General features: G+C 46.4%; 1 protein-coding gene across 2 annotated transcripts; it reads left to right on the forward strand.

The window, feature by feature from the left end:
• Positions 1-7,979: 7,979 nt before the first annotated feature.
• On the forward strand, positions 7,980-241,829 carry LOC142573224 (proteasome adapter and scaffold protein ECM29-like). 2 transcript variants are annotated; one of them, XM_075682818.1, is made up of 15 exons: positions 7,980-8,109; positions 40,822-40,952; positions 60,960-61,207; positions 78,400-78,759; positions 98,359-98,400; positions 112,914-112,986; positions 132,937-133,059; positions 141,698-141,786; positions 154,915-154,996; positions 169,668-169,784; positions 218,192-218,424; positions 221,358-221,466; positions 227,491-227,559; positions 241,130-241,319; positions 241,516-241,829. In XM_075682818.1, the coding sequence occupies exons 1-15, from the start codon at positions 8,079-8,081 to the stop codon at positions 241,812-241,814; spliced, it is 2,196 nt and encodes a 731-aa protein (XP_075538933.1). In that variant the 5' UTR covers positions 7,980-8,078; the 3' UTR covers positions 241,815-241,829. The 2 variants fall into 2 exon arrangements, with proteins under 2 accessions (XP_075538933.1, XP_075538934.1); XM_075682819.1 differs by lacking the exon at positions 98,359-98,400.
• The last annotated feature ends 1,964 nt before the right edge of the window (positions 241,830-243,793 follow it).

Raw genomic sequence — 243,793 nt, forward strand, 5'->3', positions numbered from 1 at the left:
TCTCGATATAGTTCAACACTATGCTTCTTTTCCATTGAATTTATCCAATTTTTACCTTCCGCGTTTTTAACCTGTCGTTTAATGCTCTGTCTTTCTCCATCCTCGTATCTGGCATATACTGGTTAGCTTCCTAGTTCTTTTCCGCCATTGTGATTCAACGCGAACGTAGTTCCTGCGCCTACTAGGGCGCCCCTCGCGGCGGCGAGCGCGGACCCGGCAGGATACGACCGGCCGACCGGCCCGCTTGCGTTTGGAAAGCCCGTCTGTGCACTGTTCGCGCGTAACCGTTGCCTTTTCTGAGCAATGACGAAGTGCAACCCCAGCTGTTGCGTAGTGGGCTGCACCAGCACGTCCACCAACTCCCGAGGAACAAAGTTTTATAGGTTTCGAAACCGACCGTATGCAGCAGATTGGCGTCAACACTGGATCGCGCTCGTCCGACGGCATAAACTGTTTTATGTTCCGGCGTTATGCCAAGTGCGTTAACACCGAATTCGTTGCTTTTACAGCAATGATGACAGCAGCGGTACACCTGCAGTGCGTACCAGCATATGCAGTAAACAGAGTACTTTGTTTCCTCACTGTACCACAGTAAAGCTGTGGAACTCTTTCCCAATCCTCTCCAATTCAAACAGCACTAGGGCTTGCTGAAAGCTACGAGGAGGGGTTGCAGCTGGCTCAGCTGGCATACACCCTCCTGCGCCCAGCATATCAACTAAAGGGCAGTTGAGATCACCAAAATATTTGACGACGTGGTTTATTGGAGCCTCTTTTGCACGCACTCAAAAATCGCAACATAAAAGTACCGAACCTCCAGTAACTTGGGCGAAAATATTTTCCCAGCGTAGTCTAACACAACTGGTAAGTTCCTCACCTTTTTTGTGTGTGTTTGGGGAGATCAACGTTAGAATACCTCGGGTAGGTCTTACAAGTCGTTCGTACGCCCCACGTTCTTGGATGAGATGTTTTGGATTCGCATTTGCCGTCTTGTATGCACAGGGAAATTACCGCGGCGTGCTTGCACTTCCCTGCGATGCCAGCACGGCGATCGCAGCTCCCCGCTAGGATTTGTCTGCTGTCGCCGACCTTAAAGAATCAATGTCACCTATAATTTCATGCATCCACACCGTAAATAACGAAGTAACTTACGCTGAGCTTCACGCATCTCGCTGGTGCATTATTTTTCGTTTGCGGAATACACCTAGCAGTCACTTCCGATCAGTAAGAGCTCAACCACGGCCGCTCAATGGAAACGCACTTGGTGTTCCATTGTGCGTTCCATTGAGCGCCCGTGGTTCAACACTTCCCTCACGTCGTAGACGTGCCCCACTTCAAATAGACGACTTCTTTCTCTAAATTCTTTTCACAAAAAAAAAAGCTGTCAAGATCTTGTAATTCCCGAAACCCGGTTAAAATTAATCGGCACGCATTTTCGCGCCATCGCTACCGTTTGACAAGGCGCCAAACACGCAGCGCGAGTTGCTGATGCCGTGAATAATCCTATTGCATTCGCGCAACTATTCGTCAGATGGCGCTAGGGGTCGGAAAGACAGGGCGCCGCCTAGCACTTGCAAGGTACCCATAGATACCTTAGCTACCCACCTGTTATCGTCCAACTTCCTCAGGCATTTTTCGTATAGGATTTTACTCTAAGCTTCCCGTGCTTCAAACGATTCCCAACCTCTATATCCCCCTGTACTGCTTCGTTTGTGGTTTACCCGTGGGCACCTAGTGCTAATTTTCCAACAGCTCTATGGTTTACTTCTAGTCTTGACTGAACTTATGCCTTAAGCATAGGAGCGCATTGTCAAAAGTAAGCCCCGGCACCATTACTCCCTTCCAAATACCTCTCAGTACCTCGTACCTGCATGTTGTATCCCCACAATGCCCTATGTTTCATTATCCCGGCATCTCTTCGCCCTTTTGAGAGACTGTTCTTGCTTTTCCATGTACCTTTGCCCTTTGTCTACCATACCCCGAGATATTTGTATTCGGACACTTGGGGTATTTCATGGCCTTGTATTGTAAGCTTCTGATCAGTTGTATCGTTGAAAAACATCCCACCGGACTTAGTTGCACTAAAACTGAAACCGAGACTGTCTCCTTCGTCTCCACCATCGCTACTAGATACTTTTCAGTTGTAAAACTCCGCCTGGGAGCGGCGTGAGAAGGTGACCCTCTGCCGTCTCCTCTCGCGAGGTGGCGCTGCCGCCATGGTTGGCCCGGTTGGCTGCGGAAGCTTCCCAAAGCAGCAGCGCGCCGCCGACTCAATGCCACATTTTTTTTTTTTTTTTGCAGCACTTCGTGGCGCTAAATATTCAAAGAATAGCCTTTTTACATTGTGCACTCTGTAAAAAACAGCTAATAGGTGAATGAAGAGGACAGTGAGGCTTTTCGTTGGTGGCATGTTTTATATGTACACATGAAAAAAAGAATAGGACCAGTACAACGCCGGATTGATGAATCTAAGCATGATGCATCGATATTCACAAAAGACGCGCTTTCTTGGTTGCTACAGCTTCCCTGTGACTGCCTTCTAGTTGACAGTTTGTATCCCTGGAGTAAAACTGCATCCGCATAGCAATGAAGAAATTCAGTATTTCGCACGTGAACGCGAACATATGCGCTGCACAACCAAGAAGAGGGAGGTAGCACCCCTCTAGATAATCTAAAACCTTCCAAAATATCTATCCGCAAAGGCCTGCCTCAACCAATGAAGCCGACACACTTTTGTTAGCAGTCTTCATAAAGCCCAGCATCTTTGGCGTCGGGTGCTTTAAGGAACCTTGCTTGAGACTTCTGCACTCAAGTAACTGTCGCAGCCAACTGCTGGGGGTTCAAAGCGTATGTCCGTTATGCATAGATCACATGGGGCGCCCTTTAATTGTGACTTTACGAATAACATATCCACACAGATAATAAACAACCTTGTCCTCTATGTTCATTGCTCATTGGTATGCGCATTGCAAGCACATTCTGGTGAGTTGCTTCGCTCCAGGCAACTTATCAACGTCGCCTCAATGGCATTGCGAAGACTACTTTCTTTTACTTGCAGGCTTCTCTCGTCTGCTTGAATGTGTCGTTGATGCCGATGAGCACAGATCCTGGCACACCTTCCACACTACCACGTAGCGCTGTTTTAACAGGTGTATAGAGGCTTAGAAGGCGGAATATCTGCGTGAAGTTGGTTATAGTAGGATGGGACTCATCTCAACCGAAGGAACGCACTAGTCTAATGTATTGCTGAAAAAAAAACATGAGTGAGGGAATTTCCTGGCAAACAGTGCAATGTGAATGCAGTCACAACAAATGTGAACAGTGTGCCTTACCTCCAGTGGCTCTTGATGTAACTTGGCTGTCGAAACATAGAGCGCACCTGGACGCGGCAGATCATCGACAATGTCTAAAGTCGACATCAGAGTTACTCGCAGCGACTTTGTCGTTTGTTGTGATGCAAAAAGCTTCAGGTTCTTTTGAATTGCATTCTGTTCTGTCAAGTTCAGCAGTTCCAAAAAATATTTGATGACCTGACATGATTAGTGTAACAACTTTATATCCCTTAGGAAATGCACACGAAGTTCAAAGGCGGTGGTCTAGTACACTATTTTGACGTAGAATGCTCGCAAGTATTTAATAACACACACACAAAAAGCAGGAGTGAAAACAGACAAAGTGATAGGAAGGGCGCTGCACCCTCCCTAGGTATCACTTTGTCTCTTTCTCGTGTTTTTTCTTGTTTCATTGCCGTTTCATTGTTCCATTGCTGGCATGTTTGCTCACAAAGCGAGCAGCATTTTCCTGGCACACAAATAAGAAACACGAGCAAAACGTGGCACGCTTCTGCACGCATTAGAGTCTCTGTCCGCTCGCACAAACGTTGCTCGCACCACCCGCCTTCGGGCCGACATAAAGCCCCTTAAACTTCGTAAAGTAGTGCCACGCTTTGAAGAACGCCGCCTCCTCCTCCAGCGCTCTGGCCGAAGCCGACGCAGCGTCGCTATTGGCCTAATGGCATCACGTGGCCCCTTGCGCCGGCTTCGTTTGTTTACAGGCTTGCGCCCACTTTCGTTCAAACGACGGCCGTAGGTGGCGCATTTATAACCTGTTCGTCTGCTACGCGGTGGGCGGCTGTGCGGCGTTGTAATTAGTACGGCAGCTGTTGTGTTGTGACGAACTGCTTCTCTAGTTCATGATTTTTGCTAACACAGTGAGAGTGATGTCACAAGGCTTTGATCGGTCACTTGGCTCCAAAAGTTGACTGCCCGAACTTAACAAATGTCGGAGCGTGTAGTCCGCTGCTCTCTAAAATAGCGTTAAATAGCCGCTCCTAGTGCCTTTTTCAAGCAGAATATTATAAATAACATTGTGTATAGAGTTTGCAACGTACACAACAGTTTCATTGTACACGTTGTAAAATTCGCTTCTGCGCTCTTTAGAAACTTGGAGCCACCGTAATGTTCGACGACAAAACGATTACTACTCATTTTAACTCTTAAAAGTTGTCCGTGAATGCATCGCGAGTTCAAAAAGTGAATTGCGTACACAGCTTCACTGCGTACGTATCTTAAGCTGCCGCCGCGCCACGCAGAAAAGCTAGCTTTACAGTTTGAAAAGAGTCCCGTGACACGATTTAATTAGGGCCTACAGTGCATCACATGTTAAAGCACTGGGATCGCTTAATTTTTTGCAAGCTTTCTGCTGAGCTAGACATCCAACGATATTAAAAACAAGATATGCTCACCTTCCCTTGAAACAGAATCGATCAGCCTATTGCACATATCGTGCGGAGGACTTACTCGTGAATACTTTTACTATACTTTTACCAGATCATCTGCCTTTCACTACGGCACACAGCAGTAAATCCTAATGTCATCTACGACATAAGGCTGTCAGTAATAAACTAAAAAAAAAGCTAGATTATCCTATGAATCTTGTTAAACAATTTTTCCAGTCTCTTAAGGAGGCTAGCTAGGAAAGGGAAAATTATGCCGTCGATCTAGCATTGCAGCGGCCACCTATGCTCGTTGTTTCCATTTCTTGCACCGCTGCTCCTCTTCTAGTTTCACTATTCAAACGCAAGGCATTCGCAAATATGTCTTCTTTTGTATATTTGTGAATTTATTCATTTACCGCCAATACAAGCGCTTTGTGCCTGCCGAAATGGCAAGACAAGCGCTGAACAGATCGCAGAAGCAGACGACACCGAACAGGTTATAACTAGCGCCACTCTGCTCGTACGTTCTTTCCCTAGCGGCAAAAGGGGCGAACTAGACCAGGCGTGCTGGAGGAGGGAGATCTGTGCAGATCTGGAGTTCAGTAGGTCGTGGGCGCAAGCTGCTCCCATAGAAGCCGGATATCTGTGCAGGTCTGGAGTTCCAGTAAGTCGTGGTTTACAGTCGCGCTCCAGTGCCATCTTTGCTCGAAAAGCGGCGCTTGTTGGGGGCATTCCTTCCGTTCCTATTCTGTGTTGTTTTGATCTTGTGAACGCCTTGGAGGATGTTTTGTGGCAAGTGCGACATCGCTTCACGTCATTTTCTGTTACCATGACCTGCTGCGCGTTTGGATGCCAATATAGTTTTAGCAAAGGCAAGAATATGTTCGCGATACCGTCCGGTAAGCGCAACGCGTTAAGAAGAAAGACATGGCTTCACCGAATCGGGAGGGAGAACTTCCGACCAACTTCCTCCGCGCGACTATGTGATGTAAGTTGTGGCTCTCTCAGAGTATTGTATGTGCCAGGTTTGCGTATTGTGCTGCGGGCAATAACGTAGTAGATATTGCACAGTTCACTGTGCATGTTGTCATTTGTACGCACACTTTAACATGATTTTTACGCAACGTCTGCTTTGCTTATATGCGCACTACGTGGTCGTGTTAGTCATATTTGGTGCGCTTAATCGTTTTGAACGCCAACCGGCTTGAGTTCGCGGGCACGCGAGGTTGCGTGCGATAACGTGATAACGAAATTTTTAAGATTCAGCGCAGTCCTTTTGATAAAATTTCAGTCTCGATCATGAAAGCGCCTCAGGAGAGCAACTCTCTGCCTTTTGTGGTTACTTACTAGCCTTCTTTAGATGGACTAGCTCTGTTTGCCACATTTGTTCGTGTTCCTCGTTGGCGGTCGCCCGGTGGATTTGCGATACAGAGGCACCGATGAAAAGCGTGCGTGCTCTCCCGAAACCGTGTTACGCGGTGCGTTCTTCGTCGAGCGACCGCATCATAGGTAATTGAGACGTATGTGCTAATTCGCCAGAGCTTTAAAGTGTGTGAAGCTTAAGATGCGGCGGTGGAGCACGCAAAGAAAACGTGCGGTCGCCCGCCCGTTCCCTGGCTGGTTTAGTCGTCGTTCGTGCTTAGTCGTTTGCTCGTTCGTTCGCACGCTCGTTTAGTTCGCGCGCTCATATAGTCGTTCGCTTGCTCGTCTATGCCACTATTAGTTTCTACAGTCATTATGCCTAATTGAGACGCGCTTGCTGTAGGACTCTTAGGCTGGTGCGTTTATTTACGCAATGAGACAATAAATGGTGCACACGGACTTGTGACTGCAAAGACAAATCTGTATACTGCATGTATGTGAAAATAAACTGTTAACTTGCAACTCGAATGCCGTTTCATATTATTCTAACCTATGAATAAAACATCATTTCGCTTGCCGCAATTTCGGCCGCGTCATGGCGGGGGAATTCTTTGCGCGATCATGACTTCACTAATAAAGTCATGTCTCGCAAATGTTACTTCGAAGGGAGTGCAACCGTCCTGAATGCATGCACCTCAGTGCAACTCGGTTCGCGACAAGTACGTCACTTACTAAACGGACAAACCAACGCACGATGAAGTGTTATTCGTGATAAGTCTTTAACTTGAAAAAATTACTGAAGGCCACAGTGGTCTTGTTTGAGATTCAGTCAAGCATTGTTATCGCGCTCCCGCTTCGCGCACGAATGCTAAAAACTCATTTTCTTGTGTACGCACAGTCCCGACTCGATGATCGGCCGCGGTATTTCTGTCGGCGTTGAGACACGAGAAACATAATAGCACCAGCGCCCACCTCTGAGGCTTTGCGCGCGCTTAGATTGGCAAGCACGCATGTTGGCGGCACGGTAGCTTGTAATACACTTTCGAACCTCCAGAGCAATGATCTCCGTCAGCCTTTGTACGTCATAGCTCATACGCGCCGAGAATTCACATTGTAAGGGCGGCGCGGATTCTTTAGGCTGAGGGCTTGCTGGAAGCCAAGAGGTTGTCATTCGATGGTAAACGTGTTATGTACAACCATTCGCAACAAGATCTTGCGACACGCCCTTGACAAATGTTGCGTACCTAATTGTAGGGCACGCGATACATTCGCAGTCGTCAACGCACAGCGTTAACGCTCCTTCAGAGACTTCTTTAAGAAATAGTTATCAAAAAATGAAACAAAAGCTGCCGTTACCGAATTTGTACAAGCATCCGACTAGAAATTCTATGCTGTACACAAAGTTACGCGGAGCTGGAAAGCCAACGTGAACGCCTAAAGAGCACTGCCTTGCTATGCGTGCATTCACTCTGCGAAAGGTCGTCTGATGCGCTCGAGCATCGTAGGCGGCGCCATGGTCGAGGAGGGAGCGTGAAAGAGAGGAGAAACGAGGAGGAGTGAACGCGAAGGAGGAGAGTGGCACTACTTTACGAAGTTTCAGGGGTTTTAGGCCGACAGTATCGCGCGCGCCACCCCGCGGGCGCGACAGAAAGGGACCAGGTGCCGCGGCAGAGTTTGACAACTGAAAATAATCTAGTAACGTTGGTCTCCACAGTAATTTAACAGAGTTTGCAAATCTTCCTGGCTATCTGCTTAGAGTACAATATCGTCCGCATACATTAAACCAGGTAGTCGTTGCTCAATAACCTTTCCGCCTAATCTGTACGGCAAATTAAACCCTGGATTGCTTCCTTGTAGCTTTCTTTCCATGCTTATCATATAAAGCATGAACAGCAGCCAGTTCGCTCGCAGCGCCCTCGCAAATTTTTCCTACACTCAGCGAGCGAGCGCCGTGCATTACTGACCAATGTCTAGTACACTCCAACGAAAGTAAACGAAAGTCATGGCTCAAGCGGACGCTCAAAACGAAGCCGGTATGACGATTCTTTTCCCCGGTATAATATTGCGTGAGGTATGCAGTGACATGCGTGATTACTTTCAGGAAGCAGAAGTGACCGTGTGTTGTCATACCTGCCGTGCTTTCAATGCATTCCTATCTTCTGCAATGCGAAGGGAATGTGTCTCGTTCCGATTGTTCCGCAGTTCTACATCGTATACTCTTATTCGGTTCCCGTGTCGCTAACAGAAACTACATCGTGCGGCAACACTTTATCGGACTTCCTTTAGTCAGTACATTAAGAACGTTTGGAAAACAACCATCTCGCAACATTTGTCGTTTCCGACATGCTCGGCATTCCTTTGTTTCGACGCTGTTTAGCGTGCTCCAATTGATCCCAGGGCTTTGGTGCTGTGTATCTGCGAGGGACTGGACGTGTGGGCCGCTGTCTGTACCGTTGCGAGCTTTGCAGCACCCCTGGGCATTCTGAAACGGCGACGCTACAGGGGCCTTGCTGCGCCTGTCTGCCGCGCTGTTAAATCGCTGCGGTGTTCGTCATGCGTACTGTCTGCGCCGAAGCGCTCCCGAAATTAGCGTACGGTATCGGCCAGAACTGCACAATGTATTTTAACGCAATATATTTCGCTGAAAATATCGGGTAACGCTGAGCCGTGTGTTTATTTCCGCTTGCACTTGTATGAGCCAACAGGTGCCGGACACACAAACTGTGGACATTTCTGCACTAAAAAAGACGTTCGATGCAAAAATATAGTGTGCAAGTATGTGTGTGTGTGTCTTCTGGATGCAATCTTGTGGGGCAAGAAACATAGTAAGAGCACTGTAACAATGGAGCACGAGTATCAGGCAGCCATGCCTGCAGCTTCAATTCTACATTGACGCTATTAGATGAAATAAGACTCGGAACAAAAGGGATTTTTTTTTTTCAGTGGGCTCGCCTTTTGTACATAGGTTAGGCATCACCGTTGCCAGACTGGCTATGCACTGTCTTTCCAGCGGAGGAAGAACAAAAGAAGATGAAAGAAAAAAGTTGGGGAATCTGCTGAAGGTCTCTTTCATACTCTAGACGAGAGGGCTCATTTCTTGTCCGTGTGCTTTGGTGAATAACAGGGCTGTTGGCCTTGGGCAGTGAACTGGGGTGCCCAGGTGTTGCTGAGGATTCCTGGGAAGTGCAGGACAGATGGCTTTTTTTCTTTGAACTGGCTGGCTTGGATGTGCATTTTTGCCTTCGGGAGCTCGGCATTCATCAAAATTGGGTATTCAACCCCTGAGCATTCTGCCCATGAGCAGCTCGCAGGGTGCTTTTCCATCCTCCAGTAATTCAGAAGACTGATCCATAAATCTTGTTTGGCATACGATGTGTTTTTTGAGTTGATGTTTCCTCATCAGTACGGTGGAGCATCGAACACAGCTCTGACCGTTTTTTCTTGCCTCTAGGCTGGTTCGTACGTCTTTGCACCTGCTATCGACTTGGTGCCTTCAGCGTGCGGTCCAGTGGATTTCTGCTATCAACGTGGAAGTTCCTTGACGGCAGGCAGCATTCTGCGCACCTTTTTGGCGCAAATATGAACAGCCATTGGAGATGACGCCTGGAAACTGGGAGTGGCCCCTTCAAGCTTACAAAAGGACACGGCAAAGGATCCCACCCTGCAGTCTGGTGGAGCATTGAACATAGCTCTGACCGTTTTTTTCTTGCCTCTAGGCCCATTCGTACGTCTTCGCACCTGCCATCGACTTGGTGCCTGCAGCGTGCGGTCCGGTAAATTTCTGCTACCAACGTGGAAGTTTCTTGACGGCAGGCAGCATTCTGCGCACCTTTTCGGCGCAAATATGTGCAGTCATTGGAGATGACGCCTGGAAACTGGGAGTGGCGTGACATCACAGACTGGGCCCCTTCAAGCCTACAAAAGGACACGGCAAAGGTTGCCATCCTGCATTCCGGTGGAGCATCGAACACAGCTCTGACCGTTTTTTCTTGCCTCTTGGTAAGAGAAATTTAAGATGTAACCTAGGTTAATTCTATGCTCCACTGGAGTGCACATTTGGTGGCTATCTTGTGGTTAGTGTGCGTTAACGATGTCGAGAAAACAATGCACGTCATGTACCAAACAGCTTCAAAAGGATGCCCAATGCATTCTATGTAAACAATGTGAAAGTTGGTATCATGCCGGGAAGTGCTTGGGAATTGCTAAAAAAAACATGAAGAGTATGACAGAAACAGAAATCGCTTGCTAGGAGTGTAAAAGTTGTGTGGCATTGAAACAAGACAACCAGTCTTCGGAATCTGAAAGCAGCGATGAAGATGAACATAAGCTTACAGTTGAAAAAAACTCGGATGGGTCAAAGTTGCTAAACGAACAGATGGCCACCATGAACCAAATGCTTGCCACAGTTTTAGGACGCCTGGAAGGCCTTGAAAAGAAAGTAGATGACAATGTGCAACAAAAGAGGCAAAAGAAAAGTCAATGGAAATGCTGGCTTCCAAATATGATGAACTTGTGCATAAGACGCGGAATCAGGGAATGGTAATAAAGAAAGTTGAAAGAAACATCAGAAGAGCTGGCCGAAAAACTCTTCTAAGGACGCTGAAATTGCACAGCTAAAGGAAAGTCTAGATAGCGTTGAACGGTATTCCAGGTGAAAAAACATTGAAATACATGGAATACCAGAAAGCTCAGAACAAGATTTGCACCAAATACTTACGGACTTTAGCAGAAAACTCGCAATACAGGCACCAGCAGAACAATCACTTGAAGCAATCCACAGAAACAAAGCTGGAAAAGATAAAATTCTGCCAATCATTGTCTCATTGTCAGGTTCACTGACCAAGCCACTTGAGACCTTTGGCTATCCAAGAGAACCGCCCTCCGGAGTGATGAAATTTTCATAAACAAAAACTTGACGCGAAATCAAAAAAAGTTATTTTGGCAATGTCGAAGCCTTGTGAACCTGAACTAAAAGTTTGTCTGGACGAGGAACGGTAAAATCTTTGCTAGAAAGGTGGAAGGTGCTTCACTGATTAAAGTTGATGCAGAGAATTATTTGAAAAAGATAGTTTATTTATTTATTTATTTATTTATTTCAAGTACCTGCAGCGCCCGAAGGCATTATTGCAGGGGAGAATGTACAGTGTACATAAGCTCGACAAAATACAGAACTGGTCAACCAAAAAAAAAATAACACAACAATATAAAAATTCACGCCACTAAATGCTCAGCAGAAATGCTCTGAACGATGCTTCAGTGTGACAATCAGCAATTTCCTGCGGTAGCTGATTCCACTGTGATATTGTGTGTGGAAAAAATGAATGCTTGAAGACGTTTGTTCTACAAATGAGTTCTCTTATTTTTAAATAGTGGTCACTTCTGTGAGATAAGAAATGAGGAGGTAAAAGGTAAGTTTATCTATTTTAACCAGGCCGAAATAAATTTTAAAAAGCATTTCCAACCTCATGTTTTTTTCTGCGTGTGCTTAATAATTCCCAGCCCAAGCTATCCTTAAGTGCTGTAATACTAGAAGTAAAGTCATAGTTATTGCAGACAAAACGGGCTGCGCGGTTTTGTACATGCTCGAGCATATTAGACAGAGTTTTGGTTTGCGTGTCCCAGGCCATACAGGCATACTCTAATATGGGTCTTACGTTCGAAAAATAAAGTGGTTCTTTAATTTTGGGAGGAGCTAGCCGGAAGTTGCGTTTAACAAAATTTAGCATTTTACAGGCTTTCGCTGTAACATATTCAGCGTGCTTAGTCCAAGTTAAATTCGATGAGAAATAAACACCAAGATACTTATACTGAGTTACTCGCAATAGCTGGACATTGTCTACTGTATAATGAAATAGATGTGGATTTTCTTTACGTGTAAAGGACACGTACTGACACTTACAGGGGTTTAAAGACATTTGCTACCTAACACACCAGCGTGTTATACAGTCCAAATCGTGTTGCAAACAATGGCTGCTTTTGAGTCATTCACTGAATGGGACTGAAACATCCAGAATGCAATCATTGAAGATGGACTTAGCCAAGAAATTAGCATACTGCACATAAACATACGAAGCATAAGAAAACTCTAGGACCAGTTATGTGTTTACTTGTCGCAAAATGTAGTTACTGACGGGATTGTTTTAACAGTAGTAAATCTAGATGCAACCAGACAGACTTGCTATGACACACGGTTATCAAAAATACATGTTATGTCGAGAGAACAGAAGAGGTGGAGGAGTGTTCATCTTTGTTAAAGATGCATGGATATGTTCAAGGATTGATGTTAACTTTCAAAATGCAAAGGTTATAGCGCTATCTATTAATAAAAAAGAAGTTACATACATATTGTGTGGCATTTACAGGCCACCAAGCAAGGATACTGATATGTTTTTGAATGAATTGAACCCTTTCCTTTAAAAGCATATGAATGAAAAACAGTTACTATTGGTTGGGGACCTCAATATTGATATTCTGCCAGAAGCAAGATCAGCTGTTGCTGATTACCTGAATTTATTAGCTGAATATGGACTCATGAACATAATGAACAGCTACACCAGAAAAGAGTATTTAGGACACAGAATCACGAAAACATGCATTGACCACATGGTATTTAGGCTGGCAAAACAATCGTGTAGGTCAGGCGTGATCACTCTAAATCTAGCAGACCATTATATTATAGTAGGTGCTATCTTCTCGGAGAAATATGTCTAAGGCGAAGGGAGCTGTGTAAAATGGGATCTTTTAGACAACAAAGAAGTTTATGAATTGATCAAGAATACTAATTGGTCGTCTCTATTAGCTCTTGACCACTTAAAGGCAGACAATAAACGTGCAAATATTGTCACATGGTGGTGACGTTGAAGAACACAGTAGCAATACTGTGAAAGACAAAACTAATTTTTATTGGGCGAACCTGTGCCCACAAAACAGGCTACACTTATAGCACAACAATAGCGGCGAACACGGTCGGTGATCGGCGAAAATCCGATCAGCGGGTCAAGTGTGCCGGCTTTTATAGATCAGTCGTCGAATGTTCCACAGTAATCGCTGGGACCCGCATGCCTTCCACAAAGTTCTACGCCATTCGTGTCGCGCATACTTGCAAGCAGATTACACAAGGTTCGGCGACAACAGACAGCGGATAGAAGCGTCAATAACATTCTATAAACTTCATATAGACGCGTCCTGAGCTGAGCGATAACATTTCTTGGACGGTAAAAGCTCTGTCTGCATTAGTGCAGAACGGACTTTAGGACTTACGGACAAGCGAAACGTATAAGAAGAATCTGCAGCGAAGACCACGATTATATCCACCACCTAAATGACCTTAAATCAACGCTAGCAGAAAGGAACTATCCCCAAGTTGCTCTCGATACAGCTTATGATACCGTGTCAAGATTGGAGAGGCAGTCGGAATTGGCGAAGAGACAGCCCACATTAGAATCTGACAGACCGCCGGCCTTTATAACAAAATATTCTAATGCACTCCTAAACATAAACAACATCCTAAGAAAATACCACCCTATATTATCAAGTAACGAGCGTCTGCGAAAAGCATCCCCGGATGTACCCAGGGTTACAAACAAATCACTCGGTGTGAAAAGTCTGCTCAGACAGCATCAAGGTGTGATGACTTACCAAACGTGATGTGAACTATTCAGTGAAAAATGGAACAAAAATACCATATGCAGCAACTATTAGCAATTCTCGCCCTGAGCTACCTATTTTCTAAACGCATTTCCCAAAAAAAGCACAATGTCTAAGATGCCCTCAGGTGAAATGAATAAAGCTGTTAAAGAAGCACTTGCTTGGTGTCATTCCGATAAGACGCAGCGTGATTTAGACCCCTTACAAACGAGGCAGGGTGAAAACCTCGCAGCTCAAAAGAATCAACAAGAGTTATGCATGAAGCAACTAGCAATAGTTAAAACATGTGTGAAGCCATGCATAAAATAGATGTAAAAACATGAAGTGCGCGACAGCTGGTGCGAGGATTTACCGAGCCACATAAAACTAACAATTTCAGTTCTTGCAAACTTCTGTAGCTTTAACATACAACACAATGCGCTCATGCAGTCGTACTGCCTAGCTAGCCCAACGCGGTAAAGGAGCGGAAAACAATATAAGCGGCAAACGGCATTCCGAACTTTAGTGAAATGCCTTTAAACCGCATGCTGCACTTCAGACGAACTTCGCTGCTTACGCGTCTAATTACTATCGAGTAAAAAAAAAACACCAAAGCGCAAAGGAAAGGATGAGAACAAGAAATTTCCCGCCGAAGCGACGATCCATTGCTACCGTTGCTCCTGATGATGAGGCTTTGCAGGGAATGATTAGAACTGTATCGCCGGCATGTTTTCACCGGTATTTGAGCCCCCCACCCTGCAACAATTCTTCTACATTCCTTGAAGCTTTGGCCATCCCACACATGCGAAGGGTGTTGCCTATTTTGCTCTGAAAACACGAATAAGACGGAGAAGCACTATCAGTGACACAACAAACTACGGCGTGCTACGGCGCGCAGCTCGCTCCTCTCCCGTGCGTTCTGTGCGAGGCCGCCACCAGTGGCGTGACCATCGGCGTGCACTACGCTCATACCGCAAGTGCTAAAAATATCGATCATAAGGCCAGTTTATAATAGCGGTAAAAAAGACTATACCAACTACAGACCAATCTCAGTTTTGTGCGCTATAGCGCAAATAATGGAAAAACATTGCATATGTGATGCAGTTGTTTTGTTAGAAATTTTCTCTGCATAATCCAGCTCAATTTGGTTTCACAAGAAATAGAAACACAATTGCACTCCTGGAAGAGGTTTCTGATTACGTTCATAATCTTATTGAAAACAACCGTGTCACTTTAGCAATTTTCATGGACCTAACCAAGGCATTTGATACTGTAGACCACACTCTAATGATAAGCAAGCTGAATAGTTTAGGCTTTAGAGGTCAGTTTAACAGGTTCTTTGCTAACTACTTTTCCAATCGATTACAATGTGTTAGAATTGAGAATGAATACAGTAGCTATAAAGTAATAAAATACGGTGTACCACAAGGTAGCACTTTGGGACCAATACTTTTAACATTTATGTCACTGAAATGACTTGGGCAATTTACAACTGAACTCCAAAATGTTCGAATATGCAGATGACACTGCGCTTATTCCAGGTACTGCCGAATATGAGAGAGGAAGCAAGCGCCTTCGAGAAGATATACATAAAATCATGGAGTGGCTTTGGAAAAATTGTATTTTTGTCAACCCTCATAAAACGAAATTCTTATGTTTTAGAAATCCACATAAACATGTAAGCCTCGACTAACCCTTATGCTTGCACAAACCTACCTGCAGCACTTGTCAATGTGCGCCCCTGCATACTGATTCGGTGGTAAAATATTTAGGCCTTCTTGTGGACGAACGCCTAACTTGGAATAATCATGTGGAACACTTGTGCAAAAGGTTACAAACTATGGCAGCTTTAACTTATAGTTTGCGTGGGAAATGTTCTCTCAATTTAAGAATTACAATATACGAAGCATTAGTGGAGTCTATTTTGCGCTATGGAATAACTTTATATGGCACATGCTCAGAATACAAAAGGCAAACGATTACTAAGCTTATCAAACAAATAGTAAATAGTATATCTTATGGAACAGTCTTACACACAGCTTCTGCTAAAGAAAAATACTCTAAACTAGGCATGCTCAAGGTAAGCGAAATGTTTCGGTTTTCAGTGGTTCTGCGGCACTATTTTGCGAGAGATTTCAGGGTAGCTGTCCACAATGAAGTGACACTAAGGAAAACAGACAGATATGTTAAGCCAAGAGTTTTCGCAAACTATGGTAAAAAAACGAGAAAGTATTATGTCCCAGTGGTATTTAATGATTTCAATGACGATTTATGCAATATTGTAAAAAGCAGAACACTGGTAAAAAAGATAAGAGAGTGGTGCTTAGAAACAGTGCAAGAATGACAGTTCTGTGTGGCTTTAGGGTCATGATCCATTCCATGATCAATCTTACGTCATGTGTCTAGTATACTTATTGCATCTTGTCAAGTTATACTTGCTTTTCTGTTCGATTCCTTTCTTTCTATTTCTTTTTATGTCGCGCAGGACAGGATCCTGCTATCTGATCTTTGTGTTGTGCATCATTGAGCCTTGTAAATGCTGTTGTATCCACCAGCTGCCAGGTCAGCCGACAAGCGCTATGTGCTTAGACTGACCAGCAGATTCATGTGTATGAAAAAAGGGGCCAATAAAACTATTGTATTGCATTGTATTGTATTGTATTACAAGCACACCCAACCCTGCCAGCCCCTTTGAGCGAGGAAACCTGGAGCTTGAAACTATGAGTGAACTTGCACTCTTTTTTGCAAACGAATGTAATTCTTGGGAAGCAGGGTCGCCGTCTGTGCATACTTCGAGTAAAATTCCATGCCATGCAATATTAGTCCTAGCTGATCAATTACATGGCTCGAAGTTTGTGAAAGGAGCTGCAGTTCAGGGTAGCTTGATTATGCATCGTGTATTTTGAGATGTGTTTTGTCAATGTGTTAAAAGAGGTCAACCCCTACGTGAGCCCATTGTAGAGCAGGGAGATGGCTCATTGGCAACAGTTGTTCACTAGTTTCCAGTATGCAAAAGGTAGGCACGTGGGACAGCCAGATAGAGTTTCTGCTATTTGTGCACCTATACCTGGTGAGTACTTTGTAGCCTTGCCATTCCTTTGCATTTTGCTATGTCAAGTGTCCTTCATGTAGTCGTTGCAGCATTGCATTCCTGAGCAATTTCAGGATTACAACCTTTGTCCCTTGCAGCAGTGCACCGTTTATGCATGTTAGCTCCACTTCAAAAGGTGGTAGTGAGCCTGTGACACTGTGGCCACCTTCCAAGACCTGAATTACTTGCCTTAGTTATTAATCATCCTTAGTTTCTGTCGCTAGCCGGTCTGCCATCGTTGGGCTGACGAGATTATGTAAGACTGATGCTGGGCATGAATTGTCACATGTTCACAGGCACTGTTCTAGCTGCCTGCTATCGGGGACAATGGGTCCACCAAAAGTAGGTTCTTACAGGAAACATACCGCAACAAAATGGCAAAAGGCATTAAGTGCATACGCTGGAGACAAGGCGACCCGTCGCAGAAGTTCTTTTGGGCAATTGTGAGGAGGGGCTGATTATCTGTTTCAACTGTAGTGTGGAAGTGGATAATAAAATGGTGGAAGCGTTCGCATGCATACGTTATTCTAAGCACTTCCTTTTCAATTTGGGCATATCTTAATTCAGCGTTGGACAATGAGTGGGAAGCATAGGCAGCTGGGCGCCAGTACTTGCCATGCAACTGAAGGAGGGCTGCACCTAGCACGAAGCTGGATGTGTCTGCTGTTATTTTGGAAAGTTTTGATGGATCGAATACTGATAGCACAGGTGCTGTTAACAGATCACACAACTCTTTCCACTCTCTCTCATGCGCACTTGTCCAGTCAAACAAGTGATCAACCCTTAACAATGCACGTACATTCTTATTCCTCTGTGAGAAGTTTGAAAATGTATTGTGCCCAACAGCTTCTATACGCTTTGCTTTGACTTGGCCGGTGGCATGTTAGCAATGCATTTTATCAGCTTTCCATCTGGTTTGATGCAGTCCTTAGAAATTAAGTCGCCAGGAATTCTACTTCTTCAATACCAAAAGCGAATTTTTCACGGTTGAGGGTTCGGCCAGCTGCCTGTGCTGCAGCCACGGTGGCTCGAAGGTGCCAGTCATGCTGCTCTTGCGTTGCATCCCATACAATCATGTCGTGGATGTAGACCTGTGTTCCGTCTAGGCCATCAAAGATGTTATTCATTGCCCTCTGAACACCTCGCTCGCAGTGAAAATTCCGAAAGGCAGCCTAAGAAAACGGTACCGGCCAAATGGCATGCCAAATGTACGGAATAGTGATGCTTTGTTGAGCAGAATTTGGTGAAATCCACAATTTGTGTCTTGATTGCTGAACACCTTAGCACCCGCCATCTTGGCCTTTATTTCATCTCTGGATGGGAGCTGATAGTGTTCCCGTATTAAGCATCAAATAACGTGTCTAGGGTCCATACAAATGCATTGATGGTCATTCTTTTTTAGAACAGCGACATAAGGGCTTACCCAGTCAGAGGGTTCATGTACTCTTTCAGTGATTTTGTGCTGTTCCATGTGCGCAAACTCAGTCCGTATTGGCGTATAGAATCCAGTGTGCCGGCAGCGCAACTGGTGTTTCTCTTCTAGGCCTTTGTTTGCTCTGGCATCGTAGTTGTGGCTTTAAATTAGAGGACCATCTGTTGACGAAATCTCATCCAGTTTTCTGCAGCAGTCTGAGACCGCAGCAGATGCTTTGCTGGCGGTAACACTTCAATGATGCCATTTCAGCGAATGGGGTGGTGGGCTTGAATGAGGTCTTTTGGCACCATGCATTGACTTGCAGATAATCAGGCTCTGATATTGCACTGGCTTGCCTTTTATTCAGTGGTTAGGATTCACCGTTGCCAGGCTGCCTACACAATTGTGATACAAAACCCAGACAAATGCTGATATAGCTCGCGAAAGTGTGCAGATCACAGGTTGCTTGGAAGTCTGAAAGATTTTGTCAAGCACTTTGCTGATGAACGGTTCATACTTCAGATTGAATAAACTAAAAAAGTACTGCCTCGGTTGGCTGCTGGCTTTAGTGACTTATCCTGTTTTAAACAAGACAGAGGTAACAGGAAGGTGTAGGCTTGAAGTGTTGGGAACTCTATGGAGCTAGCATTTCGACAAGGGTCTTCATTGCAGTGTTAAACTACTGATCTGTGAGAAACATGGAGTTATATGCATGCGTAAAACATTGCATGATTTTATTTTCGAGGATTTGAAGGAGCTAGGTGGAGTAGATTTGGGCATGAGAGATTTTGTCCTACCTTACAATCTATTACATCAACTTTCTCCTGGAGTTTTGTCTTAAAAAAGAAGAACATTTCTGCTTTGCGTATGCTGCACATAAGGAACTGACATATCTTTTGACATAGAAGAACATTGCTATCCGTAACGTGAAATAACTGAAAGGCTAATGGATTGAGCAAAATACGAACAAACATGATGTGTTAGTGCTTCATGTCATGGTGTGACACTGCTCTGTGGAGATGCACAAGTTGTGTACCAAGTGACAGCCATAATGTGTAAAAGAGGTCCTGTAAGATTTTCTGGACATAAAAAATAAACTTGCACATAAGCATACTCATTTTGAAGGTGATTATAGTACAGCAGTAAAGAAAAACAATATAAATCAATGCAGTAACCCTATTTTTGTTTCTTGTCGATCTGTGCTGCAAAATAAAATGAGCCCAACTGCTTGACACTTGCCCAGTCACTAGATGATTGTCATAAATGCCAGAGCCAGATGTTATTAATGTGCACAGAACAGGCAACCGTAAATTTCACTTGAAAGGCTGTCTGCCCTTTCCGGTAGCTCTGCCAGACCCCTGCCACTTTTTGCATTTACGACAATCTGTGATGGCCATTGACTGGACACCGTTACACGTCTCAACAGATGAGTGACTCTGGCAAGAGTAAGAAATTCTGGCAGAACCCATCTCGTGATGAATGTTGACATTAATGCGATTAGCGTTCAAGCAGCGTAGTGATACACTTCATTGCCAACACCAAAATGTGTTATGCGAAGCCGCGTACTGCAGCTGAGCTCCTCTCTCGCACTTTCCTCTGGACATGCTACGCCATCTAGTGGTGTGAGCACGAAGTACTCATGGCTCAAAAGATTGCGCCAGGGTGTGCTAGTGCTGAGAATCGATCTCTTGCTGCATACAAACATTTGTGGCACGAGTTAAATTGTTGGGCTGCTGGGCTTCAGGAGCCCATGTGATGCGGGCTCAATTCCACCCAGCACCAAAGAAATTTGAGTTCATTCTTTTCTTGAAGGGCAGCATAAAGAGGCCAGCTAGGTAGGCCGAAAATGGCCAAAATAGGCTAAGAATACTAATTGCATTAAAACGTTGTCATGGCTGCTGCAATTGTTCAGTGCGCTTTGTCTGATCAACTCGGAAAAAGTTCAACAAAGAAAGACATATGGCTTTCTTTCAGTGTCCACATCTTTTGCACAGTGCTGTGAATTACTAACTTAATTCACGAGAGCACGTTGTTGGGCGAGTCGGTCGTACATACTTAAAGAAGGGAATTGCGCTAAAAAAGACACGGACGAGTAAGGACATGGACGGGCGCAAACTCGCGACTGATTTTATTCAGAAAGAACATAGATATATATATACCTAGATTCTTATTCAATCATTGCCTAAGCGCACATGCCAAGAACGTTTTCTCTTATACAAAATGATACTACAATCGCTTACGCATTCATCACCTGACTTATCAATGTAAAAAGCCTCTGCGAGTTCACGTGCTACCTGGTTACAACTGCGCCTTAAGATTTTGGTTCTAGCCAGCAAAGGCTGGCATGCTTTATCAGGCATAGCCAACGGGCATGCGCCGCAATGTAAGGGCAAATTTGACCCTTTTTCGTTAACCATAGAAAGCTTATGTTCCCTTAGTCGTTCATTTATACAACGGCCCGTCTGGCCAATGTAAACTTTTCCACATGTCAGGGGAATTTCATACACAGCCCCGACCGAACACCTGACAAACTGGGTGGTGTGACGTTTCGTGCAGTCTCGCACGCATTCCTCGCCGGAGACAATCCGGGGGCACAAAGAGGCCAACTTGCGCGGGGCAGAAAATACCACCGGCACACTGCCCCGCGCAAGTTGGCCTCTTTGTGCCCCCGGATTGTCTCCGGCGAGGAATGCGTGCAAGACTGCACGAAACGTCACGCCACCCAGTTTGTCAGGTGTTCGGTCGGGGCTGTGTATGAAATTCCCCTGACATGTGGAAAAGTTTACATTGGCCAGACGGGCCGTTGTATAAATGAACGACTAAGGGAACATAAGCTTTCTATGGTTAACGAAAAAGGGTCAAATTTGCCCTTACATTGCGGCGCATGCCCGTTGGCTATGCCTGATAAAGCATGCCAGCCTTTGCTGGCTAGAACCAAAATCTTAAGGCGCAGTTGTAACCAGGTAGCACGTGAACTCGCAGAGGCTTTTTACATTGATAAGTCAGGTGATGAATGCGTAAGCGATTGTAGTATCATTTTGTATAAGAAAGAGAAAACGTTCTTGGCATGTGCGCTTAGGCAATGATTGAATAAGAATCTAGGTATATATATATCTATGTTCTTTCTGAATAAAATCAGTCGCGAGTTTGCGCCCGTCCATGTCCTTACTCGTCCGTGTCTTTTTTAGCGCAATTCCCTTCTTTAAGTAAATTACCAACTTGCCTAGCTTTATCCAATGTCATGGTGCCTGTGTGCAGTGGCTTGTCCCTGCAGTTGCCCGTTATTCTCTCCACAGAAAGTGTTGTAAGATTATTCAGGTTTTGATTACATCACAAGGAAGGTGGGATCTCCTCTGTTGGGGTGAATGATACTCAAGTGCAGCAAGTGTGTCAAATCTAAGTTTAGTATGGCATAGAAAACATGACACCACTACAAATAAAAGGGCATAATAAGTATTGCAAGATTATAAGGTTAAATTCTGAGCTAGGATTTGTAAGTTCCTTTAGCTTAGTACCACATATTGCATCCAAGTTCATGAAATGTGCACAAAAACAAATTTCAAATTTACTGAAAGCCACATACATAATCATTACAAAGCACATGTAGAATTCTAAAGGCAGAGGATCACACGACCGTTTGAAGGGATAACTAGTAGATTAAAAAAAGACATCTCTGGAACCAACTTTTCACCTTCTTTGTATGGTGCACGTTATATGGGCATGAAAGTATAGGGGATAATACCCCTGTCACACGGCAAAGCCAATGTCATTTCCAACTAATTACATTTCTTGCGGTTAACGTTATCACTGTGCACTGTCACATTGCAAAAACGAATGTCACTTGAAAAGATGACAATAATGATAGTTGAAAAAACAAAAAAGAAACAGGCAAAAATAGCGTCAAACGTATTTTGTCCTACAATTATTTTCCAACATGCTGAATTCTGTTGGAATATGTGATACTCCCTTTCACACCATGTCACGGGATCGAATTCCGGCCACAGCAGCCGCATTTCAATGGGGGCGAAATGTGAAAACACCAGTGTACTTAGATTTAGGTGCACGTTAAAGAACCCCAGGCGGTCAAAATTTTCGGAGTCCCCCACTACGGCGTGCCTCATAATCAGAAAGTGGTTTTGGCACGTAAAACCCCATTATTTAATTTTTTATCACACCATGCTTTTAAGTCAATCAATTGTCGACACTGACAACTAAGTCGAGTAAAGCCACGCTGAAGATCAGGCAAGCAACATGGCAGAAAGCACGATGGGCATATAGTGCCTAGAATATACTAGCTAGTGCACCGAAGGCATGCGCTTGCTTGGTCACGGTGGTGATGCCTTCCCCCGACCACCGGCAGTGGCGCTGCCAATCCCTCAGGTGTAAAGCCTCTGAACTAAGGTGCAGTTGCGTGCGTTCGCGGCGTAGAACTGCATTGATAGTGCCGACGCATTGCACTTTTCACCATGAAAATTGTCTTTGTCCTTGCCTTGACAGCCCTTTGTCTAAATGCTTTACTGGTGGGAGGCAAATTGCCTACCTAGCCCTATCCCGAAAAAAAAAAAAGAAAAAATCATGAACCCAACAGTGTGAGGAGGCTGACGGAACTTTGGACACCTACTTCCACCGGGCTACCCGGCTGATCTTTATTATTTTGTCTATCGTTAAATAAGATTCAATTTGGAGCAATCACCTTAAGACAGCACTTGAAACAAACACCGAAGGTTTGTTTACACCTTGATCACAATAATGGTGAATTTGGCAAATCACACCGGCACACACTGGGGCGCCCTTGGGCGACGATGATTGGATGAAACGGTGCATTAGGGCGCACTGGTGTGATGTGCCGAATTCACCGTTAGTCATTGTGGGCGAACGTGTCACGGCAATTTGGATCACGATCCAGTAACTGCAATCGCGCTCCCCAATTGCGGACGCAGCATACACAGTCTTGCTGAGTGAATTTAACCACCTGTCCCTGGCTACCATTCTTAATGGCCAGTAAAAAAGAAAGACTCTGATCGGGTCTATCATAGTAGCCATTGTGTGAGTGGTGCTGGTATTAGAAAAGCTGGTTAATTTTTTCTTATTTCGCCACGATATTACCCCAGCGTAGCTTTTGCGCGCTTTCTTGTTAAACCCCTAGGGATCCCAGTGCTCCAGTCCAGTGATGAAGATGTCAATATGAGTCACACATCTTGGATAATGTATGTTGATGTTTTTATCTATATAACTTTTTGCTTGCTGATTCACAATGTTGATATATCAGTCTGTAGATGTTAAATAGTGTCGCATATATGCAAAATTAATGCGAGGACACCTTTGCTTTTTTCCAACATGTCACTGTCTTCGATGATCATCTGTAGTAATCAATGCAAGAAATCAGAATAAGACTCAATATAATGCATTTTTATTCAAAAGACACAACTCGCTTTACATAGAAATAGTTTTTATGTGGTGATCTCAAATTGCATTTCCTTTTTTGAGAATAAAGCAACAATCAAAATAAAACTCTGATCATATATACAGTAAATTTTCATCTACAATGTCACGCAACTAATATAGCACAGAAACAGTCCAAAAAAAACCAAAGTAATAATAATAAACGGTCCCTCTCGGGCAAGCTCATTGACACCATCCACCATAACTTTATAAAAATTCTCTCTTGATTTAAATCTAAAACTGCTTCTCGCAGGCAGCACATGGAGTCAACTTGTGGTCCCCCCCTTTCCATTATTCGCTTCCATTCTGCAAGCCGTGCAGGGTCCGACAGCATGCTGAACAGAGATACTGTGTCCGGATTTGACCAGTGGCCACTGCGACTCTGAAAGCTTGTTCTTTATTCTCAGCTTCGACTCAGGGGAAAAAAACACGTCTTCTCTGTGCCCTGATGCTTTGCATAACTTGAGGTACAGTGCAAGAGAGCACGTAGAACTACAGAAGGGGGTGAAGACACAAAACAGAAGACACGGTGATGTCTTCGTCCCCTTCAGCTGTCCCATGTGCTCTCTTGCGCTTAACTTCAAGTTATGTAGTGCCAGCTAGCCCACCAGTCTGTTCTTTTGATGCTTCACGCTTAGCATCATTAGTCGGTGCAACTTCGCTATCGTGCGGTGCACGATAGCGAAGAATACTGCACATTTGAACTAAACACTTCACATGGAGCAAACGGCACTGCACGGGCAACTGCAGTGCACCGGAGCCACTGGCACCTGCACCGACACTTTAACGACATGTAGTGCCCCTGGTGGTCAAAGTTGGAAGGCAGCACTAACGCGGCCACCTCCTCCTATTGGGAAAGCCCTCCGGTAGCTGCACTAGCAAGTATATTCTAGGCACTATATAACAGGTGCATCCGCTACATCTGCTGAAGAGGTTGCAGTTGCCGTTGCAGGTTGGTTGCAGTTGACAGTTGCATGCAATTGTCATTCTTATGTGCATGTGGGTTCCTGATATCCACATTGTCGGTGCGTGCCATAGGAAAACATGCTTGCATTTACATTAAGTGAATCTAAATGACCGTGGCCGATGCTCCTCCAGTACAATCAAACACGATTGCTACAGCTAAAGCCAAAGATGGCTGTGTAATCACTGGATTGAGAGTAGCTTTTTGTAATTATGCACTGTGATTTACTTAAATGCCTTTGAAGTAATAATCAGGTAATAAACTCCACAGAACAATAGTTATTTATTGTTAAATATAAAAAAGAAGCGTGTACTGTCTGCGAAGTTTACCGGTAGGCTCCTGGTTTTGAGGATACACGTTCGGTTCCTAAACAAATGTGAATGAGTTTGGCGAACTCATTCAATTGGAAATGTCATTTGCAATAAATGTTACTACGTTTTGCTGCGGCGTACCAAACAAATGTCATTATGAGCAAATGTAATTCATTGTAAATGACATTAGATTTGCTGTGTGACAGAGGCATAATTTGTCTATCCCCCTACTTTAAAGCCCATTTGGATGATATGTAGGTAAATGAATAAGTAAATGTTTTGACAAGAGCACTTATCTTCACCAGAGCAGCAACTGCTTTCTTTTGGCAGTCTTTGTTTACCTGAATCACCCCGAATGGGAGAGTAGAAATAAGCATGTGCCTAGAGCAGGTTGAGGGTAGTAGAAATGTTCAAAAAAGGGGTGATGATTTTGTTTTGATAGGGAGGGAATATGAGAAGGGTGGTGGTGCTACTAGTTCTTCCAAGAAATAGGGGGACAAAAAGTCTGTTTCGCTTGAATGGCAAAACATTGATAATGATATAACAAAGTAATAGACAATTATTTGAAGTAAGATTCCTAATTTTATAAGCATATAAATTGCAGTAAACATTTGCTTACTAAATTAATGAGCATGATGTCACGCATACACAGATGAACATGACCAGATCTTACTTGATGACCGTGAGCACTTGTAGTCGCAAGGCTAGTGTGATGAAGACCACAGGCAGCAGGGAGTGAATGCTTTGTGATGCTGCTCACTTGAATACATGTCAACTACTTGAAATTACGCTACATCCAACACTAGGCACATGGGAAGACAATGGCATGAAGACACCTACCGTCTCTGCTAGCCCTTAGCCTTTGCAGCCACAGCATATCACCTCCAAGATACGATGCGCCGGCTATGAATGTGCTTAGCTGCACAAATAGCCACGCATAGTCATGGCCGGTCCAGTGCTGGAGAACTGCTTGATTGACCTTCAATGTTGGGGGTACAGGCAGATGATGCGCATCAAGCCACCATCCTTCTCAGCTCGCAGACAAAGAAAGTGTCACACTTTCCCTCACACCCACAGGATATGGCGCACGGGCTGTAATCGTATAGCACCTGGACTTTATATGGAATCTCAAGGCAGTGCTGATGGGGACAGCAAAAATTCATCCGAAGTGTTCTTTTAATTCTTTTAGTTCTTTTTATATAATTTTTTTTGTATTAAATCATAACATAAGTGTGCCATATTAACATAGATTTTCAATCTGGTGGCAACTCAGCTTTTTTTTGTTCAGAAATTGGGAGCTTGGAAGAAATAGAGCTTCGCACAATGAAAAACCATGAAATACAATAAAATGAAAAGAAGAAAAAGGGGGGGGGGATTCAGATTCAGATTTAGATTCAGATTTATTCGTTCAAAAAGAAAAAGTAATTACATGAAAAATATACAGACGAGGGTCCCAAAGTGAAAGAACTGTAGTGGGACCCTCGGTTAATAATAACATTGATGGTGATATCAATAGTCAGCAAATTAGCATATTATAAACAACATCTACAGATCAAAATACATCATTAGACATGTCATTTACAATCAAACACGAAAAAGCATGTTATAACAGAAAGTCGGAAAAAAGCATGGATGAAATACAACAAATGACATGTGAGATAAATGTCAGAGGTACACCGCCAGATCGTAGTTAAGTTATCGCAGGAAATGATGCTTAAGGTGATTTTTAAAAATTGCAAGAGAAGTACAGGATTTTATGGTTGATGGTAATTCATTCCAAAGAGAAATTGCAGCGAAGGAAGATGTTTTTTTGCCGTAATTGGTATGAACCATGGGTAACAAGAAATTGTTGTTAGCCGCAAATCTGGTCATATTTTTATTCTGCAAAAGGTCAGTTGCAATGAACGGATACATAAGGTTATTATGAAGCAACTTGTGGAGTAAGACGAGTATGTTAAACTGGAACAAATTATTAATAGACAAGATATTATGCGCGCGAAGTAACAAAGAGGCATTGGATTGCATGGAGCTAGAAGTGATAATGTGTATTGACTGATTTTGGATATGTTGAATTGATGATAAGTGACAAGCGTATGTGTTGCCCCATGAAACAATGCCGTAATTAATGTGACTATGAATGAACGCATAATACAACGCTAGCAGAGCCTCACGAGAAAAAAAAGGGCGAGCTTTAATTAATGCACATATACCAAACACAGTCTTGTGCTTGAGATGTTGGAAGTGAGAGCGAAATGTAAGATTAGGGTCAAGATGTATGCCAAGAAAAGTGACATCTGTGCTAACGGGAATTGAATGACTTCCAAGCTTTACTTCAGGAATAGAAGTTAAGGCCCTTTGAGCACTTTTGAATAACATAAATTTAGTTTTTAAAGGATTAAGAACTAGGTAATTGTTGCTACACCATTTTATAATGTTACTTAATGCAATATTTAACTTAGAAGTAAGAGTAGTAACAGATTTGTCAGATGAAGCTATGGTTGTGTCATCTGCGTATAAGATGCAATGAACGCAGTTGGTGGAGTTAAGAGAATCCGGAAGATCATTAATATATAAAAGGAAAAGCAAAGGGCCCAGAACTGATCCCTGTGGTACACCTTGGTTAATACGTTTTGTTACTGAGAAAGTATTTGCTGCATGTACTGTGTATGGCCGGTCAAGTAAATAATTTTTTAAGAATGTTAGTGCAGGACCGGTTATACCATAAGAGTCAAGTTTGTTAAACAGGGCTTGATGGTTAACCGTGTCATAAGCTTTACTGAAGTCTAAAAATACAGATCCGACTAAGTTTCGCGAGTCAATACATTTTTTTATGTAGTCAGTTAGAGATAGAACAGCTAGATTCGTGGAACTTCCTGGGCGGAAACCAAATTGACTGTTCTTTAGCAATTTAAACTTTGTTAAGTAGTTATTAAGACGTTTAACAAATAATTTCTCAATGAGTTTACTAAGGCAGGAAAGAATTGCAATTGGTCGGTAATTATTAACTGTATGTTTGTCACCTTTTTTAAAAACAGGAATAATCTTGGCATTTTTTAAAAATGAAGGGAATGCACCTTCTTTGAACATAAGGTTGATAATATTACAGAGCGTGTCGCAAACTAAATGCGCAACCAGTTTTAAATGCCTGACACAAATATTGTCTAAGCCAGGCCCTGTATTTTTAAGGTTAGCAATCGTGGAGCACACTTCATTTGGTGTAGCTGGTAACAAGAAGAATGATTGTGTCGTACGGCTCAAAGTATTATGAAACTGCCCATGTATGTTGTTATTAGTGTAAACAGAAGAAAAGTAGAACAATATAAAGGCTGCCAAGGTAATCAGTTGCCGCCCTGATGAAGTTCCCTTATCCTAACTTTGGCACTGTAGACATCTCTTGCTCAAGCACTGTTGATCACTAGAAGTCATGTTTAGTGAGTCACTGTTTAGCAAACAAGCAGTTTGTAGCAGTTTGACTATCGCCTCCAGAGCCAGTGAAGAAGATGGACTCGCGTGCATATAGTGTGAGAATAGAACATGCTAGCGCCCTCGACCTGAGCAGCCGCAGTAGCTGCAGCACCCAAGTCCTTGCGGCACCGTGGCTGGCCAGCCTAAATAAATCATGGCCACGGTGGCTACCTTTTTGCGCCGCCTCCCACAAATTGATGACACCACATGACCAAGCCCAGCCATGCCAGCGTCAGTGCACTGACTCTACCAAGGTGAGAAGGACGTGGCCTCGCGTGGTCCGGCAGATGTCCCGCAATCCTGCATCGACGTGCCAGACATCTTGTTCATCCAACTGGACAGCCACTTCTGTATCAACAAGGTTCCAGGCTCCGGCTGCGCTCCAGGCTCTGGCTGCCACCCCCAGCCCCATCTTCTACGAGGACTTGTGGGCAGCCCTCCTTGCTCACTACACCACCTCGAGACAGCAGCTCTCGTCATTTGAACCGTTGCATCATTCTGCGTCTTGTCGTCCCACATCGCCTGTTTCCACCCGTGCTGATGGTCAGCACGCGCTGGTCCCATCATCAAACCACTACTCGGTTCGTGAGCCTCCTCCCCATCTCAAGGGAAGCTGTGCAACGACTCTTTCCAAGGAATTCACTGGGCCAAGTGCAAGCGCTTTCGGCTATACTATGGCCCGCCACTTTCCTTCCTTGGACGTTCCCGCAAGCTTTCTGTTTGGGGTCACCTCACTTATCACTGATTTAGAGGCTCTCCGACTGGCTCCACTAGGCGTAAATTTTGCTCTCGTAGGCACGGCGATGCCACAAGCGCAACCCTGGCAATGCCTTCAGTGGTCATTGCAACCCTGATGCTATCGACATTAGAGATTTTCTTGCAAGCAGCAGCAGGCTCAAGATGTTCTGTGCTCGCATTTTCCGCAAATGCATGGTCTACCGAAGTTTTGCAGGAGCAGCTCTGCCATCTTGTTTCTTCAGCTTGAAAATCACTTCTTCGTCAACATGAGTGACATACACTTTTGCTAACTCCACGCAAATTGCAAGCTGCCAGACAGTCTACTTTTGGAGCTCCGACTTCTACAGGCCCGGGCATCTATGAGAACCTGTGGCAGGTCGCGATTTCATGATACAGCATAACTGTGGCTGGGCTTTGCTCACAACCTATGCTTCTGGTGCTTCCTCGTATATCTCTCTCAGATTTCATAAACCTGACGTTCTCAATGCACAAGACAGTGCATGCCTGTACGCTCTTTCAGTTTCCACAGCAGACATCCTGATGCAGGACTGGACTTCTTAACGGACGCTATGCTTTTTATATGCGTGCCTTTTGTCTGTCTTTCAGTCATGCTTTGCACTAGGAGGGGGGGCCCTGTAGCGGTCTGACTATTGCCTCCAGAGCCTGTCAAGTAGAAGATGGGCCCATGCCTGTAGCGCGAGAATAGAACACGCTAATGCACTCGACTTCGGTGGCTGCAGCAGCTGCAGCAGCTGCAGCTCCTGAGATCTCGTGGCACCACGGCTGGCCGGATTAAAAAAATTGCGGCTATGGTGGCTACTTCTTTGTGCCGCCTCCCAGTAGTTCGAGAGTATTCAGAATCGGGTGGTGTGCCAATGAAAATAATTTTTTGTTTATTTAATGCGAGGGTCAATGCCTCCGGGCATACAGGGGTGTGGGATGGGGGTGAATAAGGATGATTAAATGAATAAAAAAATATTTGCTGATCTAATAAAGTCCAAGAGGGATCGATAATGTGGTCCCTGCATTCAAGCAGTGTAATCGCTCAGATTATGCAGCGAAAGTCCCGCTGCTGCGAGGTGCCGGAGTCTTGTCAGTTTCAGTGCAGGGCAAAACCACAGCAGGTGGTGGATGTCGGCTTCAGCATTTCGCGACTTGCAAAATGGACACCCAGGGCGAGAATATAACGGGCAAAAGTGCGGCCACTTCCGAGTCACGGAAGGAGTGAAGGCAACCCGGACCTGGATCCTCTGAAGCGCAATCTCCTCTGCACGGGTAAGACCGCGGGGGAGGTTTACTGCACACGGAGGTATGAGAGCACGTGTGCGGTGCCCGAGGTGCTCCTTTCTTGTTAAAATGAGGGCGGCATCAACTAGGTGGAAGAGCTGAGGCAGTGACGCTGGAGTAGTCGCACAATCCGCACGGCTTTGGAAACTTAGAAGGTCGCATGAGATCCACTCGATAGATATTGGCTGCAGGATGCGTGCCGCCAGAAGATGGATCTGTTGACATATTTCAGGGCTGCGACTGACACGTCGCAGAAGCCGCGTCGCCTGGAGGGCATCAGTGCGGATGATGATGTGGACCGTGGGGACCATGGGAAAGCCGGCCACAGAGCACAATCCTTCTCGAACAGCAAGGAGCTCAGCACAAAAGGAGGAAGGGGGCTCTTGGATTTGAAACCGGGTCGTCTTATTAAGGGCAGGTGCGCAAGGGCAATAAATTGCAGCGGTTGTTTCACAGTCCTGAATGCTTGCATCAACGTAAAGCACGATGGAGCCAAGCGGCAGGTCGACATCTTGAGCTATAATTCGGTCATGAAGCGACGACGACGCGTGAGTTGATGTCGGTCGACATATATCAGTTGGCTTGTTATCGCTCAGCTGTACAAAACTCCAGGGAGGAAGAACTGGCGTTCGTGGCGGTAGAAGGGAGTATGAGAAAGCGTAAGCTCTGAGAGCACACGTTGCATGTGAAAGGCTGGCCTGAAGCCTGCGAGCATCACGTCGCGGCTGCACCAGCTCATCTAGTATGTTCAGCTTTGCATTTTCTTGGAAAGCTACGATTGGGGTGGTGCGGGGAGGGCAAGTGATGACCCTCACTGTCTCACGATTAACACCCTCAAGGCGATCCCATTGTGCCCTCGTCAAATGCTGGAATTGGGCTTGATAAACAAGGCGCGGTTACACTACTGCCTTCACCAACTGTCGTGCAACATATGAGCAGGCGCCACCCATCTTAGGAGCAATGCCCCTAATCAGACCCAACGTCTGAATTGCCTGCTTTTTAGTGCTGGAGGGCCAAGCAGTTCCGGTTCCCGACTCATGTACCGTCATACCCAGAATTTTTAATGTTGAACGTTGTTGAAGTGGGGTTCCGGATAGATGAAGACGAATGGGTGTTGCAGAGAGTTTAAGTCGGCCCCAGCTATTGGTGACTGACATGCAAGCAGATTTGCTGGCGGAAAACCTAAGGCCGACCGAAGAAGCGTAAGTTGACGTGATATCTAAAGCTGATTGAAGGGCAGCGGCTTGAGTCTGCAGGTCATGATGAGTGCTCCATACGGTTATGTCATCAGCGTACAAGAACTTTATGTCGGGTACATCATGTAAGCGCCATGTAAGCGGGATGAAAGCAATATTGAATAATGTGGGTGACAATACCGATGCCTGGGGTATGCCGCGAAGAGGGACAAATGAGCCCACGGCATCACCACTGAGGCGAATTGCAAAATGTCGGTCTTCGAGGAAAGATTTGACAAAATTCCATACTATAGGGGGAAAATGCAGCATGTCAATTGAAGCCAAGATGGCAGCATGACATCTTATCATACGCCTTTTCGACATCCATAGTACGGACACTGTGGCTGCAAGTTCATGATAAAACTGAGAATTCCAAGATAGCCAGCCCATCTTCAGTACCTGTGGATGAACGGAAGCCAATTTGAGCAGGGTGGTAGAAAACGTGCTGCTCTGGCCACCACCACAGTCGTGTGGCTAGCACTTTCTTTGCAATCTTGCACAATGTTGACGTTAGGGAAACAGGTCGGAAGTTGCCAAGGTCAGTCGGCGGCTTGCCTGGTTTTGGAATCTGGATAATCAGTCTGGAGGGACGCCATCTAGCCATACCTTGTTAATGGTGTCGACGAGTTGAGGCAGCACAGTGTAATTTAGGTTCTTGTAAGCCTCATAAGTAATAGAGCTTGGACCGGGTGCTGCCTTGCGACTGGTACCATCCATCGCTGCAAGCAACTCGGGCATGATGAAAGAGCTTGCAGTCCCCTCAGAGTCTACTGTAGATGGTAACTTGTCGATATGTGCCAGAATGCCTGCCAAGGAAGCACCATTGGCTGTTTGAGGCAACACGTTGTACTGAGGGAAAACTTCCGGGCTGCTGCTCTGGCGAAATCATCCGGCGACAAGCCAGCAGCGAAGCAGGCTGTGGCTGCTGCGTCTGGACGGCGGCAACCGTGTTCCATGGCATGGAACGTTCGCCAGAGAAGCATTCGATGTCTTGGATGAAAACCGCTCACACCAAGTATGCCAGTGCCACCGCAAGTGGTCGCGTTCTTATCTTCAGGCTTTAGCAGTAAGGAAATTCAGTCTTGTACATGCTTGTGCAGAAGTGGGGTCTCGGGATGCTGCCAGCTCAGCTTGTCTGCGAGCAGCCACTAGTTGAGCAGGCCGATATCCGGTGCCGGTCAATCGACGTCTACCCAGCTGATGGTTGTAGCTTCATTGAGCGCGCTTTGTATGTGGTCAACAAGTAGTGGTGCGAGTCCACAGAGGTATCTTGGAGAATGGAGCAAAAGGTGTCCCAGTTGACCACAGTACACTTGCGGTGCAATCGCCGGGCCTGCGACGGATGAAGGCGGATGATGATAGGGTGGTCGTCATTACCCCAGCAGTCGGGCTCCAGGTGCCAAGTGGGAGTGCCGGGACCTGACCACCTAAGATCTGGTGTGTATGTGGTACGTCGAGCTTGAAGCACAGCCTGCGTTGCTGAATCGGGATGGTTCTGAAGTACAAGCAACGGATCCGTGAAGGCGTGTCCCGCACACACCTACCTCGGGGGCTAGAAGTAGGGTACCCCCAATCTGGGTGAGGGGCTTTGAAATCACCACCAACTAATATATAGGACACGCTGGGTATTGTCGATGGACATTCAATAATCATCCCAGATTAATCCTTGAAGAGCCACTGGCTGGTCTTACGTAGTATGACACTACCACAACATTTGCTTTGGGTAACTTCACAGGCACTGCCACTACCTCCTGATATGAGTTACACCAGTTTTCTAGAGAAAGGCAGACCTGAGGATAGCGCGTATCAACATACACTGCTGCCTTTCCTGGAGGGTCAGGTGGGTTCATGCGATGGTCACTCATCGAAGGAGACACATATTCACTGAAGCCCGTAATGGCAGGCAAGGCATTGGTCTCCTGTAGTAACAGGGCCCACACTTGCAGCTTGTTCATAGGTAGATGGGATTTAAGCTCCCCCACTTTCGGGGAGAGACCTCTACAGTTCCACTGCAGCACACCACAAACACCTGTACCTGCCATTTTGATTAAGAGTCCACGCGTTGTAAAATCACAGATGTCGGGTTGGATAACTGGCTGACCATGAACCACAAAAGGGATGTTGTAGAGTTATCCGGCAACGGGGCAGAAGACCTGGTAGACTCTGCGAACGACACAGCAGGGCCTGACAGAGATGATGATGCAGCGGAATCAATAGTTGTAGTGGTTTGAGATTCCACTGCACGTTGGCGATGTGCAAGTAGTTCACGGTGCTGTCTGAGCTTGCAAACCTCTGCTAAAAGGCGGGCAATTTGATTGTCAATTGGTGCCATATTATCGCGCAGATGTTCCGGCATACTCTGCTTCTGTGTAATCAGCAGTGGACCGCGGTCTTTGCGAATTTTGTCACTGTAAGTCTGTTGGGAATGGGGTGCAGGCAGGTCGGGCTCGGAAAGCTCTGGCCAGTCGTTGTCATCCCACTGGAGTGCCTGAAACCTGTTAGATGTCGGCACTGTTTGTGTGGCAGCATGCTGAGGCCATTGCTTATGAATCCCGCGACTTACCTGAGTGGCCTTTTGCTTTGTGGGACAACTTGGAGAAGTGACCTCGTGTTCGTCCGTCTTGCACAGTCCACATCGGTAAGACACTTTGCCTGCTAGTACAGCTTCATCTGGCGCTGCAAACGGACAGCAGTAAACGACAGCAGTAAACGGCATGTAGGCAGGTCAGAAACAGTTGTAACAATAGATGACACTGGGTTTATATGGCCGAGGTCGTAGAATGTAGCCATAGTAGTACAGGCGGGCTGGGGGAGTTGGTGGGCCCTGCAAGGTGACGATGCAAGAGTGCCCCTTTCCCATGTAACTTGCTTGAATGACATGGTGAGTAGGACAGTAGAGCTCACGCTGGAGAGCAGTCTGGTCCTTGCCAACGTCAACATTGTAAACGACACAATGCTGTAAGTCTGAGCCCTCTACCAGGTGCACCTGGACTGGCACGGTGACTTCGCTTGTGATGGAGAGACGCTGAAGCGTTTGCCAACGCTCGACAGCAGCCAATGTTGGGAGCCACACAGTGATGGTATTTGACTTCTTCCTGGCCGTGAAGCCACAGAAGCCTGTGGTGCCACGACAAGCGTCTAGGTTAGCCTGTTCGGAATCTCTGTGAGGCTTGTGGGGGCCAGAGCTTTAATGGTTGCTTTATAGCAAACTGAGCCCGGTGTCGACACAACTGGGTGGGCAGTCGTTAGATAGGAACGCTTGCCTTGGGAGCCGCTGTTGGCCAAAGACAAATCTGGTGCAGACTGTTCCGAAGGACGCTTCTGAGAAACACGGGGGGCTGACAACACAGATGGTAGCGCAGAAGACAAGTCCATAGGGGTGCTTGGTTCGTCATGCACAGTTGGAGCCCCATTCCCAATCAGTGTCTGGGAAGCCATCGCTGGGCTCCGCCCTGAGGGCAGATCACTCACGGTCTGATGCGCATTTTGGGAAGGCGGCGGGTGGGCTGTAGCCAAAGGACTTGGAGGAGGAACCAGGAGCTGGGATCCAGGCTCAGGTGTCAATTGTGTGGCCGGTAATGCCATTGTGACGAGCGGCGCCGGCGAACCTACCTCCGCCAGCGCATCACCGGAGGCACTAGGCCTAGACCCGGTGCACAATTCAGCTGCAGGACCGATTAAGTGACATTCGCTGAATGCCAGAAAATTAGACTGCGCATGAACGTCCGGAGCGTCCTCGGATGACTTGTGGTCTAATCTCTTGAAGTATGGAACGTATTTACGCGGAAGGTGAGATTTTTCACAGGAGTGATGAGCAGCCACCTTAGCATTTTAGCATTTCAGCAATTCAACATCACATACTGCAATATTCCTCAGCATGATGCCAGTGAGTTGAAAGTAAGCATTTTTATTTTTGGCACTGGAATGAAGCAGACTACAGTGTTTAAAAAATGGGGTGATGTTAGTGTTTGTTCATAGTTCGGTGAAACACAGATAACTGATATGAATTGACAGCTTCCAATCCAACCTTATGCGAACTTTATCTCTCGGCACACGTGCGCCGGAACCCTAAGGTGACCTCAATAGTGACCTCTTTAGTGGCAGCGTCTGTCTCGGCGGAGCTTGAAAGACGGTAAATGCATTGAACACACGTCAATCTCCCATCAAAAATGCCTATATTTGACCTGCCCTAGGAAGATATTCAAGCAATTGCCGTAGCCCACAGTATCTGTTCATGGTATTTACCCAATCCCAACACTGGCGTTTTTGTTTTTGAGAAAATCTGACAGAAAATTGCCTGTGCGATGCACTCGGACACTATACAAAAACAGCCTTCACAGCATTTCTATGTTTAAAGCATAACAGTAATGTATTGTGACCCACCGTGGTTGCTCAGTGGCTATGGTGTTGGGCTGCTGAGCACGAGGTCGCGGGATGGAATCCCGGCCATGGTGGCCACATTTCGATGGGGGCGAAATGTGAAAACACCTGTGTACATAGATTTAGGTGCACGCTAAAGAACCCCAGGTGGTCAAAATTTCCGGAGTCCTCCACTGTGGTGTGCCTCATAATCAGAAAGTGGTTTTGGCATGTAAAACCCCACAATTTAATTTTTTAGTGTATTCTGACGAAGCTGACTTGTAAAAACGGTGCAGCGAAGCTGACTTTAAGAGACTGGCCACCATTGTGCAACACTTGTTAGACCCTTTCACATTTTTCTTGCTAAAAAATCGGGTGTGCATTAGGTCTATATTTTGGTTAAAAGATCTAACATCATTTTTATGTTAGCAATCTATTTGGACACAAAGAAAGCAGGCGCAATTTTAATTTGAGAGCGTGTTCGAACAGGGAAAGTACTACCAAATGAAACAGCTATGTATTTCGGTGTTTTTTCTGCATTATGTTTTATTTTATCCACCGGTTAATTAGATCAAATTTGTTCGTCTCGTCATGGTTGAATCAACAGTAGTCGACTGTATCACATCTGAAGTTAATCAGGTCGCTCATCTTACTGACAGCACTTGCTCATTTTACATGGAATGTGCAGAGGTGGCTGAAAACCTGAAGAGCAGTGCCACTGTTACTGAAGGCAATGCAGGTCTTTAACCCTTTCAGTATCAAGCTTTCTTCTTAAAGTTGTACATGCCCAGCGCCACTTTTTTCCTCAGGTATTGTAAAATGAACACAGTTTATTTTCTGTTATGCAGAATGGAAAAATGGTGCCGACAGTGGCAAATGCACTCTTGCTATGATCCTGACAGTCCTGTCTTCGTTTTGTATCTCCTACCTAGTACTGTTCGGACACGCATGTTTCCATGAGAATGTTGCTGTTTCAGAGCAAAAAAACAAAATCAAGAAAACCCTGCAATAAGATTACGAAAAATGGCAGGAACATGCATGAGTGAGGGCCTCACGTTACGGTGCGAACATTGAAAAGGAAAATTGCTGTGGTATCAGTGCAGAAACTCCAGGTATGCAAACCCCTCCCATTTCTGGATGTGCTCTCTGCGCAACATAACTACTCATAAGTCGCCGATACGTTGCGCAGTGCTCTAAAAAAAACCCAGACGGCAAACCAAGAGAGGTGAGAAATTATGCTTCTGTAAAATAGACGAGATAGCAGAACTACCTTGTAGCCCTCCAACTTCATGTTACTGTGCACATTGAGCTGGAAAGAGTGGACAACCTACTGGTATGTCAGTGATGCTGAAAAGGTTAAAAACTTGATAATAAATTGCTTGAGTTACACAGAGCATATAAAGAGCCTAGGAGGAGAAACCATAAATATATTCAGACTGATAAATCATTCTTTGAAAACCTTAATTTTTTAAATTTCAGGATAAGACATCGATAAAATGAATGTGAAAGTTCAGTTTTTAAATGCATAAGCATTTATATGCTTAGCCAACAAGGAAAACTGTCTGGCCCTCCCTCTGTCCGTCGTGTAGAACGATCACTTTCAAGTTAGGGCCAGCAACAAGTGAATTCGCCTTCATGCTGCTTCTTGCTTCAACGCGAGCTAATCGGATAGAACACAGTGCTGATGAAGCTATCAGTACTCGCTGCACTCTGTCCCCATCGCAGATCACTTAAAGATAAGGGCCCGCACATCTCGCTTTAACATGAACTAAGCAGCGAGAACACGGCGCATGAAGCTATTAGCAGTCGATGCTCACTGTCCCCATTGTAGATCGCTTTCAATATATGGCCCACGTGGCCGCGCCATATGCAGCTGCCACCGGAGTACGGTTGATCATGTTCATGATGGTTTGATGTGGATGGATAAGAGGCTAAAGTGTGATAATGGCTTATAATGATCAGAACGTGATCAGTGCACCTGTAGCCACCACCTGCAGTACTTTGTTTGCATCATCAATTTACCTTGAGCCACTGTCCGTAGCAGTTCGTGTCGCCGCAGCGCTGTCGTTGGTACTGGCTGTATCAAGTTTCATAACATTGATAATGACACCGGGCTGCGAGGAGACGAGCAAGTGGCACAATGCTTACGCATACTTAGACAGCCCCCAAATGAGTTTCTGCATGAATTTTTTTCTTTGGTGTCCCTTTAAATTTAGCTATTTATGACCACAAACACCCACCCTATTGACTGAGTGCACTTCTACAAAACTGAAGATGATTTCAGGGCCTCCTTATAACAGTGTGGTTAAAGTCTGGGCTGAACAGCTTCGAATACTGGTCTGGCAACTTCCTTATTTCACCCTAATATAACGGTATAGCAGTGCAACAAGTCGAGGACTAAAGAATAGAAAAGCATGCATGATGAATGCCAACTTGCTAGATTGTGTCATGTGCTGAAGGAGGGATGTACCTACTAGAAGTGGCTTTGTCTTCTGCGGGCCATTCTGAAAATGCTCGCAATGCTTGATTGTGCTCTGGGGTGATCATCAGTGTTAAAGCAAAGCATTGCAGGCTTGCATGAGTCAAAGGAACACTAAAGAGAAAGACTAAATCAGTTTAAGCCAATAAGGTATTTCAAAATTCAATTTTTTCTTAATTGCACAGTAAGAAGTCGATTACTATAAGCGAAAATGAAGGCTGAACTTTCATGTTTTAAATTTCATACGGAAACCTCAGCATTGGTGCGTCAGCATGATGTCACAGATTTCAAAGGATTTTCATGTATTTGGGCCGTCATGGCAATAGAAATTCTCGGAACTCTCTTTGACTCCTTCACAGTACTGACACGTGTACTTGTTTATCTTTATCGGGCGACCACGCTTCATCGCCTAACAAATGTTATCGTGCAACGCAGGACGTGCCTGCATGTATCGGAAGTTTTTGGAATGTTATCGATGGTTCCATCCGCTGTCTGTCACCGAAGCTTGTGTAATTTGATTGCATGTATGCATGATGCGAATAGTGTAGAACTTTGCAGAAGACACGCTGGTCCCAGCGATTACTCTGGAACCTGCGACAACTGATATATAAAAGCCGATGCGCTTGACCCGCTGATCAGATTTTTGCTGTTCGCCGATCACGTTCGCTGCTATTGCTGTCCTTAAGTGTAACTTGTTTTTGTGGCCACAAGTTTGCCCAATAAAATGCTAGTTTTGCCGTTCACCGTTTTGCTTTCTTCACCGTCACTACCTTGTGACAATACTATGTAGTCCATCAACATATTGAACGAACAACTCACATGTTGTAGTCTTCTGTAACTCTTGCCTGTTCGTGATATTTAACGAACTAGCCCAAATTGGCACTCTAGTCCACCTGCTGCCGATAATCAGGCCGAAGCAGATGTTGTCAAGGTGAGATGTGTGAGATTAAGTGGGGTTGTCGCCATCGATTTTTTGTTCCTGCCTCCTTGCAGGCTACCTTCATGGCAGGTTTTAGTATTGTAGAAGCGTAATTTGCTAAGATAGCCAAACTGATTTTTCTCTTTAGTGTCCCTTTAGTATGCCAAAAATATGAGGTGGAGCATTTAGCATAGCTACATCAACACTTGTACTCAATGCTAAATGTGCTTTGGATAGAGTCAGTGTAAAAAACTGGTGCCTGCATAGGGTTCCCGACAGTTACCTAGATCCGGGACAGTGGTGCCGTTGTATGCATTAGAATGTTGCAAGTTGGGGCTTTGGATTTTGGAGAACAGGACACCCTGGAGACATTGACCAGTGTTCCATTTGGCACAAAGGTTTAGTGTGTAAAGTGCAGCTTTTTTCAAATGTTAGGTAACATCATTTTTTGTTAACACGTAGGTGTTCGTTCTAGGGTTTACAGTGATACTGAACATGAACAGTATCGGTTAGTCACTAAGATTGGAGCAATAATGAATTCACGCAAAATTAGAAAAGATGTGATTTCGATCTGTTACTGTAACCTTCTCTACATTGAATGTTAGTGCTTTGTAATTTACGCTGCTCTCTGAATAATTTCTTCTCGAAAGTTCTAAACAACCTTGTAATGCAATGTGGGGTGAACATATAAAGGTGTTCCAGTTCCCATATTCCTTTTTGTTTTGTTCTAGCCTGGCTGTTTAAATGTTTATAGCAATGCTTTCTGCTCCACACGTGCCCATTGCATAAAATGCTTCACATTGTCATGGTACTGCCGACTTTCGTGTACAGTCACTAGCGTCTTTACCATAACAACCTTAAGGGATCTTGCACTCACTGCTCCATTGTTATGGGTCAAATTTTACTGAGATTGTTTCTCTTGGTCAACATCAGTCAACAGAAACCTTGTTTGCCTGGTTTTTCTGGCCTTGCATTGTTGCCGACTGGTATTGTTTCAAGGCCACTTCTCTGTTGCAACTTGCATCTCCGATTACTAGGGCCACAGATTTTTAGTGATGCCTTTTCACGGTGCTAATGCCTTTCGGCGCCTTTTGTGTCCGCGAGTGATCACAGCCACTGACGAATGTGAAAAGCACCGAAAGGCATTGACATCGAAAAAGGCATTGTTATAAAATTGTGGCCTAGGTATGTATACAACAATGATTATTTACTTGCCAGGTGAAGCAGGCAAATAGATAGGCTGAGTGCTTTTTGGACGAGGCAGACCAAAGAATGCAATCTTGTGAAACTACTATAGCCATTACACTGCCAGCAAGGAGCACTAAAACCGTGCTTTTTAAGCGGTTAGAATCAAAACACATCCTGCATATCTATGTATCCTGCATGCCTGGAGTCTGTGTGCTTGTGCATTGCAGTGCTGGTGGAGCGTGTTTTCCTCCGCTTCGTGACAGCCGAGACTGATGAGCAGTTTGAGTCTGTGCTGTCCAAGTTCCTGCTTCCTGTCTTGGGCAAGCTGGGCAGCCCCCATGAGAGCGTTCGCAAGAAGGTCAGTGGTGCCACTTTCTCACCCCATTTTGTTGCTTACACTTTCATGATCATCGGCAATATTTATGCCCACAGCGAGCCTCTGCTTCAATCGCACACCCTCGAATTTTATGATCTCATCGCACTGCCAAACACTGAGATGAACAGTCGTTGAACAAGGTGTGTTGCTAAAGCCTACATTTTCATAAGCGTATGTGCCTTTGTTCCTGATGAAGATTGTCAAAATGTTGGTTCCAGAGACATGCTTTGTTTGACCAGTGTTCATTACTTCAAGCCATGCAGTGAACTTCTGTCTTGTGGGGCAGCACTTGCCTTCCCTGTTCTAATAGGCCACTGTATCGATATGGTGGTTCCGCTATATTCGTTTCACCTCGTGTTAAATATAAGCATAGGCTTGATCTTTTTCTTAATGTCAATCACTGTGAATCGGTATGGATTGAAACTGACTTACAGCTGAATTCTCATAATCATAACAGTTTTATTCTTGGTTGTGTATACCATTCCCCTTCTTCAGCTATCCTTGATTTTCTGAATGAGCTCTCCATAGTTCTGAAAAAAAATTCTGTTGAAATAAGCAAGTCCTAGTTGTCCGTGATATTAACATCAACTTACTTGACGTCGACAATGGAAGTGTAACAGCTTATACAGACTGTCTTGTTGGTTTTGGACTGGAATCATTATCTCTCCTACTAGGCATTCTACTCATGGTACCAACACACTTCTTGACCATGCTCTAACTAACATCGCGTGAACTTCAAACTCTGGTGTCATGGATACTCAGATCACAGACCATTTCCCAATATTCGTCTCCTTTCAGGCCGAAATACCTCAGTCCGAGCCTTGCTACTTTTCCTCTAATTTTGACAGAGATTTTTTTGTTAACACTATCTGTAATTAACTCCCTGCATGATCCTGATCAAGCTCTTGAAAATTTTTGTTCCATCTTTCTACAAGCTCTTCGTGCTAACACAACTACTGTCAGATGCAAGAAACATTTTAAGTTTCCTGGTAACCCTTGGGTAACGAAAAGTTTACTGACTAGCATCAGGAAAAAAGAAAACCTATACAAAAAGACTAAAAAGAAACCTTTTAATGTACACTTAGCGGCACGCTATAAATATTATTGTAACATTCTGAATAACTTGCTAAAGAAGCCTAAACGACAGTATGTTATGAAAGTGAATTTGCAAAATGCAAGAACAATCCCAAAAAACAATGGCAACTTCTTAATGCGTTCATGAACTTGCCTAAGTCCAGTAATACTGCTGATAAAATAATTAAATTATGGGGTTTTACCTGCCAACACCACTTTCTGATTATGAGGCACACCGTAGTGGAGGACTCAGAAAATTTCGACCACCTGGGGTTCTTTAACGTGCACCTAAATCTAAGCACACGGGTGTTTTCGCATTTTGCCCCATCGAAATGCGGCCGCCGTGGCCAGGATTCGATCCTGCGACCTCGTGCTCAGCAGCCCAACACCATAGCCACTGAGCAACCACGGCGGGCACTGCTGATAAAATAAACTACAACGATAAAGCTCATACTGATTCTTCTAGCATAGCAAATAGTTTCAGTGACTGCTTCTATAATGTATACAGCAGTCGTCATATGACTACTACTTATCCCATTTATCGCTGCAATCATTCTTTTTTTCTCTTTCCCGTAACTACAGATGAGGTATGTTCCATGGTATTAACTCTAAAGAATACTAGCCCTGGCTTAGATAATATTTCTGTGTTTCATCCAAAACTTGTTGCACCGCTTATTTCTGATACACTTTGCATCATAATTAATAATATATTTAAATGTGGTATTTTTCCCACTTCGCTTAAAAGGTTTTTTCTGTACATATAAGAAAGGCAATAAAACGGAAGTGTTTAACTATCATCCTAATTATTTTTGGCCGTTTTTGAAGTTTGAAGTTTCTTTCTTCATTATAGAAAGAGGAAACAAGAGCTAAAGGCCATATAGCCTGACAGGGGCTCTTGCTCCTAATTGCGTTCGGCTTACATGAGTATTCAGTGTACAAAAAAATTTATATTCTATCGTCGATTAGTAAAGTTGTTGTGAAGTTATTTTGTAAGCGCCTAAATAATTACTTAAAAAATTTCATTTGTTGCAATCTTCTCAATTTGGTTTTCACGCTGGCAGTTCAACTAACTTAGCTTTAATATCCCTAACCAACTACATTCGTCACTTGATTGATACAGGAAGCTTCGTTGGTTTGGTATTCTTGGACTTCACTAAAGCTTTTGATGCAATTAATTGTAACATACTTTTTACTAAGCTAGAATCCCTGGGAATTACCAGTCCAGTAATAAAACTCCTAAAATGTTACCTACATGCTAGAGAACAAACAGCTTTTTTTTTTGGAGGTGCTTATTCTGATACTAAAGTTATTAACCAAGCTGTACCACTAGGTTCCATACTAGGTCCCTTATAGGTCCCTTACTATTCTCTATTTATAATAATGATTTACCTATGTGTCTTCATTCGGCACATTATGTACTATGTGCAGCGATACTACTATCTTGTTGCGTGACAATTCTTTAACAACCTTAATCCTTAAACTAAACAATGAGCTTGACCATATTGTTGCATGGTGTTCGTCCAATCATTTATTTATTTATTTATTTGAAAATACCTTACAGGCCTCAAAGTGAGACATTGAGTAACGGGGGCAGTACATAGAAAATATATAAAATGCAAGAAATCTGTAAACCTTATCTGTTTACAAACTACAACCGCAAGTGCAACCAAGATGAAAAAGAATTATTTAGTTCACGATTCACTAGGGGAAAGAAGAAAACATAATATAATAACAAGAAATAAATCACACAGATTGTTTTCAGTGAAGTCGTGTAATTAACAAGATCAGAGTGTTAAACAGTATTAATGATAAAAAAAAAATGACAGAAAAGTTACTGACGCAACATTCCAACGGAACGGTAAACATAGCGACATAATGGTAATAATGCGACAATAAGCTGTAAAAGATAGTGCAAGTACAAGAAAGCATTGTGCGACAAATGTAAAACTTCACATTTCTTTAGTCATGCATTCAGTCAAGGCATCACGGAATGAATCGGAGTTGGACTGGCATGCAATGCTGTCTGGGAGCGAACTTCATATTCTGATAGCATGAGGAAGAGTGGAGTAATGGAATGCTTTTGTAGAATCGTAAAGGCGGGCATAGCTGAAATGATGATGAAGCCTATGTGACGTGGAGTAGGGTCGTTTTAAGCATGCGGGTGTTTGAGGGGAGTGAAGAAATTTGTGGAACAGTGATAAAAGGGCAATGTCTCAGCGAGTGTTCAAGGTTTGTAATGAAAGCTTAACATTTATTTGTGTTACACTAGACTGGTAGCTGTAATCGTTTATGATGAAGCGGCTTGCTCTGTTCTGGATCCGTTCTAGCGTTTCAATGAGGTATTTCTGGTGAGGGAACCAAATGGGAGATGCATACTCGAGCTTGGGAGGAACAAGAGCTAGTTAAGCTAGCTTGCGAACATTTGAAGGAACATTTCTTAAGTTGCGTCGCAAGTACCCCAACGATTGGGAGGCATTAGCTGAAATGGATGTGATATGCTCTGTCCAAGAAAGATTCGATGTGAATAGAACTCCTAGATACTTATATTGTGTAGCTGTTGTAACAGTGTAATTGTTCATATGGTAGGGATGCGGTGAGGTTGTCAACTTCTGGGTAAACGACATTACTTTGCATTTTGTGGTATTTAAAGTCATTAGCCACTTATTGCACCAGCTAATAATTTGTTGAAGGTCTTGCCGAAGAACGAGATGATCATTTGAATTTTTAATTGGGCAATAAATTATGCAGTTGTCAGCGAATATTCTGATGGTGGAGGACAAATTTTAAGGTAGGTCGTTAATAAAAATTAGAAAAAGCAAGGGACCGAGGACACTCCCTTGTGGTACACCAGAAGAAACGTCTGTTACTGAGGAAGCGTAGTGATTTGCAGTAGTAAACTGCTGACGATTAGACAGAAAATTTCAGAGCCATGACAAGGTAAGACAGTCCAATTTAAGTTCGGAGAGTTTTTATATTAGGCGACCATGTGCAACACGGTAGAATGCCTTCGAAAAATCAAGAACCAAGCAATCAATTTGTAAGTTATAGTTTAAGTTAGTGTGTAGGTCTGTTGTAAATTCAAATAACTGTCTCGCACGAGAGGCCCTTCCTAAAGCGATGCTGATTATGATAATGCAGATTATAATTATCAGTCCTTCAAAAACTCAATTCATGATTTTCCGTTCTAGCCAAAGAATACTACCTGGCTTGCCTGAGATAACTCTAGATGGTCATCACATTCCCGTTTCCGACTGTGTATCATTTTTGGGCATCAAATTAGATTCTAACCTAAAGTTTTCGCAACACATTGCCTTCATTTAGCAAAAGTGTACCTTCGGTATTAGAGCATTAATCAAAAAAAGACATATTTCTCCAAAGACGCATTATTAGCATTATACTTTGCCTTCATTCACAGTCACATTAATTATGGCATTGTTTCCTGGGAAAACGCATATAACTGTCATGTCTCATCTGTTCAGCACTTACAAAACCAAGCAATATGCATTATCACTAACAGTGGGTTTTTCATGAGTGCTACTCTACTACTTCGTGAAAATAACATCCTTGTTGTAATGAACTTGTTCAACTATCATCTAATAATTATGTTTTATAAATTGCTTACTAAACAGCTCTCATACCAATTCATTGATTCCAGGCACCTCATCAATAACAATAATACCATGCTTGCATGCAACTCCAATATTCTACTACCTGTGGTTCATTCTAACTATGGAAAAATGACATCATGATTCGCTGCTATAAAACTGTGGAATGTTTTACCCGTCAGCATTAAATCTTCATCCTTTCATACATTTAGTCATGCCCTTAAGCTGTTTTATATGTGTAACTAAGTTTACATCATTCATTACACTACATGTGCCATTTGTATGTATGGGCAGTTTTTTTTTATTCACTATAGACTTGTATTCAGACAATTTGTTTTCGTTAATTTTATTTTTCTGTCTTGTATTTTTGCGATTGTGTTTGTTTCTTCTAGTTAGCTTGCTCTTCTTTAATACATCTCTACATTGTCATTATTAATCGAGGGTCCCGTTGCAGTCTTTGATTTTGGGACCCTCGCCTGTATATTTTCTCTTTCCAATTGATTGTTTTTCAAGAATAATAAACTGAAACTGTTTATGGCTGTGCAGTACCTTTTGTGTTGAATGTGGGCAGCACATAATGCTTCTATTTATAGTTTGCATAACCAAGCTATAGAAACATGCAGAGAAAAGAAAATGTTGGAGGAAGAGAACCGGTAATGCAAATGTTCTCTATGTCTGCATGCTTTGCTTTTGGAAAAGGAGAAATGAGCAGACCTTGGAAGACTGCAGCAGCCATAGTGCCAAGTCTGTTGATGCCTGTGTAGTGCCAAGTCTGTTGAGTCTGTTGAAGACTGTTGCCGCATTTTACTGACAATTGTGCAATTTACAGGACGATTACTGGTACTGATGACCATGTAAAAATTCAAAATGGCCTTGACCTTATTAGCAATTGATGCAACGCATGGCTGATGTTGCTTAATCCAAATAAATGCAATGTCTTTCACTCACACGCATCTTATTTCACACTTTCGATACTATATTAACAACAACCCTGTGTCTGAAGTTAATTCTTTCCATTATCTAGGCATAACCCTGTCATCAAGCCTTTCTTGGACCACTCATATCACCAACGTCTGCTGCAGCACCTCCCGGTTCTTCGGCTATTTAGGCCGGAACCTGCATAACTTATATGCACCCATTAGCCTACCTAAGATTTGTTTTCCCTCAGCTGTAATTTGCTTCTTCAGTATGGTCCCCTCATTCCATTTATTTAACCAATTCAGAATAGAGCCACTTCATTCGTCTCACAAATTTACAACCGCTATGCAAGCATATAGCAAATTAAAACAATTTACCGTTTCCTCCTTTGAACACCCATCGTGCCGTAGCACTCATATTGTCATGTAGTAGTGACGGTGAAGAAGACAGTAGCAAAGCAGTGAACGACAAAACTAACTTTTTATTGGGTGACCCTGTGCCCACAAAAGCAAGTCACACTCGAAGCACAACGATAGCAGCGAACACAGTCAGTGATCGTCGAAAAATCTCATCAGCAGGTCAAGCACGTCAGTTTTTATACCGGAGTCATCCAAGGTTCCAGAGTAATCGCTGATGCCCATGTTTCTTCCAGGAAGTATTACACAATTCGCGTTGCACATACAATCAGATTACACAAGGTTCGGTGACAGCAGACAATGAATAGAACCCTCGATAACATTCGAGAAACTTCCGATACATGCATGCACATTCTGCGCTGAGGGAAAGCATTTAACCTTTGTCAGCCGGTGAAAAAGCAGTCACCCGAAAAAGATAAGTACGCGTGTCAATGCTCCCCTCTTAAAAAGCATCGTCCTGATGCTACAAACATAACAGGAGAGCAGAAAACAAAAGCACACCTAGTAAAGAAATCGTAGCAAAGCAACAAAGAAACAAAGTCCCAAAGTTCGTCAGCGGGCACCACATGGGCGACAAGACGCACCACATGGAGGACTTCTGGTCGTGCATGCTGCCGCTGTGATTGCAAAATGCCGTCTGGCACGACCTCATAGTCCAGTGCGCCAGTGTGTCGGATGATGTTACACGGTCCGAAATAGCACCGCAGAAGTTTCTAAGTCCTTGTTGGCGTATTGGGCTTCAAACCCATACACGGTCGCCATGCCGGCATTCCACGTAGTATCATCGAAGGTTGTAGTGCCGGATGTTGATCCTCTGCTGTTTCTGGATATGCAGGCAGGAGAGCTGTCGGACTTCTTCGGCGTGCTGGAGATAGTCGGAGACATATAGATCCTCTGCGTCGGTGACGTGCGGCAGCATGTCGTTGGGCCGCGTTTAAGGCAGTCTGCATCAGAGTGTTTCTGTCCCAACTTGTAGATGACGGTGATGTCAAATTTCTGTGGTCTGAGACTCCATCATGCGAGGCATCCTGAAGGGTCTTTAAATTTACCAACCAACACAAGGCATACAACTTCGATGGGCCTGCTGTATAGAGGAGGGTGGAATTTCGGTAGCCCAAATGATGGCAAGGCATTTTTTTTTCCGTCGTCTAATAAGTGGCTTCTGCTTTTGACAGCGACCGGCTATCATAAGCAATGACCTTTTGAAATCCATATTTTCTTTGGACTAGGATGGCGCCGAGGCCTAGGCTACTTCTGTCGATGTGGATCACAGTGTTGGCGTTTTAGTCGAAGTGGGCAAGTACTGATGGTGACTGCAGGCATTGTTTAAGCTCTTGGAAGGCTTCAGCTTGCGGCGCTTGTCGCTTGAAATCAACGTCTGATTTCGTGACGAAGAAAGGCTTGGCAATGCGAGAAAAGTCATTGATGAAGTCCCTGTAATAGGTACACAGGCCAAGGAATCTGCACGCTCCCTTCTTGGCAGTGGGCTGTGGAAAGTTAGCAAATGGCAGATGTCTTCTCTGGATCAGAGTGGACTCCAGGTTTGCTGATGACATGGTCCAGGAACACAAGCTCATCGTAAGTGAAGCAGTACTTTTCCAACTTCAGAGTGAACCCTGATGACTTGATGGCCTCTAGTACTGTTCCAAGCCACCTAAAGGTGATCATCGAAATTCCCGGCGAAGACGATGACATCATCTAAGTAGACGAGACAGGTCTGCCACTTCAGCCCTGCTAACATTGTGTCCATCACCCTCTAGAATGTTGCAGGCACTGAGCACAGTCCGAATGGCATGACCTTGAACTTATAGAGGCCAGGCCATCCGGCGTGATGAAGGCGGTCTTTTCATGATCCCTCTTGTTAGCGGTGAATCCACGGCTCTGTCTTGGCTCGGTGCTGCCGTCTGTCGGACGCCATTTTACTCACCGATGGCAGCAAAGGATGGTGATGGCATGTGCAACGTCACCACTCCCCGGTTGTGTAGTGGGAGATTTGAATTTTGAAAAAACTATTTGGTCCCTTCACATACAATTTTCTCGTAAGCATAGTCTTTCCTTGGCATGAAACAAGTGTTGCGAGGTTTCTGGGATGGTATTTAAACAGTCCACATCGACTTAGTATTTGCCTTTAGTCTCCCTTTAATCGCTGTGCACACATGCACTACATAGTGTTGCAGTCCCAGTCTCTTATCGCTAGCAAAAATCTAATCAAACCTCTTACAGGTATGGTATCTTACAGGTATTACAACTGTGGAATTTCATTGTGTAATCATGACTTATCGAAGATATACTAGTGAAAATGACCTTGTTCGAATGTGCGAGCCATTTCAATACCTATAGAACTCACATTTTTTTCTCAATTTTTTTCTAAAGGCATGTGCCACTTCTGACTTTGGAGATTTCATTTTCAGGGTGTTTCTAAATAAGAGCTACACTATTATTTGTTTGCCAGCAGGAGCAAAAACAACAGATATTTCGTATTTTGAAAAATGGAGTGCCTGTGCTGTGTAGATTGCTTATGTGCTGTGAGAACAGTTACTGAATAATCGCTTTCTCCTAATTTTTATGTGTAATAGACATCATTTAATTATTTTCCCGTTGCACGCTCGGTAAGATATGTGAGGCACGGTGTTTATATTAATTCGAAGTACGGAGCAAGTTTGAGTGACGAGCGATATAGGTTTATTCCCTGTAGGTTCATTGCAGCCTTTGTAGAAAATTACTAATAGAAGTGTTCCACAGTGTCATACTGCCGCTAATCGAAATATTTCCCAGACTCCTAAACACCAGCACAAGAGACGGTTGAAATTCCATGAAAATAGTGAGAATTTTAAACACGGTATGTTGTAGAACTCACTTTCCTGCTTTAAATGCAAGTGTTGCAGTTAATTACTAAATCCCCGTTTTCCTAAATGTTTTGGTGCATCGTACGAGATTCAGAGTTCCATTCTCCGTTGTCTTCAGTGAGCTAAACAAGGCATCTGTTTATATCTGGGGAAAATTATGACATTGTATGGCCAATGTGAAGGCGATGTTCCAAATGCGCATTTTACAGTAGAATACGCATGCAAGCGGTCCATAGCTTTACTAACCTATTTACTCGCGTAATGATCGCACTCGCGTAATGATCGCACCCCTGAATTTTGACGTCAAAATTCGATTTTTTTTTATTTCCTGTGTAATGATGGCACCCCGAACTTTCCACAGCGATATGTCGTGTGCCAAGTCTAGCTAATATTGATCGCACTTACCGTCTGTTGAATGCTACATGAACGACTCTTCAAGACAAACCAAGCAGTCTGCACGCACCAAACATTCTTGAGGGGCCACTAAAGGTTACGATTAAGTCAACGTGGACTGTTGAAATACCATCCCAGAATCCTCGAAACGCTTGTTTCGTGCCAAGGAGAGAATTATTTTAAGAGAAAATGCGTTCTGAAGCATCCGTGTACCTCTAGCGCAGTTCAAATCGCCCGCCCTCCGATCGAGGAGTACTGACATCATAGTCTCATAGTGACGTTGCGCTGTCGGTGAGTAAAACGGCGTCCGCAGACGGCGCTACGGATTTTCTGCGCAAAACGCAAACGCGCGGCCAGGAACAGAGCCAAGACAGAGCCGACAGCAGAGCGAAAGCGGGAGTATGGTGGCTAGCGGAAGGAAAAATGCGCGACCATAAGCTGGTACTTCATTCTATGACGCAAACTTCGACGCTCGTCGCGATGGACCCTGACAACGACAGATTGGCTCGCGATGCTGGGCTCAACTTCAGCGATTTGAGCACTGACGAGCGCGACCTGCTGCTGAGGGCTCGCGCTGCCGGCGTCGTTGCGTACTACGTCAGCTGCCTCGACACCGGCTCTCCGGAGCGGGAAAGCAACGAGGGCTTCCCACGACGTCACATGGACGTGGCATTCTCGCTGCTTGTTCCAAATGAAAGTTTCGCGAGCCAGCAGAACCCGCACAATGCGACGCGATAACGAAACTACTGAAACTCCAAAGCGTGCGCGGCGCAGAGTCGAGCGAAAACGAAACCTTTCGACCACCCACACTACTGAAGGGTAACGTGAAAATGTTATTTTTTCTTAGAATCGAATAGACGTAGTCAAGTAGCATTTTCTTCCGTCTTATAATCAAATGAAATGATTTTTTTAATACGAGTAGTTGAGTATTAGTAACACAAATTATGAGGAGTGCTTTCGTCATCGGGCTAGTACCGGAATGTCGCTGGGGGGTCTCAAATAGTGTTATGCATTTACCTCAATTTCTCGGCATCCCGGCCACGGCGGCCGCATTTCGATGGGGGCGAAATGCGAAAACACCCGTGTGCTTAGATTTAGGTGCACGTTAAAGAACCCCAGGTGGTCGAAATTTCCGGAGTCCTCCACTACGGCGTGCCTCATAATCAGAAAGTGGTTTTGGCACGTAAAACCCCAAATATTATTATTATTATTATTATTCAATTTCTCGGTTACTAAAGCTCTGTTTGCGATTATACTGACGCCTTAGACGTTCTAGAACATTGCTCTACCACTTTAACTTGACTTTCTGGTAACCTTTAGTGTCCCTTTAAGTAGATGCCTCATTTCATTACTTTCATCACTTTCCGCACTTCCATGACTATGACGAAAAAAAAGCTGCAACGAAAGCCTTTATTATGTGTAGGCTTTATAATGGTTGTGGTCAACAACAGCAAAAAAGGCGTCTTTCGATTCTTCTCATCTGCACGTGTGGGCACGCAACAAATCGCGAGCGGCAACAATAGTAGCCACGTTTACACTTATACGTTAAAAGTGTACCCTATTCATACGCTGACACTTGTAACACAGCTAAGATATTCACCACCCTTAGTGGAAACGTGCCGTATTAGGATAGTAGTGAAGACAGATGCCGCAGTTTCCGCAGCATGCCGGCCATGTGTTTGTATGTCACTGGCAGCTAAGCGCGCCCATCTGTTTCTATCCCCTTGAAGCGGACATGGCTACGTTATTGCCGCATACTTGCCGATATTAACAATATTATTCATTACTGATACGGAAGAAACTGTTTCACTGCACATAATGTGCTCACGAGAAGAAAAAAAAATCGTGTTCGGTGCGTTTGGCTTGCTCCGCCGGCCACCATTTTTGTTTTGGTGTCCCGCAGCAAACGCGGGCCGAAAAAAAATTTTTTTGCTTTTCGTGGAAAATTACACCCACTTAATGATCGCACCCCTGGTTCTGCGTCAATTTTTCTGACAAAAAAGTGCAATGATTATGCAAGTAAATTTGGTATTCTGTTTTCTGAGCAGTGTAAAACTTAGACAGCTGCACTGGCACAATTACAACCGAGGTCAAATTTTTGCGAACATAATGGGAACAATACGCAATGTTTAAGTGCGATGGTAAATGCGTGTTGATCAAATACGGCCTTTAAAAAAATTGTACGCAAGTGTACAAAAGTATCAAGCTGCTGTTATTAGCTAGCTTTTCCAATGTCCGAAGTAGGGGTGTGTGAATATTGAAATTTTCGAATACGAATCGAATACGATTAACGCAAAAAACTGTCTTTGAATATCGAATATGTGTGTACAATTAAAAAGTTGTAAAACGAGGTAACAATAGCTTTATTACCCTTCTGAAAATAATATCGGGTTTTACAAGACTGTTTCAGGATAAAGAGACTCAGTATAGGTAATGCACTCGGTTAATGTCAGTTAATGCGCTTGTTACAGATTATCATGGAGGAAAATTAACTGCTCAACATGTTGAGAAAGTAAGCACTCTCTATGCACTGTGGCAACATTTCCACCTGTAGAAAAGACTCTAGAAAAGAACTGAGGTGGCAGAGGTGGCAGAGATGGCCAAGTACTTCTGGGCGAGTGTACTTAAAAGCGGCAAATGGACTGCCACCACTGACAAGGATCCTTACAAGGATCCTTGCCTTTTTCCAAAAAACACTTTTCCGCATAGTCTGTAACCTCCCTCTCAGGGGCAGATGTCAAATGTGTCTTCTTCTTGTTCATCACTAGATCGTCAAAAGCATTTCATACAGTGGATGCCACCAGTGGACACGAAGTCGACGCTGGCACGGCAGTGTCCCCATGCATTCCACATCAGCTGCCTGGAGCTCCCTTGTCACAAGGTCTTTCAGCCAAATCATCTGACCAGATGCCTGATAAACTGTGGCCTTAAAGCGCGGATCAAGAAACATGGCCAGGCTGGCCACTTCGTCAAATTCGCACTCCACAAAATGAGTCTTGGTACATTTTGCAAGATTATTAGCAAACCCTGAGTTGCCTTTGTAACCTTCGATGCAATGCTGCATTCCAAAAATAATTGGAATTTGGCATGACAATGAGGGGTACATTTCAGCACATAAAAGGACCGTAAGGGCAAATATTAAGTCAAGCTAAAGTGATAGGTTAATGCCCGAGAATCTCTAAAGCGTCGATATTCTCTAATCTCTAATGCCTGAGAATCTCTAAAGCATCAACAGAGCCTTAATTATCTAGAAATTGAGGTAAATGCAGGACATTATTAGGCATTTTCCCGGGGCATTTAAGTACTTGTCCAATGACGAAAGCAATCCTCAGTTAAATTCTGTCACTAATACTCAACCACTCGTTGCACAAAACATTCTTTTATTATAAGACGAAATAAAGTGCTACTTGTCCAGTTCTATTTCACTTTTAGAAAAAAGAACTTATTGAGATATTCCTGACAACTACGCAGGCGGTCGAAAGGTTTCGTTTTTGCTCGACACGCTTTCCCGTTTCAGTAGTCATCGTGTAGTGCTGCGCTGGGTTTGCTGGCTTGCGAAACTCGCACAGACTGTAAGTAGCAGAGAATGCAACTTCCATGTGATGTCATGGGATGCCCGAACGGTCAACACCACTTGGCCAAAGAGAACCTGCAGCGGCGAATCCACCACGCTGTCTTGACTTGGTACCACCTCCACCGTCTGTCGGGCTCCGCTTTACTCATTGAGGCAGCAAATGGTGGTGATGGCGTATGCAACGTCACAATCCCCCGGTTGGGTGACGGGAGATTTGAATTGCGATAAAGGTATACGGATCCTTCAATGCAATTTTTTCGTAAACTAAGTATTTTTTTGGCATGAAACAACCGTTGCGAGGTTTCTAGAAGGGTATTTAAACAGTCCACGTTGACTTAGCGTTTGCCTTTAGTGTCCCTTTAAGATCACAGTTGCATAAAATAAGGGTGTCAGTGCCTCCACAAACTTTACTGCATCTCTCCACTCGGCAGAGTTAAAGGTTTTTATGCTTGTGTCCAAAGTGGTGAGCTCAAGTGTGATGGACCCTTTGAGTTCAAGGAGCCTTGATAGCATCAGGTACTGACTCTTCCGTCTTGTGTCAACATCCTGCACAACATGGAGGACGTCTTTGTTCAACTTGCTCTGCAGATCGTTCAGTCTTTTCTGCTCACTAGGGTTATGCTTGTAGTGTCCTAGAATCGCTTAGCCTTCTTGCAGAGTCTGTTGATTGCTGGAGTACACGACATCGCATCGCTGATTGCCAGCTGCAGAATGTGAGCAAAGCAGGCTCGCTGGAGCCATGGCAGTCTCCTGGCAGCTGCTCGGATATTGCGGCCGTTGTCCGTCACGATGTACTTCACGCAGTCGATTGGTATCCCTCAGTCGGTGCATAGCTGCTCCAATGAGGCAGCTATGTTCACAGCCGTGTGACTCTGCCGCGTATGTCGCGTGTTCAAAGTGAAGTTTTTCATCTCAAACTTCACCGCAAGAAAATGACACGTGAGGCTTATTCTTATAAAGCCCTCGTTAGAATATGATGTCCAGCTATCACTCGTAAAAGCGAGTGTGCTTGTTCTTCACTCAAGTGATTTTCGCAGCTCATGTCGTACCTTTTCTCTTGTTCCGCCATATAGGTGCGGGACAAGCACATGCGACAATTTTGTTCGAGATTGCAGACTGTAGAATGGTGCAGCTGCTTTCATCAGTGCTTTGAACCCCCGGTTTTCAACAAAGCTGGAAGGGAGAAGATCTAAGGCAACCATTTCTGATACTTTCTGGTTAAGTGCGTTTTCTTTCTTCTGAGACAATGGCTGCTGTCTCTGCTGTAGTATATCATCCAGTGTCTTCAATGGCGCGTCTGAAGCGGCGTCATAATTGTACTTTTCCATCAACAAAGGGTGCTGTTTCATGTGATTTTGAAGAGTAGTAGTCGTTCCCGTTGGCATTTGAAGGACACGTTCGCACGACTTCTACCAAGCTGTCGATGGGAGAGTCTTGTGTAGTACCGGCAAAGAAAACTTCTTCCGGCTTTCTTTTCTTGCTTGTTCTTTGGCTTGCCATCCGCCGTTGATGCCATTCTTGGAGAACACGCTTCAGTGAGGGCTATATAAGCAATGAGATAGTTGCAAATAACGCAGCGGTGAAGTTAGCGTGGTTTGCATTTGCCTCACAGAGCAGCAGCGCAGCGTGCAACAAAGAGCCAGCGACCACCTTAGAAAAGCGGGAGCACAAGGCAAGAGTTGTCGATGGCAATGCAATTTTGTCCTCGGACATATATTTTTTTCTTTTTAATTTCCAAACATCTAACAATTGTCCAGGTAACATTTTCGAGATACATACTTTGTTGCATATACTTACAGAGCCAGAAAGTACATCATATATTGTTATGAAAGAGCCCAGTAATAAAGCTTGGTAAAAAAGAAACTGATCATGTCTCACGGGCGTGAGGAAGATAGACTAAAACAGTGCATACAGATAATGAGTGGATCATGTGGAGTTCTCAGTGAATAAACACATTCTTAAGAGAATGCGGAGCAAGCATATAATTCGATACTTGCTCAATTATTCTTAGTCTGTCCGAATATTTGCCGTTTCTACCGTTATTCGGCCATCCTCGAATATTCGGGAATTTCCGAATATGCATTTCTTGAATCGAATACGCTTCGAATAAGGAAAATATTCGATTCGTATTTGAAATTTCGAGTATTCGCACACCCCTAGTCCAAAGAGAACTCTGTGTTTCAGATATATTATACTTTGAAAGAATAGGCAGCATTTTAAGTGCAATGTGCAGCGCAGTTTTAACGTTTCTGGCTTATTTAGAGGCGTTACGAATGATTATTGAACCCTCATATTTCTTTTATTTTTCCCACGCGAGATATTAGGTTCGTCTGGTGTCCTTACTGAATTAAAGGAGGCAGCTTCCTTATGTTTGCTGACTCTAAGAACAAGGTAATGGGTGATCTGGAGGTAAAGTTTGAAGTAGATGGGTAATTGGGGTTCTCTGAATAAATTATGCATGCAAGTACTCTAGAGTGTTATGAGCGTGTCTAGCGAGCGAGGCAGAATGTAGCCCACTGCTCTGGGAGAACATTAAAAGCCACCAAGACCGAATTTAGGGATAATTGGTCGTACGCTATGGAACCTTTCTGTGAAGTTATATGTGGTTGCATCTAACGCAACCTTTCAAAATAATTGTTATTCAAGCGTTAGAGCGTGTCATATGGCTCCTATTAGTTATGCTTCCCATTTTCCCGACATAGCTGTGGATTAAAACAGGTTTATATTTCGTGAAAGAGGAGGGGGTCGTGATAATTATGCAAAGTTCGACAAAATTTTTACATTCCTGGTCCATTTAGAAGTATTGCAAATAATTATTGAGCCGTCGATTTTCTTTCCCTATGTTCAGGCATCATAACAAGTTCCAACTTGGTTTCAGTGATCTCCTGGGGCAACTAAACAAAATATTTTGTTTATAGTTGGCAAAGATGAAGGGTGCATTATGGACAACATGCAGGTAAACTTAATAGGCAGGGAGCTAATTAGGACATTTGCAGTAAATTACACATGCAAGCAATCCAGAGCTTTAGGAATGTGTTTTGCAAACAAGGAATTTATTCCGTTGCCCTGGGAGAACTTTGAACTCAACCGATATCATATCTAGCGGAAATTGAGTGGGGATGAGGGAGAGTGCACGAAGGGAGGAAGGACACCATGTTAAATGCAATGGCGATGTAACATGTATGTTGATGAATAACTGCCTTTTTAAAAATTCCCAACGAGAAGTGCGCCAAAGCATTGCATGCAGGCAAGTTTTCAAACAGAATTGTCACACACGTGCGCACACGTGCACACGCGCACACACACACACACACACACGCACCATAGGGGCAACGTATTAAACTATGCAATATAATTACAAGAAACTGAAACCTTTATTGCAACTATTCGAAAGAAACAGCTTCACTGGAAATTAGGCTGTAAATCTCCAAGGTCGCAAACATCTGATGCCTTTTTTTTGTGAATATTGAAATTAATATGTGTTGATTGTACTTCCTTGCATATAACCACGGCAATACTATTACCTAAACTAGCATTTATGCTGTAAACTGTGGGGATGCGCGACTCTCATGCGTCCCCTGATATGTTGTTTTCCCACATAGCTTCCGTCTCCTGTAATCCGGCTTCGCCGCGTGGCCTGATGCTCGCGGCAGTCGGTCTGGTTGAAGCGCAGTACGAGAGATGGCGCGAGTGTTGCGCTGCTAACGCCACCTAACGGCGGGGTTACTTGGGCGTGGGAAAGAGAACACGCTTCCTCTTTGGCTCGAGGTCGGCAAGCAGCGCGTGCGCCGATCCATGCTTCTGTGAGACCATCTCACGAGGCCTCGTTCGAATGCGCCAGCGTTCGCGTGACCGTACGCGCGAACAACCAGGCGTTGGGATCCAGCATGGGGCGAACATATTCGTTCGCTATCCGGTCGCGGTGAGTCGGACTTCCGTGATTTGTCGCGCGCCCATTGGCATGTTTTGTGGATAGCAACTCGGCTAGCAGGCATCGATCTTTGAAAGGTGCAATAAATGCCCTTGTGATTGTTTGCACTACTGTGTTGTCGTTCCTTTGTCCCAAGAGCATGGGTGAGAATCCCAGAAAACTTAACCATCAAATACAATCTTTTGATTTATTATTAAAATTGTTCTGTGGCAAATGTGCATTTTTTATGTGCATTGTACTGCTGCTACTGGACGGGATCCAGGACATCTGTGGGGCACTTGTTGCCATTTGTCCCTGCATCATCTTGAGATATTATATATAGTTGCAAGAAATAACTGCAAATTCAAATAATTTTTCAGGCCCCCATGGTTCACATGTGGGATTGATAAATAGGTCTGTGTTTGGTTAATATAAATATAACTGACAAAAGCACTTCCAGGCTTTTTCACTTATTGTATTAGTAATTCCCTATACATGTATACATCATCGGAAGCCAACAATGACACCAAGGACAATAAAGGGGAAATTACTTGTAATTACTAATTGAAATAAAGAAATTATAAATTAATGCAAATGAAAGTGGAAGGAAAACTTGCAGCAGGGGGGGTGAACGATCTGACGTCATCACATTATATGTGCGATGTTCTCCCCATTGAGCTACCGCGGTGCCGTTTCCCCATCCACTTTCTTGGGTATTTATGTTTTACTACTAGAACTAATCCTGCAAGTGTTAGCCAGCGCCACCACTCGCAAACCTTGGCGGCGGATGGGGAGCATCCTTTGTGCCGCAGGCGTCACGAGTAGGAGATCTTTTTGGGCAAAGGCAACCGGTTTAAAACCCACAAGTGCTACCTGAAGGCATTAACGTTGCATTAATGTTGCATTAATGTTGCCAGATTCTAGACCATCATTATGTAATGAACGAGAAGAAATGAGGTTAACGAGGGGCCTGATCTTTAATAATGTCGTAGGAAGCAGACAAACAATGACACTGAGGACTGCATAGGGGAAATTACTTGTACTTACTAAATTAAAGAAATGATAAATTAATGTACATGACAGTAGATGAAAAGAAAACTTGCTGCAGGTGGGGAACGATCCCACATCTTCGCATTACACATGTGATGCTCCACCAACTGAGCTACCGCGGCGCCGTTTCTCCATCCCCTTTTTTGGGTATTTATGTTTCACTATGAGAACTTGCCCTTCCAAGTAATTTCTCTTGTGTTGTCCTTGGTGTTATTGTTTGCCGGCTTTGTATGACGTTAATAAAGATCAGGCTGCTCAGTTAACTTCCTTTCTTCTTGTTCATTACATAACTAGGGTCTTGAATGCGGCAACATTTATGCCTTCGGTAGCATATATATATATATATATATATATATATATAGGGAGAGGGAGACCGAGAGGTCAGATCGTTTGTGTGTTGCCCCCCAATTCGAGAAATAGTTGGTGGTATATTGGGAAAAAAAATGCTGGGAAAAAAAACCAGACAGAAAAGGCTGTCCTAACCCTTAGCCTTGTCCCTTTTGGATTTCCCTTGTGGCTTGCAGCTCCCTGCAGCCTTATACTTGGTTATGCTGCCTCGAGAATTCATGACAGCTGCCATCTGGTGGGGCAGCTTGTTGAATTACCAGGAGGGGGCTAGGTCGATGCACCAAGTGCTTCCATCTGGCTACACAGCCGCCCACAGGACATCGAGAAAATGCAGTTACGTCGCGAAAATCCATGTAACACTTGTGCAACCAGCTCCCACCGAGAAAGCGGCTGTGGCATGCCTGCATCACGTGGCGCAGCACCCGAGCGTGGAGTGAAAATCAAGGCTTGCAACACTCTGCCGGGGCCACAATTAAACAGAGATCAAACAACGGTCAACCAGATGTAGCCATCACGTGTTATGAATGCTCTTGCCCTCCCCATATGCCACAATGAATCAGCTCGCTTTTGTAAGCACTCACTGGTGGTGCAACAAGTGCTGGCAGCCACGCACTCTGAGTATTGTGTTTAGATCGCTGAGCACTGTACATGCTTGGGAGAAACGTGCATTCAAGGTGTTAGACTTACAGGAGAAGATTGAGAACCTCAACTCTAAGCCTAGGCAGGAAAATTAATATGCTGGAAAACCAAAGTAGTGTTCGATTGTATGGCAAGGTAATGCGAGTTTGTGATCGGCCTCTTTAAAGTGTGCAGGAGTATGTTTATCTAGGCTAAGTAGTCACTGGGTATCAAGAAGGAAGCATCTGGATGGATAAAAATGGGTGGTGCGCAGATGGCAGACGTTCTCAAGCCACGAATGGTAGCCTACCTGTGTGCTTGAAAAAGTACAGAGTAGCAGTACAGTTGCTTTACAACACCATCAACCTGCAAGTCTTGATACACAGTTTTATTCGAGGATTGTCTTTAGAGCCATGGGAGTTATGATAAACCCTTTTGTTGATCAACCTTTTTATCAACTTTAGAGGCTGTCAGCTTGGCTGATCATCACCTAAACCATTGCACTTTGATGTGGATGGAATGTGTTGGAAGAGGTAAAGCAGCCCTCTGCTACAGTATTAGTACTTGTAGGCTGTCATAGTGTTAACCCAGTGGCTTTGCGGGCGAGTGATATTAATGCGAAAGTATCGGTAAATTGACTATCGATAGTTTTTGAAACTATCTATAGTATTATGATATTTCACAATAAAAGTATCGAGAGTGTAACAAAAACTATTGGTAATAGTGCTGTCGATGGTACTATTCATGGTATTGCAATAGTTCAGTATTGACAATGCGATTGATTGTTTTTGAAATTTTTGCTGGTGGTATTACCAGTAATTTTGGGATAACTGGCCATGAAAACACTTGGTCGAATGAGAGCACATTGCCAAGCTTATGTTGCAGTGTTCATGTGCGGTATGTCTCATGATTTTGTATTATTAATAGTGCACTATTGACGGTACTATCAATGGTTTTCGTACTATAGATAGTTTGATAATTACTCAACTGGTGACAGTATTTTCTAGTGTTTATTGCAGAAAGCTAAAGAAAAACGGACAGCAGAGGAGACACATATGTGCATAGAAAATGATGGTGTACAACCAAGATCAAAACTCAGTGCTTGCAATGTTGATATTGCAGTACTATTGAGAGTTCTTGTACTATCAATAAATAGTTTGCAAATGGCTTAGTCTGACATAAGTGCCTCCACTAACGAGTGGGAATGTTGAGTTGTGATAAGGGTGCGTATGTGCAGGTGATGGAGTTGCTGGTGCACGTGAACAAGCGGCTCAAGTCGCGGCCACAGGTGCAGCTGCCTGTGGATGCCCTGCTGACTCATTACGCAGCTTCTGCTGCTGGCCAGCACTCCTCATTCTTTGTCAACTTTGCCCTGGTGTACCTGCGCATGGGCTTTCCCCGCCTGCCCCCATGCCAGCAGGTCGAACTCCTGCCCCGGCTCATGGAGTGCCTCACGCCCAACAGGCCCCAGCAGCACCAGGACGAGTGAGCCATGTTGCCACTGGGTTTACTTGCTGCTACTAGGGAAGCTCTGCACTGACACTTGTTTCACTTAGATACAGTCCACATCAAATGTCGCTGTCGTCGCGTTCCACCGTCTCCAATTCCTCTTTAAAGAATTATAGACCATAACTTTATCACAAAGCTGGTGCTTGTAAATTACTTTTGGCAGACAGTAGTTTTTTTTTTTTTTCACAAACGCAGCTGTGCTGCTCTCTCCCTTTTTTCAGTATCTGCTAGGGCACACTGTGTGGAACAGAAAAGGGGGGGCACCCTGCCGAGATGCTGGAGCTCGAACGGAGCAAAAATAGTTTGTTGTTTCTCTGGACACACACATCGCTTGTGTCCGTTTTCTCTAGCCACACTCCTGTCACTCCAGTATTTAAAAGAAATCCACAAGCTCTGTCTGTAAAGCTCCGAGACTGAATTAAAAAAATTAATAAAAAATGTAAAGCCAGTTCCACACTGTGAAAGCTGTCAAAACAGCGAAGCTGGTGGTCGTTTTTTCAAGTTTGAACTCGTGTTTAGCGCAGTTTTCAGGAAAGTTTTTGTCTCGTCGTCGCTTTGCTAGATTTGGGCTTCGGTTCCGGATTGCGCACACTCTTCAGTTGCATGAGGTTGTGATCAAACCACAGTCTATCACACACCTTGCAGCTGTGGCCACACTCTCGGTCGAGGAATTTTTTTTTTGAACCATCCATCAGCACCCTCCATGAGAGGACTCTGCGTTGACGTCTCTGCTCGGCCTCCTACTATTGAAGGTGGGGTTAGCTTGCCTCTGCTGGCATTTGGCTTGGGTTGCCTTCTCTTGACAGTGGGGGTTGGTTTGCCTCCACCAGCGCTTGGCTTGCACTTGCCATTCTCGATCCTCGGCGGTAGCGGCTTCCCTCTGCTGGCGCTTTGCTTGCACTTCTCGCTCTCGAACTTCCGAATTTGTGCGACGTCGGCACTGCCGCTCTCATGCGAGCTCGCGCCGAGCGGAATCCATGGGGCAAAAGGGCGCAAGCCGGTGAAACACCTGCTCCTATACCCCTCTCCTCACCCCTCCCCCAACGCACGCTCTGTCCCCCTTCATGACAATGGAGGGCGAAGGCTCGACTTAGAGCAGCTCCACTGTTAAAATAAGGCACGCATCTTTTACAGTTGCTGACCACTAATTCGCACACCGGCGGTTCGGACAGCTCCGAGACACTGCCACTGGCCCAAAGGCTTCATATCTAAAGGCGACTGGAATTATGGACACCTTACAGCGCACCAATAATTCTGACTCCGACTGCACAACTTTGTGCAAAATTGGCCGCAGAATCGAGCAGAAATTGAGATAATTTCGTTTTGGCATGTTGCCAGCGTGGTTGTCAGCCATGTCACCAGTGCCTCTTCGAAATTGAGACTAGCAAAACCTAGTCACTCTGTTTTATGTGAAAGTGTCTAATGGCCCATCGAATGAAAAAGCTGGCGTCTGTCATCTGTAGGAGCGAAACTGCAGGTAAATCCCCATTGGCTGCGATGCCACGTCACGAGTGTGCCACGACACGGCAGAGTGGGTGAAAGGGGACACCTGCTGCTGCTTTAGCGTGCCAGGCGATGCATGAAGGGAGAGGGCATTGCCGTGATACCACGCCACCTTTGCTCTTGCTCTCTGAAGCCTGTGTTATCTGCGTGTCTGTCTGCACACATTCTCACATGAATTCTAACTACGCCTCAGTAAGGCCAAATCAAAGTGCGCCAAGCATCTCGACATGCTCACTTGCCTGCGAAAAGTTCACAACTCAAAGGACTGCACAGCGGCATTCAATTGGACATTCTTCTGAATGCTTCATTCTGAATTCTTCCAAGTTCTGAAGTTACATTCTTCGTGAATGCTTTTACATTCAGAACTCATAAGAAGTGCTTAGGTGTCCTTGTATATTTTTTTATAGCACTCACTGACTGTGCCCAAACCACAGGACAGAGCCAAGCTACTAAGTCGTAAAAGGCTGCATTTGCGATTTGTGCTATTTGCTGTGCAAGTTTTATTCTGCTCTTATCCACCGTTCATGGCTTGCTGCTCCCATTGTAATGCGGGTGGAGCGTCTCTCTGACCGCTGGTGAAACGCGAGAGGCATCGCTAGAAAATCACGGCCACAGGCTGTCTAGGCTAAAAGCAAGCAAATGAAAGCATAGAAGCTCGTTGACAAACTTGGGCTGTATTTTCGGACAATCACTCACAAAGATACTTTCACTTTCGCAATACTTTGCATGAGTAGCATCAGATGCATTGATGGGCGGCAGCACTTCCACAATCTTTTAAGATAGCATGCTTGGCACTTTGCCAAGAATACCATCTCTGGTAGATGTCGATGCGTCTTGCGCTAGTTACACGAAATTGAAGGTATCCCTGAAAGTGATGATACGAGAATAGACCCTTTGCAAAAGTACACCACCTGCTAAGTAAATTGAGTTTCGGTTTCGGTTGCAAAAAGCATCCTAGGAATGAATTCACCATGTTGGGGGGAGCGCGGTAACCGCTGTAACGAGGTGCTGTTGATTCGCTGCTGCAACGTCGCTTCTCGGATAGTTGGTCGCTGATTTCGACATGAGCGATGTCGTTTACCTTGTACACAGTTGGGAGAGTGTCTTGTTGTGGCTTCTGCCACTCCGAGAGACAGCAATCAGCAGTTTTGTTTTCACTACAACTACGAAGGGCCAGCGAAAGGTGTACAAGTTGGTGACGGAGAGCTATGTGGTTGCCTCTTCAGTCTCCGTGAACCACTCTTGCAAAATGTAAGTTTTTGCGGCTGAATGAAGCCACTTTCATCGCTAACTTTAGTAACAGCGCTGAGAAAGCCTGCAAGGCCAATACATTGGTGCGCGCAAGGATTCGGTATGTTGGGGAGCGCTTAATAACTCCTACACCCCGTGCACTTGTTCGCATCCATGTAGTAGGCTATCTGAATGAAAGGCAATTAATTTAACCGAATTCGGTCATTTGATGTCTGCAATCACTTAAATTTTGGTGGCAAATGTTAGCTGTTGTAATACTTGTAGCTTTATACACGGTGCGTGAATGCAGGCTTGAGCAGCAAAGAACCACTTTGTTGAGAAGAATCGCTGACCAGGGTTTTACGCTTGTGGAACTAATAAGCCACTTACTGATTACTAAACTGCAACATCATTTATTTTATCTCCAGAAAAAAGTTGGTTATCCCGCTACCACCTGTTAAAAAGATTTGGGCTTTTACTTCATTATTCTGCACTAAAAATACTTGTGTTTCTGCTTTGCCACAACGCAGCTGAATGATCAAGTGGGAAAAAAAGGGTAATGAAGAGACCCAGTGTCTGATTTGACACGAAAAAACGTTCAAGTTACATCACGGTGTAATGTAGGGTTTCACAGACTTTTCATCGGTGCAAATAGTTCACCGTATTTATGATAGCTTGCCTGTGCCTGTAGACTGTGGACACTGCGATAAGGTCATATATTTAAATGGGTTGTCAGTAGCACACTCGCTGTGCTGCAGTACAGCCGTGATTTCAGCGAGCGACAGCGTCTCTACCCCCTATAAAGTGCTCCAAAATATTATCGTCCATCAAAATACGAAGACGTGTGGATAAATGAATGCTTTGCAGAAACATCCTATGCTGTGGGAAACGAAGTTCGATTGGCTAGTTTTGCGCAGCGTTTGCGAAACGCAGTTTGAGACCTTTATTTAGCATGTACGGTCGTTACATTCCTGTTGTGATCACACACATACACAACTAGTAGCCATAGCCTCTAAAACATTCCCACAATTTTTCGCTAAAAAGCTCAATACGGCAGCTGGAACAGTTCACTCCAAGCTTGTTTACGCGGGGTCAGTGCAGCAGGACAACAGTGGCATGCCTGACGAACAACACCCATAATAATAGCGTGCGTGTATATGTATCTTCTTGCCACCTTTGCATCGGTATCCCTGCTGGTGATATTTAGGAACACAGCAGAAGTTGACCATTGCCTAATAAATATTTTTAACGCAGACTTGCCAGCGCAATCAACATATACATAAGATCTGGGAACGATGCAATGCTTTGCTGAGTCAATACAGCTGTGACAGTAGCGGCAGCAGGTGGCACCCCTTAACATGGCGCCAGCGCACGTTGTTGCAGTGGCTGCCGCGAGTGGCATACTTTTATAAGCGGTCTATACAGCACACCTTTTTGGCAAGTTGTGGAACGAAGTCATATGTTTTCCAGTGAATCTGGTATTTCGGTCTCTTGATTATTCAGATGCAGTGGTCCTTGTCGAGTTAGAAATATAGCTTGATAACTGTAAGTCATTTGTGCAGGTCCCCTTTGAACTAGTCTCCATTGCAGTCTATAAACAGCTTTCAATGCTTCTTGAGGTTTTGGCAGCAGTTTGAGAAAGCTTCTTTTCATATGGCTGTCAGTTTCTTTAGTGTGGTGTTCTGAATGGCCTCGATGCTCCCCATCCAGCATCTTTCTAGAGGTCTCTTCATACGTGGAAGCAAGTGAAATGGCGTAGGCGGACGAGCTGTTAGTGCTGGGCGAGAAATTGTGTTGACGCTTAGGGCAGCGTGTGGCCTTGCGTTAGTGGCTCCATTGTCAAGATGCCCGTAGGTGTCCAGGTGACCACATAGTGCATGCATGTTTAACCACACAGATATAAAACTCTGGATTTGCCATCTTCCTTATGGGACAAACTCGTAGTTTATGACACCTTTTTATGATGCCTTTTATATATATTTGGTGTCCCACATAACTTGAGCCAAGAATTTAAAAAATGAAAGGCGCGTCGAAAGCGAACTGAACCGAAGGCATACTATTCGCAATAGCCTATAGTATCTCAGAAAATTTTTTGTTTTTGCTGTAACTCACTCATTAATTAAGTTTAATTAACAAACTTTATCATTATTGGCTGAGGGCCTCAAATATGATACGCATATTTGTAGAACACCTTCAGAAACCACCGATTGAGTTGTTTCCTTTACGATACGTCTCACGTGGTCCTTTTTTCTGGGTTGCAAAGAAAGCCCACGAATTGTGAAAAAAGCCATATGTCGGAGCGTTTGCACCGTGCTATTGTGCTGCTCTCAAGCGTGCACTCGGTGAACAAGGTCGGCTGCATTGTGACTGGCAGGGCGTTCTTATCTCATCGACAGCACTTGGCCAGCAGCATGCATTTTCGCTGTCATCTGACAGGAGCCAGCCTTGCTCACCGAATGCACACTTGAGTGCAGCACGATACCACTGTGCAAGTGCTCCGTCACGTGGCTTTTTCTTTTTCATATTTCGTGGGCTTTCTTTGCAACCTGGAGAAAAGACTACGTGAGATGTATCGTAAAGGAAACAACTAGATTAGTGGTTTCTGAATGTGCTCTACAAATCTGTTCATCATACTTGAAGTACTCAGCCAATAATTAAAAAGTTGGGTAAATAAACTTAATTAATTAGTGAATTATGGGAAAAACAAAAAATTGTCTGAGTTGCAACCTTTGTCCGTAAAGTTCCGAGACTGAGTCCATTAAAAAAAAATGTTGTTAACAATGAAATCATTTGTGCAGCACTCTTTCGAAATAGTCTTCTTTGCAGTCTATACACACCGCTGGCATCGAAAAAAACTGTCAGCATCGTCTTTGTTTTGGTCTTCTGTCGCTGCACCTTCCTTGACGCCGGAGAGCTTGTGGACCGCCATTCGGCCCTCTGCCTCTTTGAGGATCGAATTGAAAACACCATGTTTCGTCTTCAGCAATGATGGTGTCGACGAATGCAGCATCCTTTTTTTGCCTCGGAGAGAAAATCAATGCTCACTGATGCCCGCGTGTCTTTCTGGTCCTGTGTGAGGGAGTGTGGCACAAGTCTGGGATTCAGCTTTTTTTTCCCGAACTTCTCACGCAAAATTTGGTGGCATGTGTTCTTACTAATGTCGAGAACATCCGATAGCATGCGGACTGTAATGTTGCAGTCTTGCTGTACGATCTCCCTGATCCAAGCCACGTTGTTTTCATTCCGTGAGGTTGCGGGGCACCCCTGCCCTGTGTCATCTTCCACCAACGTTCTCCCTGAAACGAACCTCTTGTGCGATTCGAAAACTCGTGCCCGCGATAATGTCTCGTTGCTGTAAGCGTCGCGAAGGAGCTCATATGTTTGTGTGGCTGCCTTGCCAAGCTTGACACAGAATTTTATGTTTACACGCTGTTCGTGGTGGACGTCCATCTCTCCACATTTACTCACAGTAGAATGCGCAGATGACTAGCGACAACATATTTTTCTATATGTAGTGCCATCTAGTGGCTGCCACAGCAATTAACATAAATAGCTCAGGTTAACCTGAAAATATGGTGCTACACATATGCACCAACCTTTGTTTTGGGAAATCATTTCTAGAGAAGAAAATAAATCAGTCTCGAAACTTTACAGACAAAGGTTGTATTATAGGCTATTGTGAATAGTATGCATTCGGTTCAATTCGCTTCTGACGCGCCTTTCATTTTCATTTTCCTGGCTCAAGTTATGTGGGACACCCTGTGTGTATATATATACAGTAAAACCTCGTTAAACTGTACCCGTTTAAACAGTAGTTTCATTTTAAAAGTAGTAAAGTCAAATCCCCGACTCAGCGGCCATTGAACGTAATGTGTTTTGTATCCGCATAAACCCTACCAGCTTACTGCGTACGCATCGGTTAAACCGTAGCGTTTCCACTTTTCGTTGTGAAAACACGGTGGTGCGTCGTCTCCATCGGGCGGCCCGGCAGAACAACATGCCTCAGAGATCGGAACAACGGCCGCCAAGCGCCCTGTGCGTTTGCGCGTGAAGCCACATCAATATCAACATCATTTCGGCGCCGTGCCAGAGAGCGTTCTGGTGTCGTGCAAGCGAGGACTCGCGTCATGCCGAAGCTCGGATATAAAAGACACCGGGTGCTCAGCATAGAAGAAAAATTAGACATCGTCCGTCCTATTGAACGTGACACGAAGAAGTCGGTGCTGGCACGTGACAGGGATCTGCTGTTGACTACGGTGTGTGGCACTTGGAATGCAAAGAAGTTGCTCAGCAGCACTGCTGCGACCGCGAAGAGATGTCAATTACAAGGTTAAACTTTTCACCATCGTTGCCTCTGTTGCCAAAGTGTCGACTAGCAACAGTGATGAGGACGACACGGAAAGCGATAGCATGGGCGATTCAGGCCTGACAATGGCAGAAGCTGTGCATTACGTCAGCCTCATGAATGCTATTGTCACGACGAGAACAACATCCGGCAATAAAAAGGCGCCCCGGGACTTCTGCAGCTATATCGCGTGCGTGCACGGAGAATACTTGACGCCAACGAGGAATCTGCCATGTGAGTGTTTGCTGAAACAAGGGGGCTGGCTGAAAAGCTGGCACGCAGCTTCAGTAAGTTTGAGGCCACTGTTGTCGTGCTAGGCTGCTGCGGCATCAAACGACAATAACACTTTTGTCGCGTAAAGTGAATAAGTACTGCATGTTTCTTACCCTTTCATCGCACTCTCTCTGAGTTCCGTGTTCCGTTTTCGACAGGTAAGGGGCCGATCTCATGTTATTTTGTTTAACAGTACTCAGTACGTACTTTTTCTGAGCTCTGGCCAACTATGGTTTAACGAGGTTGCAATATATATATATATATATATATATATATATATATATATATATATATATATACATACATACAAAAGAATATCAACATTGTCCTTGTTTTCAAATTTTGCTGCCACACCTTTCTTGATGGCGGAGAGCACATAAACCACCATTTGGAACTCTGCAGTTATGTTTGAGGTTTGTATTGAAAGCAGATGGTTTCATCTTTAGCAATGACGCTGACGAACACAGCATTCTTGCGTGCCTCCGAGAGAAAATTGCCTCAGCTGTAGTGGCACGACTGTGCACTAAAGCAAGAAGCGTGCTTGGTTGAGTTCTCACGATGCTTGCAGCCTCAAACAGCATGGCAAGTCGGCAATGAAGTTTGGACTTCCTGACAGAGTGCTAATCTTTGGAGCTGTAACTTGGAAGTCAACAAAGAAACTTGAGAAAAAACTGTGTAATGCGCAACGAGCAATGGAATAGGAAGAGATAGCAATGCTGAGAAGGCAGTATGGATTAGGGAGCAAACATGGGGTAGCTGGTGTTTGGAGTGGTGAAGGCCGTAGAATGACTAAGTGGCGAAACCTTGGAGTATCAGAATGCATGCCTAGGGAAGGAAAAGGCAGTAGGAAGTGACAGTGCATTAGGTGATGTGATGAGGTTAGGTGACTTACAGGCATGGAAGGGAGTTTGCTGATGCAAGACAGCTGTAACTGGCGATCAGCGGAGCGGCCTCCGTTCTCCAGTATGCATAAACGAGGCTCTACTCGTGGGCGACTTCTTGTGGCAATGAAGGGAAAGCTACATGGGTGGAGCTTTTGCAAACATGCCACTGGGCCAAGTAGTCTGGCAACATTTGACAACACTTTCAATTTCTTCAAACGGATTCTGAATCAGCGTAGCTTCCACCATGACTGACAGTTCTGTATTTCCCTAACTGTAAAAGAAAAGCAAAACAAAAATAAGTCATATTTGACACTGACTGTTGTATATTCTCTTGTCTGGCTGTAGTAAATAATATATTTGTTTTCTCTTACTCAGCTACCCTTTGAGGGTCAAAGACATTAATATACAGCACTGTGAATATACAGCACTGTGAATATACAGCAGTGTGTATATACAGCACTGTGAATATACAGCACTGTGAATATACAGCACTGTGAATATACAGCGCTCCCTAATGGTCGGTGCTGTATATTTACGACATCATCTGTATGTTTGAAAAACACGTCAGTTTTTTCAACTCGGGTTTCTTTGTTGCCTAGCAAGTGTTGCCACCCTGTGCGGAATTGCACATTTTTTCTTCTGCTGCAGAGTCTTTTTGTTTTAATTCTGCAGCTTGTTGACGCCAGCATGTTGGTGATGGCTCGAGCACTGTGGTTAGTTTTGATTTCGTCTAGCTGGTTGTTTCCATTTGTCGGGCTAGCAAAACTTTCTGGTTTTTAATCTTTCACCGGGTCATTGATAGATGCTCATGCATTTATTCTTCACAGGAGTATGATAACATTTTTTCACAGACTGGTGCTGGTATTACAAATAATTGTGCCATATATGAACGATGCTGCCATGCCTGCATTCCTTTTCTTGAGACTTGCGAAAACTGATTGCCCCCTGGTTGGCAATGGGACGAAGGATTACAGCAAGTTTCTGACTTGCTTGGTTTTTCTGACAGATGCACAACCATCGAGTTTTCTTGCGTGTGCTCACATGCATGGTTCGGTTACAGTATGGACGTGCGCGCTGGTTACTCTTATGCAAGTGAGCCAAGTGGCGATTCCTTCACTGTGAACTGCTGCCTAAGGGCTGAATCGGAATATATTTATTCCAGTGCATCTACTTCTTTAATCTTATTGTAAGTTGTTGTTTCACCAGTGTAGCGACACAAAGTGAGCATGCTACGGCAGTCTAGGCCCCATGCCGATAACAACCTTTAATCAGATCAGCATCGCTTATATTGACCATTTTCACAGGGATCCTGTGGACGCTGCCATGCTTGATCATGTGGTGATGCGTCCATTGCTTGCCTGAACTGTGTCCATTGCCTCTGTGTTTACAATAGATGTGTATGATGCCGGCGCGGCTCTGCCAACTTCCGTGTTGACAGATATTGTAGATGGCGATTGGTTGGACGACACGCAAAGCTTTGGCTGCAGCTTGAAAGGACACGTAAGCGCTTTTGGAGCTCATTACGCTTTTCTCAAACAGCGTGAGCAGCATATACATTGGTTGTAATAAAAGCGAGGCTAAAAATGTATTCCAACCTATCCTAAGTTTTCGCTTATGAATTTAATCTTATCAGTGTGTTTAGCTCATCATTCTTTATTTAGCAAATACATTTAAGCAGCGGTTCATCACGTTTGTGACTCTGTAAAGTTCCCTGCGGAGTCATTATCCAGTTTATTTTCTGCCTGATCACTCGCAGGTGTGTTCAGTTGCGATAGATTTGTTCTTGCTGGGCACAAGGCTTGTAACATGTTCTGTACATTGTAATAGCTTGTAAGAATTATGCATTATTGCTAGTCACTCATTTATTGTATGGATCGTTACAATCGTTATGAAACGCTCAGCTTTGAACATTAGCATGCTGTCGGTGTTGTCACCGCCATCCGTGCTTCGTTGCATTGATTCAAGTGGGCACCCGTTCACTTATTCTTGATACGATGGCGATAGACTGGGTGTAAGTTTGCAAGCGAGTTAGGGTGGATGTGTGCAGATAATGTGAGAGAAACTTACTATATGCCAAGAAGCAGTGCTACTCCCTTTGTCACTGTATAACGAGTGGTACTCACTCGTGGGAACATTCCGCAATTGAAGTCCTTTCCTTGGAGGTTAGCGCTACAATGCTGGCGGATGAGTGAGCTTTTTTTTTTTTCATCCTTGATGGAAGTTATGCATCCCAAAGAGCCAGCGACACAGGCCGTCCTTATGTAGCAGTGATCTGTGAACTTGGACACACAGGTTCGTTCCATTCCTCAATATACCAGTCACAATTTTTGAAACGAACTACTGCATACATCTTCACTCCACCGCCCCTATTTGCAGCATGAGTGGAGCACAATGCGTTAATGCTGATTGTTAACGCAGTGCATTAACAGCTGATCGCACAGAAGCAGGGCAAAAGTTGTAAGGTAATGGTTTCGTATTCATGTGCTTTCACTGAGGCAACGTGCGGCACACCGCCGAAAGCAGTATCTTATTTTTCTAGAGCAAATTGCTTTGCGAAAAGGACCAATAAATGAGCGCTGCGGCACCTTCTGTTCAGCATCCCGGGACCTACATCATGTATGAATGCCATCTGGTGCGAAGGCACAACACTACATCTACCCCGTCTCTTAACAATAGAACACAAGTTATATGCTTACAACAGAAACAGTCAGTGTTTGTTACGGACAAACAAAATTATAATAAGTCACTCCTGGCAACTACGTAATAAAGTCACTTTGATTAGTAAGTTCATTGCACATAATCCCTGAACCTTTCTGCCAGTCTTCGCTCCCATGCAGAATGACAGAGCCTTGACTCCACTGGCTGATGGGCGATTCCTGGTTTGCCAACAGGATAAGCACACAGTCCTGAGGTTGTGATTTCAGTTAGTGGACTGCCTGGTAGTGGCAGTGGACTCGGCGTGTGAGGAGGCAGTGCTGACCCCAGTGGTTCTGGAGACTTCTGGAATGGTTCAGGCATTGGTATACTTTGGGATGGTGCCCGAGTTCTGGTGTTGCCTACTGACATGTCTGCGTTCATGTTCCACAGCAGTGATTCTTGTTTTGTCATTGCTTCTTGTGGTACCGCTTCATTGGGCACAGCAGATAACTGAGTGGCATTCCACATTTGACCGTCCTCCAGGTAGAGTGACCAACGTCCTATCCTCTTCAGGATCTTGAGTGGAGCACCAAAACTTCCAGGCGCTGGGCGTATAACCCGCACATAGGCACCCACTTTAAATTTAGGCTTCCTGGCTGCTCTTTGCTTGTCTGCGTACGCCTTGCTGCTTTGTTGGTACTCCTACACACGGCGCTGAAGCCTATGCAGTTTCCAGGCAAGATGGGTGCTGAAGTCTGCAGTTGGCTGGCTGATGATATCTAACGATGTCCTCATGTGACGTCCATGAAGCAATACCGCTGGGGAGAGGCCCGTGGCGCTGTGAGGTGTGGCCCGATAGATACCCAGGTACTCCGGAATGATGGTCTTGATGGCTCGCTGCTCCAGGAGTGCTAGTTGGATATAAGATTAGAGAACCCTGTTAACTCTGTGTGTACCATGCCCATTGTGCATTGTTAGCCGACAAACGATGGCTTGAAATGCCACTTTCGAGGCCTTCCGAGCGGCTCACAGACACACTGAGCTATCGGACATAAAGGAGGAGAACTATATTTTTATTTTCTAAGCAGTTCGATATTTTTTCAAGCGGCAGTAATTTTTGAATGTGCTTTGAAGTTTCACAATCGTCAAAGTAGAAAGCAAAAATGCTGGCACGCTATTGAGTGTTTGAAATGGCATTTTTGAGAACATCCACAACGCTCATGGACACATTTCACCATCAGGTGTGAAGAAGGAGAACTATATTTTTGTTTTCTAAGCAGTTTGATATTTTCCCAAGGGGTGGTAATTTTTTAACATGCTCTGAAGTTTCGCAGTCGTCAAAGTAGGAAGCAAAACTGACTCTGAAAGCGACGGCGATGCAAAGCAGCCCGGCACGCCCAACTGTAGCTCTTGCAGTTAAATTTTTGTAGTGGAGTACCTGTTCAATAAAGAAATTTGATTTTTTCATGATAGTGCCTATTAGATGACATTCCATTTTGTATTTCTCATTTGTTACATATTTCTCTGGTAGATACAAGCATGTCTTGACAAACTTTGTTCAATCGTAACCCACAATCTTGATTCTGGCAATTTATATATTTTTTATGACATATATCTCGTTAATAAAACTTTTATGCGTGAAAGTGCATTCATTCTGCTTTTTCTTTGTGTATTACATAAAATATTCAGTGCAGTAATTTTTTCAGAAAAAAAGATCTGGCGTAACCTACAAAAACACCTATTTTCCCCATGGTAGGGAAAGAATTAAATTTTTGTACCAAGGCATTGGCTTGAGGGTGGCAAACTGCTGAGAAGAAATGCTTAATTCCCCTGTCCTCGAGGAAGCACTCAAATTCCCTTGGTGCAGACTGTCGGCCATGACCTGAGACTAGCTCTGTAATTTTTGCAAAGGGGAGCGCAGTAGCATTGCGGAAAAAGGGAGACCTGGACAGGAAAGACGCTCACTTGCAACTAAGTATATTTTCAGAGAGCATCTTTCCTGTCCAGGTCTCCTTTATTCTGCAACGCTTCTGCGCTCCGCTTTGTAAAAATCACGCTAAACCCACTAGACCAACAGCTTACTATTCTATAATTCTGTAGCATAACCCTCTCATGCAAAGACAGCAAGCAGGAAGGTGATCGCCAAGTGGGAACCGATGTCGCTGCAAAACACAATCTCTGGCCATCTAGAGAAGTCCACCAACACGATGACAAGTTGACAATCAGCCAGTGCCTGCTCAAAGGGGCCCATAATGTCCATTGATACCTTGTCCCAGAGTCTCTCAGGAAATGGGACAGGGTGGAGGGGTGGCTGCAAGTTCTTGACACTCTTGTCCGATGCTTGGCAGACCGTGCAGCTTTGGATGACAGTATCAACTTGTTTGTCAAGACATGGTCACCAGTACTTTTCCTTGATGCGCTGCTTAGTCTTCATAATTCCCGGATGAGACTCATGGGCTAACTGGATGAAGGTATCTGTTAGCCTGGCCGGTACCACAACACACTTCGTGCGGAAAATCAACCCATCTATTATTGAGAGCTCTTCCCGGATGTCATAGTACGGTGTCAGTTCTGTAGCAAGTATTCTCCAGGTTGGCCATGATGACTGTACGAAGTGCGTGACCTGTCTTAGTATGCCATCCTCAGTGGTAGCAACCCAAAGGTCTTCTATATGTAGAGACGATGTGGCTGAAGACATGACCTTCTCATTGACCTGGAAGCCACCCACGGTATCTGGGACTGGTAGCTGGGAAAGGGCATCTACTACTTGGTCGTGGGCTCCGTTGCGGTACACTGAAGTTGTAGTGCAGCAGCCGGGCTATCCTCCTTGAGATACAAAGGGGCCGCTGCCCTGTTGTCTGGGATGAAAGCAAGGAGACCAGAGCCTGATGATCCATTAGTAGGGTAAATGACTGGCCCCAAAGATAAACATGCCATTCTCACAGGCCCATAGACAGGCCAAGGCCTCGCACTCTCCAGCCGAGTAATTTTATTCTGTCTCTGTCAGCGTTCGTGATGCAAATGCCCCAATTTGCATATGGGACCCCTCCACTTGTTGCAGTACGGCACCCAGACCATATGCAGATGCATCCGTTGGGACAATGGCAAGCAGTGTCGGGTCAAACATTCGGAGGACCTTGTGTGATGCCAGAAGTCTCTTTATCCTCGTGAAACTTTCTTTGGCAGTGTCATCCCAGTCGAAGTGTACATCTTTGTGAAGTAGACAGTGCATTAGCTCTACCTCCTCTGCCAGTCACGGGACGAACTTAGAATAGTATTCAACTAGCCCCAAGGAACAGCGTAGTGTGGCTGCCTGTGTAGGCGCAGGAGCGTTAACGATTGCGTCAGCCTGGGCTTAGAGTGGTGCTATACCCGCTGTACTTCCGCCATGCCGCAAGAATGACAGCTCCAATGTCTTGAAGATGCATTTTTCGTTGAGCTTGAGTCCGGCTTCTGCTATTCGTTTGAGGATTTGCTTCAGGTTTTGCATGTGTTCACTCTCCGTTCTGCCGTAAATGATTGTCATCCACGTAGCACACGACCACTTTGCAACCTTCAAGTATCTTCGTAATGATCTGCTGAAATGTAGCTGGTGCTGATGCTAACCCGAAGCAAACCCTCTTGAACCTGAAGAAGCCTTCCTGTGTTATGAACGCAGTTAGGTCTCTGCTGTCTGGGTGGAGCACAACCTGGTAGTAGGCTGATGCCAGGTCCATCTTGGGGAAGCAACGTGCTTCGTTGAGTGCATGGAGCCACTCTTTCTATGAGGCAAAGGGAAGTTGTCAGCTACTATACCTTTGTTTGGTTCACGAAGGTCAACACACAGTAAAATGCTACCATTTGCCTTGTGGGCTGCTACAATTGGAGAAGCCCACTCTGGGGCATTAATTCTCTCAATGACATCTGCAGCAAGTAGGTTCTTGATCTTGTCAGAGACTGCCTGATAGACAGAAAATGATAGGGGCCTCAGCTTCTGTGGGACTGATTCGACGGAATGTTTCATCTTAACTGTATGTTGCACGCCTTTGACCAGTCCCAGGCCAAGCAAAAACAAGTGATCAAACTTGATCCATAGTTCTGATAGCATACCAAACTTGGGATGGTCGAGGGACGCCTTTGGTGTGGTGCTTTGAGGCTGGAGGCCTGGGCTCGTGGCTGTCACTTCTGGGCATCCGTACGTGTCTCTGTGCAAGCAGTGCAATTCTTCTCCCATAATGCAAAGGCCAAGGGCTTGAACAGCAGCCAGACCGAGGAGAGATGTCCCACATAGCGTAACATAAAAAGTTACCATGGCCGCTTTCCCTCCGTATGAGGCTCGAGTGTGAAATGACCCGAGAACGGGAATCTTCCTCTGCGAAAAATTCAACAATGTGAGATGGGAACTTGTCAGCTGTGCTGCATTGCTAAAGAAGCATTGGAATTGGTTCTTCCCCATAATGGACACACCCGAGCCTGTGTCAACCTGAAACTTCATGGCATGCGCCGGTGTCATCGCAGTAACAGGCACTACTTTAACCTCGATGTAGACGCCTGTGCTCATTCCAGTATGGACTGCAGGAATGCTAGTGACACTCATAGCGTCTTCTTCCGGGACGATTTCATGGGTCTCGGCAGAGTACCCTTCTCTTACGTGACAGGAGCTCCGACAATCTTTCTGAAAGGGGCCATGGCATCCATAGGCAAAGCATGTGCGACCTAGAGATGAACATGCCGAAGGCAAGCAACTTGCTGCGCCGCGATTTCTGCAGACATATGTATGTCCGATCCAAGGGAAAACAGCGGTGGATTCATATTATGCGCGGGTATGGTGCATGCGCTTGACCAGCTGAAGCAGTGGTGGCTTTAGAGGTGTATGCCATTATTGCAGTGGTTCTCTCGTCGACTCTGGCTTACTGGGCTATCAGCAGCTGGTGCTCGATTCAGTGCACTGGATTAACGAAGGCTTCACATTGGTGCTGGGTCTGTTCCCAAAGCAGTGCTATCTCGACAGCATTATTGAACGTCAGTTTGTTGCATTCGAGCAGCGGTGGGCACATGACGCCTGCTAGGAGCTGCTCACACGTTTTCGTCGGCTTGAGTTGTGAAATTGCAAAGAACTGCTGACTCGCGAAGCGTGCCAATGAAATTTGTGATGGGCTTGCCCTGAAGTTCACGACGCTCACGGAGTCAATGGCGTTGCAGACAAATGTTGCAAGCGGCAGCGAAATGCCTTGTTAATATCTCGAGGGCCACATCGTACTAGTGGCACCAGCAGCGATGGCATCTGGAGCAGGCGTGACAGCAGGTGCATTGCTCGGTTGCTCTAGATTTGCAGCGGACTCAGTGCAAGCGTGTTGACAATGCACTAGCCTTTGGTCTCCAGACAGTGCAGCAAAAGAGCCTGGCGGTGGGGTGCAGGTAATTCAGTCACTCCAGATTCCAGCAAAAATGTCTTGAAGAGGCACAGGGGCCGTACCAGGGGTATCGAGGAATGGAGGCGGCGGCAAAATCCTGGTGGTGGAAAAAGTCCCCTTTGCCAGATTCTTGTGTCGCTAGGGTAGGGGCACGAAATGAGAACGTTACACCAGCGCAGGCCCTAAGCTGATAACAACCTTTAATCAGGTGACATCGCCTAAACATCGCCTATGTACATGAGGGCTACAGCACAATCTGTTCAGTGTCCCGTGACTTATGTTGGGTATGAATGCCATCTGGTGCGAAGGCACTACTCTACATAAGTATTTATACAAGCCCATCTGGATTCATGAATGTTTACCTGTGGAAAATACATTTTTGGCACTTTATGGTCACTCTAAATAAACTGCAGTAAATTTTTTTTAAATAGGTCACCCTGAAGATTTTAAATCTGCAATAAAATATTTGGCCCTGGGCGGTCGCATTTGGCGAAAAAAAATTTACTTGCATTCTCACCCACAACTAATACAGGTTAGAATTTTGGAAATTTTTTGAAGCACTCTTACTAGTGTGCACTTTGTCTCCGTAGTTTCCCTTCATTGCTGCGGAAAAATGTCTGCAATTATAGTTATGATGATGTCAACAAAGTGATTTGTTCTGGTGCTTAGTGCAGAAGCTTGAGACAAGATAGACAGAAGACAAGATGCACATGTGTGTCTTGTCTTCTGTCTGTCTTGTCGCAAGCTTCTGTGCTAAGCATTAGAAGAGATGCTGTACCAACAAGGCCTAAACTCAACCCTTGACTAGCAATGCCATGCAGAGACATGTGAATCTTGATGACAGATGGGTGAAAGATGAGATGAGAATTTTGATGCAGCTCCTGGTTGTGTCTGTTGATGCAGGCTCATGCAGCTGGCCCTGGGTACGATTCCACACGTGGTGACTGTCCACCGTGCAGCAGGTGGCAAGGGCGCCGCCCTTCCCCCTCCCTCGGGACAGGGGGAGGCCTGGGCCCTGCTACGTGACCGGCTGCTGGACCTGCTGCTGCTGCCGTATGCCGCCGCATCTGGAGGCGGCGCTGCACCCCCGGGGCTGAGTGCAGCTGCCCTCTCTCGCCTGCTGGGCCCTTCCCCTGCTCCCAGCCCCGAAGAGCTAGAGCAGCGCAAGATGGCTGCCCTGCAGCTGCTGGCTGATGGGGGACTCTACCCTGAGCGCTCGGTTGTCCTCCACCTCCTCATTGCTGCAGCTGACACACGGCACAGGTGAGAATGAAAATAAATGTAAGCATGTAGGCCTGTTTCATGCAGATGCTGCAAAAGCAACACAGGTTGGTCACTTGTGTGGGGATCGCGGTGCCTTCCCATGCCTCATCCCCCAGCTCGCACATTGTGCTTAGCTCGATCTCTGGGAACTGCTGCCGTAACGGCAACATGGCGGACTTGACTAGCGCACCGGAGCTAATTTCCCACACAAACCGTACTTCTCTCTCTCAAGCTCGAGTCACCATGCGAGCAAGTCTCACCGGGACGCGCCCTCATTGGCCTCTAGTGTGGCGGCCCCTGGGCGCCCTATCCACCTGAGCTCTCTTCCGCTGAGTGCTTCATCGCTGCGGCAGATGCTCACAGGCCTGTAATGAAGTGGTTACGTGGGACTTTTGCTTCCGCGACGTCTGTTCTCGCGCTTGGTGGACCGCTTCCCGGATAGCCCTGGTGCAATGGCTGCGTGTACCTAATCGGTCTTGCGGTAAGCCTTTGCCTGCAAGTGCCGTGATGGTCGCACTGTGCCGTATCTTGGGTGAATAAATTCGCGCTTGGTGGCGATCTGACTCTGGAGCTTTTTGTGCGCCCTGTTGGAGAGTCGACAAACCCTGCCGTAGCGCCTTTGTGTGTTGCGGAGGGGAGGAGCGTCGTGCCTTTTCCTGACCGTCGCTAGTAGGGTGAGCCTTGTGCAAACTCGTCTACACTTGTCAACTTCACACTTGTAAGTACACAAAACAGTCAATTATTCACTCAGAATTTTATTTTTAACGAGATAATGTGTGTAATTGTATGGTGTGTGCAACTACCTTTGTAGTGAGAACCGACGTTAGCACTACTACAAAGGTATTTTGAGCTGGTTGGCTAATACAGTCAAATCTGTTCACAACGAACTTTATAGTACTGCGAAAAATGGTCAATATATCCAGAGTTGTTTATATATGGACTTGTCCTTACAAATGCTCAAAAATTAATATCACTGAAGCTGGCATCGGCAGTCAGAATTCGGCAGCACTTTGTTCTAAAAATCAGATTTTCAGTGTCATTTTCAGTGCTGCTGCGTTCCCGCATCTAGGTGCAAACTTACATGAAAAATGTCTGTCTAATGAATGACAAGCAGCATTGTAGAGCTTTTTCAAGACAGCTCCCAGTTCTAATCATGTGTCTTTGTGAAACTGCAAGCACAGCTGCTATTTATATTTTAGAGCTTGTGATATATTTAACTGTGAGTGGAACACGAACATACTCTGCACATGAGGGCGAAGCATTCTAGTTGGCCGGAAGCATACTTCAGAAACTACTGGGGCATGCCGCCATTCTGCAAAGGTCTCAGACGTTGTGGTCTTGACATAATTACTGTGCGTCAGCCTGACAAGAGCTGTAAAGTTAGGCTATCTGTGTCACTTTGGAGGAAAGAAATTCGATGTTCTAAAGGTAGAATGCTATTGTGAACCGTTATCAGTAATCAGTAACACCTAAACAAAGCATTGCCGAACTGTTATCTCTTGATAATAGCATAGTAATCACCGACCTGTTGCTTCGTTGCATTGCAACGCCTCATGGTGCAGCGTTCTTGCTGACTTGGGCCATGTGAATATCGACACTGGACATTGATGGTTGTTCCAAATTGTTGAGATATGCTTATGCCCATGGTGCTGCACAGACAATTGGGCAAAAGCGAGAAAGCCGCTGTTGTGGCATTCGTTCTTGCACCAGAGCATGTCCCATTGCACGTCCTTCTATTTGTGTATGGATATTGATGAAAATTAGCACAAATGTTTAGAATCTCTTCCTTACGTTTTGATAAAAGTTTCAGAGTCATACCTTGAGAACATTTTATTTAGTGGGATTTTTCTTCCTTGTTTCTCCCTTGAACTTTGTGGATGTCCTGGGGAGCTTAAAAAATGCGATGGAAGGCTTGTTGACTATTGACTGCATAGCTAAATGTGTGCCAAAAGGTGTGACATTCTGGCTTTCTTTTTTTCACAACACAAATTTGCTGGAGTGTCATTTTTTATGTTACCTTCGCATCAAGCACACTTTGTTGTGAACGAATAGCCACATCATAAATTTATAAAAAGTCAGGATACAAAAGCAAGACTGTCACGCCCTGCTCTGTAGCCCAAACAACATGACAAAAAAAAAAGAGTCAAGATAGGCTAAACAATAACAAAGAAATCAGCTCCACAAACTGAGCAGAAAGGCAAACAAATGGTTTTGAGAAAAAGGCTCTCAAAGTTTCACCTTCTCTTCAGTTCTCTAAAAGGCACCAAATTTGTAGTCTTTCGTGTGTTTTGTGATGTGGGGCTTCTTGGACATGTGGTCTGTGGCCTGGTGTGCCTTCGTTCCCTTTTCTTTTTTTGTATGGCATTCTTTGCTGCTTGTCTACAAAGAACTTGGCGCCTGGGTTTCAAACCAAGTGAGGTGCAGAACTCTGTGTGGGCATGAATGTTGTACTCCAGTGTTGTACCTGCAGGTTGCCTCATTGATAACAATCTCCAGTGCAATCAGCGAGGCATTTTTTTTCCTTTTTAGTAGAATCGACCATGTTACTGAATAAGGCCCTTAGCAGTGTTCCAGGTCATCTTCCCTTGACTATGGCTGTGGAGCTTAGGATCAGAGAGCCACTGATAGATAGGCAGCTGCCAGATGCTTTCCAGCTTGTACTTCTGTATGGCGTCGACCACTTCTTCAGCCAGGTGTCTGTGCCAGCCCAAGGGGCCTAGTGAACAGAGATCATGATGAGGTTCTCTTTTTGCAGGGGTGGCATAATAGATATTCTTACGAGATATTGTGACAATATGATAATAGAGTCGACGCTCGAGGTGCTTAATCGCGCAGTTGGAGGCACCGATGTACGAAGTGCTTTGCAAGGGTCCGAGAAGTCCGCATGGAATGTGCTTGATCGCCGAGTTGGAAACGTCTATGCGCGAAATGCTTAGCCACAGGTCTGAGGATTGCGTGCGCGGTGTGCTTGGTCGCGAATTTCGAAACACTGAGTGCTGAAAGGCTTAGCTGTGGGTCTGAGATGTCCGCGAATGGATCTGTGTAGTGACGTCTGTGTAGCAGCCGTTTTGGCCCTCGTCGAGATTATGGAGAGCTGAGACTGTCCAGAGCTTGCAAGGTGCATGGACTGAGGGGTGAATCTCCGCATGGCTGCCATTGGCTGTTTTTAGGCAGACGCTCTATCGACGCTAGTGCCAAGGCCCGCTTCAGTTACGGCCCTAGCAGGCAGACAAAATTTTTAGCAGAATGGTAGCGCATGCAGTTGTTTACGTTGTCATGGCAACTGCAGGCACATGGCGCCTCCTTGTCATAGCGATTTTTTTCGTTGTGTTTTTATTATGCCAACTCACCGCACCCTTGTTTTTTTTGCTTTTCTTTTTGCCTGTGCATGGCATGCCTTTTCATTTTTTTTTATCGCGTGTGCTGCTTGTGTACTCGCACGTGCTGCGCCGTGCATTTTTTGTGTGTTTGCATGCACACAGTCTTGTCCATTACTGTGATCATGCCAGCATGTACCAGAACATACAAGAAATGAATTCCACTTACAACACACCAGATCTGGGCCTCGTTTTATTGACTTCATTCCCAAAATCCAAGATTTTCATATAATGTGGTTTGATACACACTCAGAAAATGAACAGAAGTGAAGGATACATGACATGTTCATGACTACTAAAAAACACAAAAATTCACTGTAATGTTTAAAATTAAAGTAGACAGTGAAAAAAACAAAGACCACAATAAAACACGAATGCCGTTTCATGTATACACATATCAGGAAGACAAAATTTTTGCAAAATGCACTAATGACCAAAGAGCAGAAGAGCTTCTGATGTATGCACTCAAATATCGCGTAATACTGGATGGCGTGTATGACCTGGTCATGACAACAAAAGAATGAAAATTCACTGGTAATAGCAAAAACAATGAAGGCACGCAAAATACCATTAAAAAATTGACTAACAAAGCAAATACTGTTTTTTGACAGCCATGCAAAAAAAAACACATGAAATTTATTATATACTTGTTCAGATATTGCACAAAAGTATATGAAATGTGTGACATATTCATTACTGCTAAACAAAATGAGAAAGCAGACCTGACACAATAAAAATAACATTGTACTAAAATTGGAAGAACACATTATTTTGCACTTGGTTGCAACTTCAGTAGTGGTAGCAAGGGGGAGCAGAAGGTAATCACTTTTTGGAGCAACTCATAGAAAACATAAGCAGAAAAGCCCTTTTCCTCAGGGGCTTGGTGGGTGAAATAAGTCAGCACAACTTTCTCTGCAAATGCAGTGCTTAGCAGTAAAATTATGTCACTGAAGGCACTAAGTCATATCTTGTATGCTGGGCACTCCTTTGTGTAATAAACATGAACAGCAAAAATCTGCATATAGGACTCCAGCTATCCAGGAAATACTGTATCATTAAAATTGTTTGCGTGGTTTTCCAATCAGTAATCACAGAGATAATAGGTGAACACGGAATAATTTTTCAGCTGTTAGGGCATTTATGGAAAGTTTACACGTGGAAAAAAAGCACTGAGGGCATAATAGAAAGCAGCGAGTTAGTGAAGTTGCAGAATGAGACTTGGTACATAAGGACACAGGTCAAATACCAGGCGACAATGAGGAGGAACATCCATTTGTCACCTTTGTCTACTGGTCAGAGTAAAGTGTAGCACAATCAAGGCACAAGGATGTCCAGAGACGCACGAGACACATGCGTAGGGCCCTCATTGTGTCCATGCACCTTCTTGTGTCCTTGTGCCTTTCTTGCACTACATTTCACTCTTCCCAAGATGAACGACCAAAAAGCCTTCATTGTGATTGTCTGTTAGCCTATGTCTTTCTGTGCCAAGCCACATCTATGCAGACAAAATTTTGAAATGTGGAGAATGCTCGCGACATAGAAAAAGTTATATTTGCCAGAAGTAACCACAGCTGCAGTGACTCAAAGGTGAAGGTGTATTGCTGCTTAGTATGAGGTTACTCGCTCCTGGTACAATGCAAGGTAGACAGAATGCAAAACGAGGTAGTTACATTTTCCAGAAGTAACCACAGCTGCAGCGACTCAAAGGTGAAGGTGCATTGCTGCTTAGTATGAGGTTACCCGCTCCTAGTACAATGCAAGGTAGACAGAATGCAAAACGAGGTGCTTATGCATCATCTCGTCATGATAGCGTAGCTGCTCTGGCATTGTGCTGCCGCATATCAATGGGGGCGACATGCAAAAATGCTTGTGTACTTAGATTTAAGAGCACGCTAAAGAAACCAAGGTCAGAATTATTCCGGTGTCTGCCACTACAGCAGGTTCATAATGAGATCATGGATCATGATTGGCTCCCCGAAGTCTGTGCCATGGAAATGCACCGAGCAGAGTGTAGTTGTTTCCTTTTACCTGGGCAAAGCCATCAGCGCTGGCTTTCTGGAATACCTTAAAAATGCTTCCATCCTCAAATGAAAGTAACTGAAAACCATAAATTCCAGCGAGATAAAGTATGTGGTCGGATCATGCAAAAGTGAACGTGTTTTATCGACTCGGTACAACACAAGTCGTAATACATGTACTTTGGGTCTCAGAGACGTGTTTTTGAATGATGGCGAGTGATTAGTATGGGGAAAATGCAAAGCACACATTCAAGCACCAGGGGCCGTATTCTGTAGCGGTTCCTTTTGGAACCGGTTCCTTTTGGCTGTTGCCATTGGTCGGCGCTTCGTTGTCGTCATCCCTGGTGGGCGGGACGACAAATTTTGATGACGTCACACAGGTTGCCAATCATCTGGAAAGGAACCGGTTCCCTGCTAGGAGAGGAACCGCGGAGAAGTGGTTCGCTCGAGGGTCGCACGCGGTGGCGAGATGATGTCGGGGGTTGCTGGGGCAACCGTGGCTGCCGGCTTGTCTCGCGCCAGCTAACGAGCCGGCACCTAGACGAGACGAGACAGAGACGGCAATGGCGGCTCCTTTGGTTGTGCTGCTGGCGAGCGCCGAAAGTCAACGACGCGACGAGAGGCAATGACGCGACGCGTTCGGCATGGCCGAAGAAGAGTTTCGAAGGCATTTTAGGCCCTCCAAAGACATAGTGCGACGTCTTTGCGATGAGCTGGAAGGACATCTCGGACCTCAAAGATTTCGTGGTGTCGACACTACGATGAAAGTGCTGTGCGCGCGGCAGCTTTTTGCCACCGGGAGCTTTCCAGTGCGTCGGGAATGAACAAGCGATTGCACTGTCGCAGCCTTCGGTCAGCCGGATCATTACAGCCGTCGCTAAGGCCATTACGGTTCTGGGCAAAGAAAAAAGGATGGGTTAGATTCCCATCCACGGCGCAACAGAAAGCCACCGTCAGCTGCTGGCCCAACACACACGACGCTTTTGCTAGGTAGGGGTGCTCCTCGACACATGAAACGAGTATTTCGCGCTGCCTCGCTGCAACATGAGGACCCAGCTGCCAGTTTTTGTGCGACGAGATCGTTTCGGTTTCGGCGCGCGAACAAGTCCAAAACGTAAACAAAGCGAGGCAAGTTGTTTGCATAACGTATGGCACACCACCTAGCGACTAAATAAGAAAACAACACATAAAATTACAACTCCCAGTAGCCGTCTGCGCCGCAAGCTCACATTTATTACTGAAAATTAGATTTGCAAGTGTTCTATACAAACCAATGTCTTTTATCAAACCAGCAACATCCTTCAATTGCTATACCGTCCCCCAAATACAAACAAAAATGGTGACGTGATCTTCCGGCAGACCGCCGCTCGTTGATTGGTTCCCCTCACGCCGCCCCGTTCCACTCTTTCTCCGAGTTACGTAATCCTGACGTAACAGCCAAAAGGAACCGCTACAGAATACGGCCCCAGATTAGTATATGAAAAACGGGAATGTGAAACTAGTCTCAAATGTTTTGTGTTCGCTGCCTATTGGTATAACATTGTTACTGTAACATTGTGCCCTTCTGTCACGGTTTGTTTATGGAAAGCAACTTAAAATAATATCGCCAGCCATGTTTTTTATTCAAATGAAAGATGAGAGCATTTGATTTCAGACGTGAAAGAAGAATGTATATTTATATAAAGAAAGTGGAAAGAAAACACATAAACTCAGCATAGAAAAAAAACAAAAGGATAAAGAACTCTAAACTGCTTTTAACAAACACAGTTCTCATTAATCAAAGTCACCGCTATTCTAATCCTATAGTCATTAGGTGTGTCTGAATACACAAGGACAGTAGACTGAGAGCGGGGTGCGGCTCACCAACAGTTCTGGCACATGGTCGCGTAAATGAAGAGCGCCGAGCCATCGTCAACGAAAGGCACTGGTCGCTCCTTGAGCGAACTCCAGGTTGTCACGCGATGGGACCGTGTACTGGCTCAGGAGATGAGGCAGTCCAGGTTCTGCCTGTGGGAGTCTGGAAGCTCGGGCCCATGACCCGACGGCTTAATCCTGCTCCCGGCGGACGCTTACTTCTTCGGCTCTCACTTGCGTCTGCACACCACCACACCATTCTAGGGTCTCTCCGTCCTCTTCTTCCTTCCTTTTCTTCTACGTCACCCATCGTGTACAGCCCTTAATGGCTCTTTCCTTCTTGGTGTTTTGTTTTGATGGCGCGTCATATATCACGTGCATCGCTTCTTCGTCGTCAGCTTCTTGCGCCCACCCATTCGCTCTCTATGTTAAGTTGTCTTCGTCGCACTGCTCCATTTATCTATGACACTGGCTTCGCACACTGTCACTCGCTAACACACAACACCTTCTTAGATGAGGCATATTTGCAAAATTAACCATTGCCTCACTGCGGAACAGCTATGTGTGTCTGCACACTAATTAGCACAAGTGTAACCCGTGATGCAACCTGTTGTGTTTGGGGACGCAGAAGGATCCTGCAGGACTTGTTCTTTATGTATTTCTTTACCATAGCACAATGCACTAATGGTGTGAGTTGTGAAACACCGCGGCGCACAAGGACACTGCAAATAAGAACTGCGAAACTGACCACGCTGGCCAACACTCGCTTTTCGTTCACCGCAGAAAACGAAAACTTCAAGGGAGAGGGCTAAGCGGGCATTGCCAGCAGCACTAGAACGGCGCCTGGTATGCCCAGGCACAGTCGAAGTTGAGGAGGGTGTCACGGGGGGAGAACAAGGGGAGTGGCGGGGTTGCTTTCCTGCCTGCCTGATTGGATGGCGCTAATTATCTCTGCTATTGAAGCGGCAGAGATTCCAATGTTGGGCATAGAGCTGAGCAGACGGTGTGAGCGCCGGACCAATGGCAAACTGCGCTTGAGTCACATGGCAGGCTTGGCTAATCGCAGACTCTGGCATGACTTTCAATCATTTGCTTTTTGTGCACTCGTTTCTGTATGGAGGAGATAGCTGAAGTGGCAAATTTGAAGATGAAGATGGAGAAATGGGCTTTCTGACGGAAATAGGATAGCGGCACTCGGTTGAGCCACTCCATATGTATTGTGGCTTGAAAAACACTGCTCTTTTGCAATTCCTGCAGAATTTTTAGCCACCTTGGCTGATACAACAAATTTTTAAAGCACTTCTACATGTTTTTCAGTGATGATATTTCAAAATCAGATAGAGAGTTATAGAAACGGAAAATGTGTTTTTCAAGAAATAGATCTTTTGGCCATCTTTCGCAGTGCGAAAGCTGTGTTTCCCCTTAAACTGTACGCCTTTCCTTGAAAGTGAGCGACCTTCTTTGGGGCTTCCAAAATATGCACGCAGCGATTGGTTGCTCATCTCGAAGGCTGTGTCATTGGCCTGGTTCATTCATTCACAAAACTTTATTAGAGTCCTGAAGCCCGGTCTTTTCAGACCGAGGCAGGCCGCGTCCACGTCGGCACCGCCAGGCCGAGCCTTATAGCGCCATCGTGTACCCTCTGGACAGCCCATATTTGATCTTGATATGAAGAGCTTGATATCATCTTATGCCAGTAAAGCCATTTTTCTTCGGGGTCGGCGAGAGTCGCGGGACAGCCCGCCAGCATGTGTCTGATGTCAATGATGCCATCGCACACGTTACATTTTTTCCTAATTTCTCTTTCGGGGTGAATTTTATTTATGAAATACGGAGTGGGGTACGTCCCACTTTGTAGTAAACGTAGCGTGACTGCCTGAGCCCTGTTAAATTTTACGTGTGGCAGTGGGAATTGCCTATGCCCCAAGTAGTAATATTTAGTGATCTCATTGTAAGTTAGTAAGTGATCTTTGTGCTCCCCGGAATGGTAGTGGGCGTCAGTTCGGTTCTGACCGGCACGGCAAGCAAGTCCTCGCGCCAGGTCGTTCATCACCTCGTTGAGGTTGGGACAAGTCTCGTCCACTTGTCCCATATGTGCAGGAAACCATCGGATTTCAGTTTTGATAGTTTTGACCTTGTCGATAAATTTGCCTGCATCGTACGTACCATTCTTACTAATCGGCATGGTTGAACTGGAACAGTGTGTACACTGCCAGGAGCCCAGTTTGGTCACGGTTCAATGTTTTGGTACTTCGCATGTGCCCTCTTTTTACCGTCACCGGGTTCGAAGCATTCATTATAACAGTACGATGATTTTAAAGAGTTTTTATTATATCTGGAAGCAGTTTCAATTGGCAGGGTTGGAACCTCACAAATGCACTGAAGTGTGGGCGCTGTAATCAATAGATTGTTATATCTGGTATTGTCATGGGTGGGTTCAACTATACAATCAATCCCGCATATATCGAACTCAAAAAGGATCGTGAAATAGCTTAATATATCAATCATTTGAAACATATGTGCTTACCTGAAGCTTATCGGAGACCTCTGCACATCTCGGACAGTTTCTTAAGATCATGAAGCGCTGCTAAGCCCAAGAGCGCGGGGTCAAATCCTAGCTGCAGTGACTGCATTTGCAATAACACCCATGTATCGTGCATGGGCTGCACGTTAAAGAACACCAGGTGGTCAAAGTTAATCCGGAGTCCCCCCCGCTATGGCTGCGGTGTGTGTCATAATCAGATCATGGTTTTGACACGTAAGAACCCTAGAATTCACTTCTAATTTAATAGAAATCGTGAAAAGTGGGAATTTACAGATTTGCTTCTCCAAGGCTGTGTTGGAAGCAAGAAGTTACCTTGTTTATTGTGCATGAATGTCACAAATTGCTCACGCTGTGGAATGACACAAACCCTGAAAATCTATGTCTTTTGAATGGACGTATAAGTGCAATGTGCCTCACACATGTTCAAGTACTTGTTGCACATTTTTATTCATGGTCAGGTAGAAATGAACGCACTGCGGAAGTAAACCAGCCTGTTGAAAACATGCTGTGCCGCAATCAATGCACTTGTATTGTGAATCATATAAACTTGCCTGGTGCGTGTCTGTTACAATGCCAAAAATACGCTTTTTAAATGGCCGATTGTCATATGTGGACAACAAGCCAGGCAGATTTTTGTTTCAGGTTTTGGAACCGACTTGGAACCAGTCGTTCTGCCTTGTCAATCACTCTGAACAGTTTCTTTTTGCATGACATTTAGCACTCTGACGCCTCGCAGTCCCTTCATTCGCGACCCTTCCACTCTGGCTGCCGCGTCGGTGACTGCCACTACTGCACTTATACTGTTAGTTTTTAAAGTGGAACATTTAAATCCATTCCCACTTTTGTGCAACTGTGCGAACAGTTATACCGGATATTTGCATATCACTATTATACTGTATAATTATCAAAGCCTGTGTTCATCCAGCCGTATAATTTGTAGTTTCAAGCTGTGACCTCTGAGACTAGCATGATCAACTTGCTTTCGTTTTCGCATATCTTGGATGCAGTGTCAGAAATATGGTGGCCATGATGTACTTGCAGGTTCCTGCGATTGCTTCTATCTAGTAACGTTGATTGCTTCTTGCATATGCAGTGCATAAATGCATGGCCTTTGATATTGGATCCGATAAAGTCGTTGCTGGTACGGACATTTGTATGACTGAGCAAGCAATTCTATGATATGTATGCTGATAATCTGGACAGCTGTGTGAAATGCCTATGTTGTGTGGTGGTCTGTGTTAATTTTATGTGTTTCCACCCGCTAAAAAGATTCGAGTCAGAGCATCATGACTGTCATCATTTGCTTTGCCATCTCTCATTTTTCCAGTGTACCATTTCCCGTGTAATAGTACCAGCTGCGTCGCATGTGTTATGGTTTTTCACTGTTGGTTTCTTGCGTGCGTGTGATTCCCGATGACATTAAAATTCTCGGCCACGTGCAGTTTTCGCTGGTGCATGAATGCGGCAACGGGTGTGACGCACTAGGCCAACTAGGCTTCGCTGACTACTTGAACATAGAAGCAGGTGTTATGATACCGTACACTAACGTGAAAGACGAAGTCACCAAGGGGGTCCATTAGGCATTGGCAGGAATGAACAAACCCACTCATGTACCCGCTTTGTCGATGGTTATCTACTCCCTGAACGTCGTCGACAGCTTTGTTGAGTGTAGCGGTGGTGACTGCAAGATGCTGTGCATGATTAGCGGGCTAGAGATTAGGGGCAGTATTCTCGAGGGATCAGTTTGTCGATATTTCACGAGACTCACGAGGTACGGCTGGCAGCATTTCTGGCATTATGCTAAGCTTGTTATTTTCGTACAAATTCAGGAGCGCTGTCAGTCATATACTTCAATGTGGCCAGTGCTGATTCTTGCGAAAGTGAAATTATCCCCGAAAGTGATCGCCCAAGGATACGGCCCCGTGACCCTTGGTTCAGTGAACTACCGTACCAAGCAATCCCGCATCAATGATTACTTCTAGTAGTCCTGCAACATGGAAAGTAAACATGCTTGTGTCACACAGTCTTGCCCTTTTTAAAAGTGAAGCTTTTCTTTCCAAACCTCGCTGGGTTTCATGATTGTTGGAGCTGCAGTCTGGCTGTTCTCTTGCCAAACAGGCCAACCAATTACAGCGGAGCACGCATGCCACTGCATTCCTTGCAGCACTACCAGATGGCACTTACATCCGTGGCGCTAGCCCTGTGGGGTAAAGAAATGAAAAGAACCAGAAATCTTGCCTTTGTGCATCCGTGGCTGCACGGTAATGAGGAAGTAAACGCTTCATGCGCATAGAATGGATTCGAATTGTGCTACAAATGTACGCGCATGCTGCTTCTGAAAGCATGATGCGTTAAAGGCATCCATCGTACTCGTGACTGGTCAGCAACTCTGCTTAATAGAAGGCTCGGAAAGGCTCGGTTTAATTTGTGTGCGCGTGTGTGTGTGTGCACGCGTGCATGTGCATACTTGTGCTTCAGCTCTTTATGCACTCGCACAACACTTTGCTGTATATGGATTCCAAGTTGTTGAATCTATTGAATTCGTTTACTGTGTTTAATACACTTAGCATTTTTCATCTACTTCAGGTGTTTTGAACCTATCTATGTAATTAAAAAAAAAAGGCCTATCTTGCTATCTGTCTGTCTGTCCTTCCGTCTAGCCTCTTGCTCCGACCCACTGGCCTAAATACTTTACCAACTTGGGCCACTAGGTATGCGCTCGCGGTTGTGATGTCGTCGTCGTGGTTCTGTCGTCATTATTTCAGCTGTGTTCTCTATCTCTCGTCATGCTGTCATCGTCACACTGTTTACGCTGTACCAGCAGCCCAAATTTTATATTAACTTGGTCCACTAGGTATGTGCTCGTGATGGCGTCGTAGTCGTTGCATCGTCGCCACTCCAGTTTCATCATTCGACTCTTGTCATGCCGTCGTCCTCATGCCATCGTCATCATGCAGGCTTTGTGATACAGCCGTCATCACCTTATTTGCATCATAGACTCATCGGCATCCCATTTTGTTGCTGTCATTCGGTCATCTCAATGCATTTGTTGTCACACCGTTGTTGTGATGTCGTCGTGGTCGTTCCATCGTCGTTATCTAAACTTCGTCATCGAACTCTCATCGTGACATTGGAATTGTGTCATTGTCGTCAGGCAGTCGTCATCATTCCATTATTGTCATCATACTGCCTTCATTGTTCCATCACTGTCAACCATTCTTCATCATTCTGTTGTGCTTATACTGTCATCATTCAATCCTGATTATGCCGTCGTTGTTTTGCCATCATCGTCCTTGCATCATCAATGGTACTGGCTCAGCGACACAAAGATGATGATGGCAGGCACATCAGACGACACTATTGCCTGTCACGAAAAACACTACTGCTGCTACATAACGCTCTCACACAAGAGGAAGCTGTAGTATGGTGGAAACTTCAAACAAACGCATATCTACACTTGAGTCGGTACGATGCCATACACCCTATGCTACGTACTTATTAATGTGCACCCTGCGAGGAATGTGCAATGCTCTACCACATGGTATGGGTAGGCGCAAGCACACGAGAGTTCATACCCATAACATAACCCACCACACAGCAATGGGAGGCACTGCTGTCCAGCTCAAGACTCGACAGACTAGCTTGAACTGGTTAACTGAGCGAGAAAGGATGTCAAGGTTGCTGAATTCCTGGATTGAGGGGGTCACACACTGCAGAGTGGTGGAGCTACGTATGCTTGATTTGCTCACGTGCTGTTCTGTATAAAGTTTATTCTCTCTCTCATTGCATCATTGTCAGAAAGTCGCTATCATGCATTGGATCACCCGCCGTGGTTGCTCAGTGGCTATGGTGTTGGGCTGCTGAGCACGAGGTCGCGGGATCGAATCCCGGCCACGGCGGCCGCATTTCGATGGGGGCGAAATGCGAAAACACCCGTGTGCTTAGATTTAGGTGCACGTTAAAGAACCCCAGGTGGTCAAAATTTCCGGAGTCCTCCACTACGGCGTGCCTCATAATCAGAAAGTGGTTTTGGCACGTAAAACCCCAAATATTATTATTATTATGCATTGGATCATTCAGACTTGTACTTTTGTCCCAACGGGCTTATACATTATTTAACGCAATCAAACTGTTAATTCGCACATATTTGGTCACACACAGATTCATTTGGGCAACTCTCGGAGCTTGGCGAGCGTGGAGCGCCACAAATGTGGGACGCACGAGAGCAGAAATGACGCTAGCGTCAAACTGAGATGAACCAGTAGAGTTCGCATTGCCATAGTCATCAGCAGCAATCGCATGTGAATGACAGCAATGCCAGAACGCTTCGTGCCTATCTGTGCCTTTAAAGCCTTTATTCTTGTGTTTACCACCGGAACATAACACCGTTAGCCGCGTGCCTTCATAACTGCGTTATCTCCATCCGTGGTCATGACGATAGCCACCATGGTTTTGTGCACAGCGGCTGTGGCAAACAACAGTTTCATGCTGAATTGGTGCATGCATTGGCCGTGTGCCTTCAGAACTGCAAGATTGCCGTCTATGAATGCATCTATAGCGATCGCGGTTTCTTCTGCAGTGGTTGAGGCAAACAGTAGTTTCATTTTGACTCGGCGCAAGCATCGGTCGCATGCCTTCAGAACTGCATAGTCGCTATCCACAAATGTGTCGGTAGCAACCGCGGTTTCATCCACAGAGGTTGCGGCCCAGCTTGCTCACATGTAAAACATGGACAGGGGATGTTGGTGCATGTGATGATGTGGGGTGGTGAGAGGGCATGTGGACGTTTCCAGTACGTGTATACTGCATTAGGATGCTGCCCACGGACTTGACAGATGGGGTCACCTGGTTAACAGTCAATGTGATGAACGATTGCATCATTAGGGAATGTGAGGGTCTCTGATTCTCTGATGAGAGATGCTTCTGCAAGAGTAAAGAGGTATGGGAGAGAGATGTGCAAGGCTGACAATGAAGCGAAGTTGTATAGCACGCAGACTCGTGTTTCTTAAAGCGAAACTTCCTTTGCCTCTTCCCACAACTTTTCCACTGTTGTCGCTGTCTTGCATGATGGGTCGCATGGTGGTTAAGAACATGTATAATGTACACGACAGGGACATGGGAGAGGCGTTTCTGGGCCTTTTCCAGCAAGAACTTTGTGGATGTCGCCACAATCTCCTCTGGAACCCTGTGGTCATTGTCACAATGCATTCAGGAACACCCTGACCCTCAACACTTTGCCCTCTGGACAGTGTAATTATGCATTAGCCCCCGTAAAAGCATTGGACAAGCTCCAGTGCTTATTTTGTACTCACATGCAACAGCCTAGAGGGGAGATAGTATGGTAAAAAAAGGAGACCAGAGAATACGTAAAGCCAATGCCCTGACATCCTGGCGGGTGAAAAATAGCCATTCTTCCCTCACGGCAGCTTGCATACATGGGATAATCACGGGAGGAAGGAAAGATGCTCTCAAAAAGCGTGCTTCATTTGAGGTTTGTTCAATAAAAGAAGTGCTACTACTAGATATGGCAACAGTTGTGGACAAACTGTAAACATTTTAATTGAAGGTATGACACGGCACATTTCTGCTACCATATTTACTCAATTCTAAGCACCCTCCTCTTTTCACGATAGCGATGCCCAAAGAGACGGGTGGTGCTTAGATTTCAAAAATTCCTCCACCCTTCTTTTTCTTTGCGGCAATATCTCAACTAGACAGGCATGAGAAATAATATGTTATTTGGCAAACATTCAAAAGAAATATATGTAGTTTGGGAGGTCCTCACCTGTGCTCTTGGGACAAAGAAATGACAACGCAATAGTGCAAACAATCACATGGGCATTTATTGCACCTTTCATAGATTAATGTCGGCTAGCCGATTTGCTATCCACAATACTTGCCGATGGGCACGCGACAAATTGCGGAAGTCCGACTCACCGCGACCGGATAACAAGTGAATATGTTTGCCCCATGCTGGATGCCTGGTTGTTCGCACGTACAGTCATGCAAACGGTGGTGCGTTTGAACGATCATGTTCGTTCACTCCAGAGTAGGCCTCGTGAGACGGTCTCACAGAAGCATGGATCGGCACAAGCACAGAACGTTTGCACCGCTTGCCAACTCTGAGCCAAAGAGGAAGAGCTTTCTGCTTTTTGCGCCCAAGTAATCCTGCAGTTAGGTGGCATTAGCAGAGCAACACTTGCGCCATCTTTCATACTACCCTGCAAGCTGCAGGAAAGCCACGCGGCGAAGCCGGATTACAGGAGACGAGAGCTACGTGAGGAAACAACATATCAGGGGACGCGTGAGAGTAGTGCATCCCCAGAAGGTGCAGACAGTGAACCCACCACTTGTGTGGGTTCACAAAGCAATGTGCGCCTGCAATTACCACAAAACTTGCAGAGCGCCAACGACACCAGGCCCATGTGACAACATGCTAATAGAGTTATCGGGGTCGCTTTCGGCTGGTTTTGGGGAGTGGCTTAGTTTCTGGTGCCGCCATCTGTTGTGTAGTGTCGGAGTGCAGCGACACAAGACACGGCCGCCTGGATCCGCGTGCGGCAGTGAGGAACCCCCGCTGCGTGGCCCTATCCAGGTGGCCACGCACAAGAAGCCAGAGATTGCACCACTGACACCGAGCCACCTCGGGACTCCGATGGCTTCGGTTTGACGGCAGAGTGAGCAAGTGCACTTGCAAAAAAGAGGGTGCTTAGATTCACATGCAAACTTTCCTTAAATTTTTTTTGCCGAAAATAGCAGGGGGTGTTGAGAATCGCAAAAACACGTATTTCTGAAAAAATATACTCTGTGCAAGTTTACACTTGCGGGCAACTGACGCAGAGTGTGCAGACGCAAAGCTGCACTGAAGGTCTGCAGCGTCAAGACGATAACACGCAGGCGGCTGTCCAGCAAATCAACACCTCAGTGACGATTTGATACACCTGTGTGAGGGAATGACCGTGCTAACTTTCTCGAAGGCTATGAACAATGGCGCACAACAACACATTGAGCAAACACATCTCACTGTGTGTTCTGTGTAATATGTAGACAAATACGAGTGGTGCACGCAACATATAAGATTGCATCGAGACTGGCGTAGGCCATCAACGTCGCTGCCAAATGTTGTTGATGAGCGCAAACAGCAGAGAAAGCTTCACTTGCATCGATTCCCACAGTGCATTGGACCTGCATAATCTTTTCCCCTAGAATTTCTCATTCCTTTTGGCAGAGACACCCAGTAGTTGCAGTTAATTATTATAGCCTATTATGCACCATGGGAACATTGTAGTGTTGGGTTTATTTTACCCTAGAACACGCATAAGTTCACAGTGCCATGGCTGCTCATTGTTACATGCCGGTATTGGTAACACCAGTCAGTTGTACTGTACTTCTGTCTAATTCAATTGTTCTGTCTGTTTCCTCTGCATCTTTTTTGTGGAGCTGAATATATTAGGGTCATTTCATGTGAAATGTCCTAGACATCAAAAGTGACCATCACTGATCTTGAAAAAAATTGGGCTAGATGGCTATTGTGTGAATAAGATTGCACCAAAATATTTTCGTTGCAAAAAATGTTTTGATCACGTGAGTGCTCTTTGAGATTTCTGTAAAGAAGCAAAAGTTCGTTGGAGGTACATACTTTTAATTGGGTCTGAAACTAGTTGCAATAACAAATTTTATTTTAGACCATTGTATTGGCATCTTTCTTTCATATGACGTCATAATTGAATACACTTTAGAATTTTCCGTACTTATTTGGCTCAGTGAAAAAGCAATAAAGGTTGCGTTTTCAGAAAATTTTTTCTGTAAACTGCATTATTTTCTCAGCTACCATAATTTTTCTCCCGTTTTGCCTGTTGCTATAGTGTATGCTAAAAATAATTTGCAATTATTCATGAATATATTTTTTGAGAAATATACCTACAAAATTTTCAAGAAATGAATTTTTTGTGATATCCAGGCCAAATTTAAGCATTAAGGCCCTCCAGATAAATATATGTTAGGTAGCTCAATATACGCACTGACCTCTCAGCTTGTGATTCAGAAATTTTCCTTCGAGTATATTTTGTCTGAAGTGAGAGAACAATTTTTGGAAGTCAGCAACCCATATGGCCAGCAAGCACTATGTACAAGCTGCTGTTCTTGTCGTCTGAGCATTGTCGTCTGCTCTTCTCCTTGTCATTTGTCACCCGGCAGATGATGACTAGTATACGGGTGATCACTTTTAAATTATATGGAATTTTAAAAATCGCCTGTTGCAGATACCATAATTATAGTCCTTGAGCTGAATCGTTCAGAGAGGCGGTCATTACTTGCACCAAAAAATCGAAACACATATTCAACGAAATAACTAACATTCACTAATTAGCTTGCTAATTATTGTATGGCACATATTGAAATTTATGACTTGTAGCCAGTGAGATTGTCAGGCGTATTCCCTTCGAATGAATTTCCATAATGCCAGCAGTTTCGAGATATGCGCTGTCAAACTCTCCATAAAAATTTATTGTTGGTCCGCTTACTTTTCAACAAAATGCTCTTTTATGCATTAAAGCACAAAAGTAACTCTATTTCGTCCCATGCTTTGGCAAATATCTCGAAATGTGTGTCATTCTGGAAATTCATTATAAATTAATACATCTGACAATTTCAATAATAAATAATAAATTTCAATATGTGCCATACAATAACTAATCAGAAAATTAATTAGTGAACACTAGTTATTTCATTGAATATGTGCTTAGATTTTTGGTGCAAGTAATATCTGCCTCTCTGAACAATCCAGCTCAAGGACTAGAATTGTGGTATCTGCAACGGGCGATTTTTAAAGATCTCGTAAAACTGAAAAATGACCACCCCATATACTAGCCGCCGTCTGCTGGGCGGTAGACAGCGATGCTCAGATGATGACAAGCAGATGATGAGGAGAGCTGTGGCTCATATGCAGTGTGGCTACTGGTAATATTGGTTGTTGACTTCAAAAATTGTTGTCTCACTTCAGACAAAATTTACTCGAAGGAAAATTTCTAAATTGCAAGCTAAGAGGCCAGTGCGTATATTGAGCTCTCTGACACATGTTTATCTTTAGGGCCTTAATGCTTAAATTTGGTCTGAATATCACAAGAAATTCATTTCTTGAAAATTTTGCAGGTATATTTCTCAAAAAATATATTCATTAACAATTGCAAATTATTTTTAGCATACACTATAGCAACAGGCAAAACAGGAGAAAAATTATGGTAGCAGAATAAATAATGCATTTTATTGAAAAAAATTTCTGAAAACGCAACTTTTATTGCTTCTTTACTGAGCCAAATAAGTACGGAAAATTTCAAAGTGCATTCAATTATGATGTCATACGAAAGAAAGATGCAATAGAATGGTCTAAAATAAAATTTGTTATTGCACCTAGTTTCAGACCTGATTAAAAAACATGTACCTCCAATCAACTTTTGCTTCTTTATGGAAATCTAAAGGGCACTCACGTGATCAAAGCATTTTTTGCAACGAAAATACTTTGGTGAAACCTTACTCGCACAACAGGCATCTAACCTAGTATTTTTTCCAGAAAATCAGTGATGGTCACTTTTGGTGTCTGGGACGTTTCGCATGGAATGGCCCTATAGCAATTATCGGTTGTAACAATGGAATTTTCTTGGTACTTGAATGTTGTAAGTGGATTCGGCTGTATTGTAGCCTGCTAAATTGATGTTTGTTCACTACACTGACTTACCACTGTCCTTATTAAGCTGTCAGGCAATTTGCCTTTGTCTCTAAAGTTGAAAGTCTTTCTGCTCTTTTGCAGTGTTGCCAGTGCAGCTGAATTGAAGATGAAGACGTTGTCAACGTATGTATGCCTTCGGTCATTGTTGCTCATTTAAGCATACTTTCTAAATGCTATTTTGCGGCTACAAAAGCAGTTACGAGTGGTGTGAATGGTGAAAATTAGGGATATGGGAATACCAAATACAGTAGACTTCCATTAATTTGCCTCTAGTTAATGCGATTTTTCAGTTCATTCACTCACGGCTGAAGGTCCTGGCCAGAGCCTATGCTTTTCTATGGACCCAAACTTTTGTTGTTTTGATCCTCAGTTTGGCCTTCGCCAGATAATTCGAGCTTTACCGGTCAGCATGCGCATGCCTGACCCGTATGGTGACCTCAACAATGGTGCCTTTTAGTGGCAGAACCTGTCTCGGCGAAGCTTAGGGGAGAGTGAATGCATTGAACACACATCATCTCCTCTCGAAAACGCTTATTTTTGGCCTGAATATTCTCAAGAAATTACCTTAGCTCAGAATTCCTGATTATGTTATATACCTGGTTTTAATGTGCACCTTTAAAAAACAAATGGCCTGAAAATTGCTTGCGTGATCTAATCCATACGAAACGAAAATCACCTTTGCGGTGTGCATATGCTTTTTCACACAAGAAATAACTGCGACGAAGCAGACTTTAAACGGTGCGGCGAAGCCGACTTTAAACTGTGCGCCGAAGCCGACTTTAAACTGTGCGGCGAAGCTGACTTTAGAAAACCGGCCGCCATTGTGCAACAATTATTCTTGCTAAAAATTGGGTGTGCATCAGATTTCTACTTTGTTTAGGAAGCTTAATGTAATTTCTACATTAGTTTACTACTTTGGACACATAGAAAGTGGATGTGTGTTTGATTCGCGAGTGTGTTAGAAACGGGCAATTACTGCGAAATTAATTGGTGGTTTGTTTTGGTGTTTTTCTAAACCTTGCTTACTTCGACCAGCCGGATAATTCAATCAATTTCATCGCTCCTGTCAGAGTCGAATAATGAATGTCAATTGTAGTAGATTTCTAATCGAATATTGAATTTAATCAAGGAAAGAAAGCTGAATATCAAATTGGATATCGACTATCAGAAAATTTATCGCACAGTTTAATGCTCACAAGTTCGGAGTGTAGCAAGGAAGAGGAATGCTATAGTTGGGCCTTCCTCTTCAGTGCTTTCTGTAGGGTCAATCTCTTCAGCTTGGGGAACGCCACTCATGCTGAGAGTCCATGCCCTGCTGTGACGGTTTGCCCAAACACTGGTGACTAAGAAACATCTTTACAAGTTTTGGAGACTGCTTTGGCATATAGCGTTAATCCTGGAACTTCGAACTATGCTTGAAGACTCATCCCAGCAAACACCACTTCATCCCATCAAGCACCTCCTCAGTCAGTCATGTACTCTGGTGTGCTTCGCCACAGGTACCGTGCAATTTTCAGCGGTGCTGACGACACTGGCGTAGAGGACTGACTGACGACATATTAGAGGGTAAGCGCCCACAACAAATGGAATAATCCTGCAAAACTGAGCAATGTGCTCTTTTATCTCGCGGGTGTGGCGTCTCTGGTACAACCATGAGACTGATTTTCTAACATGGTGCTCGTTCAAGACCTTTTTAGTGGCCATGTTTGGTCGCCCTGCTGTGTGCCAGCTGCGCATGGAATCGCGTTTGCAAGAATGTGCACAGCAGCTGGGTAAATCATTTACCAGCTGCATTGAAGATTTTCTAGACTTGTGTAAGAGAGTCAATACGATGGTGTTGGAGTCCAACAATATCTGAAATGTCATGAAAGGTATAGAGGACAATGCTTTCAACATGCTACTTGCAAAGAATCCTCAGCCAGTGACTAACATCGTCACTTTATGATAAAGCTACGAGGAGCTACGCAGGCAGCGGTCATTGACACTTCACCCCTCATTGCGCGACGAACACATTGCTGGTTTGGCTACCCTCTCCAACCAGTCAGTGCTGCTTGTAGAAATGAAAGCGTTAGTCTGGGATGAAGCTGCACACCAGCTCTCCTTGATGACCTTTGCTCAGCTGCCACATGCAACAGCCTGCCTTTAATTTTATGCCTTCGCTCCATCGCATGGTTGAGCAAGAAATCGCCAAACTTTTGCCACACCAGCACCAACATTTTCCTGCGGCCGCACAACTAAGCTATGCTGACGTCATTGCGACGCCCCAACAGGTCCCCATGGCTGCCCCACTCGGCTATGCTGAAGTCGTTGCGAGGACCCAACCACTCTCTCCAAGTATGCCTCTCAGTTATGCTGACGTCGTGGCTAAGCCCCGACTGCAGCCCTCCATGCAGTCATATCAGCAGCTGTCCCATGCTACGCGTTCTTTCACATGGATGGGACCTGCCCCAGCAAACCGGTGGCGTACTCCCGACAACTGACCAATCTGCTTTGCATGGGGCTATGCTGATCACGTCGCGCATTATTGTAATCAAGTGCAGCTGCCTAGTGCCGCACCAACTGTAACAAGCCAGCCCAGCCGTCCATATTGCTTCTGCGCCTACCTTCCTCCCTGGAGCACATGTGTGGCTCTCGGTTCCGTCCGCTGCGCCTGTTCTCTCTTCAAAACTACTGGCAAAGTATGAAGGGTCCTACCATATCACCGAATGCGCATTCCCCGTCAACTATGTGATTGAACACATTCATCAGTGTTCAGGACGAGACATTGTCAATGTCGAGCACCTCACACCGTACTACGATCCACTCATAGAGAGGAGGTGTTAGGTCGCCGGACGGCTCCCTTTTCATATTCAGGAGTAAATGTAGCAAAGAAGAAGAATGCTATAGTGTGCCATCCTCTCCAGCGCTTTCTAGTCGGTCAATCCCTCCAGCTCTGTGCTTGGGGAATGCCACTGATGCTGAGAGTCTGTGCCCTGCTCTGACAGTCAGCCCAAACGCTGGTGACTGTACCTGTACTGTACTAATAAATACCTGTGACTGGTGCAAGAAAACACAGTGCTGGACATACTCTGGAATCTACTAGCATTGCTTAACAAGAATATTGCAAGATATCGGTAATTTGTGTGCCTAGGAATCAAAGTGTACAGTATTGTCTACCCTTATGGCGCAGATCTTGGCGCAAGCAACATACTAATTTGGCTTAGTGATAAGCACATTTGCGGAACTTCCTAGAACCTACATCTAGATCTACACCACATCTACATCATATCTACATCTACCTAGATCTTAGAACTTACACGATCTAGTGATCTAGTTGTGATCCTACATGATCTTTGCTCCTCTCGGCAGGTGATGAGCCCAATCTTCACACATGCTTTCGCAATTTACAAAATATGCACTGCTTTTGTTGCTGTTGTCTCTGTCTGCATCGCATTATCATTTCCATCGCTCCTGTCTACCTGGACAAAGCATATAGACAGTTTTATTGAGGCCGCTGCATTTTGTGATCACAGCACTTGTCTAGTGTCTCGTGCCTTGCTGGTATGTAGGATTGTGATAGAGGGTGCAGGATGAACGTGCTGTTGATGAATGGCAAGTTCTTGCATTTTCCTGAGAGGTGTTGACAAGTTTTTGTAATTGGGAAACTTCTTAGCGCATTGTTATTAAGCTTTGAGCTTTGGTGTAGTCACATTATCGAACAGTGACAGTTCTAGAGGCGCTGCCACAGTTCTGGCCACAATTGAAATAGGAGGCGAGTCACATCTGAACATTGTAGATACATAAGCTATGTGCAATACGCTATTATTGTTCAACATATATGCAATATGTTATTGTATATATGAGTTCTTGAAATGTTTCGGCCTGCCGCGTTTCCCACTTCAACTAGACACCAGATTTAATTAGATGTGTTAGCAGCTCAGTGATGCCTGAAAAGCCCTTGAAGAAGCGTCTGTAGTAGGCATACAGGCCAAGGAATCTGTGCACTGCCTTCTTGTTCATTGGCTGCTGGAGCTTGGTGATGGCAGATTTCTTCTGTGGGTCGGGGCGTACGCCAGATTTGATTACATGGCCCAGGAACAGCAGCTCTTTGTATACAAAGCGACACTTTTCTGGTTTGAAAGTGAGTCTGGATGACTTACTTGCCTCTAGTACTCTTTCAAGGTGTCTCAAGTGCTCATTGAAACTTGCAAAAAAAAAAAAAAACGATGTCATCAAGGTACACAAAACAGGTATGCCACTTCAAACCATCCAACACAGTGTCTATCAAATGCTAGAACATTGTGGGCACCGAGCAAAAACCGAATGACAGGACCTTCAATTCATGGAGGCCATCCTGTGTAATAAAGGCTGTCATCTTTCAATTCCTCTCCTCAACTTTGATTTGCCAGTAGCCTGTCTTGAGGCCCATCGACTAAAAGTACTTTGTATTGCAGAGTTGGTCCAATGCATCGTCTGTCCGTGGGAGGGGTATATGTCCTTGGTGATTTTGTTCAAATGGTAATAATCGATGCAGAACTGCACAGTTTCATCCTTCTTCTTCACTAAGACCACGGGAGATTCCCATCAGCTTTTCAATGACTGTCTGATGGAATCGCACAGCATTTCGTCGACTTGTTGCCTTATAGCTTCTTGTTCTCGCGTCGACACTCAGTAAGGGCTCTGTTGGAGTGTTCGAGCAGATTCTTCAGTTATTTTGCAATGCTTTGCAAGTGGTGTTTGCTGAGTCTTTGATGACATCAGAAAACAGTCTTTCTATTGTCGGAGAAGACTTTCAAGCTGTTGTTGCTTACTCATGGGTAGGCTCAGATTTCTCTCGAACACTGGTTCGGCAACTATGGTCATTGAGGTAGATGTAACAGAATTCATAGAGGCCATCCGGTGTTATTCAAGGCGGTCATTTCTCAATCCCTCTCGTCAACTTCAACTTGCCAGTAGTCTGTATTGAGGTCCTTCAACAAAAAGTACTTTCCATCGCACAGTTGGTCCAATGCGTCGTCTATCTGTGGGAGTGGGTATACATCCTTTTTCGTTACTTTGTTGAGGCGATGAGAATTGATGGAAAAGTGCAGAGCTCTATCCTTCTTTTTCTCAAAGACAACAGGAGACACTCATGGGCTATTCAACAGTCGAATAATTGTGGAGCACTTCGTCTACTTGCTGCTTTATGGCCTCTTGCTCTCTTGTTGAAACTTGGTATAGACTTTGACGGAGTGTTCAGGTGGATTACTCGGTGATTGTGTGATGCTTAGCAACTGGTATTTTTTCCAATCTTTGATGGCGACAAAAAGCAGTCCTTGTACTGCTGGAGGAGGCTTCTTTAGCATTTCTTGCTTATGCCTTGGAAGACTCGGATTGATGTAACTATGGCCTTTGAGGCAAACGCGGCAAAATCCGAGAGGACAAACACATTACTTGTTTCCACAATTTCCTTGATGTATGCAATTGCCGTGCCCTTTTTGAGATGTTTGTGCTCCTGGCTGAAGTTTGTCAGCATCACATCGCTTTTCCTCCATCCATCTCTCGGATGCCTCTTGCGACGAAAATTTTGCTGTTGAGCAGTAGATGCTGGTCGTCCTTGACAACGCTTCTACATCTGTGGATGTTTCGGTGCCTACAATATGATGATGCTGTAGCAAGGCAGCATACTGACTTGGGGCGCTATAACGTAAAGCTATTCCCAGCTTTTCTATTCCAATTCTGCAATCAGCCCTCCGCCATTGATAAAAAGCTTTTTTGAACCACCCCCACTTTGCCTGTCTGTCACGCGACGTCATGAAAACTGCTATAGCTTCCCATCAGATATGATGTGAACGCACAGATCATGCATGACTGGAAAGAACAAAAGAAAAATGGTTGTTTATGATTCGATGCCTTTTTGCCGTTAGCGCTCGACTATTGGGTAAAAGTTTTCGGGCAACACCCACCTCAACTGCTTGTCACGCGATGTCACAAAACCGCGAGAACTCACCACGTGAAAGTGACGTGTACGCATTGAATATGCATTAATATGCCAAACAAAACAGTTTTCTTCTGAATAGGCACAGGCTGCCCCGTTCCAAAAGGAATAAAAGATATAAACTGCAAAAGAGTACGCATTTGGGCTGGTTGGTTCATGATTACAAGCAATAAAAACAGCGCTAAACGACGGGACGGGCGAAGGGACACAGACAACAGCGCTGACAGGACACAGACAACAGCGCATCAGCAGCGCTGTTGTCTGTGTCCCTTCGCTCGTCCCGTCGTTTAGCGCTGTTTTTATTGCTCGGAATAAAAGATGGCTGTCGCAGATGGCTGAGGCACTGGCTACTTGCACCAGCTGGAGAGCATGGGTTTAGTTGCATACAAAAACGTTTTTTGTGTGGCCGTCTAACGGTTTCAAGCACTTTTGGCATGTTTACAATCTTGTTCTGTCAACTATTCTTTGCTGAGGATCCGTTTTAGCGGCATCCTTAACCTTTCGTTGCATGCCGTCACAATTTTCGACCAGCCACCGCAAGCTAAGTAAGAGAAAGCAGACCAATCACAGACGCTGGCACCACCCTCTTCATCCGATTATCGATTTTCAGTGCACTTCGCCTCTTGTCAGCCAATTATATAAGACAAGCCGCTCAGTGTAGGCAATGTTATTCATTTTTAAAGCAAACAAAAGTGACCTCCTATAAACGAGGAGAGCATTTTGTTGGTCTACTCAGACAACCCTGCAGGTCACCACCTGATGCTTGCGTGTGTGGTGTGGGGATGTGAGACTCTCACGCGTCCCCTGATATGTTGTTTTCCCGCATAGCTCCTGTCTCCTGCAATTCGGCTTTGCCGCGTGGCCTGCGTGATGCCTGCGGCAGTCGGTCTGGTTGAAGCGCCGTCCGAGAGATGGCGTGAGTGTTGCGCTGCTAATGCACCTGCCGGCGGGGTTACTTAAGCGAAAAAGAGAAGAAGGCTCTTTCTCTTTGGCTTGTAGTCGGCGAGTGGCGCAGACGCTCCGCACGTGCGCCGCTCCATGCTTCTGTGAGACCGTCTCACGAAGCCTCGTCGGAACGTGCCAACGTTCCCGTGACCGTACGTGCTAACAACCAGGCGTTGGTATCCAGCATGGGACGAACATATTCTCTCGCTATCCGGTCGGGATGAGTCGGACTTCCGCAATTTGTCGCGTGCCCATCGGCATGTTTTGTGGATAGCAACTTGGCTAGCAGGCATTGATCTATGAATGATGCAATAAATTCCCTTGTGATTGTTTGCACTATTGTGTTGTCGTACCTTTGTCCCAAGAGCACGGGAGGAGAACCCCACATCTGGCTGCCCAACGTGGGGCTCTTGAGGCTTTGGACGATAGTTTTAACAGTTTTGCTTTGTTCGAGACCTTTGTTTGAACCGAAGCACAGGCCTAGCGTGTATTTTGATTGCTAGCGTCAGCGGCGTGCTTTCATGAGCGAGGCGACGGTGGCTGTAGTGTGTTTGAACTTTTCGACATGCTAAGCCTTTTCGCAAATGGTTTTTTTAATGACATTCGTCGGTACGAGAGCCACGTGGTCTGCATCCTGGGAGAGCGAGGCTTAGCGCCCGTGGAGCATTGGCAAGCCTGAAGCAAGTGAGTACGGAAGCCTCGTGGGTGGTCCGAATTTCTTATGTAAATAGCTTTTTCTATCTCTTTGACTCTGATGAAGTTGTGGCTCTGGGAGCCGGGTGGCCGTGGGCCACGGGTGCCGCTACGGGCTGACTGGTATTGCGGCCTGGCACCGGGCGCTCCAACACCGTCTGGGACAGTGAGTGCCATCAACTTGGATGCTGGGTCCAGCGAGCAGAGTAGGACCACCTAACAGAGCTTACGTCTCCTCACAGCTGCTTGTTTTGCGCCCATTTTGGGTGTTGTTTTTTGGATGCCGGTTGTTGTCAGGGTAGCGACGCTTTAGGCCTAAGGCTCTACGAAGCTGCCTGTCGCATGTGGAGGGACACAACTTGGTGGACCGTGGCGTTGAGGTGTTCCACTTTGCTTCCCTCATTCTAGTTAGCCTCGTACGAATTGAAATGACTCGTTCGACTCAAGGAAGCGAGCTTCGTTCACGTGAACTTAGCATCTGAGTAGCTGCCCAATCTTTTGCCAGCCGAGTTGAACATCGTACCACGTGGGCGATGTGCATGCAGAATGTCTCTCACTTGCACTACTTTAGTCTTTGTCAAGTGCATTGAGTGTACGCAGTGTGAGCGGAGTCACCCCTGGTTTGCTGTTACCTGCACATCATCTGCGCTGCTGCCCCGGACTATGATCAAGCCACCGGGCAATGGTGATACTGTGGCACAGCGCAGCGACTTTGCGGCTGTCTGTATCCAGCTCGCAACCCGCAGCGCCGGAGAAAAGAGCAGGCGATCACCGACAGTTACCGGGGCTCACCAGCAGGGCACGTCGGCGTGAGCGACGCTTGCTCGTGCCTACTGCGTCGCTGTTTCCGGAGTCCTGGCCTGGAATCGTGCCGTCGAGTCTGCAGAGCTGCTGCTGTGACTAGTGGACTAGCGGTGTACCCAAGGACAATGTCGGCTCGCGTGTTATGGACAGCATGTGGACATTTCCTCGGCGCGGCCACTGTTGCATGTACTACCTTGTTCGCGAAGCACGCGTTGATGTTAGACCGTGTGACATGTTTCGCCGGTATATGTAGTGATTTAAGGTTGGGGAGATGCGCAACTCTCACGTGTCCCCTGATATGTTGTTTTCCCGCATAGCTACCGTCTCCTGCAATCCGGCTTCGCCGCATGGCCTGTGTGATGCCCGCGGCAGTCGGCTTGGTTGAAGCGCAGTACGAGAGATGGCGCGAGTGTTGCGCTGCTAACGTGCCTGCCGGCAGGGTTACTTGGGCGAAAAAGAGGAGAAGGCTCTTTCTCTTTGGCTTGGAGTTGGCGACGAGTGCGAGATGAGTCGGCGAGTGGTGCGGACGCTCCGCACGTGCACCGATCCAGGCTTCTGTGAGACCGTCTCATGAAGCCTCGTCGGAACGTGCCACCGTTCACACGACCGTACGCGTGAACGACCAGGCATTGGTGTCCAGCATGGGAGAACATATTCGCTCGCTATCCGGTCGCGGTGAGTCGGACTTCCGCGATTTGTCGCACGCCCATCGGCATGTTTTGTGAATAGCAACTCGGCTAGCAGGCATTGATCTATGAAAGGTGCAATAAATGCCCTTGTGATTGTTTGCACTACTGTGTTGTGGTTCCTTTGTCCCAAGAGCATGTATGAGAATCCCACAGCGGTTACGCAAATTTTACGTCAGGAGATTGGAATAAAAACATATTGGAATAGTTTTACGTTATAGGGCCCTTGGTCTTCAAGCACATTTAAGGAATGGTAATCGAGGGCCCTACTCGGTGGTATCGCTTAGTCCATGGACAGCACCATTGACTTGTATCTTATGTCTGTGACTGCACTGTGTTGGTTGAGAAAGCCTATGCCAAATATTCCGAATATGCCAAATATGCCAGTTCCGGAAGCATTGCTGCAGGATAACAAATATTGCAGGGTAAGTCTGGTTATGAACTCTAACTCTTGCCATGCAGATTTCAGTTGAGGTTATCAGGTCTCTTCCAGCTGTCCAGATTTGAGGGCTTTCCCTTGCAGTCTTGACTTTCTCCAACGTGGTGATGAATGATCCACTTATGATGCAGTGGTCAGCTGCTGTGTGCACTAGAGCAGTGACTTCGTGGCTGTCAAGAAATGCATTGCTTTTGGTAGTTTTTTGCCTTTGCATTGTGGTTAGGCTGTGGTTTCAGATCGTGGCTTCGTTGTGCTATCCCAGTGCTGTGATGTCATGTTGTGGGGCTTTCTTGAGGCGTCGTCTAGAGTGCGGTGTTTTGTTGCAGCATCGTTGAGGTAGTTCTTGCAATGTTGGTGGTGATGAAGGATCTTCAGCATTTTGACGAACAGTAGCCGCACCTCCGTCGGTTGCTACCAGGTATGGTTGTTTTTCAGATATGTGCTTACGGACTGGCCCCTCGCTGAGCTAATATATGATTGGTCCAGCAGTGACGGGTAGCATCCTGCCGATGTTGAATGGGAAGCCATCGAAGTCTCCACTCAGTGGCCGTGATGTAGTCTGCTATCTCACATGCTCGTTCATCTTGCATCATATGTGGTGCATTGGTGGTGAGTTTTGGGATATGGGCATTAGTGGTAGACGGTGACCCACTTTTCTGTAGTGAAAGTGAAGTGATTGGTGGTAGCGGGCATGCCAGATGTCTGTCTTTCTCAGGGTGTGCCCAGGCTGACAGACTGTATCATTCCAGCAAAAAGTTCTTGTTTTCAACCGTGCATGAGTAGGTGAAGTGTCTTCTTCTTGGACATTTTCAGGTTGGCATGGTGGAAGAAACTGGTCATCTCTTCCATTATGGGGATTTAGGTATGCCCCTGTGTCTTTGTGTGGGCATTCACCTGTTCTGTCGTCCCTATGCCTCTCCCTTTCCACTTGCGACGGTTGTCACTGGCGGCGCTCCAGTGACAGTGGTATGCTGTAGAGCACTCGAGTTACCAGCAGCGGTTCGCCGCTGTCAAGGGAGTAACTGCGAGGAAAATCTCTCCGGTACAGCAATTGGTACGTTCATGTTTTCCTCGTCTGCCGGCCCTTTTGTGTCTTGGATTTGAGCTTGCCTACGATGCCTTTGCACGTACGGCAAGCGCACACCTTGTGTTGATCCTTTCTGGATGCTAACACAAAGAGCAGTGCTTAGTACTCGTGCATGGTCGTACTGTGCTGAGCCACACCTATTGGAAGCCCAACCCACCTGAGATTGCCTGAGCTCTCGCGAGTGGGCCCATTTGCTATCCGAGAGCAAGCAGCATAGCCGCGGGGACTATTCCTAGTGGCATGTTACGGGGAGCCATCCTCTCAGCAATGTGCTAGCGGTGCCCCTGTCTGCATTCTTTACCCTTGGTGCTACGGCCCTTTGATCCTTGTGCTGGCCTGAGACTGGATGTTTGTGCATGTTGGGTACTGCCAGAGACAATAAACGATTTCTGCCAGCTAGGGGTAATACTGTGCTCTTTTGCATACATAGAGCTTGGTAGCCCCTTTTTGCAGCGTGAGCGCGCACCACGGCACACTAGAGTATGCAAGGCAACGGCTGACATGGCCCTGTGGCTTGATAAGTTTGAACCCGTGTTGGTCGGCACCCCTATAAAATATGAGACCCCGACACCATAAAGATGGCAACATTCTCTTTAGGTAGCTGCACTAGGCTTCCAGTAAAACTTTGGCCCTTTTTTGGACAATGTCTGTGAAGGTCGCAAAAATGTTGCTGCAGAACAGGTCCAATGTTGTAAGTGTGGACTCCCAGTTTTCGAACCATGTCTTCACGGTGTCCTCCAAGGAGAAGTATACATGGTGCAGCCTGTCCTCAGAGCTCCAATTGTTCAAGGTTCAAGCCCTTTTGAATGTCTCAGGTCAGGTTTCTGCATTGTCGGATGAAGCTCCGTGGAAGATTGATTGTACCCTGTGTTGCAGTACAACGGCCACAGGCGATGCTCGGTCTGTCATGGTGGTAGTCGACTTGGCCACGATCTTCCTGGTCATCTCTGGAAGATCCGCAGGCAGGTTTTGTAGCCTGCGGCTTGCTCAATGATCTCGGGGCGAGGCTGGTGTGGTCTTCGGGGTGTGTGTTTGACGGGGGTGTCCGGTACATAAACACGAAAGCACCTCCACCAGATGTCACATTGTAGTGACTGAAGAACACAGTAGCAAAGCTGTGAATCACGAAACTAGCTGGTTAATGGGCGAACCTGCATACATAAAAGTAAGTGATACTCGAAGCAAATTCTTGGGCATTTCAATAATATTTCTCAAGTTGCGTCGCACTGCATGTTTATCGGTCTTGTCAGCGTGCGATTTCCCTCTGCTTCTTTTTTGTAATCCTGTGCATTAATTCATAACACAAACATGACCATATGCCATGCCTTTGTTTAATGTGCGTCTTAACACTCCCTTTCCGTTCCAGTGAACTTGCCAGACGAAGTATCAACAAGTTCACAGACCAAATAAAGCTTCATGACATTAGCCGGGCGCGGGTGAGCGTCTCAGTGCGTTTTCTGCTACTTGCTGAACATCGCGCAGTCCCGGTGCCATAGCAGAAATCTTCCTCGTGTGTGTGCTTGCTGCATACCCGAGTTGTAGCCGATGGATGTCTGCCAGTTCTAAGTTTCGCCAGCCAAGCTTCACGCAGCTCCTTTCCCTGTGGCTACCTGTGAAAAAGGCTGACACCGGGCTCTGTTGCGTACATCCGGCACTGTGGCACCGAGCAGTAGCCTACCATGCTGCACCCCTCCAAAGGCAGCCACTACCTATTATAGTACTTTCATGTGTTGTCAAGCAGACACCCAAGGCGGTAAAGGCTCACCACTTAATCAGAACTGCGGCGCAGGTGGGACTTTAAACTTTCGTTTTCAGCTCGTTTCGTCGCTTCCGAAGCAGCCGACGCACCCGCTGTGTCTACGTGATCCCTCATGCCACATCACGTCGACGGTGGCGCCAGCTTTTCCAGTGGTGGAGCTCGAGGCCAATATGCGAGGCTAATAGGTTCTTCAATTACTGCTTCAGTATGGTGGCAACAGTGCCACATTTCTGGTGATCTCAATTTTAAACTGCAGCGTAAATTGTACCAACTAATTTAGCTGGTGAGGCCATACCATGCACCGTGCAGGCCGTTCAGATTTGAGCCTCCATTTATCCCACAAAATGCCCAGGCCCAGTCTACTTGTGCTTGCGTTTACGTGAATACCTGACACACGAAAAGCTATTGTGGTGTATAGTAGTCCTTAGGCGTGAAGTGATGAGCAGAAATGCGTAGATGCTAGTGCCGATCTGCTGCCGACAACCAGCACTGCAGCCACTCCGCTTGCATGTTTGCCTCACAGAGTGACACGATGTCGCCGATCACTACGTTTGCAGCCTACTGCGCAACAAGGGCAAACCATGGTGTTCATGAAAAGACAGATCGAGACCAACACAGGCCGCGCAGCTTGCGTCAGCATGTCGCAACTCTAGCAGACAACACTTGTTCTGCGCCTGAAGTGCTTGAGTGCAGTGATAAATTGTCCTTGTGCATTCTCTTTCTGTTACTTTTTTTATAATAACAAATTAACTACATTCCAACTATTATGAACAACATTTGTTCACTATAAAGTTGGAAAAATTATTGATGACGCACCCTGGGCAGCCAATCGAATAGCTCGACTTACTGATGTTATATGGTCACCTTGTGTCACTTGGTCAAATGCAGCTGAAAAGTTGGGAGTAGTGTGCTGCAATCGGTTGGGGGGGGGGATGTAGATTTTTAAAACCTTATAATAAATTACACGCTTTACGCAGAGTGCTTAAGTGCATCTCTTAATGATTAGAAGGGCCTACCTTAATGACTCAATACGTTTTTGCAAGATTGTCAAAGTTGTTTCAGAGTCCCTTTAATATCCTTTTCTTGAGTTTCATGCTTAAGTTTCTTTTCTTAAACTGCATTCTCACCTTATAACCAAATAAGTACGGTACTTAGTTTACAGGCGGGCACTCCAAATCAGCGATACTGTCGCATCTATGCTTCTTTCGCGCAAGGTGCACAAGGACTGTTGGCATTTAGTTTAGCTATCTAACAGTTCATTACTCCAAGTTTCTCATTCGTTTCATTTTTCTGATGACTGCACGTGCACCATTTTGAGCTTGCTTGTGGGTCCTCACATGGCATGCCTCACAACTCTGCAGCCATGCATGTGTTCCAGGGGCTGCATACTCAATGATTCGCGTAATTTTTCATTCTTGTGACCTTTTGTCATTGGTTCAAATGTAGATTGGAGGCTGCTGCATCGGCACCTTTGCTGGGAGGGCGCCCTCAGTACAACATATGACAAATATCGAAAATGAAGTGGAAGGTAGCAAAATATGGGTCCTAGTTGTGCCAAACCTATTAAACGGTAACAGTAAGTTCTGTGAATATTATCACATTTGTAAAAAATGAATTATGGTAGTTTATTCATGTATTCAGCCGTAAACCATGTTAAAACTGCAGACATTACAAATTTTGTAGTTCCTTTTGGTCACCTTACTGGCTTGTTTTTTCTCGGAAACAGTCATTCTGAAGAATTTAATCTGCAATAAAAAAATGTGACCCTCAAAGGGTTAAAGCATTTGTACACCCTTTGTAAACCAAAAGCAGTGCATTGAGATTTGAAAATAAGAAAGGGACCGGACTCGTTGAAGAAAATCCCAAAATTGATCAAACCTGGAGTTGAGTCTCACTTATAGGCCATAGCATACCTTTGTCACTTAATTTTGGTGATGACTATCACCATTGTAAGACTGCCACAGAATGTCATACATGATGCACACCCATGAGAAAAAGTGTACAGATCACAGGGTCGCTGAAAAAAACAAATTTCTTCATAGTTAACGTGCATAAAGTGAAATTCACAAGTGCACTGGAAAGATTGCAATGCCAAGTTTGGTCTGCAGTATTCAATTTCAATTCGCATTCGCAGGCAAAGGAGAAAATCTGCTTTGCATGCAATCCCTGGTACGTATGCATTTGCTCCTGGGTGTAAATAGCACTTGGTTTGTTGATAGCACCAGACCTTTTGTCCGAGAGATTGATGTATGTTTCTTTGCTTGCAGTGCCATTGACTGGAATGATGAAACCTTGGTGAAGGGTCTCTATAACCTGTACCTTGGAAGCTGTGTTCCCACTGTAAGTAGCACGCGCGCCTTTTGCTGAATCAATGGTAGCTGCATAGGTTGGTGGCTTGTAGAGCAATCTCATGCAGTGTGAAGCACTGTTCGATCAGCATTTACAGTAGAACCTCTACTTGATACTGTCCCGTTTGTGGGGTTCTCACCCGTGATCTTGAGACAAAGGAATGACAACACAGTATTGCAAACAATCACAAAGGCATTTATTGCATCTTTCATAGATCAATGCCTGCTAGCCGAGTTGCTATCCTCAAAACATGCTGATGGGTGCGCAACAAATCGCGTAAGTCGGACTCACCGCGACCGTATAGCGAGCGATATGTTCGCCCCATGCTGGATCCCAATGCCTGGTCGTTCGCGTGTAAGGTCACGCATATGGTGGCGTGTTCGCACGAGCCCTTGCGAGACGGTCTCGCAGAAGCATGGATCGGCGCATGCGTGGCACGTCCACGCTGCTTTCCGACCTCGAGCCAAAGAGGAAGCGCCTTTTCCTTTCCGCGCCCAAGTAACCCCACTCCGCCTGAGCGCAACACTCTGTGCAATCTCATACTGCGCTTCAACAAGACCGACTGCCGCGGGCATCACGCAGGCCACGCAGCGAAGCCCGGATTGCAGGAGACAGGAGCTATGCGGGAAAGCAACATATCAGGGGACGCATGAGAGTCTCGCATCCCCATATGTTATATGCAACTTTCCATCGCCAACATTCGCGATCGAAAACAAAAAATGAATCAATACAGTTACACTTCTTTTTTACCTGCTCATATGTTCCCAGAAAACAATCTTTTAGCACTAAATCCAGTAAATTACCAAACTGCGATCGTGTCATACGTTTTCCAGTTGCTAAATCCCATGTGAACAAAAAAAAGCACAATGTGCATGTGCAGTAGCCGCGTGCCGAACAGTAGCCACACGCCGCAGCAGCTTCTCTGCAGTTCTCGCCTGTCCGTGTCATGTGAAAACTCTGCTGTGCACTCAGTTTCCTTTTTGGTACCAACAAGTCTCCTTGTGGTTTGTCACACGCCACATTCACAGCTATCACTGCCAACCCAATTGCGTTAAGCATCTGCACCTATCTATTTCACAGCGTGTGGGGTGTTTTGTTGGAAGCGTGCGGCGTTGCTTTTAATAGGTGATAACACAAACATGCTGCTGTTCCCTGCTGCAGGTGGTGAGAAGTGAGTGTTGTGTTTTGCTCTGGCAGCATCATAGGCATCTTATTCTGGTGTCATCCACCAGCTCGATGTGCTGTTTGGTTTCCAGTTGCAATGTTAAAGCACTACGCAGTAGAAAAATGCCAACATGCATGTCTAGTCGCTCGGGCCACACCAGCTCTATGTACATTGCAATGATTCCCGCCGAGTATAGAGATGTCAAAACCTCACGCTAAAATGTATGATCATGATGAATCTCCTGACCCATGTCGAATTTGAGGAGCGGAAATGTAAGCTTGTCGAAGTCGCAAAAATGATGATGCATCTCGAGCTGCTCGTGCCCTACCAGCTCTGTGCACGTCGGCGTCTCGTGCTGCAATGCTTCATGCTACGCTTCGCATTACAGTCAATGTGCGATTTTTCAGACTCCGTAGGTGCTACAAAACACTCGAAACATTGGGTAGTTCGAAAGAATGAATGTGTGTTTTTTATGGCCCTCAAGGGCTCGAATCGCCACAGGCACGTCCAATATAGCTTTAAAGGCCTGCCAGTACACTTATTAAGCATATTGATGCTGATACTGTGACAGGATACAGTGAGTGCAAGCTTGTATAATTAAAGAATACATACTGTGTCCTGGGGCAGTGACCACTTGCTATCCTTGGTATGCTTCACCACAATACATTGCATATGCTTGACCGTGTGACATCCTTGCATTGCGGCGAAGCCGACTTTTGGGAATTGGCATTATGCAACACTTGTCATACTTTCTGCGCTACAAAACCGTCCACGAGGATGACGAAGGTGGAGTTAGTGCACTTGTTGACAGCAACAAATTCTTTCAATGAAAGACATGGCTTTGAATAGCAGAAAGCTTGGTAGAAAATGTCGAAGCAGTTAGGCCTAGCATTGCTGTGGTGGTTACGACTGTCCACGTATTGGCCTGTGAGAACACTGGTACAATGCTGCAAGATAATCAGGATGGTGGCAGTGGTGGCTTCAGTTAATTTTATTTCAAAATTGCAGTCATGGCAAGAAAGCCTGGAAAATCAAAAGGTGAAGGATTTCACGGTCCGAAATTTCAGACATCCTTAAACATTGGCTTTATGGGATAAGAGGCGGTGCCACGAAGGCATCAGAATTATTGGGCATCTCCAAGAAGTTGTGTGACCGTAAAATTGGTCATTGACTGTACATAGATCTAAACTACATTTGAGCCTGCCAAATTTTTTAGTGACCACGAATTGTATGTTTTCTCAGCTGGTATGTTTTTTCTCACTTTCTTTTTTCCCAAAATGTTTGCACAAGTTTCTACTGCATATATCTACTGAGATCTCATGATCAAAAAGAACAGGTAATCTTTTATTAGAAAAAAAGAAACAAAAACAAACTTCTAGGGGTGTGCGAATACCGCCAAATCGAATTGATCAGTGAACAACGTCAGAATAATTCAGTTTGCGAATGTACTGTTGGGCATATTTGGTGTAGAGACTTACGCAGTGCTGCATGTCACACATGCCCCTCATCCTCGATAGCAGGCCTCACTTCGTTGTTTTCAGTATGAAGGGAGCACTGTGCATACTATGAACGGCCCGCCACGTCTAACGGCATTGTGAACTTTGTCTCTGTGAGCGCATAATTTTACCCTGCTGCATGTGCTCCCTGCATATGGTGGTTCATATTGATAAATACATATTGTGTGTTTCTTGTGGACTATGCACGCGGACATCCCGACAAAGACAATGAACACACTCTGGCTCGCAAGCTGTCGGCTGAACTGGCCAGCACTGCCGTTAATCTTGTGGGGTGGTCTCTCACCCGTACTCTTGGGCCAAAGGAACGACCACACAGTAGTGCAAACAATCACAAGGGCATTTATTGCACCTTTCGTAGATCAATGCCTGTTAGCCGAGTTGCTATCCACAAAACATGCTGATGGGCGCGCCACAAATCTAGGAAGTCCGATTCACCGCGACCGGATAGCGAGCGAATATGTTCGCCCCATGCTAGATCCCAACGGCTGGTCGTTCGCGTGTACGGTCACGCGAACGGTGGTGCGTTCGAAGGATGCCACCCCAGACGGTCTCGCAGAAGCATGGATCGGTGCATGCGCGGGACGTCCGCGTCGTACGCCGACCGCAGCCCAAGAGAGCAAGCGCCTTGTCTTTTGGCGCCCAAGTAATCCCGCCTGTCGGCGGCGTTAGCAGGGCAACACTCGCGCCATCTCTCGTACTGCGCCTCAGCCACTCCGACCGCCGCGGGCACCAGGCCACACCGCGAAGCCGGATTACAGGAGACGCGCTATGCGGGAAAAACATGTCAGGGGACGCGCGAGAGTCGCGCGTCCCCACATCCCCCCAACCTTAGATCACTACATATTCCAGCGAAACATGTCACATGGTCTAACATCAACGCATGCTTCGTGAACAAGGTAGTACATGCAACAGTGGCCGCGCCGAGGAAATGTCCACACGCTGTCCATAACATGCGAGCCGACATTGTCCTTGGGTACACCGCTAGTCCACTAGTCACAGCAGCAGCTCTACAGACTCGACGGCACGATTCCAGGCCAGGACTCCGGAAACAGTGACGCAGTAGTCGGTACGAGCAAGCGTCGCTCACGCCGACTCGCCCTGCTGGCAAGAGCCGCCATAGCTGTCGGTGACCGCCGGCTCTTTTGTCCGCCGCCGAGGGTTCTGAGCTGGATACAGGAGGCCGCCGAAGTCGCTGCGCCGAACTGGCCACAGCATCACCATCGCCCGGGGTGACTCGATCGTAGTCCGGGGCAGCAGTGCAGATGATGTGCAGGTGACGGAAAACCAGGGGTGACTCCAATCACACTGTGTACACTTAACACACTTGGCAAACACTAAAGTAGTGAAAGGGAGAGGAATTCTGGATGCGCATCGCCCACATGGTACGATGTTCGAATCGGCTAACAAAAGATCGGGCAGCTACTCAGATGCTAAGTTCATGTGAACGAAGCTCGCTTCCTTGAGTCGAACGAGTAATTTCAATTCGTGCGAGGCTAACTAGAATGAGGGAAGCAAAGTGCAACACCTCAAAGCCACGGTCCACCAGGTTGTGTCCCTCCACGTGCGACAGGCAGCTCCGTAAAGCGTTAGGCCTAAAGCGTCGCTACCCTGACAACAACCGGCATCCAAAAAACAACACCCGGAATGGGCGCAACACAGGCAGCCGCGAGGAGATGTCAGCTCTGTTAGGTGGTCCTATCCCGCTCGGTGCACACAGCATCCGAGTTGACGGCGCCCACCGTCGCAGACGGTGTCGGAGCGCTCGGTGCCAGGCCGAAATTCCAGTCAGCCCGTAGTGGCACCCGTGGCCCGCGGCCACCCGGCTCCCAGAGCCGCGACTTCATCAGTCAAAGAGATAGAAGAAGCTATTTACATAAGAAATTCGGACCACCCACGAGGCTTTCGTACTCACTCACTTCAGGTTTGCCAATGCTCCGCAGGCCCTAAGCCTCGCTCTCCCAGGATGCAGACGACGTGGCTCTCGTACCGACGAATGTCATTAAAAAAAGCACTTGCGAAAAGGCTTAGCATGTTGACATATTCAAACACACTACAGCCACCGTCGCCTCGCTCAAGAAAGCACGCCGCCAACGCTAGCGATAAAAATCCACGCTAGCCCTACGGTTCTGTTCAAACAAAGGTCTTGAATGAAGCAGAACTGCTAAAACTATCGTCCGATGCCCCAAGAGGTCCACGTTGGGCATCCAGATGGGTGGTCTCTCACCCGTACTCTTGGACCAAAGGAACTACCACACAGTAGTGCAAACAATCACAAGGGCATTTATTGCACCTTTCATAGATCAATGGCTGTTAGCCGAGTTGCTATCCACAAAACATGCCGATGGGCGCGTATCAAATCTAGGAAGTCCGACTCACCGCGACCGGATAGCGAGCGAATATGTTCACCCCATGCTGGAACCCAACGGCTGGTCGTTCGCGCGTGCGGTCACGCGAACGGTGGCGCGTTCGAAGGATGCCACGCGAGACGGTCTCGCAGAAGCATGGATCGGTGCATGCGCGTGACGTCCGCGTCGTATGCCGACCGCAGCCCAAGAGAGCAAGCGCCTCGTCTTTCGGCGCCCAAGTAACCCCGCCTGTCGGCGGCGTTAGCAGCGCAACACTCGCGCCATCTGTCGTACTGCGCCTCAACCACTCCGACCGCCGCGGGCGCCAGGCCACGCCGCGAAGCCGGATTACAGGAGATGTGCTGTGCGGGAAAAACGTATCAGGGGACGCGCGAGAGTCGCGCGTCGCCACAATCTTTGTAAATATACCTTGTAAATAGTCTCCAGTTCTTAATCCTTCGTTCGGCTAACAATATATTCTCTTGAAAACATATTGTTTTGTTCAAGAGGATGCAAATTCACTTGCATATATTGAGGATTGAATGGAAGAACTTCTTGTATTTTGCTGGCTAAATTGCTGGGCACTACCGACAGTGTGCATTCAAGTTGGATTGCCCACGACATTTGTATTTCACTTCATCAGGATAGTGAAAATGCACTGGGGAAAGCAAAACACGAACGAAAAAAAAATTAAGCACTTATTGCAGCACTTGATTTTAAGGCTGATCTGAAAGCTTCTATAATCTTTTCAGCTGATGGCAGGGTAAAATGCAATACTAAAACTAATTTTTTCCCCTGAAATAATTTTTGTAGACTACCATATTTACTCAAATCTAACTCGCACTTTCTTTCTGATAGAACAACTCCAAAAATTGCGTGCATGTTAGAATCGAGTATGACCCTAAATCTGCGTTACCATATCGTCATTGGCATTTCAAAATGGCTGCCTCGTGGGCACTTCAAGGCTGGCTTCCGTAGCTTCCTCCATGTGCTATAGTATGTGTGCTTAGGCAGTGCCTCCTCTAACTAGATGCTTGCGACGTGGGCCAAAAACTGCCTGCCCTTCCCTTTCCCTTTCACACCTGTGCACTTGGTGTAGTTACTGGAGCCGCCTCGTGGAGGACGCTTGCAACACACCAGAAGCTGCGCCGCCACCGCCACGCCACACAGCATCGGTAAAACTCGAACAAACGATGACCGCCTCTTGTGATCTATACATAAGTACACAAAAGTCAGAGCATTTACTCATTCACTCGGCTTACCACCGTACGTTTTGCTGAGTAATGCGCCATTGCAGGATGCCACAATGCTTGTCTAGTCGGAGAAAAACAGACTCGGGTGTGTCTTTCCACACAATTAAAACAGCTGTCAATGTATCTGATCCTCCCTTGCGTGGATGGGTTCTCAGTAACTCATTTGTAACTCAGTTTCAAGTGACCTTGTGTGTCGCTACAGTACTCTCAGGAGTGCTGGCCACCATGGGTTTGGTTTTACCTGCACCACTGCGTTAGATGTCACTGTGCATAATCTGCTGAGCTGGTCCTACGAAATGCACACAGTGCTGCTCAACAAAAACACATAGTTGAGAGCCCAAGTTGATGGAGGACAGGTTTATTTGCCTCCCACAGCGCCCAAGACTGGCCAATCTTGGGTGACGTGGGAAGCAGAAGCCCCCGTGCCAAGGATGAATACGACATTGCACACCACTAGCACATAGCTGTGGGAGAAAGGCTTTTTGCAGCCATGCTGTGTGCTCTTGCAATGACCAAAGGGTCTGGTCATTAGAGTGTAGGCCAATCTCTGCCAGCATTTACTGCTAATAAGTGCAGCTTGGTATACCACACATAAGCACTAGGCACTGCTTTTTGGCTTGAAATTTGGAAAGGAGCCACGCAAGGCATGAGTTGAAGTATTGGGTAGTTCCCAAATGGGTACGAAAATGGGTAAGAAAAAGTATGTACGCATTTTGTATGGTCCTGGAGCTCCGTGTACACTCAGCAGTCCTGCATGTGCTGTACATGGCGAGAAGATCGAGAGTATTTCTGTGTTCTAATACTTGCTGTAGACGGCAAAGTAGACGGCTAAGGGGACAGTGGCCATCTGAAATCTTGTTCCAATTTCATGAAGATGTCAAAGTATACGGCTTCGCGAATACAGCATCAAAGTAAAAAACGATGCAGCCTACTTTCCTCTCCAAACAAGATGGCGGCTGAGCAGGATGCTTGGAAAGCCGACAGGAAGGTTGTCTGTGCACAAGAAAACGTAGACATGCTATTCTATGCCCTTAATGCAAGCTACATTGTTGTATTTTTGATAGGTTTGCAGGTGAAAAGACTTAAAATACAGGAATTGTCTGCTTTTCTCAACTTGTTCTTGTTGCCACGAGGTGACATTACGTCACTGAAGCATCATCCGTACATCTTCTAGACGGCTAGAAATGCGTTCCATTACATGGCCTTGAAGCTGTCTCAGCTGTCTTCTTAGTTGTCTATGTAGACTGTCTCTGACGCTGGCCACAATTGGAGCACACGCTATGATTCTTATCAACAGTTTAATGCAAATTGCAAACTTCCCACCGCAGTTTCCAGGGTAGAATGACAGCTAAGTAATAGCCCTGTCCCACTGTAGGTGGAAAGGGAAGATGAGCATGAATGGAATAATTGTGCTATCATATGTGTAAATGCAATGGGTATGATGTCATTTTAGTAGTCACAGCAGTGTTGTGATTTTCAGTGTTGCTCATTGGGAGGCCGATATGTTGGCAACACGCTCAAAAACTTTCAGAATTGGTCGCTATTCCAATGTTTCCACAGCAGCAGGAGGCTTTCACGGTCACATATAAAATCGGATGCTTCCTAACTAGGCAGTCACTTTTGACCACCCTGCTGCGAAGACTGAAGCAGGTACAACAGAAAGGTAAACGAAATTATGGAAACTGACATAACTGATCGAAACATAAGCGCAATGTTTTTTTTTTACGGGCTGCTTTTTGGCATTAACGTAAGTGCTCACAGCATTTAACAGCGATGGTTTCTGAACATGGCACATCGTGCAGTAATAAGAGACAGATACACTCAACCTTGTTATGAAGAAATGGGTTATAATGATGTATACAGTTAAAGCGTCTCAGTTGTGGTTGCGCATGGCTGTAAGCACGACTGAGCACATGTGCAGCCATACACCCTGCTTTAGAGGTGATCTGCCACTTGTGCAAAGAGTGAGTGTGCTGAGATGGCGTGGCACCATGTGAGCTGTCTTACCGCACATTTAGTATTGGAGGTTGCATAATCTGTAGTTTTGGTGACCTGTTGGAGCGAGAGGCAGAGGAAGCATTCACTCCCTGCTGTCGGCACTTTTCCTGATAGCCTCATCCCAGTGTGGGCGACACTATCAGCCGCGGGGGCGGAGTGCACGTGAAACTGTGGCTGGCTTCGCTTAATTCGTACCACTGATTTGAAGACATTGTTGACATACATGGCATGAAACTGTATCATTTATCGCCGACTTCTAAATTTATCAAAATAAATTGTTTTCTCATCCAAATTTGCTTTATTCGATTGCCTGATAGTTCAGACAATTCTGCAGCCCCTTTTCATGTAAGAAACATCGATCGGTGACTGTACTTATTTGCATAAGAGGTTGCAGTTCACTACAGCAAAATTCTGATATAACGAAGCAAATTGCCGATTTTACAGACTCCGTTATATTGAAGTTTATCTGTATTCCGTTCCAGTGTATTGGCAAACAGGTCCCACACGTCTGCTAGCCACCGGGTTAGTATACTTTGTTAGCTGCTTCGTGCACTGTGACAACGCCGTTCTGCACCTGCGATATTCGTTTAATATGCGGTATTCTCAGAGTCTAGCCAGCTTTTGGTTGTCCATGTTCAACAGCAGTGCCTTGATGCGTTGTGCCTGCACTCGAAGAAGAGCGCATTGGGTTGGCCAAGCTAATGGTGCAGTATAGTCTGGCTTAATGTAAACGTGATTTGCACATGGCGCAGTTACGCTACATCAGTGGAAATTGGATGTTCTGCAGTCTAGTTTCTGCCGTCTGCAGTCTAGGATGTTCTGCACGCTAGTTTGGCTGACCAGTGGCATGCTGTTGAGGTTCACTGAAGCAAGCGTGTTGCATTTGCGCCTTCGACAAACGAAGAAGCACTCGCTCACCATGCATTTGTCCACTAGTGCTGCAGCAGCAACTGATTGGTATGTTGCTGCAGGTCACATTTAAAGCGGAGGGTAAATCCAACTTCACTGGCCGCTGCCTGACACATTGGAAGAGCCGGACTCGTCGACCGATCAGACAACTACCGCCATCTGTAGTATAGGATGATAAGTAGCTGAAGCTTGGCACGGCGTGGCTAGAGGGGCTCGGTGCTAAGTGTGCATAAACTCTTGGCCAGACAGGCCGGACTGCGACCGTGATAAAACTTCACCCATTTCCCTCTGGCAGCATTGCATTCTTGCACGGCTTGCTGCCACATCTACACCATGGCTGCTGTGTCGCGTTCTCCTTTGTGACAAATGGAGCATGCAGTTCCTGCTCATTTCTGGCTATGATAGAGTGTGTAAGCGCAACTGAATGAGGACGTAGAAAGAAACACAGAGACAGCGCTAAGTTTCAACTATAAATTTTATTTTCGCACGCATAGATAAATACCGTATTTACACGATTGTAAGTCGACTCAAATGTAAGTTGACCCCCCCCATATCGCCTGTGGCAGGGAAAAAAAAAGAAGGGAATACCCGCGGGCGCATTTCGTCGAAGAAGGTGAAACTTTATTAAAGAATGGTCCAGCAGGTTTTGTTGTGGTGGCCTCAGGTGGCGGCTCGAAGTCCTTGGACTCGGGCGGCATCTTTAGCTTGCCGGACGGCCCAGAACTGGTCTGCCAAATCAGAACTTTTGAGAGCTGCCTCCCAACGACGATGACACCAATGGAGAAGGTCCCAGGTGACTCCCACAGCCAGGGCGTTGTTGGGAAGAAGCGAGCTCGAGGCTTCCTGTACTCTGGCAACAGCCACGATTATGGATGCATCGTGAACGGAGGTGGTTTCAGTACCGTTGTTGCCGGCACGTTCCCAGAGCATGTGTCGCAGCATTGCTCTCTGTCCGCAAGCTTTACACTCATCTGTTAGATATAAACCCGGGTAGCCGTGATGTAAGACAGCGGGGCTAGAGTAGGTGTGTCTCTGGAGGAACTGTAAAGTTACGGCCTCTTTTCTTTTTAAGTTATCATGCGGTGGCGGGAATGTGCGTCTTTAGAGTCTGTAGCGTTGGGTGAGATCTCTGAACGTGGTTAGGCGATCGTCCCATGCCCACTGTGATTCTTAATGCTGCATTTCTGTCGTAGTGTCCCGATCCGGCAGATCCGACGCCCTTCTCTCGGGGGCGGCAGCGGCGGCCACATAATGTGCGGCGGCTCGGCGTGTAAGAGCTCGAGCCGTGGCGTGGGCCGCCTCGTTGCCCGCGAGCGGGACATCAGTATCTGCGGGGGTCCAGAGGAGGAAGACCTTAGAATTTTGGGGTTGCGAGGGCAATGACGAGTTGCCGTCGTTGCAAATTTGGAGTATGCGGGCCGCTTCCTGATCATGATCGCAGCGTTCGCAGTGGCTGATCACGATTGCAACGTTCGGCACTGCGGCGAGTGCTAGGGCTATCGCGGCTTCTTCGGCTGCCTCATTGTGTCCCATGGTCACCATGGCGCTCGCGAGGCACTTACCCATGCGGTCTACAACCGCGATCGTATGTGCACTTCTCCCTCCTCCGTACCACGCACCGTCTATGTACACTGCCTTGCCAAACTGCTTCAGAAGTTTGGCTCTTGCCAAACTTCTGAAGGTTGCTTGCTCGTTTGTTGTGTCTCCCGGTGTGGTGTGTCGGGTGCATGTTCTTGAAAAATGGCGGGATGATCAGGCGGTCGTGGAGCGAGGCCGGAACCACCGCCTTTTTTCCATGCTGAGTGTGGTACGTGATGCCGAGCAATTCGAGGATGCATCAACCTGTCTTTTTCTTCGATAATCGTTCGTATTGCGCTACCTTGTGTGCCTCGATTAACTCATCAAGTGAGTTGTGAAGTCCAAGCTCTAGAAACTTGTCAGTGCTCACGTTGAGTGGAACGCTGACCGCCCTCTTCAAAGCCTTTCGTATCATGCATTCGACCTTGTTTTTTTCACACACTATCCACTTCAGGTAGGGGGCAAAATACGTTATGTGGCTTATTGCATACGCCTGCACTAGACGGATCGTGCAGTCTTCACGCATAACATTGTGTCTATTCGTGATGTGACGCAAGAGTCAGATCGTGTCATCTACCGAACGACGAAGTCTTCGCACCATCTCTCCGTTATGGCCATTTGCCTGCAGGTGTAACCCAGGATTCTAATTTTGTCTACGTGTGGTACGGGAGTACCATCTGCCAATACAATATGTATGTTGGAGTATTCCTTTTCTTCGTCACGCAGGGTTTTATGACCTCTCCTTGTCGGTTTGTAGATTAATAGTTCGGACTTGGTAGCCGAGCACTCGAGGCTCGTTCCACGCAAGTAATTCTGGACCGCATCTATTCCTGCCTGTAGCGTTTGCTCGACGTGTTCGTCACGTCCTTCCCCGGGTACCCAGAGGTTGATGTCATCCGCGTAGAGACTGTGATGCAATCCTTCTACTTCTGTTAATTTCTTGGGTAGACTGAGTAGAACTAAATTAAAGAGTAATGGTGATATGACAGATCCTTGTGGTATGCCGGACGAGCCTGTCTCAAATTCCGGCAATTCCTCGTCGCCGACGACAACGCGTGCGCTCCTGCCCATGAGGAAATCTCCAACATAATTATAGGTTCTTTGGCGTAGTCTTAATGTTCTGTTTTTAAGATTGCTTCGTGTTTAACGTTGTCAAAGGCCTTTTTAATATCTAGGCAGAGAATTGCCTTAGTGTAGCTAGTATTGTCGTCTACAATCTGGTGTTTAAGCTGAAGCAATACATCCTGTGCAGAGAGATTGCGGCAGAATCCTAGCATGGTGGTGCGGGAATGCGTCACGGTCTTCAAGAAAGTCGGTCATGCGGGTGAGAAATGCATGTTGCATGACTTCGCCGACTCAAGACGTAAGCGAAATCGGTCTTAGATTATCCAGGGTGTCTACCAACCGGGAGAACTGGGAAAACCGGGAATTCTCAGGTATTTTGAGTAGTCTGGAAAAAGTCAGGGAAAACTCAGGGAATTAGGGCCTCTATCAGGAAAAATTAGCGGCAATTTTATTGAAAGGTTTGAAAGTCGCGGTAATGCTCGCTCGAGTAACAGACAGGAATCGTAATGAATCGTCTTTGACGCCCGGTCGTCGGCTGGAGGAGTTGCCAGTGTGCAGTCAACGACCAACTTTACGGATTCCCGATAATTTGGACGGCTTCGCGGCACCGCCACGTACCCCAGAGTCAACGTATCAGAACATGTGAAATTTCGGAAGCACGAACCCTTTGCCGTCCGATTTTCCGCACTTTTTGCCGTGACCGCAGGTCCGAAACGGCAATAATCAAAGGCACCACCGCTGCCGTTTTGATTACTTCGCCACCTCGAACCGGCATTCTTGCACGCAGATCCGCTGGCTGTCGTTACCACCACTGCGGCAACGCTAGGCCTAGCTGCTTCGACGTTCGCTATGAAGCTTCTTGCCGTTGGGTGCAGAGTTTTTTATTGAAAGAATTAGCTGCTGTCAGCAATGGCACGGACTCCGCCTTTGGGGCCCTCGCGATTGGCTTAGAAACTTAGAAAACACGGTGCATTGCATAATGCCGGTTCCCTCTGTACAGATATGTTACATTGGTGAAGCATACGGAAAAGTGTTGCAGTGAAGCATAGCAAGCGTGGGAAGGGGCTATTGCCACGGAAAACAGTGTGTATTCCTTAATTATACACACGTGCACCCGGTATTTCCTGTCACAGTACGAGCGCCGATATGCCTAATATTTGTACCGACAGGCCTTCAGAGCGTTTTCGAATGTGCCTGTGGCGGTTTGAGCCCCTGAGGGCAGTAAATGACACGCATTAATTTTTTTTCCAACTGGCCGATTTTTAGAACGTTTTCGCAACCCCTAGGGAGTTTTAAAAATTACCCGTGGACTGTGCAACTGACCAAGATGCTTCAAATGGTCCTCGGGGCGGACGAGTGGCAGAAGGAGGACAAGAACAGAAATGATGTACACATTGAGGAATAAACGGGAAAGGAAGCTTGCTGCCGCCGTTTTAAAAAAGCTTGAGCTCAAAAAACAAAGTTTTGGCTGATGCCAAGATGCACGTGTCCCGTATCCAAACCAAAATGAACTCTTTAAAGCAGTGAAACACAACACTCAGGCGTTGTACGCGGGCTGAGAGTATGTCAGGACAGTTGAGGTTGACTTACGAGCAGTTGATAAAAATAGCTCATATTCGAATATATTTGCTTCTATGTGCATCTCCTTTTTATTCGTATTTGTGAATGTCCGACTTCATCTGCAATTTTTTTCGAAGACACTTTATTTGCTGTGCATTTTACTAACCCCTGCCTTCTATTCTCTTTTTGAATAACATTAACACTACTGCTTAGTATTCAAATTGGATTAAGTTGCTTTTTTATTTTTTTCATATGCTTACTCAAGAGTGACAGCATCGGCGATATGGTTTCAGCCCGTCTTGACATAAAACATAGTTCTGCATCACTCAGGGAAATGTGCAAAGGCACTCAGGGAAAACCTGGAAAACTCAGGGAATTTGGAAATGTCAACTTGGTAGACACCCTGTTATCGAGCGTAACCTGCTTGCCTGCTTTAGGAACCATGATAACAGGGGCCCGTTTCCATGCTTCGGGAAGGGAGCCACCTCGCCAGCAATCGTTGACGTAGGCCGCGATTTTGGAGATTGATTTGTCGTCTAGGTTACGGAGAGTCGTGTTGGTAACCCTGTCCGGGCCAGGTGCCGATCAGGTGTTTAGTTCGTATAATAATAATAACAACTTTATTTTCATCTACTTGATGGAGGAGGCTGCAAGTAAAAGCTGCTCCAGTAGAGGCAGCTCGACGAGGCCCGAAGCCCCCTTACAACAGGACTACCCAAATTTCTGCTTCGCTAAATTTTGTGTCCAGTTTCTCGTTTGTGACACCATTGTATTCGGTGTGCTGGATGTAACGGGCACATATTGTGTCAAGAAAGTTGTAGCCGTTATAATCTCTTAATAGACTAGGAGTCTAGTAGCCTTGAGGGGCCCGAGTCTCCTCCGGATCTAATAGGTGTCGAAAGAGGCCTATTAGATCCTCACCAAAATCTTCCAGCCTAATCTCTGTTCCTTCTACCTGGACGACTTCCATTTGATCCCGGGAAAGGCCTGGCCTGTTGCCATTGGAGACTGGGAGCTCCAATGAGGTCCGGCGACTTGTTAGGCTTGGCACACCCCACCGCAGTGGCAGCCACGCTATGGTGGTGTACGTGGAGGTGCTAGGCTTAGCTTGCCCCGCCTGCATGGCGGGACAAAAGGCACTGATAATAGGCCAGAAAATGGGCCCACCTGGCAAAACTTGATGTCGGGGGAGTCCGTGAAGCTTCCGCCGATCACTGGTAAGAAGAATTTCCACGAAAAATTTGATAATCCGCCAAAAACATAGGAAAGTAGCGGAGCCAAGACGAAGCACGTCTGCACTCCATGGTCTCCGCATTCCATAACAAAAATTTATTTGTAGCTGGCATGGTCACTGGACTACTCATCTTCACCTGTGCCATTGTCCTCACTAATGCTGCCATTGTCATTGCTGCTACGGTCCCACAGCTCATAGTTGTCTAGCAGAATTCGCATTTGCATACATAAGTGCATTTGCATACACACATAAGTCCATGCCGAAAGCACTCAACCACACACAGCCATCAGGGAGGCTCTTTTGACATGTCCGATTGGCATAAGTTCGTGGTCTTCTGCCGCCAGCCACTCGTACTGACGGACTAGCAGGTCCTTAAACGGTGACGAGCCAGGCTTGTCTCATGACCATGTCGTATGTCACTGGCAGAGACCGATCATGCATTTCAGCGACGTACGCCGCAAGCTTGGCCTCCAGCTCCGGAAAGTTTGACTTCGGCCCGCGGAAACCTCTTCACTTGCTGTCGCAGGTAAAAATTTTGCTTCGCTGCAGTCGCCACTCTTGCACCACCCATTAAGAAACATCAAACTTGCGGCCCGTTGCGCAGTTATTTGTTTCTTCAGCGTATGTTTCTGCGCCGTCCTTCCCACTGCAGCTAGTCGAGCATCCTCTTCGGTTGCCGTTGACTTAATGACGGATGCGAGCCCTCCGTTGTTGGATGGGAGCCCGCTGTTGTGAACGAGTGCCAAATGTTTAGTGGACTCGGAGCACTCATGACGACTGAGGAAGCACGGAAGTAGCACGTGGCCGGCAGTCAAATCGAACGCATGAAATTACAGAACTACACGAAAAGAGAAACACGTGAGCGGTGTCTGCTCCTCCATGAACTATTGATACTCCCCGCAAGCACTGCTGTTCTGAGGATGACGCCGCAAGTGGAACAGTGGCACTTCCATGAACTATCGACACCCGCCCCCATGAGTGTTGTGTGCGCTGTAAAACTCTAAAAAATGTTGAATAACCCTTCCAAAAAGTGAAAAAATGCACGGGAGGGCGGAAAGCTACGGGTAGGGCCGTAGAGCAAACATAAAATTGTAGCTACATTGTAGCTCCCCTAATAATCTCATTGGTCTCGCTTTTCTTTGCAGTGCCATGTAGTTTTGATTGTAAGTCGACCCCCCCCCCCACTTCAGATTTTAAAATAAAAAGATAGGTCGACTTACAATCGTGTAAATACAGTATATACCATACGAGCGGAAACAAACGAGATAGCAAAAAAGAACATTTATGGGTCCATATCGATTGAATCGTACATGTCCAAAGCATTTTCAAATAAGGATAGACCGAACAATTGTATCTCTTTTTCAAATAGCGACACTGATGGCTTGCTCACACACCTTTCCTCTAATTTTGCGATTTCATAAGCTAAAAACGCATTGAAGGGAAGCATTTCCACTGCTAGAGCAAAGAAAGTTGCTGTGGTGCAATACATTCGTTGTATTTCACATAATCTCGGAAGAATAGTGGCAAGGTTGGGGGTGGACATGGTTTTCTCTGCCCCTGAGCGTCTAAAGAAGCTATGCAAACAGGTTAATTCAGAGAATAACAAGAGGAACACATGTTCTACTCAATGTCGCAAACAATTTGTAGCCTGCACTCATAACGTTGTCTATGCCATTCCGCTTTCGTGCGGAAGAATATATGTTGGTCACACTGGCAGATTTCATTTCATTTCATTTTATTACCTTAAAGACCCACGAGGGGTATTACATAAGGGGTGGGTACATATATTTTGGTGAGCAAGTGTTAACACAACGAAACATGACTAGTAACATTATTGGCAAAGTTGGATGAGCACGTGATGGCTGCGACAACGTTGGGTAGGTCGTTTCAGTCTGCTGCAGTACGGGAAAAAAAAATGATGTGGCAAAGGTGGTAGTTCAGGCACGAGGTCGGGAAGCTTGAAAAGTATGACGGGTGCAATGAGATATGCAAGCTGGAGGGACGATGTAGGGTGCGCGGCCTAGTGAACTAAAAGAGACTAAAAGAAAAGAACATCAATATAATGTCATTGGGCAACCTTCGGTCATTTGGGCATTCATTGCCGAGATGGTCCCTGCAAACCTATGTTTGAAAGTACTTATATTTTATAGGGCTCATAGCAGGATGACAAGGGAGATTGTGGAGGCTTATGAAATTGTAAAATTAGAAGAAACGTGCATCAACAAGCCATCAGTTTCGCTATCTGAAAAAGAGATATGATTTCTCGGTTGATCGTTGTAACTATGGCAGTGCGTGTTTTGACCACACCTTGTGCGAGTGTACGGTTTATAGACATGCACCACTGAATGTTCTTTCTTTGCTGTCTCATTTGTTTCCACTTGTATGGTATATATTTATCAATGCGTGCGAAAATAAAATCTACAGTTGAAAGTTGGCACTGTTTCTGTGTAACTGTTTCTTTCTACATCCTCGTTCAGCCGTGCTTGCACACTCTATCATGGATTCATACCAACTAGCCCGCCAACAAGTTTTAACACTTCTGGCGCTTTGTCAGAAAGTATTTCGTTTGTCTACTTCGACAGGTCCAGTGGGAAGATGCACGAAATATTTTGAAGATGATGCACTACCGGAAATGATCGCACGAGAATATCGCCCTTGAGTACAACTTACCTTTGAATGTTACCTTTGGTTTTCGTTGCAACATTGTGGCATATAGTACTTATAGTCACCCCGAGAAGGCGTTTGCCAAGCAGATCTTGATGGATAAGTGACTGTGCTATTGAAATGAAGCTTGTGCTGCTTCGTGAACTGCAGTTTACAAGCTTTGTGTGCGTTGGCTGGACCGCGTTGCACTTGCCTGCTATGCCGTGGTGCATGCTTTCGCTCTGAAAGCTGGGACAGGAAAGACCATGTTCGGCCTTCCTCTACTCACTGTTGTGTACTGCACAACCACCACTCAAATTCGAGTACGTATTCGAGTGCCCGACAACCATGCAACGCATTGGCATTCTTGCAACAGCTCAAATCATGAGCGCAGCAAGGAGAACACATGCCGAGAGAGGCGCCCGTAAACTTGCAAATGATGAGCGAGCAATGCACCTGGCTGCCTAGGTGCAACATGGTGCAACTGAGAGATAAACAATTGTGTACGGTTCTTCAATGTTTGCCATATCCGCATCGCTAAAGCTTTGTCGCCAGGTGCACATGTCGTCTACTTAGGTGCTATTTAATAACTGCTAATAACAAAATTAGGCGATTACCAGCACTATGGCTTTTCCAAGAGTACTTTGAGAGTATACGCTAGGCATTTGTAGTCAATTTAGCCCAAGTGAAATTTCGTTGCAGATGGCCTTTAAATTGAAATTGGGTATAAGCACACTTCATTATATTAACGTTCAAAATACACGGTGTTCTATGGACAAGGAGTTATAGAAAGTGAAATACATAGTTATATCGAGCATTTAGTTATATTGAAGTTAGTTATTTTTGAGGCTTAAGTAATTGTATTTGAAATTTTTGTATAAACACTTGCCCTTAAGTTCTCATTTTAATTAATCTAAATTGTATTAGAAGAGGATATAAGGAACATTTTTTTTTAGTTGAATAATAAAGATATAGGGATCTTTCAATGCTCATTGCAATCTGGCAGCATGTGTTGCTGCAAGTAACTATGATGTAACTATGATGATGATGATGAACTATGAAGTAGCCTGGCAGCATGCCAATCTGGCCACGCTGCCAAATCAGTGGGCGTTGCCTCCATGATCAGGCAGCACACGGTGCATGCTGAACATCTTGGAGGCCATGAAGCAACTTCCTCACTCTGGCAACTCCCTTATTCTGTGCTCGCAGCACTTTTCCACTTTTGACACCATGCCATGTGGAAGCCGAGGTGTTTCTACAGCTGACCTACTCTAGGTTTGAGTATTCCAAAAGGTGGCATCTATGCATCGGGAAAGGTGCTGTAGTGCGCATATCCTCTATGATGTGGTTAGCCGAAGAGAATCTACCAGCAGATCGGCAAAATATGCTGTGTCATGGTCAGAGTAGTCAGTTAATCTAGTAGCAAATCAAAAATAGTTTGGTGGAGGCTGTAATGGAAATCTAAGGGGCTGCAAGTTAATGAGAAAATTTCTTGCAGCTTTAGTGTGGCTTGTGGCTTCAGCAACTCTACACTGCTTTTTAACTTAAAATTTGATTAGCCATAAATTTTGTAAAAAGCATGTTGACTACAGTGAAAAAATGAAAAAAAAGATGCAATGAGTCAAAGACAATGTTTCAGTGTACTTTGGCACCCTAGAAGTCTATTCAGCAGCCTTTGTGAGTCCTGAGCCTTTCGGTACTTTGAAATCTGAAATGTCAGGTCACTGTGGGTACTCGGGTACCCCTGCTTTTGTGTGTTGTTCATTGTGCTGGTTCGAGTTTTTGTACAGAGTAACTTCCTTTCTCTTCCTCCCCCTCCCATTAGCCTTTGGTTATGTACGCAAAGTACCGGTTTTAAATAGTTGAAACCTTTTCTTATTTTTTTTTTCACTCCAGAGCTAAAGTGAAACTCAACTACTTTCTTGTTGAACAGAGCGAAATGAGGCAAAGGACAGCAAAAAAGGTGGGACAAAGAATTTGTCTGCATCTACTTTATCTGAATCGGAACGTCAACCAGGATGGGAGAGGTTCAACTCTCTGGCAAAGACTGCATGTGAAACTGTTGTGCATACATTTGATGGAGTGGAAGTGGCAGTGTTATTGTGTAGCAAACGCTAAGAAGGCAGTGCCGTCATGACATGGCAGTTATGCCATGACTGTCTGTTATGACGGGACAATTCTGTCACGTCATGACGAAGTTTCACTCCTATGGGTGACCTCTGTGTTCTAAATGTGCACCACAATGTGGATGAGTGTCAAGGGCAAAGCACTGTGGAGGAGAGCATACAGCAGAGCATGAACCATGCCCAGCACAGCATCTTCTCTCTGGGAAAACATTTCCTGCGCTGTAGAACAATGGCTGAAGGCAGTGAGAGGACGTAGAGGCCATTCAGGTGTGAGTGTGTGCCTAATAGGTACAGTACATAATTTTCTCAGGTACCCATTGTGCCTTTCTGCTAAGGAGCATCCGTCTTCTGAAATTTCAATGGGTAGCCATTGCTAGACCAGATAATACTAGAATGACATTTTGAGGCCTGTTTGTGGTGGAAATAAGCATGCCTTACTGTGGAAGTTTGACATGCAGAGCTTTTACATCAGTCCATGCCATCATCATGATGACAGGGGGAGCAAGGAGCAGATCACGTGCATGATGATGTCCTCCGCCATGTTGCAGGGCTCCTCGGCTCTGAGCTCTGACCAGCGCTGCACACCTGCTGACACCCGGCTCCGACTCAAAATCCTGCCGTGCCTGACCAAGTCGAACCGAGCTGCTTCCATGCTGCCCCTGGCACTAATGGTGGGTTTCGTAGACAACCTGGGTTGCGATCTTGTAATGGTTCGGAAAACAAGCCGTTCCCTTCACCACTTACATCTCTTAGTGGATTTTGCAAGCCAAAGATGAAAGAAGGAAAGGATGCATCCAACGGATGAGAGAGTGAAGCCCCTGAAGTTCGCGTCATCATATTGTGTGCGTTAGTCAGGAGCGATATGAAAATTGCAGAATGTTTCCGCTTGCTGAAAAATATAACTTGAGCATTAGCTAATATTTCACAAGTTTTAATGTATAAACATGCAGTTCCGCTTGTTTATGCATTGCAGATGGCAATGCACATGGCACGTGCAGTACTGTCTTATTGAAAATGAAAATATGGCTCTCTCTCCTACTAGAGCAGAAAGTGTGGCCCGATTGAAGAGATCTCTGTACTGTCCCCTGTCATATAATGCGGCAATCTTATGAGATGAAAAAGGGAAGTGTAGGAGTTCTCTGGGCTGAACTCTTCAGGCTGTTAAATGTCAATTGGCCTGCCATTAATGACGCCAGGAGCACCCTGAGTTTGAGTGCACAGTGCAAATGTAACCTTGGTGCTGGCTATGGCTGCTGGGGTCACAGAAAAGCTGACCCATCCTTTCTGCTGGACAACAACAGTAATCACATGAGCAACTTTGTGAGCAGTGTTGCTAACACAGGACTAAGCCATTCAGATGTATGTGTTGCTGCCGGTGGTGAAGCACCACCGCACGCAAAGGACCACTGACATGTTGTCACTAGAGTCTCTTCCAGTTCACCATGCAGCCAGTGAGAGGTCTGCTTGAAATCTGATGGACAATTCTCCTTCCCTCATCTTTTCAAAGCACATCCATGCCCCCAGCTACTGTCAACACTGGGATAGCAATGTGAAGCAGATGATGAGGTGCAAGTTTTAAGCAAGTGATGACATTAGAAGTGACCGGCACCTCTAGTGGAATAATGGGCTAAAATGTGACCTTAGAGTCTGAAGGTGTAGCAAGCACCAGTGTTTGATAAATGAAGGGCAGAAAAAGGCAGGTGGAGCAGGCCTATTTTCATATCCTGCATTGTTTCCCAATTTCAATATCTTGGCTATTAGTGTAGTTCAGGAATGTTAGCCTTAAGGGGAGATCCTGCATCTAATAACTTTTTTTTTTTGTTTTGAGTAGATCTTGATGAAACTTGCAGAGTTTATGCATTTCCATGGGCTTGCATAGTAAATCATCACCATTGTCATCAGCCTATTTTATGTCCACTGCAGGAGGAAGGCCTCTCCCTGCGATCTCCAACTATCCCTGTCCTGCGCTAACCAATTCCATTCAGCATGCAAATTTCCTAATTTCATCGCCCCACCTAGTCTTCTGCCGACCTTGACTGCACTTCCCTTCTCTTGGCACCTATTCTGTAACCCTTATGGTCCAACGGTTAAAATGTAGCTGTGCAGGCATTACATGGCCTGCACAGCTACATTTTTTTCTCTTAATGTCAATTAGAATATCGGCTATTCCCACTTGCTCTCTGATCCACACCGCTCTCTTCGCGTCTCCCAGCGTTGCGCCTAACATTTTTCGTTCCATCGCTCTTTGCATGGCCCTTAACTTGTTTTGTAGCTTCTTTGTCAGTCTCCAAGCTTTGGCCCCTTATATTAGCAGTGATAGAATCCATTGACTGTACACCCTTCTTTTCAGTGATAGTGGTAAGCTTCCAGTTAGAATTTGGCAATGTCTGCCATATGCACATCAGCCCATTTTTTTTTTTCTTCTGTAAATTTTCTTCTTTCTGAGAAAGAAATATTGTACGTAACTTTCTACGACTAAAAAAATATGTATAGCTTGCTTAGAGGTGGGCTATTCACTAAACTATATGTGGTGTAATATATATCGACATATAAAAATGATCTTGACTAATTGGAGCATGCAGTAGTACAAGAATGAATTTTTTAGGCTGATTTGAACCAAAGTTACAGCATGTCAAACTTTTAAAAATATGGACCCATTATAACACCCGGGACAAATGATTACTTTGCAAAGGTTTCCATCATAATGTTTGTCTGTATTTTTACCCAGTGCAATTTCTATTTGTCTATTTTTCCAACAAAAACAAATTGAAAAACAAGGAAAAACATTCCACATCCTGTTTAACATGACTATAGGAGAGGCTAAATCAATCAAGGATGATACAGGGATCCAATCAAGCAAGAAGAAATGCTCTGCACCAATCTGGAGCAATGGGACGCTTAAAGATATTTAGGTCAGTTTTGGCTCCAAAGAGCAGGGCTCGCCTTAAGCAAGCAAATGTAAACTAACTTGAGAAGTTCTCATATTTCCTTTTGTTCAAAACAGCGACATGTATTAGGATCATGAGAAAACTGAAGACCAATTCTTGGATTAATTTCCGGGTTGAATCTAGGTCACATTGGCCAGTCACTGTTCTGTACATCATTACTTGCACCATGTAAATGAAAAGATCAGCAACTTATTAGGATGTATGCAACTATTACATGTTGCTAATGGTAGTTGCTCTGTGCACCTTCCTCCCCTGTGGCCATTTTGTCGATGACAATGCCATGGCGTTGTTGCTGTGTGCAGCTCAGGAAGCACATCCTCCGTGCCATGCAAAAGCTTCAGGACTAGTAGAAGAAAATTGCAGGACTATGGTCCCGCATTGAGAAATTTGTGTCTCTCTGTTTATGTGTTGAGCATAGTTCCATACCATAGTGAAGCACAATCGCGGGCGACGCAGACGTGAAGCGGCTGGCGCCATCTTGTGGTGTGCTACGTCAACTCGCGATGCTCTCCGTGGCTTTCGCAATCGGCGGGTGCGCGGGATGTGCTGCATAGTGATCGTGGCAGATACGAACTTGTGTAGGCAAACATCATCCCGTCTCGGCATCATTCATTTCTGGGGAACCTAGCAATTCAGATATCAGGATTATTCTGTATGGAAAAGGCTGTCCAGAAGGCAAATATTTATCCTTATGTCGGATATGCAGTGAAGAAAATATTGTAATATATGTTTTCTTTTTCTCATAGCCCTAATGCATAAGCTGAAACTCTCAAGTTGACTCATTATTATAATCAATATATCGTTATAGAGGGTATCGTTATATGTAGACTGCATTGTATTTCCTTGTATTGTGGTGCAGTGAACATTATTGAAACTTGCCATGTTCAATCTTTCGCTTACTTAGAATACAATGTTGTCCATTTTTATTAATACAAGAAATGACAGGGTGTCTACCAACCGGAAATTCTTGGGGATATTGAATAGTCTAGAAAACTCAGGGAAAACTTGGGAATTTGTGCTTCAATCAGGGAAATTGGCTAATGAAAGTCGCTCTACTGCTGGCCCGGGTAAAAGAGAGGAATTGTAACTAATTTTCTTTGACGTCATGTCGTCAGCGGGAGGACTTGCCAGTGTACAGTCAATGAGTGATTTTTCGGACACCGATTTTAGGGAAATACCCGATAATGTGGACGGCTTCGCGGCACTGCCACGGGCCCCATAAAGTCAATGTATAAGAACGTCCGTAATTTCACACGCAAGAACCCTTTGCTGTCCAATCTTCTGGACTTTTTGCCGTGACCGCAGGTCCGAAATGGCATCAATCAAAGCCAACACCGCCGTTTTGATTATCTCGCCGCCTCGAACCACTGCTCTCGTATGCAGATCCACTAGCAGCCGTAGCTACCGCCGCGGCAACACGAGGCTTAGCTGCTTCGATGTTCACTATTAAGGTTCTTGCCGTTCGGTGCAATGTTTTTCATTGAAAGAATTCGTCACTGTCAGCAATGGCACCGGCTCCTCTTCTGTAATCCTCACGATTGGCTTCGAAGCTTAGAAAGCATGCGCGTTGCATAATGCCGGTCCCCAAATGGCAGCTTCGTCTAAGGACAGTAATGTTACGCGGCGAAGCGTAGGTGAAGTATTGCGGTGAAGCTCAACAAGCATGGGAAGGGGCAATTGTCACGGGGCACAGTGCGTATTCCATAATTATACACGCATGCACCCACTGTCTCCTGTGACAGTACGAGCACCTATATGCCTAATAGGTGTACTGGCAGCTCTTCAGAGCTTTTTCGGAGGTGCCTGTGACGATTTGAGCCCTTAAGGGCAGTAAAAGACATGCATCCATTTTTTTTTGGGCTGCCCGACTTGATTTTTCGGACGTTTTTGTGGCCCCTAGGGAGTGTGAAAAATCACATGTTGACTGTACAACTGACCAAGAGGATGCTTCAAATAGTCCGTCGGGTGAACGCACGGCACAATGACAAGAACAGAAATGACTGTCGCATTGAGGAATGATCGGGAAAGAACTGTGCCGCCTCTTCCTTGAAGGAGCTTCAGCTTAAAAATTAAAGTGTTGGCTGACCCAAAGGTTCAGGTGACCCCCATCCAACCAATATAGACTCTTGAAAGCGGTGAAACACAAAGAAGAGGCATTGTACGTGGGCTGAGAGTATGTGAGGACAGTTGACATTGACTTTCCAGCTGCTGAGAAAATCTCACTTGTGACAAAGTTCGGGTCTAATACCAATGGTCTAGCTATCACTTAATAGAAATAGCTCATTTTTGAAAATATTTGCTTCTGTATGCATCTCTTTTTGTTCGTATTTGAAGATGTTCGACTCGATTTGCAATTGCCTTTACTAGTTTTCTTTTTCGAAGATATCTTATTTGCTGTGCATTTTACTATCCCCTCACTTCAGTTTTCTGTTTTGAATAAAATAAACACTACTCCTTGCTATTCAAACTGGATTAAGTTTTTTTTAAATTTTTTTAAAATGCTTACTTGAGAGAGTGACAGCATCAGGCCAACCTGTCTTGACATAAAATAAAGTTCTCTGTCACTCAGGGAAAAACTGAAAAACTTGGGGAACTTGAAAATGTCAACTTGACAGACACCCTGAATTAGCTCAAGATCTACATGCAATGAAGTAGTGAAGGCTACGAAGCGTGCCAAGGCGCCGCAGCATGCTTTGTGTGCACTGCGTAGTAGTAGCATGCAAAAGAACATAGCTCCCTGCTTCGGTGTCCATTATATGGCGGATACATAGGTTCTGTATCATCAAGCAGTACATAAGTGTTTGTATAGTTTTTAATGTCTTAAATAACGGCTTGTATGGATGCCTTGTCTGTGGAAGAGTGACAGTGACATGATACCCGCCATCAATATAGTCTCCCAAGGACCTTGCTGATCGCCGACTATGTTAATATACCTGTGGTAAAACATTTCTGATTGAGCAGTGAAAGTCTTCACGAAAAAGGGTACGACTATTTAATGACTTGCACTTAGCTACACAAAAACACAGTCATATACACTGATTCCTTAAGTACACTGAAGGCTCTACATCTGAAATCTGAATGCAAACCCCTGCTAGGGGATATACTAAACATGGTCACGCTTAACAAATACGGGAGATCAATTCGTTCATGCTGGGTACCAAGTCATGTTGGGATATCGGGTAATGAAGCAGCTGATAGATGTGCATCGATGGCAGTGTACAAAGACATAATAAGCACAAGACTTCCATATAAAGATAGTATCCGTGCCATTAGGCAGGCCTTAACGTCAAAGTGGCAACACGAATGGGGCCATTGTGCAGACAACAAGCTACATCTTGCTAAACCCGTACTTGGTGAGTGGAAGTCGTGTAACCACCAGGAGCGGTTCTTTGAAGTAGTTCTATGCCGACTACGCATTGGGCACACACACCTCACACACAATTATTTACTTACAAAAGAAGATGTACCAACGTGCAAAAAAATGCCGAGAACCACTAACAGTCATGCATATATTACTCTCATGCACACATATTGAAATACAAAGACGAAACCTTTTGCACAACCTATATCAACTGCACATGCCTATACATCCTGCTTTAATTTTAGGAGATGATTTGATAGTCCCATTGCCTGGCGTGCGTAAATTCCTAGACAACACTGGCTTTTTACACAAAATATAGATTAACACAGCCTTTCTCCTATTAAATAGTATTATAAAACACCCTGTGTTTGGCATAGCCTTAGCCGCGTTTGCGCCACTAAACCACAGTTAACTGACTATTAACATTAAAAAAAAGTCTATTCACAAACCTTTTTGTCGTAACTCGGGGTACTGAAGAGAACAATGAAAAACTGTCTGGCTAGGGAGGAGCATAGTGAAATAAAACAAACATGCACCATGTAAAAAAAATATAATAAAGCGATGAAAACTTGACATTTCGGGGGTTGTACAGGTCCCTGAAATGTCAAGTTTGTCGTATTATTATATTTTTTGCATTTGTTGCCAAGTGTTTGTTTCATTTTCCAATGTGGGGTACTGGATTGGGGTTGCACTGTAGTTGTCATGATGCATTTGCTTTGATGCCAATTGTCTAAAAAAAGAGAAAAGCATGTTCATCTCTTTGCTCCTTCTCTTCACTCACTTTCTTTCCAGCTTGTGCTTCAATGCAGTAGCCTAGTACAGAGCCAATGGAATGGCAATTGTATATCCTGTTGATTTTAACACATCCAGGCTCGTGGAACCTTCGCGCAGCAACCAACCAGAAAATTGTGTGCCTAGAAACAAAAATAAACAAATGCAGTCGATAACCGATAATTTGTACTCAACGGGGACCACCGAAACATCCAAATAATCAGGGGTCGGAAATACTGGATATGCCCAAAAAATAATTGACCTTATTCCACAAGTGGCCAAAAAGGGTGTGCCATATTCTACGATTGTCGCTTTTGGAGATACCTTCAATTTCGTGTGACTGTAGAACAATACACATAGGCACCTAGGAGCGATGGCATTCTTGGCACAATGCCAAGCATGCTATCGCAAAACTTAAGCTTTGCCATGTTCTATGCTAGTCACGTGTCGCGAGAATGGAGTTATCTTTGGAAAGTGATTGTTCAGAAATGTGGCCAAAGTTTGTCAGTGTGTGTACTGCGCGCACATACGCTTGCCCCTGGTGTTGTTCCATGGCCATGATTTCATAGCAGTGCCTTTTCTTACTTTTCACGCTTTTCCAGTAGTCAGAGTGATACTCTGCACGTGTGATCAGTGAAAGCAGCCAGCCAGGGACAATGGATGATAATCGTGGAAGGTACTGGCGCAAAATTACGGCCTATATCTAGACCGTTGTCATGCTGTTGCTACAGATAGATGAAAATATAGTCAATGCATGCACTGAATTCTCATCGGCGACTATTAGATTGACTAGGCTTTACTAGTTATGGCTTTGCGGAGCACCTGCAACATGGCCGACAACTGTGTCGCTGATGAAAATAAAAATAAAATGAAAATATTGCTATTTCTGCTTGACTTGGGGACTATATTAGTAGATGGTTGTGCAGTCAGAGTACAAATGATTGCACAACACACTGTAAGGTGTCCAAAATTTCATTCATCCTTATATAAGGGGCTAGTGATGGTGTCGTGGGGCTGTCCAAACAATCAAGCATGCAAGAATTATGGGAGACCGAATAATGGATGGTTGGCTGTAAACACTTTTTTTTTTCAATTTTCTACAGATTTTCAAAGTTGATGAAACCAGACAAAAAATGAGAGCATGCAAAAAGTCACAAGAAACATACTCATCTTCCATGTCCGACTGCCGGCACAGAAGTATTATGCTGTAAACATTCTTTGAACACATTCAGTGTTTTATGACGTGTCCCTTTCATATGTGTGGAGTGGGCGCTTAAGAATTCTGAAAGCTGCAATGGCACATAATAAATGGGCTTTGAATGCATTTGTTGAAGTGAGTCTTTATTTGTGGCATTCGACAGGTTTAAACACTGCCTTGCTTAAAGTGGGCATAGACGGACTCTTTCAGAGTGGTTCGCTGACGTGAAACAAGCTTCAGTGTGAGTGGGTGGGGAAGCTTCACTTGCACCGATTACAGCAGTACGTGGAATCTGCATTACTTTTCCATGAAAATGCACCTCTGCTCTTATTATGAAGCTTAAAGTGTCTGTTAATGATGCTGCACGCACACTAATAATACACGATCGTCATAACAAATGCTATTGTAAACGTTCAGGCACACCAATCACTCACTGCATCATCTACTCCGTTCTCCTCAGAAAAAGTGGCACAGGCACGGAATAATATGTCATACACTGATACCCTGCTTAATGAAATATGGCAGTGCACTTTGAAACAAAGACGTAACACAGATTGAATGAACCCGAGCGCTGTGTTTGTTCATTCTGTGTTACGTCGTTGTTTCAAATTGTGCTGCCATATTTCGTCATGACTAACCAACTAGCCCACCAGTACGTCTTAAACAACCTGCACATTGCCTCCTTTGATTGGCCGCATAGCTTTTGCTGCACTGTAAGTTCATTTTGAGCTGGAGTATAGGCCTGAACAGTCTTCATGGTGAGCTGCTGTGGCAACTAAAGGCTGCCACTGGTCTTTCATTGTTGTGTCTGTCCTGGCAAGGTAAGAGTAACTTTTTTGTGTTGTAAAAGAGCAATTCACTAATGTGGTGCTGTTTAGATCCGGTCTTCATTTGTTAAGAATTCGTTGAGCTGTGTGTCCAACCACTTTTGCATTCAAACAAAGCTTTGCTCGCTTGAGTGGTTAAGACTGTCCTCTCTACCTCACACCTGCATGCTTCTCTTGATTCGTGTGATTACACTGTTGCTGCAGGTCATCTTCGATACGCTCAGCAACCCCAGCAGCACCAGTGCCAAACTGAAAGGCATGGCACTGGAATTTATCCATGCTGTGTGCAACAAGTGAGTACCTGCTCAAATCTGCAAGAGGAACCTTCATTTCCCTACTTATAGGAAGCACTCTCATGTACAATGGATTTGCTGTTTCTTCATACGTACATATCGGCATCGTGGTAGACTTATCATTACTATTTTCCACTATGCTTGCCAGCAACAAATTTTCAACGTGGCTGCATTTTGGCAGTTAGGCCTACCCAGCACTGCTTCGCTAGGTGTCCGCTACCAAAGTTACGATTTGGTGTGAAGTCAACGCTGATTTGCAGTCGCTGTAGGGATTTTGGAAACTTGGGAAATCACTTTGCCATTGAATGCAAGAGTACAGAGATCAAACTGATGGGGCCAGTTTTTTTAAAAGCAGTCATTTTTAATGTACCAATCAATCATGTCTGAAAAATCAATCAAGACACTGTATGGCATCCAAAATTTTGGTTGTCATATTACAGTCAACCCCAGATATATCGAACTCAAAGGTGGTTGCAAAATAGTTCAATATATAGATAATTTGAAATATAATATCCCTATCTGAAGCTTATTTGAGATCTCTGTAGGTCTCGGGACAGTTCTCCAACATTGTGAAAAGAGGGAACTTTCGGAATTGCTTCTCTAAGGCAGAATAGAGTGCACGTGGTAGACTTTTTTTTTCTCTGATGCACATTGCAAATGGTCGTAATGGTCTTCGCAATGCTTATGGCTCCACTTTAAATCTACTGTACACGAATATACCCCAAGGTACATGCTGCAAAAGTTTAGAAAAATCAATCGCACTAGTCCCTGAATTACACGTGAACTGCTGCAGCTTAAACGTCGCATCAAGCGCCTAGGAACCTTAAGATCGAGAGCAAGCCACGTTTCATTGTAGTCCCTCCATAGCGAACTGCGCGCGAAAATAAAACAATCTAAGTGTAACTTTTTTTATGTCAAAATGCATAACTTTCTTACATCTGACCCTTCAAAATTTTGAAGACACCTGACACAAAAGAAAGAACCAGTTAGGAAAATTCGATCAAATCAAAGTGAAATTGAAGATCCTTATTGCATTGCATCAGCTTTCAACGATTACTTCTCTTCAGAGTTTTCAGTGGACAGTAGGCACGGCGCTGAATTTCGGTCACCTTGCCCTAAATTGTCAGACCTATCAATATCTGTCGAAGGGGTTTTGGCCGCCCTACTCAATTTAGACAAAAAGAAGCCTTCAGGACCAGACGGCATCCCTAATACATTTCTCATACGATATGCAGAATTTTGTGCTAAATACCTTGGGATCGTTTATAGCGAAAGCCTTTTGAATTCTAAAGTTCCTACTGACTGGAAGGTTGTAGAGATGATCCCCATTCACAAATCCGGCGATAAACTGTGTAAGTAACTATAGGCCAGTTTCACTACTATGTAGTTCAGTTAAGGTTGTGGAACATTTCATCTTCAAGCACTTGAGCTCTTTCTTACAAAGTAGCAACTTAATTTCCACTAGCCAACATGGGTTCCGGTGCGGTCTGCCAACTGTAACCCAACTTATTCACACATCAAACGATTTGTTTAGATCAGGGTGGGCAAATAGATGCAATATTCCTCAATTTCGTAAAGGTCTTTGATCGAGCTCACATATCGGGCACATAGCCTTAAAGGCGTCCAACAGGTTTTGGCTATTAAGAAATCATCTGAAGCACTACACAAGTAAAACAACGCTAACAGCCTACACAACACTAATACGCCCATTGCTGGAATATGCTGACTTCGTTCGTGATCCGCAAACCCAAGTAGACATAAACCGTTTTGGGGAAGTTCAAAAGAAAGCTTTTTGAATTATTTTCAACGCATACAGAAGGCATGTTTCCGTCACTAACCTACTGAGCGCGATCATAACTTCAAACCCTTCAATCCCGCTGTAGGTTGCACCGCTTAAAAATGCTGCATAGTATCATAAAAATGAAACAAAAATGAATTTTGAGGCCTACATGGAAGACAATACAGCACACCCAACACGCAACAAACATAACTCGACAATAGTAGTTCCACAGTGCCGAACCAAAGCTTACCAGTTTTCTTTTTTTCCTTGAAACGATATCTGAATGGAACGGGCTCTCGCGTGATGCAGTCTGCATGACAAATCAAAAGTCATTCCTATCTGCTGTCATGTCTTCGCTATTGTCACGTGGTAGTGACGTTGAAGAACACAGTAGCAAATACTGTGAAAGACAAAACTAACTTTTATTGGGCGAACCTGTGCCCACAAAAACAGGCTACACTTATAGCACAATGATAGCGGCGAACACGGTCGGCGATCGTCGAAAATGTGATCAGCGGGTCAAGTGCGTCGGCTTTTATACAGCAGTCATCGAATGTTCCAGACTAATCGTTGGGACCCACCCGCATGCCTTCCACAAAGTTCTACAACATTCGAGTCGCATAATGAAATCAGATAACACAAGGTTCGGCGACAACAGACAGCGGATAGAAGCATCGATAACTTTCCAGAAACTTCGGATACATGCAGACGCGTCCCGCGCTGTGCGATAACATTTGTTAGGCGGCGAAACGTGGTCGCCCGTTAAATATAAGTACACGTGTCACTATAAACCTAGTATGCCTACGTTCATTTTTGTGCTTATGTCTTTTGTAAGTGCAGTGTTCGTTTGTGTATGAGTGTTTGTTATTATGCTTGCCTTGCTGCATCGCGACACCCACCAAAAAGGGATTGCTTTTCTTATTCTATAAATGTAGTGTTCGCTTTTGCATTAGTGCTTGTTATCATGCTTGCTTTGCTGCATCTTGATACCCACTAAAGGGCCTGTACCACTTCTGCCTTGGCTACCAAATGGCGGCTGGTGCTATTGAATAAATAAATAAATAAATAAATAATGCTAATCCTAAAAGCTTGCATCACCCAGTAGGGTGTCTACCTACTAGGAAAACCGGAAAAATAGGGAATTCTCAGGGAATTTGAATAGTCTGGATATACTCAGGAAAAACTCAGGGAATTTGTGCTTCTATCAGGGAAAATTAGCTGTAATTTTATTAAAAGGGAACAAAAGTCGTCTTAATGCTGGCTCCAGTAACAGACAAATCGCAACGAATTGTCATTGAATCCATGTCATCGGCACAAGGTATTGCCAGACTTCTTAACGACCGATTTTCCAGAAGCCCGATTTTTCAGACGTGCCCGATAATTCGTGCGGCTTCGGGGCATTACCACATACTCCACAGAGTCAATGTATATTGCCCTGACTGCAGGTTTGAAATTGCATTAATCAAAGCCACCACCACGGCCATTTCGATTGTCTCGCCACCTCAAACCGGTGCTCTCGCACGCAGATCCGCTGGCAGCCATAGCCACCACCGCACAACGTTAGGCCTGGCTGCTTCTATGTTCGCTAGCTTCTTGCCGTGCGGTACCATGTTTTTCATTGAAAGAATTTGTCGCTGTCAGCAATGGCACTGACTTCGCCTTTGTAATCCTCGTGATTGGCTTCGAAGCTCGCAAAGCACAGCACGTTGCGCAATGCCAGTCTCCGAAAGTTAGTTTCGCCTCAATAGAAAAATGTTGCACGGTGAAGCATAACAAGCGTAAGAAGGGGCAATTGTCACGAGACGTAGTATGTATTCCTTAATTATACACGCGTGCTCACCCATCTCCTGTCACAGTATGAGCACCGACATGCCTAACAAGTGTACTGGCATGCCTTAAGAGCTTTTTCGGACATGCCTGTGGCAATTGGAGCCCTTAACTCTTTCGTTACCGTGAGAAAATGGTAGTTTTTTTATAGGTCTCGGGAAAACAAAATTCACCACCAGAAATCATATTCCAACAGCATAGCGTGTTGTGCATAATGAAATTCTCTTTCCAAAAACATACGTTGCCAAACAAAAATTTTTAGGTAAAACATAAAAATTCTAGAAAACACCATTTTTCCAGCCAGTTCATAAAAACAATAAAAAAATATCTGCTAAAAGATTAGCCCTTTGACGGTCGATGACGTAAATATACGGCGCCGCGAACAAGTCCGAAAATGGTCGATGCCGTATATTTACGGCGCCGTCTATACGTTTAAAAAGCGCGCCAATTTCCTAACTTTTTCTTTTCTGTCATGTGCTGCCACTATGTGGGGATACAGGGGATATTTTTCGTGCGCCTATTTCTCTCGGTTTTCGTTGCATGGCTTGTTTTAGCGCTAGTTTGCTCCTGCGCATCAATATACTACCGCTCGCGCACTGGTGTGCGAGCGGGCGGGCGGCCGTTTGGATTTTGTTTTGCGGGCAGTTTCGGCTTTTTGTGCTTGCGAAACTGATGGCTGTCTCATTCCTAATCGCTCAAAGGGTGACCGCTTGTTTTTCGCTTGTTTAGTGCTCACAGGGGTGCGCATAGGAAGGATGCCGCCGTGTATGCGTTTTCGTTTCTTTTCTATTTTTTTAAGACTGGCAAAAACTCATTGTCCTAGCTGGTTGGCGATAAGATGAAGATTAGCGGAAGTTTGTCAGACTTGTTGCTTTTTTTGATGGGCACACAACCAAACAGTTTCCTTAGTGTGTGCACCTATGTAGTTCGATTATGCTATGGCGAACACATGGTGGAAGGAGGATGAGAACAGGAAGGACCGATGCACTGAGGAATTAACAAGAAAGGAAGCGTGCCACCGCCTCTTTGAAGGAGCTTGAGCTTAAGAAAACAAAATGTTGGCTGACGCCAAGATGCAGCTGTCCCTCATCCAAACCAAACCCTTTAATGCAGTGAAACTCAACATTGAGATATTGTGTTTGGGCTGAGAGTATGTCAGGACACTTGAGGTTGACTTCCCAGCTACTGAGAGAGAATCTTAGTTGTGACAAAGTTCAGGCCTCGTACCAATGAGCTTGCTATCAGTTGATAGAAATAGCTCATATTAAAAAATATTTACTTCTGTATGCATCTCCTTTTCGTTTGTATTTGAAAGTGCTCGACTCGATTCAGTATGGGTTTTACCATCTTTTCCGCTGTTCATTTTACTATCACCTTCTTTCTGTTCTCTTTTTGAATAAAATAGATATTACTCCTTACTATTCAAACTGAATTAAATCATTTTTTTTTGTTTCAAAATGCTTACTAAACAGTGACAGCATCGGGCAACATGGTGTGAGCCCGTCTTGACATAAAACAATGTTCTGGCTTATTTAGAGAATTTTGCAAAGGTGCTCAGGAAAAACCTGGAAAACTCAGGGAATTTGGAAGTGTCAACTTGGTAGACACCCTGCCCGGACGCGAGACCACAGTCCAATACAATAGTGCATATTGAATGTTTTTGCTCAAGGTGAGCTAGAAGTGGACCCGCCATGGAAGCGAACTAGCCTGTATGCGCTGTGCCTCCATCAGCACACTTTACTGCGAATCGCACATGAATGGGCTCGGCTGCATGTATGCTGTTAAAACGGCGGATCTTCATACAGTAAAACTCCACTAATTCAGATTTCACGGGAGCGGAGAAAATGTCCCAATTAACCAAATGTTGAATTAACGAGGTTTCGACAATAATGACTCAAAAAATGCCTAAAACATCAACATACCTTTACTTCATGAAATAAATGGTTATTGTTGCTTGTTGCGAGGGAGAAATTTGCCCGGAAAGCACAATATTTCAGAGTTCTTGTAGGTGGGGCAGTTTGCGCAGTCTGTCAGGAGAAACGACACAGATGTCCTCCAAAACTTTAAGGGCGTCATCGGCCTCTTTAGCAGTGCGGCGCGGCACTTCACACTCATCCATGACAGGCTCATATTTGCTATCAGAGTCGGGCTCTTCATCGCCTAGTACATCCACTATTCTGTTGTCGTTGAGGTGACCGGCAATGGCAACGTCACTATCAATGTGTATGTATTCGTACAGCAAGATGTCCGGAGGCAGAAGTCTGTGAAAGCGACTGTCATCTTCCTTGGCATTTTGGTTAACATCCGCATCTCCGGCTTCCAAAGAAACACTGCCACGGACAAAACCACTGTGTTGGAAGCACTTCGCAATTACTGCGGGTGGCGTGTTGCTCCACACATGCGCCACCATGTACACGCCACTGAGCAGAGTTACATCATATTTTTTCTTTGCCTCCATACAGAGCAACATGCGCTCAAGCACTTGTCTTCTGTATCGGCCTTTCACATACTGAATAATTCCCTGATCTAGAGGCTGCAGGGAAGCCATTGTGTTAGGTGGCAAAAAAAAAGCTGCTGTATGTGTGTCAGCCCCGACACATTGTTGTGCGCACTACAGTTATCTAGAACAATTAGCGTTTCGTGCGATTTTTCACAAAAGCGGCAGTCCAGTCCATGCAGCCAGGCCTGAAATATCGCTGAGGTCATCCACGTCTTTCAATTCGAGCGATAGTCTACGGGAAGTTTCTTTATGCCTTTGAAGCATCTCGGCTTTTCTGCTTTGCTAAGTATTGTGGGGATGCGCGACTCTCGCGTGTCCCCTGATATGTTTTTCCCGCATGGCGCGTCTCCTGTAATCCGGCTTCGCCGCGTGGCCTGCATGATGCCCGCGGCGGTCGATGTGGTTGGGGCGCAGTGCGGGAGATGGCGCGAGTGTTGCGTTGCTAACGCCGCCTCACGGCAGGGTTACTTGGGGGCGCGGCGGGAAAACGGGCTGTCTCTTTCCCGGCGGGTCGGCAAACAGCGTGGACGTCCCGCGCGCCGCCGACCCATGCTTCTGCGAGACCGTCTCGCGTGGCCGCCTTGGAATGCGCCACCGTTGGCGTGACCGTACACGCGAACGACCAGGCGTTGGGATCCAGCATGGGGCGAACATATTCGCTCGCTATGAGGTCGCGGTAAGTCGGACTTCTAGATTTGTCGGGCGCCCATCGGCATGTTTTGTGGATAGCAACTCGGCTAGCAGGCATTGATTTATGAAAGGTGCAATAAATGCCCTTGTGATTGTTTGCACTACTGTGTTGTCGTTCCTTTGTCCCAAGAGCACAGAGGAGAACCCCACATCTGGCTGCCCAACGTGGGACTCTTGGGACATTGGACGATAGATTTAACAGTTTGCTTCGTTCAAGACATTTGTTTGAACCGAAGCGTAGGCCTAGCGTGAATTTTGATCGCTAGCATTGGCGGCGTGCTTTCTTGAGCGAGGTGATGGTGGCTGTAGTGTGTTTGAACATGTCAACATGCTAAGCCTTTTCGCAAGTGTTTTTTTAATGACATTCGTCAGTACGAGAGCCACGTGGTCTGCATCCTGGGAGAGCGAGGCTGAGTGCCCGCGGAGCAGTGGCAAGCCTGTAGCGAGTGAGTACGGAAGCCTCGTGGGTGGTCCGAATTTCTTATGTAAATAGCTTCTTCTATCTTTTTGACTCGGATGAAGTCGCGGCTCTGGGAGCCGGGTGGCCGCGGGCCACGGGTGCCACTACGGGCTGACTGGTATTGCGGCCTGGCACCGGGCGCTCCGACACTGCCTGGGACGGTGGGCGCCGTCAACTCGGATGCTGTGTGCACCGAGCGGAGTAGGACCACCTCGCAGAGCTGACGTCTCCTCGCGGCTGCCTGTTTTGCGCGCATTCTGGGTGTTGTTTTTGGATGCCGGTTGTTGTCAGGGTAGCGACACTTTAGGCCTAAGGCTTTACGAGGCTGTCTGTCGCACGTGGAGGGACACAACCTGGTGGACCGTGGCGTTGAGGTGTTGCAAGTTGCTTCCCTCATTCTAGTTAGCCTCGCACGAATTGAAATTACTCGTTCGACTCAAGAAAGCGAGCTTCGTTCACGTGAACTTAGCATCTGAGTAGCTGCCCGATCTTTTGCTGGCCGAGTTGAACATCGTACCACGTGGGCGATGTGCATGCATAATTCCTCTCCCTTGCACTACTTTAGTGTTTGCCGAGTGTGTTGAGTGTACGCAGCGTGATTGGAGTCACCCCTGGCTTGCTGTCACCTGCACATTGTCTGCGCTGCTGCCCCGGACTGCGATCGAGTCACCCCGGGTGATGGTGATGCTGTGGCCAGTTCGGCGCAGCGACTTCGGCGGCCTCCTGCATCCAGTTCACAACCCTCGGCGCGGACAAAAGAGCCGGCGGTCACCGACAGCTACGGCGGCTCTTCCCAGCAGGGCGCGTCGGCGCGAGCGACGCTTGTTCGTACCGACTACTGCGTCGTCGTCTCCGGGGTCCTGGCCTGGCATCGTGCCGTCGAGTCTGCAAAGCTGCCGCTGTGACCGGCGGACACTAGCGGTGCAGCCAAGGACAATGTCTGCTCGCATGCTATGGACAGCGTGGACATTTCCTCGACGCGGCCACTGTTTAATGTTCTACCTTGTTCGCGAAGCACAGTTTGATGTTAGACCGTCACATGTCTCGCCGGAATATGTAGTGATTTAAGGTTGGGGGGATGTGGGGATGCGCGACTGTTGCGCGTCCCCTGATATGTTCTTCCCGCATGGCGCGTCTCCTGTAATCCGGCTTCGCCGCGTGGCCTGCGTGATGCCCGCGGCGGTCGATGTGGTTGGGGCGCAGTGCGAGAGATGGCGCGAGTGTTGCGTTGCTAACGCCGCCTCACGGCAGGGTTACTTGAGGGCGCAGGGGAGAACGGGCTGTCTCTTTCCCGGCGGGTTGGCAAACAGCGTGGACGTCCCGCGCGCCGCCGACCCATGCTTCTGCGAGACCGTCTCGCGTGGCCGCCTTGGAATGCGCCACCGTTGGCGTGACCGTACACGCGAACGACCAGGCGTTGGGATCCAGCATGGAGCGAACATATTCGCTCGCTATGAGGTCGCGGTAAGTCGGACTTCTAGATTTGTCGCGCGCCCATCGGCATGTTTTGTGGATAGCAACTCGGCTAGCAGGCATTGATCTATGAAAGGTGCAATAAATGCCCTTGTGATTGTTTGCACTACTGTGTTGTCGTTCCTTTGTCCCAAGAGCACGGAGGAGAACCCCACAGTATCAATAGCAGTAGCCGCTCCGTGCCAGTCATGTTGGCAGCCAGCAAAACTGTTATTCTATCCTTGCTTCGTTTACCGTCAACGTAAGGGTCCCCCTTAAATGTGATGGTGGTTTCCGGCAAGGCTTTGTAGAAGAGGGTCGTCTCATCTGCGTTAAAAGTGTCGCAGGCATCATAATCGGCTAGGCATGCGGGCAGTCCGGCCCTCCAATCTTTGACAGTGCCTTCATTCTCCAGCCCCTTTCTCGCTGCACACGCTTCGGAAGACCAGGCCGTGTCTTTTCTTGAATGGGTTGATCCAGCCTTCTGATGTCTTGAAGTCTTCGATGCTGAGCTTTAGCGCATACTTTTCGGCCTGCGCACAGACAAGGGGGCCACTCAAAGGCAGCTGCGCATCGTGCGAATCGGCAATCCATCTTAACAACACTTCTTCAAGTTTCAGGTGCGCTGCCTTTAGCAGTCTCTTCCTGTTGTCAGTGAACTTGGTGCTGTCATACACCTGAAGAATCTCCGCTTCATTTTTCACATACGTGCTGATCATGCTTCTCTTCACGTTTAATTTATTAATTATCACCTGCCAAGGCACCCCTGCCTTCATGGCTTTCAATATTTATACTTTCGTTGCCAAATCTTTCGCTTTATACTTTGCCCGCTTCAGTGGGGCACACGAGCACATGGTGGCCCAGCTAGGCGCGCCAACGAAGCGACGGGTACACACATGATGTCAAGAAAAAACAAAGTATAAACGGAAAAACAAAAGCGCAAACAAAATTTAACACACACAAAAAAAAAGGGTCCGCCGTCCTTGCACATGCACCTGACGCAAACCGATAAACACAATAAAAACGACAATGAAAAAAAGTTGCACAACTCTGCAACCACACAACTGCACAAGCAAAAGACAACGTTGGAAATGGTGGACAGCAATACAAAGAAAAAAACATGTATGTATAGATTAGGGTTGCTAGCATAGACCGTTAACTACCGTGCCAATAACCATAGCGATGCAGTGGTAGTGCCAAGCGCCAAAAGCGACTGCAAAGCCAGAAGTACGTCATTGCTGCCATGTTTTTTTATATGTAGGTTTGTCTATTATGTAGCAATAAAATACACATGGCGCCCTTGACGTATTTCCGGCCTTTCGGCACTCCCAGCACATGCAAGCATGGCCTTTGAGATAGACGCATGCTAATCGGAGACACCATCGCTGGCGGTGCGATTTGAACACCCCCTAAAGCCACCCAATCCTATATGCCTCACATGCCTCTGAGCTCCGTGAAGTGTCCGAATTAATGGGAGTTTCGTGCCGTAGGGTTATGTACATGTTTGATGGGACCAGATGGTGTGTCCGAATTAACCGAATTTCTGAATTAACAGGGGCCGAATTAACGAGGTTTTACTGTATATGGGCCAGGCGTACTGTTGTGTCAGGTTTCGGAACCGACTTCCTGTTGGAATTGGTTGTCTTCGCTTCGTGACTGCCCTTATAAAGGCCATACATCTCTTCTTGCACACCGCCCAGTGCTCTGACACAATGCGGCCATCCCGTCTCATCGTTCTCAACCATTCCCCTCTGGGCCCTGCGTCAATGACTGCCAACACTACACGCATGCTGATGCTGATAGTTTTGAAAGTATGGTTTTCAGCTTGCAGAACAGCCCAGTCCATTTCCACTTGCTTGTAGCCATGCGAGCACAAATGAAACGCATGCAGCGTGGACCTGCAAATCACAAGCACAGTGGCGAGTTGTGCATGCCACTGCCGCATGGCGGGGTGGGGGAGGTTGCAAAGCCATATGCAGCGTGTGGTGGTTTTGTTAAATTCAAACTGTAATGTAATGATTCCTCCAAGTTGAGGTTATAGTCTGATTCGTTTTGGCAGCTTGCGGAATCCTAAAACACCATTTGCGAAAAGCCTTAATTGTCTACAAGAAGACAAATAGTCAGGCATCCCATTCCCGGAACCACTCGGACTAAAGATTGGATGTCGTCACACTTTCAAGCTTGTGGAATGCCTATCGAACTGGGAGGCCTTTCGTGTTTTTTAAGCAGAATGGTGATCGACTCTTGCCGATAATGAACGGCCGCAGTTTACACAAGTCATCCATATCTATAGCGAGTGAAATTGAGAGCACCACAATCATTTTTTCTCAATGGCATGTACTGCTCTTCACATTCAATCTCCTGTTTGACAGCATCTGCTGAAAGGGTGCAGTTACAAATTTGTCGCCGTTAAGTATTTCCGACGGCGTGAAAAGTGATTGCACCTCCGTTAGGAGAAGAGCATTTTTAGAGGTGCAGTACAGCAAAGCATTCAATAGATTGATAATGCGATAAATGAGAGTTCGATGTGAACGTAGTACATCGCTGTACTTCTGCATATAATTTTCAAGGAAATATTAAAACTACTCGTTATAGACAATGATTCGATATATCCGAGTTTGATATACCGTGTTTACATGATTGTACGTCGACTCGAATGTAAGTAGACCCCCCCATATCATGTATAACAGGGAAAAAAAAAAGAGCATACCCAAGGGCGCATTCCATAACCAAAATTTATTAGTAGCTGGCATGGTCACTGGACTTCTCGTCTTCACTTGTGTCATCATCCTTACTATTGCTGCCATCGTCATCGCTGTTACGTCCCACAGCGCATCGTCATCCAGCGAAATTCCACATTTGGCAAATGACTGCACTACGACATCTTGTGGAACAGCAGCCCACGGCAAATGCATCCAACCACACGCAGCCATCAGGGAGGCTCTTTTGACACGTCCAGTTGGTGTAAGTTCATGGTCTTCTGCAGCCAGCCACTCGTACTCGCGGCGGAGCAGGTCCTTAAAAGGCGAATATCTGGGCTTGTTTGATGACCATGTAGCACTTCACTGGCAGGGGCTGATCACGCATTTCAGCAACGTACCCTGCAAGCTTGGCCTACAGCTCCGGAAAGCATCCTGACTTTGGCCCGTCAGAAATTCTTCGCTTGCCGTCAAAGGTGAAAATTTTGCTTCGCCGTAGTCGCCACTCTCGCACCACCTATTCAGAAACATCGAACTTGCGGCCTGCTGCGCAGTGATTTGTTTCTTCGGCATAAAGGATGGCAGCCCTCTTGAACACTGCTGGGAACAAGGGCCGAATGTTTAGTGGGCCTGGAGCACTCATGACAACTGAGGAAGCATGGAAGCAGCACGTAGCCGGCAGTCAAGTCGAACGCATCAAACTAAGAGCTACAGAGAAATAGAAACACGTGAGCAGTGTCTAGTCTTCCATGAACTATCGGTACTCCCTGCAAGCGCCGCGTTCTGGGGTGCCGCCGTGAATGGAACACCAGCACTTCCATCAACTACCGACACTCCCCCATGAGTGTTGTGGGCACTGTAAAACTCTACAAAATTTTGAAAAACCCTTCCAAAAAGCGATCAAACATGCGGGATAGCGAAAACTACAGGTAGGGCCATAGAGAAAACATAAAATTGTAACTACCTTGTAGCTTCCCTGATATCTCGTTGGTCTCACTTTTTTGGCGGTGCCATGTTTTGGTTTCGATTGTAAGTTGACCCCCCACTTCAGATTTTCAAATTAAAGAAAAAAAAATTGGTCGACTTACAATCATGTAAATACGGTATGTAGGATCAATGTACATTAGTTCTATAGAGAATGTGTTAGTGCTGTGAGACTGTTTGTATAATTGAGCAGGTCCAAATTTCTTGTCTTTTTGGCTTTTCTTGGCTGTGGGGTATGTAAGTATTCCTTGATCACTGAAAGCGTAAATGGTATGTATAGGTGACATCCAAAATATGGCAGCCATGATTTGTTCCTGGCTTTTGCAATTGCTTCCTGCACTTGCAGCACATAAAAGCAGGTTCTTTGAGATGGTTTTTTTGTTACTCTGAGGCAAGCGTTGCTGGAGGTGTGATTTGAGCACAATCTATTTTCGAATTTATATTAATTTGTTTTGAATACTTCGAAAATTATGAATTCCGAAATACAAACCGAGGCATATACCACAAAGAATAATATTCGTTCAAATATTTTATAATGTCGAGTATTTGCACCAGCCTACTAATTTGCTCCGTATCTGCTAAAGCAATAAAATGTGTCTTTGCTTATGGATTAGAATGCACCATGAAAGTCACGTGTCTTTTGCTTTGGGGGACGGGGGCAGCCAAGGTGCTTTTTTAAGTGCCTCGATGGCTCTGTGCATCTTTTGTGTGCGTGACCAGCCCGGCTTGATTGCAGCAACCCTGAAGACAAGCTGAACATGGTGGGACGCCAGCTGATGGAGACCCTGCTGCAGTTGGCACTGCCTGCCCAGGAGATGGTGCGTTGATTCTCTTCATTTTCCAGCTTGCTGCTGTCACTGTTACTGCTTCACAGGGACAGTAAAGTGAAGTACTTAGCCTACGCAAGGAGGCTCCCGTCTTCGAGGGGAAAGCAAGCGGGCCCTGGATGTCTCGTCCAACATGGGCACGGGACTTGTGGAACTGTTTATGTATGTGCTGTGAAGGGTACAGGAACACTGTGCCCTTGTGACTTGCGTTGTTAGGGCAGTGTAAATTTAAACTACTGAAAGCCAGTGAGACGACCACAATTTCAAGCATGATTTTAGTTATGCTATCTGTAAGGGCAATATGCCACCTGGCTTCTAAGCATGTTCTAGCCACAGAACTAGATGTCTGAAAAATAATTGCCACATGGAGCCAAATAATTCTCACAGTGCGAGGGGAAATACAATGGAAAACATTACATGTTGGTTGTCAAGTACGTTCTTTATTTTGGGAAATTCTTAGCACACATACACACAGGCAGTCTGCGTTCTGTCCCGCCACACCACACGTGGCTTGCTCTGCCGATTACTTCACTCACTCAGTTCGTTGTCATGTGCTCCTCGCACGTCGACCGCGCACACATGCCCTCCATGTTCTCCCTCCCCGCCACACACTGTTGCCTAACGTCTCGTGCCTGCGACTCTACGCCACCTGGCGTCGGCCGGGTACCATCACAGATCCCCCCCCTCCCCTTTTTATCCTGTGAAGAGGGCTTCCAAGGCACGTGATAAGGGCTCAGTTGCTCTGCATTAGCAAGGCCTTTCTGTTTCCCTGTAGCCGGGTCTCTGAATCTGTAGGTATTGCGTCCAATATGTGCAGTAACTCTAAATGGCCCTGTGCGTCGAGGGCAAACTTGGCTGTGATTATTAATGGCTGCCTTACTTATTGAGTGCGTGTCCCGGAGAACAAAACAAAAAAATTAAATTATGGGGTTTTACGTGCCAAAACCACTTTCTGATTATGAGGCACACCGTAGTGGGGGACTCCGGAAATTTCGACTACCTGAGGTTCTTTAACAAGCACCTAAATCTAAGTACACAGGTGTTTTCGCATTTCGCTCCGATCGAAATGTGGCTGCCATGGCCAGGGTTCAATCCCGCGACCTCGTGCTCAGCAGCCCAACACCATAGCTACTGAGCAATTACGGCGGGTCCCGGAGAACCAAGTCTCCAACCTGGAAGGTAGCTGGAGCGCACTTTTTGTTGTAATAAGTTGCCTGGGTGGCTTTTGCCAAGGCTTGGTGGTCCTGTGCAAAGGCCCAGGCATCTTGAAGGTACACATCCGGTTCTGCAGCTAGGGCATGAGGTACAGAAGGAGGCACCTCGATGCCAGCTGCCTGATTATGATGACTCTATGGGTTCCGTAGTTCCCGGCTATAGCACAAGAAGGCAGGCATAAAGTCAGTAACTACACTTATAGATGTGCGCATTGCAAATGCCACTTCGGGCAGCCTTTTGTCCCAGTCCCTGGGGGAAGTGCAGTAGCCCGCCCACCAGGCATTGTTTAACCATTGCGTTATGACATTCCACCATCTGTCCTGCTGGTCTGTATGGGACTGTGTGGCTCTCCTTGATTCCCCAGCGCTGGAGAATGGCTTTCCACAGTTTGCTTATGAATGGTTTGCCATTGCATTGATGATCAATTAAGGAGGTAGGCGCACTTAATGGGAAAAGCTCCACAAACTACATAAACTTGTCCAGCACCACCAGGATGTATTTGCGGCGCTGAGGGGTTGCGGGCAGTGGCCCAATAAGGTCCACACTTAGCTGCTGCATTGGGTGGGTGGCCCATGAACTGACCATCGGTCCTTTTGGTTTTTGCCGGTGAGGTTTGAAAGCCTGGCACTGCTGGCAGCTGCGGCTGTAATGGGAGGTGTCGGAGCAGATACTGAACCATGTGAACCGGCTCTTCACACGTTTCCAAGTTTCAAAAAAGCCTAAATTCCCACTTAGGGGGTGGTCATGCTCCATTTTCACTGCCATGTCTTGCAAGTGTTGGGGAAGCCAGGTGATGTTACGTTCACCGACCGTGTACATAAGGATACCATTGTTCGAGATTTCGCTGTCATCAGCTAGGTCCTGTACCCTCTTGGACTCTTTAGCATCACCAGGTAGCAGGCCAGGCTTTAAGTATTGCAGCAGCTGCAGCAGAAGTGGATCCTTGCGTTCTTCCAACTGGAACTTTGCAGTGTCGGTGAGTGGAGACACATCAGTCATGTCAACAGGGGCTGCTAGTTCAAAACGAATGGTTTGTTGTGGCTCTTGCGTTTCGATTGGAAACCAGTCCTTGCCAAACAAGGCTGAGCAGATTCGGCAGCAAGGATGGGGCACCTGCTTAGTGCATCACCTGGGATGTTGGCTCGTCCTTTACGATGCCTCATGCTACACTTGAACCCTTGTAATCTCAACACCCTATGTCGCACTCTGCACAATGTCTGCTCAGTTGTAAACATCCGAGCCAAGGATGCATGGTCACAGTGCACCTCAAATTATGTGCATTCTACATATGGTCGGAATCTATCGACAGGCCACACCACAGCGAGGCGTTCCCATTCTTGGACAGTATAGTTCTTTTCAGCAGCGCTGAGGGTCCTGCTTATAAACGACACAGGCCTGAGTTCACCTTAGACTCCCTGCAACAACACTGCAGATATCCCAGTGCCAATGGCATTTGTTTCAATCGCAAAGAGCCTGTTCAGGTCATGCAATACCACAGCCACCTCCTAGCCTCAGTCTCTCGAATGCTGTCTGTAGCTCGGCACCCCGAACCCAGTGGGCTCTTTTCTTGAGGAGAGCTGTCAGGGGTCTGGCTTTGTCAGAAAACCAGGGGATAAAATTTCTGTAGTATCCCACAAGGCCCAAAAACCTTCGGAGCTCCTTGACTCTTTTTGGGCATTGGAACTCTGCAAGCGCCCGCACCTTATTCGGGTCAGGTTGACATTTGCCTGGAGAGATTACACAAGGTGTCTACCAACCTGGAAAACCTGGAAAACCGGGAATTCTCAGGGATTTTGAGTAGTCTGGAAGAACTCAAGGAAATCTCAGGGAATTTGTGCCTCTATAAGGGAAAATTAGCTGTAATTTTATTGAAAGGATCGAAAGTTGCGGTAATGCTGGCTGGAATAACAGACAGGAATCTTAATGAATCATCTTTGATGCCCTGTCATCAGCTGGCAGAGTTTCCAGTTTACAGTCAACGACCGACTTTCCGCTTTCCCAATAATTTGGACGGCTTCGCGGCACCACCACGTACCCCTGGAGTCAATGTATCAGAACGTCTGAAATTTCGGACGCAAGAACTCTTCGCCATCCGATTTTCCGGATGTTTTGCCGTGACCGCAGGTCCGAAACGGCATTAATAAAAGCCACCACTGCTGCCATTTTGATTACCTCGCCTCCTCGAACCCGCGTTCTCGCTCGCAGATCCACTGGCAGCCGTAGCCATCACTGCGGCAACGCTAGGCCTAGCTGCTTTGATGTTCGCTATGAAGCTTCTTGCCGTTGAGTGCCGCATTTTTTAATGAAATAATTCGTTTCTGTCTGCAATGGCATGGACTCTGCCTTTGTGGTCCTCACGATTGGCTTAGAAGCTTGGAGAGCATGGGGCGTTGCATAATGCCTGTTCCCGAAAGTCAGCTTTGCCTCTGTATAGAAATGTTATTTGTTAAAGCATGCGCAAAAGTATTACAGTGAAGCATAACCAGCGTGGGAAGCGCTTAATATCACGGGACGCAGTATGTATTTCTTAATTATACACGCATGCACCCGGTATTTCCTGTCGCAATAAGAGCAACAATATGTCTTAATACATGTATCGACAGGCCTTCAGAGCGTTTGCGAAGGTGCCTGTGGTGGTTTGAGCCCCTAAGGGCTGCAAATGACATGCATTTTTTTCTAACCAGCTGATTTTTCTGACGTTTTCGCGGCCCCTAGGGGGGTTAGAAAAATTGGACGTGGACTGTGCAACTGACCAAGAAGATGCTTCATATGGTCCGTGGCGCGATCGAGTGGCGGACGGAAGTCGAGAAGAGAAAGGACCTACGCACTGAGGAATCAACGGGAAAGGAAACGTGCTGGCGCGGTTTTGAAGGAGCTTGAGTTTAAAAAACAGCGTCGGCTGATGCTGAGATGCAGGTGTCCCTCATCCAAACCAAAATAAACTCTTTAAAGCATTTAAACACAACACTGAGGCGGTGTGCGCGGGCTGAGAGTATGTCAGGACGGTTGATGTTGACTTACGAACTGTTGAGAGAGAATCTCAGTTGTGACAAATTTCGGGCCTCATACCACTGAGCTATCAGTTGATAGAAACAGTTCACGTTCGAAAATATTTGCTTCTACGTGCATTTCCTTTTTATTCGTATTTGAGAATGTCCGACACCATTTGCAATTTTTTTCGAAGAAATTTTATTTGCTCTGCATTTTACTAACCCCTCCCTTCTATTCTCTTTTTGAATAACACAAACACTACTCCTTAGTATTCAAATTGGATTAAGTTGTTTTTCTTTAATTTTTTTTTTCACAAGCTTTCAAGGATTCCAAGAGAAGGGAAGCGCGTAGCAGTGGGCGGCAGAAAGTTAGGTGGGCAGATGAGATTAAGAAGTTTGCAGGGACAACATGGCCACAATTAGTACATGACCGCGGTGGTTGGAGAAGTATGGGAGAGGCCTTTGCCCTGCAGTGGGCGTAGCCAGGCTGATGATGATGATGACGACTAGAGAGTGACAGCATCGGGCGATGTGGTTTCAGCCTGTCTTGACATAAAACATAGTTCTACATCACTCGGGGAATTTTGCAAAGGCACTGAGGGAAAACCGGGAAAACTCAAGGAATTTGGAAATGCCAACTTGGTATACACCCTGTTACATGTCCAAGGAACTTTAATGCCTGTTCACAGCCTGTAACTTTGCTGGGATTGATTGTCAGACTGGCAGAGCCAATTCTCCGTAGTACCTCATCGATATGTTGTAGGTGTTCCTCAGAAGTTTCTGAATAAATGAGCACATCGTTAAGAAATTCCATGCAGTAGTTGTGTTTTATGCCTTCTAACACTTTGTCCATGAGAGACTGAAATGTTGCCTTCCCACCTGTTACCCCAAATGGCATTCGCTTAAATTGAAACACTCCTCTATGGCACAGGAATGCAGTCTTCAGTACATCTTCAGGAGCAACCGACACTTGAAAGAAGCCCGAAGCAAGGTTGATGCTCGTCAACCACCTAGTGCAGCCGAGCTGAGCCAGTACCCAGTCTGTGCGGGGTATTGGATATACTGGCACAGTGGTGATTGCATTTAAGGGTCTGTAGTCGACCGCAAGGCGATATCCTCCAGTTTTCTTCTTTACTAATACAGGGGCACTGGCCCACAAACTGGAGCAGGGCTCAGTAAGGTCCTGGTTCAGGAAATCTTGGATGCACCCATCAAGAATTTCTCTGTCTTGGCTGTTAACCGGGCACAGCTTGCATCTAAGTGGTGGGTTGCTGCCTGTGTCTATTTTGTGAAGCACCAGGGACGTGCAACCCAGCAGAGTGGTAAAAAATATGGTTATGGTCTGCAAGGATGTTATTAAGTTTCTGCTTCTGGTCCTCCCGAAGGTTCTCTAGACTACACTCGCCACTCTCAGTGGTATTGTGGCATACATCCTGCACATCTGCAAAAAGTGTCTGTAGAGAGCTGGCCACATTTTCATCAGGCCCTTGACCTTGCTTATCGCATTGCAACGCTGTCTTACAGACTGACGGGGGTCGGTATCCAGCATCCGGCGCATATCGGCGCTTCGGTGCCTTTTTAACTTTGATGAACCCATATGGGTCAGAGTAGTGACCGTTCGCCAAGGCCCATGGGGAGAGAAATACCTGCCACCTCAAGAAAATCCTGCCCAAGGACAACATCGTGACACAGCTCTGGCAACAGAAGAAAACACTGCTTCCTGGATCCACCTTGCCAACGAATACAACAGCAAACTGGTTGTGCAGTTTGTGACCAGGCCTGAGCAAGCCTGGGGGTTCGTGCTTCTTCCCTGAAGGTTGCTCCCGCGTGCCTGGCCGCTGCGATGGCACGGCTACCTATTAAGCTCACGCTTGCCTCAGTGTCCATGAGTGCATGAAGGACACTGGTACCAATAAACAGTCCTAGCAGTGGTTCTTTATTTCCGGCTGTTGCGAGCACTTGCAGGGACGTCACGTAGCCGTCGGCCGGAGAAGCGGCTACGTTCGTCCATTTCCTGGGCAATCTGCTTGTAGGTGTCCCGGGGAATTGCAGTGAAAACAGTGGGGTTGGCTGCGTGGTGTAGCAGTGGTGCATTAACGTGCAATGTGGCCAAGACTGCCACACCGCCGACACGTGATACTGCGGTTTGGTGGCTAGAATCGCGTGATACCCTGTGTCGCTTGAAACCCGAAGTTCTGAGGCGCTCTCCCGAGTTGTTGCGGTGTCAAAGTATAGTTGCCCCATGTTTTTGGCATGCGAGCGAATGACACAGGTGAGGGGTTCCACTCCGGGGCTCCAGTAATAAAAGCGTCGTTGACCATGGACACTCGGAAGCCGAAACTGCCTCACGCTGCAGCTGCCACCCTTGTTGCTTGGCCAGGAGGGTTTGGTTGGGCATTTCAGTGATGTGTGGAAATGAATAGACGAAGGCCAAATCAGCTGCTGCTTATGCAATATGCAATGGTGGCGGTGGTGCATAGTGCAGGTGATGCCAAGCGCATTCCATGATAGGGCCGGCCACTTTCCCCATTTCTTGCAGGTTTGCGAAGCTCATGCCGTCTCTTAGGTCTTGGAATGTCGGATGCATTTGTCTCCGCACGCGTTCCACCTTTTCGGCATCTGAAACAGGCTCCGATATGCAGTCATAGTACTCGGCAATGACGTGAATGAACTGCTTGAGGTTTTCTGCCGGATGCTGACTGCGCTGATCTAGCTCTTCTTTTAGTTTAAGCCTTTGAGGGTCAATGACGTAAATATACGGCACCGCAAACAAGTCCAAAATGGTCGATGCTGTATATTTACGGCACTGTCTGTACGTTTAATAAGCGTGCCAATTTCCTAATTTTTTTCTTTTCTGTCGTGTGCTGCCACTATGCCACAGGGGTGCACATAGGAAGGATGCCGCCGTGCGCGCGTTTCCGTTGCTTTTTTTTTTTGACTCGCGAGAACTAATTGCCTCTAGTTGGCGATAAGATGAAGATTAGCGGAAGTTTGTCACCGGTGTTGCTTTTTTTGACGGGCACACTGCCACACAGTTTTCTCCAGTGCGTGCACCAATGCAGTTTGATTAAACTGTGGATGTACATATTAGTGTAATAGCAGGAACATTTGAGTCTTGCAAAATATTCTCGTGTGTGCATTTTCAAAGCCTTGAACTATAACAATGCATAACATTTTTAATTCTTATAAGTTAATTTCCTTTTTTATTGTTGTTATTCATAAATGAAGAGTACATATGTACCAATGCAAAATATTTTTTCTCACTTTACGCTCACCCTATAAAAATTGCGGTAAATGTTTTTTCGAAAGAACTTCCTAAGAAGAATTGAAATCTGCAATAAAAAAATTGACTCTGGGCGGTCGCATATGGCGAAGAAAATGACCCTCAAAGGGTTAAACTTGTAGTCAACAGTGGTAAACTCTGCCATAAATTTGGATGCGAAGGATTGCCAGTCGGGGTGTGCATCTGAGATGTGCCACCATTGTTTGGCTGACCCCTCCAACGCTGAGAAAATTGTTGAAATTTACGGTATGGAAAGTATAAAAAGTATAAACCATCATGTTTCGCAGTGTTCTTTCATGTCCTTGATTGATGGGCTTACGTTGCTGCCCCATGAAACTGCAAACAGCCGTCAGGGGGGATCCCCACAATATCGCAGTACTCTCAGTACCTCTCCAGAAAGTATTGCGGCGAGTGTCGGTCCTGGTAGCCACTGAATTTCGGCAGTGGGACGGGTGCACCTTTGATGTCGAGCGCTGGCCCTGTGCCGTTTGTCTCGTCGGACCTATCCATGCCAGTTGTCTCGTCAGGCCTAACCATGTCGTTGAGCGGCGTGGTGCGCAGAATTTGAGCTATATCAGCTGCGAGTCTCTCCCTTTCCATTGTGGTCTGGAGGTCGAAGCCAACAGTCCTTGGGCAGTCGAAGAAGGCAGGAGAGGCTGCGCAACTGGCTGGGTGTCACTACACAATTCTTGGTCCTCCATGTTAGGTCCGATCGGGCGAGGCCCTACTTGTCAAGTACATTCTTTATTTTGGGAAATGCTCGGCAAACGCACACACACGCAGTCTGCGTTCTGTCCTGCCACACCGCACGCGGCTTGCTCCGCCGATCACTTCACTCACCGAATTCGTTGTCGCGCACTCCCCGCACACTGACCAGGCACACACACCTTCCATGTTCTCCCTCCCCGCCACACACTGTTGCCAACCGTCTCTTGCCTGCTACGCCACCTGACGTCATCTCGGTACCCTCGCATGGTGTAGCATTCATGACTATGAAAGCACAAAAAAATATGCAGGACTGCTGAAGAACAAAGTACCATGTACTGTAAATGGAAACCTTTTACAATGTATGTACTCTCATAAAATGTTTCCATTGATAGCAAGTGCTTGTCCTTTGTTCTTCGGACACTTTGTGGCTTTCCACAACTTCAAGTCGTAAGAGTGCAAATGCTTCATTTGTGCATTGTACTTTATCTTTTCCATTCCTTCCTTCCTGGCTCTATAGAAATCATATGTTGGGTAGTACAACTAGATGGAGTTAGAGAAAACGTAAGGAAAATAAACTTTAAAAAAATGATATGTGCAGGCTATATGACAAGGGAACTGAAAGTGAATGAGATGACCTGCACCCAGCGGGAGGCCAACCTACATCTTTCACATTGCTTGTGAAATGCTATACATGTTGAGCTATTGTAGCAGCCGTTTTCCCATCTGCTTCCTTCAGAGGGAATTTATTTAGGAAATCACAGCTGGAAGAGCTGATCCTGTGGTAATGATATCGATACTAGTGACGGCTTCAGTAAGTTAGTTAATGGCGTAAATTAAGGTCTAGTACAAATTGTTAGCTAGGCAGTATTGGCTGCCTTGTGGTTTTGTCAAGATGCTTGGTATATTTCTAATATTTCTGTAACATTCTATGTGGTTGCCCCTGCCGCATCTAGCCAACCACGTGAGGAACAGCTGCAGGTTGAGCAAATTGTTGAAATTCACGGTATTGAAAGTATAAGCCATCATCCTTTGCAGTGTTCTTTCATTTCCTTGATTGATGGTCTTACGTTGCTGCCCCATGAGCGTGAGCAGATAGCCTTCCTTCCTTTCCACCACTGCGTTACGTTTCAGTTGACAGTCAGCATCTGTGTTGTCCTTCTTATTCTACTTGTGTGTGGGTTTGGCATGCCTGCTGCCTTTTCTTACCACCAATCAACCCAGTGAAAGGCCTTAGACATCATTGTTTGTCTACACTATGGGGTCTCACATGTGCTCTTAAGACAAAGGAACGACAACACAGTAGTGCAAACAATCGCAGGGACATCTATTGTACCTTTCATACACTAATGCCTACTAGCTGAATCACAACCCATAGAACATGACGGTGAGCATGCAATAAATTGAGAAAGTCCAACTCACCGCAACTGAATAGTAAGGGAATACATTCACTCCCATGCTGGACACCATGCTGTTGAGTCACGTGTGTGGTTATGGGAACGGTGGTGCATTCGAATGATCGAGTTCATCCATTCCGGTGTCCTGCTCCCAAGCCTTTCACATGACGGTCATATGAATGACGGGCAAGTGCACGAAATGTCCACGCCACTGGCCAACCCCAAACTAAAGAGGAACAAGCTACTCCCTTTTGCACCCGAATCACCCTGCCATTAGGTGGTGTTAGCAGTGCAACACTCGTGCCACCTCTTGTAATATGCTGCAACCACACTGCCCACGGCCGGCGCTTAGCTACGTGGAGATGCGTGAAGCATGTGGGGAAAACATCATCAGGGTATGCGTGACAGTTGAGCATCCCCACAACACAAATCTATCGCAAGCGCCCCCTCTACAGCAATTGTACAGTAATTAGAGATGTTGTTGATACAAGGGCAGATACTATATGGGTCACTGTAAAGAGGGGGAGGGTTAGGTCTTACATTGGGTGGGCAATGATCTAGACACTGTGGTACCGTATTTACTCACATAATCAACGCACCCACGTAATGAATCCACCTCTCACTTTTAAAATCAGAAAGTGAGTTTTTTTCTTTTCCTTGTTTATGATCTCGCTCCGAACTTGCCGTTGCACCAGATGAGACGCGAGGTGTCCCATCTGACGCTATGGCATGGCAAAACACCTTGGATCTGGCTGCCATTTCGGTGTGTCGGAAGCAGTATTGGATGCTGAATCGTGCTGTTTGTCTCCTACATTAGTCGCATGTGACTGCTACAGCATGGCAAACTGCCTCAGATCCAGCTGTCATTCCAGTGCGTTGACCATATCAGACTCCACAATTTATTGTGTATCCCCTACTTTTTATAGGTGGCCATGTAAAAAAAAATTCTCTCAATGTTTTATCCAACATAATGAATGCACCCCCAATTTCACACGAAACTTTTGGGATAGAAAGTGGCTTCATTATGCGAGTAAATATGGTATCTTATCCTTAGTTCTACTTTTTCTGTAGGTAGCTGCTAGCTTATTTGAAGACAAGTTCTTCTTAACCTATTTCACACAGGTTTGGCATATCTAGGATCTTATGATCTTGTAATCACTTTGAGAAAAAGGAAGGTCAGTTGAGTGACTTGGACATCTTGTGTGAACATGAGAATGCAATCAAATGGTACCTGTCCAGGCTGAGAACTAAGGGTATAATAAAAAGAGTCGCAGTTTCGCCCGAAAGGCGAAGCATCGGTTGCGAGAGCAAATTAGTAGACAGCTGTACGAAGTAAAAATAATACTCTTATCGGCCCTATAAACTTCCAAACATTTTCTGACTAATTAAGTTAGCAAGCATGGCGTCACACATGTACAAGCAAAAATGAACACGTCTCGCTCAATGACTGGGCACACTCACTGTCAAAGCTCTGGACTGAGGAAGTGCGACAGCAGCGGCAAGCGAATGGCCCTTTGTGCTTCTCTCGCTTCAACGCAAACTAAGCTTCAAAAGCAGAGTTCATACCAAGCTACCTGCACTCTGCACATTCTGTCCACATCACAGATCGCTTAGGAAATGAGGCCCACGTGGCCGTGTCATATGCAGCCGCTGCCGGTGTAGAATCCCCTCCCTCTCCTTTCTTTGGTGCCTTGCACGTGACAGAAGACTGCGTGCTTCTTCTTGTTTTCCTCCCTTGAGTGCATGAAATTTAGCCACCATCGTTGGCTCACCGGCGCGCGCTTTCACTCACACATACAGCAAACTGCCTGCGGTGACGATGTTATCGCTGTTGGATTTCACATGGAACATCACAGCGATGCTGACGACGACAACGATGGAAAAAATATGGTTTGATCATAGTGCCACCGATGTTTCGGGCTTTCCTGAAAAGCATGTGCCGTGCGGCCACTCGACCCACTCTTCCATATTCTAGCACGCTATAGTTACAAAGTGTGCTTCTACTGATTGACTTGGGGCAAGGAAGTACTATTTCTATTATTTAGAAGTGGCTTTTAGTAAGCCACAATAACTTTAGCTACTTGTACGGTCTCTTGGTGAAGCACATTTCCAGGCGCTTGACCCACACTGTCGAGACATTAGGCTACTTTTCGAAATCTCGTACTCACTATTGCAGAATGCATGCTTTTTGTGATTGCTACCACCAGTTAAAAAATTGACTTGCCATCCTGGCCCTGCGAAACTGGATGCCTAGCAAAGCTGTTGACTAAACAACCGCTACAACTGCTGAGGGAGTCATGCAATGCTTTATTGCTTTAGATTGTGGGGTTCTCACCCATGCTCTTGGGACAAAGGAACGACAACACAGTAGTGCAAACAATCACAAGGGCATTTATGGCACCTTTCATGAATCAATGCCTGCTAGCCGACTTGCTATCCCCAAAACATGCCGATGGGCACGCGACAAATCGCGGAAGTCGGACTCACCGCGACGGGATAACGAGGGAATATGTTTGCTCCATGCTGGATCCCAATGCCTGGTCGTTCGCGCGTACGGTCACACGAACGGTGGCACGTTCGAAGGAGCCCTTGCGAGACGGTCACGCAGAAGCATGGATCGGCGCACGCACGGAACTTCCGTGCAGCATGCCGAACCCGAACCAAAGAGCAAGCACCTTCTCCTTTTTGCGGCCAAGTAACCCCGCCGTGAGGCGGCGTTAGCAGCACAACACTCGTGCCATCTCTTGTACTGCGCTCCAACCACACCAACCGCTGCGAGCGCTAGGCCACGCGGCGAAGCCGGATCACAGCAGACGGGAGCCATGCAGGAAAACAACATATCAGGGGACGTGTGAGAGTCGCGCATCCCCACAAGATTAATGGTAGTAATGATAATGTAGAGTAATGAGAGTAATGGTAATTTTGGCGGCAAGGCACCACTGGTCGTATTGCCGTTTCTGTTCTCTTTGCCATACCTCGTATTCACGCTGCACAGGAATCCTTACTATGCATTGCCTACCCATAGCGGTGCTGCAACAACAATGAAATTGGTTTCTAGGCTGGTTCTCTTATATATGAAAGGCTAGTATGACACTCCCCACATCACAAGCTGCCATCGCCGCAGCATCTTGTGCAACAGTAATCTTTACTGATAAATGTGCACGGGGAGCGACATGTGCTTCACCATGTTAGCAGAAGCACCTTATCATCACTATGTCGCTTGAAGGTTGGGATGCTTGTTCTGTGCTTGTTCTTTATTGAAACAAGTGCTGTGCTGCTTGTTGTAGGCGGGATGCCAAAGAATGTATGCACTCCTCACTTCAGTTGCTGAAGGTTCTCTTTTCCAGGATGGCGCGCCGCAATAAATCCCGACCAACTAGAGGCTAACAGCTTCGCTGTAAAATCTGCAGGCATTATTACCAAACTTTGCATACACTAGACAGTTTCAGTATCAGGGTGATCTGCTTCGAAATTCGTCTTAAGACATTGCTTAACACAGTTGCAGTACAGTGCTCGTGTTGGTTTATTCTGTGTTTCGTCGTGGTTCATCATTCCACCAAAGTTCAGATTAGCCTGCTCCCAACTGCTTTAAATGAAATTTTATCTGCCCTAGATGGCTTCAAAATGAAATTTAGTCTGCTCCAAAATGCAATTTTGTCTGCTCCGAACTAATCCAAAACGCAATTTTTCTTGCCCCAAAAATTGCTGCAATATGACTTTGTGCAGTCCCACTCCTGCTTAGTATAATTAGCTGTAGATGTGGTGGGATTGGTTGTTGCCGCCTTATGTTGTGCTTCTGCCAAGTACCATCTAACTTTATTACTACATCCTCCACCAAATGGCGCGAAGTGCCCAAGTTCGGGACGGAGGAGAGCAGGCCCACACCAGTGCGTCACCTGGACAACTCAATCCTTGGGCTTGTGTGTGCGTCTGAGGGCACATGCTCGCGGTCATCCTTGAGCACGCACAGAGGTAGACGTGGCATGCTGGCCTTGACGCAGCCCTAGCACAGCACGGTAGCTCGTAGTGTGCGAGGGGTTCGTAACGCCAACATGCCACCGCGTTGCGAGATAGCAGTGGAAGCACAGGAAATGCAAGCGTGCCGAGGCGCTCTCGACGGGTCAGTGAGAGTGATGACATGGGTGAAGCTCATCTCGTCAAAGCACGTGCTAGCCATGCCACGTAAGCGGGCGAAGCTTGCGAGGCCCGTTTTTCTCAAATGCGTGAATCGTATCGTGGCTGCATAATCTATATTTAATCATAAATAATTTCACCCACCATGTACGTGACCTTGTCTTCCTTAGCATTGGCACTTGGTTGAACCTTTCTTTTTTAAAGTGATGCTTTCTTCACCTCCTCTACCCACTTTGCGGGTGCTGGCTACTGCCTGCTGTTGTGCACGACTGGGCTGTATCAGGCATAGTGTAAACTGGAACTGGATATAATGTGAACGAAGGCGGCGAGGGATGTACGTAAGCACAGACTTGAGCTCCAGCACAAACATGTCAGCATCATCATTATTACCATTCTATTGGCATCATTTCATCGCTTGCATTACACTGTGATCAATCCTTCACTATCATGCCACCATCACAGTTTCACCACCTTGATTGTCATTGTGTAGTCATTTTGTCATTGTGCCATTATCATCACATTAATATTGTCATCCCATTGTCATCTTACCATCATAATAATGTCATTTTTTCGTTGTTATACCATCATCGTCATTCTGTTGTTGTTGTTCCTTCTTTGTCATTCCATCGTCGTCATTCCATTGTCATCCCATTGTTGTCATGTCATCGTCATCTTGCTGTTGTCATTCCATCGTCATGATGGGGGATCCGCATGTTCAAGCACCAAATGTTAAGCTAGATGTTACCCAGTGAAACTGTGTCCAACTTGGTCATGTGTGTGGGATCTCCACATTTCTTTAGATGTTGAGCTTGTGTCGGGTGTTCGAGTATAGCATATGTGCATGCAGTTTCTTGTTTAAGTGCAAAGTGTCAGCTGATGCACAGATTTCTGTTGCTGAAGCCAGCTGGAGCCCCTGTGATGCAGGTATGGTTGTGCAGGAGCCCCGTCTGCGAGTGCTGGCATGTTCTGCCATTGGCCACCTGAGCCGCAAGCTGCCTGGCCTGGTGGCCACTAACCTGGGCCTCGTGCAGACGCTTTTTGACGGGCTAGCCAAGGTAGGCACTCTTTGTTGTTCACCAGTGTTACCCATTGCTATATTACCCATTACATTATTATTACAGTGCTGGATAATACTACACCAGTGTTACCCAGTGGCAGGAACTGAATGTGTGCATGGCTTTGTCATGCTCTCACTTTGTTGGCACTCTAATTGTGAGTGTTGGCTCAAGCTAATTCATTGCTTTGCACGAGTGTCTAGAAAGGTGCCACCAACCACAGGACATCTGCTGCAAAGCCGGCTGATTGCACACTTGCCAGAGGGGCAAATCCATACGTGCTCAGCACACTACTGTTCTGCTTAAACAACTGGTGCTATGATTTCAGGAGGCAGCTCATGGCCATGAAGCCTTCCTATGTCTCCTTTGGCAACAAGGCTTTAGAGCCAAGGAGCTCTCGAAAAAATGCACAGGAATTGTTCTGTCCGCTAGCAGAGCATATGTTGACAGAGTTGCCCATGGCCAACACTAGGGCAGACAGACATCTGTTTCGCCTTACCAACGTAAGGTTTTCCACTTACTCAAAAATTGTGCTGCAAGTGCATTGTTCAAAGTTAATGCTGCACTGTGTTGAGAATGATCAGGAGCAATTGTTGGTGGCAAAAAAAAAAGGTATATCCAAGCCGATTGACAGAGTGCAACATGGGCATCGTTCAAGTACAACTTTCTTGTGACAGGTCATCCAAGGGGGATGCTGCATGACAGGCTTTGCGAGCATGCCAACTGTTTGAGAGCGAAAGGGGGCAGCAAATGGGCAATGCAGTAGAATCTCGATCATGCGAGTCTCTCTGGACAGTGCAAAGATTAGTATCGCCTGAAATTCTTATCACCAAACAACGAAAAAAATATAGGGAAATTAATGGTGGACGTGACAATGAATTGCCTTGCTTTCTCAAAATTTCATATACGTGAGCATTTCTATGCCTACCCAACGAGAAATTTGTCTGCCACATAAGACAATGAATGTCTCATACTCCTTTAAGCAACGGCTCATACCTGCACAAGGCCGAGGCTACAAGCGCTCAGCAAAGTGAAGCAAACAGTGCATGCAATCATTGAAGTCAGCCATACTACATAAAGAACAGCATATGTTTCAATAAGAACAAGCTCAAAATGAGCTGTATAAAGCACCGCATACCCCCCTTAGCAAATATAGTGGTGGCTTCGCAACAGCTTCGCTAAATTAACCCTAATTCACCTTAATTAACACCAAAGGTCATGGATTCGACTCCCACCAGAGGTAGAGGGTTTGAGTGTCTTAATTAACTGTGGCTAATTGCTGTATTGCATAATGATCGTACTCACTTAATGATCGCACCTTTGAATTATGTTGCCAAATGTGATTTTTTTTCTTTCCTGCGTAATCATTGCACCCCGAGCTTGCCGCAGCGATATGTCATGTGTAAAGTCTAGCTAATGAAGATCACGCTTACCATCTGTCGAATGCTACACGAACGACTCTTCAAGACATGCGAAGCAGTCTGCACGCACCAAACAGATCCTTAAGCAGATGCCCCATTTCATTCCTTTCGTCACTTTCCACACTTCCATAAAAAAAAAAAATCTACAATCAAACTTACCTTGGCTTTATTATTCGTAGGCCTTATAATTGTTGTGGTCAACAACAACAACAACAAAAAGGCGCCTTTTGATTTCTCTCGTCTGCACTCGTGGGCATGCAACAAATTGCAAGTGGCAACGATAGTAGCTGCGTTTACGTTGATTCGTTAGAAGTGTGCCCTGTTTATACACCGACACTTGTAACACAGCTAAAATATTCATCGACCCTTAGCGAAAACATGCTGTATTAGGATTGTCGTGAAGACAAATGTCACTGGCAGCTAAGTGCACCCATCTCTGTTTCTCTCCCCTCAAAGAGGACATGGCTATGTTATTGCCGCAAACTTGCCGATACTAAAGATATTATACATTACAGATACAGAAGAAACTGTTTCGATGCACGTAATGTACTCACAAGAAGAAAAAAAAAAATCGTGTTCGGCGCATTTGGCTTGCTCCGCCGGCCGCCATTTTTGTTTTGGTCTCCTGCACTGTTACAGTGGCAGCCGCCTGCTTGCTGACTTGTTGTCATCCCGCAGCAAATGCGGGATGAAAAAGAAAAATAATTTTCGCAGAAAATTTAACCCGCGTAATGATCACGCTCCTGAATTTGCGTCAATTTTTTTGAAAGGTGTTATCATTATGTGGTAAATATGGTAACTTCACATTAATTAAAGGCCAACTGCAACGAAATTTCACTTAGGCTAAATTGACTATAAATGCTTAGCGTATGCTCTCAAGGCAATCTAGGCAACGCCGTGGCTGGTAATCGCCTGATTTTCTTATTAGCCGCTATTAAATAACGCCTAAGCAGACGACGTGTGCACCTGTAGGCAAAGCGGTAACGATGCGGATATAGCAAACATTGAAGAACCGCATACAACTGTTGATCTGTCAGTTGCGCCATGTTGTGCCTAGGCAGCCAGACGCATTGCTCTCTCATCATTTGTGAGTTAACAGGCACCTCTCTCGGCGTGCGTTCTCCCTGTTGCGCTCGTCACTTGAGCTGTTGCAAGAGTGCCGATGCGTTGCGGGGCCGTAGAGTGCTCGAATACATACTCGAACACGAGCGATGGCTGTGCAGTGCACAATGCTGAGTAGACGAAGGCCGAATACATCTTTCCTGTCACAGCTTTCAGAGCAAAAGCGTGCACTGTGGCGCAGCAGGCAAGTGCGATGCGGACCAGCCAACGTGCACAAAGCGCGTAAACTGCAGTTAATGAAGCTGCACAAGCTACATTTCAACAGCACGGACACTTATCCATCAAGGTCTGCTTGGCGAATGCTTTCTCGGAGTGACTGTAATTACTATAAGCCGTAATGGCGCACAAAAACCAAAGCTATGTTTTATTCAGGAGCGATATTCGCTAGCGATCATTTCTGGTAGCGCATCATATTCGAGAAATTTCATGCGTCTCTACATCGGGCGCGTTGAAGTAGACAGACGAATGTCCTTCTGACACAGCTCCAGAAACGAGCAGGAACCACATACTGCATTTGTTTCGAAGGAGAACGCGATGCAGCGGCCATGGTGCAGATGTGGCAGCAAACCATGCAGGAATGCAATGCCGCCAGAGTGAAGTGGGCAAAGCTTTATCACAGCCGCAGTCTGGCCTGTCTGGCCATAAGTTTACGTGCACTTAGCACTGAGCCCCTCTAGCCCGCTTATGCTGAGCCTCAGCTAGTTATCACCCTTTTCTATAGGTGGCGGTACTTGTCTGATCGGTTGACGAGTCCGGCATTTTTAGCATGTCAGGCAGCTGCCAGTGAAGTCAGATACGTCATGCTGGAGATGCTAAGATGGCTAAAATTTTACACTGCGCTTTAAATGTGACCTGCACAGCAGCACAGCGAGTGAGAGTTTTGTTGTCGAAGATACAAATGCAGCATGCTCGCTTGAGTGAATGCAAACGGTCCAGCATGCTGCTGGTCAGCCAAGCTAGCACGCAGTGCACCCTGTTCCATCGGCTCCGGCATGCGAGAGGACATATTTATTCCCGCACCAGCCACACTAGACTGAAAAGTGTCCAATTTCCGCTGATGTAGCCTAACTGCGCCATGTGTGGATCACGTCCGTGTTAAGCCGAACTATATCCGTGCCTTTAGCTTGGCCACCCAAATGCGTTCTTCTTCAAGCGGAGGCAGAACACGTGGAGGCCCTGCTGTTCAACGTAGACAGCCAGATAAATAAAACCGCCTGGACTCTGAGAATACTTCACACTAAAAGAACATTGTGGGCGCCAACATCGTTAGCACAGTACACGAAGCAGCTAGCAAAGTAGAATATAGTAAAAGCTAATTAATTCAAACTCAGTTAATTTGAAATCCTAAATAATTCGAAGGTTTTCTGCGGTTACATATTTTCCAATGTAAATTTGACCGGATAATTTGAACCGGCGGCCTAGGCCAACCCGGTTAATTAGAAGATTTAAGGTGCTATACTGCAATTCCCGATCCCTATTTCACCGCAAACCTGATGAAACGATGGCCATTCGGAGACGAGAGGCGACACCACATAGCAATCGCGATTATTTATAGATGAAGCACCTGACCCGTAGTACTGCAAGCACAAAAATCAGTCCATGGTACGCCCCTGCACCGCTGAAACTCGTGCATGCAGAGGAGAAGACGTGCTTTACTGCAACGCAGTGGGCATACCGGTTTTTGTCAGGTGCTCTCATCCTGCACTCTGCACGCTCCTCGCAGTCGCAGCGGTCGCATCGTCAGCGCACGTTCCGTGCCCCTGTCCCTGGCTGTCATTCGCCCATTCTCTCTCCGCACCTGCAGCGACATGTGTGCGCAACGCCGGTCTGGGCCGTTTCTTTATGTACGGTGGTTAGGGGTGTTGCAGCTTGTGTGGTGTTCTATTTTTCTTTTCTTAACTGTGCAGAAGTGCCAGTGAGCGAAGATGCCAAAGTATAAGATTTTAACGCCGCAGCAGAAGTTCTGCTTGATTCAAGAAGTGGGTAAGAACACGTGTTCCAAGACAGAGTTGGGTGAAAGGCATAGCGTGCTCCTCTCGACGTTGTCCACAATATTGAAGAACAAGTTGAAGGTACTGGAGGTCTACAGCAAGACATATTCTTCGTAGCGGTCGCGAGTACGGACTCCTACGTACCAAGATGTGGAACCAGCTTTACCTCACTGGCTGCAGAAAGCAAACACAGCCCACCTTCCCGTCAATGGAATGATACTGTGGGAGAAGGCCAACGACTTAGCTCTACAACTTGGGCATTAAGAGTTCAAGTGTAGCAATGGATGGTTCAGCCGTTTTAAAGAGAAAAATAATTTGACCTTCATAGCCATCTGTGGCGAGAGCGGCAGCTCAAACAAGAGCGTCGACGACGACTGGAAGAAACACACGTTGGCTTCGTTGCTTAGTGAGTATGGGGCAGATGATGTGTACAACCTTGATGAGGCTGCCCTTTTTTCAAGATGCTGCCCACAAAAACATTCGCAGCAAAGGACACCGCGGTCAAGAGTCGAAAGCAGGGCAAGGAAAGAATTGCCGTTCTGTTTGGCGCAAACATGTGCAGTAAACACTAGCTGCCGCTACTCGTAGTTGGAAAGAGTGGGAAGCCTCGCTGCTTTAAAGATGCACGGCTGCCACCAAGAGATGAGCTTATCTACCGGCACAACAAGAAAGCCTGGGTCAAAGGCGCAATATTTGAAGATTACATTCGGCAGCTTGACCGCAAGTTTGCGGCCACAGGCAGCAATGTACTTTTCGTTGTTGATAATTGCCCAGCGCATGGTGACATCCCACACCAGAAAGCTATCAGGATGGTATTTCTTCCTCCGAACACCACATCGATCTCGCAGCCAATGGACCAAGGCGTCATTCGCCATACGAGGAAGATTTACCGCCGCCACCTGCTCAAATGCATGCCCCTTTGCTGCGACAACGGCAAGGAGTACTCCATCGACCTCCTCGAGGCCATATGTCTTATTGTGTATGCATGTAAGCAACTGGAACCCACTTCGATCACGCGGTATGTTGAACACGCTGGCTTCTCGAAGGAAAGCACCATCGATGCTGATGCTGACTATTCATGTGCACTTGATGAAGAAGGAGCCGAGTATTGCGACCGCATCAATGGCTTCGGCGCAGAGGATAGCGAATTCGGTGCAGTCAGCTTCGTCGAGTATCTGAACTTCGAAAATGATCAAGAAACGTGCTACTCAGATTTGGAGAGTAAAGCTAACGCTGATGTGACCATGTGCGATGACAGCGTCGACGACGCTAACGAGCCCTCTCGAGCACCCGCTCTCGGCGAATTTATCGAATCGCGGAATGTTGTCTGCAGTTTTGTCGAGTGCCACTGTGGAAATTCTCAAATGCTGCACGTAGTGGGCCAACTAGAAAACATGACCCTTGGAGTCATGAACTACAGGATGTGGAAAACCAGCATCGCTGATTACCTTAAGTAATCCAAAGATTGCAGAATAAAGGTAGCGCATTCCTGCAGCAAAATTTTTTGCCTGGGTTGCATATTTTTGTGTGTTCGGTTAATTCGAAAATGTTTTGCGGTCTTGATGACTTCGAATTAACGAGGTTTTACTATACTAACTTTGTGGCTAGCAGACATGCGGTACCTGTTCGCTGAGACACTGAAACGGTATACAAGCAAGGGAAGCAGGCGAACCGGGCACTGGTTTTGTACAGTCTACAAAGTATGCCACTTCCTGCGGCTGGTAATGGCAGCATTTTTTTATTCCAGTTTCGGCATGAAAAACATCAATTTTTGTGAGCGTGTTGTGAAGCACCCACCCGCACTTAAATCTTTAAAATTTCCACAGAGGCTACTGTATGTCTAAATTATCTGAAACAGGGTTTTTTACATGGTTAATAATTCCATTGTAATTGGCCTTTAACGCCAATGACAGTGGGTTCAATTGCCGTAATGAACCCTATTTAATTAAACGTGCCTTTTCCAATTCGCTGTCAAACATTATAAGCGAACGACCGATGAGGGTTGATAACTGTTTATACTGGTCGGATCAAGTTCCATAACATTGATAATGACATTGAGCTGCGTGCAGAGAGCAAGTGGCCTAATGCTTACGCATACTTAGACAACTACCAGAGGAGTTTCTACATGAGTTTTTTCTATTTTGTTTTCTCGCAATTCTAAGACCTTTCATCTCATGGCGAAATATTTAGAAGAAATCGCATAATTTGAGAAAATTGCACTTCTTAGCGTGTTTCATCAAAATTAGGAAGAAAATCGGGCTTTGGGAAGTGCTATTACACCACTGATTTCCATTGACGCAGAAACACCCATGTACTGTGCCTTGGGTGCACATTAACCTCAGGTGGCTGAATATAATCTGGAGTCCCCCCACTACGGCATGCCTCATAATCAAATTGTGGTTTTGACATGTAAAACCCCAGTAAAATGTAAAATTTATTTTCTTACCTTTTTTTCTATTGTTGCAGCACTGCCATCTTGGTATTGTAAACACGAGAGATTGGAGATTCAGATAGCTGTGGCTCTGTATTTCTCCATGCATAAAAAAAACAACAAAAGTGAGGAGGAAGAGGAAAATCGTTGCTGCGTCCTAACTGCTGCCTGATGGTAATAAGGACCTGATTTGTACAAGATAAGGGAATCTGCTCACTTTTCTTTGCATTGGCGAAGCTACTTTGTATCGTGCAATCTCACAGATGCAAAGTTAGAAAGTTTCGAATTGTCATCGGGGGCCGGAAATGATGGAAGCCGTGGAATACAAAGACAAGGCCACCCATGGAAGCGAATGCCGCAGATCTTGCTGACACGACAGTACTTAATCGCATGTGATTGCCGACTCCTTATAAAGTTGCAAGGTGTTTGAAAACAGACGACAACTTACGTGACATGCTGCTCAAAGCAAAAGCTTTCGTGCTGAGAAGAGGTTTATTGGCGGCTCCTAACGCAAAGGCGCAGCGATTGGGAACAGCAAGACAGCCCGAAGCACTGTCCAAAAATGACGCCAGCAATCAACAGCGCGAGCTGAGCCGAGCCGCGTGTTGGCGATGCGGCTGTGCCGCGAGGCGCGTCTTCTTCTTCACAGTGCTTTTATTTGGGGGGGGGGGGGGGCAACACACGAACATGTAGTCAAGATGGAGTGACATCCGTCACTCTGACAACACGAATGCGACCGGTGGATTGACGTGGCCCATCTGCTGGCCTAACAACAGCCTTTCTCTCGCACTTCCAGTATGGGCGGCCCCTCCTCACTGGCTCCGCTGGGGATTGTCGGTGGCTCAATGGTTCATATAATCGGCCATGCCGCAAAAAGGGGTTCGGAACATTCAGAATTTAAGATGTTGTAAGCTAATGGGTCTGGATTTTTGATAAATGTCCACAGGAACTCCTCTGGGAGTTGTCTAAGTATGGGTAACCATTGTGCCACTCGCTCCACGCAGCCCAGTGTCATTACAGTCGAAAGCTGCGATAACCAAATTCCACGACTACGATTTTCTTGCGACAGCAATATATTTTCTTATCTCTCGTGAACGGCGGCCATAGGATTAAGTGCATTTCGTACCTCTCGACAATGAAATGTCGCTGTACTAGAATCTTGCATCAACTAAGTTTGCCGGTACGTAATCCCATGTATTACTTACTCGCACAAGGCTAGCAGGCTTCATCATCATCCTCATCATCAGCATAATTACGTCCACTGCAGGGCAAAGGCCTCTCCCATACTTCTCCAACTACCCCGGTCATATACTAATTGTGGCCATGTTGTCCCTGCAAACGTCTTAATGTCATCCGCCCACTTTAACTTTCTGCCGCCCCCTGCTACGCTTCCCTTCCCTTGGAATCCACTCCGTAACCCTTAATGACCATCGGTTATCTTCCCTCCTCATTACATGTCCGGCCCATGCCCATTTCTTTTTCTTGATTTCAACTAAGATGTCATTTATCCGCGTTTGTTCCCTCACCCAATCTGCTCTTTTCTTATCCCTTAACGTTACACCCATCATTCTTCTTTCCATAGCTCGTTGCGTCGTCCTCAATTTAAGCAGAACCCTTTTCGTAAGCCTCCAGGTTTCTGTCCCATATGTGAGTACTGGTAACACACAGCTGTTGTACACTTTCCTTTTGAGGGATAGTGGCAACCTGCTGTTCATGATTTGAGAATGCCTGCCAAACGCACCCCAGCCCATTCTTATTCTTCTGGTTATTTCAGTCTCTTGATCCGGATCCGTGGTCACTACTTGTCCTAAGTAGATGTATTCCCTTACCACTTCCGGTGCCTCGCTACCTATCGTAAACTGCTGTTCTCTTTTGAGACTGTTAAACATTACTTTAGTTTTCTGCAGATTAATTTTCAGACCCACCCTTCTGCTTTGCCTCTCCAGGTCAGTGAGCATGCATTGCAATTGGTCTCCTGAGTTACTAAGCAAGGCAATATTATCAGCGAATCGCAAGTTGATTCTCCATCAACTTTTATCTCCAATTCTTCCCACTCGAGGTCTCTGAATACCTCCTGTAAACATGCTGTGAATAGCATTGGAGAGATCGTATCTCCCTGTCTGACGCCTTTCTTTATTGGGATTTTGTTGCTTTCTTTGTGGAGGACTACAGTGGCTGTGGAGCCGCTATAGATATCTTCCAGTATGTTTACATATGGCTCATCTACACCCTGATTCCGTAATGCCTCCATGACTGCTGAGGTTTCGACTGAATCAAGCGCTTTCTCGTAATCAATGAAAGCTATATATAAGGGTTGGTTATATTCTGCACATTTCTCTGTCACTTGATTGATAGTGTGAATATGGTCTATTGTTGAGTAGCCTTTACGGAATCCTGCCTGGTCCTTTGGTTGACAGAAGTCTAAGGTGTTCCTGATTCTATTTGCGATTACCTTAGTAAATACCTTGTAGGCAACGGACAGTAAGCTGATCGGTCTATAATTTTTCAAGTCTTTGGTGTCCCCTTTCTTATGGATTAGGATTATGTTAGCGTCCTTCCAAGATTCTGGTATGTTCAAGATCATGAGGCATTGTGTATATAGGGCAGCCAATCTTTCTAGGACAGTGTTCCCACCATCCTTCAACAAATTTGCTGTTACCTGATCCTCCCCAGCTGCCTTCCCGCTTTGCATAGCTCCTAAGGCTTTCTTTACTTCTTGTGGCGTTACCTTTGGGATTTCGAATTCCTCTAGGCTATTCTCTCTTCCACTATCGTCGTGGGTGCCACTGGTACTGTATAAACTCTATAGAACTCCTCAGCCACTTGAACTATCTCATCCATATTAGTAACGATATTGCCGGCTTTGTCTCTTAACGCACACATCTGATTCTTGCCTATTCCTAGTTTCTTCTTCACTGCTTTTAGGCTTCCTCCGTTCCTGAGAGCCTGTTCAATTCTGTTCATATTATAGTTCCTTATGTCCGCTGTCTTACGCTTGTTGATTAACTTAGACAGTTCTGCCAGTTCTATTCTAGCTGTAGGGTTAGAGGCTTTCATACATTGGCGTTTCTTGATCAGATCTTTCGTCTCCTGCGATAGCTTATTGGTTTCCTGTCTAACGGCATTACCACCGACTTCTATTGCGCACTCCTTAATGATGCCCATAAGATTGTCGTTCATTGCTTCAACACTAAGGTCCTCTTCCTAAGTTAAAGCCGAATACCTGTTCTGTGGCTTGATCCGGAATTCCTCTTGTTTCCCTCTTACCGCTAACTCATTGATTGGCTTCTTGTGTACCAGTTTCTTCCGTTCCCTCCTCAAGCCAAGGCTAATTCGAGTTCTTACCATTCTATGGTCACTGCAGCGTACCTTGCCGAGCACGTCTACATTTTGTATGATGCCAGGGTTCGCGCTGAGTATGAAGTCGATTTCATTTCTAGTCTCACCATTCGGGCTCCTCCACGTCCACTTTCGACTAACCCGCTTGCGGAAAAACGTGTTCATTATCCGCATATTATTCTGTTCTGCAAACTCTACTAATAATTCTCCTCTGCTATTCCTAGAGCCTATGCCATATTCCCCCACTGACTTGTCTCCAGCCTGCTTCTTGCCTACCCTGGCATTGAAGTCGCCCATCAGTATAGCGTATTTTGTTTTGACTTTACCCATCGCCGATTCCACGTCTTCATAAAAGCTTTCGACTTCCTGGTCATCATGATTGCATGTAGGGGCATATAGTTGTACTACCTTCAATTTGTACCTCTTATTAAGTTTCACAACAAGACCTGCCACCCTCTCGTTAATGCTATAGAATTCCTGTATGTTACCAGCTAGTATTTCCTTATTAATCAGGAATCCGACTTCTAGTTCTCGTCTCTCCGCTAAGCCCCGATAGCACAGTACGTGCCCGCTTTTTAGCACTGTATATGCTTCTTTTGTCCTCCTAACCCCACTGAGCCCTATTATATCGCATTTACTACCCTCTAATTCCTCCAATAACACTGCTAGACTCGCCTCACTAGATAACATTCTAACGTTAAACGTTGCCAGGTTCAGATTCCAACGGCGGCCTGTTCGGAGCCAGGTATTCTTAGCACCCTCTGCTGCGTCACAGATCTGACCGCCGCCGTGGTCAGTTGCTTCGTGGCTGCTGGGGACTGAGGGCGGGGATTTGATTGTTGTATTCATATAGGAGGTTGTGGCCAAGTACTGCACCAGGGTGGCCAATCCTGCTCTGGTGAGAGAGTGCGTTACCGGTTCTGGTCACCGGGATCAGACCGCACTCCAGGCCTGTTTGTGCAATTTTCTCAACACACTTTCTTTTTTGGTATTTTCCGGTGGAGATTTGCGCGGCACTGGGATTTGAACCACGGTCCTCTTGCACGGGAGGCGGATACTCTACCGTCCCCGCAGGAGTTAAATTAAAAAATTAAATTATGGGGTTTTACGTGACAAAACCACTTTCTGATTATGAGGCACGCCGTAGTGGAGGACTCCGGAAATTTCGACCACCTGGGGTTCTTTAACGTGCACCTAAATCTAAGATGGATGGATGTGTGTTGTTTAGTGGCGCAAGGGCCAGGTATGGCCAAAGAGCGCTATGACTGATAATGACCTAAATCTAAGTACACGGGTGTTTTCACATTTCGCCCCCATCGAAATGCGGCCGCCGTGGCCGGGATCTGATCACGCGACCTCGTGCTCAGCAGTCTAACACCATAGCCACTGAGCAACCACAGCAGGTTCCGCAGGAGTTGTACGCCTCATTTAACCTACAGTGGTGCCTTATTTGATCAGTCAAGGTGGACCAATTTGAGCACGGTTATACCGCACGGATAGCACTCGGCTAGAGAACCTGGTATTTATGACCTGCACATGTGTGGCCATACATAATTGAGGATATATATAATTTTTTTTAGGAGGGTTCCCGTACAGTGATAAAATAAAAGACATTAAAAAAAAGAAAAAAAGGGGAAGAAAAAGGAAGAGAACAGGTGATTTGAACTCGTGACCCTTGGATGTTGCCCGGAAAGATAGCTCAGTCGGTTGGTTCGTCAGGCCCCAGGTTACTTTGAAGCGCCGTACCTCCTGCTCCGAGCCTAATACTTACGTGGAAAGGGACTGATGTTGTCCGCGATAGTCCATTGTCCGACGTTGTCCGATAGTCGAGCACTCGAATACGACGAGAGAAATTATTGAGACGTGGAAAATTCCCTTGAAATAAGTATGGTTTGCGAGACAAATGCTTGTAAGTATTGAACCTTTTAAAAGATGAGGGGAAATATGCGCTCACCGAGAGGGCAGCGTCCGCACGAGACCACCACCAGGCACCTTACTGAGACGTGGAGTGCTTTGTGGCCGGAACAAAGCCTCCCTTCTCCGTCGGCCAAGAGCAGAAAACGTGTTTTCCGATCGCTCAAGGTTGTGTGTACATAGTATAACTCTAGCGTCTAGGAAAAGCCTAACAGGTGGGAGGGCGGCACGCATAGCGTGGGAAGCTAGCCGCCTGAGTAACTATCTCAAGGACTGCTGCTGACGAGGGCGAAATACCTTCGTGTAATTATAATAACCCTAATAGAACTACTTCCGAAAAAAAAACTGAAAGAAATTGTGCTCAAATGTGATTTCTTTGCATTAAAATGGCGTAAAATACCACCACATTACACTTGCATGGGTACTCGCATGTTTGTTTACAAAAACAATGAAACACCAGAAGTGATTGTGTGTGCTGAAAACATGTCATGGCCATCATCTTGTTTGTTGACCGCCCGTTTGAAGCAGCAACATGTTGCTTCTTGCATGTGAGGACGGTTTTTGCTTACCTAGTGCAGTGCGTAATGTATGCCTCAAGAAAAATGCTGCAAAAGCTGTGATGTGCATGCCCCACCGTCGTGGAACTGTTTACGACACTTGAGATGGGCGGCCACAGCACGGAGTGCCATGCATCAGGCCGTGATTGAGTGATCGTCCGGCAATACACATTCTTTGCTTCACAAACGCTAGTTTTGGTGCCACACAACAGGCATCGCGTGCAAATTTGGCGCCGGACGTAGATTTGCACGAAGGGGCCGTAATCTCGATCGACTGCCTTCGGGTATATGAGATACGATCACTTTCACACTTGGCACCAGACGTGGGCAAGAGCGTGCACTGGAGAAATGCTGGTGCATGCGTTGAGCACTGTGGCTCTGCGTCCGGTGCCGAGTTATGCAGAAGTGATCATATCTCCGAAAGCCATTGACTGAGAATACTGCTCCATGGCAGTGCTGCCACTGATTGACCATTGCTGATTGACGCATGTGGTGCACTTTGTACTGTTGGCAATGCGGTTCTGTATCCTTGCAAGCTTACCAGAGTAGTCTGGTGGAATTTTGGCCGTAAATTTTTATTTTGCAACACATTACCTAACTGTGCTGTCTCACTTCGCAACAAAGAAATTCTCACAAAAGGGAATTTTTTTGCATTCCCTGCCGATTTCGTTATTGCTAGGTTCAACTATATCAATGCTATGAAATTAGATGTGGCCACTACAAACGACAGCAGTGTGGTGACACAAACTGGCACGGGTGGCAGCACAAGGAGCATTGATGGCGCAAGCAAAGTACTGCAGGTGGTGGCGCCAGGTGCGCTGATACGTTCCAATCATTATAAGCTGTTATCGCTCTTTAGCTTCTTATCCATCCATGTCGAACCATGACAAACCATCAACAAACGTGCTCAGGCGGCAGCTTCGCATAGCACCACCACGCAGTCCGTACCTTGAAAGCGATCTGCAATGCTGACAAAAAGTGCCGACTGCTGATAGCTTTGCGCATTGTTTTCACCGCTTCCCATTGAAGAAAGATGCTTGGGCCAATATCTTTAAAGCAATCTGTGAAAGGGGCAGGGTGCAGCTTGTGTGTAGAGCGTCATGAACGATTGTCCTATGGAATGGACGGACGGATATTTTTCTCGTTGGGTAAGCATGTAAATGCCGACGCATTTAGAATTCATATCATTCCTAAATTTGTATCATGCATGATATCATCACCAAAATTCTACTGTGCATTGTGGTTTATGTGGGTGTTGTTATCCTTCACTTTTTAAGGTGGCAGTGAAAAAGTGCTACTGCAATCAGTGCACTCAAGTAGTCTGCCAAGCCTTTGTCAGTGACCAGAACGGCATGACATACGTGAGCATGCTGTCAGTCACTTTATGTAAAAAGCAACTTGCATATTTTTCATCCCAGTTAGCAGGCCTTAAACGCTAGTTAGTCTTACTGATAAGATGATTTTATTTTCAGAGTATAATTAGGTGTTAATGGCCCTGCTTTTGTCCTGTTTCTGTGCATGATGAAAAACAAACTAGGCGAGACCTACACTCAGTCATAATCAACTTCCTTGCCCCCCTACCCTCCCAATGTGCATGACATCGCCTCAAAACATGTTCTTGAGAACTGTTCAAAGTTGTGGGAATGGTGCGGTCCCTCAGCCCACACCAGCAGGCCCCAGTTCTGGCCGGCTGCACCCAAGAGTGCCCAGCCGAGCCTCGAACTACCGCTCGCGCTCATGAGTTGCTTTGTCCTCCACTTCTTCTACTGCTGGCTTCGATGCCAGAGTTCCCATACTGCCCTTCACTCTGCGAAAGCGATGATGGCACTGGGCCCACAGCAGTTTGCAGCAACAGCACTGCAACACTGGCAGCGGGCAAACCTTGCAGCTTCACCGTATGAGTATCGGCAGAGCAGGCAACGTCCGAGTCACCAAGGTCTTTCAGGAATCCGAAGGCACTAAACCTGGCTGGCTTCCCGGATGTACGCTTTGCAAAGATTAAGCAGACTAGGTGGTGGCTTAGGTGATGGCAGGAACCAGAAGGCCGTAAACCACTCCTGGAGGCACACCTGGTCAGGTTTTTCTCCTCGACCTTCTTCTGACGAGTGCACGCAGCAGGTTGGCGGAAGCAGCAGCCACTCGCACGCTGCCATTCCACCGCAGAGAGACCACAAGGCACCACACCGCGCAGTTGACAGGAGGGAAGATCGCAGAGGATGATGATCGTCGCTCAAACAGTGCCACTTCCACTACTGTTGGCAACTGACCCCAAGCGCCCATGAGGTTCTCGTTGTTGCCAACTCCTCTTCTTCGGAATCGTCATCATCGTCATCTTCGCTGCCGCTGCTGCCAGCCAGTGCTGACGAACCGCTGCCAGAATCCGAGACTTTGTCCTCCTCAGGCACGGACGAGGCCAGTGCGCTGCTCTTGTTCTCAGCTTCGCTACCTGATGAGTGGTTCCTCCGAGCCGTTTTCTTTGACAGCATGTCTTTACGCACCTTGTCGGCTCCCTTACCATCAACAGTCCAGTCGTCATCCTCTCTGACGTCTCCAAGTCGCTGGGTGCGGCCGCGCCGCCGAGTTTGGATCCGCGCATACTGCACCATATTGATGCAGTAACCGCGCCGGCGGGTCCCTTCTCCGACGGTGGCACCGGGAGCTTCAGCAGCGCATAGGAGACCGCTCTGCCCCCATGTCCTACACCAGATCTGATGACGGTGACAGAGGAGGAGCCGGCGGAAACGCTCCTCAGTGAACGCCAGAGCTCCAGCTCGCACCATGGAGATGGTCATGCACCAGGCCAGGCAGGCATTGCTACTGGCTCTGGAATGGACACCGCCCGCCTTTCCCATGGTCGGGCCCCACATTACGGGCGCCAATGTGGGAACGGCGCGGTCCTCCAGTCCACGCCAGCAGGCAACCTGCTTGCCAGCTGTGGAACACCATAGTCATTAAGGCTTCTTTGGGGAGATGATAAACAAGATAAGTGATTAGAAGTAGACACTAATAGCAAATCCAGATCTTCATCATTTATATGAGAAGGCTGTTTTGATGACTGGCCCACTGTAGGTAAATTAAGTACCTATACTCTGTTTTAGTAGATCTATGCAGCAGAACCAAGGCTACATGACCTGTGAGTGCAGATTCTTGCACAGCGAGATATAGTGCCACATTTAGGAACCTGGTGGACAACTAAAGGGCCTTGGGAAGTGGTCTTGTTGGCAAGTGTTCACTCAGAAGCTTCTTTGCAGGTTGCTGGGTGATTTGGAATTTATTACAGATGCTTAACAACTGCATTTGCCGCGCTTCTCTCTTTATAAGTCTACTTAAATAGAAGGCTAGCTTATACAGATCTTGCAAACGTATTTGGGGAACCTAATACATGAATAAATGTTAGCACTGCACGCTCCATATCACTACAATGTTCAAGAATTTATCTGCAGGAACTTACGAGGTGCGCTGTCAAAACGGGCTTTCTTAGATGATGCAAAATTTCCACACAAAAGGAACAGAGAAAAGTGACGAGAAGGTATTTACAGTATTCACGCAAAGAATAAGCAAAAAGCAAGTACCAACACCACCACTTGTAAAGTTAACACAGATTTTCATCTAGTCAGAACAATCGTATTTGCGTCCATTCCTTTCATCTACATTTGCAGTTATTCCTTATAGCATATTTTTGTTTGTATTCCTAGGAATTGTATTCTATCACGAGCATGGTGGTACAGGGGCCGTCTACTGCTTCCACACGCGAAATGTACAAACCGTGTCTGACTGACCGAGGATGGCACTAGTGTAGGTTAAATGAGGCATAGCATTCCTGACTTCCTAGCATGTGGGCCCGCAGCATTCCTGGAAAACTACGGGGCCAGTATCCCCCCATCTCTCCCTTCTCATTAGCTCTAGTATAAGCATGGTCCAAAGCTGTAAAAAGCCTGAAGTCATCGAGGAACTGTCAAGGTCGTCTGTTGTACAGGCAGCTCATAGCTGTATTGTTCTGTATGGCTCGTCTAGCCACTGTTCATTTTTACCTGGGAACGCAAGTTTTGAACGACAGGAGGCAGGCAGACAAGACAACGAGCGGACGATACGTGGCTTGGGGCTTCTCGGTAAGCATGGGAAACTTTTCCCTTTGCTTATTTTTACACACAAGTTTTAAGCACTGTTCAAGTTCCCAGAAAATATCACATGTAGCCAGGCACGTTCAAGGCTGCATGCATGCGTGAGATTCGGGAAACACAATGTTGAGACCACTGTGAATTGACACTATATCGTGGAACCTATGATGATCAGCGAAACCCGCAGAGGGCACATAAATCGATGAACCTCTTAGGCATATAGGGCCCTGTGGACTATACTTTTCAGCTATAAGGTAGCCTCGCCGCCTGCGGGATTATCTGACTGAGCTATGTCAAATGCTTGGTTGCGATAGTCAAAAGTTAGAATCCTCCTCTTTTTTTTTTTTTTAACATCTAACGATGGTGTGCCTGACTTCAACCTCCTCTAGTGCACTACATCTGCAAGCTTGGAGTGACGCCTGACACCGGCAAAAGATGCCGAGAGTGGATGGGGCTATACTAATCCAGCTGCAACCAAATTAGGAAGGCCCACTAAGCTTGAGCAAAGACACTCCCTCACCAGAACAGAAATTGGCCTCCCTGGTGCAGTAGTCGGCTACTACCTCCCTGATGATACCTACAATTAACCCATGGCCCTCAGCTCCATCAGCTGTGAAGCACCTGACCAAGGCGGTGGTCAGACCTGTAGCGCAGCAGAGGGTGCTAAGAATCTCTGGGTCTGGACAGGCTGCCAATGGAAACTGACCCTGTGGACCTTTAACAGCCGAACTCTGTCGAGTGAGGCTAGCTTAGCAGGACTCTTTGAGGAACTGTAAGACATTGTTTGGGACATCGTCAGCCTTAGTGAGATTAGAAGAACTGGTGAGGCTTACACACTACTGAATAACGGCCATGTCCTCTGCTATAGAGGCCTCCCAGATAAGAAGCAATACAGGGTAGGATTCCTAATCCATAAACACTTAGCAGGCAACATTGACGAATTCTATAGCAATAATGAGAGGGTAGCTGTAGTCGTAATCAAACTTAATAAGAGGTGTAGATTAAAAGCAGTAGAAGCCTGTGCTCCAACATCCAGTCACGATAATGAGGAAGTAGATCAGTTTTATGAAAATGTTAACTCAGCGAGGGGAAAAGTGCAAACTCAGTATACTGTAGGTGACTTCAATGCAAACATGGGGAAAAAGTAGGCTGGTGAACAAGCAATTGGCAGCTACGGCATCGCAGGCACGAGACGGTATGCAACTGTGCAGAGTAGCAGGCACGGGACGGTAGGCAACGGTGTGTGGCGGGGAGGGAGAACGTGAAAGGCTTGTGTGTGCGGTTGGCATGTGGGGAACGCGTGACAATGAACTGAGTGAGTGAAGCAATCGGCGGAGCAAGCCGCATGCGGTGTGGCGGGACGGAACGCAGGCTGCGTGTGTGTGCATGCGCTGAGGATTTTTCCGAAATAAAGAATGTACTTCATAAGCGTAGCCACAGAAAGTGGACCTGGAAAAGCCCTAATGGTGAAACAAGAAATGAAATTGATTTCATACTTTCTGCGTATCCCAGCATAGTGCAGGATATAGAAGCAATAGGTAGGGTAAAGTGCAGTGATCATAGGTTAGAGAGAGCTAGGATTCATCTCAATTTGAAGAGAGAAAGAGTAAAATTGGTCAAGAAAAAACTGGTCAACCTAGAGGCAGTAAGGGTAAAAGCAGACAAATTCAGGCTGGTGCTTGTAAACAAATATCCAGCCTTAGAACAGAGAGATGAAGATGACATAGGGGTAATGAATGGAACCGTAACTACGCTGGCTTCAGAGGCAGCAATATTAAGAGGGAGGCAAGGTACCAAGACAACCAGTAGGCAAGCTTTCCCAAGTAACAAAGCACCTATAAAGAAACGACAAGGAATGAAAGTGAAAGTGTCCAACTCAAGAGATAAGGTAGAATTTGCAGAGGTTTCAAAACTGATCAACAAGGCGAAAATAAGTGATAGTCGAAATTATAACGTGAGAAAGACTGAAGAAGCCGTAAGAAATTGACGCAGCCTGAAATCAGTGAGAAAGAAACTTGGCATAGGACGAACGCGCCAAACAACCATCTCCGATCGCACACCTGCTTACCGAAATCGCCCACTTACCTGTTTAAAGCGGAACTCGAAGAGAGTGCGATGAAAGGGGAAAAAAACAACATGCAGTATTTTTTCACTTCGTGCGACAAAAGTGTTATTTTCGTTTGATGCTGCGGCAGCCTAGTAGTGATGACAGCGGCCTCAAACTTACTGAAGCTGCGAGCCAGCATTTCAGCCAGCCCCTCGGCAAACACTCGCATGGCAGATTCCTTGTTGGCGTTGCATACTCCCCGTGCATGTGCACGGTAATGTTGCAGAAGTCGCGGGGTGCCTTTTTCATTGTGAGGTTGCTGTTCTTGTCGCGACGATTGCATTCATGAGGCTGATGTAACGAGCAGCTTCTGCTACTGTCGGGCCTGAATTGCCTGTGCTGTTCCTTTCTGTGTCATTCTCATCACTGTTGCTAGTCGACACTTCGGCAACGACAGAGGCAACGATGGCGAAAAGTTGAACCTCGTAGCCGACATCTCTTCGTGGTCACAGAGGTGCTGCTGAGCACCTTCTTCGCATTCCAAATGCCACACACCGTAGTCAACAGTAGATCCCTGTCGCGTATTAGGAAAATCCAGAAGGGACAACGCATGGCAACCGCAGCGCCACGCTATTGGCTGCCGCCTGCGTGGACGCGCCGTGGCGTCATGCCTAACAACGTACTCTCATCACCAGCGGTTTCGCGTAGCTTGTTGTGGGTCGTGGCCAACGCCGTGGCCAACGTTTTGTCGTGGCTGGCACGCAGACGCGGCTACGTGAAACTGGCGTAACTGTGTGCTGGCGCGGTCGCGAGCCGAGGGTGACGCGACTTTCCGTCCCATCCATCGAAGCGCCCTCTCCGCCCTGCCGATTGATAGGAATCGGGACCTACGCCGGTGCGACAGTTTACGCTGCGAGGATCGCTGGGCGAAACCCATGCCGACAAGATCGGAACCTGCGAGATGGAGTCGTATTCCACCACTACTACTAATGATACGCAGCGCGATGCCCTCAAGTGTAAACAAAACGCCCTTGCGATTACTGTGCTGCTCACGTCCTGTTAATGCAATTCGGCATACATTGACACGGCGTGAAAGCACTGAATAGTTTTTTAAAGTACGTGCGCTGGCACAAAACGTTATAAACAGTCCCGAAAGAGCCTATATTGTGTTGGAAGTTAAAGCTCACTCTAGATATCAATAAATGTTGCAGGTATGTGCCAATTTCTTCACCTAATTGCAGAGAACTCTCTCTGGCCGTTATTGCATTTTTATGGCTTCCTCCATGTCCCAATATGCTGAATTTCAAGTACATTGAAGTTGTTGCAGATGCGAAATGCCACTTTTATAATGTATTTGGTTCGCCTGTTAAATATAGTTTAAAAAGTTCTGTTCAAAAAGAAATTCCCATCTTTTTACAACTGGGATAAATAATGTTAGAGGTGGAAAGCTGTTATAATGGCATTGTGCAAGCTAATACTTTAATTTAAGAGCACTGCTTTAAGTGAATTTCTAAAGCACAGCAATTTTGCTTGCCTTTTTCTGTTTTATAAACTAAAATGTACATCTTTGAAAGGCAGCCTGACCCTCTTTAAATTCGAAATATTGGACACAGACTGGGAACACTGCTTTCCAATATACTTGCTGAAACTGCCTTATCAGAACACCCTAGTACACAATGCAGATTCATAAGGAAGTGACAAGACAGTTTGACAATTTTAATCATTGAAAGACTTAGCTAAACCTTTTTTGGGTTGTTTTTTCTTGCTTTCAGACACTGCACATTGCCTTTTAAGGCATGTTTTCCATGTTTCTTTTTTTATGGGGAGGGCATGTTAACATCTTTTACACCATGTCAATTATGTGGTGCCATAATGTGTTCTTGGATGGAGTCTTGCCCTTTCATTCAGTACAATATAATGTCGTTTATTGTGTCATAGGCCGTTTTACATTTGAGTATAAGTGTAGCATTTTGCTAAATTTTGCCTCTGTCACCCAAGCTTGCAAGTTCGCTACCCACTGCTAGTGACGTGTGACACATGTGACTTTTGTTCAATAAAAGGAAGTCTGTCACTTATCCTGTGCACAGGTTGTCTTTTTGGATTACAATTTGTTGCCTATATTAGTTCTTTTGTTGCATCTCAGATTAGGAATGGCTATCATAGTTGACATCATTTAACCATATTGCACACAATGTGGATATGTACTTGCAATATATGGCCACCATAAATATAAATAGAAGTTAATAATTCAAGAATAGTGCCTTTGCATGGTGGGACAGCCATGAATTGTAGCTACAAGGTACCAGCGCTGCAAGTAGCACTGTTTGTGCAGAATATAGTTCAACTCAAATACTTTCAAACATCATTGTTTTTGTCTGCATTTGTATAGCTCCAGTTCCTGTGAACAACACACATATGGTGGAAGAGTGGCTTGCACCTGCAGTTGGGCCCAATGAATAGCCTCATGTTATTAGCATATTAGTAGAGGCGGTCGTTCTTATAGTAGCCTGTTTGCCCAGTGTAGAAGCCACTGCGGGTGTCAGGATGTTGTATACATCTTCGGCTTTGCAGGGGACACAGCATCTGGCACATAGTTTGTCACAGGCCATGTCTTTGGGGCAAGTTGGGTTTACTCACTTGCAAAGGGAGAACCAAGCTTGTTGGATAAGAATTAAACCACCTGTACACTCAGTGGCCTTCTTCATTTTGTGTGACATATATGGTTATAGCTGCCCTTGCTTTATGCATTTCTTGTCCGGCAGCAGTCCTGCTTTTGAAACACTCGGGATAGCTTTTAGCAAGCTGGACAGGAATAGCACTGAAAAACCAGCAGATGTTAATTGTCACACTTGTCATGCGAAGCTTCGTACAGTATGATGAGGGCGGAAATTAATGAGGGTGTTCCTCAAGGCCTTGTAGCACATGTCACGAGTTTGGAGCAACGTGATGTATAGCACTTTTCTGTTCGCATACTATGGGTTCAGCAGGTGTGGCCATGGTTTAAGTGCAGTGCAAGGTCAAGAAAACATATCTATGAGCAACACCCTGGTAAAGGAGACGCTGGGAAAACTAATGGGAAGCCTGTTGAACATCTAATTGACCAAGTTGCTGGCTTCATCAGGCAAAGTGTGATAAAGAGAAGAAAGTCATCAACACATCAGAATGTTTTTACATATAGACACTGTGCTAAGGTCATAACATGCCAAACAGTCTTAGTGCGCAGGCTATGCAAGACCAACTACATATGCCTTCTGTTTGGACAAAGAACTGTTCATTGTAACTGGATGAAGATGGAGTGGACAGAAATAAATGGCAGCTCTATTAATCTGGTTTCACTGGAATTGACACTGATATGTAAGTGCGCATTGCCATACTCCGCAATGCCTTCTTGGGTGACATCAAGGACCAGCTTGAGGCAGAGGATAATAGACATCTTTACAAGCTAAAAATGCATGCATGGAGAGCACTTTGTGTCCAAAAAGTAGGCACTTCCACAGGGGCACTGGAAAAGGAACATATTATTGACAGTGGACAAAGACAAGCTTCTCTGCTACTATACACCCAGCATTGTTGTCATGTAACATCTGAAACAATCCCTCTCAAAGAGGAAATCATCTTTGTGTATCCACAAAGACGGCAGCAGGCAAAGCCCCTTCAGCAATGATGCCAGCTTCAAAAGGCCCACTTGCACATCCTGAATGCTTTCTTCTTAGACTTTGCTGGATGCAAGCATTCTACTGTCCAAAAGTTGTCATCGAGAGCACTGTTCGTTTGGTTGCAATACAGTTCTGAAGTGATTGCAACAAATTTCCCTTCCTAGTTGGTCTGGAGGCTCACGGTGCTCATAAAGCAACACCATGAGATAAGCAAGGTGACAGGATGCCTCCAAGCCCTTGTTTATTTATCACACTGTTTTCTTAGTAACAACCATGAGATCTGAGACCAACAAGCTCACGTTCGGCAATCTAATGGTTACTGTGGAGGATCCATAATAAAAAGCACAAAACAGAAAACTCAACAGAACGGATAAGGCACCATTTAACACTTAGTATTGCTGCAGCCCACCCCCTTTTATTTTGTCTGGTCATGCTACATTTTTTTCTATATATAGGCATGAACTTATCCTGTGCGCAGCTTACTGCAGAGAGCATAGGTGATGTTCCCAATCGGTGTCCGATTTTTATATACACTATGTGCTGGCTCAAAGAGGCTCGAAACACTGCAATGGAAGCTTCTAGTAGAAAAGGTACCTGGAAGAAAAAAACTGTGCTACAACCACCTTGGCAACATCTTGTTTCCTTAATAAAAATTGTGCTTCCGTATCAACTTCAGCCCTCCAGTTTAGAGTAAGTACCAGTGCACTTATGAACAACGAATCAATTCTCAAAGAGCACGTGCAGTCCAGCCAGAAGCATAGGCATAAATCCGCATTGTGCTCCTGCATTGAAGGTGAATAATGCATTACAAAATGGCGAATGTGCCTTAGTAAGCTTCCCGGCAATATGAATTTGTAATGTACAAAGAATTGTCAATAAAGCTTACCAAGAGCACAGATGCACTTGCAAATTATATCACAGTTGAAAATAATGAGTAAACCTATGTGCCCTTTCCACTCTTAGTATGCTTTACTGCACGATGCTACACCCCTGTATTGCAGTGTAGCAAGCTACGAAAGAAACGTTGCATAATTGAGCTTTTTAAGATTACCTTTCTCGCAATACACCTATGTACTGCGGTGAAGCATACTAAAAGTGGAAAGGGGCCACTGTCACTGGACATAAAAAGAGTTCTTTAATTATACACTCGCGCAACCGCCGCCTCTCAGGTCGCCTGAGTGGACATACTATGCTGGGTGATAGCGGTCCCCTCCCACTTTTAGTATCCTTCAGCGCGTAACTAAAATGTACTGCGGCAAAGAAGCAGTACATTTGCATTGGGTGAATAAACAAATGGTTTTTACAACAGTACAGAAATAAACGCGCACCATGCATCAGTCTACCGCATGGAAGAGGGTCGCAACAAAAGGTAGCTGATTCACACAGGCTGTGTAGCCTGCTTATCAGTCGTAAAGGCTATTATAGGAAATTCAAAATTTCAGACACACAGAAATATGTTTATATGTTTACGTTCACACTCCTTGCGTAATAAGACTGCCAGAACTTCCACAGTAGGAAGTAATTTACAACACACAAATGCGAACAACACAGACATATGCCTTGTTTTCAACTCGGTCGTCATGCAAATGACATATAGCACGGAAAAACGTGAACATGCTGTGTGTTAGCATTGTAAACTTCATACTAGGCAAGGAGCACACCACAATCCCGCGACAGCCGCTAATGAGACCAAAACGGTAGCACATATCTGTGAACGTGCAAATGGAGACCCCTAAGCCATTCTGTTCTTCCACCACCCCCCGCTGCACGGCTGCACCACTCGTATCAAGCACAGCACACCTAACACACATTCAGCGCTGAACAGTGCATGGGCGGTCGACGCAGTCGCATTTACATGACTTGTAGCGAGCAGCACATCCCTCGATGTCCGTTAAGCAAAGTCGGACACGGCGACGCCACATCGCGGTTCGTAGAACTTCGCTGCCGAGGCGCTAGGCCAGTTCGACATTTCAATTGTCAAGGAAGCACGGGTCACACAACGCAGATTCTGTACTGCCAGAGCTCACCGAGGCGAAAGTCGCACTGCCGCACCACCACTACTCGCGGCTTTCCGCCAAGTAACACAGAACCTAACACCAACACACAAGCAACGCAAGCACGATCACATAAGCAACGTTGAACAACGCACCGTCCACGCGAGCCGGAGAACGATCACGCCGAGAACGAACACACCACGGCGCCGCTCGGCGCCACCATCATGCCTTCTCAAAAATCCCTAAACGATCCTGTCCCTAGGCACCTATGATCAGGTCACGTGAGGGATTTTTATACGGAGAGCACCGGGAACGAGAGTTATCGCTTGGCGCCGTTGCTAGGGGTGACATCACGGCGTCCCGCAGGCTCGTAAGCCAATAGCGTGGTGCTGCGGTTGCCATGCGTTGTACTTTCTGGATATTCCAAATACGCATCCCTGTCGCGTGCCAGTGCCAACTTCTTTGTGTCACGTTCGATAGCATGAACTATGTCTAATATTTCTTCTATGCTGAGCACCCGGCGTCTTTTTTATCTGAGCTTCAGCAATAACGTGAGTCCTTGCTTGCATGATGCCACAACACTCTCTGGCATGGCGCCGAAATGATGTTGATGGTGATGTGGCTTCACGCGCAAAGGCACAGGGCACTTGGAGGCCGTTGTTCTATCTCTAAGGCTTGTTCTGCCGAACCACTCGATGGGGACGGCGCACTGCCGTGTTTGCACGACAAAAAGTGGAAACATTACGTGTGAACTGATACATATGCAATAAGCTGGTATGGTTTATGCGGATACAAAACACATTATGTTCAATGGCCACTGAGTCGGGGATATGACTTTACTACTTTTCAAATGAAACTACTCTTTTAGCAGGTATGGTTTAACGAAATTTTACTGTACCAGCAGTCATAGAGGCATTACGTAATCAAGGAGTACAGACCACTTACATAAACGTCCTGCAAAATATCTACAAAGATTGCACAGCTACCTTAATTTTCCACTAGAAAAGTAGGAAGATACCTATAAAGAAAGGGGTCAGACAAGGAGACACAGTCTCTCCAATGCTATTCACTGCTTGCCTGGAAGAAATATTTGTTGTGTCGGCAGCGGCTGGCAAGTGGGGGCCCGCGCCCAGCGAACGCACGGCGAGCACCGACGCAGAGAGGGGGACGTGGAGCTAACTGCTCCTGATGAAAACCGGACTAGGACTGAGCCGGCTAGCGGCCGCTTATTACCATAAAGGACTCCACTCGCCAGATGGCACCTTCTGATTGGTCCAAGCTCGTCACATGACAAAATGGGGGTGCGCCATCTAGCTGGACTACTACTAAACATAAATGTATGATAACACGAAGATCTGGCACGGGGAGATACTATACCACATCATCCCCCCCCTGGAAACGAAGTAAGCATACAAGGAAACGTGCACACAAGACGCGCACTTAATTCCAAGGACAATTCAGTTCGTTCTCCCCCACGTTTACACACACGCGCACCAGTTGCACACAAGGTAGCACTTAAGTCCATGAACAAATTCAGTCCGTCCCTGCCCAAGTTCACACACGCGCACACCAGTCTTGGGGCACCATAACACAGGCAGTCACTCAATGCAAAATCCGACAAGGAACACTGGCACAAGACTCATTGCACCGCATCATAGAGACACATTTCATACCTGTGTTAATGAAACATGTGAACTGTCTCCGTAATGTCACAGCGAGTCCCCTAGCCGTGGCATTTCAAGACGGCAATACGCTCTACACTCAAGAAACAATCATTGAGCCACGGAGGCCGTTTTCTATTACGATGAGAACGTGTGCGTACCTCAGAAGAACTTTGGGGGTTGCGACGCGTATCAGTCGACTTCGAAGACCCAGTCGTCCCACTATTATTTCCCTCCCCCTGGTTGGAAATTGAATGTGGGTGTCGCTCAAAGCTGGAGAGGGTTGCCCAGGAAGCTCCTCTCGAAGTCCCAACAAGTCCTGGGAGGTTACCGATTACCCCACGGAATCAGAGACGACTGCTGACTGTGCAGACTCGGAAGTGATACAGTCAGACGTACTACTTAGCTGATGCTTATAACTATGAGAAGACGCTGTCACTACAGAAGAGTCATCGGAATGACTATCCAGATTTGAATATGAGTACAAAAAGTCTCTATCACTTGTACACAATGTACTACCTGCTGGATCCTTCATCACTAGGGTTAACTTAGACACATGCCACGTCTTCCCATCACTGAGTACAAAAATAGATGGTCCTATCTGGGCCTTCACTGTACGAGGTTTACTGTATCTAAAAAATCCTTTCCTGTTAAATCTAATTCTGACGGTGTCTCCCACCTTGACACGAGTTGCCTGAGCACCTCTACGTTTGTCTACACACTGCTTAGTTTGCCACTGTTTCTGCAAGACCCTTTCTTGAACTTGAGGCACGAGACTCTCCTGTTCCCGTAGATCTACACAGAGCCGCATGGTTCCATCCTTTTTGCGCACCACCACGAGTGGAGACACCCACTCAGAAGCCTCGACGTGCTCGATGACGTTGCAGTCCTCGAGACGTCGCAATTCATTTGTGCCCTGGTCACGGAGAGCCAGGGGTAGTCGGCGCAACTTTGAAGATACTGGTTTCGCACCTTGCTGCCGATGAATTTGGTGCACAAAGTTGTTGACGAGACACAACTCGTCACTGAAGTGGTGATCAAAACCCGGAGGCACACCTGTGGAGCTCTGTACTTGAGGAAGCGAAGGTAGATGACATGTCAGCGACGTACCGTCAATCTGTATGCCCAAGCGTTGGATGGCGTCTAAACCCAGCAGTGATGTTCCTGTAGTCGTTACGTGGAACGTGACGGAGCATGACCTTTGGAAAAACTGGACAGTGGCTTGAAACAGGCCTTGAATTTCGATGCGTTGCTTGGAGAAATTTCTCAAGTCCACTGTTGTTTATGACAGCCTGTGCTGTCGACCAAAGTGATTTCTAAAATCTTCGGCCGTCATGAATGACACAGACGCTCCCGTATCCACCAGCAGTCGCATGGAGACGCCGTTAACTACGACCGGAACTTCCAAATCTTTTTTAGTTTCAAAAGCGCTTACCGTCAAGACAGACGCGGACAGCTGCCCTGCGGAAGTTGACGAAGACAGCGTCTCTGTGGAAGAGACGTGTTGCACCGCTGTTTGGGTCTTTCGACATACCGAAGCGAAATGGCCCAACGTGTGGCAGGCGTTGCATCGCCGATTTCTTGCTGGACAACTCCTGTAAGACGCTATATGGTTCCTGCTGCCACACCGATCGCATGCACCACGGTTCCCGGAGGAGCCATGTGCGAAATGTCGACCATCTTGGCGGCTTCTCGGAAGAAGTCAGCCCTCTTGGCGGCCTCTCAGAAGAAGCCGGCCCTCTTGGCGGCTTGTCGGAAGAAGTCGGCCCTCTTGGCGGCTTCTCGGAAGAAGTCGGCCCTCTTGGCGGCTTGTCGGAAGAAGTCGGCCCTCTTGGCGGCTTCTCGGAAGAAGTCGGCCCTCTTGGCGGCTTCTCGGAAGAAGCCGGCCCTCTTGGCGGCTTCTCGGAAGAAGTCGGCCCTCTTGGCGGCTTCTCGGAAGAAGTCGGCCCTCTTGGCGGCTTCTCTGAAGAAGTCGGCCCTCTTGGCGGCTTCTCGGAAGAAGTCGGCCCTCTTGGCGGCTTCTCGGAAGAAGTCTGTCATCTTGGCCTGTCGACGGAACGCCAGGTTGAAATACGTCAATTCTTCGTACATTTTCGGAGCCGAACGCGCAGTTCGCTCAATGCAGGGCTTCTAAAGAGCATCCAATTTCTTCTGCTTTGTCCAGGGACAGGGTTTCGCCATGAGCTAATAACTTTTCGTGAACGCTGACGTTCGCTACCCCATGTGTTATTTGGTCTCGGACGCGCTCATTGTAGGTTGTGCCGAAGTTGCACTGTAGCGCCTTCTCCTTCAGTGCGGTCAAGAATTCCAGGAATCCTTCTCCCTCGAACTGCCTTCGACTGGTGAACTCGTGCCTCTCCGCCAGAACATTTGTTGACGTGGCGAACAGCCGGTCAAGCCACTGCAAGAGTTTCTGGAACTCTGACGCTGGCGGGACCGCATCACTTGACGTTGACGCTGCGCCGGTCAACTGCCTTGCTGCTTCGCTTGACGCTGATGCTGCGCCGGTTAACTGCCTTGCTGCTTCCTGCTCCTCGTCTGCAAAGTACTTTCGTTGTCCCTCATGCTCGAGAGCGCTGACGAGCGTGGAGGCTCGTCGCGCGTCCGTCCAGTCGCCACCGCTGGCCGCTTCGAGGTGTGCCTGAAAAATTTTTTTCCATCGATACCATGGAATTAACGGTGGCCCGGGAAATTCAAGAAAAATGGGAAGGTTCGTCGAAAAGGAAGCCATGCCCGGTAGCATGCAGGAGACAGTGCAGAAAACAAGCCGGAGCTCGCAGCAGGAATGGGGCAAGGAAGGACAAGGGGGGCGAGAAGGCCTAGGCTCTGAAGCCTCGCGACACCAAGTGCGTCGGCGACGTTTGTGTGCCGTGCAGACACAGGAAGGGACGCTTCACTTACGAAGCTCGTTGGTTTCCCGGGGCTTCGGTCGGAACCGCCGCAGGAATCTCATCATCGTCGCCGAAAGATGTTGTGTTGGCAGCGGCAGGCAAGTGGGGGCCCGCGCCCAGCGAACGCGCGGTGAGCGCCGACGCAGAGAGGGAGACGCGGAGCTAACTGCTCCTGATGAAAACCGGACTAGGACTGAGCCGGCTAGTCGCCGTTTATTACCATAAAAGACTCCACTCGCCATATGGCACCTCCAGATTGGTCCAAGCTCGCCACATGACAGAATGGGGGTGCACCATCTAGCTGGACTACTACTAAACATAAATGTATGATAACACGGAGATCTGGCAGGGGGAGACACTGTACAGTGACACCTCGTTAAACCGTAGTTGGCCGGAGCTCGGGAAAGGTACGTACTAAACGGTAGTACTGTTTAACCGTATAGCATGAGATCGCCCACTTACCTGTCGAAAACGGAACTCAGAGAGAGTGCGGTGAAAGGGGAAAAAACATGCAGTATTTATTCACTTCGCGCGACAAAAGCGTTATTTTCGTTTGATGCCGCGGCGGCCTAGCACGCCGACGACAGCGGCCTCAAACTTACTGAAGCTGCATGCCAGCTTTTCAGCCAGCCCCCTCTTCTCGGCAAACACTCGCATGGCAGGTTCCTCGTTGGCGTTACGTATTCACCGTGCACGTGCGCAGTAGTGCTGCAGAAGTCCCGGGGGCGCCTTTTTCATTACGGGTGCCGGAGTTTGCAATAATTTTCATTCGGAATAGAGTTAAGTTATCGCGCCCCTATTGCCGTCACGACGATTGCATTCATGAGGCTGACGCAACGCGCAGCTTATGCCACTGTCGGGCCTGAATCGCCCGTGCTATCGCTTTCCGTGTCGTCCTCGTCACTGTCGCTAGTCGACACTTCGGCAACAACAGAGGCAACGATGGCGAAAAGTTGAACCTCGTAGCCGACATATCTTCGCGGTCGCAGCAGCGCTGCCGAGCAACTTCTTCGCGTTCCAAATGCCACACACTGTAGTCAACAGCAGATCCCTGTTGCGTGTCAGCGCCGACTTCTTCGTGTCACGTTCGATAGCACGGACGATGTCTAATTTTTCTTCTATGCTGAGCACCCGGCGTCTTTTTTATCCAAGCTTCGGAACGACGCGAGTCCTCGCTTGCTCGACGCCATAACGCTCTCTGGCACGCGTCGAAATGATGTTGATGTTGATGTGGCTTCACGCGCAAACGCACAGGGCGCTTGGAGGCCGTTGTTCCGATCTCTGAGGCGTGTTGTTCTGCTGGGCCGCCCGATGGAGACGGCGCAGCGCCGTGTTTGCGCGACGAAAAGTTCAAACGCTACGTTTTAACCGATGCGTATGCAGTAAGCTGGTACGGTTTATGCGGATACGAAACATATTATGTTCAATGGCCGCTGAGTCGGGGATTTGACTTTACTACATTTAAAACGAAACTACTGTTTAAGCGGGTACGGTTTAACGAGGTTTTACTGTACCACAATATTCAAGCTATTAAACTGGGAAAGCTTAGGAGTAAGGATTGACGGCGAATACCTCAGCAACCTTCGGTTTGCCAATGATATTGTTCTGTTCAACAACAATGCAGATGAGTTACAACAAATGATTGAGGACTTGAACAGAGAGAGTTTAAGATTGGGGTTGAAGATTAACCCTTTGCAGTCCGAAACTTTTACCCACTTTCCGACTGTCCTGGTTCAAAACTATTTTGGGAGTTTCTGGCGCCATGAAGAAAAACACAAATTGTGGAAGACAAACTCACAGGATATTTATTTTTTCTCTTGCATTCTGCAGGTAACTCCTTTACCGATATTCGAGCAGCATGTGATATTGCTCGAATCATTCTCCTGGATGCAGGCCAGGGTTGTTACTGCAGGTTTTGCAGAAAAACATTGTTTCCTTCTGCCTCCTTTTGTTTTTCGATCGCTACAAGCAGCACAGTCCTTGCTGCTTCGGCCTGGGAGCTTGTAGATGAAATGGCTACTCTTATCTAGCCTTTCCTCGCACTCCTTCCGTGCAGACGGGCCTCGCTTTTTGGCTCAAGCCCTCACGTTACCCACCAGCTGTCGGATGAGGTTGCGGCGTTACTGCAGTCGTCGCTGTTCTTTCTTGCCGTTTTTTCTCGCCATGATTCTGCAGCTGTATGCACCTAAAAATAAATCTATTAACAATCGAAACCTCTAGGAGCCAGAAAAAAAGCTTTCGCCACCATTTCATTGTTTTTCGACAAGATGCGTAGCTCGCACAATAATGATCCGCATGGTCAACTGTACCGATGTTTTCTGTTAGTCACATATGACCACTGGTTTCTTCATCGTCACTTTCTTTCCTCCTGCTTGTGTCCTTGTAACTTCTTTCAGAGATATGTTGTGGGCAGAACTAAGCATCATCACTTGATGCTCGTCTTACCAAGCAAGCACCATGTAGGAGTCTCCTTTTCTATAAGCTGCCAATTCGCCTTTCTTCAGTTTTTTTCTTGCCGTGGCATTTGCTTGCGATTTGGCATCACGGTACCAGTCAATAATACTCTCTGTAGAAGTAACTCCTCGGCAAGCATTGGCAAAGTGTAAAAATCTGTCAGTGTTGAGGTGGTAGCCACTCACCGGCGTAGCTTTCTGCACTTCCGGAGCAGGTGCAGAACAATCCGGCAGGTGAAGGTGAGCTCGGGGCAGCTGAGGCTGTCAGTCGTTGTGCTGCCGTAGTAGGGCCCAATTGCCGAAATGTACCCTGTTTGGCACTCCGCAAGTGCATAAACATGCATGCCCCATTTGGTTGGCTTTTGCAGATTATAGCATTTGAACCGAGACACTGCCCTTGAATCCAGCGGTGCTCTCATTGCTGCAATATTTGGGGCCAGCTCTGAAATGCTCTCTGCATTTCACGTCGGTGTAATGCACAACATCCCTGATCTTGCTTACACGAGTTGCTGGCCGACCTGAAGCGGCATCATGGCATGGGGCAACGTGCAACATCCAAAAGATTTGCAAAAATCTTTACCAGCAGAAAACGTGCACGAAAGAAAGGCATCTTGTTTACAATATTGCTATGGAACAGCCGCCACAGTGAGGCTGCACTGAGGAGGAAGAAGACGACGTGGGCCCCGTTTGATATAGCGTCGCCATTTTGGCCTTCCGTTAGCTTCCCTGTAAATAAATTGTATATAGTATTGGGCTCCAGCTACACGTAACATTAATTTGGTGGAGGTGGACGTTCCCCGTACTCGTCATGGAGCTTCGCAGCGGTCGCAACGGCGACAGTGCAATTTCGGCTCCGGCCGGCGGCACTTCATCTACGCAACCGTCTCCACCTGCAGCCCTCACCTATGTTGCCATCTCCCCCCCCTCGTGATCCTGGTGTTTTCAACGGAGTTGGCAGTCCTGATGTTGACGACTGGCTCCGCTTATACGAACGTGTCAGCACCAGTCACAGGTGGGATCCGACTATTATGCTTGCGAACGTTCTTTTCTACCTCGACGGAGCTCCACTTGCATGGTTCCAGACTCACGAAGAGGAGATCTCGAGCTGGGATCTCTTCAAAGAGAAGCTCTGTGACCTCTTTGGCAATCCGTTCGGTTGCCAAGTCAATGCCAAGAAAGCCCTTGCCACACGTGTACAGACGTCGACTGAGTCCTACGTGTCGTACATTCTCGACGTCTTGGCCCTTTGTGCCAAGGCTTACCCGACCATGTCTGAGGACGATAAGGTTAATCATGTCCTCAAAGGCATTGCTGATGACGCCTTTAATTTACTGGTGTTTACGAACATCACCAGCATCGATGCGATCCTCAAGGCGTGCCGCCGTCTTGAGCATGCTAAAAGCCGCCGGGTATCCCAGCACATCACGCGACTTCCCAACACAGCTGCTACGTCATCCTGTGATGACCTCTTCCACCAGCCATCACCATGTGACAACTTGACCCGCATCATTCGTCGTGAGGTCAAAGCGGCACAACCGGCGGCCCCTTCATTCACGTCACCTGATCATTCTCCGGTGAAAATCCCCTTGATCCAGGCCGTCGTCCGTCAAGAGTTGTCCAACGTCGGCCTGCAATCCATTTGTTCCATACGCTCGGAACCTCTTTCTCCATGCACGTCCCCACCGCGTTCTTCTTACTCCTCTTACAGACAGCACAACCCCTCCAAATGGCGAACCGTGGACGACAAGCTGATCTGTTTTAGCTGCCGACGCATTGGACATGTCGCTCGCCACTGCCGCAGCCGCTGGACTTCTCCGATACGCTATTCTCCTGATTACCACCCTCGCCCCTCTAGCGCGTCCTTTTCCTTCGCCCCTTCTATGCCGCTCTATCATCTGACCCTGCGACACCTTTGACATGACCCCGCTACTCCCACTCGCCTTCTCCCTCCCGTCGTCAATCTCGTTTGCCCCCGTCACGCCATGCTCCTTCTCCGACCTACTCGCCGCACCCCCGACCGGAAAACTAGACAATGCAGCTTCTGGAGGTGAAGCTGCAAAGACTGACATTGGCTCAACATCCTTGCTTCACCTTACCCACGAACAAGAATCTTTTGGACGTTCTCGTCGACAATGTTCCTGTGTGCGCGTTGATTGACACAAGGGCGCATGTGTCCATTATGAGTGCTGCTCTTCGCCGTCGGCTCAAGAAAGTTCTGACGCCCGCCCCGAACCGATTTGTACAAGTCGCCGACGGAGGGACTGTCATTATTGTTGGCATGTGCTCTGCCCGACTCACCATTGCGGAGAGACACACCGTCGTTCTCTTCACCGTCATCGAGCATTGCCCTCACGAACTCATTCTCGGTCTGGATTTCCTTGCCAATCATTCTGCCCTCATTGACTGTTCGGGCGGCTCACTTCGCCTTGACTTGCCTCTTCTTGCCGACCCTGTGGACCCGCCCCCAAGCCGTTTGAGCTGCATGGATTTTATTCGCCTACCGCCTCAATCTGTGACGCACATCGACTTGTCGTCCTCACCAGCTGTACCTGACGGCAATTACGTGGTCGCACCAATTCCAGCAGTTATACTTACACATGGTGTTACCGTGCCGCACACTGTGCTGACAATTACTGGCAACTGCACCTGCCTTCCCCTTGTCAATTTCGCGCTAACCACGCAAGTTCTGCCTCAAGGGATTTCATTGGCTATAATCAGCGCTTTACAGGATGATGAGATCGAGCCATTCACAGTGATTTAAAATCGTCACTGCTCAGCCCATACCGTGACGTCATCGCACGGTACTGACGTTCACATTGAGAAGATGGTTTCCTATGACCTTACACCTGTTCAAGCTGAAGCCCTTTGCCGCATTCTTGACGGCTATCGCGACATTTTTTTACTTTGACAATCGTCCCTTAGGTCAAACGTCCATCGTGACCCATCGCATAAACACTGGTGATGCGAACCCTATTCACTGACGTCCATATCGTGTTTCTGCGTCCGAACGAGCTGTTATCCAACAGGAAGTCAAAAAGATGCTTGCAAAGGACATTATCGAGCCTTCCTGTAGTCCCTGGGCTTCTCCCGTCGTACTTGTCAAAAAGAAGGATGGAACGTGGCGTTTTTGTGTAGATTATCGCCACCTGAACAAAATCACAAAAAAGGACGTCTACCCTTCGCCACGTATTGATGACGCTCTAGACTGCTTGTACGGTGCCACCTATTTTTCTTCTATCGACTTATGGTCCGGCTACTGGCAGATATCCGTTGACGACATAGACCGAGATAAGACTGCATTTATTACCCCTGACGGCCTTTATCAGTTCAAGGTGATGCCTTTCGGTCTCTGTAATGCGCCCGCCACCTTCGAACGAATGATGGACTCTTTGCTTCAGGGGTTCAAGTGGTCCACCTGTTTGTGCTATCTGGACGACCGTCATCGTTTATTCGGCCACATTTGACATGCATCTAGACCGTCTTTCAGCGATTCTTGACGTGTTCCGCCGCGCCAGTCTCCAGTTGAATTCGTCAAAATGTCACTTCGCTCGCTGCCAAATCACCGTCCTTGGACACCTCGTGGACGCTAGAGGCGTGCGACCTGATTCGGACAAAATTCGCGCCGTTGCGAACTTTCCTGATCCGAAGTCTACCAAGGACGTTCTTAGTTTCATAGGGCTGTGCTCTTATTTCAGATGCTTTGTGAAGGATTTTGCGACAATCGCACGTCCTCTTACCGACCTCTTGAAGAAAGACTCCCCATTTTCTTGGGGACCTGACCATGCCGCATCTTTTTCGCAGCTCACTACTCTCGATACTACGCCTCCAATTCTGGCCCACTTTGACCTGTCTGCCTCAACGGAAGTTCGAACTGATGCCAGTGGTCATGGCATAGGAGCAGTGTTAGCACAACGCCAGCGTGGACATGATCGCGTTATAGCCTATGCCAGCCGACTTCTATCACTCGCTGAGCGCAATTATTCAATCACAGAGCGCGAGTGCCTCGCTTTTGTGTGGGCTGTTGTGAAGTTTCGTCCATACTTGTACGGACACCCCTTCTGTGTCATCACTGACCACCACGCGCTCTGCTGGCTATCCTCGCTCAAGGACCCCACGGGACGACTCGCTCACTGGGCGTTCCGCCTGCAAGAATATACCTTCTTCGTAGTATATAAGACGGGACGCTTGCACCAGGATGCCGATTGTTTGTCCTGCTACCCCATTGACGAACCGACTGATGCGGACGCCATCGCTTGCATTTTCTCTGTGTCCCAGTTGCTTGAAATCGGCAACGAGCAACGCCGCGATCCTTCATTACGAGCCCTCATCAACCATCTGGAGTCAACGCCTGGCGACGCCTCTCTCCGGATGTTTCTCCTTAAGGAGGGGACATTATACCGCCACAATCTCGATCCACACGGCCTTGACCTTCTGCGCGTAATTCCATCACACCTGCGTTCGACTGTCCTCCAACAACTTCACGACGCTCCCTTGGCTGGACACTTGGGCGTCTCGCGCACATACGACCGTGTACGCCGTCGATTCTTTTGGCGGGGTCTCGCCCGCTCCGTGTGGCACTGCGTTGCCGCTTGTGAGCCCTGTCAGCGCCGGAAGAAGCCCTCCACACCTCCAGCTGGATGTCTCCAGCCGATCGACATCCCACCGGAGCCCTTTTTCCGTGTTGGTCTAGACCTTCTTGGACCGTTTCCTCTCTCGGGCTCCGGAAATAAATGGGTCGCGGTCGCTACTGACTATGCTACGCGGTACGCAATCACCAGAGCCCTTCCAACAAGTTGTGCTACTGACGTTGTTGACTTTCTGCTCTATGACATCATTTTAGTGCACGGTGCTCCGCGCCAATTACTCACCGACCGTGGCCGCAGCTTTCTGTCAGCAGTTGTTGAGGACATCCTCCGCTCCTGCTCGACAAAGCTCAAGTTCAGGACGTCCTACCACCCACAGACCAACGGCCTCACGGAGCACCTCAACCGGACCATCACCGACATGCTTTCAAAGTATGTTGCGATCGACCACCACTGGGATCTTCACTTACCATACGTGATGTTCGCGTATAATTCATCGCGTCACGACACCGCCGGCTAATCACCATTCTATCTCCTATATGGCCGAGAAGCCGCGTTGCCCTTGGACACTTTGTTGCCCTCGGCCACACGTTCAACCACTGAATACGCCCGCGACGTGATCGCACACGCCGACCACGTGCACCAGCTCGCCCGCACCCGTCTCGAGGCCTCACAGGAGCATCAGAGAGGCCTCTATGATTGCCACCATCGCGACATGCACTTTACTCCGGGTTCTCTCGTGCTTCTCTGGTCACCCATTCGACGTGTGGGCCTTTCCGAAAAGCTGCTGTCGCGCTACACTGGCCCATACCGTGGGGTGCGACAACTGACCGATGTCACATATGAAGTCATCCCCGCCGACCTGTCAGCGTCATTGTCGGCTGCAAGTGACATCGTTCACGTGGTGAGACTAAAGCCATACCAGGCACCTTTCACCGTGGATTTGTAGATTAAGCACTGGGACGGTGCTTCTGCTGCCAGGGGTGATGCTACGGAAAAGCCGCCACAGTGAGGCTGCACTGAGGAGGAAGAAGACAACATGGGCCCCACTTGATATAGCGCCGCCATTTTGGCCTTCCGTTAGCTTCCGTGTAAATAATTTGTATATAGTATTGGGTTCCAGCTACATGTAACAATATCTTGGCTTAAATACTCCTTCAGTTCCGGTTTCGGATTCAAGGCCATGTTTATAATTACTCCAAGAACTCTTTCCCACTCCTGTGAGAGCCTGTAAAGGCTTACAGTATTAATAAAATAAATAAATAAATAAAAAGCTAAAAATAAAAATAAAAAAGCTTTGAATTCTGTTAAAATCATGTCTTCCCAGTCCTTCCAAATTGAGTCCTTTGGAAGCTCACCACCACTCGAAATCTTTTCATGCACATAGCGGTTTGTTTCATGCACAATATTGCCCATCAGCTCATCTGTAAAAAACAGCTGAAAATAATCCAGCTCACAGATAAGATTGTAAGCGCTTACTTGTAATCGTACATTCACGACAGTGAAGGAAAATTCAGTGAAATGAGGCACATTATCCGCGTGCACTTTCCAATCTTCAGCACGTGGTTGCGCACTGTTCCCTTGTGTGTCAACAGAGGTGATGTCTCCACCGCAGTCATCGTCTTCGTCACTCGCGTCTGTCGAATCACTGTCATCACTATCTAATGGAGGCACGTAGTTCTCTTCCTCACTGAAGTCATCATCGCTTTCACTAAATATACCACCGTAAAATGCACTCGGTGAAAAAGTGGCCATGCTTCTCAGCAAACCACGCCTATGTGCAGTTCCGCACTCAAGTGAGAATGCTATGGGATCCAAAAGCCATGCTGAACATTGTGCTGCACCGTAATTCAAAAAGAAATAAACCTCAATAAACAAAGTTCACTTATCCCTCAAGAGATCGCGCATCATGTATACAAAGAATGCACGTGAATCGCAGGGAGAAAAACCATGAAATTTAACCCTTGAACACCCTTGTCGGGCGGTGTCCGACAGCGGACCGCTACAGCCGTGTTGCTTTGTCGGGCCTTGCCCGAGGACGGACCACAAAGGGTTAATATACATGTTGTATATCCTCCATTCTGGAGCCAAAGCACCCGCTCTGGGGGCCGCCACCGATGTGGCGAGGAGGACTCCCCCACCTAAAACGGCACTGCTGAGGTCGCTGTGGCAGAAGCACCGGACACTTGACACCCCTCAAACTGCGTGCAAATTACTGGTGGGTGCATTCTACTAACAGCGACTGGCAGTGCGGTGGTGCCTTTCAGGTTTGGAGCAGGTTGCTTGCACATTCGGGGTGCAAGAAAGCCTGTTTGGCACAGTGTATTGTGACTTTCCCTTTCTCTCTACTCTCTCCCCTTTCACATACCTTCTAGTCAAAAATAAGTTAGTCTTCTTGATGCACTCGAAATGAACGGACGTCTGTCATTTTTCCATAAGTTCTCCATCTCTGATTCCACAACATTTTGGTGCTGAAACCTGGGAATAGGGATGTCTAAAGATGGATATCGACAGAATCAAGAGAAGAAGGGCTATGGTGCGAACATCTACAACCAAGCTGCTCAACGAAGTATCTACCATGGATGGCAGCACATCAATCGGTGAGCTGGAAGAAAAGATAAATCTTCTTTCTCTTAAAGAGGACTCACTGAAAGAGCTAGATTGGGCAATAGAAGAAGGCATTCAAGATGAAGCTTTCGAAGAGGAAGTTGCATGCTCCGAAATGTACAGAGAAGAGATCAGCTTGGCGGAAACGAACGTACAACGCATGCTACGCGACTTTAGCTGCACAAATTCTTCATCAGATTGCACACTAAACTCCTCAGATCAAAGAGAATCTAGCGCAAACAATTCGAAAAAAGCCCCATTGTAAAGCTGCCAAAGCCCGAAATCAACAAATTCAGCAGAGAGCTTCGAGAGTGGCAAGGATTCTGGAGCCGGTTTGAGTCGACTATCAACACTAACCAGAAGCTCTCAAACATAGACAAATTCAAGTACCTCAACAGACAGGAAAGGTAGCGGCTGTGGTAGCAGGACTTGACTTGTTGGAAGGAAACTACGAAGTTGCTCTCTCGCTATTAAAGGAGAGGTTCGGCAGAAATGAAGTAATTATAGAAGACCAGATGTCACGGCTACTTAAAATCAAGCCAGTGTGCAACTCACGGAATCTCGGTCAACTACACAGCCTCGTCGACGAAGTAGAGACAGGTGTACGCAGCCTCACTCCTTTAGGCGTGAGTGTCGGCACTTATGGAACTTTGTTATTGACCGTAATAAAGAAAGCGGTGCCTGCCGACCTTCGTTTGGAATAGCAACGAAGAAACGAGGCTACAAACGAGGGAAGTGAGCTGGAGGTGCTCTTGCGTTTTTTGAGAAAAGAGGTTGTGAAGCGGGAGATCATACAGCGGGCCAAAGCACCGAGAGGCAACAGTGCCGAATTGGTAAAGGAAAGGCGCAACAGCAACATTAAAGCGGTGAACTTGCCTACTGCAGCAGCACTGCACACCGTGATCAAGGACAGCGCAATATGTCTATTTTGTAATTCAAACGGCCACGAGACCGGCAACTGTAATGCAAAAATGTCTGTGGCAGATAAGAGAGAGGTGCTGAAGCGTGACAATCGGTATTTACGGTGCACAACAAGGGGGCATGCGGGAAGAGAATGCCATAAAGCTAAGTGGCTCAGGTGTGCACTTTGCAACGGCAGACACTTAATGACAATGTGCGACCCTGACTTTAGAAGACACCGCAGCACTGATGAAGGGGATGCACCTTCGTCACCGGTGATTGAGCAAGTCACGGTGTTGAAGTCCTCATTAGGCACGGGATATAACTTGATGTGCGCTGGAGAGCAGCAGTTTTTCCTACAGACAGCATGAGCTTAGACAGAGGGTCCACATGAACGTACACTTGTCAGGCTTCTCCTCAATGGTGGCAGTCAGCGAAGCTTCATCCATCACAACCTATCCAAAAAGCTGCAGTTAAAGGTACTTGGGGAAGAGGAGCTTAAAATATTTGCCTTTGGTGACCAATTAGCCATAACATGCACAAAAACACGTTGTGTGGAGCTGTGGCTCAGAAGCCAGTACGACGGAAAAGGGGTGCGAGTGGAAGCGCTGGAAGTTCCTTGCATCAGTGCAGATATGGCTACTCCATAAAATTCTGTTCTACTTCAACTTTCAAGATTTCACTTCCAAGTCACAGACGCCTTGCAGGGCGGCGAAAGTGAAAATATTGACCTTTTGATAGGCGCTGATCATTACTGAGTAATTGTCATGAGATCCACTAAGCGTCTCAGCTCCATATTGATGGCAGTGGAGACTGTATTCGGATGGACAGTCCAGGGCCAGGTCGGCACAAGGAAGTGAACAGGAGTCAGCTCCTCGGCTGCTGGCGTGATGTGGATAGGAGTGAGTGAACAAATTGACAAGGAAACATCAGCACAGCTAAAGTCTTTCTTGGAGCTCGAGCACATCGGTATCAAGGAACATGAGCCAGTTCGTCACCAAGACATGGTCCTTCAGCACTATAAAGAAAGCGTCAACTTTGAGAATGGCCGCTATAAGGTGTCGTTCCCTTGGAATTCAATGGTTTACAAGCTTGGCGACGACTACGAGTGCGCAGCAAGCCGTTTTAAAGCACAGACAACGCTTCTCTTGAAAGGAGATTCGTTGATGAGGGAATACACCTGCATAAGAGACTAAATATAAAAGGGCTATGCAGAGCCAGCCAGCAAAGATTATGGCACGTCGGTAGGTCCGATGTACTAAATGCCACATCAAGCAGTTGTTCGTCACGAAAGCCAGATGACAAAACTTAGGGTAGTATTCGATGCATCATCAAGTGCCAAAAATCTGCTCTCACTGAACAATGTTTTGGAAAGTGGCCCAATCCTAAACCTAGAGCTCATTGATCTGCTGATCAATTGCCACACTTACAACATTGCCATCATTGCGGATATTGAAGAGGCCTTTCTCCAAATATCCCTGTCAGAGGGTGATTGGAATGCTGTGCAGTTCCTCTGGTATGCTATGACTCCAAAGAAAGGTAAAGAACTTCCAGCTGTGGTCACCGTACCATTCGGTGTCATGTCGAGCCCATTTTTCTTGGCTGCAACGTTGCAACATTATCTTGAAGGTCTGCCGGAACAGTATGCTGAGACTGCGGGTATCCTGCGCAAGCATCTTTACGTGGATGACCTTGTAACTGGGGTTGACAGCCTTGACAAGGTTAAAGTCTTGTGCCAGGAATCAAAAGATATATTGTCTCAAGCACGGATGCGGCTACACGAGTGGATGTCAAACAACCACGATCTCGTCAACTTCTCAGAGAATGTCAATGTGGAAACCACGAACGCCTTGCTGGACATGCTGCAGCTACGTAGGTATTGGGAGTTGGTTGGAATGTTCAGACTGACCACTTTGAATACAACCTAACTTCACTCATTGACTTCCTCTCCACAAGAGCCGACAACAAGAGATTTGTGCTGCAGGTCTCTGCAAGAATTTTCGACCCTTTTGGATTTATTGCTTTCACAACATTATGCATAAAGGTAATGTTCCAGAAGTTGTGGGAGTTGGGAATTGGTTGGGACAATCCCTTGCATGAAACATTGAAGCCTGAGTGGGACTGCTCGTGTAAGGAGCTTCCATGTATTGAAGGAGTGTCTACTCCAAGACTGATAGTAGCAGACTTTAGAAACGATGATACGGAGAAAGTGGTGCATATTTTCTGTGACGCAAGCTTGAAGGCCTATGGTGCTGTCGCATATATCGTGACCAAGTCTCCATTCGTACTAATAAATGTAAGCTTGGTCATGGCCAAATCAAGAGTGGCCCCTTTGAAACGTCTCTTGCTACCCCGATTGGAGCTTATGGGAGCCCCTGTTGGCACACGACTATGCCACTACTTTACCAAGGCCTTGGATCTGAAGAATGTTGCTACCATCCTCTGGACTGACTCTACAGTAGCTATGTACTGGATCAAGGGAAACGCTGCCAGATGGAAGCTCTTCGTAGCAAATCGAATCTCAGAGTTACAAGTGCTGACAGGTCCCAAGGATTGGAAACACTGCCCAGGTTCAGACAACCCTGCTGACTTAAATCACTTGCAGCATTCTCCCAGTCAGCCCTGGGGGAAGACGAATTGTGGTGGAGAGGACCCCGTTGGCTTCAGGAGGATGACACGCATTGGCCAACGATAAGTGAGCTGAGCTCGAAGGTTCCAAATGGAAGTGCGAAAGGTGACGGTGATGCCCATAGTATCATCGTCATCCATGGCAATTCTCAACGTTGAGAATTATAGTTCATTCATCAAAGTAGTACGAGTAACTGCGTGGGTCTGCTGCTTTGTCGACAACTGCCACAACAAAGAAGGAAAGACGATCGGCCCATTACGAGCTGAAGAAGTAATCAGCGACGACAGATACTGGTTGGCTAAAGCTCAAGGAAATGCATTCAGCGATGACATTTCAAACCTCAATTATCGAAGACTGCTGCACAAGAGTTCTCCTCTTTTGCCTTTCAACCCATACTTTGACAAAGAGGGCCTCAGGCGAGTTGGTGGGCACTTGCAATTCAGTGATAGCAACGAAGAGACTAAGCATCCCATCGTTCTCCCTGGCAATCACCCCCTCATGTCACTGCTCATACGGAAAGAACACTTGAGAATGCTGCACACGGGCATACGCGATACTCTAGCACAGCTGCGAGATTCATATTGGATTATCAGAGGGCATCAGGCCGTAAAGAAAGTTATCAAGCAGTGCCTCGTCTGTCTCAAAGTTGCCCTCCATACGGAACCAGTAGCACCACTTTCAGCTGGCAGAGTCACAAAAGCAAACCCGTTCGACATTGTCGGCATCGATCTTGCAGGGCCCTTGATTGGTCAACAGTCACACGACAGCAAAAAATGCTACATCACTGTTTTCACCCGTGCTGTGACATGTGCCATCCACCTTGACCTCGTCAGCAAACTGTTGGCTACAGCCTCTCTCATGGCCTTTAAACGCTTTGTGGGCCACATGGAATCTGCTCAACAGTGTATTTGGACAACGCGCTCACGTTCAAGCGTGCAGCCAGGGATCTAAAGGCCATGTTCATGCTGCTGCAAGTCGAGGAATTGCAGTCATACTTCGCCGGAAACCAGATAAGATGGAAGTTTATTGTTGAATGGGCAGCTTGGTGCGGCGGATTCTGGGAGCGGATGGTGCGATCTGTGACAGTAGCATTGCGAAAGGTGTTAGGATGGAGCAGCTTGAGTTTCGAAGAACTGACCACCGTTCTTTATGAGGTGGAGGCCGTGTTCAACCCACGGCCTTTGACTTTGTAGGATTCTCACCCCCATGCTCTTGGGACAAAGGAACGCCAACACAGTTGTGCAAACAATCACAAGGGCATTTATCTCACCTTTCATAGCTCAATGCCTGCTAGCCGAGTTACTATCCAAAAAACATGCTAATAGGCGCGCAACAAATCTAGAAGTCCAATTCATCGCAACCGGATAACGAGCGAATATGTTCGCCCCATGCTGGATCCCAACGCCTGGTCGTTCGGCCATACGGTCACGCGAACGGTGGCGCGTTCGTACGAGGCCTTACGAGACGGTCTCGCAGAAGCATGGATTGGCGCATGCGCGGGACGTCCGCGCTGCTTGCCATCCCGAACCAAAGAGGAAGTGCCTCTCCCTTTTCGCGCCGAAGTACCCCCGCCCATAGGCAGCGCAGCACTCGCGCCATCTCTCATACTGCGCCTCAACCAGACTGATTGCTGCGGGCATAACACAGGACACGCAGCAAAGCCGGACCGCAGGAGACGGGAGCCATGCGGGAAAACAACACATCAGGGGACGCGTGAGAGTCGTGCAGCCCCACATCCTCGCCAACCTTAAATCACTACATATACCGGCAAAACATGTCACACGGTCTAACATCAACGCGTGCTTCGTGAACAAGGTGGCACACGCAACAGTGGCCGCGCCAGGAAAATGTCCCCATGTTGTCCATAACATGCGAGCCGACATTGTCCGTGGGGTACACCGTAGGTGTCCACTGGTTACAGCATCAGCTTTGCAGACTCGACGGCATGATTCCAGGCCAGGACTCTGGAAACGGCGACGCAGTAGTCGGCTCGAGCAAGCGTCGATCGCACCGACGCGCCCTGCTGGCAAGAGCCGCCGCAGCTGGTGGTGACCACCCGGCTCTTTTCTCCGCCGCCGAGGGTTGCGAGCTGGGTACAGGCAGCCGCCGAAGTCTCTGCGTCGAACCGGCCACAGCATCACCATTGCCCGGAATGGCTCGATCGTAGTCCAGGGCAGCAGCGCAGAAAATGTGCAGGTGATGACAAACCAGGGGTGACTCCGCTCTTGCTGCATACACTCAACACACTCGTCAAACACTAAAGTAGTGCAAGGGAGAGGAGTTCTGCATGTGCATTGCCCATGTGGTACGATGTTCAACTCGGCTTGCAAAAGTTCGGGCAGCTACTCAGATGCTAAGTTCACGTGAACGAAGCTCGCTTCCTTGAGTCGAACGACTAATTTCAATTCGTGCGAGGCTAACTAGATTGAGGGAAGCAAAGTGCAACACCTCAACGCCACGGTCCACCAGCTTGTGTCCCTCCACGCGCGACAGGCAGCTTCGTAAAGCCTTAGGCCTAAAGCGACACTACCCTGACAACAACCGGCATCCAAAAAACAACACCCCAAATGGGCGCAAAACAGGCAGCCGCGAGGAAACGTCAGCTCTGTTAGGTGGTCCTACCCTGCTCGGTGCACACAGCATCCGAGTTGACGGTGCCCACCGTCCCAGACAGTGTCGGAGCGCCCGGTGCCAGGCCGCAATACCAGTCAGCCTGTAGTGGCACCCGTGGCCCGCGGCCACCCGGCTCCCAGAGCCACGACTTCATCAGGGTCAAAGAGATAGAAGAAGCTATTTACATAAGAAATTCGGATCACCCACGAGGCTTCCATACACACTCGCTTCAGGCTTGCCAGTGCTCCGCGGGCGCTAAGCCTCGCTCTCCCAGGATGCAGACCATGTGGCTCTCGTACCGACGAATGTCATTAAATAAACCATTTGCGAAAAGGCTTAGCATGTTGAAAAGTTCAAGCACACTACAGCCACCGTCGCCTTGCTCATGAAAGCATGCCGCCGACGCTAGCGATCAAAATACATGCTAGGCCTGTGCTTCAGTTCAAACAAAGGTCTCGAACAAAGCAAAACTGTTAAATCTATCGTCCAAAGCCTCAAGAGCCCTACGTTGGGCAGCCAGATGTGCGGTTCTCCTCCCGTGCTCTTGGGACAAAGGAACGACAACACAATAGTGCAAACAATCGCAAGGGCATTTATCGCACCTTTCATAGATCAATGCTTGCTAGTTGCGTTACTATCCACAAAACATGCCGATGGGCGCGCGACAAATCTAGAAGTCCGACTCACCGCGACCGGATAACGAGCCAATATGTTCGCCCCATGCTAGATCCCAGTGCCTGGTCGTTCGTGCGTACGGTCACGCGAACGGTGGTGCGTTCGTACGAGGCCTCACGAGACGGTCTCGCAGAAGCATGGATCGGCGCACGCGCTGGACGTCCGCGCTGCTAGCCGTCCCGAACCCAAGAGGAAGCACCTCTCCCTTTTCGCGCCCAGGTAAACCCGCCCGTAGGCAGGGCAACACTCGTGCCATCTCTCGTACTGCGCCTCAACCAGACCCACTGCCGTGGGCATCACGCAGGCCATGCGGTGAAGCTGGACTGCAGGAGGCGGGAGCCACGCGGGAAAACAACACATCAGGGGATGTGTGAGAGTCGCGCATCCCCACAACTTTCATATATGATGATGCTCAAGAGCCAGGACCACTGTCACTGGCACACTTCCTTGTCGGAAGATAGTTGACGACCCTTCCTGCACACCTACTGCCGGACGAAATTCCTGCTGGTGGCATGAATCTCTCACGACGCTGGAAGTACCGGATGGCCATGGCCGATGGTATCTGGAGACGGTGGCGAAAAGAGTACTTATTAGCGCTCAGATCGGCACATATGTGCCGACCAACAAAATCGAGTGATCTGATGAGACGCCTTGGTGCTCCTGAGGGAAGACCACTTGAAATGCCACATGTGGAAGACCGCCAGAATTAAGAAAACATTTAAGGGTAGCAACAGCAGTATGCGGTCCTGCAAATTGCTATTCAGTGGGGGAACATAGGTGAAGCGACCAATACAGCTGCTGTATCCCTTAGAGATTGTGGAGCAATGAGCTCAACAATAGTTTGCTCATCCGGGGAGGTTGTTGTATATCCTAGATGCTGGAGCCAAAGTACCCCTGTGCTGGGGGCCGCCGCCGATGTGGTGAGGAGGACTCCCCCACCTAAAACGGCACTGCTGAGGTCGCTGTGGCAGAAGCGTTGGACACTTGACAACCCTCAAACTGCATGCAAATTACTGGCGGGTGCATTCTACGAACAGCGACCGGCAGTGCGGTGGTGCTTTTCAGGTTTGGAGTGGATTGCTTGCACGTTTGGGGTGCAAGAAAGCCTGTTTGGCACAGTGTACTGTGACTTTCCCTTTCTCTCTACTCTCTCCCCTATGACACCTTCTAGTCAAAAATAATTTAGTCTTCTTGATGCGATCGAAGCAAACGGATGTTTGTCATTTTTCCATAAGTTAAAAATTCTCCATCTCTTATTCCACAACAATGTAGAAGACAAAGATAATAATGAATAACTGGGCAAAGGAACAAGAGTTCAGGAGCGCCAGTCAGCTTCTAGAGTCTGTGAAGGAGTACATTTACCTAGGTCATTTAATCACAGGGAACCCTGATTAGAAGGAAATTCATAGAGGAATAAAAATGGGTTGGATCACATACAGCAGACATTGTCAGCTCCTGATTGGAAGCTTACCATTATCCTTGAAAAGGAAGGTGTATTATCAGTGCATTTTACTGCTGCTGACATGTGGGGCAGAGACTTGGAGACTGACAAAGAAGCTTGAGAACAAGTTAAAGACCACAGAGAGCGGTTTGAATCCGAGAGCAAATGGGTACAGCCGATATTCTAATTGACATTAAGAGAAAAGAAAAGTGGCACTGAGCAGGTCATGTAATGCGCAGCTTAGTGAACCGTTGGACCATTAGGGCTACAGAATGGGTACCAAGAGAAGTGAAGCGCAATAGAGGAAGGCAGAAGACTAGGTGGTGTGATGAAATTAGGAAATTCGCCGGTGCTAATTGGAATCGGTTGGCGCAGGACAGGGGTAATTGGAGATCACAGGGAGAGGCCTTCGTCCTGCCGTAGACATAAAATAGGCCAATGGTGATGATGATACCCAAAATAATGTTCTCCACTTGCTCAAATAAAAAAAATGCAGAGAACAAAAAAAATAAAATAATATAAAGGAACGTTTCTGTACAGACTATAATTTGCATTTAAATAGTACGAATGATTATTGATATGACAGCAGCAAGCTAAATTCATACATGTAGTCGGCACAGCCACACCTTGGTGGACTCCCTTTTGGCGAGTGCTTCGACCTTCGCAAAACTGCGTCTACAGACTTGCATGTGTGGTATAATTCCAAACTGCTCTTTTACGCAAAAGGAATGAGTAAATCAGCACTGAACATGCTTGGAATAGTACGGTAAACGTGCACAAATTCTAATTAAGAAAATGGCTGCATTTACGAATGTCAGTGGGTGCACTGTGTACAAGTGGATGTTAAAAGAATGATCAAGAGAGGGCGCCACAATCCCATGTGACATGCTGGCCGAGTGCTCCTCCTGAACCCTCTGCTTCTGCCATCTTGAAGGCCCATGCTTTTTTTGCTGTCAGAGCGAATATGGAATGAACTTTCTACTGCTGCTGTCACAACACCCAATCGTACTGCACAGTTGCAGTCTTAGTAGATGCGGCCGCCGTCTGCGCTGCAGCGCTCCCGATTGGTTGAAGATGCCTGTAGCTTCCACAGTGCTGCACGGAACTACTGAAACAGAGCATAAGAAGTTACTGAAAACATGACCTGTCTTTTTTGTGTGCGGATTTACCCAGTCACAAAATATTGTTCACGTTGTAGTCTAATGAATTGGGCACTTATAGTCAGTGCAATTACTAACATGACTTAGTTAAAACTTGAACAACAGGAGGAACGCAGTGAGGGTCGCGTGGCTCTGGAGTGTTGACAGAGCGCTCATGAACTCAATGCAATTACTGACATGACTTGGTTAAAACTTGGACAACAGGAGGAAAGCAGTGAGGGTCGCCTGGCCCTGCAGGAGGCACTGCTAGCAGTGGCTCCAGCGTTTGCAGCCTCGGCCGATGATGCCACCCGACAGCTGCTGCTGGCCCTGGTGTCGACACACGTAGCCTCGCCTAGCCCCACTGGACGCCGCGCAGCCCTGGGCTATGCGGCCACCGTGTTCCCGGCCGACAGTGTGCCTGCTCGTTACCTGCTGCTGATGGCCGCCGGTGACAGGTGGGCCGCCAACAATCATTCGTACGAGCTTTAATGCAATTTACCAACCAGACAAGGAAGATGCCCACACAACTTGCAACTGAAGGGCTTGTTTTATTATTTGGTGCACTGTGCTTATGCGGATTCTTGATGTCTTGTGATCACTTACAACAACACCGCTTTGAACATACATCGGAATATAACTAACAAATTGCACCACCGTCAACTTTGCATTGCGTTCTACGGTAAAATAAACCACTTACTACACTGCTTTCATGCCACATTATCGTTTATAAACGAGAAGAAAGGGGGTTAACCGAGGGACCCGATTTTTATTAGTCATATCATGAGAAGCCAACAAACACTGACACCAAGGACAACATAGGGGAAATTACTTGTGCTTAATAGATGGAATGAAGAAACGATAAATTAATGGACATTAAAGTGGATGAAAAAACAACTTGCCGCAGGTGGGAACCGAACCCACAACCTTCGCATTTCGCGTGCGATGCTGTACCAATTGAGCTACCGTGGCGCTGTTTCCCCATCCATTTTCTTGGGTATTTATGTGTACTAGCAGAACCCTGGGAGTGTTAGCCAGCCCCACCACTCACAGACCTTGGCGGCGGACGTGGAACTTCCTTGTTGCCGCAAGCGTCACGAGAACGTGATCTTATTGGGTGAAGGCAACTGGTCAATAAACCCACATATGCTACCTGAAGGCATCAATGTTTCCGGATTCGAGAGCCTCGTTATGTAATAAACGAGAAGAAAGGGGGTTAACCGAGGGGCCCGATTTTTATTAGTCATATCATGAGAAGCCAACAAACACAGACACCAAGGGCAACATAGGGGAAATTACTTGTGCTTAATAAATAGAATGAAGAAACGATAAATTAATGGACATTAAAGTGGATGGAAAAACAACTTGCCGCAAGTGGGAACCGAACCCACAATTTTCGCATTTCGCGAAGGTTGTGGGTTCGGTTCGTTTATAGCCATTTAAAATGTATCAGTCAGTGGAAATCTAATCTGAGTAGTGGCACTTCATCCCCACACCAGTAGGGGGGTGAAGGAATATGTAGGCAAAAAAAAAAAAAAAAGACTTGTCTGCATCAGACATCTGTCAAGCGCTATTATCCATCCCATTTCCTCAACATGGCAGAAAAAAAGACATGTTGGGGATGCAGAAAAGCAGGGCTCTAACAAACAGTGGGAGCAGATGCTGACTGAGGCAACTTTACCTTGGCTTTGTCTTCATTTGTAACAGACAACACAAGATAATTTTCTGAGTGTATTTACATTTATTTTAGCTAACGGAACTAAATAATAATAACATTAACTAAGTAACTAAGTATCCTACTAATAACTAACCAAGCTAATTTATTAATGAACTAAACAAATATAATCAACTAATATGTAACTTGACTAACCTGACACAACTAATCTAATAACTGAACAAACTAATTAACCAACCAAACTCACTAATAACTAACCTAACTAAACTGAACAACTAATATGTCTAACTAAATGTAGATATGAATAACCAGCTAAGCTAACTAAATTAATTAGCTAACCAAACAAATAAGTACTTACTAAACCACCTAATTATCAAACTAATAACTAAGCTAAATAACAAAATTTACTAACTAATCTAATAACTACATAACTAAACTCAATAACCAGCATAACAAACTAACTGAATAATCTAGTGACATAACTAAATAACTAAGCTAACTAAATAAGGTAAATAACAAAACTATCCGAAATAATTACCTACCAAACCAGAACTTTGATTATTTAAACAAAACTAAGTTATCTAACTAAACTAACAAAATTAATCATTAGCTAAACTAATAACCTAACTATAATAACAAAGCAAATATAGGTAACTCATTAACTAAACTAATTAATCAACTAGTAACTAACTTACTGAACTAGCTAACCAAATAACTAACTTATCTAACTAGACAACATTGGCTGTGGCAAGGTTTGCGAGTGGTGGCGCTGGCCAACACTCCCAAGGTTAGTTGTCGTAGTAACGCATAAATCCCCCAGAATGTGGATGGGAAAACGGCGCCACAGTAGCTGAATTGGTTGAGCATCGCACGCTTAATGCGAAGACGTCGGATCGTTCCCCACCTGCGGCAAGTTGTTTTTTCATCCACTTTTGTTTCCATTAATTTATGATTTCTTAATTCAGTTAAGTACAAGTAATTTCCCGTGTGCTGACCTTGGTGTCTTTGTTTGCTGGCTTCTTATGATAAGTGATGGTCGTAATTTATATCTTGTACTTGGGCCGAATCTTGCATTAGTTACAGCCTCTTTTCGGGAACTCGCAGCCGTGTTCCAGCTTGTGCACAGCCTTGTATATGGAAATACTAACTGTGTGAAGCCGTAGGATGACGTCCGCGAACACGAGTGCAAGGCAAACCCTGGTGACCCGAGTGGCCACTTGGCTTTGTGAGCCTTGTCGATATTGGTCACCCGGGGCAATCTGAACATAGCAGTGGTGATCTTTTTGCTCCAGGCAAGTTCCTCAAAGCGACTGTCTTCAGTGGCGACGTGCAGCATTCTATGTAGGTGCCACTGGTGGCTGCATCGGTGGTACGTCATTGCAGTATTTGGGCTTAACGACTGGGGAAAAGAGAAATCTGGCAGATGCTAAGCCAATGTGTAGGTGCCTGTGCAAGCTAAACAGGGGTGATGCTTTGGGGCGTCAGAGCCAGGAGAATGCAACAAACGGGAGTTTATCTACCGTAATGGGATGCATCACTAGTGGGCCCGACTGAAAGTGTTCGGTGACCTGGGAATGGGGTCTGGTGACCATTGAGGAGCATGGTTTTACTGCTCCCGATGCAGTTGCCTGACTGGCACCTTCTGAAAGCAGGCATTAAGAGCTAAGGTGGGCTTGTGGATCCCGCCGCTGCCTTTCACCAAGTGTGCACTTGCAGCCAGGACGAGATTCGGCGCGAGGCGCTCAAGGCTCTCTACCCGGCCGAGGGCGGGGCCAGCGTGGCATTCCCCCCATTCCCCGACATGCTGCAGCTCGTCGGCAACAAGGTGACTGCTTTTGCTGCAGGGATGTTGCATAAGCGGGAGTGACAGCTATGTGCAGCTCTGCACTGCTGGCTGATTTCTGCTCAAATTTCTCATTTTGCAGTGGGTTCAGTTTAATACTGTGTTTGCCAGCATTACTTGCCCGATTCCTTCACAAAACACCTGGCCTGTATTGTGTGCAGACTTGATTTTGGGGCGACGAAACAGCGGATCCCTCTGTCGCCACCATGGTAAAAGGTGAAAAAGAGCTTGTTAGTACATATCTGCACGAATACTTGGGGACAGCATGAAAAAAAGGGGGCAAGTTGGGAGGATGCAAGTACTTGTACATATGTACCAACAAGTTTATTTTCAACCCTGGTGTGCTCCTGTTGTATAAATTGCCCTGTTTTCTTTTTTTCTCTTTCTCTCTTTTTTTCGTTGCATTATTCCAGTATTCAAGTGAAAGATGAGTTTCACCACAAATAGCAGCATTGTTTTGTTACAGTAAAAACAAAAACAAAATTATTTTCGACGTCACCACTGATGTTTTATTGTGAACAAAACAGACTAGTAATCCACAGAAATGTGCCATTAAACTAAACCGTCTGCGAAGTGCACAATTTGAGCAGAAGTCAGCCAGTGCTTTAGCTGAATGAGTCACGTACCGTTGGCACTCCTGTTCAGGCAACACTCAATAAAAATGAAGTCATACAAGATGCCATAAGTGCATTCCAAGGGTTATGATACATGAAGCTGCTTGTTTTAGGATGATGCTCGTATCTTTCTATGCCTGAGGGTAGATGAGTGCTTCATTATTCACTGCAAAAAATTCACTGACGATAATGACACTCTCTAATGCAAATTTTGAGTGCAGCTATTTCGGTGTTTTGAATTCGCGATATATTGTGGAAAAGAATTTGATTCTGAACAACAGGGTCCTTTCAGTGTCGGCGCTGGGCCTCTGCTCGGGCAGCTCGTTTAGCACCTGCGGCAGACGAAGCACTTCCACCGGTTGCGTCGCTCGTTGTTCAGAAAGAACTGGCCGAACCCATTTTGTATTATGAATATATTGTCATGTGTTAGTGACAGGGAAGAACGACACAGTGTTGAAACTGAGTTACAGATTTAACCCTTTATTCGGTGAACTTGTTCCCAACACAAGTAACACTCAAGCACAATGACAGCTGCGAACGGAGTCGGCAATCATTGAAAATCTGACCCGCAGGTCAAGTGCATCGATTTTCATGCATCACTCGTCGAAGGTTCATGTGTAATCGTTTGTGCGTGCATGGCTTCCAGAAAGTACTACACAATTCGTGTCGTGCAAACACTAAGATTACAGAATGGTTTGGTGAGAACAGCCAACTAATAGAACTATTGATAACCTTCGAGAAACTTCTGATACATACAGGTGCGTCGTGCATCGAGGGACGACGTTCAACATTTGTTACCCGGTGAAGAATGGCGACCGAAGAAAAATAAAGATGCATGGTACTCTGGTGCCATCTCATAGCAATCTTGCTGAAGATGTCTTGTACGGCACTAGGCTTTTCTCCTCGGGCTTACGACGTACCCTCCTCCTGTGCTTCCACCTCATGGTTCCGCTGTACTCTCCTCCTTCACTTTCCTCCTTGCACTCTTTTCGTTATCGCCACTTTTCATTCCCCGCTACCCGCATTGCTCTTTCATCCTTCGCTGTTGTGCTCGTTCACTCGGTTACACCGACGCCAATGTTCGCTGCAGAAACGGGCTCCTAAGAGCTGTGCTCTAAAATAAGTTGTAGGTACCACAGCAGTAAATGATATTGCCCTCAAAATCCACTACTGGAAATGTTGATGCAGGTGTCAGCCTGGGATTCAAGGTGGGATTATGTGACCTCTCATCGTGTCCCTCGTAATGGGAGCGAGTAGGAAATAAATAAAGCTGTGCTGTATTCATCCTTTCATGAGAGTGTCGCTAGTTATGACTCAATGTACTGCCCAGATATTAGCTGTAAAGAATTAGGGAGGGAAAACACTTCTTACTTGCCAACACTCCCAAATTTTCTGTAATGTTTATGAATTCGGGCTCATTTTAAAATGTTATTAATACTGCATGATGTTCTCTAAGAAATAAATTCTTCCTGGAAAAACATTTCGCTTGTTGGTCTCCGAATCTTCTGTTGGAAGTCTTCTGATGGTCAAAAGACACCAGATGGGTACTTGCTTCAAGCAAGTTAATGCCAACAAAATAATGAAGCAGGTGACATCGGCAACAGCAAAGTAGCTGAAAACATCACTGGTGTCTAAAAACAGTGTGCTACTTCACAGTCTTTGTTGTACCAAGTTTGTTGCTGTTGATGTGCGGGGGAAAAGAAAAACAAAACAAAAGAAAAAGTCTTTAATAAAAAACATATGTATCCCTGAAAAGGTGTGAGCTCAGGGCTAACTTTTGAAAAAGATTTCCTTTTAGAACGCTTTAAAACCTTTGCTGCTGCCTGCATGTTGCATATCGAGGTTAAATCGTGGTTAGTTAAGTGTCCAGGTATACTCAAAAGGCATGTGCTTAGAGCAGGCTTAAAAAAAATTTTTCTATTTTTATCTCTCCCCACCCTTTTTTCTCTGTATGTCGTGTTCACATATTTTTTGACGCATGTAGAAGTTTACAGGCTGGCAGATGTTTTTTACTCTTAGGGTCACTTAATGACACAGCTTTGAATTGCACCCTCTTCATTGTCACAAGTGCCTGAAAGAAGTCTGCCTACTTATGGAGAGTGCAATTGGTGTGAACATAAAATTGTGCATACAGCCACCTGCTCTAGTATCCCACTGATTATTTCACTGGGATACTAGAGCAGGCAGAGCAAGGACCCCGAGCACGAGTGGCATTCACCAGCAAAAGCGTTGAAGAGGACAACTCACTAGAAAGCGCTGGAGAGGACGACCCACTATATTGTTCCAATCCTTCTCTACAATTACCCCTGGGAACGAAAAGGGAGCCACCCGGCGACCTAATAGCTTGCCACTATGAGTGGGTCATAGTAGGGCTTGAGGTGGTTGACGTTGACAATGTCTCGTCCACTACGGCGCATGTCCGAAGACGGTTCAACAGGCTCGATCACATAGTTGACTGGAGATGTGCGTTCGACGACGCGGTAGAAGCCTTCATACCTGGGCAGTAGTTTCGACGAGCGACCAGGTGCAGTTGAAGGGACCGAGACCCACACAAGCATTCCAGAGAAGACCATGAATGCAGAAGTGGTGTCACCGCGAACGCTCTTCTGGCACTCTTGGTCATTTGAAGCAAAGGCCCGCGTGAGATTGCGACACTATTCGGCATGTCTGGCTGTGGCAAGGATAGGTGCACACTCAGATGCATCTGGCTTGTATGGAAGGATTGTGTTGATTGTGTGCAACGGCTGCTGGCCATACAGTAAGAAAAAGGGTCAAAAGCCTCTGAGTGCCGGTATTGTAAGCATAGGTTGCAAAGGGCAGAATGGCATCCCAGTTTATGTGGTCGGAGGCTATGTACATTGAGAGCATGTTGCCAAGCGTACGGTTGAAGCGTTCTGTGAGACCATTGGTCAGTGGATGGTAAGCAGTAGTTGTGCAGTGCACAACAAGGCACTGTTTGAGGATGGCTTCGACGAATTCTGTCAAGAAGACACGTCCGCGAGCGCTGAGCAACTCCTTTGGTGGACCATGACGCAGTATAAATCAGCAAAGCAGGAAGAAGGCAACATAGTGCACTGTAGTCGCGGGGAGCAGAGCACTTTCGGCGTGTTGCGTGAGGTGGTCAAACGCCACAATGGCCCAGCGGTTGAGCTCATTTGAGATTGAGCACTTTTAAGAATACTGCAGAACCATTTCTGTTGGGTGGTCATACCAGGCCACGATGAGGTCCACGGAAGCCGTTCCGATTGGCCTCGTATTTAAAGAGGGCCTCCCATTCACCTTACCATCTGTGAATCATCGAAGTTAAGCCGCAACAAAGTTTCCCAGCTCCTCGGCCAACAATGTTGCTCCTGTCTTGAAGTGGGTGCCATATATTTTGAATGGAGTCGAAATCTCGCAAGCACAGCGAAAACGGTGTCGATTTGTTTGTGATGACAAACAACATTTTGCGACTTCTATGGGATTGGATTGAGACAAACTTACAGGTTAGCAGTGGAATGTTAAAAGCCATAGGATTTAAAATATTTGTTTTAATATCGTCAATTTTGCCATCATTAGAGTGTAACATGAGGAATAAAAATCTGGGAAAGAAACTCGCATTGCAATTAAGTAAATATGGTATACTGTAGTGACAGCTGACAAAAAAGAAAGCTCACTTTTTTGGTTGGCATCTCTTTATGGCGTGAATTGACTGGCCAGCTAGATGAGGTGTTGTTAAAGCGCTGATTTCATCAAGCTTTAACTTATTTACTGCAACTGCCGTTATTTCCTTTGGTGCCCCTCACTTTGTGCAGAACTCTTAAAATGCTATGCGATGTCTCCCAACTATGTAGTGTAGGGATGTTTGACTCTCACGCGTCCCCTGATATGTTGTTTTCTCTGCATGTCCTGCATCTCCTGTAATCTGGCTTCTCTGTGTGGCTTGGTGCCGGTGGCGGTCGGTCTAGTTGCAGCGCATTACGAGAGATGGCGCGACGCATGTGGTGCTGCTAGCACCACCTGACAACGGAGTTGGTCGGGCGCGACAGGTAGTAGGCTCTTCCTCTTGGGCTCGAGGTCGGCAAGCAACGTGGACATTCCGTTCGTGTTCCGATCCATGCTTCTGTGAAATTGTCTTGTGTGGCCTAGGAGCGGGACACCTGAATGGACGAACAGAATCGTTAGAGCGTGCCACCATTCGCGTGACCGTACGTGCAAATGACCAGGCGTTGGGAGTCCAGCATGGGGTGGACATACCACTCACTATCCGGTCGCAGTGAGTCGGACATCTGTGATTTTTTGCGTGTCCATCGGCATGTTTTGTGAATAGCAACTCGGCTAGCAGGCATTAGTCTATGAAAGGTGCAATAAATGCCCTTGTGATTAATTGTGCTTCTGTGTTGCCGTTCCTTTGTCCGAAGAGCACGGGTGAGAACTCCACAGCAGTGACAGCAACACAGTGATAATGAGTGACGACACGGTGGCAACAGTAGTGCAACAGTAGTAGTATGATGATTGCACTTCACTTACTGACATCCACAACCGTTTCTTTGCATGGGGAAGGGTGAAAAATGTTTGTCGCGCTAAAGGCCACACTGCAAACAACAGCTGGATCATGTGCCATCTATGCAGCATTAATGTACTGCCTCCTGTTGCCTCCAAAACACATGCACCGCTTGAAACCTGCAGTATGCAAAGGACCCCTCAGAAACTGCCAGACATAACAGTTGCATAAGCTCAGTGGTTAATGCATTCAGCTTCCACTTACACGTTGCCACAAGGGCATAAGTCCAATTCTCAATGGTAGAGAGGGTCAGTATTATTGTTGTTTTCCACACTGTAGGGCACAAGAGGAGGAGGTGGCCTGACAACTTTGACCTAACGACAGCAGGATGGCAACAGCAGCAGTGACATGGCAAAACAACAGAACAGAAAGGGAGGACAAATGGACATGCATGGCTAGCCAGCTTTTGGGCTATTAGCTGCTGTCAGATAAAAGGAAAGGTGCTAGAAATGCAAGGCATGCTAGCTAAGTGGCATTTATCTTTGACGAAAGTAGGACAGCTGAAGAACAGTAGACAAGGTGCCTATCCTGTATGTTACTTTTTCTCTGCTCTTCATTTGTGGTTACTTTTTGTTTCGATCAATGAGGAAAGGAATGTTTAAACTTCCTGGTTTCCATACGATGTTTGCACAGGCCAGGTGAGGGGTGATACAGGAAAAGGTCAGTGCATATAGTGAACGTAGCTGCCTCATCTGCGATGGCCCCATCTTGGCAGGTCAGGGACTGGGGGACAGCTGTAGGCAGGACTTTTGTTCAGCTGTGCTGAGAATGGGATCCACGTGAGTCACATCGTGGCTTACCTTTTGTCTTGCATTCAAGACTTACCCTCGGTGATTGCTTTTCCTGCAGGTGGGTGCGACACCATCTGGCCTTCCCCATGTTTCAAACCTCCCCTGGAGCCGACTGCAGTACTTGGAGGTGAGCTGTCATGGGCCTGCATTTAATTCTGATGATGTGTGGTGGGCAATAGTTGCCCAGGGAAGGTAGCCTGTTTCCTCACAGTGACAAGTCAAGTGAAAGTTAGAGGCACAAAAATGTGCAAACGCCAGTTGCTGGCTGCCCAAAACTGTGCATGGAGGAAAGTGTGCAAGGGGCAGTTGTCTTTTTTCATTGATATAGCACACCAAATGCACATCCGGTATGAATGACTGCTTGCATGTACCTGTGCCATGCACTTCAAGAACTGCTCTGAAATTCTAAGTTGTTCTGTTCCCAACTGCATGTGCAGCACATTTGCGACCCACTTTGTGAAGATACTCGACTCGCTGACATCGCTTGATGCTTGTCTTCTGACGCTCACCTTCTGTGACTTGATGCTTCCGCATCTTTTGATGTTTGGCTTCCTCCCATGACACACATGCAATGGTGGGAGTCGGTGCCACAATGAAAGATGCCGCAAGCCAACAAGGGGTCTTGCTCTGTCTAGTCTCTATTTTGATCACGAATAGCACTGAAAAGACAAGGACAGGCATCAGAACAACAACACACAACTGATGCAATGTGTTGTCATTCTTATATTTTGTTCTTATCTTTTTAGCGCTACTTAGGAACATATTCCAATAAGACAGACCAACTTCCCAGAATTACTGCCTTGGCTCTATGTCAACATGTTGCCCATAGTGAAGTTAAATTGAATAACAGTGCAAGAGACAGGACAGACAAAAGAAAAGACAAAGCATGGACTAAGTCTGTTTGCTTCTGTCACTTCTTTGATTTAACTTCATCATGTACCAAACGACCCAGGTTCGCACTCTGTTGCCTACCGACCAAGGCTTCCCTTGTCAGCCTGCTGTTGATCACTTTGATTCTCTGGCTCTCATGATAGTTCCTAGTACCCATGCCACGCAGCATAGAAAATGACCGTAAACACCTAGTGCCTCAAATTTGAGTGTAATTCGACTGGTGCCACATGGGAGAGCTCTCATTCTCATAAATATAATGTGTTATTTACTGCATTCCCTACCACTCACTCGGCTGAAAAATGTGTACTTTCGACAGTATAGCTAGGGCAGTGCAGTGTACTCATTGGGGCCATGACACTAATTTTTCTAGCTTTGACCATTCATTACACAGTAAACTCTATGCATCCCTCTGCAAGCTGGAAAAATGAGTGCATTTGCTGCGGTACAAAACTGCATTTGAATTTTTTTGTCATAGTTTTTATTTTTACAGCAGCCTGGCGACACTAGCTATTGACGAAATGAAATGACACCTTCAGCAACAGCTCCCTTGGACTAATGGAGGCCAATCTCAGAGGCCATGCTTTTGTGTATTGTATGCACTGGAAGTGATTACAGGAGCTACAGATATATTGTGGTCACAAGCTGTCATTTTGTTTTTGCATGGGCATCTAGGTGGTCGCTGGAGATAGTTTCTGTAGGTGTTCTATGACTTGTGCTCCTCTTTCCTGCAAGTGAAAAAATTGCCAAGCTCAATTCAACGACAATGCCCTTGCTGTGATGCCCTTGCGGAGCAGACAACACACAGGGTGTCTACCAACCGGGAAAACCGGGAATTCTCAGGGATTTTAAGCAGTCTGGAAAAACTCGGGGAATTTGTGCCTCTATCAGGGAAAATTAGCTGTAATTTCATTGAAAGGGGCGAAAGTCACGGTAATCCCGGCTCGAGTAACAGACAAAAATCGTAATGAATCGTCTTTGACGCCCTGTTGTCGGCTGGAGGAGTTGCCAGTGTACAGTCAGCGACCGGTTTTCCAGATTCCCGATAATTTAGACGGCTTCGCGGCACCCCACGTATCCCATAGATAGAGTCAATGTATCAGAACGTCGGAGATTTCGGACGCAAGAACTCTTTGCCGTCCGATTCTCCGGACGCTGTTGCGGTGACCGCAGGTCCGAAACGACATTAATCAAAGCCACCACCGCTGCCATTTTGATTGCCTCACAGCCTCGAACCGACGCTCTCGCACGCAGATCCGCTGGCAGCTGTAACCACCACTGCGGCAACGCTAGGCCTAGCTGCTTCGACGTTCGCTATGACGCTTCTTTCCGTTGGTTGCCGCGTTTTTTATTTAAAGAATTTGCTGCTGTCAGCAATTGCATGGACTCCGCATTTGTGGCACTCGCGAGTGACTTAGAAGCTTGGAAAGCATAGTGCGTTGCACAATGCCGGTTCGCGAAAGTAATCTTCGCCTCAATACAAAAATGTTACGCTGTGAAGCATACGCAAAAGTATTGCGGTGAAGCATAACAAGCGTGGCAAGGGGCAACTGTCACGGGACCTGGTATGTATTCCTTAATTATATACTCATGCACCCGGTATTTCCTGTCACAGTACGAGCACCAATATGCCTAATACGTGTACTGACAGGCCTACAGAGCGCTTTCGAATGTGCCTGTGGCGGATTGAGCCCTTAACGGCAGTAAATGGCGTGCATTTATTTTTTCCAACTGGCCGATTTTTCGGACATACTCGCGGCCCCTAGGGAGTTCGAAAAATCGGACGTGGACTGTGCAACTGACGAAGAAGATGCTTCAAATGGTCCATGGGGTAAACAACGGGCGGAAGGGGGACAAGAACAACAGGACCTAGGCATTGGGGAATCAATGAGAAAGGAAGCGTGCTGCCGCCGTTTTGAGCTCAAAAAACAAAGTGTTGGCTGATGCTGAGATGTAGGTGTCCCTCATCCAAACCGAAATAAACTCTTTAAAGCAGTGAAACACAATACTGAGGCATCGTGCGCAGGTTGAGATACAGTATGTCAGGACAGTTGAGGTTGACTTGCGAGCTGTTGAGAGAGAATCTCAATTGTGACAAAGTTCGGGCCTCATACCACTGAGCTTGCTATCAGTTGATAGAAATAGCTCATACTCGAAAATATTTGCTTCTGTATGCATCTGCTTTTTATTTGTATTTGAGAATGTTCGACATGATTTTCAATATTTTTTAAAGACATTCTATTTGCTGTGCATTTTACTAACCATTCCGTTCTATTCTTTTTTTTTTGAATACCATAAACACTACTCCTTATATTCAAATTGAAATAATGTCTTTTTAAAATTTTAAAAATTTTCTTACTAGAGAGTGACACCTTTGGGCGGTATGGTTTCAGCCTGTCTTGACATAAAACATAGTTTTGCATCACTCAGGAAATTTTGCAACGGCACTCGGGGAAAACCTGGGAAAATCAGGAAATTTGGAAATGTCAACTTGGTAGACACCCTGAACACAGCAGTGGCTCCGCACTTCCTGGTGTCGCAATGTACGCCAAAATTGTATTTTCTTTGGGCGGGAGGGTCTTAGTGGCAGCGATTTGAAATTTAAATTTTGAGTTAGAACGTGCAATGAGAGCCCAATCATTTTGTGTGCAATAAACCTTGATATAATAACCTTCAATATAACAGAATTCTCTATATTACAAAGTACAGTCGACTTCCGTTCATTTGACCCTGACACGGTTTTCGAAATTTATATATTGATCCAGCAGGTTGAATTAAACAAGATGCACAGAAATGTCGTAACACACAACTGATTCATTTGACAGTATTTGCACTATCGTAACACATGCCCACTTTCTTTGTGTCCAAAGTAGAAAAGCTAATGTAGAAATGACATTAAAGCTCTTAAACAAAGCAAAAATCTAATGCACACCTGATTTTTAGCAAAGGAAATGGGCAACAGTCTAGTACGTGTTGTACAGTGGCGGCCGGTTTCCTAAAGTCACCTTTGCTGCTCTATCGTGTTATGTGGTAAAGCATGTGAACACCACAATGGCAACTTTGGTTTCATGTCAAATAGCACTGTTTCAGCAACTTTCGGCTCACTATCCCTGAAAAAAAAAAGGGAGGTGTGAGCTAGAACTGGGCATACAGTGTAATCAGATATTGTAAGCTCTGGTTATTCCTTGAAAATCTTTCGAGGCAGGCCGAAAATGGATGTTTTTGACTGAAGGTGGCATGTGCACAACGGATTCACTGTCCCCTAAGCTCCGCCGAGAGAGACGCTGCCACTAAGGAGGTTACTATTGGGGTCTGGCGCATCTGTGCTGACTGGTCGAGTTATCCTCCGATGGCGAATCTTATGATCTAGATAATAAATGCATATGCACTGGCTGGGACCGAGATTGTCGGTCATGATCAAATGAACTGAAGTCGAGTTAATAGAAGTATACTTTATGTAACTCCTTATAACTGCTTGTCCATAGAGTAACATGTATTTTAAACCTCGAAATAATGAAGCGTATTTATACGCAATTTTAACATAACGAAATTTCACTGCCACCAAGAAGGAATACCAAGGCAATAAATGGAAACTGCCATGGACGCAGACGGGAAAAGGGATAGTAGCATGCGGTTGTTTGTGAATGTTTCCTCTTGTTCACGATCCACCCGGGTTCGTGAAAAAGGGAGGGCTCGAGGCACCCTCCGTTAGACGGATGCTCCGCAGCGTGGTGGTGCTGAACGATGAATGACCGCCGAGCAGCCGTGCTCGCCAGTGTTTATTGTGGTGCAGTGACCAATGTTGCCTGCCGAGCTTAGCAGGCCACCGAGCCTGGCGGCGAACGAACCTTATGCCTGAGGGGGCGTCACATGCTTGCTACACCCCGTTACCCCCAGTTTGCTTGCTATATACAAAACAAACGTCTGTGTTAAAAATATGAGGCTCTGCCTCCACCCTAGCCGGGTCAACGCTGCCTGCTATCCAGGCGAGTAACGGTCCGGTGGCCTCCGCCGTCGAGTACTCCGCCTGGGCACCGGTGTTGATGGGTCGGGTGTGGCAATGCCGGGTGCTGCCTGAGCCAGCCTCACTCCGTTCGGAGGGCCCGTAGTGGTTGGCCTTGTGAGTGGTGCTGGGCTCGACACTGGTCCAACGGGTGCCACACCACTGGCTACGGTTGCTGCATCCGAGGTGGGTGGTGCTCTGCTGGAAGCGCCTGGTGCTGCCGCTAGTCCTCCTGCGGGCTGGAACTCGAAAGTGGCAGTCGAGGGTGCTGGCCAGGTCCCGAGGCGAGGCCTAAGATGGTCGGCATGTCTGTGCCACATGGCCCCATCTGGCATGTGGACGAGCAGTGATGAGGCGCTGGCAGAAGACACCACCTGTCCGACAGACCAGGGTGGGCCAGGATGGAAGTTCCTGGCGAAAACTGGAGCTCCCGACTTTGGCAAAGGCCCGGGATGGCGTCCTTGGTCAGCAGCCAGCTTCTGCTTCAGCTGCTTCAAGAGCACTGTGGATCGGAGGTCCGGATGCAAGACGTTTAAGGGTGTCTTGACCATCCGACCCAGCAGGAGCTCACAGGGGCACGGCCAGTGACATCGTGGGGTGTGGTCTGGTACTGAAATAGTATCCGGGCAATCTGCGTCCGGAAATCCCCAGTCTGGCTCTTCTTGAGCTTGTCTTTGATGGTTTGCACCACCCGCTTGGCTGCACCATTTGAAGCAGGGTGCTACGGCGGAACCATCATCCAGTGGATTTCATTCTTCGTCAGCCAGGCCAGGTACTCTGTGCTGGCGAAAGCAAGACCATTGTCGGACGCGATGACATCCGACAACCCCTGGGCGGCGAAGACCTGTCGTAGCGCTGCAATGGTCGCGCTTGCTGATGGAGTGGTGACAAGTAGAACCTCCACCCACTTCGAAAAGGCGCCCACCACCAGGAAGTGATGGCCCTTGAAGGGAATCCACATTTAGGAGGGACCAGGGTCTCTGTGGGAACGGCCAGGGGGTGATTTCCATATGATGCGAGGCTCGCTGATGCTCCTGGCAGATTTGGCAGCTCTGCACCAAGTGAGCAATGTCCTGGTCCAGGCCAGGCCACCAAACATGGGACCGGGCCACCATCTTGGTCTTTTCTACGCCACGATGACCCACGTGCAGCAACTGCAGGACCCAGGACCGGAGACTTTGTGGGTTCACCACCCTAGAACCCTACAGTAGGCAGCCCTGCTACAAGCTCAGCTCAGCAGCCTTGTGGCTATAGGCCTGCTGCACCAATTCCTCTCCACAGGACACCGCCTTGACCACCTGAGACAGCACTAGGTCCCGGCTGGTCGCTTGAGATACCACAGATCTGGAGAGCACCTCCGGGTACGCGTGCTCCAGTATGAACACTTCAGCAGGTTCTGGCACCGCATTGGGCACCTCTGGCAGGGGCAGGTGGCTAAGGGCATCAGCGGGTCCCAGGTCCTTTCCCGGATGGTAAACCAGCTGGTAACTGTAAGCTGCCAGCCTCAAGGCCCAGCGTACCACTCGAGGTGATGCCTGCACAGGAACTGCCTTGTCAGGCCCTAGCAGCCCCAACAGCGGCTTGTGGGCCGTGACCACCTCGAACTTCCGGCCCCACAGATACTGGTGGAAGCATTCGACACCGAACATCAGGGCCAAACCTTCCTTTTCCAGCTGGCTGTAACGTTGCTCTGCAGCATGAAGCCGTCGAGAAGCAAACGACACAGGGCGTTCCTGGCCATCTTTGTCCTGGTGTGCCAGGACGGCTCCCACACCGTACGGCGACGCATCTACGGTAAGAACAACAGGCTTAGCAGGATAGAGGTGCACTAGCACTGGGGCCTTCGTGATTAGCTCCTTGCTGCGCAGGAAGGTCTGGTCCTGCTCCTTCTTCCAGACCCATTGTTGACCATCTCGAAGCAGAAGATGGAGCAGCTGTAGATTCTGCGACAGGTTCGGCAGAAAACTCTCTAAGAAGTTGATGAGGCCCAGGTAGCTCTGAAGCTCCTTCTTGTTCTGGGGCTTAGGTGCCTTGAGCACGGCATCAACTTTGCGGTGAGCCGGGGCTAGGCCTGCCTGGGAAATGACATGTCCCAAGTACTCAATGCTGGAGGCTAGGAAAACGCACTTTTCCAGCTTGAGCTTGAGGCCGGCGTCCTGCAGTCATGCCAGGACATTGTGCAGGTTCTGCAGGTGGTCCGCGTCGTCGCTGCCAGTAACCAGGATGTCATCCAAGTACACCGCCACGTGCCTCATGCCCCTGAAGAGGTTGTCCATTTCCCTCTGGAGTATGGCTGGGGCCGAGGCCACGCCAAACATAAGCGCGTGTACTGAAAGAGCCCCAAAGTTGTGGATATTGTGACATACTTCCGGGAGGCATCCTGGAGCACCAGCTGCTGGTAAGCATCTCTGAGGTCGAGCTTGGTAAGCTTCTGTCCACCGGACAATGCTGACCAGAGATCTTCAATCCGGGGCAGTGGGTACCTCTCGACGGCAGCGACTGGGTTGATGGTAACCTTGAAATCCCCGCAGATCTTGACATTGCTGTCTTGCTTGAGGACTGGTACGATAGAAGTGGCACATTCAGGTGTCTTGACAGGTACCAGGATGCCCTCTCGCTGTAATCGTTGCAGCTTCTGGGTGACCCCGTCCTTCAGGGCGAACGGCAGTGCGCGAGGCTTGAAAAATCGTGGCCGGGCTTCCTCAGGTACATAGATGCCAGCCGTCGTGCTGGCAAATGTGCCGACCCCTGGCTGGAAGAGGGACTTGAACTCGGTCAGAAGGCTGGGGACGTCTTTCACCACATGCATGCCGGCTTCCTCGTACTCTGACAGACAAACGCCCAGTGCATGAATCCACTGTTTGCCCAGCAGCGTCGGTGACGACCCCTTCATTAAGTAAAGGGAACGTTTGCCTTCCTGTCGGCAAAGCGAACGCTCACCTGTGCCTGACCCTGGACCTGGGAGAGTTGCCCGGAGTAGCTGCGCAGCATCACGCCCGAAGCCTCGACGGACACGCTGTGGAAAGTACGCTTGAAGAGTTTTCCGGCCATTACTGACACGCTGGCCCCTGTGTCCAGCTCCATGGAAATGGGGTGCCCGCAGATTTCGACAGTCAGCATGTACGGCGGCACAGATGACGGTACAAAGCCTGTGTGCCACATGTCGAAAATCGGCGAGTCCTTGGCCATGACGTGGAGCCTGGCCGCGGAAGAACTTGAGCCTACTGCCGCACGCCCCCGCCGCATACCCTTGCGACGGCTACCCTGGCCGCGGGCTTGTGTGGTACCTGGGCTTGAATCAGGCTGCTGCTTGCTGTTCGTCCTACCCCTTCGGCATACACATGTTAGGTGGCCAGTTTTCCCGCACGTAAAGCATTGTGCTTGAGAGAACTGGCACTGTGAGGGGGAGTGGGCACCACCACAGCGACCACAGGTACTGCCCTTTGTCGCCAACTCGTTGACCGCCGCTTCCGCCGCCAGTCGCACAGGAAATCTCGTGGCGTCCTTGGCGGCAGCTTCCATTGCCAGCGCTGCCTTCACGGCGTCATTCACCGAGGGGTCGGGAAGCTCCAGGAGTCGCGTCTGCATGGCGGGGTTGTTGATGCCGCAGACGAAACGGTCCCGGAGCAGCGAGTCCAGCTGGTCCCCGAAAACGCAGGCACTCGCTAACCCTCGTAGTGCAGCAACAAACAGCCCGAAGGTCTCTCCTGCCCGGTGGCTCCGGTTGTACAAGCGGAAACGCTCCATTAGTGTGGACGGCGCTGGGTTGAAATGCAAGCGCAGTATGGCGAGCAGCTCACCCGGCGTTTTAATGTGCGGCGTGGCTGGCTTCAGAACGTTGATCAAGAGGCTGAAGACGCGGGTCCCGCAGCTGGCCAGGAAAATGTCCCGCTGTTTGGCCTCGGGTGTGTCGTTTGCCCGGAAGAACACGTGGACTTGCTCCTCGTAAATTTGCCAAACAGACCCATCTCCCTCAAACGGCTTGAGCTTTCCATACAGCGGCATGGCGACAGCAACGGGGGGCAGTGTTTCGCTGCTCACGGCGGCGTGGGACGATCCGTGGGTACTCGTCGCCAGTGTCACGATCCACCCGGGTTCGTGAACAAGGGAGGGCTCGAGGCACCCTCCATTAGACGGGCGCTCCGCAGCGTGGTGGTGCTGAACGATGACTGACCACCGAGCAGCCATGCTCGTCGGTGTTTATTGCGGTGCAGTGACCAATGTTGCCTGCCGAGCTTAGCAGGCCAGCGAACCTGGCGGCGAACGAACATTATGTCTGAGGGGGCGTCACATGCTTGCTACACTCTCTAATTTCCTACCAGGTGACAGCGAATGGTTGCTGAAGTGAAGCAGTATCTTTGCTGGTAGTGGCAAGTTCGGCTCTTTATAGCCTTTGAAGTATTGCAGTGCACGCCACCTGATATTTAAGGTCGTAACTGGTGACTGCTGCGTCAGTGCAGTGTGTTGTGTATTTGTATTGATGCATTTTATGCCACATATTTTTCAGATATGCACATACCGAGCATGTGTTGCGTCAGCGCCCGATTGGCTGTTTCCGTTGTTGCCAATTATCTCTGCCTTGTGCGGCAATAACAGTGATAAACATGGTGGTATAGTGCTACACGCAAGATCCTTTCACTGTCTGTGAAGTTAAAGTGCAGTGAGACCCTATTTTGTCTCGTGCACCATTTGCTGTGGGTGCGAGGGAAAGTGTCCATGCAAGAGTGAGCCCAGAAAGATGGTGGATCAGTGTGTGCAAGAGCTAGGGCCAAGGGTGCAGGGCCTGGTGATGGGATCAAAGGTGTGCTGGGGAGGTGCGCCTTTAATGCCTGACTGGTCAGCTAATAGCATTGTCCCACTGCAGGCCACACTTAGCTGAGGTGGTGAAATGGACACAAATGCTTCACAGACTTTGTTTCATAGTGCCAATGCAAAAATATTCTTGACATGGCATGAAACCGTGTCTTTAGTCACTGACTCTCAAATCCAACAAAGTAAATTTATTTTTAATTGAAATTTATTTTTTTCTGATTGCCCGATAGTTCAGAAAATTGTACAGCCCCTTCTGTGTAAAAAAAAGAATGCCAGCAATTGAACGCAATGAAGTATAGTGCCCATTTTACCGACTTTGTCATATCGAGGTTTGACTGTAAAATTATATTAGCTCCTCTATATGCTCAGTTAAATGATAAACTAAGAATAGTTGGACGACCATGTCATGGCCCTTTTTAACTATATTACTGTTGTTGCTGCTGGAATGCACACCAGGTTTAGTGTGAAGGCATATATATGCGGCTGTCAGCACTGCGATATGATCAGTGCCACTGCTTTTTTCTCAGCTTCAGATGGTTGGCTGTGAATGACAACAAACCTAGGTTGATGACACTAACCGTAGTTAAAGTATTATTAGATTGAAATATTGTTCAGGGCAATTTCAAGCTTTAAAGACATAACCTACTTCTGAATGAGCTTTCAAAAATTGCTTGTGCTATAGGGCAGCTGTAATCATCATCATGCCAAATTGCATTAAATTTGTAAATATGGCAGCAGCTCCAAAAATAATGTCATCGGGAAACTTAAGACATTAACAATTTAATATCATTTTTGCTTTCATGTAGCACAGGTATAAGCTTGCCATGTCCTGTGTGCATTCCAAACGTGCTGCACACAAGAAAAGTTGAGCTTGTGGGGATGCGCGACTCTCGCGCGTCCCCTCATATGTTGTTTTCCTGCATAGCTCCCGTCTCCTGTTATCTGGCTTTGCCACGTAGCTTGTTGCCAGCGGCAGTTAGTCTTGTTGAAGCACAGTGCAAGAGATGGCGTAAGCGTTGCTCTGCTAATGCCACCTAACGGCGGGGTTACTTGGTTGACAAAAGGAGAAAGCTCATCCCCTTTGGCTTGGGCTCGGCAAGTGGCACACCGATCCATGCTTCTGCGAGACAGTTTTGCGAGGCCTCGTTCGAATGTGCCATCATTTGCGGGACTGTATGCGCGATTGACCAGGCGTTGCTGTCCAGCATGGGGCGAACATATTTGCTCGTTATCTGGTTGCGCGAACTATCAGTCTGAACTATAAGTCCGAACTATCAAATGTCAGAAAAAAACTAATGTATCCAAAAAAAGTAACTTTATTTAAATTTTAAGGCCCCTGTGCAAGGAATAAGTGGTCGATTCGTTGCTGCATGCACTTACGCTTACGTGCGACCAAGTACTGTATAAATCTGTGCTGTCACTGTATGCCGATGTAAGAACTGTAAAGTCTCAAGAGCACATGTGAAGGCTCTGGAGCACACAGCACATCATCATCCGAGTTAGAGTGTCTGTTTGACGGTGGGAGAACTTGCTCAATTATTTCGTCATTGTTCAGTTCAGCAAGCAACAACACCGTGCTGTTGACGTCTGCAGAGCCTTCATATGTAATGACGGCAGAAATCGCCACATCACAGCCTACCAAGTCATCAATGATGTCCACATTTGAGCACATTGGTGTAGGCGACAGGTTTAGGCTCTTCAGTTGTGGGGTCATTCGGACTGCGACTCAAGACTCGGTCTGAGTCTGACTGCGAGGATACCGTTGGTGCCATTTGATGCGGCCTGTCGATAAGTTCACAAGAAAGACTTCTTGGAGCCAGCAGAGTGCTGTCTGAAATGCAAACTAGACAAACAAGCACAGAATAGCGGAATGCTGACCGAAAGGCTGTGGGATTCTCACCCATGCTCTTGGGACAAAGGAACGACAACACAGTCGTGCAAACAATCACAAGGGCATTTATTGCACCTTTCATAGATCAATGCCTGCTAGCCGATTTGCTATCCACAAAACATGCCGATGGGCGCACGGCAAATCTAGTAAGTCCTGACTCACAGCGACCGGATAGCAAGCGAATATGTTCACCGCATGCTGGGTCCCAACGCCTGGTTGTTCGTGCGTACGGTCACACGAATGGTGGCACGTTCGAAAAAGCCCTTGCGAGGCGGTCACGCAGAAGCATGGATTGGCGCACGCACAGAACTTCCGTACAGCTTGCCGAACCCAAACCAAAGTGCAAGCGCCTTCTCCTTTCCGCGTCGAAGTAATCCCGCCGTGAGGCGGCGTTAGCAGCACAACACTTGTGCCATCTCTCGTACTGCGCTTCAACCACACCGACCGCTGCGAGCGCCAGGCCACGCAGCAAAGCCGGATCACAGGAGACGGGAGCCATGCAGGAAAACAACATATCAGGGGACGCGTGAGAGTCGCGCATCCCCACCAGGTAAACTGAACAAACAGGATGACGAGAGCAGGCCAAGCGTGGGGCTGCCAAAATAGGATGTGATGATCACAATGTTGATGTGACCAATATTTTAGGCAAAGCCTCCAGGATTGGCATTTGCAGTTAAATCCTCAAGGCAAGGCCTCAGGGATTACTGTCTAACGTGTAATCTCTGAGGCCATACTTGCTGTCTTATCGAGGTTGCCGGAGGAGATAATGACGTCAGAGTCTGCGTGCGCTACAGCCATGGACGGAGTCTGCATAATTGAATGTTGAGCTGGCCATTGTCTGAAATATTGGTTGTCTTTACACATTAAGTGTATGAGGCCATTAGCAATGCCTCAAAGCTATTCGAATTAGCAGACATATCTGGATTATCATTGTTCAACTTATCAGTTGGCAACTGTATTATCATTATTGCTTCTGATTTGGAGGTGTTATCTTGGTTGACACATTCTTTTTTGTTGTGTCAACCAAGTCTTGATGCTTAGTACATCATTGTTGAAATGAATCGATGATTAAGTCTTGATTGTGCGACCACAATACTATTCACACCTTTGGGTGAGACGGGCCTTGTGAGCATCGACCGTTTTCCTGGTGCAGCTGGCATGTGCTTTGGTGAGATCAGCTTCATGCATGTTGGCACTCTTACTGGCCTGTTGAGTGCATGCAGCCCTTTCATGCTTGCCTTTCCTCTCTTCAGTTTCACTGTTACCTTGTGGTGCGGGAGCATGCTGCCATTATGAACCCTCACTCACTATGAGCTAGCGCACCGCACTAGGGCTGCATCAAGGCTGGCATGCTGCTTTTGTGTCTACGTGGGCTGAAGGACAACAGTGCACATGCGCACTGAGACGTGCATACATGCATAAGGCTTGGGCAACTGCACTCGCGGGGCCTTCGTGTGGCTTGAAGCCTTGTCTTCAAATTGTCGTGAAGCTTTAGTGCAGCCCAGCTTTCCTGCGTCCAGAACTCGCAAACTTCATGCCCTCCGCCAAAAGGCGAATCATAAGTTAGTGGCGCTTGGCTGTGGAGCAGAGGACAAGAGTAACAAAGGCGCTCGTATCCCACCCCATTTGCAACTAATTCTCATTCAACTTCAACTTTATTAATTCTTCTAGTACACACTAGAAACGTCCTCCTGGGCTAAAACCTGCCATAAGCAGCTTGACCGGACTGATTGTATCCTCAGTTGCTGGATACTGCTACATGATTTGATATAAAGAGGTATCATTTCATTGCGGTCTCATTCTTTATTATAACCTGATTGTATCCTTAGTTGCTGAATTCTGCTACATGATTTGATATAGAGAGGTATCATTTTATTCTAGTCTCATGTTCATATGACATCTATGAGGTATCTGACTGATCTTTCTTTTTTTATGAGTGGTTACAAGATGCCCAGATCCCAGATACCCAAAGCCATGTGAACTGAGCTAAGAAGACCTTCTCTTCAAAAGGGCTACTTTGTTGTCCTGTTTGCTGCACAGATATTCCGGTCCAGTGCAAATACAATATTAAGTGCTTCGACTGTGCCTCCTCTGTGCCTGCAGGTGCTCCGATATCTGCGCCGGTGCCTACATGCAAGTGCAGGCGTGACTGAGGCGCCCGATGAGCGGTCAGTTCGGGAGCCTGTGGGAGCACCCCGTGTCTGTCGCTACATGCGCTCATTGGCCACACAGGGGAACAATGGACCAGAGCTGTACGCACAGCTGCTGGTGCGATTCCTGCCTCTGGCCACAGGTATTAACTGCAACACTAGGCAGTGTAAGGTTGAGACTCTTGTGATTACCAGTACACATTTTTGAGCAGCCTTGTCTCTGGATGCAAGGGTGGCTTGCGCCATAAAGTTTCCTACGATTACTCGGGCTCAAATTTTGCGGAGCTCATGATGAGGTGCTACAGAAGCGAACCTTCCTGTGTCTTTTGTGGCACGCAGACGAAGGCCCCCTGGTGTCCCTGGTGGAGCTGGTTGCATCGGCAGCACCGGACCAGGCAGCCAAACTTCTGGAAGCAGAGAGGGGTGCTCTCAAGGCAGGTTTCCCAAACCACATAACCTGTGCTGCATTGCTAAATGCCAATCAGATAGACAAACTTAGCCTATGTTTGAGTGAGTGCGCTTTGCTTCACTTGGCGCCAATATGGTGGCTCAATGCAGAATGGCTGATGGCAATGACAATTGTGTGCTACAAGAAACACTTAATATGGTTATTAATATTTAGTGGCTTGAAGTGGTGATTAGTAGGATCATTAAAATATTGCTTTTTCATTATAAGGAATTTATCCGAAATGATATTTTTAGAAACTGCTTGAAGCCACAACACTAGCATGCACCTAGGCAGGTTCACATTCGCTGTAATACATGCTGTCAGAATATGGCAGCCTTAATGCCTTGCTTTTATGATTGCAGCAGGCTTTCAGGACAGTGATGTGAACAAAGGTATTCACTCAAACAGTCATTGTAAGAGACCAGATGTGTAGGCAGTAAAAAATGCTATATTAGGTGCCTGTAATGGGCACTAATGCTCAAAGACACATATAGGCTCAAAATAATGTCCTTTAGTCATGTCCAGGGGCCTTTCGTCCAAGGGGCCTTTGTCAATTAATAAAAAATTTAAGTTTTGAATTTGAGGCAAAATTATGGTTTTCTAAAAAACACAGCCCTCTGAACCCTTCTTTTAGGAAATTATTTCCTTAATAAAATAGAATGAAACAAACTTTTAGGTTAAATGATTTAACTGAAATCTAGTGTAGTGTTGGCTTGTATTTACAAAAGAAATGCTCAACATCCACTGATGTTAGAGACACATATTCGCACTTTGGAATGTTTGAGGATCCAACGCCTTCTGGAATTGTAGAATGTTTGCTTGTCAGAACCATTGACAATTCTTTCAGTACTGAAAACCTGGGGTTTTTTTGCCGTGACAGATTGAAGTTTTGAATTATCACTATTAGCAACAGGTTCATTGGCGATGGTTGCGAACCTTCCCTAAACATTGAAAGTGAGTCCCGCATTCCGGGTCAGAGTTTCGCTTGCGCATTCAAGTTTTTTGATGTCGGCTAAAAATGTGAAGTGAGTGCACAAGTTGCCTTCAAGTTTATCGTCGTGCAGCTTAGGTTGAGCCCTTCTCACAGCAATGCTCTCATTTGCTGCAAAACTGTTAATAACAGCCTTTACACCGGCAAAGTGTTTGTGTCTATAATCAGCTGCCTTCAGCCAAGTTCCTCAGCTAGTGATTAAAAACTATACACAAAATAGGGCCAGGTAACATCGAAATAGGCATTTATAGGCACAATAATAGTGCCACTAAAATGTTTCTGGACTCATAGTTTGAGCTTGTATGTTAAATTAGCACAAGAATAATAGAAATTTCGGTCCCTAGTCATTGGCCACCGTACTTCAACACACTTTGATGGATCAGGCTTTCTTGTTAAAGTTGTGCTAAATAAAGGACACAGCAAAAGAGGGAATAAAAATGCATGCGAGAGCTAAACTCCAAAGAAATTTTTAAGTATGTGCATGCATAAATACAGCAGGGACATAAAATCATGATGGAAAAAGATAATGCATAAACTCCAGTCAAAACACGAGAAGACCTCGGATGCCATCATGCATTTGTGACTGCCAGCAGCTGAAACTTCTTCACTTACAATAGTCCGTAAGTTAATCTGTGGCTGCTTCGCACTGCTGCTTCAGTTGCAGTAACCAACATATTTTTGAGACCTGGGGGGAGGGGGAGGGGGGGGAGAGGGAGTATTCTGTAAGAGTGCTGATTGGCTAGGGCCGCTCGTCTGCTTCTTGCTCGTAAAGCTGCATCCAGTCAGCAGGTGCGGAAATGGACAGTCCACTAGGTCATCTCTTACAGAATACCCCCTGAAGAGGACTACATAAGTGTCAGAACAGCTGAGTGGTCTAAAAATGAGTTTATAGACAAAAAAATTTAATGTCACTCTTCCAACAGCGAAAAAGTGTGTTTACACACTTTTTGTTCAGTCTTGCAGTAGATTGTGACAACATTTGCTAGAATTCTTCACCGATAATGTGCTTCTCGTTCTCTGAGGAGCAGCAGAACTTTGGTTGAGCTAGTTGGTTCATTCTGACATTATAGACAGGGCGGCACGTTAGTACTCAGTCTTGTTTATAGTTTCTGACTTGCAGTCCGAGGCATGTCATTGTGATTTGGCTAAACATGAAGTTGACAAGCTACTCATCTCAC

This window comes from Dermacentor variabilis, chromosome 2 (genome assembly GCF_050947875.1).
Source record: "Dermacentor variabilis isolate Ectoservices chromosome 2, ASM5094787v1, whole genome shotgun sequence".
NCBI lineage: Eukaryota > Metazoa > Arthropoda > Arachnida > Ixodida > Ixodidae > Dermacentor > Dermacentor variabilis.

Excerpts from the sequence above, each read along its gene's own strand:
- LOC142573224 (XM_075682818.1), top strand. The coding sequence starts at position 8,079 with ATGGCTCAAGCGGACGCTCAAAACGAAGCCG. Across the intron at positions 133,060-141,697 it reads TGCTGCCCCTGGCACTAATG|GTCATCTTCGATACGCTCAG; the intron begins GTGGGTTTCGTA and ends CTGTTGCTGCAG. Across the intron at positions 169,785-218,191 it reads TTTTTGACGGGCTAGCCAAG|GAGGAAAGCAGTGAGGGTCG; the intron begins GTAGGCACTCTT and ends CTTGGACAACAG.